This window comes from Pezoporus wallicus, unplaced genomic scaffold (genome assembly GCF_028554395.1).
Source record: "Pezoporus wallicus isolate ANWC-B61680 ecotype Strahan unplaced genomic scaffold, APGP_CSIRO_Pwel_v1 scaffold_8769, whole genome shotgun sequence".
Taxonomy (NCBI): domain Eukaryota; kingdom Metazoa; phylum Chordata; class Aves; order Psittaciformes; family Psittacidae; genus Pezoporus; species Pezoporus wallicus.
Window position 1 is genome coordinate 3,702 of NW_026642673.1, and position 239,268 is coordinate 242,969.

The 239,268-nt window shown below is 57.1% G+C and overlaps 15 protein-coding genes across 33 annotated transcripts in view; 7 read left to right on the forward strand and 8 right to left on the reverse strand.

Annotated features, from left to right (window-relative positions):
* Positions 1-1,811, forward strand: part of PAFAH1B2 (platelet activating factor acetylhydrolase 1b catalytic subunit 2) — a 5,506-nt gene extending 3,695 nt beyond the window's left edge. Inside the window, exon 6 of the mRNA XM_057432002.1 lies at positions 1-1,811. This exon is cut by the window's left edge and continues 659 nt beyond it. The gene's annotated coding sequence lies outside the window, so the exon portion shown is untranslated.
* A 1,240-nt stretch (positions 1,812-3,051) lies between these two features.
* SIDT2 (SID1 transmembrane family member 2) lies at positions 3,052-9,578 on the forward strand. 5 transcript variants are annotated; one of them, XM_057431994.1, is made up of 28 exons: positions 3,285-3,518; positions 3,670-3,791; positions 3,880-4,041; positions 4,132-4,177; positions 4,259-4,360; positions 4,438-4,521; positions 4,625-4,736; positions 4,821-4,886; positions 4,984-5,077; positions 5,194-5,249; positions 5,490-5,501; positions 5,594-5,665; positions 5,774-5,848; positions 6,088-6,150; positions 6,427-6,548; positions 6,625-6,698; positions 6,781-6,847; positions 6,979-7,052; positions 7,149-7,272; positions 7,361-7,478; positions 7,550-7,686; positions 7,767-7,875; positions 7,991-8,067; positions 8,159-8,205; positions 8,456-8,561; positions 8,651-8,761; positions 8,837-8,950; positions 9,028-9,578. In XM_057431994.1, the coding sequence occupies exons 1-28, from the start codon at positions 3,318-3,320 to the stop codon at positions 9,088-9,090; spliced, it is 2,610 nt and encodes an 869-aa protein (XP_057287977.1). In that variant the 5' UTR covers positions 3,285-3,317; the 3' UTR covers positions 9,091-9,578. The 5 variants fall into 5 exon arrangements, with proteins under 5 accessions (XP_057287980.1, XP_057287978.1, XP_057287981.1 ...); XM_057431997.1 differs by lacking the exon at positions 6,088-6,150 and having other exon boundaries at positions 3,052-3,518; XM_057431995.1 differs by lacking the exon at positions 5,490-5,501 and having other exon boundaries at positions 3,052-3,518.
* A 235-nt stretch (positions 9,579-9,813) lies between these two features.
* On the forward strand, positions 9,814-12,382 carry TAGLN (transgelin). Its single transcript, XM_057432000.1, has 5 exons — positions 9,814-9,953; positions 11,176-11,375; positions 11,466-11,643; positions 11,721-11,823; positions 11,994-12,382. The coding sequence occupies exons 2-5, from the start codon at positions 11,196-11,198 to the stop codon at positions 12,133-12,135; spliced, it is 603 nt and encodes a 200-aa protein (XP_057287983.1). The 5' UTR covers positions 9,814-9,953; positions 11,176-11,195; the 3' UTR covers positions 12,136-12,382.
* A 475-nt stretch (positions 12,383-12,857) lies between these two features.
* On the reverse strand, positions 12,858-26,140 carry PCSK7 (proprotein convertase subtilisin/kexin type 7). Of its 2 annotated transcripts, none has more exons than XM_057432011.1 (16): positions 26,046-26,140; positions 25,030-25,488; positions 24,787-24,921; positions 24,263-24,428; positions 22,985-23,075; positions 22,449-22,503; positions 21,343-21,481; positions 20,917-21,017; positions 18,010-18,177; positions 16,863-16,970; positions 15,655-15,757; positions 14,624-14,780; positions 14,442-14,494; positions 14,237-14,330; positions 13,803-13,920; positions 12,858-13,633 (listed from the first exon to the last, which is right to left on the reverse strand). In XM_057432011.1, exons 2-16 carry the CDS (start codon positions 25,474-25,476, stop codon positions 13,292-13,294), a joined length of 2,277 nt encoding a protein of 758 aa, XP_057287994.1. In that variant the 5' UTR covers positions 25,477-25,488; positions 26,046-26,140; the 3' UTR covers positions 12,858-13,291. The 2 variants fall into 2 exon arrangements, with proteins under 2 accessions (XP_057287994.1, XP_057287993.1); XM_057432010.1 differs by having other exon boundaries at positions 12,861-13,633; positions 14,442-14,536.
* A 321-nt stretch (positions 26,141-26,461) lies between these two features.
* On the forward strand, positions 26,462-32,388 carry RNF214 (ring finger protein 214). The gene is made up of 14 exons (XM_057431992.1): positions 26,462-26,585; positions 26,658-26,717; positions 27,043-27,183; positions 27,347-27,486; positions 28,312-28,380; positions 28,847-28,943; positions 29,208-29,296; positions 29,733-29,823; positions 30,204-30,302; positions 30,614-30,990; positions 31,116-31,251; positions 31,352-31,459; positions 31,647-31,742; positions 32,134-32,388. The coding sequence occupies exons 2-14, from the start codon at positions 26,679-26,681 to the stop codon at positions 32,197-32,199; spliced, it is 1,548 nt and encodes a 515-aa protein (XP_057287975.1). The 5' UTR covers positions 26,462-26,585; positions 26,658-26,678; the 3' UTR covers positions 32,200-32,388.
* Positions 32,389-32,630: 242 nt separating this feature from the next.
* BACE1 (beta-secretase 1) lies at positions 32,631-39,308 on the reverse strand. 2 transcript variants are annotated; one of them, XM_057431991.1, is made up of 10 exons: positions 39,054-39,308; positions 36,827-36,915; positions 36,504-36,720; positions 36,170-36,307; positions 35,935-36,069; positions 35,710-35,811; positions 35,434-35,583; positions 35,180-35,351; positions 34,830-35,103; positions 32,631-33,180 (listed from the first exon to the last, which is right to left on the reverse strand). In XM_057431991.1, exons 1-9 carry the CDS (start codon positions 39,291-39,293, stop codon positions 34,862-34,864), a joined length of 1,485 nt encoding a protein of 494 aa, XP_057287974.1. In that variant the 5' UTR covers positions 39,294-39,308; the 3' UTR covers positions 32,631-33,180; positions 34,830-34,861. The 2 variants fall into 2 exon arrangements, with proteins under 2 accessions (XP_057287974.1, XP_057287973.1); XM_057431990.1 differs by lacking the exon at positions 32,631-33,180 and adding an exon at positions 34,505-34,570.
* Positions 39,309-40,209: 901 nt separating this feature from the next.
* CEP164 (centrosomal protein 164) lies at positions 40,210-67,188 on the forward strand. Its single transcript, XM_057431993.1, has 31 exons — positions 40,210-40,343; positions 40,685-40,796; positions 41,036-41,246; positions 42,746-42,907; positions 43,683-43,811; positions 44,192-44,269; positions 46,650-46,769; positions 48,916-49,356; positions 50,743-50,817; positions 51,032-51,109; positions 53,962-54,047; positions 55,081-55,230; positions 57,021-57,236; positions 58,099-58,230; positions 58,760-58,976; positions 59,482-59,559; positions 59,814-59,945; positions 60,242-60,364; positions 60,861-61,004; positions 61,179-61,262; positions 62,037-62,105; positions 62,440-62,618; positions 62,958-63,084; positions 63,487-63,554; positions 63,658-63,865; positions 64,176-64,283; positions 64,551-64,665; positions 65,009-65,356; positions 65,791-65,857; positions 66,100-66,222; positions 66,830-67,188. The coding sequence occupies exons 1-31, from the start codon at positions 40,226-40,228 to the stop codon at positions 66,927-66,929; spliced, it is 4,398 nt and encodes a 1,465-aa protein (XP_057287976.1). The 5' UTR covers positions 40,210-40,225; the 3' UTR covers positions 66,930-67,188.
* A 9,077-nt stretch (positions 67,189-76,265) lies between these two features.
* Positions 76,266-170,123, reverse strand: DSCAML1 (DS cell adhesion molecule like 1). 3 transcript variants are annotated; one of them, XM_057432018.1, is made up of 33 exons: positions 169,918-170,123; positions 162,544-162,861; positions 159,320-159,466; positions 104,479-104,625; positions 102,941-103,219; positions 101,872-102,147; positions 101,122-101,418; positions 99,094-99,366; positions 96,306-96,584; positions 95,928-96,047; positions 95,670-95,846; positions 91,617-91,816; positions 91,309-91,405; positions 91,069-91,197; positions 90,529-90,696; positions 90,307-90,377; positions 89,203-89,443; positions 87,949-88,095; positions 87,722-87,877; positions 87,105-87,244; positions 85,722-85,875; positions 85,428-85,545; positions 85,181-85,344; positions 84,835-84,933; positions 82,845-83,033; positions 82,486-82,773; positions 82,248-82,403; positions 81,699-81,729; positions 81,331-81,449; positions 80,918-81,070; positions 80,619-80,813; positions 79,798-80,109; positions 76,266-77,118 (listed from the first exon to the last, which is right to left on the reverse strand). In XM_057432018.1, exons 1-33 carry the CDS (start codon positions 169,958-169,960, stop codon positions 76,688-76,690), a joined length of 6,114 nt encoding a protein of 2,037 aa, XP_057288001.1. In that variant the 5' UTR covers positions 169,961-170,123; the 3' UTR covers positions 76,266-76,687. The 3 variants fall into 3 exon arrangements, with proteins under 3 accessions (XP_057288001.1, XP_057288002.1, XP_057288003.1); XM_057432019.1 differs by lacking the exons at positions 102,941-103,219; positions 104,479-104,625; positions 159,320-159,466; positions 162,544-162,861; positions 169,918-170,123 and having other exon boundaries at positions 101,122-101,387; positions 101,872-102,000; XM_057432020.1 differs by lacking the exons at positions 101,872-102,147; positions 102,941-103,219; positions 104,479-104,625; ... (1 more) ...; positions 162,544-162,861; positions 169,918-170,123 and having other exon boundaries at positions 101,129-101,381.
* A 6,551-nt stretch (positions 170,124-176,674) lies between these two features.
* Positions 176,675-179,335, reverse strand: FXYD2 (FXYD domain containing ion transport regulator 2). Its single transcript, XM_057432005.1, is given in 7 exon segments — positions 176,675-176,874; positions 176,992-177,022; positions 177,172-177,208; positions 177,954-178,028; positions 178,115-178,153; positions 178,679-178,696; positions 178,699-179,335. Coding segments are annotated over 6 exon segments (264 nt in total). The 5' UTR covers positions 178,769-179,335; the 3' UTR covers positions 176,675-176,874; positions 176,992-176,997.
* A 419-nt stretch (positions 179,336-179,754) lies between these two features.
* On the reverse strand, positions 179,755-189,392 carry FXYD6 (FXYD domain containing ion transport regulator 6). 2 transcript variants are annotated; one of them, XM_057432004.1, is made up of 8 exons: positions 189,236-189,392; positions 182,824-182,883; positions 182,562-182,600; positions 182,377-182,451; positions 182,208-182,244; positions 181,877-181,926; positions 181,743-181,784; positions 179,755-181,363 (listed from the first exon to the last, which is right to left on the reverse strand). In XM_057432004.1, the coding sequence occupies exons 2-7, from the start codon at positions 182,879-182,881 to the stop codon at positions 181,756-181,758; spliced, it is 288 nt and encodes a 95-aa protein (XP_057287987.1). In that variant the 5' UTR covers positions 182,882-182,883; positions 189,236-189,392; the 3' UTR covers positions 179,755-181,363; positions 181,743-181,755. The 2 variants fall into 2 exon arrangements, with proteins under 2 accessions (XP_057287987.1, XP_057287986.1); XM_057432003.1 differs by having other exon boundaries at positions 182,824-182,886.
* A 4,023-nt stretch (positions 189,393-193,415) lies between these two features.
* On the reverse strand, positions 193,416-202,878 carry TMPRSS13 (transmembrane serine protease 13). Of its 4 annotated transcripts, none has more exons than XM_057431981.1 (13): positions 202,751-202,878; positions 197,889-198,060; positions 197,431-197,532; positions 196,664-196,786; positions 196,434-196,563; positions 196,104-196,196; positions 195,946-196,022; positions 195,555-195,714; positions 195,275-195,447; positions 194,787-194,885; positions 194,441-194,583; positions 194,195-194,347; positions 193,416-194,082 (listed from the first exon to the last, which is right to left on the reverse strand). In XM_057431981.1, exons 1-13 carry the CDS (start codon positions 202,769-202,771, stop codon positions 194,068-194,070), a joined length of 1,461 nt encoding a protein of 486 aa, XP_057287964.1. In that variant the 5' UTR covers positions 202,772-202,878; the 3' UTR covers positions 193,416-194,067. The 4 variants fall into 4 exon arrangements, with proteins under 4 accessions (XP_057287964.1, XP_057287963.1, XP_057287962.1 ...); XM_057431980.1 differs by lacking the exon at positions 202,751-202,878 and adding an exon at positions 202,477-202,570 and having other exon boundaries at positions 195,979-196,022; XM_057431979.1 differs by lacking the exon at positions 202,751-202,878 and adding an exon at positions 202,477-202,570.
* Positions 202,879-206,419: 3,541 nt separating this feature from the next.
* On the forward strand, positions 206,420-210,315 carry IL10RA (interleukin 10 receptor subunit alpha). 2 transcript variants are annotated; one of them, XM_057431978.1, is made up of 7 exons: positions 206,420-206,526; positions 207,372-207,492; positions 207,608-207,786; positions 208,058-208,224; positions 208,519-208,669; positions 208,785-208,909; positions 209,039-210,315. In XM_057431978.1, the coding sequence occupies exons 1-7, from the start codon at positions 206,463-206,465 to the stop codon at positions 210,005-210,007; spliced, it is 1,776 nt and encodes a 591-aa protein (XP_057287961.1). In that variant the 5' UTR covers positions 206,420-206,462; the 3' UTR covers positions 210,008-210,315. The 2 variants fall into 2 exon arrangements, with proteins under 2 accessions (XP_057287961.1, XP_057287960.1); XM_057431977.1 differs by having other exon boundaries at positions 206,426-206,526; positions 207,247-207,492.
* A 2,064-nt stretch (positions 210,316-212,379) lies between these two features.
* Positions 212,380-217,361, reverse strand: SMIM35 (small integral membrane protein 35). Of its 3 annotated transcripts, XM_057432008.1 has the most exons (6): positions 216,750-217,361; positions 215,351-215,539; positions 213,623-213,739; positions 213,346-213,379; positions 213,059-213,178; positions 212,380-212,516 (listed from the first exon to the last, which is right to left on the reverse strand). In XM_057432008.1, the coding sequence occupies exons 2-5, from the start codon at positions 215,364-215,366 to the stop codon at positions 213,079-213,081; spliced, it is 267 nt and encodes an 88-aa protein (XP_057287991.1). In that variant the 5' UTR covers positions 215,367-215,539; positions 216,750-217,361; the 3' UTR covers positions 212,380-212,516; positions 213,059-213,078. The 3 variants fall into 3 exon arrangements, with proteins under 3 accessions (XP_057287991.1, XP_057287990.1, XP_057287992.1); XM_057432007.1 differs by lacking the exon at positions 212,380-212,516 and having other exon boundaries at positions 212,531-213,178; XM_057432009.1 differs by lacking the exons at positions 212,380-212,516; positions 216,750-217,361 and having other exon boundaries at positions 212,531-213,178; positions 215,351-215,612.
* A 138-nt stretch (positions 217,362-217,499) lies between these two features.
* On the forward strand, positions 217,500-225,594 carry TMPRSS4 (transmembrane serine protease 4). Its single transcript, XM_057432049.1, has 13 exons — positions 217,500-217,892; positions 221,270-221,300; positions 221,381-221,494; positions 221,599-221,751; positions 221,846-221,975; positions 222,986-223,087; positions 223,192-223,232; positions 223,748-223,910; positions 224,082-224,248; positions 224,436-224,531; positions 224,624-224,763; positions 224,881-225,030; positions 225,205-225,594. Exons 1-13 carry the CDS (start codon positions 217,884-217,886, stop codon positions 225,214-225,216), a joined length of 1,308 nt encoding a protein of 435 aa, XP_057288032.1. The 5' UTR covers positions 217,500-217,883; the 3' UTR covers positions 225,217-225,594.
* Positions 225,595-228,054: 2,460 nt separating this feature from the next.
* On the reverse strand, positions 228,055-233,915 carry SCN4B (sodium voltage-gated channel beta subunit 4). Of its 4 annotated transcripts, none has more exons than XM_057431983.1 (5): positions 230,165-230,504; positions 229,885-230,048; positions 229,040-229,265; positions 228,671-228,800; positions 228,055-228,551 (listed from the first exon to the last, which is right to left on the reverse strand). In XM_057431983.1, the coding sequence occupies exons 1-5, from the start codon at positions 230,304-230,306 to the stop codon at positions 228,458-228,460; spliced, it is 756 nt and encodes a 251-aa protein (XP_057287966.1). In that variant the 5' UTR covers positions 230,307-230,504; the 3' UTR covers positions 228,055-228,457. The 4 variants fall into 4 exon arrangements, with proteins under 4 accessions (XP_057287966.1, XP_057287971.1, XP_057287968.1 ...); XM_057431988.1 differs by lacking the exon at positions 230,165-230,504 and adding an exon at positions 232,900-233,043 and having other exon boundaries at positions 228,061-228,551; XM_057431985.1 differs by lacking the exon at positions 230,165-230,504 and adding an exon at positions 231,656-231,866 and having other exon boundaries at positions 228,061-228,551.
* Between the last annotated feature and the right edge of the window lie 5,353 nt (positions 233,916-239,268).

Here is a 239,268-nt window from a genome sequence, read left to right on the forward strand (position 1 = left end):
TTGCAAAGCCAGAACAGATGCATTTTCCCAAACTCGGTCCCACCTTTGGAAGCTTTTTTTGGTTGGGGGTTAATGACACGTGTTGCTTTCTCACTCCTTCTCCCTGAAGCAGCATGAAGCTGGAACTGGGAAGTGCACAGGAGCAAGCGGCTCACTCCATCGCTTGCCCTTGTGCTGTTTCCACCAGGCCACTTTTCCTTCCCTCCCTGTGCCATGTGGCTGTGGTGCTGCTGCTGCTGCCCTGTGCTCTGCCCCATGTTGTTGCTGGCTTTTCACAGTAGCTCTTTAGGATTCTAATCCCCCAGTGACACTGCACTGGGCAGTTGCTTCCTCGCTGCTCTAGAGCCGCTGTTTCTTTCACTCCAAGCTGCCTGTGCCACGGGGCTCTCACAGTGCTGTGCGTTGCTCCTTTTTGTTCTTTTTTTAAGGTATGACTGTTACATCCTTTATTTCTAAAGGAAATCCATTGCCCTGTCCCTCTCCCAAGGCCTGCAGCACTCTGAAGCTTTACAGATTCCAAGGTGTACATTTCTTTGTCGCTTCTGGTTTACTTGTACAAACAACTACAGGCAACTACAGCCTCTTGCAGTAACAAGTGAAGTAGAGGTGCAGGTTTTCCTGCCCTGGACACTGCTCCTTGCTCCTGGCTGAGGCAGCCACAGGGGCAGGGGTCCAGGCCAGGCAGCATTTGGGTTTAGTTTTTGTTAGGAGGGCTGCAGTAGTCACTGACGGTTGTATGCAAACAGCTTTTACTTACAAGTGAAAGGTTCTCTTTTTTTCAGAAGGAAGCTGGTTTGGACCCATACAGCAGAGCCCTCAGTGAATAAATAACTCCACTTGCCAGGAAACTTGTTTTCAGCCCAGTCACTTCCTCCTTGGCTTACCTGCCGGAGCTGGTGCCATGCACCTTGCCATGGCTCACACTGCAGTGTCCGGCCATGAGCCACCACCATGGGTCCTGGCAGGTAAATCCAAGAGGAACGACTGGCTTTGTATCAGGCACTCCACGGCGTGTCGGGCACGAGGGGTGTTGAGGTGTCCGGGTTGCTTGCTGCGCTCTGCTGCAGTGAAGCACGTTGGTGCTGTACATAGTTTGTCTGCCCTTCTTCATAGCGGAGGGTGCTGGTGTTTGCTGCGTCTATAACCTCGCGTTAAGGAATACATGACTGTCCCCGCTACCTTCCCCTCTTCCTGTAGATTTGATCATAGCAGGATTCCTGCCTGGATTGCATGCATAGTGTGTGTTTTGTTTCCAGTATATGTGATCTACACACAGATGAAGGAAAGATGTTCCGCTTGCCAGGATCGGAAGTAGGGAGCTCGGCAGTGGAGCAGGGATTCCGGTCCTGCCCCACGAGGCAGGCTGGGGCTGTGCTGCTCCCGAAGCTCGCTCCAGAGCTCTGCTTGTCGCTGCCCAGTCCCAACCTGTCCCACTCCAGCTGCAGGCTTCTATGTGAGGGCAGCGAGGGGTTCTCGAGCTAAAACCCAGCACTTCCTCCTGAGCCGGGTAGAGAAGGTTCCTCCTTAGGGGCTGAGCATCGTCTGTGTCATGTTCATTGCAGCAGGGACATAAAACAAAGGAAGTGAAATGACAGAAAGAGCCTCTTGTAACTTACCAGGGGACGGGAGGATGACCACAGGATGGGACCTACGAGGAGGAAAGCCCATGCCCGGAGGTGCTGCCCTCTCCTCTCGCCACCCTGAGCCTTCCCCGGGACAAAACAGTTGTGATTCTGCTTTGGCAAAATGCATCGGCTGGTAGAGCTCACTGTTAGTGCATATCGCGATATAAATGTCAGTGTTTCACCCCACCGTGTCGCAGCGTGTGTGTGTGTGCCCAGGCGCCCGCGTCTCCCTCCCTCCCTCCCTCTCTGTGTGGGTGCCTCCCTGTGTTTCGTTTCTGAGGGCTGGGGAGGTGCTGCCCTGTGCTGAGCAGCCAAACCTGCCCCCAGGGCCCTGCGGGGTCCCACCCGCCCCCATCCTCACTCCTTGTTTCACATCTGTCCTTTCCCTGCTCCACTGGGGCCTTTGTTTGTTGGTTTTCCCTCTCCTTTCCCCTGCTTCCAGAGCTGTGAGCAGGGCTCTGCAGGTGAAGGCACCCCACACTTGGAGGACACAGCCCGTGTCTGGTTCCTCGGTGGTTTAATAGAGAGCACCCATCACCACACACCAACTCACAGCCAGCCCTGCAGAGCTGATCCTCCAGTTCGAGCAGCAGCTTTGGAGCCGGGGCGAGCTCTGCTTCCCACTCCCACACGGGTGTCCGTGTGTCCCTGAGCAAGTCCTTCCATCTGCTGTCACCACCTGGAGCACGGAGACAACGTGCAGACGGTCTGAAAAGTGCTTTGGGATCCTCGGTGAGAGGAGAACCTGTAGAAATAAAGTGCACAATAGCAGCAGTGCTCGTGTCTGCTTCTGTTTGTCCTGCACAGGAGAGGGCAACCAGCAGTGGAGCTCTTGGATGTCACCTCAAGCCTGGAAAACAGCTTCCTATGAGATGATGGGGTTGGGGGGGGGGGGGATTAAACCAGAAAACCCAGACACAGAAAACACAGGAGCACTCCAAACCCGAGGCCATGGCACAGCAGGGACGGGCTGGGGCTGGCTTTGGGGCGGGGTGGGGGTTGTTCCCTGCGGCCCCATTCCCGGCTGGGGGCTCGGTGACCACGATGTGGCGTCGGCCCCTTCTGGGGAGGGTCGGGGGTGTCCGTGCCCGTCGGGTGCTCACTGCAGCGGAGCGAGGGCTCCCCTATGGGTCCTGTATGGGGCAGGGGCTCCCCTGAGACAGGGATGCCCGCAGTGGGGTCCCGCACAGGACACGGGCTCCCGGCGGGCGGGCGCTGCCGCCGTTGCCGCTCCCCCGGTGGGAGCCGCCGCCGCCGCGTCACTTCCCCGACCGGGCCCTTTATAACCGGTGACGGCGCGTTACGTCACCGCCGGGCCGTGTTTACAGCCGCCTGCGGAACGGGGACAGCGAAAGTACCGGCAGTGAACACCGGGACCGGGACCGGCATCGGCACCGCGGGCACCGCGGGCACCGCGCATCGGCACCGGCATCGGCACCGGCATCGGCACCGGCATCCCCGGGCTCTGCCCGCGGCGCCGCTCGGATCCGCACCGGGCTCAGCGCGGGCCCGGGGACGCTGACACCGACACCGGCGGCGGCACCGGCAGCGCAGCGGCAGCGGCGGGGCTCGCCATGGGGCCGCGCTCCCCGGCGCGCCCCGGCTGACCCCCCCGGCCCGGCCCGTCTCACCCGGCCCGGCCCGCCCCGGCGGACCTTGGCCGGTGCGGGCGCGGCCGGGGATGCTGTCGGGATGGCGGGCACCGGGGCGGCCGCGCTGGCCCGGGCGCTGCTGGCCTGGGCGCTGCTGGCCCTGCCGCCCGCCATGCCCCAGCCCTGCGGCCGCCCCGAGGTGAGGGAGAAGGAGGCCCGCTTCAACACCACCTACAGCGACTGGGTGAACGCAGACCTGCTCAACATCTACGCCTTCAACCACAGCGTCCGGAGGAACAGGGTGAGCCGGCGGGGCGGCCCCTGCCCCGCTGCATCCCCCCCCCAAGGAGCTCCGGGGCGCCACGGCGGGGCCCCCCGACGGGACGCGGGACGCGGGCTGCGCCACGAGGGCCGAGCAAAGTCCAGGCCAGCGCCTGTGTTCCTCCCCGCAGACGGAGGGCGTGCGGGTGTCGGTGAACGTCCTCTCCGACCACAAGGACTTGCCCGTCCTCTTCGTGGTGAGGCAGAAGGAGGCCGTGGTGTCCTTCCAGGTGCCGCTCATCCTCCGAGGGATGTGAGTAGGGGCTGGACGGTCCGGGGGTGGGGGGGGACCGGCCTGCAGGCAGCGATCCCGCAGGCACAGCAGGGCTCTGCCCGCGCAGGTACCAGCGCAAGTACGCGTACCAGGAGGTGAGCCGCACGCTGTGCCAGCCGCAGACCAAGGCCGAGGTGGAGACCCAGCACTTCTACGTGGATGTGTCCACGCTGTCCCTCAACGCCTCCTACCAGCTGCGGGTCACCCACGTGGAGAACTTCGTGCTGAGGTGAGGGCAGCCCTGGTCCCCAGCCCCGCTCCTTGCCAGGGCCACTGGCCACAGGCTCACCACCCATCAGCCCCGCCGTGCTCTCCGCAGGACTAACGAGAGGTTCAGCTTCAACGCCACGGCTGCGCAGCCGCAGGTGAGGAGGAGCTGCTGGGGGGGCGTGTGGGGAGGAGAGCGCAGGCACCGTGGCACTGACGGGCTCTTCCCCCCCCACCAGTATTTCAAGTACGAGTTCCCCGACGGAGTGGACTCGGTGATCGTGAAGGTGACCTCGGCCATGGCCTTCCCCTGCTCCGTCATCTCCATCCAGGACGTCGTGGTGGGTTTGGGCGCTGGGTCTTCTCTCTGGGTGACCCGGGGTGCCCGATAGGGCTGACGATCCCTCTGTGCCCTCAGTGCCCCGTCTACGACCTGGACAACAACGTGGCCTTCATCGGCATGTACCAGACCATGACCAAGAAGGCGGCCATCACGGTGCAGGTGAGTGTGGGGCTGTGCTGGCCCCCGCCTGGTGCTGGGGGTACCAGCCCCGAGCCCCCCAAAGCCAGGCTCTGCTCACCCCTGTCTGGGACGGCTGTTGCAGAAGAAGGATTTCCCCAGCAACAGCTTCTACGTGGTGGTGGTGGTGAAGACGGAGGACGAGGCGTGCGGGGGGGCTCTGCCCTACTACCCCCTCTCCAGGGATGCCTTACCGGGTATGCTGGGGGAGGCACCCACTGCGAGCGCATCCCTGCCGCCATGAGTTGGGTGCTGAGCCCCCAGCCCGTGCCTTCTTCCAGATGACCCCGTGGACCAGCACAACCGGCAGAAGACGCTGGAGGTGATGGTGTCGCCCGCCATAACCTGTAAGCGTGGAGGGGCCATTCAGGGCTGGGGGTGCTGGGGTCCATGGGGTCCTGCAGCAGCAGGTCCCCGCTGAGGGCTTGTCCTGGCTCTGTGCAGCGGAAGCCTACGTGAGGAGCATGCTCTTCTGCCTGGGCATCTTCCTGTCCTTCTACGTGCTCACGCTGCTCATCGCCTGCTGGGAGAGCTGCCGGTGAGCTCCTGGTGTCCCAGGTGCTGCCTGGGAGCCATCCTGCCCCCGGTGCATGGCGGGGCCTCGGTCGGGCCGTGCCCCTCGGCCATGGCTCCTCACGGTGCTTCCCTCGGCAGGCAGCAGAAGAGGAAGGGGCTCCTGGCAGCCATGGACTCGCCCAGCCTGGACACGGGTGAGGGGCCGCTCGCAGCACCAGGGGTTACCGGGGTGGGTCACGGTTATTTTGCCGTCTCGAGCCCATGCAAAGCCCTTGCAGAGGTTTCCTGCTGCCCCCTGAGCCCTGCTGAGCTCCGGGGAACAAATCCCGGTGTGAGGGGGACAGGGACATCCTGGGGCTGGGTTCCACCGCTCTGGGGCTGGGGCACCTCACCAAGTCTGTCTCTTTCCTTCCACGCTTTCCGGGGACTCCCAGCATCTCTACTGGGTAGGTGCAGCCTCTGCTCCCCCCTTGGTTGCGGGTTGTGGGTTCTGCAGCACCACGGGAGCTGCTGGAGCCTCATGGGGACCCTCTTGCAGGGCATGGCCGCAGCATCCCTGACTCCTTCCTGGGCCATTCTCCCTACGACAGCTATGGCTATGGCTCCTTCGGTGAGTGCCGCCGCCACACACCGCCCCTCGCCTCCCCGCCTGCGTGGCCCTGACTGTCTGCCTGTCCCGTCCTTGTCCTTGTCCTTGTCCTTGTCCTTGTCCTTGCAGGGAACGGCTCCTCCAGCAGCACCGAGGGCGTCACGGACAGCCTGTGCTCTGCAGAGGTCCCCTATGGCTACGTGGGTGAGTGCCGGGGCGGCAGCGTGGCGCCTGCCATGGCCACCGCAGAGCTGCTGCTGCTGTGCTACCGCTGGCACCGCCTCTGCCCCTCTCCACGTCCCGGGAAGGGTCCCTGCGGTACCGGCCCCTCCGTGCCAGCCCGCAGCGGGCTCTGTGCCGGTGCCACCGGGGTGGACGCGCACCGGGACCCCCGCTGGGGCTCCCCCGGCTCCTGCTCCGGTAACTCTGGCTTTCCTTTGAAGGGCAGGAGCAGTTCAAGCGCCGCACGCCCTCCACCCCGCTGAGGCCACTGAGCATTGCCATGGGTAGATGCTGGTACTGGGCAGGGACGGGCCAATCAACCCCCAATCTGCCCCACGCACAAGCACCTCCCTCCCCAGGCAGAACCGGGGCAGGGGGGGAACACGGTCCTCCGGTCCCGAGCCATCCCCAGCCGTGGGGGACAAGGGGTGATGCTCCCCGGGTAGTGCTGGGGTCCTGCCGCGGGGCGAGCTGAAGGGCTCAGGTTAATTGGGTGCCTGATTGGGGTGCATGGGGTGTCACCGGGTGCATTGGGCACCGCTGATGCCCGCTCGGCGCAGGGGAGCGCTCGCTGGAGCACGTGGTGGGGCGGCCGCGCGTGGACTCGCTCAGCTCGGTGGAGGAGGATGATTACGACACCCTGGCTGACATCGACTATGACAAGAACGTGATCCGCACCAAGGTGGGTCCTGCCCCACAGCCCCGGCCCCCCGGCTGCCCCCCACTGCGCCCCTGAGCCCTCCTACCTCTCCTTCCAGCAATACCTCTGCGTGGCCGACCTGGCGCGCAAGGACAAGCGGGTGCTGCGCAAGAAGTACCAGATCTACTTCTGGTGAGTGGGGTCGGTGGGGTGGGGGGCACAGAGCGGGGTCCTGGCCTGGGGACCCCCTGGCACCTTGCCATGCCTCTTACAGGAACATCGCCACCATCGCGGTGTTCTATGCCCTCCCCGTCATCCAGCTCGTCATCACCTACCAGACAGTAAGTGGGGACGTGGGGGCAGCATATGGGGCTTTTGGGGGCTTCGGCCCCCAACTGTGCACCCCAGATGCAATGGGGATGTCCCCCATATCCCCGCGTCCCACTTCCACTTCGTCTCCCTGTGCGTGCAGGTGGTGAACGTCACCGGCAACCAGGACATCTGCTACTACAACTTCCTCTGTGCCCACCCGCTGGGGAACCTCAGGTGGGCTTGGGGGTGATGATGGGCACCTGGGGGGGTCCCTGTGCACAGGGAGGGGGTTCTGCAGCACCCACATCTGATTGCCCCCCCCCCCCCCAGCGCCTTCAACAACATCCTCAGCAACCTGGGCTACGTGCTGCTGGGTCTGCTCTTCCTGCTCATCATCCTGCAGCGCGAGATCAACTACAACCGCGCGCTCATGCGCAACGATGCCTATGCCCTGGTAAGGGACTGGTGGCCACGGGGCTGTGTGCTGGGGGGCCTCAGCCCCACAGGGCCCCCATTCCTTCCACTCTTCCCTCGTGCTGCAGGAGTGCGGCATCCCCAAGCACTTCGGGCTCTTCTATGCCATGGGCACGGCGCTCATGATGGAGGGGCTGCTCAGCGCCTGCTATCACGTCTGCCCCAACTACACCAACTTCCAGTTCGGTGGGTGCCCCCCATCACCCCCATTGCTGCGCTGGGCCCCCCCTGCCCTGCTCACCGCTGTACCCCCGCAGACACCTCCTTCATGTACATGATCGCGGGGCTCTGCATGCTGAAGCTGTACCAGAAGCGTCACCCGGACATCAACGCCAGCGCCTACAGCGCCTACGCCTGCCTGGCCCTCGTCATCTTCTTCTCTGTGGTCGGTGTGGTGAGTACAGGGGTGCCTATGGGGGGGTGGGGGGCAGCCGGTCAGGGCACCCCATTGCCCACCGTCTGCTCGCCCCACAGGTCTTTGGAAAGGGGAACACGGTGTTCTGGATCGTCTTCTCCGTCATCCACATCGTGGCCACGCTGCTGCTGAGCACACAGCTCTACTACATGGGGCGCTGGAAGCTGGGTGAGGCGGGGGCACTGCTGCAAGTGGGGCAGGGGGAGGCAGCTTATCCTTCTCCTTCTCCTTATCCTTGTCTTTATCCTTCTTCTTTCTCCTTCTCCCTCCCCTGTCCCCGCAGACTCGGGCATCCTGCGCAGGATCCTGCACGTGCTGTACACAGACTGCGTCCGGCAGTGCAGCGGGCCCATGTACGTGGTGAGTGCTGGCACCGGGGTCCCCAGCCCTGCAGACACCCCTCCTTGCACCCTTCCTGCCCGCCCTCACCTCCCCTCCGCACCCTTTGCAGGACCGGATGGTGCTCTTGGTCATGGGAAACATCATCAACTGGTCACTGTGAGTGCGGAGCCGGGCACACCCCAGACCCTGCACCGCTTCTCCCAGCCCAAACTGTACTCCCATCCCTGCTGCCATCCCCATCCCAATCCTGCAGCACGGAGCCCTGGCTGCGGTCCCCTCCCTGGGGAGCAGAGCATGACCGGCCCCCCATCGCTGCAGCAGCCCCCGGGGGACAGCGGGTGCATGGGCACGGCAGGCAGGGCCCCCGATGCTGCACTGACCCCGCTGCCTGTCCCTGCCTCCCCAGTGCTGCCTACGGCCTCATTGTCCGCCCCAATGATTTCGCTTCCTACCTGCTGGCCATCGGCATCTGCAACCTGCTCCTCTACTTCGCCTTCTACATCATCATGAAGGTGGGAGGCGAATGCGCTGTGTGGGGCGGGCAGTGCAGGGCCGGGCCCCCCGCAGCCCCTGCTGCACGCTGACCCCGCCTGCCCCACAGCTGCGCAGCGGGGAGCGCATCAAGCTCATCCCCTTGCTCTGCATCATCGGCACCTCCGTGGTCTGGGGCTTCGCCCTCTTCTTCTTCTTCCAGGGGCTCAGCACGTGGCAGGTGAGTGGTGGGTGCTGCAGGGGGCTGTGGGGGGCTGCGGACCGGCGCGGTGATGGGGGTCCCTGTCCCCAACAGAAAACCCCGGCCGAGTCCCGGGAGCACAACCGCGACTGCATCCTGCTCGACTTCTTTGATGACCACGACATCTGGCACTTCCTCTCCTCCATCGCCATGTTCGGCTCCTTCCTGGTAGGTGCCGGCTGCCGCCGCACGGCTCCCGCATCCCTGGTCCCCCCCCCGCCTCACCCGGTCCCCTCGCTCCACAGGTGCTGCTGACGCTGGACGATGACCTGGACTGTGTCCAGCGGGACAAGATCTACGTCTTCTAGGGGCCCGCAGCCGCCCGTGCCCCGGGACTGTGCCAAACGCAGCCCTAAGGGTCCAGCCGGGCCCCACCAGCCACTCCGTCCCCCTCCCCGGGGGTCCCGGTGTGCCTCGTCCCCACCGCCGGCTCCCTCCCGGCTCTCCGTGCCCGTCCCCAGGCTGTCAGAGCCAAAACCAGGGCTAGGGGCTGCTGGTGCCACTGGCAGAGGTGCTGCTGCCGCTCCGTGCCCGTGGTGTGGGGCGGGGGCCCTGGGTAAGGGCCGTGCCAGCAGCCCCGTGCCCCCAGCATGCGGGTGGGGGTCTCTCTTCAGTGCCTGAATCGTGGGGATGGGGGGGGTGTGGGCCCGGCAGTGGCAGCCGGGGGGGGGCCCCGCTGGTGTCTGCTGCAGCATCCCGGGGGGGTGCCAGCCGTTGTGTGCCCCCCGACGAGGCTGTGGCGTCTCCACGTGTGGGTCTGCTGGGAAGGGACTCGCATTAAAGTGTCTGCACTTTGCCTCTTGCCTCCTCCCTGGGTACCGGGGGGCAGTGGGGGGGCAGCGAAGGTGCCGGTGCCCGTCGGGGGTCGCTGGGAGCGCGCTGCGCCGGCAGCTCCGCGGCTATAGAAGGCCGGGCTGCGCCGCGCAGAGGCACGCGGGGAATGCGCGGGCGCGAAGCGCAGCCCCCGATTTTCGGAGTCTTTCCCCAAATATGGTGCCGGGGCCGGCGCCCCCCGGGACGGGAGGGGCCGGGGCGGGGGGAACCGGGGAGCCCCCCCCCCCCCCGCGCTGACATCACCGTCCCGGCGCCCAGCTTTTAGCGCGGGGCCGCCCTCCCGAGCGCGCAGTGCCCGCTCCGCGCCGCGCAGCACCCGCGTCCGACTGCACCGCCCGTGAGTGTGCGGGGGGGGCCCGGGGGGACCGCAGCGATGGGGACCGGTGACCGGGATGGAGCCGCTGCTGCCGGGATGGGGATCGCGGTCCCGCGGTGGGATGGAGCTCTGGGCATGCGGCTGCTGCTCCTCGGGTTGCAGCGCTGCTCCTGCCCCCCAGCACCGCGCTGCTATTGGGGCTGTGGGGCTGTGGATCGGGCAGGCTCAGCCCCACGGCGGCCGGAGGGGCTGTGGGGGGCTCAGAGCAGGATCAGAACAGTGTGGAGGGGGTGATGGCAAACCCCACTCACCGCTGTATGTCCCATATCTCTGCTTGGGGACCAGAGATAGGCATTGGGCTGGTGGGCTCTCAGGCGTCTAGTGCCCAGCAGGCACGGCCATGGGGTGGAGGGAGCTGTGACCAGCGAGGCTGGGGCCCAAATACCATCATCGTGTGCCGGGCTGGGACATGGCACAGGGCCCTGCTGGATGTGGCTGTTGGTGCTCAGGATGTGGGCACTGGCTTCCTGTGGGGCTCACGGAACACCCCTACATAAACCATGGGCTCATGGGGTATCAGCGCACGGCCGGCAGCAGGCGGGGTCAGCATCCTCTGCCGCACCGAGCTGTGCCAGGTCTCAGCCATCCCAGAGGATCCAGTGTCCCCAGCGGTCGTGGGGAGCCATCCCGGGGCAGGGTACGGATGTGGGACCAAGCCGGCGGCTCCCCAAGGGCACAGCCCCGCTTCTGAGGCTTAACCCCAGGCACGGAGCGGAGCTGGAGGAGCGGGGCAGCGCCACCGAGGGCTGGGCTCCCGGCTCCCGGCGCCATTCCCGCCTGGCATCCTCCTGGCACCCTGCAGCTACCTGCGCTCCCTGCCCACAGCATGTCCTTACAAGGGCACGGGCACGGCTCCCACCGCATCCTGCCTCGCCTGCGCTCCTCCTGGCGCCTGGAGTCACCGCGCTGGGGCCACCCCACTGTGCCACGGTCACCAGCCATGGTCACCCTGCATCCCCCATGGGGACAGCTCTGGCTGCAGGATGCAGCCACACCAGCAGCGCCCGTGCCAAGAGCTGGCAGGCGGCTGAGGCTGGGCTGAGGCTGCCCTGGGGGACATCCGAAGCCTTGGAGCAGGGAGAGGGCAACTGGGCCGGCAAGGGAAGAGCTATTGGAGGACGCCCCGAGGTGCTGGGGTCTCAGCAGCACCTCCACATCCCGACAGTCCCCAACCCTGCACCAGGTCTCCCACGTGCCGCAGCGATGGCGAACAAGGGCCCGGCGTACGGCATGAGCAGGGACGTGCAGTCCAAGATCGAGAAGAAGTACGACGACGAGCTGGAGGAGCGGCTGGTGGAGTGGATCGTGGCGCAGTGCGGGGCCGCCGTGGGGCGCCCCGAGCGGGGCCGCCTGGGCTTCCAGGTCTGGCTGAAGAACGGTATCGTAAGTGTGGGGCCGGAGCTGCAGGGCCGTGGGGCAGGTGGGGGGGGGTGCTGCGCAGTGCAGCGACCCCAGGCTCTCCTGTGCCCGCAGGTCCTCAGCAGGCTGGTGAACAGCCTCTACCCTGACGGCTCCAAGCCCGTGAAGATCCCCGACACCCCCCCTACCATGGTCTTCAAGCAGATGGAGCAGATCGCCCAGTTCCTCAAGGCAGCCGAGGAGTACGGCGTGGTCAAGACCGACGTGTTCCAGACCGTCGACCTCTTTGAAGGTGCGTGGGGAAACCGGGGTTGGGGAGGGATGGGGCTGCTGCGCTGTGCCCATCCTCACCCCCTCCATCCATTGCAGCCAAGGACATGGCAGCGGTGCAGAGGACGCTGATGGCGCTGGGGAGCCTGGCGATCACCAAGAACGACGGGCACTACCATGGGGACCCCAACTGGTTCATGAAGTAAGTGTGGGGGGAGCCCAGTGCCGGGCGTGGGGACTCCCCTGCCCCACGGCAGTCTGGAGCGGGCTCTTCCCACTGCCGGGATGCGGGAACGGCGGGTGGCCACGCATCCCCGGTGAACGCCACCCAGGGGGTGCGGGTGCCGCATGTCCTGTCCCTCCATCCCATAGGAAAGCGCAGGAGCACAAGCGGGAGTTCACCGAGAGCCAGCTGAAGGAGGGCAAGAACGTCATCGGCCTACAGATGGGGAGCAACAAGGGGGCATCACAGGCGGGGATGAGCTACGGCCGGCCCCGGCAGATCATCAGCTAAAATGTCCCGTCCCCCCCGCCCGCTGCCCCCGGCCCAGCGCCGGGGCCACCACCGCCCCTCACACTGGTATTTATTGGCACGAACGCGCCCGCCATCGCCAGCGCCGCTCCGCAGCCATGGGCTGAGCCCGGAGCCACCCGCAGCCCCGCCGCAGCCACCGCCGCAGAGACGCTCGCATCGGGGAGGGAGCAGAATTGGCCTCGGTTTTGTACTTGGGGTTCGGTCAACATTAAAAGGTTCTTCATTAGCGCGGCCCCGGGCTCGCTCCCTCCATCGCCGCAGGGTGCAGCCGCCCTCTGCGCAGCACCTGAGGATGCGGCGCGGCCCCGCTCCTTGCTCCGGCCCCGGGTGGAGCATCCCGGTTATCCCGGCTCGCAGGAGCAGGGGAGAGGGCGGGCCGGCGGGGGGGAGTCACGGCTCGGCGGCGGCAGGGGAGGGAGCCCGGGCAGGGGAGGGTTTTCCAGGCTTTATTTGGAAAGCTTCACAAAAGGGCTCTGCTCATTAAAAAACCGACCCCGGCGCTAGAAAAATAAACCCAGGGACACGGGAAGGAGCCAACCCCGCGCTGAGCCGCTGCCAGAGCAGCTCAACCGCCCCTCTCCAGCCCCACTGCGGGCATCACCCATTGCCTCGTCCATCCCGGGCACCAGGAGCAGGGATTGGTGCCCTGGCGCCTCCTGCCTGCCCAGGAGCACAGGGCGCACGTTGGAGATGGGCACAAGGCTCCTTTCTCCTAAGCTGGGCCTAAGCGGTGGGCACGAGCCAGCCCCTAGCCCAGTGGGGCAGGAAACGGCAGCGCTCTGGGGGCCCTGCCGCAGCGTCCAGGCTCACTCTGCAGGGTTCGGGGCCAAAGCAACGCTTCTCCCTGGCCATGGAAGCAGTGACGTGCATGGGGGCTCGCAGGAGGCATCGCTGTGGGGAAGCCCTGAGCATCACTGCAGGGCAGGCTCCTTAGGAACAGGTTTAAGGCTTGCTTTGTGTTCCAGAGCGAGGGAAGGGGAAGCTCCCCTTCCGCTGCCAGCACTCTTCCTCCTGGGTCCTGAGCCGCTCCCCGCCACCTCCCGCGGGACACAGGGCTCGGGGAGCCCGTGCTGCCCATGCAGGGAAGGACGTACCCGTACCAAGGGGGTGTCACAGCCCGCACCCCCAGCCCCAGCTAGCACGGCCGCTGCTCCCTGTCCTCCAGCAGCAGCTCTGCCGTCGCCTCCCGGCCGCAGGGCACTTTGGGGCTCCAGGACCGGTCCTCCCCATCCCGGCCTGGCTCCGGGTGCTCACACTCCAGCTCCACGTCCTCCGTGGCCTTCTCCCGGTACAGCGGCACGGACTCCATCTCCAGGCCGCTCTCCAGGGCTCTGTGCTTCCCTCCCTGCTGGTACCACCTGCAGGCGGTGGAGCCGGCGCAGGCCAGGTCCAGCCCCGCGTTGTTCCTGGTCAGACAAACCTCCAGCATGTAGTAGAACGTCCAGAACACGGCAAAGCATCCGAGCAGCAGGAGGGTCTGCAGGGGAGGAAGCCCCTTCAGAAACAAAGCCCTGCCCCAATGGCCAGCACTGAGCCTCAGCACCAGGAGGATGAGTGGGGCTGGTTCTCACTCTCCCTTCCGGCAGAGGATGGGGTCCCCCTGCTCGGTGCCAGCCCCAGTGTCCCCCTCCCATGGGCGGGCTCACCTTGAGGGTGTTGGCTGTGATGGTGAAGCGCTGCTCCTCTGGGATCTCCAGTCCTGGAGGGCAGGGCAGGGAGAAGTCGCTGCTCAGGTACTGCCCGCTCATGGCCTCCTCCAGCAGCCTGTGGGATCGAGGCACACATGAGGGTCCCATAGGGAGGGCTGCTCCAGGAGGGTCCCCAGGGTCTCTTCCACCACTGTGGGCTGCCCTCCTGGGTCAAACCCAGCCACTGAGCTGTTTTCTACTGCCCACAGCTCCCCTGTGCTGGGTACTGAGGGCAGCCCCGTGGCCCTGTGCTAGGGGCTGGCGACCAGGCTGCAGCTTCACCCTCCATGCACCACACAGCAGCCCTGCTCCAGGCAAGCAGTGCCTCAGGATGATGGCCCTCAGCCCTCCACTAATGACCTCCCCAGCAGGACAGGGCTGTGGTGTCCCACCTCTGCCGCTCCTTCATCTCCGCTGGGGACCAGGAGGAGCCGTACAGGGTCAGCTGCCACTGCTTCAAGGTCCCAGGCCTCAGGCTCTCATCTCCTGGGGAAGAAACAGGTTGGTCCAGTGGGAACTGTCCCACCCAGCCGGGCGGCACCAACCCACGGCCACACGGAGCTGCTGCCGCATGAAGGTCCCGAGGGCGGGACTCACCGATGTCCCTGATGACCAGTCTGTAGGTGCCCTGCGCCTCCTCGCCCCAGCACCTGACCGTGGAGAAGGTCCAGTCAGCAAAGCCATTGGGGTCCCTGCCAAAGGGGGAGGAGAAACAACCCCTGAGAGGGGCTGGACCGGGCCCCGGTGGGTGTCCTGCCCTGTCCCCCCCCCGTGCTTACGAGTCCATGCTCCTGGCGGTGCCTATCAGGGACATCATGCCGCTGGGGCAGAAGAGCCGGATCTCCAGGTTGCCGCGGCGGGGATGGGTTATGGTGACGGTGACAGCCACGTGCTCCAGGGTTCTCATCCCGGATTGCTCCAGGTCTGCGGTGCTGACTGGGAAAGGGCAGGTGGTTGGGATGGAGCCCCCTTCCCAGGAGACACGTGCTCACCTCTGTGTCCTTCCGTGCCCTGCCTGAGTTCAGCCAGGACGGATGGAGAGGAGGGGGAGAAAGGGCTGAGCAGGAGGTGTTGGGGAAGGAGGGGTGAGAGGCAACTGCACAGCAGCGGGGAAGCTGGCTCCTGGGCATCTCCCAGTACACCCAGAGCAGGAAGGTGACAGGAGCCCAGGCTTGGCCCTGCTCACACAGAGGGACCCAAGGCCCTAACCCTAACCCTAACCCTAACCCTGCCCTCTCAAGCACCAGCAGCCTCTCGCCTGCATCCAAACCTCATGTCACAAGTGGGGCCCTGCCGATCCCTACACGTCTTGTGCCATGGGCTCCGTGACACCCAACCTTCTCCCTCCCAGCCCTGACTCACAGGCTGTGGGCGCAGGAGCCCGCCCAGGGCGCTGTGGCAATGCTGGGGGCCGGGGAGGGCTTGGGGCCGAGCTCCGCTTCCCACTGGTAGCAGCCGGAGCAGCGCCTTGTTTATGTGGAGAGAGGGAGGCCAAGTCAGGAGCTGGAGCATTACCTAAAATGGTCAGAGCCAGAGGAGCAGGTCTGGCTGCTGCCCAGCCCGGCCACGCTCCCAATGCCTGTCTGGCTCCGCAAAGCCATGGCTCCGTGGGATGGAGCTATGGGGAGGGGACCACATGGACCCACACAGCTCCCTTGGGGAAGGCAGAGGAAGCAGAGAGGAAGAAGCCCAGGCAGCCGATGCTTAACCCCTTGGTGCCCTCGCACAGCCCCTGGCTGTCAGCAGTTCTGCCCCACGCCACGGGGCCCGGGCTGGATGTGGCCCTGGTGTGCCCAGCGCGTGCTCTCACCGTTCCAGGCAGCCTCCAGCTCCCGTGGAAGCAGCGGGATGCTCCGGCCCTCCCGCAGGGCCGGGCTCACGTAGGAGGCGAGGTACGGGACGGACTCCCACACCTGCAGGGGAAAGGGCAGGATCCAGCACGAGGATGCAGCCTCCCTGCACATCCCATCTCCGTCTCCCAGTGCTCCTGAAGCTGCTCCCTGTGGGTGTGCCAGGGGCTCTGTCCTGACACTGCTCTGGGGCACCCCGGCAGCACAGTGGGGCTGCAGGAGTGGCAGGAAGGTGATGGCCTGGGGCTGGAGGGGCCAACTGAGGCCTGGGGCTCCCCATCCTGGGTTTGCCTTTGCCATCACCCAAGTGGCTTTAAGCAGTTACTCGAAGCCGTTCTGTTTCAACCCCACGTACAGCAGGGCAGGAAACACAGACTCACAGTACCACAGAGTGGTTTGGGTTAGAAAGGACCTTAAAGCTCATCCAGTTCAGGGACCCCTTCCACTCGAGCAGCTTGCTCCAAGCCCCTGTGTCCAACCCGGCCTTGAACACTGCCAGGGATGGGGCAGCCACAGCTTCTTTGGGCACCCTGTGCCAGCGCCTCAGCACCCTCACAGGGAAGAGCTCCTGCCTAAGAGCTCAGCTCAGTCTCCCCTCGGGCAGGTTAAAGCAGAACCCAAAGGCCTGCAGGAAGAGAGCAGCCCGAAAGTCCCTGTGAAACAGGAGCATCGCTGGCCAGCAGCAGTGACCCGGCACAGCTACAGTGCTCTGAGTGTGAGCGAGGACCAAGTGCCAAAGGGATGTGCCCTGCTCACACCGGGAGGGAGGGATGGGGACGCCCTGTCCTGCTCTGAGCACACCACTGCCTCGGCAGCCCCAGGGCTGCCAGCTCAGAACCCCGTTTGCCTGGGGCACGGTGCCCGCCCTGCAGACCCTGTGCAGGGAGGAGGGTGCTGATGCTGCTGATGGAACTGCCCAAGCCATGAATCAGAGCTGTCGTCTCCCAGCAGCGGAGGCTCTCGCCATGGCTATATATAGTGCTGGGAGCGCTGCAGCTGGGGCAGGTCTCAGGCTCTGCCGAAAGCCTCATGACTTCATACCCAAAGCAGCCTCACAGCGAGGGCTGGCCAGACGATGGCCGAAGGCTGGCCCTCCACAGCACCCGTGTCTCCCCATGGCACTGCCAGCACAGGAGCCGTGTCCGTGATGGCACGGGGAGGGAATTACCTTGGCAGCGTTCACCAGCCTCCAGGCGTTCAGCAGCCCGAAGCCGTGCTGATGGCTGTGGCTGAAGCCCGCCCGGTTGGTGTCCCACTTGGCGTGACGGTCCTCGTACTGCGGCGAAACACAGGGCACTCCTTACCCGGGGGGCAAACCCATGGCAAAGGCAACCAGGCCCGAAGGGAAGGAGGCTCAGGAACGTCCCAGAGCAGAGGGAAGGAACCCACATGGCCTTATTAGACAGGAACAGGTTGACCTTTGTTTGAAGCGGGTCCTTGCACAAACAGGCTTCCCAGCTCCTCAGAAAGGAAATCAAGCAGCACAAAAGGGCACAAATGCCTCTGCTCTGAAACATCCCAGCTGCTCCCTGCTCCCTCGACCACAGCCCGTGGGATGGCAGGAGCTTGGTGAGAAGGAACCAACTCCTTTAAATCAACAAGAGCAGGGCCAGGACAGATCTGGGTCCCATCACTTATTGGGTTGTAGCGCTCCGGCAACACGGGCCTGCACTTGCGGAAAACACTGCCCCGTGCCAAAGGGAGCACAGCACGGGCTGGACACGGACTCCTGCTGCCAGAGGGTGTGGAAGAAGCCCTGTCCCAAAGCCGAACTGGGCAGTTCCAGTCAGCTCCCCTCCTACTCCTGATCCCTGCAGTGAAGCTGTGCTGGAGCAGAGGCCGAGTGAAAGGAAGGGCTGTTTGCTCCCCAGCTCTCCATTCCATGTGTTCCCAAGAGCCTGTCTCTCTGGGGAGCCCCAGGAGAGGCCGGAGCAGAGCAGAGATCCTTGCTTTCCCCCTGCATGGGCTGTGGGGTGGCACTGAGGAGCTGCATCCATCCCTTTGGGCCGGGATGCGCTGCACGCGCACACGGTGCGTGCGAGGCATGGGGAGCCCCTGGAAGACCTGTACCCTGGCAGCTGGAGGCATTCCTGAGGCAAATACCCCATTTATTATCCTGACAGAGGAAAGTGCTCCAGCCACATTCCTGGAAGGAACACGGGGTGAGGGGGAAACGTAATCCCTTTGGGAGCCAGACAAGCGAGAGATTTATAGAGGGGCAGGCGGACATACACAAGGATGCGCACAGCAGGACCAGGGCCGTGCCGCAGCACCCATGAGGGGCAGGGGTGGAGGGAGGCAGGGCCAGCACTCACCTTGGTGGCGGTGAAGACGATGATGTGCTGGACATCCCTCCAGGTGAGGCAGGGCCGTACCTGCAGCATCAGTGCGATCATCCCGGCTGCGAGAGGAGCAGCGGCTGAGGTCCCGGTGTGCCCCTCCGTGCAGCCCGTGCCCTTCTGCAGGTCCCAGTCTGTGGTCACCTGCAAGAGAACAGAGATGCCTCCGGTCAGGACACCGCTCCCATGCTGGGACAGGGATAGCCCCTTGCTGCGCCAGCTCCGCCATGCTCACGGAACACAGCGCGCAGTGTCCCAAGCCTGTCCCCCTCCTCACAAGGCTTTCAGACGGAACAAGGTCGTTCTCCGGGTGCTCAAGGATCCCCCCTCCAGAGCAAAGGCACGGGGCGGGGGTCCCTGCCCCCTGCCTGCATCACCCCCAGCTCAGCTGCCTGTCTCCCAGCATCTGCTCCGCACAGGCTGCTACCCCCGGACCGCAGGGAGGAATTTGCACACAGGAGCTCTCTGCCTGCCTGTGGTTGCTGAGATGAGGCTGGAGACAGCCGGGGCAGCCAGAGGTCCCATCACCCTCCCTCACACAGGAGCAGGGCAGCGGGACAGGGTCAGGGATTAGCTGCTGGAAATGCTTCCCAGGCAGCTGCCAGGCAGGACGTGGGTACCCAGCAAGGAGCAGCACAAGGAGGGCAGGACACCGGGACACCACTGCAGGAGGTAGGGCCTGGAGCTGGGATCCAAGCGGTGCACGTCCAGCTTGACCACGGAGGCTGGACCAGCCCTTGTGAGAAACTTCTGAGTTCACCCAACCTCCCTGGGGCTTCAGAGGGGACATCTCTGCCCCTGAGCATGCAAACCAGTTCAGGGAGAGGCCCAGCCCCAGACTGGAGCACCACGAGTGTTCTCCAGGGCACCTGCACACAGGCACAGTCACGCTGCCCTAGGACCAACCCAGCAACCCAATGAGCTGCTGGCACCTCTCATAGGGACCTTGCATCAGGGATGAGGCATCCCAGTTGAGAAGCAACGAATGAGGATCATCTCCTTTAGGGAAAGAGAGGAACCGGGCCTGAATTAAGCAACTCCAGGGGAAACTCATGGCAGTTACAGTCTGGGACCTTCCCCATTTTCATTGCTGACCACAGCATCACAACCAGCACATGCAGAGGGACCACATGGGACCGCCCAGAGCCTCGAAGAGGCAGTGGGACACTCCCAAATGATGGCAGCTCAGTGCAAGCCGAACGTGCCCATCTCCCTGTGCTCCCCATGGGGTACAGCCTGCACTGCCAGAAGCTGTGGGGTTGGTGCCTTCTCTGCCTGACTCCCTCACGCTGTGTGCTCAGATGCTGCACGTCCCACAGAGAACCCCCCGAGCAGCATCAGCTGCAGGAGGAAATGCAGCTGGTGCCAGGAGCTGGATTAAATTCTTCCCATTAAGGAAACCACAGGGGTTTATAGGCTGGTAAAAGAGAGAGCCCGCAGAAGGCTGCTGAGAGCTTAACTCTGACACCACCGCGGCACAAGGAAAGGGCATCCAGGGCACGTTACCCTGCAGGAGAGGGTGTGCAGTTTGGAACGTGCCATGGGCTCACCAGAGGAGCGGCTGTGGTGCTGCCAAGGGACCTTTGTCAGTGTCCCATGGGGCCAGCAATTGACATGAAGGGGCTTTTGAGACCTTGCAAGCCCTTGCCCCAGCAGCAGGCTCGGGGGAAGCGGAACCAACCCAGAAGCCTGTAACGGGTGGTGAAAGCACAGCAGAGCCCTTGCTTGGCCGCTCTTCCCTTTTTCCCTGGCGCCAGGAGTTTCCAAACCAGCCTGGGACAACCGAAGCGATTTCTGAAAGGGAAAACCAGCTCCGTTCTGGGTTTTACTTTCCCTGCCACATTCCCAGCCATTGCTCCAGGCGGATTGCACTGAGCCGTAGCCAGGCACGGATCCCCTGGGGCTGCGCTGCCTCATCCAGCCTTTGGGCATTCCCAGCGGGAGATCCCAGGCAGTGCCATCTATCCCAACTGCCCCGGCGTGGCTCGGGCTCCCAGACATGCACAGCAGGACAGGACTGGCTCACAGCCTCCCCAGGCGCAGGAACGCGCTGGGTCAGGCCTGGGTCTGGTGGAGCCAGGCCCAGCTCCTTGGCTCGGGCAAAAAGGACATTTTGTTGACAAGAAGTCATTTTTTGGCAAAAAAAAAGAGAAAAGCCGATAAAAATATTGTGCAGAATTCAGCCGGGAGAGAAGAGACGAGAGGATGGGGCCAAGCAGTTTAAAGAGCCCGACGCTGCTCCCAGCCCGCAGTGCTTGTCCACGCTCTGTGCCCTTGGGAGCAGAAGTGAGGGGTCTGGCCTGAGCCCCTTTTCCCCACAGTGGCACAGGGGTCCCGCTCCAGGCTTCCTCAATGTGCAAAGGAGCCACACACCCAGCTGGGATGAAGCTCGTCCCCTCTGGCTCTGCCTGGGATGGGGCTGGAGCAGCTCCCAGACGACATTCCCACGGACACAGCGCAGAGGAATTTCTTAGGGGTCACCCAAGCAGCCCCCTGATGATTGCAGGAGACGCCTGCCCCGCTCCCAGCAGTGCTGAGCAGGGAGGTGAGGGAACGTGGTCCCTGTCCCTGTCAGGGACTCAGGGAGGATCCGTGTTTGGGAGCTCGGTGCGCCCATGAACACCCTCGCAGAGGGAAGGTCACCACGCTCCAAGTTACAGGCTGACAGTGACAGCACAGGAACAACCACAAACAGGAAGCTGCCTCCCAGAGCACTGCTTATGCAGGACCTAGATAAACCCCATGTTTATCTCTGCCTCACAAGGGAACCCAACCACCAGCCTAAGGCAGACATGCGGCAGGCAAAGGGACTTTGACTTTGTCCCTTCTCCACTCCGGGCTGTTCCAGAGCCTTGGAAACCGTGCGCCCCATCTGGTACTCACAATGCTCCTCATCATCTTGTCCCCACCGCTGAAGGTCACCGCTAACATAGAGGCACATTCCTCGGCATAGAAGGGCATGGAGCCTGTCTCGTCCACTGCACCTGGAAGAGAGGCAGACATGGGCTGGAGGGAGCCTGATTTCCACCCCTCCTGCAGCTCCTGCCCTCGAGCCCATGATGGGGATGCTGGGTTTCAAGTCACTCCCTCCACGGCAGTGTCTGTCCCAGCTCCTGCACAAGGGAATGTCTCTGGCCTCCTCTAGCTCTGTAGGTCCAAAGGAAACTGCAGGCTTGAGGGCGGGTGAACACTGCCACGCTCATTCCCAGAGGACAGACACCTTCCCATAGATTCCCAGTATCCAGCCAGCTTCCAGCCAGGAAGCTGTAACACTTTTGGCATGGAATGAGACAGAAGACACCCCCTCACCTATGGTGACAGTGTAGATGGAGTTGGCGTAACCATCATAGTTGCAGTTGTCGTTGTGCTGCCCGCCGTTGCCACTGGCCACCACGAAAATGCTCCCAAAGCCCCTGCGACCTGCGATGACGCCATGCTGCAGGGCAGCCTGCGGAGAAGGGAATCATCTGGGAATGGCCACTCTATGGCTCCCTGGGAGGCTCAGCCTACGCTGCGCTAAAAGGAAGAGGAGGGAGAAGAAAAGCAACCCTGCAGGTAATGAGAGCACAAAGCCAGGCCAGAGCTTGACCTCCACAAGGACAGCAGCACCCCCCCAGCTTCACAGGCTCACTCTGCAGGTGGCTCTTCAAGGCTTTCCTGCCCACAGGCGCTACCCACACGTGGCCTCTCTGCAAGGCTTCAGCTCCCACGGCTTTGCCTTCACTGAGAAACAAAGGTGAAGGCAGGCACTGGAGCAGGCAGAGAGGCCTCCACACGCAGTGCTGTGGCAGAGCAAGCTTTGCTTTGCTGGCACCCTGCATCCCACTGCTTGCTGCAGCTGGCTCTGCGTGCAGGAGGAGAGCAGATTAACTTGCAGAACTGGAAACCATTTGTCACCCTGGCCCGACAGCTCGGCTGCCAGCATTGCTCCCAACGCTGACTGCTAGCTTGTGGTTACAGAAGTACAGCAAGGGGCTGCCAAGCAAAAGGGAAATGAAGCAGAACCGCATCCCAGGAGCAACGTGCTGCCCGGTTTGGGGCTGCCTCTGCGACCCCTCACCACGGCACCTGGACGTGTTTACTCCCTTACTCACTCCTAGCATCTGAAGGCATCTGGGAGCAGCACCCTGAGCACCAGGAACGCTGTGTCTCCAGAGCAGAGAGCGTCCCTTGGGCTGCCAAGGCTGTTAGGACACCAGCACAGGTTGCGAAAGAGCCTCTTCCTGCTGGAACCAGCCTCTCCCTGGGAAGCTGAGCTAATGCTGCCTGAACACTGCCCTCCCACAGCAACGCCACCTCTCCCCAGCACTGTAACGTGCAACACCTCTGCCGGCAGCCACGGGAGCAAGGAGATGTGCACTGCAGCCCAGCAACGTCACCCGAGGCGTGACCCGAGCTGCCGGGGCTGGTTTTACCTTTCCCAGTTGATGGGGGCCATCCACGGTTTTCCCATCATCATCTGGACCCCAGCTGCAAAGAGAGACACCAAGAAGTGACAGCCCAGGTGCTGCAGGCTCCAACTCCTCCGCCCATCGCGGTTTGCTGCTCCCAGTACAGGACTGGGATTGGAGGTGCTGCACCTCCCCATCCACTGGGCTGGCCCTCGCTGCTGGGATATCGCTGCCATGTTTGAGCTGTGCCCCTGGGTCAGATTCCAGTGCACAAACCGCTTGATTTTTACTTAACAGCCAGCTTCAAACACATTCCAGTGCCCAGACAGGGCTCCCCCACCACGGGGGGCAGGCACAGTGCCCCCTCCAGCTCAGCCAGCCCATGGGACCTGCCCCAGCAGAGCACAGAGCGCAAGCCAGATCCCGGTAACAGGAATGCTGATGTTCCTCCTAATAGACCCCCTCGAGGCACGCTCATGGACACACCAGCAGTGCTGGTTTTGGTGCCTCCAGGCTTGCTGGAGCCACAGGAGGAGCCGTGACCCCGTCCCCAGGCTCACCTGCAGCTGTAGATGTCGTTGATCTGATAGTGCTTGTTGAAGGCAATGGCCTCCATGCTGTCAGTGAGGGGCCCGTCCAGAACTCGGATGCCTGCAGGACACAGGAGAACAAACATGAGGGCAGCGGATCAAAGCGAGCTGTACCAACAAACAGGCTCACACCAGGACACTGACCCTCCCAGCCTGATGGAGCTGTGACCCTGCAGCTCAGTGCATGGGGGCTACGTGTGAGTGAGGGACTGGAGGTGCACCCTGCACAGCTCCACGTTTGCTGGATGCAGCTTTCTGCCAAGCCAGGCCTCTGGTCCCGCTGCCAGAACCAAGCTGGTGACGGTGACAGCACAGCCAAACACCGGCTGGGCTCACTCCTGCGTGCCCCTGAGCCCCCCTACCCAGAGCACTTCTCCCCAGGGGCTTCCTCACGCCCCAGCCTCCTTATCCCACTGCTTTCAAGGCTAATCTCTGCATGGAGCAATCGCTTCCCTTCCCAGGTCACCAAGCAGCAGCTTTGGGATGGATGGCATGCTTCCCTGCTGAGGGAAGGGCTCAGGAAACGCAGGACACCCTGACTACTGGGCATGGAGCAGGAGGGCAAGGTCACCCCCCAGCAAAGCCAACAAAGGCTCCGTGCTGAGTCTGCAGCGCCCCGAAGCACTGGTAATTACTGCTCTGCATCAGAGTTTAGGCTGGCAAAGGACGTTACAGATGAAACCAGGCACACGCATCTCAATTAAGACCATTTAGCAGCAGCACACCCACCCACCCATCCCCGCTCTCGCCTGACGCAGCACACGCGGCTTTTTACTGCCACATCCGAGCGCCTCACGGAGCGCTGAGCGCAGGGCAGGGGTGCAGAGCTGCGCCCTTGGGCGAGCTCCCGATCCTCTGTATCCCATCGGCACCCCGGGATACCCGCTCCCATCCCGCTGCCACAGCCAGGGACCGTGGCACCATCTGCCGAGCGCAGAGCGAATCGCGTCCGGGCTGCGGTGCGCTGGAGCAGGCACGTTGTCGCTGCCGGGATCAGGCTGCGCACGAGGGATGCACGGATGTGCTTCTGCCCAAAGCCTGTGGCTGGGCTCTGGAATTGCCACCCCAGCACACAGCCATCCCACCGCGCCAGGAAGTGCCTCCCATGGAGAGTTCCTCCTTCAACATCCCAAAGAAGGATCCGGCTGACTTGGAGCCAGCCCTTCTATAGCCCCAAGGCGCCGGAGCTGACCCAAGCCAGGCACGACCGCAGCACTTGGGGGTGTCAGGGTCATGCCATGCACCCACCTGCGATTCGGCTCCCGTAGGCGACTCCCACCGTGCAGAAGCTGTTGTTGGGCACGGCAGCGATCTCCCCGGCGCAGCGCGTCCCGTGGTGGTTGCCGTTCTCCTCGTCAGGGTGAGGCATGGGGTCGGGATCGTTGGAGTTCAAGTCGTAGCTGCCTTCTGGGCTCTGCAAACAGACCCACAGTCACCCCTCAGGGCGCTGCGCTCCTGTCCTTGGGAAAAGCAGGGCTTCAGAGCGGGCTGCAACACAGCCTGGAAGCGACGGGAACTTAGAGGATGCATCCATGCAGGACTGCAGCTCGACACTGCTGCCTGCTGCTGTGGGAATGGGATGGGCAAAGACAGCTTCAGCAGCTGCTGCGGGTCAAAGGGGGCCAGCTCTCACCTCCAAGCGGCCATGGGTAGCACAAAGGCTGGGAGCCCAGCAGCGTGGGGGCACAGCATCCCAGGAAAGGCTTTCCCATTGGCACTTCCCACCCTGGCCGAGGCTGTGGGGCAGGCAGCTCAGTGCCCCCCGCACTCACGTAGTTCGGCTGTATGTCCTTGATGGTGTGCTCCACGCCATCATCCACCACCACCACCGTCACGCCGCGCCCCGTCACATTCCGCTCCCACACCCCCGTGACGTTGATGTCCTTCCCGGGGCTCTTGCGGTTGTTCTAAGCACCGGAGAGCGGGGGGAAAGGGAAAGCGGAGCAGCGCATCAGGCACGGGGGCTACCCAGCGGGGTGACACGAACCCCCCCGGGCAGCAGGACCCGCACTCACCAGGTGCCACTGCAGCGGGTATTTGGGGTCGTTAAAGTGCAGGCTGCGCTTGGAGCGCTTGAGCAGCCTCTGCTCCGCGTGCCACCGCACGCTGTCGTGCTGGGCAAGCACCGCGTCCACCGCCCGCCTCACGGCCTCGGCACCGGCGCGCCCGCCGCGCTGGGCCCTGAACAGGTAATGGCCCCGGAGCTCCCCGACGCGGCCCATGTTCACCAGCCCCGCGGCGCGGGCCAGCTCCTCGGCGCGCTGCTCCAGCTCGTCCTCGGGCGCCTCCAGGCTGACGGCCCAGCTGAGCTCTTCGGGCCGGGGCTCAGCGCCCGTGGGCTCCCCGGGGCAGGACGAGGCGAGCGGGACCCAGGCGGCGCTGAGCCAAAGGCATGTGTGGATGCAGAGCGTGGCCTCCATCCCTGCGCTCCATAGCGGCGCCCTCCGCTTCCAATGCCGCATCAGCGAGGCGGGCTGCGAGCAGGGGAGAGGAAAGCTGCTGAGAACCTCTTCCCGTCGGGAACAGGGCGGCCACAGCCTCACCTGAAGGTCCCGCGGAGCTCTGCGGCTCCGGGCTCGCCATTCCAGGAAAACCCCTGGCAAGGTGGCTCCTTCCCAGTGGCGCAGCACCGGGACGCCACACGTGCGCTGGGACCGATCCCAACGGATCCCAAGCGCTGCAGAAGAGGAGCCACTTCCTTGTCTCAGCACGGAACCAAACGGCCCCTATGCGGCCCCACAGACACAGGTCGGGGTCGCCCCACGCTCCGCGCACAGCCCCACCGCGCCCCTTCCCACCCGCTCCGAGCCGGAGGGACCGCGGCACCGAGCCCCGGCACTGCCGGGGGATGGAGGGAGGGGGGAAGCGCTTCCCGCTGTCCCGCTCCGCGCGGAGCTCCGCACCCCAGCACGTCCCCGCGGAGCCACCGCGGCCGCTCTCCCGCTGGAGGCTCTCTGCCTCCCGTACCGGTGCCCGGCCGGGCAGCCCCTCCGGAGCGGAGCCGCCGCTCCCGTCCCCGCCGGGCGCTCACCGGGCACGGGCCGGCGCTGCCGGAACCCCGCGGCCGCTGACAGCGCCGTCACTTCCTGCGCGGCCTCCGCTCCGCCAGGGCGGCGCTCGCGGGCCGGCCGCGCCGCTCCGTAGCGGAAGGGGCGGCGCGGGCCGTGGTGTCCGCTCCGCTCCGCGCCGCTCCGGGCCGGGCCCGGCCCTGCCGCACGCCCCATGGCGCTGGAGCAGGCGCCCACCGACGGCCCCGCCGCCGCGCCCGCCCCGCCGCGCCTCTGCGAGCCCGGCCCCGCCGCGCCGCCCGACAGGTAGGTGCTGGGCCCGGCGCGCCGGGGCGGGGGCAGCGGCCGCGCACCGACCCGTTTGTTCGCACAGCGGCAGCGCGCTCGCCGCCCCGGACAGCCCCGGCGGGGCGGCGCCGGCCGGGCCCGGCGCGGAGGCGGAGCTGGTGGCGGCCGGCGGTGAGGGCGAGCCCGGGCCCGGCGGCGCGGAGGCCGGCGGCGCGGCGGAGGAGCCCGGCCCCGAGGCGGCCCCGGCCAGGCCCTCGCAGAACATCGCGGTGCAGGTGGGTGCCCGCGGGGGACGGGGCTGGCCGCGCCGTGCGGGTGATGCTGATGGCAGCGATCTCCCGTCACAGACGGACTTCAAGGCGGCCGACATGGATGTGAACACGGATCAGGACATAGAGAAGAACCTGGTGGGTATCGCCGCTGTGCCCGGTGCGGGAGCTGGAGCTCTGCCCGCAGGGTGTCTGTAGCCATCGCTGCGCCGGCCCTGGCGTTCTTGGGCTGTGCCCATTCAAGGAGGATGCACGGTCCCGCCTGCAGCTTTGGGCTGTGCATCCCTTGGTCTGCGCCCATCTAGAGGCTGAGCTTTGGAAGCAGAAGGCATTTAACTGTGCCTTCTGCTTGACCATGGCACAGCCTGGGCTCCTGCCCGTTGCTGAGCGTGCCTGCTGTGCCTGCTCTTGGTAGCGCGAGGGGAGGGGAAAGTTCTCCCTCTATTGCCACCCTGTGCTGCAGGACAAGATGATGTCTGAGAGGGCGCTGCTGAAGGAGCGCTACCAGGAGGTGCTGGACAAACAGAGGCAGGTGGAGAACCAGCTGCAGGTCCAGCTAAAGCAGCTCCAGCAGCGGAGGGAGGAGGAGATGAAGAACCACCAGGTATTTGGCCCAGTCCTCTCTTTGTCTCACCTCCCGTAGCACTGCTCTTTCCCAGCTGAGGCGGCTGCTCTGGCCTCATTGATTAAAATCGGGGTGGGTTTAGAACCAAAACCCTTGCTTGGGAATTTTGCTCTTCATTTGCGTGGTGCTCGTTTGACTCTAGGAGATCCTGAGGGCGATTCAAGACGTTACAATCAAGAGAGAAGAGACAAAGAAGAAGATGGAGAAAGAGAAGAAGGAATTCCTGCAGAAAGAGCAGGATCTGAAGGCAGAAATTGAGAAACTCTGTGAGAAAGGCAGAAGGTATTTGGATAGACGAGAAAGTGTTTGTTTGTGGGGGAGGCAGTGCTTAACCCTGATGTGCACCTGATGAAGTAAAACAGGATCACTGGAAGCAGTGTTTTGGTGAGTGGTTTTGGACAGACCTGTCTGGTTCTGGAGGGCTCTGCCACAGACACAGCACCAGTGGTTTACAGGCATCTCCGAGTGGGTTTGGGGCAGTGGGGCATTGCCATGCTGGTTCAGTGTACGGGTGGACAGTGCTTGGCAAGGGTAATGTGCAGCTCAGCTCCGTTGCTGCTGTCTCAGTGCTGGAGCAGGGTCTCATGGGCCTTTCCAAGGCTCTGCTGTAACACAGCCTGAGTGCTTGGGGCAAAGAACCTCAGCGTTCAGGGGGGGTCTAATGCAAGCAAGACACAAGTTATTTGTACAGATGTGAAGGTTCCTTTGGGGGTTGGACCTGCGCTTTACGGAGCCATCCTGTCGCATCACCAAGGGCTGATGTTTCTTACTCCAAGGGCTCGGTGATGGTTTGGGATAACGCTGCTTTAGTAACAGCCCCAAGAGCACAGCTCCTGTTCCCCCCAGTTGCAGAGCTGTGTTGGCAGCGTGGCACAGCTCCCCACAGCGAGTGCTGGTTCTATGCCACACTCTTTGTGCAGTGTCATGATACAGCAGAATCTTTGCTCTGGAGGATGTCAGTGGTTGCTTTCAAATGGTATTGAATGGGGCAGCCTCCAAGTGGGGGTAAAAAGCCTCCTGTGCCAGCGAGGTGTTCACACTGGCGTTCAGGGCTGGTGATAGCCCCTCCACAGCTGTGACCCCACTTCTCCTTTCTCCCCTGTGCAGGTTGCTGAAGGAGCAGGAGGAGAAGGAGAACAAGATTGCGTCGCTGATCGCAGAGCAGTCTGATGAGAAGTGAGGCTCTTCCCCCGTTAACGCTGCTGGGTTCTCTTTTCCCTCCAGTCACTTGGCCTCAGAATGAATCCGATGCTGCTGGCAGGGTGGGCTGCAGAGAGCGCTCGGATGGCGCTGCCTGGGTTTTATCTGCTCCTCCAGCAGCCCTGTCTCTGCAGTAAATCCTCCTTGATCCTGGTCACAAACAGGCTCCTGGATACTTGTGACATAAAGATCCCCTAGGATTAGAGTTTGTGCTCAGGGGATTGACTTGGCTGTAACTGCTACCTCTGAGTGAATTGCAGCTTCCCAGAGTCAGGGTACTCCTGTTCTCTGCGTGCTTCCCACAGCTCCACAGCTGCTCTGAGCTCTGGCGTGCTTGGGTGTGTTAAAGCTGGGCAGAGAAGCTCCAGAGCAGGGGGAGTTGGTCAGCTCTCCTGCTCCACGCCGTGCCAGTGCCTGAGCTGGCTTCTGTTCCTGTCTGCAGGCAGCTGTGGGAGATGGAACTGGATAAGCTGAAGAACCAGCACAATGAGATCAACAGGAACATTCTTGAGGAGACAGAACGGGCCTGGAAGGCAGAGGTGATGTCTTACCTGCAGACAGGTGTTGAGGAGCGTCTGTCTGAGATCCCAGACTGTTCATGAATGATTGTGGGAAGTGAGGGGTGCAGTGCGAGCCTGTCCCCTCGCTGTGGGACAAGAGAGGGGTAAACAAGTATCAGTGCAGTAAACCTGAGTCTGGAGTGGTGCCTGGTGGCCTCAGCATGGCTCAGTGAGGAGGTGATGGTGCATGGAGAAACAAGGGAGCACAAGAACTGCTCCTCATGTGGGGCCTCTCTCTGCTAGATCCTGTCTCTGGAGAGCCGGAAGGAGCTGCTGGTGTTGAAACTAGAAGAGGCAGAAAAAGAAGCAGAGCTGCACCTCACCTACCTCAAGTAAGTCTGTGCAGCGCCAGAAAGGGCAGGTAACGCTTGTCCCTGTGTGCCCATCTACCTGCGCGTCTTCTCTGCCTACCCGGGCGGTTTGAGTGAAATCAAGGTTTCCTGTGGTTTGCTTGCTAAATTCATGTGATTCAGTCGTGATGCAAAGCAAGGATATGTGGGGCTGTGCTTACTGCCCATTGCTATTTGCCTGCTGAGCACGTGCTGTGCCCTAGATGAGTGCTGTAGGCACAGTGTTGAGCCCATGCCCTTGCGTCTGTCCGCCAGATCAATGCACTCTGGTGGCACCATGTGCTCTCCTCTTGTGGGGTGTGAGCCCCTCTTCCCACCAGCCGAGGAGGGGGGTGCAGGAGCCTCTGGGGCTGACCTCTTCCCGCTGTGCTGCCCGGGAGAGCGCGGTGGCAGTGGCAGAGCGCAGCTGTGCTTGCAGGTCTGCGCCACCCACGCTGGAGACCATGAGGCCGAAGCAGGAGTGGGAGATGAGGCTCAACAGGATACGAATGACCAAGGAAAGCGTCCGAGTAAGTCCCCAGGCTCCCAGCCTGACACTGGGCAGCTCCTTGCACTGGTGCTCCTTCGTGTGGAGTTACAGCCCTTTCTGGGAGAGGACCAAGATGTGTGTCCAAAAGCCTGGCACTGCCTTTGTAAGCAGCAGCAGTTATTGCCTGCCTGCAGCTTCAGGCTTGTGTGTGCACAAGCCCAATGGGATGGAAGTTATTAATGGAAAGGCAGTTACTCTGTTTCTCCTGTCAGGTCTTTTTCATTCCCTGACTCATGTGGAACCAGAGGGTGTCCAGGGTAGGGCCTGCAGCCGTCCTGGGGCTGGTGATGCTCTGCCCAGGCAGGAATCTGCCTCAGCAGACTCTTTCTGAAGCACATCTGTTCCTGTGCTCTGGGCTAGGATCAGTTCAACGACCACATTCAGATGGTGAGGAACGGAACCAAGCTGAGCAGTCTCCCACAGATCCCCACGCCAACGCTGCCCCCTCCACCCTCAGAGGTGAGTGTCTCTCCAGCCCCGCACAGGTGTGTCCCTGTGGCACTCAGGCCTGTACCTGGCTGTGCCTGCGCTGCTTGCACTGATGGAGGCTGGGGGGGACTGCGTCTCCTGGAGGCCTGTGCTTGTCCTCTGTCTGTTTGTGCCTCCCTGCAAAGGAGGGGAAGGGTCCCTTCCCCTTGCCTTCAGTAGAGCCACCAGTGCCTGTGGTTCAGTGCTGCTCGTGCCTGGCTGGGGAGGAGGGCGCTCAGCTCTGCTTTCCCATGGGTTTATTCTAACCAGCCTTTTCCTCTCCCCCTGTTTTTCTTTCTCAGACAGATTTCATGCTGACGGCATTCCAGCCCAACCCCTCCCTTACTCCCAGGCTCCCGTTCCCCATCGGACCGGTCCCCGTGCCCATGGTCATGCCGAGCGCTGACCCCCGGGCGCTCTCCTTTCCCCTGCTGAACCCTGCCATCTCCAGGCCCAATCAGCCCTCCCCTCCGCTGCCCGCTTCCCAGGGAAGGAACAGCCCCGTGGTGGCCTCGCTGATGGGCACGCACAGCCCTCACGTGGCCCCCGCGGCCTCCATCCCACCGCCGCCGGGGCTGGCAGGCGTCAGCGTCGCTCCCGAGTTCCACAGGCTGCAGCCGGCCGACAAGCTGGAAAAGCTCCTGGACAAGCTGCTCGCCCGGTTCCCGCAGTGCAACAAGTGCGTGCCTGGCGGTGCCCTTCCTCAGGGGGTCTGTGCTGAGGGCACACGCTGCTCTGCTGGCGTGTGGGGTGCCCCACGTGCTGGCGGCGCTGGGAGCTCTTAGCAGGCTGCTGTCCCCGCAGGGCCCAGCTCACCAACATCCTGCAGCAGATCAAGACTGCCCGGAGGACCATGGCCGGCCTGACCATGGAGGAGCTGAACCAGCTCGTGGCGGCCAAGCTGGCGGAGCAGCAGGAGCGGGCAGCGGCCGGGGCTCAGGTGGGACTGGGATGCTTGCGTGACTCCAGCTTTCCCTTGGGAAACTCATCCGCCCTTTCCTTCCGGGCTTCTCTGAGGCGCCTTGTTTCCCTTGCTGCAGCCTCTCAGCCGGATCAGGGCACCCATGTTCTCTGCCCCCCTGCCCCAGATCAGCACACCCATGTTCCTGCCCCCGGCCCAGGTGGCTTACCCCGGAACAGCGGCACACGTAAGGCTTTTGGGCTTTCCTGGAGCACTTTGCCATCCTCATGGAAGTCAGAGGGAGGAAGCGGTCGCACTGCGGCGCTGGCTGCAGCTGCTGGGATGAGCAGCTGGAGTGTGGAATACGTGATCCGAGCTGGGGTGCCTGACTTCTGTTCCCTGTCTGCTTTCTGTCCCTTCACTGCTCGTCCCAGACCCCGGCTGCCTGCAAGCTGTGTCTCATGTGCCAGAAGCTGGTGCAGCCCGGTGACCTTCACCCCATGGCCTGCTCGCACGTGCTGCACAAGGAGGTGAGTGCTGCCACGCTGTGCTACGTGTTCCTCCTCACGCTTCCTAGTGCAGATTCCCTTCCAGGGCCCTGGGTGTGTGTAGTGAGCCCCTGTTGTACTGAGAGCTTGCCTGGAGCAGGATGTGACCAATAAACAGCTCTGCATCCTCTCATCCCTCCTTCCTGTGCTCTGAGCTGGGCAAATCTGGGAAAATGGTGTATTGAGGAGGGTCTGATGGTCCTGCTGGCATGGAGGGGCTCCCTCCATGGGGTGGCCTCAGGATGGAGGCTGTCACCATGGCATGAAGGAAACCATCCCTTAAAGTGAGTGCCCTGGGCAGCGCTGCTCAGGAAGGAGTGGTCACAGCACGTGGACGTTGTGCTGGTGGCTCTTGACTCGTGCTCTCTTCCAGTGCATCAAGTTCTGGGCCCAAACCAACACAAACGACACTTGCCCCTTCTGCCCAAGCCTCAAATGACGCTACTGGAAGAGAGCGGTCCCACGGGAGGAGTTGCTGTGAATAGACAGGATCAGTTCTAAGATTTCTACAGTTCTATATTTATACGGCCATGTATACACATGTACATTTTTATTATATAGGTAATGTGTGTATAGAAAGTCTGTATACATACAAATTCATAAATAAAGTGTGTATATTATGCAGTGACCTCGTGCTGCTCCTCACTTCTTAGCTCGCAGCCTCGCTGCCTTTCTCTTGAGTGGGACCAGGCAGCCTGGGCTGCGGATGCTCCCCATAACCACCTCTTCTTGCCAAGCTCCTGCTCCGGGCTGGCATTCCTGGAGCTCCGTGCTTGCCACAAGCCATTCCCCCCACAGGGCACCTCAGTGCCCCATGCCCCAGCCATCACCCAGCACTGGGCAGTGAACAGCTTCCAGGCGAGCAGCAGCTTTGGTGGTCTCTTTTTTAATGTAATAATAATTTACCGTGGTAACATTCATTGTTCTTACACAGACAATAGGTTACAGAGTACTGGGGCCTGCAGCGACAGCGGCGGTACCCATCCGGTCCCCATCGCCCTCCTGTGGGGCAGAGGCTGTGCCTGGTGCTGCAGCTCGGAGGCACCATCCTGCTGCTCTTCTCTATCTCTCCTGTACTTCCTCCTGAAGCCTGGGCTGACGCGCTGACCCATCTCCATGGATTTTGGTGGGGTTTCGAGGTGCTCAGCACCACTCCGGTCTCGCACTGGCTCCGTAGCATTTACCCCCTTTATCTGCAGTCTGTGGCACAGACTGAGCCCCTGGGGCAGAGCACGCCGGGGTTTGGCCGCAGCCTGTGTTCCTAGGCAGCCGCTTGCCAGCGCGGGTTAAGGCAGTGTTCCAGCACGGAGTCCCGGCTCCTGGGCAGGCAGGTCCATGCGCTGTCCCGCGCTGCAGCAGCAGCAGGGCTGGATGGTTGCAGGGTTGGAGGCAGGCATGGCGCAGGCACTGCTTGCAAGCGCTGCTGGTGAAGCGGGTGCATGGAACGGGCTGCAGCGGTGCCTGCTCCTACCCTGCGCGCGTCTCCTCCTCCCACCTTGCACTGCCTCGCTTGCAGCTTTCCCAAAGCACTGCGTGACTGCAGGAGCGGCTTCCCAAGCTTTCCACGTGGTGGTTCCAGCAGCCCTGCCCTGCCCGAGCTGCCACCTCGGCCCCGGCACCGCAGGGAGCCCATGTCTTTTGCTCACTGAGGAATGCTGCCCTTGAACGGGTGAAGTTTGGTGTTTACAACAAAGCACTTGCCTGTCCGAGGCACAGCAGCCGCGAACTACGGCATTCCCAACTGCCCGCAGCCCCAGGGGAAGGGCCCTGCAGCGGCAGGTTTGTCCTCATGGACCAGGAGCTCCTCCCCGCGCTGGCGGAGCACAGCGAGGACAAGAGTGCCTCCTGTGCTCAGTGTCCATTCTGCTCTCTGTGTTCTCCATCTCTGCCATCCTCTTCCAACCCCCTGGCTCCATCACCACCTCCTCCAACACCAGCTCTGCCCACCTCCCACCCATAAAGGGCTCCCGCAGGACGCTGCTGAGCGCGCCCTGGCCATGGGTTGAGGCCAAGGCCCCAGGACTGAGCAGAGACTAAAGAGATTTAGAAAAACCAAGCCAAACCCCTTGCTGTCGGGGCTGGAGCAGTCGAATTTCAGCGCTGGAATTAAAAATAGAGCTATATGTGTGTATGGTACAGGTGAGAAGCTGGGGTGCGGCATGGGACCTGCTATGTACAGGCTGATGGGCAGAGCTGCACTACTAGGGACTCGCATCAGATATATAAAAAAGAAATAAATACAAGTGGGTTTACAAAAGAAGGAATGCTGCAGTCCCAGAGCTGCGGGTGCCTGCGCCTCGGGAGCAGGAGCCAGGGCTGGGGTACACGGACGAGGACGCAGAGGGAGCAGAGAGGAGCTGCTGTGCCTGGCCGCGGGCTTGCTGGCGGTGAGGCAGGGCAGGGGCTGCGGCACGGGCTCCCCTATGGCTTTGAACGGGCGGGTGGGCTGGGGAGCACCGTGTCCTTCCGTCCCTCCCCGTGGGGCCAAGGCTGCTCCCATCCCCTTGGGAACGTGGCGAGCGAAAGCGGAGCGGGGTGAGATGCTTGCGTGCTCCTGCCTGTCCCGAGGCAGCCGGGAGGGCAGGGAGCCCTGTGCTGGTGGCACTTGCACAGAGCAGGGGAAATGGCTCGAGCAGATGGTGTCCAGGGGAGCAGGAGGATGGGAGGGAAAGCTGTGCCTCTGGCAGCTCCTGTCTGGGCAGCCCCAGGCTGGTCCTGCGTGGCTGTCTCCAAAAAGCCTGGGGCTGGGGCTGGGAGGCTCCAGAGATGTGAGCTCTGGAGCGTGGCTCAGCAGGTATCCACGCAGGGAGCTGCACGGGGAGGCACGGCTGCAGCACAGTGCACACACACACACAGCTCCCTGCATGGAGAGCTGCAGGGTGGGCTCAGAAGGGACGCTGCACAGGGATGGAGGGCGAAAGCGGGCAGGCAGGGGATGGCTCATCAGCGTGACTCCCCAGCAGGCACAGCCCCCAGGGCTAGGAGGGTCTGTGCTCCCCACGCCGCTGCCCTGCTCCACGCTGCAGACCCCAGAGCAAGGCCCTCCCTGTCCCTGCCCCACTGCCTCACCTGCACCCTGGGGCCGCCCCTGCGTTCCACCATCACTTCAGCAAGGATATGTCATCGGCGAAGTCGTCGTGGTCCCGCCGCAGGCAGTGGAAGCAGCGCCACTGGAACACCATGAGGCAGAGGGGCAGCATGAAGAGGGCACAGATGGCTGCCATCACGTAGGCGATGGTCATCAGGGTGGACTCGTCCGTCTGCGGGATGTTGTAGCCGCAGTCCTCCATGTTGGAGTGCAGGTAGGGCCCCTCCACTGCGGCCGTCCGGAACTCGTCGTGCACTGAGGGGGCGAAAGGCAGGGTCACTGCATGCCCACATCCCCTCTGCTTCTCCCTCCCTGCAGGCCTGGCCCTCACCGTGGCAGGCGCTGACAGCAAAGCCGATGCGCTTGCGGGCACGGTCGAAGACCACATAGAAGCCCTCCATGATCACAGCGCCCATGACGGTGCCCGTGGAGGACTGGGAGATGGCGAACTTGTAGCAGTCGTCCTGAGAGGTGGCCACGTCCTCCACGGGGCGCAGGTATTGCTGCAGGAAGAGAGATGCCAGCAGGAATGGGGCAGGCAGCTGTGCCCACCCAGCAGCGGTACTAGGCAGGGTCAGCGCTCACCTGGGGCAGGATGGTGATCCGGAAGGACTGGTTGGTGGCCTCCCCCATCAGGTAGAGGGACAGGACCGGGAAGATGTGCCAGGGGGTGGTGCCAACCTGCCAGCAAACCAGCTGCTCCCCCAGCCAGAAGCCATCCGGGAACTTCTCCGTCTGCAGAGGGAAGGGAGGTGAGCAGAGCACTGATGCTCAGGCTGGTGACAGGCAGCCACGCTGCCTGCAGCCCTGTGCTGGCGCAGGGATGTGCCCACAGGGGAGGGAGGGATGGGTTCCACTGACCGAAGAAGCCGTTTTGATGGACTTCACCGCAGCCTCAAACACCTTCTTTGGCAGCCTGAGGTTGGTGGTCCCACTGTCCACAATACTCTTGTCATAGTTGTACTGGGGGCAGAGGAGGAGGGCCCGAGATGCAGACCCCAGCCTTGCTCCCCTCCCAAAGCCCCTCAGCAGGAAGGTGGATGCTCCAGCAGCAGTGACAGAGCAGGCGCCCTGCTGTCCCCTCACCTCTTTGCAGTCCATGTTCAGGTCCTGCCCGTTGACCTCCAGCTTGACAATGATGACCTCGTAGTACCACTCCTTCCGGATGGGTGTGTACCAGATGTCACCCACGTACAGCGAGCGGTCGATGCCACCAATGATCTGCAGCAGGTATAGAAAGGGGATGCCATGGTGCTCTGTCAGCTCTGGTGGGGCACACCCCATGTGGGCCTCCCTGGTGCTCCTGCAGCAGAGCACTCACCATGCTGCCTCCCACCGATGCCAGCGCCTCCGTCTCATTGGGGGAGAAGCCTGCGCCGCAAAGCTGGAGGGAGAAGATGTTGGGCACCCGGGTCTGCTTCACCAGGGAGTCAAAGAAGGGCTCGAGGCTGTCATCGGGCTGGTGCGAGGAGAAAGCAGAGGCAGGACAGGGATGTCAGTGCTATCCCTCCTCCAGGGGCTCTCCATGCCCAGGGCAACTCCCACTTCAGAGAACACCGTGCCCTCAGGGACCCCGGCTCTGTGTGCTGCTGGAGCTCAAGGTCACCAGCACAGCTGGAAGCTGGGCCCCTGGGACCGAGCAGAGCAGGGCTCACCCGGGCGATCTCGGCGTACGCCAGCCCCAGGATCCCTTCCCAGTTGGAGCCGTTGATGAAGAATTTGTCTGACTCGGTGATGGCAGCGATGTTGGCTCTGACGGTGACGTTGGGGCCGTGGGGAATGGTGACAAGGTCGGTGCCCAGCTCCCCTTCCCACTTGCCCTGGGTGTAGGGCACATACACACCCTTCCGCAGGTCGCGGTAGGTGCTGGACCTGCAATGGCATCAAAGAGCTGTGTGGGCCCATGCTTCCAAGAAGGGACAGCGTGGGGCCAGGGCTGCATCCCTGTGCTCTCTGTGTTCCCCCCCAGCATACTCACAGCTGCCGCTGGTAGTATCTCCGGAGGAAGGGGTGAGGTGCAGCTCCGACAGCAAAGTTACTGCTCCCTGTGTCCACCAGGATGTTCAGCTGGAGAAGGAAGAGACACGGATCGTCAGAGTGCAGTGGGACCCTGCTGCACCATCCACCTGGCTCTGTCTGGCTCTGCAGGTGCGTGCTGCTTTCCCTAGTCCCATGGCAGGCACACGGTGGCTGTTGTACCATGTGCACGTGTGGGGCTGGAGGAAGCAGCCGCAAGATGGGGTCCCTGCATCCCCTTGCTGGGAAACCTGATTTGCTCCCAAAGCTGCTGGGAGGATTGATGGCCCAGCACTGCGCATCGCTGGCTCCGCTAATCAGCCACCCATATGCTGAGCTCTGCTCCTGGTTCCCTTCTGCCTGTGCCTGGGATTACCAGCTCAGGCAGGGGCTGGCACACATCCTGCCCCCAGCTGAACCCTGCCTGCAGCAACAGCACCACGGAGCTTCAGCCCTTAATCTGTGGAGCAGAGGGGAGAGGAGGAGGGTGATGAGCTCCTGCTCATCGCAGGAGCACTGGGCTATGGCTACTGGAGCCTCTTGCCCGGCGCACTGCAGCCCAGGTGGCTGCAGGCAGCATGTGCTGGGGGGGACAGGGACAGGTCCCCCAACCCCAGGCTGCTGTCTGGCCCAGGGGGACATTGCAGGCCACGGGTAAAGATCAGAGCTGCACGTTTGTCCCCTTGGGTGAGCACCAGGAGCTGCTGGGAGCCCACTGCGCATCCCCACCTTCCCATGGCAACGCAGCAACTCCAAGCCCGGCTGCTGCACTGGGACCATTCCCAGGGTGGCTCTGTTTGATCAGTGGGTAGGGGCCATCTGCTCCACACAGCTCATCCCTGCTGGTCCCTGGAGATGGGTTTCCCCTGCGGAGCTGATGCTGCGGGGAGAGGAGGATGCAGGTGGCAGGGAGGGACTTTGCTCTCATCGCAGAGAAGGTGAAAGGTGGGAGGGAGATGGAGCAGGGGGCACAGTGGGATGCCCAGACCGCATGTGTGCCTTTGAAAAGGATGCACACACCCCTATGGACAGACACGCTCCCTGTTCTCCTGCATATGCACAGCCATTGCTCTCTTCTTTCGTGTGAATCTCTTGATTCCATGGCAGCGCCTGGAGGAATCCAGCTCAGCGCACACACACGCGCCTGCACACGCACCACGTTCCCGTCTGGATGGAGGCCAAGGCTGGAAGATGCTGCCCAAAAGGGTGAGCGGATTGGGAGCGCCCTGGAAACAGGTGGTTCGCAGGGCAATTGTGTGGCAGCTGCGACACGTGGCAGGAGATGATGAAATCCCATTGGAAACGAGGTGTTAGGATTAATCTCCTCCCTTTCCCCCTCAACATCTCCAGGCACGCAGGGACACCATGAGACCCGATTCCTGCCTCCCTCCCCTGTCCATGGTTCACATCCCCCTCGTGTTGCTCTCTCCCACCATGTGCCGTGCTGGATGGAGCCGGCTCGAGGGGAGAAGCCAGCCTTTATCTCGGAGGCTGCGTGGGCTCTGCGTGCTCTGGCAGCGCCAGCCTTTGTGGCGGGTGGGAGGTGTGCGGGAACCAGCTCTATGCTGGAACGTGGACCCTGGAGCACAGGCCCGATGTGCTGCAGGCAGCGGTAGGTGATGGTGTGTGCACAAAGGATTCGGCAGCAGGAATCGGGGTGAGCTCTCCCATAAAAGAGGGGAGGAGCTGGTCCAGGCAGCGCCTCGGCACCCATCCTGTCCCCAGCACAGGGGCAGATGTTGCCACACACGAGAGCTCCTGGACACAAGGGATGCTGCTGAACGGATGGAGCAGAGCCTGGTGATGCACCGGCTCTGCCCTGCGGGCATCCCTGCCTCCCCACGCTGCCCATGGCCCTGCTGCAGCCACCACCTGCAGCAAGCCCCACAAACAGCAACCTCTGGCGCACCCCCGGCTCCGGAGGAGCCAGGCTTGGTGCTGGCACATGCCCGCAGCCGGGCGATGCTGGCAGGCGCAGGCAGCCCCGCCAGCCCCTCGCCGCCCACAGCCGTGCGGCAGCATCTTTCGGCTGGCGGCAGGGACGGATGCACGGATGCAGCCCGGCACGCACAGCACCGAGAGGCCCCGCAGCACACCCGGTTCCGAGGGTGACCTTCGGCTCCTCCCGTTGGCCCCGCTGCCGGTCACCCCCCCCCCCCCCCCCCCCGCCCCGCGGCGGTCGTCCCTACCTTCTGCGGGGGGCTGCCCACCGTCATCTCCACGTAGTAGCCCTGCCCGGACTTGCCCCGCAGGTTGTCGATCATGTCCACGAAGCCGCCGCCGCTGCGCTCGGCCTCCTCCGGCGCCCGGCGCGCCCGGGGACCCGGCGGCGGGGCCGCGCCGCCCCGCAGCGGCAGCCGGATGCGCGGCGGGGCCGGGAGGGCGCCCGCCCCCAGCCACAGCAGCAGCCAGGGCCAGGCGGCAGCCATGGCCGCGGCCCGGACAGCCCTGCTCCCCGGGGGAACGGTGCCTATGGGGCCCGCAGCGCCCCGCGCCTCGGCCGGGCGGCCGCGCCGGGGCCGAGCGGGGCGGCGGGCATGGCGGCGCGGCGCTCCCCGCCCCGGAAAGCGCGGTCGCGCCCGTCCGCCCCCCTCCCGCCGGCGGAAGCGGTGGCTGCAGCGGCCCCGCGCGGCTCCCGCAGCCTCCCCGCAGCCCCCGGGCCCGGCTGCGGCCCGGTCCGGCCCGGGGGTACCGGCGGGGCCGGGGCGGGCCGCGGGTCGGGGCGATGCGTCGCCATGGCAACGGGCGGGGGGGGCCCGCCCCGGCCGCACTACAGCCCCCGGCAGGCGCCGCCGCATAATGACTTCACGCGTCCCTCCAGCCAGTCCGACGCCGGGCGGGCTGTGCGGACCAATGGCAGTTGGCCGGGGGCGGGCGTTAGCGGTTCCCGGGACCCGGATGTGACGGCGGCTCCAGGCAACCCGTGAGCGTCCGTGGAGGCGGTGGCGGCGTGGCCGGGCCGGGGCCCGGGGCTGAGCCGTGCGGGGTGAGCTGCGGGGCCGGGGGGAGCGGGTGACCGGGAACGGGGCCCGGGAACGGGGCCCGACCCCGCCTTGAGGGACGGCAACGGATCTGGAGCGAACCCCCGCATCCGGGAGCGTTGCTCGGGTCCGCTGGGGACGGGAGCGGCGCGGCGCTGCCTGGGCTCAGCGCGGCCCCGGGAGTTAAGCCCGGGATTAACCGTTCCTCCTGAGCCTCCCTTTACGTAAGGCTTTAAACCCGGCGCGGGCGGAGGTGGCTGCTCGGTGCCGGGCACGTGGGGCCCGTCCTGCAGCCGGAGCGCATCGCTATGCGGTAAAGATGCTCGGGCATCCCGGCCCCTGCTAGGACACCGCCGCAGCTGATGATCACTGTGATTCCTATGTCGCTTCCTTCATGCCGCCAGATGCAGAAAGCCATGGAAGAACCCATGGTGCGCATCGGTGACCAGATCATCCTGGAAGAAGATTACGATGACACCTATGTTCCCAGTGAGCAAGGTAACGGATCCTGCCCTCCCGGGAGCTGGGAGATGGGATTCGTGCGTGCAAGTCACTGCCAGTGTATTAAGAAAATAGGAACTGGGGAGAGCGTGAGGGTAGAATAGATGGGATTTTGTAGAAGACAGGGTGAACAATTAACTTTCTGGTTGTAAAGATAAATGCCATTTTGCAGTCTGCCTCCAGCCTGGCAGGGAACCATGGCACAGTGCGTCCACTGACACATGGGCCACTCTGGCAGCTCTGTTTCCCCTGGGTGCTGTGCTTTAGTTGGGGAAGTTGGCTTTCTTGCTTAGTGCCTGGTGCGGATCACCTCCACTGGTTCCTCTTCTGCTTTCCAGAAGTCCAGGATTATGCCCGGACGATCGGGATTGACCCCAAGAAGGAGCCGGAGCTGCTGTGGTTGGCCAGGGAAGGCATCGTGGCCCTGCTTCCTCCTGGGTGGAAGCCTTGGTGAGAGCTCTGTCAGTGGTGGGGGTCCTGCCCTTCCCTGCTCTGTGCTGCCCACATCAGTGGCAGTCTGATGGGAAGTTGGATGTGGATGTGGATGTGGATGTGAGCAATCTCTAAGAGAGCTCCTTCCTCACACCAATGTGTCTTTGGGCTCTTGGTGATTCAGTAAGGATGTGCTGGAACGTGCAGCTCTATCTGTATGTGCTCTTTCACCTTTTCATGGTGGTTTTGCCATGCAGCCAAGACATCACTGGTGAGATCTATTACTTCAACTTTGCTAATGGCCAATCCATGTGGGACCACCCGTGTGATGATCACTACAGAAAGCTTGTCATTCAGGAGCGAGAGAAGCTGCTGGCGTCTGGCAGCTTGAAAAAGAAAGAGAAGAAGAAGAAAGATAAGAAAGAGAAGAAGAGCAAGAAGGAGAAGCAGTCATTGAAGAAGCTTGCTGTGAGTAGACTCCACTTGCAGTGCTTCTGGGGAGGCTGGGCAGAGAGTTCTCATGATAAATGGATGCTTTTGGGAGAAGCAGAGGTGAGACTGCAGTCGGATTACCTGTTGTTGCTGTCATAGATGCTGTCTAGAAATGTCATTGTCTTCCTCTGGGAATAGCTGGATCATTTTGCTCTGTTCTGCCCAAACCGTTTGTCCATAAGTAATTGCCTCAGTTTAATAAGAAGTCACTGACTCTCGTGTTCTGAAGTAAGAAATGATCTGAAAGGTCAGTGTGTTTAATGTTAATGGATTGCTGTGCTGCTGGGGGTGCCCAGCTGCGGCTCCACCACGTCACAAACTCAGGTTTCCAGTTACCCGCATGTGGTGGTGCTCACTGATAAGAACTATGACTATAAATATCAGGTAAAGTGGAGATTACTCTGCAAGTTTTAATTAGCCCAATGGAAGCGGGTTTATCTTTGCTGAAGGACAGCTAACATCCTCTGCTCTGCATTAACTTGTGGTTAATGGCCATCTGCAGAAAATAATCAGTGTGATTTATTCTGCTACAGTGGAATGTGTGATTTATTCTGTTGCCATTGCTGTGGCAGGGACTTTGTGGAAGAAGGATTGGTGCACATTCATCTCCCTGCTCCTCAGCCTAAGAGTGATTTAGCTCTGCTTTCAGTCTGCAGCCTGGTGCAGACACAGCGCAGAGGAGCTGTGATGTCTGAATGTGCACGTGCTCTGCTGGAGCATGGGCTGGCGTACGTGCTACAGAGAAAACCCTGGCATATGTGTGCTGCGAGCTGAACCTGTGCAGGGTCATGGGGTGGGAACTCCATGGTCATGGTCACGTTTCGGGGGGGGATAACTTGATGTCAAACATGAGCTGCTGAGAGGGGAGGATGTTGGATGGCTCCTTGGGCTCTTGCTGCCTTTTGAAGGGGAGAGATGTATTTAGCAGCTTCTTGTGGATGTGCTGCAGCAGAGTGCTTTGTGCTGTCTGTAACTTTTCCACTGGTGTAAGGTGAGGAAGCAGCCTGGATCTCTGTCTAAAACGAGGTGGTAATTGCAGCTTGGGGAGAGTAGGAGGCTTCTTGCCATCAGAATGGTTTCTCCTGCACTCATTTCGTGCTGTGCAGAGCAGCAGAGCAGAAGGGGAGCTGCCCAGTTTGCCTTGGGTGCATGGCACTGGCTAAGAGCCCTCCCAGAGGGTGCTGTGTGTGGGTACGTGTGAACTGGTGTGGTGGCTGTTGTTCTCGCTTTGGTTTGGAGCGATGGCCATTGATTTTCTGGATTGCCTTGCTGCTGTAAGGTAAATCACTGTATTCAGATGGGCCTTTGGAAGACAAAATGTGTGAGTAAATCAGAGTGTGTATCGTGCTGGGCATTGCTGGGCGTTGGGTCTCACAGGCAGCTCTCAGTGGTGGTGGGTCTCGTTTGGGCTTGGACCTGTCTGTTGTGAGGAGCCATGTCCCGTGCTGTGTCAGTGAGCCCTGTGCACATTCCAGCCCACAGGCATGCTGCTGGCACCCGTGCAGGTGCCCCCGGGGGGCCTGGCCCCGCTGCGTGGGGTCCCAGCACCCCTGCTCCCCAGCCTGCGCCCCAGCCCGCTCCCCCTGCAGCTTGGCAGCCCCGCGCCCGCCGGCCTCGTCACCAGAGCAGGGACACAGGTAAGGTCCTGGCTCTGGGAATGCGCTGCAGAGCATCTCGGGATGGGGACACTGAGAAGCATTTGTGATGTCTGTTAAACCCCACTTCCCTGCTGTCCCTCACCAGTGGTAACTGTTCTCTTGCTGTTTCTAGGGAGCCCAGTACTAAATCTGTGCTGAGCTTGCTTCTGCTGTGATTGGCAGATTTAAAGAAAGAACTGTTTCAGTTACTGTTGGCGGGAGAAGTCTGTTAAGTTCATCTGAGTAGAACACTGATTTGTGTGATATGCATTACGGATAACGTAATGTGGTAAATCATATTGTCCCTCAACTATTCGCTAAGAATAAAAAGTGAAAAGCAGAGTTTTCTGGAGGAATGCAAGGTTTCCAAGCGGGTCAGTCTTTTGAAAGGAAACAAAACCAGTGTAGTGCCAAACATACAGATCAGCACCTTCACTGAAGGTTTTAGTCTGGCTAAGCCTTATCACTGGTGATTTCAAGGATTTTGCTTTTATTATGGGCTGAGCAGGACTGAACCAGTGTTTTGAGGCACAGGCAGGTTTTGCAGCTGTCATCCTAGAGGACAGGACCCTCTGATCTAAGGGACAGCATGGCCTCATAAGGAATATATGCTCTCCCAACTGGCCATGGCTCTAGCAGAACAAGGGTAGCAGCACAATCTTGAGCACCTTCTTGGAATTCAGCAGCTCCCCTGCTGCTGGCCAGTGTCTCAGTGGGTTTGTGTCCGCCCTTTCCCTTGGCTGTCCTCTCACCTCCCTTCTCTTTGGCCCCACAGCCTGCAGAGACCTGTAAGGCTGCCAACCAGATGAAGAAGTTGCTGGACTTGGTCTGCGAAGAGGAGAGTTCCTTCAACCCAGGGGCTGTAGATAAAAGGAGAAGTGAAGAGGAAGGAAGTGAAAATGAGGTGGGTTGTGCCTTGGTTCTTAATGTGAGTCAGTAACTGTAGTGCAGGAGACCTCAGAGAATGAAAAACTGATGCTCTGGTGGTTGACCGTAGCTGTTCCATTTGACTCAGGGCCTTAGTTTGTGCTGTGCTTCCTCTGCGTTGTTGGGTCACCAAAAAGCATCTAATCCTTTTCTGTCATGGTACTCCCTGTAAGTCACCGTCTGCCATGAGGTAATTCCAAAAGGAAGGGGCTGTAGGTGTGTTGCCTGGGAGCAGTGCTATAGCTTTACTGTCTTATTTTGAGGCTTAGGAACCCGCAGTGCCTCCTGTGTGCTGGTGGGGTTGCAGGGGTCAGAACTCAGTTTTGACCATCCCTCTTTTGCTTTTCCATACTTTAGAGCTCCTATGAGACACGAGGACTGTTCAAAAACCTGCATGTGGATGTCAGTGCCCTGGGAGGCAGCTTTGACTCTGAGGTAAGCCATTTGTGAGCAGGACCAACCCGGAGCAGGCTGATGGAGGCACAGCAGCAGGGTTGGGGAGTGTATGAGAAACCAGATGTGGTCTGCAGGGGACAGGGGGTTGTGTGTTGGGTGCAAATTTGTGCTTGAAGGAGAATGCTTGTGGTTGGTGGGTGGGATTTGAGGAGATGGCATCTTTGCCCATGTTGGAGCTTCGTTTAGTTCTAAAGCAGAGAAATCTGAAGTGATGTAGGTGTGACAAGCAAGCTGGAGAAGGGCTCTTCAGCAGCAGAAAAGTGAGAGCCTCGGAGCAGAGGTGCCACTGTGCTTGCTGTAGGAGGAAGGCTTGTTGAGGAAGGTTTGCTTCTGCGCTGCTTGTTTCAGTGAGTGTAGAAAGAAGTCTTGTTCTCCGCTGAAGTGGCAGTGGTGGCACTGGGGAGAGCAGAGGGGAATGTGCTCTGGAAATGCCTTTCTCACACTTAGTTCCACAGGAATCTTAAACCTTCCATGTGGACTGCGTGTGGTCACCCGAAAGCTGTTTTCTTCCTTCTTGCACTGCTGACATTCTGTGGCTGGGGCAGTGTCAGCAGCGACTTGAGGACACTTGTGGGCTCGTGCAGACATTGCCTTTCCATGCCTCTCAGCAGTGATGAGGCTTAAGGTGACAAGGGCACAATGGGAAGTGCGTGGCAAGCAGCTCCGGTGATGCAGCCTGACGGTGCTGACATTAATCCTGTCTCACTGCTTTGAAATCTCTTCCACTGTCTGAAAGGCAAATTAATTTCTCTTAAGGTGTTTTACAGCATTTGGCTTATCCTGTTCACTGCACACAGGAACTAAGCTGTCAGGGGCTTTGGTAGTGAGTCCATTCACAGTGCTGGGTGGAACTGCAATGGCTTACGCTAAAGTAGGGAGAAAGAAAGGGCTGACTCCCTGGTCTCCAAACAAGCAGCAGCCTTTTAGGGTCCAGTTCATCACTGGAATGTTAACGTGTCCAGAACAGAGCTGTCGGCATTTCAGTGCGGAGCTTCAGGAATCTATTGTGAAATGGCAGCTGCTGCCCAACAGCCAGGCTCGGTTAACCCAGACGGGGGTATCTTAGTCCTGATATTAGAATTGCCCTGGAAAAGGTAATTCTGGTGTGCTTCCATGAGATGGCAGTAGAAAAGCATTCCTATGAGTGAGCCTAAGCCTGGTTCTCCAGCTCCTTTGCAAAACGGGAGGAAAGGATTTGTAGTACGAACCTTAAGGGGGGAAATCTAAGGTGTAATGGGGTGAAGAGAGAAAAGCCTCGTGGCTTCGTGTAGCCTGTGCATCAAGGTCGAATACCTGTATCCAGAGAAAAGCAGCATGAGGGTTTAGTGACTTGCTGAAACACAAGGATGCTGAGGGAGAGAGGAGGCTGCATTGAAGGTGGAATGAGCGTCTGGAGAGAGGGAAGAGAGGTGGAAAGGAATGCTGCCTCCCTCTGTGGGCTTTTCTGGAGCAAGGAGGGAGTTAGCTGGGAAAGAGGCAGTGAAAATGAAATCCAAGTCAGGTGCTGGGGACCTCGAGGTGTGAGGTTTATGTGTCCTTAGAATGTACTCTTGGTGAGAGGGCCTCATGTAGGAAGCTTGGTTGGCTTGGCTTAGCTCTTGCCCAAACCCAGCTTCTTGTCTCCTGAATTCCTGAGCTGGAATAGTCACTGCAGACACATGAGACTCTGAGCCCTAACATACAGAAGGGCTTTGGGATACTGCTGGATGGGGCAAGAGGAGGGGAAGGTCTGGAAGCATCTCTGGTGCCTGGGGACGTGGTCGCGCAGCAGCAGAAGTGATCCCCTGCTGGCACGCTTGCAGCCTGGGAGGTTTAGTGCTCTGCCTCCTGTCCAGGTCAGTCTCTGGGTAAACGCTGGGGGTCAGGGGTCCTTTGTGTGGTGGGGAGTTGCCACACGAGGCTGCTCTGTCAGATGGAGATGTGTGAACAGGAGCTGTCTGTAAATGAACACCGTGCAATAGAGCTTGTGTGGTACTGCCGGGACGCAGGGAGCAGAGCTGCTGCTTCCTGGGAAACAAAGACATCCATGAAACACCAGTGCAGGGATGGCAGTGGAAGGGGAGGATGGCTCCTGTGTCCACACCACAGCCTTGCTCTCCCTGTGCTGGGGGAGCGTGCCTGAGAGCTGCTGTAGTGAGCCACAGCAAAGCACACAGACAGAAAGGGTTTTGTTGGGGAATGTGGGCCTGGGAGCTGCTGAGCTCCTGTGAACTCCTTTCCCAAGCTGGAAAGCTGTTGAGCTGGAGGGCAGATGCAGTGTGACACCCAGGGCTGTGACCTGGCACATCTGGATGACCGGAGCAGCTTGGAAAGGAGCTGTGAAGACTTTTGCTAGTGGATGCGTTACCTCACCCACTAGGAGAAGAGCAAAGCAGAGGAGGAATACTGTGGCAGCTGGGTAGCTGATGCTGCTGATGCTGCTGATGCTGACCTCCAGCACCGAAGGAGCCCTGCAGAAGAATCTGGCAGCCTGAGGGAGGTGATGAGTGGCTCTGATATCATGGCTCTGTTCTCATGATGTCACTGAAGCTGTGCATGCAGTAGGCAGCTTTGAGTGTTGTGGTGTGTGCCTGATAGCTGCTTGCCTTGTTTCTTTTGCTGGGTATTGCATTACATGCATGAAGAGAGGTGTAAACTTAAAACCGCAGGGCAAATGCTACCCAGATGAGGTCTGTCGAACCTAACCCCCTGTGGACTTCATCTCTTTGAGATGAGCAGGGCTCAGTTTTGGGGGCCGCTGTTCATCCTGATGATTCATTTCTGGATCAGATGCCTTTCCCAAAGCTGGTCCCGCTGGTATTGATGTGCTTTTCTCCAGGCTTGTGCTGATCACTGGAAGTCTGGACATAAGGATTTGACGGGCAGAAATTTCACATCAGTTAGCGTCACTCAGCTGCGGGGAAAATGTGTTACAGCTTGTGAAAAGATCAGCGAAAGCCAATTATATCCTGACTGACTTGTCCCAGCTCTGAAATCCATGGAAAATCCATAGCCTGTTTGTGCGCAGGGAAAACCTCCCTCCTCCTCCACCTGCGTGTCGGATTGGCAGAGCTCTTCCAGAGAGTTGCATTTGTGATCATTGAGGTGTAATGCTGACAAAAGCTTTGTCTGTATCTGTGCTTAAAGCAGGATTCTGCCAGCTAAAGAGATTATGCTGGGATGTTTTAGTAACTGAGGTAAACTTGCCTGGAGAGAAGCCTTTGTGTGCACGGTGTTACTGGAGTCATTGGTGTATTCTGTTGTGGCGTTGTGCTCCTCAAAGGGAAGTGTCTCTGTACTGTTTTACATGTACATCTGTGTACATAAACCTCGCTGCTCTCATCGGGCGTACCTTTCCTTGGGTGCTGTCAGATGTCCTGGAGACAGGGCTCAAGGAGAACTCTAAAGCAAGCCTGTCCCAAAGGGAGCACGACTTTCCAGGTGCCCTCCACCCCAGCTAAAAGTGAGGACTGCTTCAGTGTTACTGCCGTGGGGCAGTGCCTTTTGCACAAGCCTGTCTGGGTTCAGGACTTCAGGTGCTATGAAGCCTTTGTGGCTGGCTGGCGGTTCAGTGGTGCGTGTTCAAACCTCTGCTGAGCAGGCACCACACTGGAAAGGGGCCATAGACTTTGGTTTGAATCACAGGTGGGGCTCTGGGCTGCACCTCTTTGGGTAGCTGGTGATGAGGTTTCTCTGTTGTCCTGATGGATGCTGATGGATGCTGCTCTCAGCCCTGGGAAGGTCCCACAGACCAGCACTGGGCTGGGAGAGGCGCTGTCAGTGCGCTGCAGCGCCGGCTTTCAAGCTGACAGCATTCCAGTTGCACTCTGATAAAAATACATCGTTAAAATATGCGGTCTGTGTGTGGTACATGCTGTACACAGGATGCAGCTAATGTTTGACAAGACACCACAGCATTAATAAAACAGTGAGAAAGTGGGACGTGCTAGCAGTTTTGTTCGCATGCTGATGAGGGAACCTTTTCCTGCTTCCTCCTGGCTGTCGTGCTTGTTCTCGTGAGCTGTGTGGCCTCCCCACTGCTGGAGAGGCACCTGGAGCTCAGGGTGACTAAGCTTTAGTGCGGGATTGTGTTCTCCTTGAGTGTGCTGTGTCAGTCACAGCCCTCTTCTGAGCTCAGAGCGTGAACTGGTGCCTGCCCTCCGGTTTGTCCCACTGGGAGGTGGGATGCTTCCAGCTTGTCTGCTCCTCTCTGCTTGATTTCAGGCAGAAGTTACGTGTCCAGTACCAGCCTCTTGTAAATTTCCATCTCTCACGGAACAGATGAAAGGTGGAAGCAGAAATGGGTCTCCTGCAGAGCATGCAGGGTGCTCCCAGGGGCTGACGGGCCTAGGGCAACCACAGCTACCTTTTATGCCCTGAGCCCCTGTGGATAGATATCCGCGACAGATTAACAAACCAGAACCAAAACCCAAACAGCTCTGAGCCCAGCAAATGAGTGTGTTTATCCCAATGGAGTTCCTTGTCTTTGAAAGGGACTTTGTAAAAAGAAATCAAACTGGTCTGGAAGTCACCCAAAGCTCTGTGACTTTGCTGTAGCAGAACCCATGCTCTTTCTGACTGCTGCATCCTCCCAGAGAGCGGGTAAAGGATGTTGTAGCTGTAATTGTGTTTGACTTGCTGCCTAGAAGGAGTCTGTAAAATCCAGACATGCTGAAGAAGGGCAAGAGTTTTCCTTGGATTCCGATGCTGCGTGCCCTCCGACTCCCATTGAAGTCGTTCTTGGCGATGCTGACAGCAGCCTGTCTGACCACGACAAGGACGAGTCTGGTGGGAAACACACTGGGAATGACCTACTGGGCAAGCCTGATCCTGAGGTGGAATGTGACATCTCTGCTGCTGCTGAGCTGCTGCAGTCCCTGCAGAAAAGGAGAGCAGCAGGGGTAGATACTCCCAGTGGTCCTGGGCCACCTCGAGCTGCATGTCCAGCTGCTGAACCTGCTGAGGAAGATCAGGTAAACCTGGCTTCTCCCATTGGTCCCCTGTCTGTTGGTGAAGAGATGGTGAATGAAATGAGGGAAGAAGCAGCAACTGATCTGGAAACAGATGGCAAGCTGGATCCTGGCGAAGTAAGAGACCTCCCTGCGTGGTTGGGTTTGGTGTGGAAGCTGCCGTGCCTGTTCCTGTTGCCTTGTAAGGCCCTGCTTCAGCGAAGCTCTTGGAGCACTTAGGTGTCTTCTGTGAAGGCAGCGTAAGCGCTTTGCTAGTCAGCAGGGTGTTCCTGGGGGGGGCACAAGTGCTCTGAATTCCCAGATCAGCATCTTTAGCACTGAGCTGGGAAATGGTTCTGTTCTGCGTGCACAAAGTGCTGTCCAAAGCAACCGACAGGCAGAAACCCTGGACTGAGACACAGGTTTCGAGTCTTGGAGGAGAAATAAGTCTCAGCTTTCAGTGCTGCCATCTGTACTAAGCAAGCAGGTTTATAATGAAGTTCACACCAAGCCCAGCTGTCCGTGCTGCTTTGTTTCTCTCCTTCTGTTGTTTCTCTCAGCTTATGCAGAGATGGGACAAAAGTGTAAAGTGAGCTGCCAGCCGTGATACTCGCAGCTTCGGAGGGATGCGATGGGAGGTGTGGGTCAGAGTGGGAAGGACGGTACCTGGGGGCTGGCTTGGAGCTGCAGCTCTCCTCTGTGAGCACGGTGCCTCCCTGCCTGCAGCTCTCCTAGGAGGAGGAGAAGCAGCTAGAACCGGGGTAGCTGATTGTGCCATCTCTGGCACCATCGAGCGTCACAAGGTGCAGATGGGTTCCTGGCCTGGCCCCTGCAACTGGGGTGCCAGACACACACATGCTCTGGTTCAGTGTCTTCCAGAAATGCTAGAATATGAGAGCTGATAAACTCCTTCCTTCCAGTCTAGCTTTGTTCCTGCTGATTTTGAGGATTTTTCTAGTTCCATTGCTGTGTAGCATCCTTAAGAGATGCTAAGGGGTAAAACAGCCTGGAAAACACGTTCTGTCCCAAAGAGCTGGAATTTGAAAGCTTTGCTTTTACACTCACCTGCCCACTTGCTTTACACATCTGGGTAGATCTGCTGAAGTCAGCAGGGTTCTGCGTGTGTTCACGCTGAACAGAGGAGCCCTTGCTGCAGTTAGGCATGCCAAGGTGTACCTTTAAAGACCTTTTAAGACCATGGTACTGTTCTGTGTGGCTTTACCCGTTTATGTGGTGGGCTGGGGAGCTCTCGGAGCTAGAGAGATCTGTGCAGAAGGAGCAAAGCACAGGAAGCAAGTGCCTTTTGTCAGGGGTATTTGAGGAGCACTTCTTTGCCCTCCCCAGTCCCCTCTCCTGCCCCTGTCTCCCTGTGATGCTTTGTGTTTGTCTCGTGGGTCACTGTGCTATGGAGGGGCCAGATTTGTCTTCCCACATCGGTTGTCACCTTGTTGGGAATGCCGGCGTGAGGCTGCAGGGGTAGGATGTGCACAGGCTCTAACACAGGTTTCCTCTTGGCTTTCAAAGGCATCAGAGGCCAGCAACTGTGTGGAGGACTTGCAAGTCTCTAACTGCTTGGACCGTGAGGTGATTTGGCCTGTGGTGAGTCACTAAAAGCTCCTTGTCCCTGGGGTGGGACACAGTGCCACGGGTGCCTGCAGGACTGGGGTGGCCATCTCCTGTGTCCTGTAACCTGTGCTATTGGTTTCAATAGCTGTGTTTCAAGCTGTGTGAGGATTTGGGTCCAGTCTCGGGGTCTCTGGCCAAACCTGTGTGTGCTCATCGGCCACTGACCCTTTCCTCCTTTCTGCTTTAGGGCATCAAGAACTGGCTTTCTGAGCAGGTAGCAGATGTGGAGGATCTGTCTGCTGCTGTGGACAACCCCATGTGCAAGGTCAGTTCTCTATGTGTGATCAGGGACCAGTCTGGATCAAACACTGTATTGTGGTGCAGCAGTAACAGGATGATGCTGTTGGTATAGGGGCTTCGCAGAGGCGAACACAAGTGATGTGCTTTAGCGTCAGGGGTTACAGCAGCACTACCTGAGCATTGGTTTGTCTGCAGAGATGAGATGTAGGTATCTACACAAGGAACAAACTTTGAGTGCAGGTGGCTTGTGAGGGCTGCAGCATGTAATCTCAAACGTGAGCTTCCCTGCCCCAGGAGGTCAATGGCTTTCCAAGGGAATGGTGGGAAGCTGAGTCTCTTTCCTTTTGTGGGTATATTTGTCCCTTTCTTTCCCTTAAGCAGATGGGAAGGATTTGTGTACCAGAACACGAGTGCGAAGATGGGAGGAAAAGGAGGCTGGCTCCCTCTGACAGATTTTGGTCCAGGGAAGCTTATTTTTAAGCATTTGGTTGTCTTGCCTGCTTTCATGTAAGGGGAGAAAGAGGCTCCTTTCAGTGAGTCTGTGGCACAGGAAGGAGTGTACATGTGCTTGCACATCTGTGTTTCCTATACTGTGTTAGCCCAGGCTGCAGCTCGGACCAGGCAGCTCTGCCTGAACAAGTGCTGTGCATCTGGAGGTTTTCTCCTTGTCTTCTCAGCACGCGATGGAGCTGATTGCTCAGCCCCACGCTGCAGCTACCCTGTCCTGCACCACCTCGGTGGGCACATCCGTGTGTGCTGGCTCCAGCTGCGGCTCCTCAGCCTTGCTCTGACTGTGAGCTGATGGGCTACGCTGGAGGAGCCCTGTGTGGCAACCTCTCACCTGCCCGGCAGAGAGGAGCAGTGCGGGTTGTGAGGATGTCTGGAGATCACACCTGTCCTCTTGTGCCTAATAATGAGCATAATCAGATGTGAAGGGAAAACAAACCATGCGCCTGCTGTGTTCCCCCTTCCCTCCTGCTGCAGCACGGGCACAGTGCATACAAATGTCAGGTTGGAGCAGCCACGTCTGGAGCTCATTACAGCCCTGTCTGGAGCAGAGAGGTGGGCTTAAAACACCGCTGCACAGCAGCTGCGCAAGCAGTGTTGGAGGGTTTTGGTTGGGCTCCTTTGGCAGGAGCTGTGGTAGCTTGCAGGGCCTGTGTGCTGCTTCCTGCTAGACCTGGCCCTGCTGCTGGCAGTGGGGAATCTGCTCCTTTCACCCCCCACTTAACAGGCATTTAAAGTGCTGGCATCCTGTTTGCTGGCCCTGCTGCTGCACAGGGGGTGATGGTGGTGAGGAGATGGAGGCAGGCATGCAATGTAAACTGGTGTGTACTGGAGACAGTGAGATCCTCTTGCTGAGGTCCTGTGGGATCTGTGCTGTGTGGAGGGAGGAGACAGGGAGGTGGGATGACAGATAACAGACTGTGTCCAGGAGACTGGCTTTGTGTCAGGAGTGTGGGACAGGGCAGAAAACAGAGCTGCGTCCAGCGCTGGGACTGCTGGGGTCCTGAGGGTTAAAATCAGCCCTTGTTCCCTGCAGGCAGGCGTTGTTCTCACCTTCTCCACGTGTCCATAGATTCCTGCAGCCCGTGATTTCCATGGCAGGACTGCCCTCCTTGGCAAGGCCGGTGGGGCAGGGGTGCAGCTGTGGCTGCGGGCGTGGGCTCAGCAGCGTTACCCTGGTTATCCCTGTTCCCAGTGAGGTCTCATTCCCCATCCATCTCTCCTTTCCCCTCCGCAGGCAGCGGTGACAGAGCCCATTTTGAGGCAGGAAACATTTGCTGAGCCGCTCGGTTCGCGGGAATTGCAGTCATTACTTACAGCGGGGCAGGAGGGAGGCGGGGGGGCTGCCTCGGGAGCGGCGGCCGGGCTGATGGGATGGAAGGTGACAGCACTCGCAGGGAATCCTTCTGCTGTTTGCTCTGCCGAGCACGTGCATAGGTTACCGCCGCTTTGATTCCGTGTTGGGTTAGCCCTGCCCCGCAGCACGCTCCCTCCTGTGCCTCCGCTCCCCAGGAGCTTGGCGATGGGACCAGGAACCTCAGCAGAGGATGGGGCCTCGCTGCTTCCTCTTGTGGGGCTGACAGCTTCAAGAGGGGAGCTCTTCCCTCCCCAGGTAGACAGCGCGGTGCCCTCTGTGTGTGCCTGCTGTGGGGACAGGCAGGTGGGAGAGGGAGCAGCTGACTACTCCATATTCAAATATTTGCTGTTCGTGTGTCAGGTATTTACTGTGTCATAAATCAGCCGCTTCAGCACCAAAACCACTCTGCTCTGGAGCAAGGAGTCTGGAATCCCTGGGTAGGTGAGACCCTGGGGATACTGCCCATCCCCATCTGCCCGAGAGCTGGGTTGTGAGGCAGGGCTGAGTGCTGGTGTGGTTTTGGGCACAGCCCATACATCAGTTTGCTTTATGGCCACAGCACGTTATTTTACTTCTCTGTGTGTGACATTCCTCATTTAGGAGATTTTTGTCCAACACTTTCTGGGGAGTTAGTTTTTGGTGAGAGGACCTTCAGGAAAACCAAACCTGCATCCAAACTGCTTGGTGCTGGCAGGGAGTTCATCTTCTGTGCTGGAAAAACAGCCCCCAGACCCTAACTTGAGACACCCTGGGGAGCTGAGCTCCCAGGCCTGTTGGTTGTGCTGCTGGAAGCATTCCTGCAAGGCATTCCTGTGATGCTTTGAGACCCTTGGTTACCTACAGGAGAGGAGGCTGGCATGTTCAGCTGGGATTCTGGATGCTCTTTGGTCCCCGGGCTCACTGCTGATGCACCAGACCAGAGGGTGCTGCCCTTCAGCAGGACCACTGTGAGGTCCTGCGAGGCTTGGATGGGGAAGGAGCCAGCAAACTCCACACTTTGCTTTTACCTGCAGGCCCAGGAGCTGGGAGAAGAGGAAAAAGACCAAAGCAAAGCAAGTATAGAGGAAGAGCAAAGCAAAAGAACAAAAGCTGCCGAGAGGTATGGTACAAACAGAGCCACAAAGGAGGTGTGGACAGCCCCGGCTCTGGATGACTTTCCTGTCATGTCCCCCCTGCTCTGCTCTGGTCACAGACGTCCCCTGTAGAACACCCCGAGACGCTGCTTTCTCACTAAGCCTCTCTCTTCTCCTTCCACCTTCTTAGTACTGTCTCAGCAGACTTCAGCTTTGTTTCAGCTTCCTGGTAGCTTCTGGCTCTCATTTCCTTGTGGCTGCCCCAGATGCGGAGGTGCCCTCTGCTTCCCTCAGAGCTCTGACTTCTCTCTAAGGCTGTGAACATCACGCTTGTGCCAGGATGGTCTGAACCTGGGCTCTCTCGAGCCCTCTCCCTCCCTCTGAGAGCTGCAGCCTGTGGCATTTATAGATGAATCGTGTCAAACCTCTTAGCCTCTGCACAGTTACGTGTACTCTGGGGCACTGGGAACAAGAAGCTGTTGCTGTGCCAGGAGCACTTGTGAACAGAAGAAGCTGCAGTCCATCTTAATGACTGCCTGCGTGCAGTTGGGATTTGCAGCCTTGTTCTTAGAGGAGCTGTTCATGTGAAGGTCCCCCAGAATGTGCCTGCAGGAATTGCCTCCTTATCGCTTGGTACCTGCTTCCCAGCTGTGCATCCTCTCCTCCTCTCTGCCTGTAAAGCTGGCTCCTGCTTGCTTTGTCTCTCTTCTCTGTACCTCCAAGGTGAAGTAGGGTTGTAGATGTAAACGTGCCTGCCAGTATTCCCATCTGTAATTTGGACAACAGTGTGAGCGTTGCTAATAGGGCTGACTTAGCCTGGGGAGATTCTGTGAGGACCTGGAAAGAGAGGGGGGTAATCCAGGGATTAATTCCGCATTTTGAGCCTGGCACCCATGCAATCCTCAGCTGCCTGTTAGCCTGAATGGCTGGGAGCTTTGCTGTGCCTCTGGCCGACCCGTGTTGCAGCAATGGGTCCCGCTGGCAGGCACTGCTACCTGCAGCAGCCCCAGACTGATCTGTGCTAACCCAGTCTTGTGTTCCCTCTTTTGTGCTGCAAAGCGAGAGGGATCAGAGTCCTTGTGAGGCACCGCAGGAGAAGAGGTTTGCTTTAGAGACCCCTGATGTGGAGGAGGCCGTGGCAGCGGAGTCAGAGGAGGGCTCGCTGGATATCCCAGGCAGTCTGGAGGAGCTTGCTGCCCCACAAGAAGCGTAAGGGCTTTGTTTAAGTCCCTGGTGTTGTAAACACAACAGCGTTTGTCTCTTTGTTCCCCTTTGTGGTGGTAGAAGCTGGGGTGTGCAGTCGCTGCGCCAGGAGATGCAGTTTGGTGCGCACAGCAGTGCTCCAGCATCTCCATATGCAAATCCAAGCAGCTGTTTCACCGAGTGCCAAGTGAACAGCCTGTCCTGGGGAGGGGAGGGCAGCAGCTCGGCCCTTGGGCTCTGTGGCACAGGAGCCGTGGGCTGGAGGGAAGTTGCTTTGTGCTTGGAGGAGCCTCCTCCTCTTTGCCAGCATCGCTAATGAAGCTGGGAGCGTTCACCCTGCTTTGGGAGACGCTTTCACACAGACGGGGGGAACAACAGAACCCAATCACCCCAGTTTTCCAGTCGCTGGAGCACTGGTTGCTTTGGGATATAATAAGCTCAGAGCACAGGATGCAGAGCTCAGGTTCCTTGCTAAAGCCAGTGCTCTGTTGCTGCACTAAATAGCTGCTCTTTGCAGATCTGTCCCCCCGGTTCCTCTGCCATAGCAGAGCTCGGTAGAAGTGGTGGTGCTGACTTTGCTTTCTGTGCCAAGTGACAGACCAGCAGGTGCAATGGGGGAAAGCAGGCAGTGCCTCCCAGGGCTGAGTGCTGGAGAAGGGATCTGTGCTGTGGGCACCAGCACAGGATCTCCCTTTCCCCCCGGGAATCGTGTTGAGCTGTGTAAATGTGTGCGTTGGACGGATCTCCCTTTAAGCGAGAACTGGGGCAGAAGGAAGAACGTGCTAAAAGGTGGAAGTGGCAGCACAGGAGATGAACACCACCTCCTGCAGGCTCCTCTGCAGCAGGCCCAGAGCAGGCAGCATTCCATGGAAGCAATAATGAAGTGGGTTTTTTCCAGAACACAACTGCTCCTTCCTGTCCTGTTCTTTTTGCTAATGGCTGCATAAGTGACCTTTTCTCTTCTGACTCAAGCCTGTATTGCTGGGGCTGCTATTTCCTTGATTGCTGGCAAAACAGAAGTCCCTCTGCCTTATGCTAGGACAGAGCACGATGAGACCTTTCTGCTCCAGCTTTCACTAGCAAAGAATGAGTTTTTTCTTAGCTCAACCTTCATTTGCCCCTCTTTCCCCTTCAGCCTCTCTCAGACCTTATGATTTTACTGCTCTCTGTCTGAAAAAAGCTTAATTAGAAGCAGATTGGGTTTGAATTTGTTGAGTGCTTCGGGCTTTCTGTTGCCTGGAGCTGCCAGGCTCCCAGCACACTTCAGACTGCGATGGCAGGGAAGTATGTGGTCCAGCAGCACCACGCTGCTAGTCCCTGGGCTGCACACAGGTACTGCCTGCATCTGCTGTAGTGCCTGGCTTTCAGGGCTACTAGAGCCTTCCTGTTCCCCTTGCAAGGTAATCTCTAGTGGGACAAAACAGGAGTTATCAGGACCTGAGTGCTGCTGAGGTTGTCAGTCAGAGTTCCTCTGGGAGTCAGCCCATGGGGGCATCCCCACACTGGTACTGGAGGTAATGCACTGCTCAGCCTGGAGCATGTGCTCCAGGAGGAGAGCTTGTGTGTACCCACCTTGTGTCCTGCCTCTCTGCCTGCCTGTGCTGCTGGTCCTCAGCTCCCGTGAGCTAACCAGCAAGGGATGTGGTCCATTGGGATTCTCTCCTCCTTTCCCTTGGACAGTGATGTTTCTAGAGGAGGTGGCTCTGGGATTCTTGGTTTGGGGGAATGTTGCTGTTCCGTGATGTGACTCAGTTTTCCATCACACTTTTGCCAAAGGAACCTTCTCTTTTTGGTAGGCAACCTGAGGAGCAACCTGAACACGAGCAGTCCTTGAACCAGCCTAGTGAAGAGTCCCTGGAGGGAGCAGCCGATGAGCTGGAGCACAGGCAAGAGATAACACACTTATTGCAAGCACAAGAGGAGAAAAGTCAGCAGTTCCAGGAGGAGATGAGGCAGCCGGAGGAGGAGGAGGAAGCTGAGAAGCTTCGTCAGCAAAAAGAAAAATCCCTCAGGTACTTCCTTCTGTTACTCCATCTCCCTCCTGTTCCTGCTCTGAGCTGTGATTTCATTGCTGAGGGCCACAGGCTTGGGCTGCTATAGGCCATCACCTTGGAGGTGGTGCTGTTTTGCAGAGCTATTGACAAAGGAGGCAAGAAAAAGGCTTTTGGGGAAGAGGAGTACAGGGCTTTTCCTGGCAGAGGCAGTGCTGTGTGTGAGGATCTGCATATCTCAATGGGCAGTGGTCTGCTGGCAGTGCTGTGTGTGGAGAGCACGGCCTGCCTCAGGAAGAGGGGGGAGCATTCCCACATCTCCTGCGGGATGAGCTCTGGTTCCATACACATGCAGCTTGCAGAGCTCGGAACCTGTCTCTTATGGTTAACCTGGGAGAAGTTTCTAGCTCGGTGCTTGGAGCTTTACCACCTGGCCAGCGTTCAAACCCTGCCTGGATGGTAGTAACAGGACTGCAAATTGGAGCATTAGAGGAGATGAGGTTACCCCAGAGGACCCATCTGAACCTCTGGTACCGTATGTTCTACAGAGGGACTTCCAAACAAGGCTTTAAGGAATAGGGCATCCAGGTTCCTTGGCTGGGAGCCTGCTTTCATTTAATAGGAGTTGATTGAATTTACCAGGAAAACACCCAGCCCCAAGTGCCATCCATGAGGATGCAGCACGCTGTAACAGAGGTTCGATGCTCCTGTGCCAACAGCCAGATTCTGATGCGTGGAGGGGAATTGTTGGTCTGGAGCCCTGAGAATGCCTCACTTGGGCAGGCAGAGCTGGTGGGAGCAGCAGCTGATCCCCTGGGGGGGTGGTTTGAAGATATTAAAGCCTCCTGAACCTTGTTTCTGTTTTTGGCTGCTCACCTCTCAGGGCTCTACGGGAAGATTTGGCAAAGGTCTCTGAGGAGGAAGAGCTGCGTATTAGAAAGGAAGAAACTGAGAGACTCTCAAAGCTGCGAGCTGAAATTGCCTCCGAGACCAAAGCAGAGGAGGAGAAGATAAGGTGGGAAGTTTTCCTGCCATCCCTGGGGATGTAAACTGCTGCTCTGGGAGGGAAGCGTCTCACACGTCACCAGCAACGGCTCCAAGCGGAGGTGTTAGCCCTCCCGAGCCTCCTGTGGCTGGTACCCTGCTGAGGTAGCAAGTACAAGGCCCGAAACGTGATGCTGTGTTGCTGTGATGTTGGGCCACAGCTCTGGGCCACGTAAGTGAAAGAAATGGCACCTGTAAGGAGAGGAGCAGTTTGCAGCGTGGCTTGGTTTGGGCGGATGTCTCTGTTTAACAGCTCTTAAGGCCTGTGGAATCAATTGGAGGAGGCAGACACTGGAAAACCTACAATTGGTTATTTCCTATTTCACTGGCTGCTTTGCTGTTTCTTTCCAAAGCCTTAATTGGTATACTTGTGAATGGTGTGCTGTGATTCTCAGTTTGTTCTGCCTTGCATGTGCTGTCGTCTCTTGGCTCTGGTTCCTAAATGGAGTCCAGTGGTAAAGTACCAACTTCTATCTGTACTCTTGTTGCAAACCTACCAGGGCAGAGCAAGAGGCCACACTGCAGAAACTAAGAGAAGAGTGGGAATTCCAGCAGGTGATGGAGAAGGAGAGCCTGGAGAGGAAGCAGCAGCTTGTTTTGCAGCAAGTGAAGCTGGAAATGGAGGAAGTTCAGCAGAAAGAGATGACCAAGCTGGAGCATGAGAAGGACCAATCCCTGAGAGAGCTCAGGTTGAGATTAGATGGGGAAAAGAAGAAGGTGAGATCTTTATGCCCAGCTAGGGCTTGTGTTGCAAAGCTAAAGCATTGAGATGAAATAACACCAGTATGTGTTTTAACAATGGCTCACTTAAACCAGAGGAAAGATGCTAAGGTATGATGTTAGAGGCTGATTGAGGTGGGGAGGAGTACTCCCCCAGGTTTTATTGCAGGGGTGATTAAATAACAATTACTTACATGGCCGTGTTGCATGTGAAGAAGAGAGAAAGATCACCGTGTCTCTGCCGAGCTAAACCAAGCCACTTTATCTGATCACCTCTTTGGCTGCTGCTTTAGTCCTCCTGAGAGCCTGGGCAGTTCAGAGTCCTTCCAGCACAGCATGATTGAGATCCACTGAGATCTCCTTGCGTGTGCTCTGGTTTGGAAGGGGTTTACCATTGTGCTTTTGGTGCTTGTGGAGAGATGATAATGGCAAATTCATCTTGTGTGGTGTGTCCCCACACATGGAGGTTTTCCAGCAGCCTGTCTTGCTCCTGTGCCTGCAGGCAATGGAAGAGCTGGAGGAGGAGTTTGCAAGTGAACTTCGGCAGCTGAAATCGGCAGCAGAAGAGAAGCACCGTAAGGTAAGAGCTGGTGTCCTTACAGTGTAAATAGTTTTCTCCCACACTGCCACCAAAGGTGCCCAAGGAGGGTGGTGTTAATGTTTTCCACTTGCTAAATGTGGTTCCGGTCTGGCTCAGCATTTGGACAAGCTCCAAGCAGGGGGAGGTGAGACTGCACACACTGGTCTTTGCCATGCTGCTTGCTCTCCGTAGGAGGACGCTGAATGGATCTTGTCAGAAGGGTGACAAATCTCTGGGGGTGGCTTTCATGGCAGGTCATTTCCAGCCTGCAGACCCAGATAGCAGAGGCACAGAGGAGAGAGGAGGCTCAGCTGCGGGAAGACTTGCAGAGAGCAGAGCAGAAAGTGCAGCTGAAAGCCTATCGACTGACAGAATACGAGCACGAGGCAAGTATTCACCTTGGCTTGCTGATGGTCCCTCAGCATCTCTCACTGGATGTGTCCTGGGGTCTGAGAAGCCACATCCCCTGCCCGAGGGTGACGGTGGTGCGAGGGGGAAGAGCACCCCTGCAGCATCTTAACCTCACCAGGGTGCTTTGTGCTACCCGGGCCACAGCCTGATCCCACTTGCAAAGTACTCTTGAGCTTCAGTCCCTCTGCTCATGTGTGAGTTGTTCCCTGGGGGGGCTGCTCGGGTCTGATGCTGTAGTTCAGAGAAACATCTTCTTGTGTCACCCCTGCAGCTCAGCGAGCTGATGAGAGAGAAACGCCAGGAAGTGGAGAAGGACCATGAGAGGAGAATGGAGAGGATGAAACGGGAGCATCAGGAGGCTCTGGCACGGGTTCAGGATCAGTATGAGGAGGAGGTACTGCTGGGTGAGAGCAGTGGGGTTGGGAGGTGACTGGTGGCTTGCTCAGTTGGGCTCACACAGCTACTTGCCAGTCCTGTCTATCTCAGCCACTCCTAGAACTGGAAACTCTCTTTCTGGCCGTTGTTGCCGTGACGTAAAGTGAATTTAGGCTGGGGTTATAAGGATAAGCTGTCAAAATGTTCTCTGTGAGGGCAGCTTCCACGTGCTTTTGTGGATTTCTGCATGATATTTGTGGGTACCCATTTTGGAAAGCCGCCTGCCTCCCATTTTTGACTGTTTAGTCAGCAGTACATAACACAACCTCAGTTTCATGGGCTGTTTCTTCTTTCTTGAGCCATTTCCTTAACAGTGTTGTCCCTGTAAGCAAAAGGTTCTAACCTGCTGTAGCTGGTGTTAGCTCCGGCCTGGCTGTCTGTGCTGTCGCGATGCTTTGCTGGAGAACCCTGGGCTTCACTCAGCGCTGTTCCTGGTTGTGTTTGGCACCAAACAGGAGAGGAAGCAAAGAGCAGAGCTGCAGGAGGGCCTGCAGGGCGAGCTGGGGCGCCTGCGGCAGCGGCATGAGCTGGAGGTGAAGGCGCTGCAGGCAGAGCTGGGCGAGCGGCTCGCGGCGCTGCAGCACAAGCACCGGGAGAAGGTGAGCGTGTGCTGCGCTGCTTGGCATGGCCTGGGAGCCCTGGCACCTCGTGTGCCTCCCGCCCTCTGCACCACAACGGGCAGGATGTGCTTTCCCAGGTCCCGGTGTGGTGGCAGAGCTGTGCCTGGTGCGGGAGGAACTCGCGCTGCTCTTTAACTTAGCGTCTCTGTGCAGGAGAGGGAAGTGCAGGAGTTGGAAAGCGAGCTGGAGATGCGCATGAGGAACGCGCAGACCAGGTCAGCACAGCTCCTGAGCCAGGTGAGTCCCCACGGCTCTCCCAGCCTCTCCTGGGAGGCTTTGCAGAAGTGCTCAGCCAGGGGTTTTCCTGCCATGAAGGTTACAGGTAAAACCTCCATCTCCAGGCAGAGCAGGGCTAAGTGCTCCTGGCAGTACAGCCTCGTGGCTGGTCTTTGCAGTGAAAGACAGTAAGTGGCTGTAAAAGTGACAGGGGGATCATTAAAGCCTTTCAAGGTGGCATGTTCTGCTCGGCATCGTGTCAGATTTCAGTCAGCCCCTTCCTGATTTACCTCCTCTTCTCCCTGCTGCTGTGAAAAGAGTGAGGGTTTCTGGATCTTGGGTAGCAGTGGGAGAGGGAAGCACTCCAAATGCTCCAGTGGAGCTGGCAGAAATCCCTGGCTGATGCTCTCGCCTGCCAGATCTCTTAAGTCCTGGCCCGTGCCAAGGGCTGTAGATAACATTGCTTCTGTCAGCCCTTCCTTTCCCAGCAGCACTGGGCGAGGAAGTGAAAAGGTAAAGAAATGGTGGAGGTGAGCAGAGGCTTCACAGAAGCAGGATCCTGTGGAAATGACCATGAGCCCCGAACACTGCAGGGCAACGCAGATATGCCTAACTTCTCCCTTGAAGGCAAATAGAGGAAGGGGATCTTGAACGTGTGGGGGGAATAAAGCAAAACTGACAACAATCCTCAGGTTTTGAGATGGTCTTGGGACTTAGGCCTGGCCTGCTGCAAGTGCTGCTGGGCATTAGCATCTCCTCCCTCTGACACTCACCTGCTGTCTTACCTGTGTATAGGAGGAGTCTCTGAGGAAGAAGAGGCAGCAGCTGCTGGAGGAAGACAGGCAGGCGAAGCTGGAGCGAGACGTACGTATGCCTTGGCTCTGGAGAGGTGCTGTGCTGCTCTTCCTTTGGGGATGAGGGCAGCACACTACAACTGTGGCTTTGAAGAAGCAAACTGCTTCCCCTAAGTTGTGAGCGTGAAGGTCTGGAGTGCCATCCTGCTGGCAGTTTGATCAGCTCCAAGCTGTTTCCTAAGAGAAGGAGCCAGTTCTGTGCCTGCAGGGTTGGCGCATGGTGTGTGCCTGGGTAGCTCTGGGACCTCCTGTGCGCTGTGCAGGTAGCCAGCTCCTGCACGTTGTGTGCCTTTTGCTTTGGTGCTGGGGAGATAACTGTGAGGGATTCTTTGGCTTTCTTCTAGGAAGCTGCTTTAGCCTCTCAGCTCCGGCTAGAGGAGAGCAGGAAGGAGCATTCCAGCCTCCTGGAGTCTATCCGGCAGCTGCAGAAGTCTGTGGAAGAGCTCCAGGACAAGAAGGCTGAGCTGGAGGCTCAGGTGGATTTGCTGCAGACCCGAAAGCAGAGGCTGCAGAAGCACAAGAGGTGAGAGCATGAGGGATTTCCTCTGGTACAAGCACATCTACCCTCTGCCCTGACAGAAACCTCGCCCGGGCCTCTCCCTTACCTCTGAGCTGCTCCTGTGCTGGACCATATTCCTTCAGAATCCTAATGTCTTACTGTGTGCTGAGGGCACGGGGGTCCTGGGCTCCGTTTCCCGATCTATTTTTCACTTGCTGTGTAATTTTGCCCCTTCACCTCTGCTCGTCACATTCATTTGGCTTCTCTCCACCTGTCTGATGAGGTTAATAAGATGCTTTGAGACACGGGTTCCTGGGCTAGATGGACCTGCGGTGTAATCAAGTGTTGTCTTTTGTGTGGCAGTGAGCTGGACGCAGCCATCAGAAGCAAACAGGACACTTTGAAACAACTGGAGGCAGAAGAAAGTGTGGAATCTCCAAAGGAGGAAGCTGAGCTCCGTGCTGAAGACCTGAGGGAAGCTAGTCAAGCTGTGAGTAAAGCAGACTGTAAAGGTGCTTGCAGTGTGAGATCTGAGGCTGTAACTCCCTTGAAAATCCCAGCTTTTGTTCCTTCTGGTTGGAGTCGGTTGAGATGCAGTGATGCGTTTTTCTTTGCCAGGGGACATCAATATGTTTAGGGCTGATTTCTGTCTCTTATTACTGGGAGGAAAGGAGTGTGGGATACTTGAGTGCCCTTGGAGTCAAAACAGGGATGGAAATGTCTTTGTTACTTTTGAAAAGTCCCATGAAGAACATCCCTGGCACTGATTTTGAATCTGGGCCCTACCCTGATGATGGCATTGTGAATGTTGGCTCCTAATTGGATTCTCATGGGGTTCTAGGGTTCTGTTTCCCGTACAAATGTCAGTTGTTTCCGTGTTTCAACTCCTCAGCACTCATCTGGAGAGCCTGTTTCCCCGCCTGCCCAAAGCCATGAGGACAGTGACCTGCAGGTTGATCAGTGAGTATCTTACACCAGCTGCTTCTGGAGAAGGGTCTGCTTTGGCTTTACGAGCAGGAGGGTGCAGCACAGGAAGGCAGGAGCATGTGTCTCTCTCATGTAGTGTCAGGAGCTACATCTCTGCGGAAGGGATCTCCATCAGGAATGCCAAGGAGTTCCTGGTGACCCAGACCCGCTCCATGAAGAAGAGGCACATGGCACTGAAAGCTGCAAAGCAGCAGTGGCACCAGGACATGCAGAAGGCCCAGGAGGTGGTGCAGGATCCCAAGAGCTCCCAGCACCTGGAGGGCATGCGCAAGAACCTGGAAGAGGTGAGCAGTGCAGCCCAGTCGCTTGCTGCAGTGCAGCAGCTTGGCTTTAGTTGAAGCTCTTGGGACCTTCAAGTGGAGGAAGTGTCACCTCCTTTTCCCTGGGGTGAACTGGCTTTGAGGCTTATGCTCTGCCCTCTGTACATTCCGTTTCCCATGCTCTCCAAGACTTGGGAGCAACTTTACTCCAGCAGCATCATTTCCAGTGCTGAGTAGAAGTGAGATAATGAAAGTCACCCCAACCACTAATGCAGTTCTTTCCTGTCGTTCTGGTTCACGTCTCCTCCTTGGCTTGGCTGTTGACCCCCTGCAGGAAGCCAAGCAGTTGGACAAGATGAAGTCTGCTATGCGGAAAGGACAGGTACTGCTCAAGAAGAAAGAAGAGAAGCTGAGCCAGCTGGAGTCCTCGCTGCTGGAGGAGGTAACCACCAGCATCACTGCTGCTCGGGTCTGCCTGGCTGCGCTCCAACCTGCCCAGAGCCCCCTTCCCTGTGCTGAAGTCTCTGCAGGGCTGTTGGTCCCTGTTGGTGAGGCTGTTTATGGTGGCCAGAAAGTGGTGCTTGCCAGTAGAGCTGGGTTTCTGAAACACATTCTCTGAGAGCAGAATAGGGACCCAAATAAGACGTGCCTTAAACCACAGCAGCCATACAGCATGTCTTATTTGGGTCATTTTCCTTCTTTTGCCCAGCTTTCAGATGAAGACACTCTGAAGAGTGCTGCATGCAAGAAGATGGTGACTTTTGATCTCAGCGACTCTGAGGATACAAACAGCCCATCCAGTGTAAATGTAAATCAGCCTGAATGTAAGTGCCTGACTGTCATGTGCAAGGGAATTGCTGTTATGTTTATGGCTGTGTGAAGGGGTACAGTAGAACTGGGAGGGATGGGGCAGGGAGACCAGCTGCGCACACTCGTGCATATCCAGACTTGTGTGGCAGGCCCTGTCCTTGCAACATGGGAGGGTCATGTCCTTGCTATCATGGTTCTGCTCCACTCTGTGCCAAAGCAGCCTCCAAGGCACAAATCCTGGCTGCAAAGCCTCTGTATCCCACTTAGCACAGATTGATTGGCGTCAGCTTGGACAGGGAAGGTCTCCTGTCTCCCTTGCCTTCCCAGTGACCCCTCTTTTCCCCTCTTTTCCCCCAGTTGATTTGAGAGCTGACTTGCAGGCTGTCCCCGAGCCAGACAAGGTCAGGTTCCTGACAGAGTCTGTGACGCGTATCTCTAGTGAACTCAACAGGGTCCTTGGTGTCTTGGGCTCTCTGAGCAGCCAGCAGTCTCCACTCTTCACCTCGACGCCTTGTGACAGCACCCCTGTTTCCACATGTACCTCCTTGCCAGGACTTCATGCGGGAGGCTCCCGGCTGCCCCCGCCAAGGACGTCTTTGGCTGACCAGTTGTCCTGGAGCTCTGGGCTGAGCTCTAGTGACTCTTTGGCAGCTGGACGCTCAGTGGACAGCATCCTGGCAGACAAATGGCACAGGTACTTCCCAGGTAAGTCAGTCCCTGTCTTTACTCCATCTGCTTGCTTGCTTTTGGTTTCACAGCCCTACAAGTTCTCACCGTGTTCTCTCCAGCGCTGGTAAGGCCAGATCCTCTGGTGCTGCTGATAGGAAGGGTGCTAATGAGATAAGGAATAAGAGCTTCATTCCAGGAAGTGCAGCATATGGCTGATCTGGTTTCTGGAGCAGTTCAGCCTTTAATATACACCCAAGAAAGCAGTTCTTGCTCAAGAAGGGGCTCTGCTTCACTGGAAGCCTCCTGTGACCTACAGATAGATTCACCATCTCTGTTTCCTTAACACCACTCTGTCCTTGGCAGGTGGCTCAGCTTGTGGGGACGATGTGTCCATAGTACAGGAAAGCAAATGCACCCAGATATGAATGCCGTTGATTCTGGGGGGGCTGTATTTAATCTCTGTTTTCCAGGTGGGTTCCCATCGCACTCTGGAAGTTCCAGGCTTCTGGACAACAAGCTGGGATATGTACCTGCAGAGTAAGGGTCTTGTTCCTTGTTCTTGTTTCATTGTGGTGCTTTCCTTTCTGTGGAATGATTTATAGGTCACACCATATACCATGTAGATAAAATCATAAGGTACGTGTTAAGTAGACAAGTTAGATGTCATCAGTTACTCATTGCCACATGCTCAGTTTTGGGTCAGCGTGGGTGTGGGATCATTTCTGCCTAGACGCCGTTTTTCCCACTTGCACCGTCTCTTTCTGTCCCCTGTACAACAGGGAGCAAATCCGGCTGTTGCAGCGCTCCCAGTTCCAGAGCTGTGAGTCAGACAGGACAAGTATTGAAGGAATGATTGGGATGAACAAGAAATGGCTGAAAGACTTCACGAGGGAATCAAAACTGTATCCTTTGCCTGGGTCCCTAATTGCACTCCAGCTTCCTGCAGCAGGTCCGAGCACACAGCAGGAGGTGCGCGAATCAGGAGCTGTAAAGCACTGAAAGCATCAGGGGCTTTGCTGCGGGCATTCCCTGCTGAGCAGCCTGCAGTGAGGGACAGTGTCTTGAGGCCGGGGTGCCTGGAGACGCGTGGCCCTGGCAGGGGGGCGGTGGGGCAGGGTGGGCTGGGCTCCCTGTCTGAGCTCCCCCTTGCTCCAGCTCAGTTTTAGGGCACGTTGTAGCATGTGGTTGGGCCAAATGGGTGAGAGCTCCCTGTTCTGTCAGTGGGGATGGTTCCAGGCTCCTGTTGTATCTGCCTTACGCCGGAGCTCTCGGTATTTCCTCGGCAGCGTGACCGGCATTAGCAGCAAATCCCTCGGGCTGTCCTGCGCACGGTGCTCCTTGAATTCCCTAATCCCCCTTTAATTCCATTTGACTTGGGTGCAGCAGGCTAAATGCAGCACATGTGTGCAAGCCTGGCTCCTGCCCCTCCGTACCTATCCTGTCTGCTGGCTCTGCTCGTGCCTGCTAATGCCTCACCTAAGCCAGGCTTTTCCTTCACCCAGCTGCCAGGCCTCCCTTCTCAGGGGCACAGAACCCCCCTGCCAGCAGCTCCAGCGTACTTCAGCTAAGACTGGATGAAAACAGGCAAATCAAACTCTACCATTACTAAAGGGTGGGCCTTGGCTCTGCAGGGATGGTGGCGGGGGCCACACATTGGTTCCTGTGATCCCCAACCATCTCTGCTGCACCTCTGTGCTGTGCCCTTGAAATAAAGTCTTTTTCCAAGAGAGCGGAGGAAGGAGGAAGTGAACTTCCCAGGTGGATTCTTCTAATCCTGTAATGTGTCCAAATATGCTTTATAGACTGTTTAATCCAGTGCTGAAACACCAGGGCTTCGATAAATCAACACTTCTCTCATTAGTATTCCAGCGACCGTGAGCCATGGCTGTGAATCACAGAGGACTTGGAACTGGTCAAGGGGGGGGATGTGAATCCAGCTGAGGCTCTGCTAGAGGAAACGTGTCAGGAAAGGAGTCCACCCTGAGGCCCAGCAGATGCTTAATAGCAGGTGGGCCAAGTCATCTGCCTCTGGCACGTGTGTGAGCAGGCAGTGCGAACGATGACGTGGCTCTGGAGCCCAGGGACAGCATTGGAATGGCAGATTCTGGCTCTCAGGACATGCTCCTGTCTTTTGGAGTGGAAGCAATAGGAACTAAGCTGGGAATGGCTTTTCATGGCTCCCTGCTTCCTCTTTGTGCCACGCCAGCCAGAGCTGTGCTGCAGGAGCTCTTCTGTGTTAGGGATGTGCAGCATGGAGCAGGGATGGTGAGAGATGATGGGGAGGTACCTACCCAGCCTAGCGTGGATGAGACAAATCCCTGCCTGCATCCTTCTGTGCCCTGAGAGGGACCTGAGCTCAGCTGCCAGGCAGTGGCTGCAGGGGTGCTCCTGTGGGAGGCAGGGAGCTGGGAGGGGGCAGATGGTGCTGCTGTAACGGGAGGCAGGAGCCAGGCTCTGCTGGTGCAGAGCAGGAGTGTGCTCTGTGCTTGTCTTTGTCACTATTTCCTCCAAGCTGACGTTAAATATTTTAGGCTTTAAGGAGCTGCTGCACCACTTTGCCATTTTGCCTGGTGAAGGAGGCTGCGTTTCAGGGAATCCCATCTGTGAGGAATCATCTTCAAAGGCACTCTCCTTGGATGCTGAGGCTGCCGCTCTGCACCCGTCAGTGCTGGTTGTGCTCCTCGTGATGTGCAGCAGAGTAAGGCAGAGCCCGCCCTGCTTTGCTTCCCCGTGCCCTGGCACGGGGGATCGTTTACATGCAAAGAGAAATCTATTTTTGATGAATGGAATTGTGAAACTCCCAAGAATGTCTGAATTTAGTCTTTTGTTCCTGATTTTCTTGGAATTTTTTAGTTACTTTGTCCTAGGCCAGCTCGATCTGTGCTCAGGTCCATGTTCTCCCACTTTGTGGGTGCTAACCAAGTACAGGGTAGTCCTTCCTGAGGAAATCCCAGCCAGCCTTTCCTGGCTGTGACTGAAAGGGGCGATCCAAGCGCAGGTTTCCCATCTCCTGTGGGATTGCACCAATCCCTGTCTGTAGGGGTTTTGCTTTTGGATTCCTGGCTGTTGATGGGACACGTGGCAATCTTTCCAGCTGGGTGCTGCAGAGGGGAGCCTGAGGTTCTGGCAACCCAGGCAGGCTGTGCTCAGAGCCACGCATTGCAGTGCAGAGCGATGCCTCTTTCCTTAGCAGTAACTCGTTGTGAGCATGTTCCTGTTAAATCCTGTGACCGCGGCTGTATGTGGTTTTGTACTCAAATTAAACCAGCACGAGCCTGTTTTGTACCAGGGGTGTTTGAGGCTCTGTTTTTCTCTCGATGGGATGTTCCATTGTAGCCCTCGCTATCAGCTTGGCTTCCCTTGCGCATCTTCCCCTCGCTCAGCTCTGGGCTCTTTCATGTCAAGGTCACTCCTGGCAGTCCTCAGGACCACTCCAGCTCACGGTGCCTTTGTCACCGGTATTCTGTTAAGTACCTGGCCAGGGTAGGGAATGCAGGGGCCAAGCAAAAGCTACAAAGCAAAGCTACAAAAGCAGTTGTTGGGGCTCTCAGCAGCAGGACAGCTTTACACAGGCTCGTACCCTGCCCGTGTCATGGAGCTGTCACCCTGCTTCTTTACAGTGGCTCTGGAGCTGTGTGTCAAGGCCAGAGTATGGGCTGTGTGTGGTGCAGTAGGGAGCTGGGGAATTGAGCCCTGACTGCAGATGTGTAGCATGGCCAAGGGAGATGGGGAGAGGGGAGGCTCAACCCCCCTTGTTTCTTCAGCTCTGATTCTTGTGCACAGTGCATTGCTCCTGGAAGTCTGAGGTTCAGATGGATGGGGATGTGGGGCTCTGAGTGAACCTAACGTGATTCGGGCTACCGGTACAACCAAACATGGCCAGAGGATGCTTGAGGCACGTGGATGCTGTGCGTGGTTGTGCTCTGCCTGTGGTGGGAGGGTTGGAAAGGAAGGAGTGCAACTGCTGCTGTGCCCCCCGGGGAGAGGAAGGCTGTTGGACTGATGAGGCTCAGGAATAACAGTGTGTGGATCAGGTGGTCCTGCAGAAACAGAGGCCGATAGAGGCACATCCTTCAAACCAAACACAAACCACCACAAACCTTGCACACCCCCCCAGCTCTTGCTGTGCATGGGCTGCACTTTGTGTCTTTGTGGGAAGAGCTACTGGAGGAGGATGGCAGCGCACGCTGTCCAGGTAGGCGCTTGTGGGGATGAATCCCTGTTCCCCCTCCCGAGGCAGCTGCTGTGCAAAGAGCGCAGGGGTCCAAAGTCCCCTCTGAACTGCAGGTGCCTGCTGGGTGCAGGAGGCTTTGCTGTGGTGCAGTGCAGAGCCAGCCCTGTGGGGGTGTGGGGTGTGCATGTACCTAGGGAAGAGGATTTGCCTTTCCTGGCCCTACTGGTGCTGGGTGTGTGAGAACCGCAGTGATTACAGGAGCAAAAGGACAGCGCCTGATTACTCTGCCAAGATGAACACAAGCCCTAAGCTCATTAAGGGGCTTGGCCTCTGCCTGCTGGGGAAGGATCACGTCAGTCCCTGGCCATTCGGAGACCGCTGTGCATTGCTCCAAGGCTTTGCCTCCCTCGGACAGCCCAGCCATGCTGGGGACCCTGATGACAGCGCTCTTCTTCGTGGTGAGGGCGTTTGGGCAGGTGAGTGCGGGCAGCCTGGGGCATTCATTGCTTCCCGTCTCCTTCTGTGGGTTACCTGGTGGAGGGAGGGCAGCAACGGGCCCTGGCCCTGCTGGGTGGTGGGGGGTGCAGTGGGAAATGTCTGTGCCACTGTGAGCTGCAGCACAGCTCTGAGCCCTGGCTCTCCGTGCAGGGAGAGGAGGCAGAGCCCCTGCTTGCCATGGTGGGCATGGCCTGCTCTGCCTCCCTAACCCATGGGGCTGCCCATGCGCTGTGCAGAGCTGTGTGGCCTCAGCTCTGCAGCCCCACTGCCTCAGGATGAGCCTTTCTCATCGGTGCGGTGCCATAGCACACACTGAGCATCACCGCGGCTGCTCGCTGGTGACGTCTATGGAGACGCAGCTCTTTCGGTTGTTGTTCTGCTTCTGTCCTCTTACCTGTGCCCACCCTCTGTGTGCCCAGCTGGGGAGCAGCCTGTTCCGTGAGGAGCCCCTGCCATACCTCGTGTACCAGCCCCTGCCCTGGCAGATCCAGTGTGTGACCCAGAGCCGCCGCTCCAGCCGGGACAGCGAGGTGAGGGCTGGCATCGCGATGCTCCTGGCGCCCAGGGATGTGACCGTAGGGGCTGCTTGGGGCAGTGGGCAGAGATCTTCTTTTCCCTTTAAAGACAGAAATCATGGTGATGCCTGAGGTGGGATAAGCTGGAAAACGTAGGAAAGACGTTTGCAGACAAATTCAAGCCTTATTTTTAGAGATGAGAATCTCCCCTGGCAGAGCTGACATCCCAGTGCCACAGTGTCATGGTAGGGGACACAAACCCCGCAAGTCTGGTTCCAAGCTGATGGCAAATACAGGTCTGGTGAGGCCTGTGCCAATGTGCATCCTCAGGTGCTGCCAGCGCATCCCAGATGTGGTTTTTGATACAAAGCTCTCCTGCTTCTCTTTGGAGGGCTTTTAACAAACAGAAAGTAACCAGGGAACAGCAGTGAGTGTGTTTGAGGTTCCTAAAGGGATGGATAGTGGTGAGCTTGGCAAGGGGGCTGTCCCTTTTAGAGCTTCCCAGCTGGCCTGCGGGGACTGTTCTTGCTGCCTCTGCCCGGGGTGTAACTGACTGCGCTGTATTTGTGCTCTCTACCTTTCTAGAGAGGCAGGAGCTCTCGGCACAACAGCATCTACTCCATTTCCGGAGAGAAAGGTGAGTACGGAGCAGGCGGGGAGCCAGCCCTGCACAAGTAACATGGGAAGCGCATGGCTGTGACTGCAGGATGCAGCAGAAGAGCAGGAATTGCCATTCCTGGGCCATTTGTGGCCTCTTCCTTCCAAAAAATCTCTCTGACATTGTTAAGGGGTATTTTGGAAGATGATTATTGAATCTGCAGTATCAGCAGGTGGAGGCCCCAGTGAATAGACATCATCACACACATACATGGGTGCATGTGCTCCCTGCCTCTTCCCATGAAACCTGCCCATGGGATCGCGTGTGTCGCTGTCCCCCAGACCAGCCCCTCTTCCTCTCCTCCCCCTCTCTCCTCCTCACTCCTATCTCCGAGGCTCTGCCAAAGTCAAGCACCCAGCAAAGAGGATTTGGTGTTTCTATTCCCAGTGCAGCTCGGGCAGCAGCCGGATGAAGGAGGTGACGTGCAGGGGGGGCTGAGCTGTGATGTTCCTCCTTGGTGCACGGACCAGTACCTCTGCTGTGGGGGTCTCACTGCCCTGGGAGCGGTGACAGCCCCTGCGCTGACAGCAGCACTTATCCTGGTGCAGCAAACACGTGTAGAGCATCACAGCCCCGGTGGCAGTGCAGGACGTACATCCCGTGTATCTTGTTGAACAGGGCAGGAGGGAGCTCATTCCCAATGCACCCCCCTTTTATTCATCCTCCTTTACTTTGCAGTTTCTTTTAGGCTGTGAATAAAAGCGGGTTCAGGTGAGTTTATGGAGCAGCATCTGGCACACGGGTTTCTGATGGCTGCTCGGGGGGTGCTTAGCAGTGACAGGCTGGCTGAAAGGAGCGCTGCTGAGTGCCTTTGATTCAGCTCCTGTTGAATTTCACAATACTTCCCTAATGCCACATTAAGTGCGAGGTGGGGAGGGCTCCCATTTGTCAGCGTGAGAGCTTTATTGCTGTACGGTGCTGGGCTGTTTCCTAATCTTATTTGTGTGTGTGAAAGTAAGTGAGCATCATACTCGGTGATTAAATGTGGGGAAGCTGAGGTCTTCGGGGACTAAAGCTGCGTAAATAGAGGGCTTAGCGCTGCCAGGGAGGATGGGCTCTTTCCTCTGCCTCCTGGTGCCTGCAGATGTGCTCTGGGAGACAGTGAGATTGTGCTTTCCTGGTGGGGACCCTCCACCCTCCTGCCTGTGGGTGCCCTGCAGGGGCCTGTCTGACCCCGTGGTACCTTGTTTGTCACCCCAGGCTGCGTGACCCCCGATGCCAGCAGCCAGTTCTTCAGTGACCCTTCTGAGAAGGCGGCCGTCACCATCCAGACCCACTTCAGGAGGTACCAGCAGCAGAAGCAGGAGAAGAAGTAGCTGCGTTGGTGGCCCGTGCCCTGCACTGTCCCTCCTTTCTGTCTGTTCTGTACCCCAGAGATGCGTGGCTGCGGTGACTGAACCTGCTCCCCATTGCGTAGCGTTGTGTAGGTGTGTGCTCTGCTGCTCAGAGCGAGATCTCTTTCCTGACCAGTCCTTCCCCAGCACTGCCTCCTTGGCCACGGCGCAGGCTGAACCTCAGCACCCAGGGAGTGATGTGCATTGACAAGCCTGTCCTCGGTGGCTGCAATGGGCCCTGCACAGCTGATGGTGATCATGGCTGGCTCACTGCTGCCCAGCTGGGGCTTGTTTTGCCCTAAAACAGCCCTGCCCTGGGCCTCCATGTTCACTCTGCCTCTGGAGCTGCATGGGATGATTGCGTTTGTCCCTGCTGCAGGAGCCAAGGGATGTGCTGTGGGAGCTGAGCCCTGGGTGACCATGAGCTGATGTTGCTTTTCCTGGGGAGAGCTGCTTGGGGTGCTGGGGTTTGGAGGAGGAATGGGGTTTGGGGCTCTTTCTCCTGGGGCTGCACCCGTTGAACCTGCCCTTATCCAAGTGAGGCTCCTTCCTGGGACATTCCGGTGTTTGGGTTGGTGCCTGCTGTTGTCCAGTAAAGCTGAGCAGAGATTTGCTCCCGGTCTGGTGCTCCCGGGGCAGGACCACAGGATTGGCTTGGTCTTAACATCCATTTAAAGTGCTGGCTTTTGGAGGGGGCTGAGAAAGAGGGAATATGGCAGCTGTGGGCCAGCAGGGAGATGGGAGGTTTGCTGTGAGAGGCTGGGGAGGAAGAGGTGGGTGCTCTGTGGGAGTGGAGGGGAAGGATGGAAGAGCTGCTGGCTGTGAATGGCGCTGCTCCAATGGCTTGAGTGTGGCCCCACTGCCGCTTTGCCAGGGCTGATCTGTACCCTTAGAGCCCTTTCTGTCCTTTCCAGCCACTGAGGTCCTCAGTGCAAGGGCTCCATCCCCAGCTGCACCCACTTAACTTCACAGTGGAAGTGCTGGTGTTTGGTTGGGCTCAGCTGGTGCTGGTTGTGGTTGGCACTGAGTGCTGCCCGCAGGGCTGGTGATGGGTCTGACACCATGGTGATGGGACCTGTGCTGTGAGCAGCCTGGTGCCAGGAGGTGGGTGCTGTGTGGGGTTTGCTGGAGCTGGTAAATGAGACCCTATCCCAAATCCAGCACATTCCAGGGCTGAGCTTGGTGGGGTTTGTGCAGTGTGGTTTGAATGGACGTTCCCCTTCACCTCCTCATTTATACCTGGGCAGCAGCGTGGGGAGAGCCTGCTGCCATGAAGGGCAGGGGTCAGGTTTGATGGGGGTCTCAAGCCTGAGAGCTGGAAACATGGACTCTGCTAAACCATGCAAAGCCAGGGCTTGGAATGGCTGGGGAAGGGGAGGGAAGGGAATTCTTGCTAGGGTGCAGAAGGAAATCTCTACTAGCCAATTACAATAAAGATGTACTAATCTGTGTTAATCTATTCTTCTGCTTATCTCACTAATCCCCTTGCTCTCGCAGCTGAGAGCAGGCTTGCCTTTTCTTGCCTCTTCTATTTAAACCTGGGGTTGGCATGGCAGAGCTGCTGCTGTGACACCCCTTCGGGGGGGGGGGGGGTGGCACTTGGTGCTTGTTAAAACCTGCGCCACGTCGAGGTGCTGAAGCCAAATGTGCACTGGGCTGGGTTGGAAAGGCTTGGGAGAGGCTGCTTTGCACTGGTCCTGCGGGAGGCACAAGGGGCAGGGTTGGTGTTAGCCCTGCATGGCTGCTTTAAGGTAAGGCAAGGAAGTTCTTCCGGCTGCAAAGCCTCAGCACTCAGCTGTGCGTGTTCCACACACAAAATCCAAGTGTTCCTTGTGTGCTGAGTCGGAAACTCGCCGTGCTTGTGTCTCCAAGAGGCTGTTAAAGTGAATGAAGAACAAAAGCCATGTGTAGAAATAAAAGTGATTCGGAACAGATCCAGGGCTTCGTTTGAATAAAGAAAGAAAAGCCAAGCCCAAGGTGTGCACTACAGGAGCAGCCTACCTCAGGTAATGTCACCAGCAGCACCGGGCACTGTTTGCATGTTAATATTTGGGTTGCTCATTAAAATTGTGCTGAGTTTGGTTGTCACCGGGTTAAAACAGCAGCTCTATCATAGGGAAAAATAATGAGGGACATGAGGTGAAATTCCCTGCATGGGTGGTACAGCTGGTAGTGTCAGTGACAAGAGGAAGCCTACCTTGGCTGTGGGAGAAGATGAGATGGAGCCAGTGGGTAGCAAGCGTGGATGGATAAGGGATGAAAACAGGAGTTTAAAATGACAGGGAATAAGGAGATGAGCGCAGGTAAGGAATCAGAGCTCAGAGAGCACCAGAGCCTCCTCTGGAAGGCCCAGTTCTACCTTGGGCAGCCAAACCAAGTGGAGCCCCCCTGGACCGCAGCAGCAGTGGCTGGTGCCTGCGTGTCAGAGCCCCCAAGCTCCCCCGTTTGTGCCATAGGGGATTGTCTGCCTGGGCTGGTGCTTCTGCTCACTGACACGGAGCACTGAGGAGTGCTGGGGAAGCTCATGTGAGTTGTGTTGTACTTCTGCTTCTCACTGCGCCAGAGGGCATGTATGCATGTATATATAGGTCATAAGTATATGTGTGAGTATAGGTATCTGTATAAGATATCACTCTCTTGGTATGTTTGTTGTAAATGCATGTATAGTAGCTTCAGTAATTGAGCATTGTTGGAAGTCCTGTGATTCGCTTTGCAACTGCAACCTGCTGCTACGTGATGTTTGTAACCCTTTAGATGAGTACCACTGGCCAGGTCTGAGGCTAAGCCTAGATCCAGGCACACGGATACTCCTCTGAGAGGGAGGTTTAGAGAGCAAGGGGGTCTAGGCTGAATCTTGTGACCCTATGTTTCTTTCCTTAGGCTCAGCATTTCCTTTTCATCCTTCAATCTTTCCCCCTTAAATTCCATTAGACATAAACCATTGCCCAAGTCTGGGACTAGGACTAGATCCAGCCCCACCTCTGCTCCATCAGGAGCTTAGAGAGCAAGGGGGTCTGGTCTGAACCTCGTGACTCAGCGGGAGAGTCTCCCTCATCCCTTTGTCCCTTCTGTTTCTACACACACCAATCACTTCAGCCCAATCCTGTATAAATCACTGCCAGTTCTGTCACAATCTCTTGGTCTGTATTAGAGGGAACCTTGCCGTGGCATTGTGTTGAATCACAGTGGTATAGATGTCTGTGGAAAGGAGTTTTGCTGATGTCTAAGGGTGAGTTACGCTGTGTTAACGGCTTGTGCCACGATGACCTTGATGGGAAGCAGACACTGCAGCTCACTGCACCGCACTGGATTCGACAGCTGTGTGCTGTGCGTCACCCCTGCACTGTGCATCACTGCCCTGCTGCAGTTCAGCTACGGCTGAGGACAAGGGCGCTGTGCTTCACCTTCTGTGGCTGTGCAGCATCAGGAACAAGAGCCCTTCTCCATGCATGGCACCGGAGCTGCACTGCTGTACCAGGGCCGTGGTGGAGCTGGGTTGGGGTTTGCTGTCCTGCACTGCGGTTCCTCTTGGGCTGGAGCTAGACTGCACTTACCGGTGATGAAGTGGCACTGGGGTAGCTGCTGAGGCGTCCTGCTTGGTGCTGCCCTGTGTAGAATCCTGCTCCCATCCCATCTTTTCCCTCCTCCGCAGGTTGGCTCAGCACAGCGGGGAAGCAGGCAGCGGATTTACCTGGATGTATCTGCGCTGCCCTGCTGCCCAGCCCTCGCACCACCTAAATCCCTGCTCGCGTTCACAAACACCCGCGTATAAACATAACCTTTATTGCACACAGCGCTGGGCTTTTTTTCATAGAAAAAGGTATTAACACATAAGCATTTGCAAATTGAAGCAACTCCTGCTGTTTTCAGAACAGTAAAATAGCATGCAATGTCTTGGAGACGTTCCTCTTCAAAACCACCAACGAGATCGGGGGGGGGGGAAAGTCGCTGAGTCTTTCCTTGTGCCCTTTCAAAATGATGTGAAATATATATATATGTTTACATATATATTATATTTTTAAATCTGTAACAGCAAATTCTTTGTGCCCTGGTTTCTTTTTCTGTTCGGAGAAGAAGAAAATAGCTTCATTTATACAAAAGAGTCCTTTTATGTACAAGTTTGTTAATTAAATATAAATGGCGCAGGGAAACGAGCAGCATCCGTGGCGGGCGGTCTCTGCGTGGTGCCTACACCAGCGTGTAGGACTTGGAGTAGGCTCCAGCCCCCTGTTTTTGAGACCTTCCTACCCCCGATGTGCTCATTTCTAGGAGCGAGTCCCTGGAGCCCCCCACTTTGGAGTGCGTGGGGCCCCGCTCGGCAGCGGGGGGCTCGGTGGTGGCGGGCGCTGGCGCGGCGCTGGTGCTGGGCGCGGTGGCGCCGGTGGTGCTGGGCATGGGCAGAGTCCTCTGAGGTAAGGTGGTTGCGGCGGGGGCCGGCGGGGGCAGCCCCAGGGGCTTGGCGCCGGGCTCCAGCGTGAGGTGCCGAGCGGGAGCGGGGTAGGCCCGCGCCAGCCCGCGGATGGAGGCTTCCCGCGGCGGCACCACCGGGCACGGCTCGCTGCCCGGCTTGCGGAAGAAGGCCTCCGACTTGGCGTAGAGAGGGAGGTTGCAGTAGTCACCTGCGAGGGGAAGAGGAGAGCGGTGAGGAGCTGCGGGACCCGCTCGGAGACAGGGATGCATCCGCTGTGCAAGTGATGCTAGAGGACCCTATGGTCCGCATAAAGTGTCCTAATCTCAATTTCTAACTAATCGATTATTTATCACGTAGTGAAAACCACCCCACTACATTAAAAACCTGTTCCTTTATACACAAGTTATTTGTTACCCTGTAGTGAACTAGAGCTGAAACCATGTCTATTGCATTCTGTCACATGAATGTTACAAGGCGGTGGTGTTGAGGGTGGTGTACGACATTGTGCTCTGTAACACAGCTATGGTAATGAGACATCTGTAATGTATTTGGTGTAAATATTTGTACTGCATGGTAACCTGTGTTAGAGTGCACGGTGCTCGTCACTGTCGTGGGGTATGTCATGTCCAGCGCTACACTGTGCTTCTGGAAGTTATATTTATGCTGTATCAAAATATGTATTTCACAGTGTTGTGTGATACAGCACTAGATACAGCACAGACCTGTCACTGATGTTGTCATTAATCCCTAAACGTAAAGGTGGATGGGGACGTGTACCTGTGTAAAATCCTGCAGGATTAGATCGCCTTAAGTGCGCTATAGCACAAAGCAAAGAGCAGGGCTGTTTGTTGTACTATATGAGGGCCATGGTTTACTGGTGAACTTGGCAGAGGTGGGCTCATCTCAGAGGTGTTCTGCAAACTAAACAGGTCTATGATTCTATGTGCTGTAACTAACCTGTTTGTAATGCTGTACCAACACATGCCAGTCTGTCTCATGCTCTTCTGACGCTTGCTGTAGGCTAGTGTGCGGTATATTGTCTAGTGGGTACTGTATTGTCTAAGCTGAGGTAAGGATCACATTATACCCTATATTACAGATTGTGCTTGCTGTAGAAATTATCATCACAAACAGAAACCATTTGTATTGCATCTCTAGTGTGATGGATGAAAAAAAGGGGGGGGAGAAGAGCTATCGGGGGGTTAAAGGAAGTTAGTTTCAGCAAGGAGGAGATGTGTCTTCTAGGCAATAACAAGCAATAAGGGGGGGGGATGGGAAATAAGGGAGAGGAATACAAGTGAAAAACAAACATGAAAAAACAGGGAGGGATAGGAGGGAACTGGAATGGAGTATTTACTAAAGAATAAAAACTAAAACGGGAGCGAATGCACAACCAATTACTAAGTGTCAGGGCAGATATGAGGTAATACTGAACACTGGGGAAAAGTACTGTATTAGGGGCTGGGAATAAACACCAAGACATTGGGTGCAATGCTTATCAGACTGAGGAATGGGAATAAATACAGAGAAAATGGAAGGAGAAAAAGGAATGAAATGGGATGAGAGCAAAGGAGAGGAGCAATTGGAGAAAAGCAAAGGAGGGAGGAGGAAAACTGAAGAAAAACAAAGAGAACTGAGGGGAACTGAGGAGAAAAGTGAATTTAAGAGATTTTAAAAGAAAAGAGGAGGTTGAAGAGAATTTAAGAGAAGAGAAGAAAATGAGGAGAAGCGAAGAGAACTGAAGAGAGGTAAATTGGGAAGAATTGAAGATAACTGAAGCGAATTTAAGAGAAGACACTGAGGACAATTGAGGAAAACAGATTCTCTTCAATTTTCCTCAGTTCTCTTAGATTCTCCTCTCCTCTCTTAGGTTTGCTTCAGTTTTCCTCAATGTCTTAGGAGAATTTAGGAAAACTGAAGAAAACCTGAGAAGAGAGGAGAATCTAAGAGAATTGAGGAAAGCTGAAGAGATTCTAGGAGAAAACTGAAGAAAACCTAGGAGAACAGAGGAGATTCTAAGAGAGAAGAATATTCAAGAGAATTGAAGAGCATTGAGGAGAATTGAAGAGAACTGAAAAGAATTTAACAGGAGATTTGTAGAGAATTTAAGAGAACTTAAGAGCGTTGTAGAAAATTGTAGAGAAGAGAAGCAGAATTGAAGAGAAGAGACTTTAAGAGGAGAATCAAAGAGAAGTGAAGAGAATTTAAGAGCAGAATTGTAAGGAATTTAAGAAGAGAATTGAAGAGAACTGCAGAGCATTGAAGAGAACTGAAAAGAATTTAAGGGAAGAATTGTAGAGAAGAGAGGAGAATTGAAGAGGAAGAGAAATCAAGAGGAAGACAAGGAACAAAGGGAAGAGGAGCAAAGAGTGAAGAAACGTGAGGTGGAGAAGAATGCAAAAAGTAGAAGCTGAGGAGAGGAGAAAGAATTGGAATAAATTAATGAGATTTTGAGGGGGTTCTATGGGGATCTTTTCTATAGTGTGTTGGGATCTGGAAAAGATTCCGGTAGAACTCGCAGCAATCTATCAGCAATTCCAACAGAAAACTTTACAAAACCTATATACAGAATCATAGAACAGTTAGGGTTGGAAAGGATCTTAAGGCCATCCAGTTCCAACCCCCGTGCCATGGGCAGGGACACCTCACACTAAACCATGGCACCCAAGGCTCTGTCCAACCTGGCCTTGAACACCACCAGGGATGGAGCATTCACAACTTCCCTAGGCAACCCATTCCAGTGCCTCATCACCCTTATAGTAAAGAACTTCCTCCTTATATTTAACCTGAACTTCCTCTCCTGCTCTCCGCAGTGTGTTTAACTGGTGTATTTGTCTCTGCATTCCACAGCACGTAACCAGGATGCTCACGCATCCGCACGACTTACTCTTGCTGGCGCGGTGCGGGATGGGGACGGCCACGCTCTTGCCCCGTTCGCTGTCCTGGGGCTTGGGTGGGGAAGCGGTGAAGCGGCAGATGCCGGGCTCGGACGGGGTGCTCATGGAGGTCATGCTGTCGGCGTTGTCCGTCGTGCCCGTGGTCATCTGGTCTGAGGAGCTGTCCGAGATGAAGCACTCGGTGATCTCAAACTTGGCGTGCTGCAGCTGCTCCTCCAGCTTTGCGTGCTCGTAGGCACGTGCCAGCTCCTCGTAGGTAGAGGAGGCACTCTCCGTCGACACCATGCTGTTGCGCCCCTTGTCTGGGGAGGAGAGGATGCATCACATACCTGGGAAGGTCTCCCTGGCCCGGGAATGCTATTTTGTGAGAGTTGCCGTATTGTGAGAGTGGCTGTCTGTCCCCAGAGCAGGGCATGACCGTGCTGCTTGGGAGCCACCACAGAGCTTCTGGAGGGGACCAGGAGACCTGCACATACCTATGCTCTCCTCCCATCAGATTACTTGGAGCTCAAAGGCTCAGAGCAGAGCCAGGGACACCACTGCCAGCTGCTCTCAGAGAGCACAAGAGCCACAGGCCCATTACCTGCACTTGTACGATTTATCGCAGTGCTCAGTCCTCACTGGAAACACCAGTACATGTGTCAGTGCTGCTGCTTTCAGTCAGTAACATGCAGCTTTTGCACTGGAGTGATGGTTCAATGATCCCATTGACTAACAGCAAACTGTTTCTGCTGTCACCCCAAACTCACAGGCTGGGCACCACCAATGAGCCCATGGACCCCAACGATGGGAGCTCCTGGCGCTGCCGTACCAGTGTCCTGAGAGAGGCTGGCGCTGTAGCTGTCGCTCTCGGTGACGGTGATGCCGTGCTGGGAGCCCACTGTCCTCCAGTCCGAGGTGAGGGTCCGTGCTGGCGTGGACGCCTGGCACTTGGTGAGGGTCCACTGGCTGGAGTACCGGTTGCGGGTGCTGTGCGCAGACTTGACGCTCTTCCTTGACACAGGGTCTAAGGCACGGAGGTCCCAGTGTCACAGGGGGGCTGTGGCTCACCCACAATTGCCTTGTGCCCGTATCCACGCTACTCCCAGCAGCCCAACCCCAGCCACTTACTGGTGCCGGGGCGGATGTCAGACATGTCGATGAGGGGCCCCGTATTCTGGATCAGAGCAGGATGATGCAGCGAGACACCCGTGCAGAAGCTCTGGGGATTCACTGCCTGGCTGAACTCTGTGTCAGTCACTGGGATCGTGGCTTTGTCATCCCCTGGGGGGAAGAACTGGAACTCAGATCTCTTGTATTCCCCAGGACACCCAGGGATGGGGGATTTGCCTCCAGCCACAAGATGCAGCCAAGGAGATGGCAGTAACACAAGCGGAGCAGGACCCACAGGCTGCATCCTGCCTGCCCCAGGGGAGGAAGAGGACAGCCTGGGGACACCGCAGGCTCCTCAGGGCCATGGGATGGCAGCCTGCATCCCCTCTGAGGACAGGGGCTCCACGGCACAGGGAACACAGGGTCCTTACCGAGCTGTTTGATGCCCTCCTTGTCCTCAATGAGGAGCTGCACCCGCGGGATGTCGATGTGCAGGCGGGGGCCCTGCGGGGGCCCCTTCACTGGCGTGTCGAAGCTGCGGTTGTTCTTGCTGTGAGGTAAGAGGGGACGCACACCCGGCCGTTACTGGGGAGAGCAGGGCTGGGGCTGGCACCAGCAGCCCACCCGGGGCTCAGCTCCGGGCAGCCGGGAGCTGCTGTGCTATCGAGACACCAGCACAACCTTCCCGGTCTGAGCCCAAGGAGGGCTGGAAGCGAGGCAGGGCTGAACCTGGGCTTAAAAGCATTAAGGATGGCCCCCACCAGCCAGCCTTCCCCCCCCACCTGCAGCTCAGACCTACCTGATCAGCATTTCAGCCAAACTCTTGGCATCTGTGCAGGAGACACAAACAAGAGGGAAAGGGGTTGGGTTTGGTTGGGTTTTAAGGTGTTTTAAGCTGTTTAAGGATTTTTTAAATGTTTTTTTTTTTTTTTAGGCTGTTTTAGGGGTAATAAGGATGCTTTTAGGGGCCTACAAGGATGCTGGGGAGGGACTCTTCATTAGGGAATTAGTGATAAGATAAGGGGTAATGGGTTCAAACTTAAACGGGGGAAGTTTAGATTGGATATAAGGAGGAAGTTCTTCACTGTGAGGGTGGTGAGGCACTGGAATGGGTTGCCCAGGGAGGTTGTGAATGCTCCATCCCTGGCAGTGTTCAAGGCCAGGTTGGACAGAGCCTTGGGTGCCATGGTTTAGTGTGAGGTGTCCCTGCCCACGGCAGGGGGGGTGGAACTGGATGATCTTAAGGTCCTTTCCAACCCTAACTTTTCTATGACTCCATGCACCAAGCCAGTCCAGGAGAGCACAGCTCTGCACCCTGCTCCCATGCACCGTATGTGCCCCATCTCACCTCGAAGCCTCTTCAGCCGCTTCTCCTTCCTCTTCTTGCGGATGATGAAGAGCAGCGCTACCCCCAGCGTGGCCAGGATCACGGGGCAGGCGATGGTGAAGAGCTTCTTGACGTCGTCGCCCTCCCCTTGCGCAGACTTGATGGGTGGGATGGTGCCTGTGGCAGGGCGCGGGTGGGCGCAGGGTCAGTGCCACGGGAGCCCCCTCCTCGCCATGGTGCCCACCCCGTCCCCACTCACTGCCGTCGTAGTCCAGCGTGGCGAACTGCGCGCTCTCGTTGCCGCAGCCGGCGCTGTTGCAGGCCTTCATGCGGAGCTCGTACCAGGTAGCCTCGCGCAGCTCCGTCAGGAACACCTCGCTGGAGCTGTTGGTGCGCAGGCTCTGCCAGCCCCAGTTGCCCTTGGGCCGGTATTCCAGCACGATGGCGGTGATGGGGCAGCCCCCGCTGCTCCAGCCCTGCAGGTTCAGCCTGGCGTGCGTGGAGTTGATGTGGGTGAAGAGGTGCTGGTCCTTGCTGAAGGAGGGCTCTGCGGGAGAGGAGCCGTCAGGAGGGATGCGGGAGGGAGGGCACCACAGGGACCCCATGGGACAGGCTCACCTCTGCCGTGGGTCTTGGCCTCGATGATCTCGCTGATGCGGCCGGCCCCGACGCTGTTCTTGGCCGCCAGCTTCACCTTGTACCAAGTGCCGCACTTGAGGCTCTCCAGCTTGAAGGAGCGCTCCGAGGAGCTGATGAACACGTCCTTCCACTCCTCGCTGTTGTCCACAGAGTACTGGAGCACGAAGCCTGTGGGAGCAAGGATGGGGTGGTCACCTCCGGGCACACAAGGTTGATTTAATGGTTGGACTTGATGATCTTAAAGGTCTTTTCCATCCTAGCTGAGTCTATGATTCCAGGCAGGGCAAAAGAAGGGGTTACCACAGGGGTACCCTGCACCCACCTTGGGGACATCCCATGGCAAAGTCCAATGCACCCCTGCAGTGCCAAGGTGCCTGTTACACACCAATTCCTGCCCAACTGTGTGCACGTGAATGGTGATGGAAACACAGCCCTGCACTCCTACGCTACTGACACAGGTCACAGTTAGCCCAAAACCGTTACCAGGGAGAGCTGCTGCCCTGCAGGACTCTGCCTGCATCCTGAGTAGAGGTCAATTCATGTCCCTGCTCTGCCCACCACGCAGGCCAAGGCAGGAGCCATGACCCAGCACGGCCCCTTTGCTCTGTTATAAACAAGAGTGTGAAACGTGATTGAGCGGTGCGAGGCTATAAAGGGAAAGGCAGAATGAACTGGCTCCCTTGGGAAGCTGCTGGGAAGTTGCCTCTGTCACTGCGCACCGCCTCCTCTCCCGTGATTAAGGGGAAGCACAGTGTGTCCCAGGTGAGCAAGCCTGCTACACTGCTGACAACAAGACGCCTGCAGACGGCTTGCAGGGTATCCCGGGAAGAGGCTCACGCTCCAGGCTTTGGGCAAGGGATACGCACCGGGAACATCGGCGCTCCCCACGGCAGCACATCTCTGCTGCCCAACTGCTCTGGCCTCTTTGGCTGCACAAAACCCCAACCTCTGATGGTGCATTGACAGATTGGGCTATGCTTGCAGGTTATTTTGCCAAACCTCAAACAAAAATAGCAGGGAGCAGAAGGCTTCATTCGTCCTTTGTGGTGCATCACAAGCTGCACAGTGCAGAGCTTGCAGGACCGCTCTGTGTGCTAGCACCACCCGGGTACCACTGCAGCAATGCCAAAGGACCCATGTGAAGGCAGGCATGTGCCTTTCACCAGCTCTGCCATCATCCAGCTCTGGCAGAGTGCTGTTAAAGGAAGTTATGCTCTTCACACCCACCCAGCACCAAGGCTTCCCTATGGCTGGACCGTCCCAGGGTGGCACAGGTCTCCCCACCCACATGCTTTTCCACCCATGTCCAAACCAGCTCTGCTGCCCCACACCACCCACAGCGCTGGCACCCGTTATTTATTTACCTTGGACATGCAGCGTGGTTTTAATGTTTCTAATCCAATTATAACCAAATTTATCAACAGAGTCCGCTGGAGTGAAAGGCTGCTGGCTGGGGAGATTCGCTTGTAATTACTTTCATGCTTTTAATTAATTGTAAGCGAGGTCTCCTTCCTCGCTCCCTGCTCCCCCCTCCGTGTGCAGCTGCTTCAACGTATAATTCATGAGATGAGTTAGAGCAGAAAGGAGGCTCTGGAAAGCAGGGATGCTCCTGGAGCCCGCCAGCCTGACAGCAACTGCAGGGGGGACAAATCCTGCCCTGATGGGATCAGACTTGCACAGTGCTGGGGAGGCAAAGCAGCCACTGGGGCTGGGGCTGGCCACCAGCACCTGAGCAATTATAAAGACCTTGCAGCCCCCTTACTAGGACCAGCAGCCTTCTACAAGCTAAGGAGCATCAGCCTTATTCTGGAGTGTTTCCAAGAGGGGGAAACTGAGGCACAAACACACAAGTGCATGCGCAGCCTGAAAACATGCACCATGGGCCTTGCCCCAAGTGCCAGGGCCAGAGGCACCCTCTGCTCTGGGACGGGTGCTGTGGTGCTGGTGCTGTCGCTCACAGCAGTCATACCTCGGATGGAGCTGCCCCCGTTGTCCCCAGGAATCCAGGCCAGTGTGATGGATGACGCTGAGGTCTTGGACACGGTCAGGCGGGGCTGGTCCGGGGGCACTAGGGAGGAGGAAAAAGCCCATTAGCATCATGCATGCTGAAAGTGCCCTGTATTGTGCCCCCTAAAAGAGGAAACACCAACAGGAGCCTGGGACCGTGAGTGCCAACCCTGCAGTGTTTTACCCCACCAAGGGCAGTGGATGAGCCAGAGCACAGCTCATTGTGCTGTCTGGGAGATGGAGCGTGTCCCCTTGCTCCCAGATGCACCCATGGGACCATAGGCTCCCCCTCAGCCAGCGCCCCTCACCTTGGACCAGCAGGTTGATGATGATGGTGTCGAAGCCCCACGTGTTGGTGGCGGTGCAGGTGTAGTACCCCGAGTCCTCCGCTTTCACCGAGCGCAGCACCAGCGTGCCGTTGGTCTGGATGAGGCGATGGCCATCCACCGTCACCGGGATGGCAGAGTCCTCGCTGCCGGCAGAGGAGAGGGCACATCAGCCACGCACAGCACAGCAAGGCTGACAGCCCCCGGGCCGTGACAGCACCCTCGGTACCTGTCCTTGGTCCACTTGATGGCAGGGACCGGCTCCCCAACAGAGTTGCATGGCAGCCTCACATCCTTCATCCATGGGGTGGTGACGGTGCCTCCAAAGGAGATGATCTTGGCAGGGGCTTGGGGGCAAGGAGGAGGTCAGCATGGTGGGCAGGCCCCATGCATGGACCCCCCTCACTGTTAACCAGACCTGAGACTGCCCAGGCACGAATGATCCCAGGCTGTCCCCTGCTGCAGCCAAAGCAACCCTATGGACAGGGCTCAGTGGAGCCAGGGTGCGTGTCCCCCCAGGTACCTTTCCCAGCAGGCTCGATGGTGACCTTCTCGCTGATGTTGCCGCGGCCGGCGGAGGTGACGGCAGCCACCCAGAGCATGTACTGCTGCCCGCGGTTCAGGTGCGCAATGCGGTAGAAGAGCTGGTCAGGGCTGGTCTCGTACTCGCTGGGGGCCTGTGGAGAGGGATACAGGAGAAAGTACAGCCTCTGGGGGACCCTCACCTCATCACCCTCAACTCGGGCACCCCAGGAGCATCAGCAGGAGTCAATGCAGGCCAGTGCAGTGCTTGAGGTATCAGCAAGGAAAAGCTGCCTGGGGGCCAGCTGCCTGCACCGGGGCAGCCCCAGGATCCCCAACCAGGGTGTCCTCATCCCATCAAGGTGCTGCGGGTTTGCTCCCAGGCAGCGGTCTGGCTCTGCCTGGGTTCCTCAGTGTACACCGGCCAGTGTTGTGATGTCTCCAGGGAGCCCGAGGATCAGATGGCTTGGTTTGGCTGGCACAGCTTGTTCCTGGGTAAGGACGCACCCCTGGCTACCCACCGAGCTGCAGCGGGAGCCGGGCACCAAGGCAAACCCTGGCCAGGCTGCCAAAACCCCTCTGTGGTCGCAGTGAGCAGCCAAAACCCTGCATGGGCTCACCTCTTGCATGGCCCTCAGTGGCTGTCCCCAACCCCATGGTGGTACTACATGGATACAGAGGCTGTGCACAAGCACCATGACCAATCTCCATCCCATCAGGGTCAAAACCGTTCTGCCCCAAGCCCAGCCCTGCTCCACCACACTGGCACCAAGCAAGGGCTGTGTTGCTCCCCTTTGCATGGGATGGATGCCACATGGGTATTTGTGCATTCACCATCCTCAAACGCGTGCCCTTGCGGGGCCCACAGATGTAAAAGCACCCCACAAGCAGACACCCGTGTGAAAACTAGATATGATACATCAGTTTTTTTACCCAAATGACAGTTTTGACAAGATGCCAAGAAAACAATATCGGATCCCAGCGGTTTTACCAGTTGCTTTGATGAAAAGATTATGTTGCCCTGGAAACCAGAGGCTCACATAGTGAAATGAGTTTGAGAAAGAGCTTTTGATAAGCACTAGTCTGCAGACCTCCCATCAACCTCTCCCTCTTCATGGAGTGATGGGGCCAGGTTTCACTTGTTTCATTTTCAGTCAGCTGCTGGCACATTTCCCTTTCTGAGGAGGGTAGATGCCAGAGAAAGGGAGCAGACAATGGGACCATGCCTTGATGCAGTGTCCACTGGTGCAGCTCTGCACTGCATGTGCCCAAGGTGCCTTTGCTGCTGCTGCTGCCTAGCATCAGCCCCCCCTCCCATTCCTGCTTGGCCAGCTCTGGCACACCCTGGTGATTCCCCATCCCCATCCCCATCCCCATCCCGTACCGGCTGCCCGGAGCCGGGGCTGGAACAGAAGATGGTGTACTTCCGAATGATGCCATTGGGCTTGGCTGGTGGCAGCCAGGACACCACCACACTGCTGGCAGAGGATGGGACAGCCTTGATGCCGGCCGGGGGACCTGGAACTGGAGAAGGGAGGAATGAGGCAGAGCCGGTGCTGGGAGGTCTCTGAGGTCTCTGCAGCCCAGGCTCTGGTTTATAAACGTGATTGGCTTTTAATGGCATCTCCTGAATCTGCCTGAGTGGCTCAGCCGTACCCTGCTTGCTGTGTTCCTGCAGCATCTGGCTCCTTCCAGGACACCACAGCAGCCCGTGGGCCCAGGAAATGCTCTGCTACCGAGCTAATGGCATTAAAGTAGGGCAGGCAGGGGTGTAAATATTTAACTACCCACGCTTAGGGGAAAGGAAACAAAAGGGAAAGGGAAATGCCCTGCCCATGGCTGTGCACAGGGGTTTCCTCTGGGATCCCTCAGCATCCCAGCCCTTCCTTTGTGGGTACAGCACTGTGGCACAAGCAAGTGCTCCCATCCCCTGGCATCGGCATGCTGCAGCCCCAAGTGATGCCAGCAGGAGCCAAGCGGGCTGGGGGCAGCACCACTTACTGTCTTCCTTGGTCTGGATGTAGAGCACGCTGCTGCGGACGCCGTCGCCAGCCTGGGTGTACGCCAGCACCTGCACGCTGTAGTTGGTGAACTTCTCCATGCCCCGCAGCTCCACGCGCTCCCGCGTGGTCGTGATGTTTTGCATCTCACCCCACTCTGCGGGGACACAGGTCCCGTCAGCCCCGTGCCACCACCCGCCCGCGTCCCCCCCACCGCCCAGCGCTCACCTCCATCCATGTAGAGGGACCAGAAGATGACCCGGTATCCCTTGAGCACCCCGTTGAGGGTGCTGCGTGGTGGCTCCGACCAGGAGATCACGGCCACATCCGATGTGATGGAGATGGCCCGCACGTTCTCGGGAGGCTGGCTGGGAACTGAGGAGGGGATGAACGGGGAGGACATGGTCTGATGTAAAGCATCCTTGCCCATAGCAAGGAGGCTGGAACTGGATGATCTTAAGGTCCTTTCCAACCCAAACCATCCTATAGTTCTATGGCAATCAGAAGGGAGGCATGTGCCTGGCAGATGCTGTGCTGAAGGAGCTGTGTCCCACGGGTCAGCCACCCCAACTGCACCCCATCATGCTGCTGCTCCCCCCCTTCCCCAGCTGCTCGAGCCCCTGCCCAGTACACTGTGCACTATGTGTTTGTTTGCCTCCAATGCACTGTTTCACTCCTCCTGGACCACCGAGGTGGGTGCAAGCCTTGTGCTCATAGGGCCAGGGAAGCTGCCGGGACACACTGTGCTTCCCAGCGAGGAGAGAGTGGGATTGCTGGCTGGATGCGAGGTAATTAGCTCCCATTGCCCCCTAAGAGGTAACTTTAATTTTTATGAGCATTTAAATGATAATATATCACCGTAACGATCCGCTTTGAAAATGGTTATTGTTTCATATTACTTAGGTGCAAAAATATAAGCACCATGTAATTAGGGACAGAGTATAATAAACTAATACAGATCGTCCTTTTGAACAAAATGAAGGTAATATAATTACGGAAAAGACACTATTGCTAAAACAGGGGCCCTTGAATACCCCAGGAGGAGTGCTAATGCAGCCAGGAAATGATCATGGTTTGACAGGCTAACGAGAGCCTTAATTAAGTATGAAAAACTGTGGAGCAAATGCACCACAAAACTTTTTCCTCCTTGTTTTTAAAAGGGCTGAGGCCTTCAGCGATCCTCCCCCGACAGAAACCTCCCTGGCACTGTGGCAGCGTCCAAATCCACCTTGAAATCCTGATGGCACCAGAAACCTGGTGCTGAGGGTGTCCCGGCACCCCCAGGGAGCATGCACACACATGCAGTCAGCCCAGAGCTGAACGCTGCTGGTGGGCAACAACCTGCTTAGGACAGGGCAGGGAGGCCCCAAGGTGGGATTTGGTACGGGGAGCAGGGAAACCACCTGGAGCAGGGATGGATGGATGGATGGATGGATGGATGGATGGATGGATGGATGGATGGATGGATGGAGGGAGCCTTACCGTCCTCCAGCGTGGTGGCATTGATCTCGCTGGACGACGGCCCCGTCCCAGCGCGGTTGAACGCCTGCACCACCACCCCGTACTGCGCGAACTTCTTCAGGTTGTCCAGCGTGTAGACCTCGCTGTCGCCCGTGGCCTTCATCTCCACGATGCTGTACTGCCCGTTGCTGCCCGGGCTGTTCTCCCGGTAGCCGATCTGGTAGCCGCGGATCACCCCGTTCTGCAGCTCCTTCTTCGGCGCCTAAAGGGTGCAAGGGGCAGCGGTGTCAGGCAGGGTTCCCCTGCCCCGGCCACCTCTGCCCAGCAGCTTTACCCAATGCTCTCAGGTTTTCTCTCCCCACACAGCTCTCGGCTGCACATGCTTAGTGACAGAGCAGTGATAACAAAGGTCCAGCTTCCTTGGAAGAGAGGAAAGTGATGTGCACCTCCAGCACCATTCCCTGACTGCAGTAGCTCAATGGGAAGAGGAAAAAGCCCTCACGTCTAACAGCCTTAAAAATGTGCAAGGCCAGGTTGAGATCGATCTTAACAATATTTCTCCAAAGCATTAAGAAATCAATAGGGGTGATTGCAATTTGATGTCACAAAGCCAGGAAGATCCATCTTGCTGAAATACTCTTCAACCGAAGTGACTTATCTTTCAAGTGAACTTTATCTTTCCATTAATCTGTTTTTCAGTGCTGAAGGGGAGGGGGGGAGAAGCTGGAACCCCAAATTTATTGACTTCCCGGTTCGTTACGAAGTCCTAACTTTATAATCAATTTTATTTTTCATTAGGCAGCTTTGGAAAAATAAATCCAATTCTAAGTTTTATTGATCTCTGCTCCAACACTTCTCAACCCCATGTCTGGCCTTTGACATATTTACCCTTGCTCCCCGATGGACAGCCTATGAGATAACGAGCTTGTTATATATTGTGATGAATAAAGGCCCTGTGCAACGAGCCGAGCTCACACCCAGCCTCCAGGTCTTCATTTCATTGTACCACTGACACAAGGCCAGCTCCCAGCACAAGCCACCACTGCAGAGGCTCAGGATGGCATCTGCTGCTGCCCAAGGGCCCACGCCCAGGGATAGCCCATGCACCACCCCAGCCCTGCTCACCTTCCAGGTAACTTGGATGCTCTGGGATGTCATCGGCTGCAAGGTGACATCCATTGGAGGCCCATCAGGAGCTGTGGAGAGACAGACCAAGGGAGCACGTTGAGCAGCATCAGGGAAAGGACCTTCTCATCAGGAAAGACTGGCTCCTGGAGAGCTGTGCCACAGCCAGATTCACCATACAACCCTGCCCGCCAGCCGCTGTGCCCCTGCTGGGAGCGGTACCTGCTTCCTCCGTGCTGATGGTGAGCTCCTTGCTCGGCTCGCTGCGCCCGATCTTGTTGAAGGAGTACATGCGGATGCTGTACACGGAGGCCGGGTGCAGGTCCACGATGTTCGCCTGGTTGATGGTCGGGGAGATGTTGCGCGTAGACTGCTTGAATTCCCAGGAATCTGGCAAAGCGAGGCGGGAGGATCAGCATCGGCATCCCACCCTGGGGTCCGCAGCACCGAGAGAGCCATGCTCAGGTAGGTGAAGGCCCCAAGCACCTCCAGCTTTCATCTCCAGCCTCCACGGAGAGGTGCTGCTTCCCCCTCCTCGCTGTTGTGCAGGCTGGGGCTGGCTCTTGCAAATATTGTCTCTTTTAATATTCCCTTTCAAATGCTCCCATCCAACAGAAATTAACATATTTCATTAATGCCGCTCTCTCCTTTCTTCATCAAAGGCACTGGGATGCAGACTATTCCCCCGGAGGTCCCAGGACACAGCGGCCGCAGCGCAGCCCCACGGGGAAGGGAGGAGAGGGGAGGGTGGCCGTCACCTACCTGACTTGTTCTTGTACTCGATATCGAAGCCGGTGATGATGCTGTTGCCATCAAACCGCTGCGTCCATCGCAGGTTCATGCTGCGGGCCTTCACCTCGCGGATCTCCAGCTCTGGTGGGTCAGGGGGCTCTTGGGGACACAGGGGCAGGTGAGGGGTGGCAGGGAGAAAAGCCTCCAGGATCAGGGGATGCCCACAGAGAGGCTTTGCACCCAGGGGCTAGCACATAGAGGAATGAGTACCTTGGACGGTGAGCTGGATCAAGCCTCTGTCCTCGCCATAGGAGTTGATGGCATGACAGGAGAAGAAGACCGAGTCCCCACGGTCAGCTGGCTTCAGCTGTGAAGGTTTCAGGGAGAGGAGAGGAGCCAGTTCAGGCTGAGCTGCCCTGAACACCATGCCCCTGCCTTCCCCCAGTGCCGCAGCCTGCTCCCAGCCCTGCAGGACCTGTGCCCATGGAAGCAGGTCACCCTCCAAACCTCCCATCCCCTGGCTCAGACCCATGCAAGGCACCAGGCAGCCCAGGCGGGTGCGGGACCCAAGCCCTCACCTTGAGGGTGGAGATGACCTCGTCGCCGTTGTCCTTGGTGGTGATGGCGTAGCGCATGTTGCGGTCGGGGTCGATGACGGTGTCGCCCTTCTCCCAGCGGATGATGATGGGCCGCTCGCCCCGCGCCGTGCAGTTGAGCTCCTTGGTCTGCCCCTTGATGGCGATGGTGGTGTTGGGGTGGGAGGTGATCATGGCCGGGACTGCGGGGAGGTAGGGTGTCACCGGGGGGACACTGTGGCTGCCCAGTCCCAGCACAGAGCCCAGTGGGGTGGATGCGGGTCTCAGCAGGAGGCCACGCAGCCCGGAGCGGAACCGTCTCGCTGCATTATACAGCTCAGCATCATAAAATAATGAAGCAGATAAATTTTATAATGCATAGCATTACACCGGGGTAGACAATAAAACGTGAAAGACAAATAACCAAGCGCGCACCATAATGAAGAGAAAGCCTCCAGTCTGAGACGTGCGGGTATGAATTATTGACTAAGGTTTTACACTCCCGAGGATGAGAGGAAGAATGTTTTCCATCACGGATTTGCATAATTCACTCATATAAACCTGGGCAGAATATAGAGTGCCATTTCACATCAGCAAGGCCGCCTTTGCACTGCAGATACCACTGATATTTTTTTACCCATAGCCACCCCAATACACAAACGAGGATGACGGGGACCCCCACACCACGCTCACCGCCCGATGGGCTGCAGCACCCCGCGTGGCTGCATCCCATGGCTGCCCAAGCAGCATGGTCAGGAATGCCCCTTGGTGCTGCCAAGCACCCACAGCCCTGGCATGAAGCTGCCTCCTCCTGTCCCCGTGTGCTGCAGCAGCACTTCTTGCTGTGAGGGGTGGCTGTAACTTCCCCACAGGCTCACTGCTCCTAAGCCAAGCCCTGGTGCTGCCCCTGTGCCATGCAGTGGGACACCGCTGGTGTGCACCATGCAGGGGCCATGGGCTGGGGGGCCAGGGCAGCCTGGGTAAGCAGGGAAAAATGTAATGCATAAACAAACAGCGCTGCTGAGTCCCACAGTAATATATGGTAATGACGATCCGCAGAGGCAACACACACTGGTATAATGGGACACAAGAGGCTCTAATGAGCTACGACTTCTCGGCTTTCTGTGGCAATGTAATTCAATTAACAGCTAAGGAAACCTTTCCTCCCCAGCTGCTGGTGTTTGTGGGGTGCAGGGCAGGCACCCACATGGCTGGGACAGGGTGATGCCCGGTGTGGTGCCCGTTGGCAGTGCCCCATAGCAACCCTGCCCCAAGGGCCTGCGAGCAAAGAGTAGGGATGCTGGGGCAGTGCTCGGACACACAGTGCAGGGCATGGCAAACCAAGGGCTACAAGGAACAGAGCAAGGCTTCTCCTGGCTCTGCTCCATCCTGTCCTAAGCTGCACACCCTCTTCCCTCAGCCCCAAGCGGCTCTGCCTGCCTGCAGCCCGATGCCAGGGCTGTGCCAGGGAGAGGGGCACTGTTCCCCTGCATGCAGCCTTCCTCTAGCCCAAGCTGAGGCCAGTGCAGTGCAGAGGGCGTGCATGGCCACAGGGGCCAAAGGGGCAGGACAGAGCTGCAGCAGCCGTGGAGGCACCAGCCCCTTCCCAGTGAGCAGCAGCCTCAGGAGAGGAGCTCTGTTTCAGGCTGTGCTTCGCTGAAATGCATTTATTGATGTTTGATTACAAGCAGCTCCTTGGATGCAAACATATCAACCTCCCTCAATTGCCGTGGTCCCAGGAGAGTGGCACGCAGTCCAGAGCAGGGGAAGGAGAAGAACAAGCCATAAGAAAACTCCAATCAGCCACACAGACAGCGCAGAGGCAGCACCTCTTGCACTCCGGTACTGGACACGTGCCCTAGAGCAGCAATGCTGCTCACAGAGGGACGGCATCACTCGGGACTGACCACAGGACCCTCCGAGGGCTGCACCTCTGGGTGCAGCGACATCAGTAATGCTGGTCCCTGGCTGTCAGAGCCAGGTCAGTGCTGCCATACAGACAGGCTTCCCTCGAGCAGAGCCTCCGATGCTTTCTGTCCTCCCCATGCCCCATGCCCAGCCCTTGCCACTGCCCTGCCGAGCATCGCTTCCTTGTTAACAAGGCCCTGACAAGAGGCTGGTCCTGCTTGCTGGGCAGAGATAAGCCTGGCTACAGAGAGAGTCACCAGCTCGCTCTGACACCCTGCATGGGGCTGGGGCTGCTCTGCAGCCCTGTGGTGACAACTGAATGAGAACAGTGACAAGGGTGACAAGGGCTGTGCCTCCCTCGCCCCCCTCTCTCTTGTTTGGAGCCGGCTCTGTGATGTTAACTTGATTGCGCCCATTTCAGCTTCCTTTCTACACTGATTAGCTGAGCTCCACCTGAAGCATGAGATTAATTCAAATTGCATGGAAGCAATCAGTTATGCTCTTGCTGTACGGCAGCACACCTCCAAATACGGCTGTGCCCATGACACGCAGGCAGCTGCCCTTCTTCCAGCACCCCAGCCAGACCCACTCACCCAGCACCACGGCACCAGGGAGGATGGATTAGAGGATCCCCCTCTCCAAGCATTGCCACCACCCCGGCAGCGCTGCACAACCGGGATGTGACCCTGTCCAGCCCACATGCTCTGCTCTCAACACCCGGGGAGGCACGCAGCCATGTGCTAAATGGCATTTATCACGCACCAGTGCTCTCCTCACCTGCGCCCCGTGTTCGCCCAGGTTCACGTTCCCATCCTCCAGCATTCACCACCTTACAGACTCTGATGATCCCAGACATGAGCCTGAGTGTGTTACCCAGGGAACCCCCATGGGCTGGACCAAAGCAAGTGCTTCGGGCTGGGGCACCAACAGTTACGCTCCTGGAGTGGTACGAAGCTGGGCACCTTTCCTTGCCCATCACCTGATGGTGCAGCTGCCAGTGCTCTGCAAGGACTGCACTCACTTGTCTGAAGCATGACCCGGGTGCCTCGGCTTGCCCCTCGCAGCCCATCGCTGTGGTATCAGGGCAGGGGATGTGCAGATGGGGGCTGGCTGCCCTCCTCTCTCCTGCTGACCACCAGCACCCGTCGTTGGGTTCTGATTCACTCCCATTTAACTCTGTCCGCAGTGGCCTGGCTTCCCAGGAAAGGCAGTGCTGAGATCGCTTTAATTGGCCTGACATTTCACTAAACAAACAAAAATCCCACACCGAAACAAACCAAAGAGCCCCATATAATGCTTAATTGGCTGTGGCGCTTTGTCTACCTATTCATCCAACCCTGTTCAAAGGCGGCGAGGGCTCCAGGAAATGGAAAAGCACATGCATAATAAGGTTACGTGCTATTCAAGTCAGCAAGCAACCTGTCCTGGGATGCAATTACAGCGGATAGCAGGGACAAGGCAACAGTTCAGGCTCGAGACTTCTGCGCGCTCGCTCGGGATTCATCGCCTCGACTTTGTACCTGCGCCTCATTGAAGTGCCTTGTTTGAAGTGCCTCGGTTTGATTCATCAGTCAGCGGATAAATTACACAGCGGATGGGGAGGGGAGCAGACACCGGGGGAAGCAAGAGGGGACAGGCACAGAACACAGCACTTGGCTCCACTCTGGAGACGCACAGGAGCTGCCCAAGAGCAAGCGTGATAGGCTGGTCCTCCCTCCATCACCTCCTCTCTGAGGTCTGAATGCTCACAGCACCAACAACCCAAATAAACAGAGAGAAGCTGGAGATTATGCATTCCTCTGGTAGCAGCAGGAGAGGAATCCAATAATAAGCGCAGCTTAAACATGGTGTCTAGCAACACTTGCCAGCCCATCCCTGTCAGAGTAGCTCAGCTATTTCCTTTCCTTCTGGATGATGTAGATTGATTGCTCGGTTTTATTAAAGACAAAGTGTGTTTAATGCTGAAAGGGAAGCAGGTCCCTGGAGGAGCAGAATCAATGCCCTCCCCTGGCCGCACATCGATCGCGGGGATGCGCGGACTGAGGCCAGAGCCAGGCTGGTGCAGCAGGAACCTTTGGCAGGGCTCTGCTCACAAACACCCACCCCACAGCCACAGCCACCTTCACCGGCACAGCCCTGGCTACTTACTCTTCACAGTGAGAAACATGGACTTGCTGATGTCCGTGCCCACGCCGTTGCTGGCCTGGCAGAGGTAGTAGCCGATGTCCTCCTCCAGCACGTGGCGGATGAGCAGGGAGCTGTTGGGCAGGATCTGGATGCGGCCCGTGAGGGGTATGGGGTGGTACTGCTGGGGGTTGCCGCTTCCTAGGAGGGGACACAGAGCACCAGTGAGGCACCGTGCCGAGCGGTGCCGTCCCCACCCTCGCTACCGTGTCTCCCCCTTACCTTTCGCGTGTTTCCACATGACTTTCGGAGGGGGGTAACCATCAACGGAGCAATTCAGCACCCCAGCTTTTCCGTAAATGCCATCTTGGTTGTTGGGTTGCACCACAAACCGAGGAGGCACTAATTGGAGAGAAAAGACGGTCACTGTAGTGAGAAACCCATCAGTGCCATGCAATTCCTCCTTGCTTGCGGGCACACGGGTGCCCTGGCTCAGCCCTGCTCCTCGCCCTCCTCGCCTGCTGCTGTGCCTTTTCTACAACCAGAGAACAGCGTTCTCTCCTTCTACCCTTATTACTTATCTCTGCTCCCTACCCCTTGCTGTCCACCCTCCACGGCAGCAGTATCAGGACCAGGCTGGATGTGCCCCATGGCACTCACCCCGCACGATGAGCTGCCGCTCCCGGCTGACCGTGGCAGCGTCATTGCTGGCGATGCAGGTGTAGTTGCCATTGTGCTTGAGGGACACGCTGGAGATCTGCAGGGAGCTCATGAACTCCTTGCTCTCGATGGTGACGCCGGAGCCGGAGAGGATGACGTGCCCGTCCTTCCTCCAGGTGATGTGGATGGGCATGTCCCCGGAGGACACCACGCAGGGGATGTAGAGGAGCTGCCCGATGGAGGCTGGAGGGAACTCGAAGGGCTGGATCAGAGGCGGGACTGTTGAAGGGAGAGGCAGGGCACACTGCAGAGCCCATGCAGGGATGGGCTGCAGTGAGGCTTGGGGGAGATGCTGCCCAGAAATGAAGGCAGAGAACAGCAGAAGGCCTCTCCCACCGTGCTAAGAGCAGGATGGAGAAACAGCGACCTGCAGAGCAGAGCAGGCCCTGCTCCAGGGAAGCCCCGGCCACCCCCCTGCGCGTGCCGGCTGAAATTCCGCCTCAGCATTTATCTGCTTGCAGAAAAAGCACTCATTAGATGGATGCTCTTCTTAAAGGCACCGGATTCAGAACCAGCCATTATCTTTCTGATAACTTAATTAGGCAACCGCAGCATCTCTGGCAATGTGGGAGGGGGAAGAAAGCGGAGAGAGGGAGACAATTAGCTCAGCACCTGGAAGATGAGATCCTCTTTCCGCAGTCTCCCTAATTAAATTAGCAGGCTGCCAATTGTCCCTTCAGCAGACACGAGCTGCCCTCTTGTACAGGCTGAGCAGCAGCTCCCTGCCCAGCCCTGGGCTCCCATCTCCACCCCATGCCCAGCCCAGCACATCGCAAAGGTCTCCGCTCCAGGGCTCTGCCTGGCCCCACACTGACCAGGTAGCTCCTGTGCCTTCTCCAGCTACAGCAGCGTGGCTCAAGCTGCTGGAGACATGGAGCCAGAGCCGCCTGTTTTCCATAATTAATGAATAATTAATTGGGAATGCACTGCAGTCTATTGCAGAGTGGGGATGGGCTTGAGGATCCACGCCCCTTCAAACACGCCCCACCAGCTGCGTTCCAGCCACCAGGAAAAGGACAGGCTCCCTCAACAGAAGAGCTGTCCCTGCTCAAGCTCCCCACAACCGGAGCTTGCAACTCCCCTTCCCAGTTCGTTTCCATTGCGACTCTTTCTCCAGTGCTTCCAGGCTCTCGTGTGCCTGCAGCAGGAGCTGGCTGCACGTCCATACCCCAGGACAACGCACGAGGGTCTTCCAGCCCAGCCAGCCACAGCGGCTCTGGAGGGGAACCCCAGCAAACAGCATCACCCCAACGGTGCCCCAGCACTGCTGGCTGCAGAGCACGGCTGCTGTCAGCACTGTGGTCCCCAGATTGCCAGTCACCCAAGCAGGGCAGCATCTAAACCAGGGCATGAGTGTCCCTCGGTGCAAGGCCGGGGGCTGCTGTATACCCCCAGTCCCTGGGGAGCAGCACTGGAGGGGAGCTGTAGAGCTTTTACTACCACATGCTCGGAAAGACCTGCATAACTCACTCGTGGCAGTTAATGTGGTCGCAGGCACTTGTGGCAATAAAAGCTTTACAGCGCTCCACGCCACCCTGTGCTCCTCGTGCTGTGCAGTTACATTTATTCACTCGGCTCTGACTCTCTTCTAGGGCTTTGCAATTCTTTTCCACAGGCCTTTTACCTGCTGACTGGAGCAGTCAAGGAATGGAGCAAGCGGGGCCATGGAATATCTTGGGCAGCCATGGAATGAAGACCTATAGAGCCTCTCTCCACACCAGCCCTGCCTGTCCCATACTCCCCAGAAGATCAGTATTCACACAGCTCTGGCCTCTTTTCAAGCCCTGAGGCTCCCACGTAGGAAGGGACTTTATATTAAGTGAGGAAAGCAGGGCTGGCTGTCCTCTGCACTGCAGACCCAAGGGGAGAGAAGTCCTCCCCACACTGCCTTAGGTTACCAGCAGCCTACTCTTCCCTTTGCAAAGCCTCGGAGAAGAGCATTAGCTAATCAAGGGGTAGCATCTATAATCAGCTTGATGCACTCTCTTGCTAACCTGATTCTTAATAAGAAAATGGTGGATGGGAGGGGAAGGAGGGGGATCAGAGCAAAATCCAGTCCATGAATGCCCTGCTGGGTGAGACAGAGAAAGACAATTGGCCAGCTCCGGCCCCAGCGCGGCTCTGTTTGTCTGAATGATTTACTGCGAACACCGTGCTGGTGATGGGCAGGGCCGACCCGACAACTCTGAGCACGGGAGATACGGAGCTCAGCACAATCTCAGCGAGTCACTGGCAGGGAACGCATCCGGCTCAATTCATTAGGACTGATAGCTCCCTCAATGGGACTGAATAATTGATGGCCTGGAGAAGCTTTTAAGATGTTCTGTGCGCTCGGAAGACCAAGAGTATTATATTTTAAAAAGCTAACACACACAGAAAAACATGGGTGAAGGTGATCCAAGCAAAGGTTAGATGTTTTAATACTCTGTGTTTACACCGTAAATCCTTGCTCCATTGCTTGTAGTGGGAAATGGATACAGCATGGCTCAGGGAAGCTGCCAGCACGAGCAGCTCCAGGTACCCGCTCTGCAGGAGCTGAGCCAGCTCCCCAGGGATGCTGCAGTGGAGCTGAGCTCCCATCGGTGCAGTGCCTGCAGGGCACAGCCACTGCATAACCATGGAGTCCCCTGTGCGATGTTCTCTGCCTCCATCTCATTGCAGAGATGTCCCCAGCACAACTTGGTTGGCCTCTCCATCTCACCCAGGGAAAGCCTCTCCAGCAGCTTACCTTTCACTGTGACGTGGACGCTCTGGCTGATGGAGAGCTGGGGCTGGATCAGCACGCTGCACAGATACTCTCCTTCATCCATGCCTTTCTGGACGTCCATCAGCTTTAGAGTCCCGTTTTCAAAGACCACTTGGCGGTGGTTATCGGGCAGCAGCAGAGAGTCCTTGTACCACTTGATGGAGTAATACGGGTACCCGATCACCCTGCAGTTGATGAAAGTGTCCCTACCCGCTACCGCTGTTATGTTCTTCATCGCTCGGATGCTCGGGGGACCTACATATTGGGGAGGAAGGAAGAGGCAGGCTAGGTTAATTCCGAAGGGCGGTTTGGTTGCATGTAGAGCTGCTGCTATTTCAGATGAGCCTCACAGGCGAAGGAGGTAACCAGAACGGTTGGGACCCATCCTGGTTTTGGGTGAGGAGCAGGCATAGGCTCCTCTCTGAGCACGCTCATCGGCTAAATGTGATAGCTATCACACATGCCTACAGCAGCGCTGCTCTGGATGGTGGCTGTGGTCCTCTACCAGTTCCTTTAAGCAGTGCCTTCAGCCACAGGGACTGCAGAGGGCTGGGGAGCACTCCCCCCCATCTGCAGCCACACTCTGCCTCGCTTGGAAGGAAGCTGCCCGCTTGTGCCAAACATCCTTGACAAGAGCTGCTCCGGGAGCCTGGCTTCCATTGGGAATGTATTTTACCTCCCCTAAAACACACCCCTCTCAGCCTCCCACTGGCGAACTGAGTGTGGCTGAAAAGCCAGACAGTCACCACGTTCTGGCTGGCTCCCATGCTGGCAGGATGCTGCAGGTGAGTAATTTCAACAAGAGGTTTCATGCATCAATAATTACATTGTTCTCCCAGCCACTGCATAAAACAGCAGACTAATCTAAAGCTTAACCCTATCTTGACTCCTCGTCCTAAGGGCAGAGCAGGATAACGGCTTAACAGACACTCAGGATAAGCCAATGGATGGTGGTTCTCATGCTGGGACGTGTTAAGAAAATGAGCAGGAAAAAAGAAATTAGCATCTGGTTCTGTAACTGTCTCCGGGGCCTGTCTGAGGGACTTGCTCCATTCCGGGGCAAAAAAAGCCTGAATCTTATCTAGTGACAGCCCATCAAGAGCTGGGAGAGGAGCAAGGGAGACAAGGCAACGTCCTCATTGAAAAGGCTGCTCTGGCTTCTCACTGCTGAGGGATGAACTCGCTCCAAATTTAGCAGTAAACAGCAGCAAAATCCCGACTCTCCTGGGATCCCAGCCAGAAAATCACCAGATCCATGGCAAACGTGAGACCCAGCAAACCCAGCCCTTCACCCCTCCGGAGACAAATAAACACTGCCTTGCCTCTGTCTCACTCCCACCTGTAAGCTTGGAAGCTTTAATTGGTGTTTATGAATGGGCAGGGGCTTATACCAAACCCCGTGCCTAAACACACGTCCCTGTAACACACCGAGCAACACGCTCCAGCCGTAATAACACGGTGATTAACGTGGCCATGGCTTTTAGCAGACAAAGAAAACACAGACATGACAAATCAAAGCTCATTTTCCACGATTTCATGTGCTGCCTCATCATCGTTTGTCATGTAGATCCCTGCGCCGGCAGGCACGCTCCCTGCCAGGGAGCCAGCCATGGGAGAGCATGGGATGCTTCTGTGCTCACCGTGGCCTTCTCCATGCACAGGGCTCCTTGGGGAGGTGTTGAACAACCCCTTGGCAGGACCTCCATGGGGACAGAGTGGACCCCAATGGGGAGAACGCTGCCTTTTTCCCCCTGCAAAGCCAAGCTCTGGTTTTCCAAAGTCACCAAGTGCTGTGCACTTAAATTCCTGGTTTTAAACGTCAGGGAAGCTCAACGCTGTGGGCAGGCGTGTGAGCAAGTGGGGAATCAGGGAATGGGATCAGGGCAGCCAGGGAGACCCCTGCAGCTGGGAAGAGGATGGAGAGGTGAGGAAGAGCCATCGGCTAGGAAACAGAACACAACCAAAAGCCCAGTACAAGTCCTATTCTGATATTTAAAAGTAGACAGGCACCTCTTACGTTTATTCGCGCTTGGTATTCGGCGCTGCCCACCGAGTTCCGCGCGGTGCACCGGTACACGCCGCCGTCCTTGATCTGCGGGCTCGTCACGTTCATGTGGCTGACCGTGGTGCCGTCCGACATGGTGTACTGGTTGGTGCGGTGCCCGCTGTCCCGCGGGATGGGCTCGTCGTCCAGTGCCCAGGTCACGGTCGGCGGCGGGGCCCCCTTGGCGGCGCACATCAGGGAGAACTGCTCCCCCGGGTTGACCACCTTCTCGCTGAAGGAGGAGACGATGCGGGGGGTCCCATCTGGGGGGCACCCAGCGGGACGGGGGTCAGGGAGCGGCAGGCACCGGCAGCAGAGTCACCCGGCTTTGAGCTCCCGCCTGGAGAGGAGCCCTGCATCCCTGCCAAGCATCCCTGCGGCAGGGAGATGCTGAGGGGCGCATCCCTGGTCCAGACACCCAGTGATGTGCATCGGAGAGGGGACACCTGCCTGGCCCAGGGGATGGGGATGGGCAAGTCAGCTCTTATTCTGGTCCTTCCCCATCCCCGCTGTGCTGCATCCCTAAGTTGCTTGCAGATGGCATGCACAGCCCAAGAAGTGTGGCAGTCTGGCCCCAGGATCCCCCACCCTTGTAGGTCTCACTGCACTCCAGCCATGCACAAAGCACCCTGCTGCACCTCGGGAATGTGGCAGCTTGGAGAGGGGCCAAGGAAAGCCCTCCCTAACCGCCCCCCACCCCGAGGAAGCCAGCTCACCCTCCAGCATGATGATGGAGAAGTCCTGTGCTGTCTGGGACTTGCGGGTGGCAAAGCACTGGTAGGCTCCAGAGTGGCTCTTCTGCGCAGCCGTGATGAGGAGGGTCTCATTGCTGATGCCCCGGATGGAGATGTAGTCATCCACCACCACGAGGTCCGTGTTGCGGTACCAGCGGATAACGTACTCGGGGGACCCGCTGAGGGCACAAGAGAGGATGACGGTGCTGCCGATGCCTGTTTTGAGCTTCTTTGGTGTGAGGGTCACACGCAGAGGGTCTGTGCGAGAAAGGGTGAGAGTGGTGATGGTGTCTCACCGTTCCTGTGCCTCTCTGCCTTTCCTGAACTGGAAGCACCAGCCTGACTACACGTAAAATGTCACACAGGCAGCACACAGGCAGGCGGCCCCCCCACTGCCCCTGCTGCCGACAGCCCAGCTTTTAGTGTGAGCCCCAGGCCCCTGGCAGAGCAGGCCCTGGTGGGGAGGTGGCAGGGTGGCTGGAAGAGGACACGGTTTGTGTGGTGGGGACAACGTTGAGCTGGGGATGTGCCAGGGTGGCTCTCAGCGTGCTGTGCTCGTCACAGCGCCGCTCCAGGTAAGGCCCACACTTTGCATGCTGGTTCTGGCAGCTCTGGTACCACCAGGATCCCAGTGACAGGAGACAAGGAACAAAGCACGTGATGAATGCTTGGCCTGCCCAGATGGTGTTTACTGTTTGGCTGCAGCTTCTTTTATGTAAATCAACCAAACAAAGCGCAGAGGCACCTAATGTAAAACCAACATCACCAGCCAGCAATTTACATCCCCCAGCACTGCTCTGAATGTTCCCGAGGCCCCTCGCCCTGCCCTGACTGAAGCACTAAATCAGGAGACGTCTGCAGTCCCGCTGCTGCAGCGTGATAAACCTCCTGCAAGTGCTCTCAGCACCACATCGCACACGTTGCATCGCTTCCAGCGTGCAATGCTGAAATACAAGGCTCGTAATTTCTGTGCCTGCGTAAAACCTTTAAGGCTTTATAAAGGTTTATGTTTAAGAAGGCCGAGGACGGGAGCCTCCCCGCCAGCTCTCACCTATGACCGTGAGGGTCCCCGTGACCTCTGCGGACCCGAAGGTGTTGGTCACCTCGCAGATGTAGGTCCCGCTGTCCTCCACGCGCAGGTCACTGATGCTCAGCCCTGTGATGCGCTTGGTCCAGCGGCTGTCGGTGGGCAGCGGGCGCCCGTCCTTGATCCACCGCACGGCCGGGTTGGGGTATCCTGAGGCGATGCAGGGCAGCTCCACCGGGCGGCCCGCCCTCACCTCCCGGGACTGGAAGCTGTCTAGCATCGTGGGGATGGACTCTGCCGGGTCTGGGTTGGAGAGGAAACAGGCTCACGTGGAGAAGAGGGACACAGCGACAGCAGGAAAGGCCCTGGCATGGTGACACCATCACCACCATGCCCCAGCTGTGAGAGCAGCTATCCCCATCCCCATCAGCCAATGGCTGTGCTGGGCAGGAGCGCAGGATGCCAGCCACATCCTCACTGGGCAGAGTGGCCTGGGCAACCTGGGACATCCGGTGCATCCCTTGGGAGCCAGGGCTGGTGGGTGGGAAAAAGCGTCTGACTAGCTGATGGGGTGAATAAACTCAGCACCGGAGGAATTACTCAAGGTGACACCTAATTGGTGCAAAATACACAAATTCTGTGGCACATTTCAAAATGTACAAGCAAAGGGGCCCATCGGGCAGCTGGGAAAGGAGAAAATTAATCACCAAGTCTCAGGCGTGAAATTAAATTCCAGGGGAAAGAAAGCTCTTTCATTACTCCCAAACAGAAGTGAAACGCTGTGACGTGTCAGTAATGACAGCGACCAGGAGGGGAATGGGACAGATCGAACATGCATGGGGAGGGGATGGTACATTCAGCGGCTGCATGGGCTCCTTGGAGCAGGCCACATGGGAGGGACACAGGACCTTCGGGTCTCTAAGAAGCATAGGGAAGGTCAGGGAAGCCCCAGCCGAGCCTGGACCCTTTCCCTACCCTCTATGGGGTTAATTCGAGGAGCTGATGTGGAAGCCACAGCCTGTGCACCCGAGGACAGTTAAAGCATATGGCAGGAAGCGGGCGCGCCGCAGCCGAGTGGCTGCGAGTCAGGCAAACTCCCTCCCGAGCGGAGTAATTTGGGCAGTGAGCGGAGCCGGGAGCGCCCCGGGATACCCGGCACTGGGGACTGCACTGCCTGCGCTGCAGTATCGCTTGCATGTTCGTCACATCGCGTCAGGCTGCTCACATCGCGGGCTGTCACATCGCATCGCATCGCACCCCGTCGCCTCTCGCTCCGGGTACTGCGCAGCGCGGCTGCGGCCAGCGCTGGGGGGTGCGTGCTCGGGGGTACATGTGAAACAGCACAAACCCCTTGTATAGCCTCAATGGGACCTCCTACCCCCGCACTGGGACGTCCTCTTGCTGCAGGGATGGGAGGTATCGATGCCATCGCTCCCTCCTGCATCCAAGGAAGCCACGCACTCAGCGTGCGGGCAGGGAGCTGGCACACGGGCAAGGATGGACACCTTGAGCTGCATCAGGCCTGCAGGCAGGGCTCCCATCACCCGCAGCCACGTGCTCACCTGAGACCGAGAGCCTGGCTCCGTTGCTCTGCCGCGTCTCCCCACTGTATTTGTGCTTGGTGATACACCTGTAGGTGGACAAGGCATCTTCCTTCTGCACGTCCGATATGTACAAACCTCCATAAGAAGTAATAAAAAACCTATTTTCTGGAGACACAAAGGGAGGAGGAGGTGAGTGAGTGAGCCAGCTCTGACCCAGCACTTGCCATTGCAGCCTCATGTGCGCATCAGCCCCTGCTCATGGGCACAGTATTGTGCCCTCCAGCACTCATCCTGCAGCAAGTGCACCCAACCCAAGCACGCACCTCCTAGGGCTTGGATTCAGCAATGAGCTCTGGCCATGGAGCTGCAGCGGCACTGTGGCTGCAGAGGATGAGGAGGAGAGCGCGCAGCACGATGCTCCGGCAGCACGATGCTCCGCCACCACGCTGCATAGCAACGCCACAATTAAAAGTGAGTCTGTCCCGCTGAGTTAATAATTAGCTCAACTTACTTAGAAGCATGTGAAAACAAATAAGGGCTTCAGCTGGTATTTGAGCCCTGGGAGAAGGATGCAGGAGAGCAGGCAGGGCAGCACAGCCCCCTCCAGGCAGCAAGTTTTGGAGCCTGGTGCACGCCAAAGCACATGGGGAAAGAACCCTTGGATCTGCTCATGGAGCCAGCCTGACCCCTATAATCCATCATGAATAAGAGCAGTAATTAACACAAATGGAAAGAGCTGCACTGTGGCACAACAGAGCAGCTACACAGAGAGCAGGCTAGGCAGAGGGAGCGGAGAGAAGGTCCCCTGCCCCACTGCCAGTGCCAACAGTGACAGCAAGACTTCAAACCTGGCTTCTCCGGGGTTTCTTCCAGCACCAGCCTCCACTGAGCCTCAGCTGGGAGCGGAAGGTCCACTGACGGTTGCCAGCCAAACCATCCCATACCCAGCGCAGCAAATGCAGAGAGGCAGAAGTAGAGCAGAGATAAAACCTTTAAACCCAGCCTTTAAAGCAGTAATGGCTGCAAACAGCTCCTGCACCATGCCTGGCAAACCAGGATCTCCTTGATGAGGCCAGTCAATGCGCTTATCTTCTGGAAGGATGTTCATGGTTTAGGTGGAGTCAAACCCATCAGTGCAGGAGAAGCACGGGCACAATACAGGACTAGAGACACACGCTCCCAGAGGAGCCTAGCTGCAGGGAGAGGACCACAGCAGTCTCTCCCTGCGAGCACTTGAGGTGACAGACTGGCAGAAAACAGGGCTCTTCACCCAGGGAGCACATCCCCAGCACGAGCCAAGGCAGCGGCAGCCCTGAGCTCTGTTGGCACTACCCCGCTCCAGCTGCAGCTTAGCTTGATGTGTGTGCTTGACACTAATTGCTTGATACAAGAGTATTAGGGACTTGAAACAGCAAAGAAATGGCAACGTAGCCAGCTGCCGTTAGCAGGAGGCACAGGTTCTCCTTGGGAGCAGCAGGAATGCCGTGCTGTGGTGACCATCCCCACACCTCTCATAAGCTGCAATCTGCACACATCACGGTGCCTGCATTCCCAGCCCTGCTTGGAGGGGTCAGCCCCCCCCAAAACCTCAGGCACCGCTTTGCCTCCATGCTGCAGCACAAGGACAGCAGCACGCACACTGTGCCAGTATACAACTGGGAGCAGATGCTCCATGGTGCATCTTGTGCTCTGTGCCACCAGCCGGAGGCATCAAGGGACTGGTGAAAACCTCTGCAAGAGGAAAGGGGGCAGTGCCCTTGCAAGTGAACCGAGATAACATGCAAATCAAACATTAATGTTTCATCTCCCATCAAACCAGCAAGAGAACAGCATTGGCATTTGGGGGAGCAGCTTGCCATGGCAGCAGGAGCCACATTTTGCAAAGTCCTCAGCAACCACAACTGGTCCCCATATAACCACACACAAGTCAGTGCATGGTTAACCACAGCCCTGCTCACAGACATGCTGTGCTCCCCCTCTGGAAACAAAGCCTTGCACAAGCTGGAATGATGTACAGGGAGCCAGAAACCATCGTGCTGCATCCCTGCCCCGGGACATGGGGCAGCAGCAGTCCATGAGAGCCGAACTCGCACACACACAGAGGCAAAGACAAGCAGAGCCTCAAGCTCCTGCCGGGATAGTAGGAGATGATGAGAAGGGCTGCACATGGAGGCAGTGCCGGATGGGAGTGCAAACTGAGCCCTTCCTGCACCTACTGACCCCAGAATCTGCAGGGTTTGCTACCCACTTCTCTACCATGGAGCAATAGGAGGCATTTAACCCCTTGCTAACTGTGGCTTTGAAGATGCAGGGCAATAACTGATGTAAAAGGCCCTGACAGAGACCTCACCACAGTGAGTGCTGAGTTTGCCAGCAAGATTAACGCCAAAGGTCGCTGAATAAAATCAGATCTTTCTGCCTGCCAGGAGGAGGAAAAGCTTTACGGGAAGCAGAGGATTAAGTACACCCGTGGTCAGACGGGAGCGATGTGCCTCTAATAACTCTTCCAGCCAGACCTGAGCTGCTGCCTCTGGAAGCGCCTCACCAAAGCCCCTCTCATCCACCTTTGTACAGGAGGAGCCCCACCGGCCTCAGGAGCTTGCTCCTCAATCAGGGAGAAACACAAGGATATTGGGGGCTCTCCCACGTGGCAAACACCAGGAGGGTCACACAAACACACGCAGACACGTATTTGCTGTTACCAGAATCCTCTCCCATATCCCGTGGTGACTCCTGTCTTAGTCCCAGGGCCCCTCCAATTGCAGGAGGAAAGCTGCAGTCAATACAGGTTACAGCTGCTGCTCCATGCAGTATAGATTCACAAAGCCAACGGGGTCAGAGCTTCAGCAGAGAGCACATTTATAGTTCATAAGACTAACGAGAGAACTTTCTCTTGGTACTGAAGAATCAATAGGTGCCAGCATTTATGAATTAGCCATACTTGGAGTATATGCATCCCAAGGCATCCCAGACAAGTCCAATAACTGCTTGGTGCTATGCCTGTCCATGTTTGCAGTGACAAACGTCTCCTGGGGACTTGGCATGGAGGGGGAAGCCCTGACAAAGCCTGTGCTTTGCTGCTGCTGTAACAGCACTTTTCTGCTATGGCTGCTGTTCCGGGATGACATCTGCCTGGCATGGGGCTTCCCTGGGGACAAGGAACCCAAGATTAAAGATCCATCCATCCCAGAGATATTAAAGAGGATGCACAACTGCAGATTCAATCAGAGCTGCATGATACCCAGCAGATTGATGTCCATGTTTGCCTGCAGCGGGGATCCCAAGGGAGTGCACAGCGGTGGCTGCTCCCCAGCCCTGGCAGAGGCAGCACATCTCTCCTGCCTGGCAGAGCTGCTGCGCACCCAGCCGAGCATTCCCACCTCGAATTGCATGGGCACCCATAACACAATCAATGCCAGCCGAGCAAGTGGGTCAGGCTCTGTGCCAAAGGGCTCCTCTGTCCTCCTCCTCCTCCTCAACCCTTTACCTGAAGAAAGCACTGTGCCCCAGAAAACTCATCCCCACGACTGCAGTAGCTGCATCCAGAGAGGGCACAACACGGGCTGCTGCCTGTTCTCAGAGCCTGCCCATTGCCCTGTGGAGCTGCTGCCTGCTCCTGCGGGCACCAGAGGCTTGGCTGGGAGCATCCCCCTGCAGACCTGGAGATCCGGACATTAACACAAGCCCTTTCCCCAGTGCTGCGGCAGGAGCACGGGCAGGCACCCCGGCCACAGTCCTGCTGCTGCTGCGGAGCCAGAGCGGGGGGAGCAGCAGAGGAGGGGTGGAAATCAAGGAGCCGTGACCGGCTTTCCACCTCCCCTCCTTAATCTCCTTTATAAACACGGCTCCGTCTCCTCCCGTTACAGGATTAACACCCATCTCTCATTCTGCTCTCGCAACAAGATTCTGCTCCTAATTACGCTGTAATAAAACCGGGCGCGCTCCCAGGGCTTCTTCCAAATGACTTGTCGACACTCGGCGAGATTGGATCCTACCCGGGCCCGTTTCCGGCCCCTCTGCCTGACGTTCATTAGGCACGCATGAGGGAGAGGGTTTAAGAATGGAATTACATTTAAATGGCTTTTCTGAGAGGGAGAGAGGGACCAAACAGGAGAGAGAGAGACACGCAGGAAAGGTTTAAAGGGAGGATGTCGCTGTCACCTCCCTGGCACTCTGCTGCCCGGCAGCCACGGTGACAGGCCCCCACTCCTGGGCACCCCAGGGACAAGCCCCCTGCCCCTGCGGATCAGTGGGGCTCTGCAGCCAGCGCGCACCAGGGTGCACAACTCCCGGGCACTCTCCTCTCCCCACAGCACAGAGAGCCTGCAAGAGGACCAGGGGCATGCAGTGCGGAGCAGGAGCGGGCAGAAACAACCTCCGGAGGCAGGGATTTTAGGAAAACAGGCACCAGCACAAGGATGGGATGGGGGAAATCGGGTGCTGGCGTTGGCAGCCCCAGTGCAGTGCCTGCAGCTCACACCAGTGTCTCACACCACGGCTCTCACCGGCTGCTCAGGTGCGATCCCCACCGCAAGGGATTCATCACCGGCAGCGTGACAAAGGGCTCCCGAGGAGCCGGGGGGGCCCGCGCGCTCCCGGTGGATGAATTGCTGCCTTCACAAGGAACGCGCCGGGTGGGAATCACGGCGCCGCAGCCCCCCCTCCACGCAGGGCCCCGGCTCTCCCCGTCCTAAAGCACGCATCGGCTCCGCAGCTCTGACAGCCCATGTAACAATTAGCATCTCTGTCCCTTTACTCTCCGTGCGATGGCTTTACCATCTGCGTATCGCTGTCTGGGCAGCAAAAGGCGTAAGAGAAGCTCTGGTTTTGTGCACGGGAAGCCTTTGGGGAGGGGAAGTGTAAGGCTGCGTTTTAACGCGACGGGGGAAGGTGCTGGAGGAAACCACAAGTGTTAATTTCATTTCACCCCAGATAATGACAAACGTTGCTATTAACGGACCGGTTTATACAGGTGAGAGGCGGCTCCAGACGCTGCCTTCCCCATCGGACTCACTCACAGCATGCATTTGCTGCTACCTGGACGTTCCTTCCCAGATACGGGCTCACAAGCCGGCAAACTTGGGAAAACAGATGTTAAGGAAGATCTCTTTCTATGAGCTCCCTCGGAAGCAAGGCATCCTGCAGGGCTGGTTGGAGTTATTAAATCAAGTGTAATTATTTACCAAAGGGGCAGCCTTGCACATCCCTTTCCTAGAGGTAAATCCGGAACTCTGCTTCCCACAGACCTGGATTCACAAGGCATCAGCGGGAGCAGAGTCTGCCTCTCCGGGCTTTAATCTGCCTCCGAGACAGCAGAACTTTTCACGGGCACACGCCGTGGAAACAAGGAATGTCTGGGGACACTTCCATTCCTTTGCATAAACGACTTAGGAATGACACACTTCCCTGGAACCCACCACGGAGAAGGAACTCCCCGGGCAGTGGTCAGAGCATCCCTGGCACCCGCCACAGCGGCTGGAGCCAAAAGGGAGGAGGAATGAATCTCTCCAGGTGGTCCGGAGCCGGGTAATACCAGTGGAAAACGAGAGAACAGGATGAAGAGCATTACAAAATGAATAGGAGGGGACTAGAGATTTCCACGGCTAATCCTGTTAACAAGACAATTTCTTATCAACCTCATTATGTGACAGCAAGCAGGGGGAGGGAAGGGGAGAGGAAAGGCGACGCCGGGCATGCCCGGGAGCAGCGGGGCTGGCAGAGGGATGCGCAGCTCCCGTCTCGTGCTTTAGCGAGGGTTGTGTTTCTATTTCCAAGGCGAGCTCAGCACTACTGGAGTGACATTTCGCACAGAGCAGTGCTGCCTGTGTTTGCAGCTCTCCTAGCGCTGAGCTGGAGCAGGCATAAAATAAACTCTATAAACCCCACTGAGATAACACTCCTTTCAAAAAGTGATTTTTCTGGCATCATTCTTTCTTAACCTCCTATTAGGACAAGCCTCGTTTCCCAGGAGGAAGCACAATGGAAGGCGTCAGTCTGCAGGTTCAGTGTGTGCCCACCTCAGCTTCAGCGTGGGCTGAGGGCTCAGCGGCTCTGTGCCCACCAGCACCCCCGAGCCGCAGCTCTGCCCGCCTGCCGTTCCCGAGCTGACTCCCGTCTCCTGCTCAGCCATGAGGAGCAAAGCCTGGCGCAGCAAACTGCTGCCGAGGCTTAGTGATTCCCCAAACTGAGCGCTGCTCCGCACCAGCCCCTCCTGCCCCCCGCGAGTCGCAGGGGCTTCACGCGCCTTTGTGCGCCAAGGCTCAGTTTGGGTTTAATTTGCTATTTAAAGGGCGGCGGAACGAGCCCGATTTCATGCTAATGAGGAGAGAATCTGGATCGAGCACTGTGCAGAAATTTGCATCTCAAAGCAGAAAACAGGAAGTCGCTAAGAAAGGAAAATCCAGCACCGAGGTAGCGTGTATGGCCATAATTAGGCTAATGCTGCCTCTGTTCTGTCAGCTCATTTCCATCAGCCCCAGGGTAACAGGGGACAACAGACTCCTCCACCACCCTCACCGCTGCATCGCTGAGATGTGATTCCCTGCCGTGGTACCCAGCTCCAGCACCCAGCCTGGGGGAGGGCCGGAGCGAGGGACGCTGAGGGGATGGCCGGTGGTTTGGGATGAAGCACAGCACGGGGAATACAGCCTCAGGAAGAAGGGCTTGCAAACAAGGGCATGCATCTGGAGATCCCTTCTCCAACGGTACAGCCAATGCCATGGGCACATGTGCCCACCCAAAGGAACAGAACATTGCGGTGCCCTTGTATTATCTCGTGTTATCCCAGTCACAGCCTCCTCAGAACCATGCTCACTCCCAGAACAGCCCTTGGAAGTGCCCAGCCCAAGGGCATGGTGATCACACAGCTCTGCCCAGCCACAAACCCAGCACCAGCTTTTGCCATCCACCCGCCTCAAACAGATACCGGTGGCACAGAGCAAGCGACTGTCCCCCATTTCCATCAATTTTGCCCAGATCTATAAATTGGGTTTTGTTGCCGCTGTAGACATTACCCTACAAACAACTCCAAATAGCTCTAACCAAGATATTTGCTCATAAAAATCAATCACGATCGCCGAGGATGACAGAAATGGAAAACGCCTAATGAAAACAAAGGGGGATACAACAGGTACTTCGGTCCTTTGCCATTCATCAGCAACCTCGGGTTATTAAAAATACGGAGGGGAACAAATCCTCCCATCTGCAAGCAAATCCTGGGAAATCTTGACAAGACAAGCACCCGTTCAGGGGGAAATCCTTTGCCCCCACTTCAGTCTGCAGGAGTTTCGCCGTCACTGCAATAGGAGTAAGGCTGCTGGATAACACGCGGATGATTTTCCCCACTTACATTGTCAAATGATCATCTTGCCCTGCAGTGAAATCTCAATAATTATCATGCCGAAGCATGCAAGAACAAAGAGAGGATAAAAAGCGGTGTTTTCTTCCAGGGAGCAGGGGGAGGGGGCACAGCTCCCAGTGTGTCCTTTCTCTAATGAGCTTTCCCGGGGCCGTGTGTCCCTGGTCCGAGCTGTGAGAAACCCTCGGCTGCCTTTCCGTGTGGCACGAGCCCCCCCCTAGCCCTGGATGGAGGGGAGCAGGCACCTCCGTGCCCACCGTGGTGGAGCTTCCCGATGAAGAAGCGCTGTTTGGGAGAAGCAGGAGGCACAGCTCCACGGCATCATCACCTGATTCCCAGTCTGAGCCCCCCAACTGTGCTGGGACCTCGAGGGGCTCATCCTGGGATGCAGGGAATGCTGCCACCAAGCCAAGCCGTGCCTTCACACCCCTTCCAGCACTGCCTGCCCGTTGGAGGGGTAACGCAAGGGGAGATAAGAGAGAAAGGGGACAGGAAGCGGGGTGGGGGGGAAGGAGGAGAACAAGAAAAACAAGACGACAGAACGCTTGCTCCACAGCCCTCGGCTAAATTACAAACCAGTTTACTGAGGTGGAAAGCTGCAGCGAGCTGAGGAGGAATATGTGGAAACCATCTGCAGATTTAAAAATAATCTATTTTACGATCCCCCTCGAACATATTCTTTTGCAGAAACCAAATAGGATTTGTTGTTGTTGTTTTGTGCAAACTGTTAGGGAAAAATTACTAGAAACATGCAGGGGGTTTTGCCTTCTTGAGTACTGAGAGGCTAAATATGCCCTTCCTTATGTTTAGAATAGTAACAGTCATCTTAAAATTAACTTGGTCTGCATCAGAGCTTAAGAACAGTTGCAATTCAGAGCCTGCAGAAAGCAGGACAAACCTGCACCGGGGTATGTAGCGCTTCTAGCTGACAGATGTCTTCCTACATACAGTAAATATAGGTCGTCTTTTCCTACCCAGAGAACTGTAGATCTTAATTAACCAGGCCACTAGCAGCATATGTAATGATTTTTTGCAGCTTCCTAAGTAAACCTTCCCTTGATGAGCCAGAGGGAGGATGAGCTGTGTGTGCACGGGAGCCATCTCCTCCTGACCCGAGCCCCGAGCCCCAAGCCCCAGCCTGGGCAACCTTTATGCTGCAGCTCCAGACGTTGGTGCACGCTATGAAATCTGCCTGACGAGATGAGAAGGGTGCAGAGCTGCACAGCGCCCTTACTGCTGATGGCCCGGGCCAGCCCCGAGCTCGGCTGTACCCGCGGCAGCCAGAAGGGGTTCTTCAGCTTCGCAGACTAAACCTCCTTGTAAACCACTCCTGGATTAAATCATCTCCAGGCTCCGAGAGCCAGAGCCAAACGAGCTAATGAAATCCATGCTGCATTAGCATAACGTCGTGCTGAGACCTAGGCAGAGGGGCAGTTGGTGCTGGGGTGGGTGAGGGCATCCAGCAAGCACCCTGCCTCGCGCTGGGTTTTGTGGATGGGATGCTCCAAATCTGGGAGCTGCTCTTTAAAACCCACTCGAATTAGAGGGAAGGGAGAGCAGAGCCCAAGCACATGGCCTGGATGCTCTCACAGCCTGCATTTCCACAGCCTAAAACACACCTGGTGGAGCAAGAGACAGACCCATCTGCAAAGGCCAAACTGGTGATGCTTGGGGTGCTCTGGCTTTCCAGAATGGAGCAAGAAGCTTCCTAGAGATCTGTGGGGGAAGCCTCAAGGTCAGAAAGCTCCCCCTGCAACACAGAAAACTGATGAGAACAGCGCATCATTGCCCTGCACTAGGCTTAAATGAAGCCTAAAGCCAAGACCTTGTTTTGATCTGAGGAGTCAAACCAAAAGCCTCATAAAAGGAACGCCTGTTTCCTAAAACTCAGGAGCAAAGGGGATGATCCCGTGTTCACTGGCACATCCCACATCCCCTCCCCACGGCTCGCTGGGGACAGGAATCAGCGAACGAGGCTCGAACAAAGAGCACAACTTCCTCCCCGCTCATTAGTGCTGGAAAAGCAACAGAAAAAGATCCCCAGGACACAACCTCCTCTTCAGCTCTGAAGTCTGAATGGCTCCGAGAGGGTGCCCGGGTTTATTCTCTGCCTTTCACCTTGCTCAGTCACTTGCTCCGCACATTTCCATTGAGAAAGCACAGACAGGGACGTGCACCAGTGAGGGCACCGCCAGAACCGTTCAGCCCGTGTGTGCTGGGGCTGCAAAGCCTGCCCTGGGACAGACAGATTCCTGCACAGAGTTCCTCCTGGAAGCACAGCCCCATTGCTGCCTGGATTTGGGGGCTGTCGGGAGCTAAGGCAGCATGCAGCCACGCTCCTGCGCCCATGGCACGCTCCTGCTCCTGCCTCCCCCTTGCCCACACCTCCAGAATGGGTTATCTCGGAGGAAAATCACCTCTCCTTTCCTTCCCTGCAACCACGAGTGCTTCCCTACGGGGGCTGGTGGTGAGAGAGGAGCGGATCGTTACCTGCCCTCACCTCCCTTTTGCTGCTAACAGCAAGCCCATGTGCTGAACCGTGGTGAGCTACCCCTTCCTTTTGGAAGGGGGAGAGAAGGCAGAAACAGCCCCACAGCCACAGAAGCCACCAGTGGGTTGCCATGAGCACTTCTCCATCACCCACATTCCTGTGCCGGAAAGGCTCGGAGAGAGACTGGGGAGCTGCACACAGGGGAAACAAGCCTGGCATTGCATTAGTGCAGCACTGCAGAGGAACAGCACAGATTCACTGAGGAGCATCCCTGCCACGAGGGGCTGCAGTGTGGCTGGAGGGGGAGCTGCCCTTCCTCCATGGCACACGATCCAACGCAGCTTATCAATAATTATTAAGACAAGACAAATGTGTGGTGACCTAGTTAGCTGTCCAACAACAAAACCAGCCATGGTGGCTGTGTTTAACAGCAGTTCTAACACAGGCCTGTCCGGTGGCTCTGGAAGCCTCAGCATCACACCTGCACCCTGCAAGCACCACCAACACCCAAAACACCGTGGGTCAGAGACAGCAGTGCACAGAACGTGCGGTGGCACACAGCCCTACCATGGACCCTGGAGAGGAGCCTGCCCATCAGCAACGAGCACGTTGCCAGGGGAGCCTGGTACCTGCTCATGCAGCAGAATTTCTGCACAGATTTGGACCTGGACCATGAATTGCTCATATTTAGCTCTTCTGACAAGGGAGCAGCTTCCAGAAAGGAACACACATGAGCACTGCCACTGGTCCTCCAGGATCCGGCACCCAGACCAGGAAACCGGTGATGGAGACAGGGACACAAAGGGGGTATCCCTGCTCAGTCTCTTCAGTAACTGCCTATGAATCCGCTGTCCATGCAAGTACCTAACCAACTCCTCCCAACCCTGGTGCCAGGGTCTGGTCTGCAGCCTTCTGTGGCCACAAAGCTGCCAGCATGGGCACTTTCCATCAAATCAATCCCCTCACCATGTCCGGAGCTGGGTGAGCATGGTGGGATTCAGTGAGTTACAGTATCACAGTATGCTAGAGATTGGAAGTGACCTCGAAAGATCATCTAGTCCAATCCCCCTGCCAGAGCAGGAGTTACAGCTTATGCTTCAAAGACAGCAGGGAAATACTCCAGATAGGTTAAAACAGGATCACGAAAATTACTCGGGGCCATAAGAATCAGATGCTGAGGGATGCAGCACATCCCCAGCACCCACCCGAGATCCCACCTTCTCCCAACAGTGGCACAACAGCATCCCCAGCCTGGGAGCTCAACTTGGGCAAATCCAATCTTGAAATAAGATGCGATTTCCTAGCAACAAGTAATGAGATGCTGGGGCAGCTTACCGGGAGAGCAAGGACTGCACGTGACTCTGAGCCTTTAAATGCAATGAGGTTTTGTTACAACAAGCTCCCAGTGTCCAGGTGCTGGAGTATGTCCCAGCCCCTGATGCAGCTCTTAACTGTTTGGCTTTAGCTTGGGTGAAGCAGGGAACAGCACATGAGGACCTAGCACCACAGAGCACCACTGCTGGGGTGCCTGTTGTCATCAGAAAGCACACTCTCTCCAGGAGACGAACAATCATAAGTCACCACAGCAGCACAGAGACACACCACAATCCCCACAGCCACGCTTTGCTCCATTCAGTTCAGGGTGGTTGGTTCCTGGGAGCTGGGACCCTGTGTTGTGTTTCACCGGTCGCTCAGGTGTGACCTAATGCATCTCACCCACACAGTTTAATCCGAGACCCGAGCTCGTTCTGTCCCATCCCTTTCTCCAGTTTGTTTCCCTGCAGTGGCATTCTGGATGAATTCCTCCATCCCAGGCACATCCGAAAGGCTTTAGAGGTGCCCACCCCCAGCCCTGCCAGCTCTCAGCATGGCTCAGGGCAAGGGATGCGAGGACTATGTGACACTGTCGTCACCAGCCCGGGGGGACACCTCCTCGCCCACTGGCCTTCTGCCCAAGGCTCCCTCCTGCTCTGCATGGTTCAGTGGTGCCTCGACAGCCCTCGCTGTGCCAGGACAGCCCGAGGCCTCCATGGTCACGGCTGGCTCTGTCCGAGCCGGCTGCCGCCGAGAGGCAGCAGCTCACGGCGGCTGGGTCACCCCAGGAGGACAGGCGCAGAGGGGAGCCATGGCCGCAGGAGTGCAAAGGGACAGCCGGTGGCACAGGAGAGCAGCCGGGATAGCGCACAGCATCCAGCCTCACCACGCAGCATCCAGCCTCACGTCAGCTCCAAAGGTAACAGACCATGGGGTGCTAAAGGGCTTGACAATGGGCTCTGGCTACAGAACAACCCCCAGACACAACCCTTCTGTCAAGGGCAGGCACCCAGCTCTCCACCCTCCCAGCCTCAGGGAGCTCACACGTCACCCCCAGCCCCAGGTCCCCCTGCACAGTCACTGCAGCCAGATCTCACCTCCAAAAAGCCTTCCAAAACTGAGGGGCTACAAATTATTCATCCCTCTCAGCTGCTATGCAGCCTCGCTGGCCACCATCCTCAGCAGCTGCTGCCTTGCACACACACCTCTGATGCTGTGCTGGAAGGACGGTGGGGCAGTTTTGGGAGGAAGGAAGGGTAAGCGCAGCAGCATCCACACGCAGCCACACAAAGAGGCTCCTCACCACAAGTGACAAGGCAGGCAGCGTGCACAGCAAGCGGAGCAGGGAGCTGTGCCATGGTCAGGCAGGGTGAGCGTGTTCCTGCTGCCAAAAGCTGATCTCTCCCTGCGGGGAGGGCAGCAAGGGCCGGGCAATGCTGCTCGTGGCTGACCTGTATTAGCGGGTGCACAGGAGGGAGCAGCAGGGCCGGTACCCAGCCACTTCACAAATGTTTTATTCATAAACCACCCAAAGTTCACACGCATTCACTAATTACTCAACCTGCTCCAATGGCAGGTGAATAACGAGGAGAAAACACCCAGCACTTTGTACCAAGCCACAGGGAGGAATTCAGGGAAGGCGGTACCGCAGCGCTCTGCTCCACACACCGAGGCTTCGAGCTGACACGTCCCGTGCAGCCGTGCTGCTGCGTGGGTAAAAACACATGGCACACACAAAAGAGCAGCTCGTATGGAACTAGGAACTAGTGCCCAGCACCCAGCAGTGCTGTCAGTGCATGCATGGCCATCACCCCTGCCAGCCTGAGGGGGAAGCAGCAGCCTCAGCCCTTCCTCCCAGAGATGCTTCTTGCAGCCAGGTCAGGGTTTTTGGTTGAAGAGGCACTGAAGAGCAGCAGCTTCAGCCAGGGATTACTAAAATAACCAGCGTGCAAAGGCAAAAGGAAAGCATCCTCTAAACCAGTGTGAAAAAGCCCCTAAGCACCCCGATGGGCTGTACCACCCTGTTGGGCTCTGGGGCACAAGCTGGGTGTAAGGACACTGAAATAGCTCCACAGCCACCAAAAGCCCTGGGGGTTGAGCGCGGGACTCCAGCCAACACGGACGTTCGGACTCGGGCTCTGCCATTCCAGCCGAGTCACAGACAAGCATTTGCATCTCCATAGCACAAACAGGAGCACACGCATAATCACAGAGAGGTGAGGGGAGGATGGAAACAAAAGGCAGCAATAAATCACTTCCCTGCTGCTACCCAAGGAGATATAATTAAGTTTATGCCTAGAGTGGCATTGCTGACAGTAGTCCTGAAATGAGATAAACATAACGCGTGAGGTTGGGCTGTAATAATCCAAGAGCAGAGTGGCAGGTGATACATGTGCTCAGTAATAGTCCTCAATTAGAGAGCTGCAATCTCCAAACACAAGCTCCAGGGAGACTTCTCTTAGATTTCCTCAAAGCCACACATCGGGCAGCACATCCTGCACCCAGAACGGGCTCTGCTGCCTCTGGTGAGGTGCTTGGTGCTCTACCAGCCTCACCCCAAGTGCCCAGGGGCTCCCCCCATCACCATCACCCTCACACAGTGCAGAGCTCACACTTAAGCAAAGGCTTAACTTTAAGCACATTAAAAAACAGTATGGTCAGTGCAAACCACATTGTACTTGAACACACCTGCATGGTTCAAATGCTTCCCCTGATCCTCTTAACAAAAAATATCAACATCTCAACAACCCTATATTAACTCTCACGTATTTATACAGAAGGGGACAGGCTGGGCTGGTACCATGCAACAATATGAGGCAACAGCAAAACAGGGACAGGTTTTCGGAGCGGTCTGGTCCTGCAATGCTTTTCAAACCTCTTATTGTGAAGTGCCTGCAGAAGCCTCCCTCTGCCTCTGCCCACAGCATTTTAAAGTTTGCAGGCAGCGTTTTGATTAACACCTTCCTGTAGAAGCAACGTAGGTCCTGGGTGATATTACCCAAGACCCTGGTCACCGGCACAGCTCAGGCCAGAGGGGACACCCCAACGCCAGCACTGGCCAAGGGGTATCTGAGCAAGAGCCTCTTCCTGCCCTCCAACACCATGCCACAAGGTGCTGACACTGCCCGACACTACCATGGCCATTAGCATCCCACCTCCAGCCCCTGTTCCCTCCCTGGGCAGGAGGAGCCTCTGAAAGGCTGGGAGTAGGACCCGGCTCAGCTGAGCGCACCCAGCTGCCATCTGGACAGCTAATGGGGTTTTTTCCATGCCTGGATGCAAGAGGGGGTGGGGGAAGGCTGAGGAGCAGCGAGGCTGCAAAATGAATTCAGCATCAATTATTCTAAAATATGCATGTTAATAGGGGAAGGGCTCTGCGGCTGCATCCATCTCCACTTCTGTTCGTTCCCAGCATCAAAATGTGACCCGGGAAGATGACAGCATCGCACGTCTCACTTACACAAACACGAGCCGGGAAAGGGGGGATATTAAAAAGGGAGACAATGCTGCATATTAAAATGCCACAGATGGAGCTTTCTGCAGCCTTTGCAGTCTGCCTCGGCGATTATTGCTGGGCCATATTGTATTAAAAACGGGGGTGGCTGTGTTATTTATTTAATTTTCCCACCAATTCCATCTCCCGCTCGTGCCGGATGGATCAAGCGAGGTTTCTTTGAGTTCCAGCCAGCTTTTCCAGCAAACCCACATGAAAAATGCATTTTCATTAATACAAACTGTTTGCTGTAGGTAAATTAATTCTGGAACCGGTTTCCATACATGGCAAATTATACGTTCAGCGAAAACACCAGACGACACTCCACAGTCATAATGAAAGCCCTGTGTTCCCTGTAATGAAGCGGGATTGCCAGGTAAAGGCAGTGCGCCGGACCAATTAAACAAACAAGTAAGTAAAGAGGCGAGTAAGAGCCAAGGGGGTTTGCTGGTGCTGGGGGGCTGTCAGGCTCCTGCAGCGATCCTAGGACTGCAGAGCAGGGTCCAGCCCTGCAGGCTGGAGTTCCCCAGTGAGGAGCAGGAGGGGAAGGAGGAGCCCAGGCCCTTCCCCATCACCTCAGTGTGAGGGTCCCATCATGTAAAGGTACAAGAGGACACAAAGTCTGAGAGCACAGCAAGGGAGAGCACAGTGTGGCTGCCCAAGGAGCAGTGGAAGGGACTGCCGACCTCCCTGCCCTTGTCCGTACAAGAAACAAGCCCCAGTATTAAGCTCTTTGCTCATAAGTTTCTATTTGCTCCCAAACCTTTCCTCGTCTCCTTTAACAGTCCCACTCCTGAGCGCCTGCTTATGGCAAGGGAAACGATATATAATTGATGAAGTGACGATGTGCTCCAGCCCCAGCCAGGAGACATCTGTTCTGCACGTAGGCTCGCTCAGGTGCTGTCACGCTGATTTACCGCAGCGGATCAGAGCCTGACTGCGGATGCTAATGTGGGGCCAGCCCAGCTCCCTAACGCCGTACAGCTCAGGGTGTCACAAGCCAGCAAGACATTGTTTTAGGTGTTTGCGCCTCGCTGCTGCGACTGTCGTGCCTTCTCTGCCCTGCGTTTCAGGCTTATTTCCACTCACTCCTCAGTGCCACCATCAACCTTGCACCCAGTGGGTGAACCGAGCTGCCAAGCATTTGGGGTGACAGCATCACTGTGCCTACCGTGGCCACAGCCCCTCTCATGCAAGTTATCTGCTAACCAACCGCCTTCTCTGTGGTGGTTCACACTCGGACAAGTGAAGGCAAAGCAGAAGGCAGGTACAACACCTTGGAAGCGAAGGAACCACCTCGGAGCGATCTGAAGAGCAGAGCAAGTATCAATCTCCGCATTTGTCATGGGGAACTGAGAGCCACGGAAGGAGGGGGCAGCGTTTTGTATCCGCCTGCCACATTAGAAAACAAAGAATGATAAAGAATCTTTTAGTCACCTCTTAATTACATATTCCGGGTACATTAAGGAGGGAAAAATGCATCTCAGGTCACCGCCTGTCACCGTGACAAAGGCCCACGATGAGCTCTGTATTCAAAATATTTGCACTAATTATCAGCAGAGCTCCCCTTTGAAAGCGCTCCGAGGGAAGGATGGAGTTTCACCCGAGGGAATCAGCTCGCAGCCTGCGCTGCTTGCTCTGCACTACAGATAAATATACTCGTGCGCGGGTATATTTTTACCAACGTGCCCGTGTATGTATCCATGGAGAAAAGCCTATAAATGCCTAACACTCATCTCATGGGGCTGGAGACGGGGAGCAGCAGCAGAGGGGTTCTCTCCCTCTCTCCTGCACATGCCAGCAATGATATGGGCTGAGACTCAATGGCCTCCGTTGGATTTCCAAAGGTAGGAGTGGGTACACTCAGCCCGGGGCGACCGCCGCAGCCATGGCTTGGTCAAACGGAAAACAACCTCTGCTGATGCAACCACCCAGGGAGGGAGAGAAATGAGTGGAATGCAAACAGAGACTGACCTTTAATTAGGGCATAAGTAGGCACAAGGGGGGGAAACCCACCAGAACTTCCCTAGGCACCTTCCCTTTCCAAGAGCAGCAGGAATCAGAGTCCCCATGTTACTGACTGACCAATTTTCCAGGCAGCAGCTCCCACAAAACACCTCTGAGCCACATTCGAGGAGAGCAAGGGACGGGCAAACACAATTCCCAGGCTCCCACCATGGGTGCTTGCAGGATCTTGCTGCAAGTGAGGCAAGAGAAGGGCCTAAGGCATTCAGGAGGTGCTGCTTGCCCCCCAGATCACTTTTGCCACACAGCAGCATACAGAGCAGCGTGTGGATAGCATCCTCATCAACACAAACTAGCCCATGCCAAAAACCAAGCCAAGCAATCCCCCAGAGCCCTGGTGCTGCCTGGGGACATGAGGACAGCATGCTGGCCTCTGCCCCTTGTTGCTCCTTGGAATCACTCTCCATACACTCTTGCATTCTTTCTCCTGTTTGCTGCTAGCCAATAAACCCCACAGCCTTCCTGGCACACTGAATCTAACCCATCCACACACCACAGAGCAAGCCCTTTTCCTCAGCAAGCATTTAATCTGACTGGACAGGAGCAAAACCATGTAGCTATAAATGGGGCAAGGAGAAAATACTATGCTCCAGGTTCCTCAGGAGAGCATATGGGAACAGGAGACTTATTAATAAATTCTTCTTTGTTCTGTATTGTCTGTGATAAATAGCTGCACTCAGCATCAATAACTGCAAACATCCTTGGGAAAGGGAGACATGCAGAAACCCATCACACCGCTGAAAGCAGAGAATGGATCCAATTTCAGGTTTGAAGGCAAATTTCACAGTCCCAAACAAAATTATCCGAGGGGGCTGCTGGGGCCACACGTGCAATAAATGTAAGGTTATGGCTGCTAAACCAGGAGAATGTCTCCCAGGAGTTACAATATCTTAAGCTAAAGGACAAGAAAGAATAGCCCCATTCAGGACGATACCTTTGGAAAGATAACATTTATGTTTCCAAATAAAAGATGTTTTTATTAAGGGAACATAGCGCTTCTGGAATGTTATTGCCCTAGAGATTACTCAAACTCCCACCCCTTTGCTGGCATCCAAAAGCAAATTTCCACGAGACTTTAAACACTGCTGAGACCTCAATAATTTGGGAGTAGGAGGGAAAAGAGAGCAGTAGCAAGAGACATTCCTAATGGTGGAGACATGAAAAACGCAGCTTTATTTTTTGATGATTGCATTAGATTTTTTATCTCGGAGATGAAAAATGAGCAGCTACCACCTCCTAATTCACTGCCTGGGGACTGGATTCCTCTCTGCTGCTGCATGAGCAGAGGCACTGAAAGCAGCACTGTGCAGGAAATGAGTTATATTTAAGAAGAGTCACTGTGGAAAAATAATAAGCAAGTGCAAAGCCAGGGCACAAGGAAGCCCAGTGCCATGCTCAGGACATGTAGCGAACTCCAGGCTTCCAGGTGAATGGCTTTAAAGGATGGGAAAATAAAGATGAGAAAGGGCAAAGACTGGAAGCCATGTTGCTGGGCACTGCTTGCGCTCACTGAGGGGAAGGCAGGAGGCACAGGGTCGTGGTGCATGGTGTTGAGCTGCCTAGGGAGAGCTGAAGATGTAGTGCAATTACACCCTGCGGATGCAAACAAGGACATAAGCCGGCCAGCTCAGCCTGGCTACCTAAAGGGGCTGGCAAGAAACCTGGAAAGTGGCTTTGGACAAGGGCCTGCAGGGACAGGATAAGGGGGATTGGCTTTAAACTGACAGAGGGGAGCCTGAGATGAGCTCTTAGGCAGAAGTTCTTCCCTGGCAGTGTTCAAGGCCAGGTTGGACGTGGCTTGGAGCAACCTGCTCCAGTGGAGGGTGTCCCTGCCCATGGACCTGGATGATCTTTAAGGTCCCTTCCAACCCAAGCTGTCTTACAACGTGTGATGCGATTCCATCGCAACACCCGAGAGCCGCTGGCCGCTCAGCACCGCGGACAGCACCCGGAGCAGCAAGCAGCACCCACCAGCCCCCCCCGAGCCCAGCCCTGCAGGACGTGGTTTGGGTCATTCACCGGTGCCCGTGGGGAAAGGAACGGGCAATTCATGCCCAAGATGCTGGAGAGGTTTTCTGTACTCTGGGGGCCCTGAGCGTGCCAACATGGAACAGGAAGGATTCAGCTTCTCATCTCCTCCTCCCTGCAAAACCCTTTCAGCTGCCAGCTTGTATTCCCACCTACAGACGCAGAGGCTTCCCTGGGAAGCTCCAAGGAGTACAAACTGCCATCCAAGCTGGTCTGAAGAAGCGGCACAACCACCCAGCACACACAGCACAGATATGAGGGGTGCGATAAAGAGTTCTCATTTTCCTCAACAGTTTCTCCTCTGACATATCACCTGGATGTACACAGAAGTCCACCAATGGCCACAAGCCCCAGGCAAGCAGGATGAGTCTGGGAACACACCTGGGATTACTGGCCAAATCTGACCACAGCAGCTCTTTCCCAACAGCATTAAACCCTCAGCACTGCTGCTAACGCTCCCTCTGGTTTACGCCTGCAAGTTTCAGGCTGTTGTCACAAATGAACATGTCTGGCTGGAGATCAGCCTGACTGAAAGGCACAAGTGCAAAAGGAAGCTATTTACACACCAGCTTCACAACAGGGCATCCCCTTTCTTTTCTCGTTAACCGTCTGCTCTGTAACCACTTTTTCCCTCACGCTTTAACTTGGAGCACCATGAGTTTGAAAAGATAAAGTGCATTAAGGGCTTTAATGCTGAGGAAGATATCAGCCTGACATTTTAATAACACTAATGCTGTGGAATTTGCAGAATTACCACTGTAATGCACATCTCTACACCAGTCCCTCCACTGTGGTTAGCACAAGCTCTATACCACATTAAACACCACAGGCCTTCCTGCTGCTCAGAGTGAAGAAATCAGACCCTTCTACAGTGCCCAGACAGACACCGATTTCCCAGCGCCATGTGCAGACACATCCCAGGGATCACCATCTTTCCCATCATATCCTACAGGACTGTTCCTCACCCTTCCCTCCTGAAGAGCTCAGCTGCAAGGACAACTAAAGCAATGGTCTAAAGATTGGAAGACTGCTTCTAAGGGGCCTTTTTGTCTCAGCACAAACCCAAGTACTCCTGAATGCCAGCTGCCCAGTCTGCATCCTGCAGAATCATTTCCAAGTCCTTGCTTACACATCTTACAGTTTAATGTTACTCTACTTGGTCCTTTGCCTGCGTGGTGCCTGAAATTCCTCCTAAGCCAGCTCATGTAAATGAGCAAGGATAGGATGCAGTTTAGATGATGCAGCAAGGGACAGACATATAGGAGGGTCTCTCTTATAAACAAAGAGGACCAATCTGCCCTTTCTTTTATGTTGGAGTGAAAAAAACCAAAGCCTAAATGGGCTGAGAGCATCAACTTCAACATAAAAATGGGGATGCATTAAAAAGTTATAAGACCACAAATCTGTGAAAAAACACAGCTAAAGTGCAGTGAAAGCCAAGGCATTTTGGGAAGCTAAGACCTAGCAATGGGAGAAAAGAAACTGTTTCCTTTCCCCTTTGAAACACAGACATGCTGCTCTGCAAAGCCTAATGGCAACGGGCACCAGGGTACTTTTTTGGCTGCCAAACCCCTCTCCTGTGCATGTAGCCCACACACTGTGACTGGGCTTAATGAGCAGGAATCTGAAAGCCGAGTTCAACAGAGGCTAAAAATGAGCTTGAGTTTCACATGCGAAGTCAGATGCAAAAGTAGCAAAGTGGCAGGAAGCCCGAGGAGTAAATGAGACTGTTACATCTTGTGTCTAATGAGTGACACCAGGTAACGCTGGCAAATTGCTCACCTAGAGACAGCATCACTGAATTTCTGATGGATGAACAAGCCTTTTTTTCCCCCTCATCAGCACACATCACAGTGAATGATAGAGCATGTTTTTCTGATGGTGCTGGAGATTGTCACAATCATTTGCTAGATCCAGTTCTGCTAGTAATATTTTGGTAGAGCAGCGAGGAGCACTAAGTCAAATCCTCAGCTGCCATAAGCTGGAAGAACTCCCCATGGGTCAGCTAAAAGCAGCAGCCTGCCTCCCACCCTGGCTTCTCACTGCCATGATCCTGACTGGAAGTAATCAATGCATGCGAGAAGGGAGACGGAGCATTCAGTACAAACCTAATGGGCAATATTAAAAGCACCGAAGTAGCTTAGAGAGAGAGATGGTTTAGTACATGAGAACAAGCAGATCTGCAGCCAGAGTTAGGTAGGAAACCGCAGTGTTTTGTGGGTGCTTCACCCCAAAGCAGAGCACGCATGGGGTTGGCCCCAAAGCGCATCCCATGCGCTGCTGTCCTGGCACGGGCGAGCGCTGCCCATCACATGGGGAAGCCTCACGGCTGAGCTGCGATGCGTAAAAGGATTTACAGATGTAAAGCCACATCTCGATAACGCTTGGAACAAATCCCTGACATTCTTCACACAGCTCTGCACTAACAGGTTAGGCTCTAGCAGAGTGGAAACGGCAGCTCCCCGCTATCTCCACAGCTCCATTCCTGTTAACCGTTTAAAGCCTTCTCCCCTCGAAGCAAGGTGGAGCTGGCTCGGTGGAGGCAGGACTCCGTGCTGACAATTATTCTCCATTCAGGACTAGCCATTTGCATGCAGTTCATTTGTGATGCAGAAAAGCTTGAACCTGTCATTACTGCTTGGCATCCGTACAGCACTGTGAAAAGACACCGCTCGGAACATGCGCACAGCGCTGCACCCTATTTTCTTTAATCTAGGCTAAAATGACAATGAGAGGAAGCAGGAGAGAGGGAGGAAGAGGGAAATGGGGAAAGCATCTTTTCCATAAACAAGAGTTTGATTCCCCTACAAGCCAGACACAAGCATTCTGCACAGGGCTCCAAAGGTTTGTGCAGGGATGGTCAGGGTAGGCTGGACATGAGGGGCTTTCACAGCACATAGCAGCAGTGCATGCAGATGACATTGGTCTGGTCCCCTCTGCACAGCGGGAATCTGCTCAACAGAATTATCCCCTGGAAAGGCTCCAGGAGCCAATGTTTTGTTGTACACAAGCAGGAGATGCCCAGAGGTCCTCCCAACACATGCACAGACCCAGCACATCCTGCCTCCCCAAGCACACGGGACAGTGGGGGACACTGCCAGGCAGCTCCAGCTCCCAGCCCCTCCATCAGCAAGCACTCCCAGCACCCAGGCATCCCACACATGCCGATGACATGGGTAGATATCTGCATTTTGGATGGTGCCAGCACCCAGCCTCTTCAACACCTCCTGCCTCTTCCTGCATCCAGCACCTGACAATAGGCATGAAAACAGAAGAAATCCCAGCATGGGCAACTGTGGACTAAACCAAACGGGCAAAGCTCAGCTCAAGCCCTGTTTGTAGCAAGGGCTTAACAGTCCTGTCAGAACACATGTCAGTAACATCTCACTCTGTATCATCTCCCTTTCATGTCAACATCCAATTGCTTAGGGCTAATAACTCGACCTCTGTGACTGCTCGTGGTGAGATACTCCAGATCCCGACCATGAGTGGTACAGAAACGCACCTCCAATTGCCAGCACTCACCCACAAACCCCTCAGTCCACGCCAAGAGCCATGCTGGCTCACCAGAGGAGACCTCACCATCACGGTGCCTCTGGGGCAGCTGCCTCCAGCCCACCCTGCTTTGGGAAGAGGCAACACCATGACACACAGGTGATTTAGGAGCCTAGATCCCATTCCAATTCGTTGCCAGCAGGGTATCTGATTCCCTTGTTACCTTTCAAATGAGCAGAGCTACACATGAATATTAAACACCACCTCGTCGTAGGCCCAGGGAAAAGAAGCTGCTCTTTGAGAATCCCTCATTAAGATTCACTGGACGCCCTGCACAGGGCGCCCAAGAGCCAATTAAGCAGGACTGTAACACCCTAAACCCAAGCTGCATGTTCCAAGCCACTGGTGGAGCTAGCACAGTCCCCATGGTGCCTGAGCCTCTTCCAGTCCATCCCATTCCTTTGTCACTACATGACGTACCATTGCCCTACCAGAGCAAGGAGCATCACACAGGAGCTGCTTGACACCTCCCTACCATGGATGAGTCTCTTCCCAAAGCCGTCCTCTCCCCATCCCACTTCCAGCAGGAAAAGGAAGGGACCTTCAGCAAAGTTTATTTGCTGACTTTCAAACACCATTATTTCCATTCTGGATCGCAGGTAATAAGATCAGACAAGCCGGACGTATCTCCTGACTTTGAAGGGAGACTCTTCTCATTCAGCACCTCAGCCTTATCCTCCCCATCTATCAGCACCCTCCCCACCAGCACCAGCTTCAAAATCAATGTCTGTATTTCAGATACAAAGATTGTTTTGCTTGAAAAATGAAGTTGCCCTTCACAAAGGTAATAGAGAGATCAATAGTAGTTACATCAAGTTCCCTAGTGAGAGTGGGGAACTGTTTGCAGCTTCATCCTCCTGATAGGGCCGTGCCTGCACCCTGGACCTAAGCAGGTATCCAGCAGGAGAGCCCCCAATCCCCATGGGAGGAGCTCCACACGGTCCCTCTCCGTGCCAGCGACAGGAGGGGGCGGTGGGAAATGGAAGAGAAAATTGTGGGTATAATTTATAATGCCTCATTAATTTGACAAATGCTGCTTCATGCGTGCTCTCCATCAGCCCGTCACTGTCCCACCAGCTACTTCAGATGGAAAAGCTACCTGCAAAATCCCACTGTTTAAAGGATGGATTAATTGCCACCAATGCTCACATCAGCTGTTCAAACCACCCCGGCTGGTGGCCGCTGTTCCCGCATGAGGAAGAGCCATTCCAGTGAGGGATGTAAATAGAGACAGAGAAGGCAAATATCACAAATAGCTTTCAGAGAAAGCATTTGACCAGCTGTAATAGCTTCTTACCACGGCTTTTGTAAAGAAGCAATCCCAGAGGAAATATATCTTCACCAAAATGAAGCTTTTGTGGAAATTTCTCATTTTGGGCACGAACTGAATTCAATTTTGTATGCATTTGAGAGAAAGTTTCCCTTCTCCCCGTCTCTTCTCCTTCCTACAGACCATTTGTCTCTCTGCTGGAAGAGCAGTAAGATGGAAAGAGAAACAGACACCTTCTAATCCTGGCTGGAAGGAACTGGGAGCAGGCAGATCCTGCCCAGCACAGGAGGATTCAGTGGGCTCTCTGAGCAATATTCCAGGCAGGGCCAATGGGAGAGGCAGGGAAACAGCCAGTCTCCAAAACCAGGTACCTCCAACTGAAATCCTCCTGTGCCCAAGTGAGTTTGTATCCACGCTGAGTGACACCCAGGATTTTAATCCCATGAGGAAAACACGAGGAGGAGGAGGCTGGAGAAGATGTATGTGCATTACCACAACTCCGCTCGCTGTGCATTAAATAACTCTGCCAGGGCACGAGTTAAATGGCAGCACAGAGCAACCTGGGGACCATAAATCCCTGGTTGTAAATTCCGGCACTAGGCTGTGAGATTATCACCATCCTCCCTGGCCGGCTGCAACTGGCCCCAGCTCAACGAGCGGGAGGATGGGGACAAGCCTGGGCCCTCTTCCTCCACCAACAACCTCCCAGCCCCACTCATCTTCCCCAGAGACTTCTGCTCATATCATGCCCCCCTTCAAGAGCTCCCCAACATCCCCAGGTGCTCCCCAGGGTGGTTTCAGCCCGTAGCAAAGCAAAAGAGGCCACTTCCAAACCACAGAGTGCCTCTCGCATCCCGCTGGATACAGCCTTCCACTCACACCCCCATACAAAACACAAGCCAAGGGCACATGTGGCCTCCTGGGCTAAGGAGACAACGCAGTTCCAAAGCACTCTAAGGAGAAGGGAGAAGAGAGGAAGGAGTAGAAGGTGTCACGGATTTACCTCGCTGCATTCCAGCTCTGCCTGCTCGAGCTGTTATTTCCTGCAAATATATTGCACTGTGGGATGCCAGCGATATTTTATAAAGTTAATAACTTTTTTTTAATTGGATGAGTTTATAGAATCGTGTGAGCAATTAACAATAATTACGTTTAAGACACTTAAATTCCAGGATGCACCACAAACACTGGAATATTAAGCTATAAAAACCCTCGATTGTACATTCAAATTACATTAAGGGTCTGTTGGAAGGAATACACTCTTGGTTTCAAGAGCCTCACTACGTTCTGTTTCTACAATGAGGTTACATCAGACATTCAGATGCAGCAGCCCCATCCCCATCCCTCTTCAGCTCTCAAGCACTGCACAGTTGTCTGGCCAGGCCAGGCTCGGCTAAACCCTGCCCACAGTCCCCAGGGAGGCAGCCTGGCCTCTATGGCACATGTACCAGCTGTGAGGACCAGCGATTGGAAAGGCATCACATTGGGTTTCACCATGGCTGCAGCAGCTCCTGTGCCATTCCCGAGAGGAGAGCTGGGCCAGTGCTTATTTCATTTTAATCACCAGGTGCCAAATTAAATTATTGATGAGGGTTCTCAGCGACAGGTAAGGCATTTTATCACTGCATCTTTAATAATGCAAGAGTCATGATCCTTCATGCTAAAATGTCAAGTAATTCTCAGGTTACCCTCACTACACGGATAACTTTTCCCCCTTCCAACCCTTCCTTGTTGGAGCTGAGGGCTCCCCACCAGTGCCCATCTGCTCCATGGCAGACGGTGGGGCAGCACCTCAGAGCATGGTCCCGCTGCCTTCCCTGTGGGACCCATCTGACCCCCACGCAGGAGCCTGGCCAGCAAGTGTTAGAGCAGCAACACGACCAGAGGGTAAAGAAGGGATAACCAGAGCCTGGTGGTACCTCTGACACTTAACCCCCAACGACTCCCTGTGCACATCCACGCTGGAGTGCTGCTGCCTGCCTGGTACAGCTGGGCCAAAACATCCTCAGTCAGACCAGAGCTACCAAGTATTTCCTTTGGGTGGTGAGCTGCTGTTCCCTGCTTCCGCATGGTGAAACACAAGTCATGTTCCCATCACCACGGAAAGTCTGTGTTGTTCCCCCCATTTTCACCATGGAGCCCTGTTTTGGAAGCACTTGCAGAAGGCATACAGCTGATGGGGCAAATCCCTACTAAGCAGAAGAGCCAATGCCCAAGCCTGTGTGACACAAAGCAACAGGGAATGCAAAGCATCCTTCCCCAGCGCCAAGGATGAGGGAGCTCTGCCAGCAGGATCCGGGTGTATTGGCACCCTCCGCCCTGCCTCCGGACCCTCCCTGCACCCTGCGCAGGCTCTGCTCCATCCAGCCTTTGTGTTCCACTGGCGCAGCCTGACATTTATAGGGAGAAGTTTTATTCCTGCTGTAAATAACCTCTAATAGTGTAGGTCATTACACTAATTACAGAAGATAATTAATTTTCTGATTCTTGTTCGGCTGCTGCAGATTCCAAGAAGAGCGCAGTTCATTATTTCCCCCTGCAATTATGACCTCCCTTCTCCTTCCCCTGCCAGCCCCGCCTTCAGGATTTCAACACTTTGTCAAGTTGTTTATCATGCAGCCTTCGAGCTGTTGCGAAGACAAGGAGACGCAGGGGCTCCTCTCTTCCTCCCACCCCGTTTGCAGAGACCATGAGCGCGCTGCACTGCATCTCTGCCTCGCACAGGCTCACAGGGACACTCGCTGGCCACCACTGGGCACAGGCACCACAACGCGTCTCCCAGAGCCAAGGGGGATCTTCCAAGATGGGCACAGCCCAAGAGCTCGCTGTCCAGTCACTTGGAAAACGTCCCCTGCATGAGTCCGACCTGCTGGTGACTATTAACATGCAGCAGATTCCTGATGGTCCCGATGCAGCGCTCGTTACCAAAGCCAGCCTGTGAGCGGGAACATCTGCAGGATCTCATCCCGCCACGGGGTTGAGCGTGCAGGCATCTCCCACCTCTCACGCACAGATGGTGAATAAAAGCAACCTGGCACCCGGCAGCTCTCACAACTTCGCTGTTCTCACCCCATCCAGGACCATGAAGCACTGCAGTAAAACACTAGGCAGAGCTCACTCCAGGAGCAGTGTCCCTGTGTCTCAGCAGGACGCACGGAAGCACATGGGTGAGAAACGGGGAACTGCAGCTTGGGAATGCTGAGCGGCAGCACCGGCACAGCCAAGGCTCAGCTGGGAAGCAGCTCCCAGGCCATCTCTTGCCTTTACAGGAGTGCAAAGCATAAGAATTTACCTTTATTCCTTAGCCAAACCCCTATGGAGACATGGCTCTAGCTGGAAACGTGGCCAGATCTTGGCTGTTGGGGGCTGGCCACTGCCTGGCTCTCCAGCCATGCTGTAAATCTGGGTATCAGACAGGTTTTAGTGATAATCAATTGTAATAATGAACATGTATCCCCTGACCAGATAAGTGGAATATTATGTTTTAAGTCCAGCTGCACTGAGGGGGGACAGACGGATGGGGGTTAAAGCAGCAACAAGGGCGTCTTCCCATCCCACAAGCCAGAACCTTAAGTGCCTTTCCAATGCCCCCAATAAAACTCCACCAAACCCCATGGTTGGCGCTACCCAGCTCACCCCAGCACCCTGCCAGGGAAACACATTTAGAACCAGCAGAAGAGGGAGGCTGCTCTCATCCAGCATGCAGGTGAGCTGTGCAACTCACTGCAACAGGATGCTCACCGGGTCCAAGAGTGCAGCCCTGCATCAGAGGGGCCTGGGCAAGGCAGCCGGTAACACACACACCTACTGTTACAGCAGAGATGAATTTTTAAAAGGCATATAAACCCCTGATGCTTCAAGGCATCAGCTGAGTGCTAAGGAGGATTAGGAGGAAATATCTCCTGTGGAAAGCTTATTCCACATGAATTCCACTGAAGGGATCCTTTCATCTCCCCCTGGAGCATCTCTTCCCCCGGCCTGATGTGCCTTGGCACTTGCTGAGCTCCCGTAATAGATTTACGGGCAGCGATCCTCCCGCAAAGGTTGACAGCTGTCTCCATGAGGATGTTGCCTCCTGACTGATGGCAATGTGATAGGCAGCATGGGCAGGACCGCTATCCATCCCTTCATCCCCAACAGTGGCACAGGCAGGACCGCTATCCATCCCTCTGTCCCTGACAGCAGCACAGGCAGGACACTTATCCATCCCTCCATCCCTCCAGGACACCCATTCCAGGAACACAGATACCTGCATCAATGCTCCGGCAGGAAAGCATCAGCCCACACCTTTGGAGTCAGAGAAGGGAAAGGGTTAAAACAAATGTCATCTCCCCTCTCTTTTGCCTTGGAAAGGAGAGGCATGGAGTGCATTAAAAACTGGGTTAAAAATGGCTCTGCTCTACCTATCTTATCTTCTTTGTACTAAAAGCCCTCAAAGAGCGGCAGGTTTTCATGCCGAATTTCCCCGTCTAATCCCCTTTTGTTAGCTCTGATACTGGCATTGCAATACAAACCTCGTCCAGGCGATTTAGGAGGGATTACACGCCCTCAATCCTACAGCATGCAGGAGAAAAATGTTTCCTCAAATCAAATTTTACACAACCCGGTATTTGAGAATAATCAAAGCACAAATCCCTGCTGCGGGGATTGCGGGAAGCGTGGGGGGCGGGAAGTGGCGCACCCAGCCCAGCACCCTGCCTCGCACCTTGGCACCCTCAAGCCCAGACTGATACGGAACTCGGAACACACCAAACAATAACGATGCTGCGACCACAGACTGGGGTCCTGTGGCAGAGACACCAGCAAAGGGGACGGGAAGACCCACTCCTCACCCCTTCCAATGCCCCGGTGGCTGTGGGCTGCAACGGGGCTCATCGCACCACTAGAGCCAGGAGTAACTCTGTCTCTTACACAGCCAAACGCGCTCTACGGGTCTGCGCGTGTGTATTTGGCTCGGCTTTCCCAATGAAATATTGCTGGTGCCGCTCTTGTAATATATATGTCACAGATGCAACCTCATCTTATTGATCTCTCCTTGCTGCCGGGATATCCGTGGTGGAAGGAATATGTCTGTATGGCCGCAAAAGAAAAGGTAAAGCCCATCTGACAGTTTCAATTAAGGAAGCGCAAGAAGCGATTTGCGGCAGAGGCTGGGGAGCGGAGGGCAGCCCGCCGGCAGCGCGCCTGTACGCTCGCATCTGGGTAACTGAAGTGATTTCCTACACGAGGTGATGGAGGCCAGACCGAAGCCGGGGCCGCGGCGAGCATCCGACCCGGCAGCGACAGCGGCAGAGCCGCGCGCCAGGGAGAGCCTGCACGAGTGGCATGTGCTGCAGCCACGGATCCCTCACTGGCTGTGGCAACCACGGAGGAAGATGCACCCGAACTAAGCATCAGCACACAGGGAATATGCACTTCCAGAGGGAATTTGCAAGGGTCTGTCCTGCACAGCCAAACTCCTTCCCTTTGCTGCTTGGGAGCCCTCAGACGCCTGGAGCATCACCTGGGACAAAGGAGGGAAAACACTGGGGAAAGCCTAACACAGTGCCAGGGGATTCCCAGGCAGACACAGGTCACTCCTCCCTAGGAGCCTGTGCTCCAGGAAGGGGCAGAAAGACGTCCTGGGAGCATGGCACTTGTCAAGCAAGATTATAACCACATGCAGCCGCTCCCACCAGGCCCATGGAGAGCTGTGAAACAGTCACTCTTTCTGCCACCCATAGTATATGGACTCCTTGGTGCTTCCCCTCTTCTCCCCATCACCTTGGAGCCAAATTAGGGAAGGAAGGAGGGCAGGAGTGCTGCCATCTCTGCGCCCTTCCCATCCCACTGAGGAGGCAGAGGCACATAGTGCATCTTGGTCCACAGACTCCCAAGCACCCAGTGGATGTGCCACAGAGGCTCACCAGCTACCCCGGGTTCATTTGGTTGGATGGCTCCATGCTTGTTGCTGCCCAGTTATGGGGGATGCCCTGAAGGGCATTCCTGCCATACACAGTCTGAGATCTCCTCTGTTTATGGATGCAGAGACACCACATCCTCTTATTTCTCTCCCCTTGCCCCTCATTTAGGTCAATGCCCTTAATTCCACTATAAAATTAAAAGTTCTGTGTCCACATAAATCAATTAAGATCTTGTTTGCAACACCTACAGCTAAAGCCCACCCAATCTGTGCTCTGGCCAGCTGTCTGAACATTTGGCTTATTCTCAGCAGGACGCACAGCACACGAGTGCTTAAAAGCACTCATCTATGAGAGAAGTAAAGCCCCTTCTTAATCCAGTCCCCCACTGAACATGGGGCTGATGGGTCTGCAAAGCTGGTTTCTCCCCACCACCCTGAGCATCCTTCACACCTCCAGCCTCCTCCTGCCCAGCAGCACCTCTGTCATCGCTGCTCAGTACATCACCAAGAGCCCCAGGTATCATAGGGCAGAACTAGACCCACTAAGCCCTTGGAGCCAAGCCAGCACGAGCTGCCCTGTGGTACCCGGGACTGTTCATCAGCACTGGTGGACAATGACAAACAAACATGCAGCTGAATGAGGGATAAGGCCCCAGGTGGAGTGCACCAGCTCTCCTCAGGCACAGCAAATACAGCTAAACCCAGTTCCACCGGGCCTTTGCAAGGTGTCGGTGAGCTGCCCTGCTTACCAGCAGCCTCGAGCACCCGCTCCTAGTCATGTGCACTGACAGCACACAGGAGCCAGTGCTCACCCACACTGCGCTCCTGGCTCCAGCACCAGATATCACCACTCACAATTACACGATCCCTTTTTCTTGGGGGTAATCACTTTTAAGTGTGTGTACTCCAGCCGCACTCAGAGGCCCTGCCCAGGACCAGGAGCCAACCAAGCCAGGCAGGATGCGCACACACCCCCTGCAGGGGCCTTTGGGAGCTGTGCACCCTGCTCTGTGCCCGCAGCCTCACGGGGCTGCCTCTCCTTCATGCAGGCGATGGCAAAAGCCACTTGTTAAAAGCCAAACCAAAGCCAAACCGTGCCTATGGAAGGTCGCTCCTGTCCATGGAAATCCTCACTGCTCTTTGTACACCACTGACAAGAACTGATTTACTTAGCTCCAACAGTTTAATCTTCCCCCTCCCTTGCAGAAGGGCTGCATCTCTCGAGTCCCCCATGCGAAACTTTCTGTGTTGGACTCGAGGAAATAAACTGGGGTGGGAAAGGTAAAACACAGGCACAAAACACCCCACAACAACACAAAACAAAGATCCCCCACAACAAACTGCATCCCTTCTGGCAAAACCCAGAGCGCCGCTTACACAACATCTTTCCTCGCTCCATTATTTATAGTGCAACTGAAACATTTATTCCTACACGGAGCTACCCAGAGCACCGGAGTCTCGGTGAGCAGGAGCGAGCGCTCCCAGGAATCCCCAGCAGTGACCTGTGCCTGGCCATCAGCACCATGATCCAGGGTGGATGTGGCTCTCTATGGGCAGCCCCAAGTGGGAGCTGAGGCAAAGTCCAGCTCAGGGCGCTGCCAAGCCAAGGCCATCCCACACCACCCTGCCCTGGGGCATCAGCTCAGACCCACGCAAGGCTCTGATGGGAATATTCCTGCAGCCAAACAGCACAGAGATGACAAACACGCAAATGTAGCAGTGGAAATCCTCCTGGAAGAGGTAATCCCATGGTGAATCAATAAGCAGAGCACTGAAATTGCTATTAATTATGCTTGCCAGGAACTCTTTTCCGCCCTGGCACTGCCTCTTTCTTCAATCAAGGAGAAGAAACATCAGCTGCATAAAACAAGTCTCATCCCTGGTACCAGGATGAAATTACAGTGTCAAAGCAGATGGGACCAGGCTCCAGAAGTTCACATCCAAATGCAGACCAGGAGCCTTCACGCACAAACACCATGCTATGCTCAAACCCACACTGTGGGCACAAAGCCTCAGAGCAAGGGCTGCAGCCAAATGGACACCACTCATCTCCAGCCCTTCTCCCCACTGCTTTTCTGGGTGTCTGAGCAATCTGAGTGACGGGGAAGAGCTCTCGGAGAAGTCCAGTGGCACTGTCATGGCCCTGGCACTAGAAACTCCTGGTGCTACCCCCAGCCCCACAAACATCTCATGGATCTCATAGCAGGATGCAGTAATTACTGATGGATGATGGATGGGCAGGCTGAAGCTAAACAGTCTCAAAGCCACATAAGGCTAATCAATAGCAGTTTATCAATAGACCAATCAATCATCTCTGCCAGTAAATACATTTCAAGGCGGCCCAAATCCCATTACGTGTATCCCTAGTCAAAACCCAGCCCTGGGTCCCCGGACGCACAGCCGGATTAAGGGCAGCGTAATCTGCTATTCAGAGCACACAACACACAAGCCTCATGCCAAAGCTCGCAGCTGGGTCTGCCCTGCCTGCGAGGAGGGAGAGTTAAAAATGAAGTGAGATTAATAGAGACCAGCAGCCAGCTCGGTGAGGGCTCAGGGAGGATGCTTTATGGGAGGGATGTGTGGAATGATGCACCTGCAAGAGATGTCCATGAAGGACATCTTGCGGTGCCAAGGAGGGTCAGAACCATGTGCCCTCAGGGGGGAATCCCTGCTCCACTCCCAGGACAAGAGCAAAGGCATCCTCACACACCAGCACCCTCCTACCTTCCAGGAGCTGCCGATGGCTGGCATCCCAGGGCCAGCAGGACACACCATGCTGGAGGTCTCCCCTCCTTTAATAGGATCTGTCGTCTGGCAATCTAATTTGATTGGGGAAAACTAATAGAAACAGGTCCTGGTCTGCAGCAGGGATTAGCCCAATCAGCCCAGAGTGGCTACTTTATTGTTCAGCTCCCTGGCACCAGCTGTGCGTGTGTGCAATCAGCCCCTAATAGCCATTAGGCTGCATCCGCCCCAGCTGCCCGGGCAGCAGCAAAGCTCTTCCACCACCCCTGCACTTTGAGGGCATCTCCGGGCCCACGTGTAAACCAGACACACGGGCAGGCACAAAGATCACACAAATCAGGAAGCAGTCTGCACTAATACACGTTTTCATTAGCTTTAAGAGATGTCTCTGGGTTAAAACCAAATCCCATTACTTAGGAGAAGAGTGTGCATAGCACTGTCTGCCTGCATGTTAAGGCCAATCGGTATTAACAGGGCAGGTTTTCCGATGACAGTACTCATTTGTCCCCTTCAGACCCCAGCCTTTGGATGCATCCTCAAGGATGAAGCAGTGCATCACAGGGACTCCCAGCTTCAGCAGACCCCTGCCCCAGGCAGGCTCAGCAAAGCTTCACAACTGCAATATGGACAATGGGCTTTAGCCTGTTCCTAATCCCCACAAACCCTTCTGCTCTCGCTAAAACAAACAGAGCATCACTTCTCCTGCTGCACTCAGAACACCCCAGAGCCATCCATGGGTGCTGGTGCTGGCCTGGCTCCAACCGAGGATCTGGAACACCTCATTGGGCTTTTCTTACAAGGGTGACGGTGACCCCGTTGCCTTTCAACCAGCCAGGGAGGAGCTCATGGGACCACAGCACACAGCAGCATCGCAGGGCACCACGGGGAGGGCTGAGGAAGGGAAAGGATGGGAGTGGGAGAAAAGTGTTGGAAAACACCACACTGAAAAGCTTTACCAAGATTCCTGGTCCAGGGCTGAGCTGGCTATCCCCATGGAGGGGACCTTCCCCAGTGAACAGGCAATATGCGGGCCCTGGCTCGGGCTGGCGGGCTGGCAGGCTGGGAGGCAGCACGAAGCTGAACAGGATGGGTAAATACCTGTATCAGCAGGGATTATCTCCTCCTGCCTGCAAATATTTGCTCACCAGAGCAGATAGAGCAGATGCGAGTCAGACATTCAGCCTTACACATGGCTGGCAGCTCCATAAATCGTGCAGTGACCAAAGGTTGCAGGATCTGGTTATGGTTTCATCACACGAGCTCTGCAATCAAACAAGTGCCGCACGCACCACGAGTCCAAGCCCCATTTTACACACACAGGTAGAGCAGGAGGGAGTGATGCTGGAGACAGCACTGGCACAATGGGCAGGGCAGGGCACAGACGTGTTTCACCGCCTGTAACACACAGGGCAGCCCTGTCCCCATACATGAGGTAAAACCCAGGTAGTGAAGAAGCAGGAGGGTTTAACAGACACGGAGGAACCTGCACGCAAAAAGTGCTGGCAAAGAACTGTGCAGCTTTAGGAATTACAGCGCTGAGCCACCTGGGACTCGTGCATATTGACTTAGACCCAAGCCTTTAATAAGGCAGCTAACAGCGTTGCTTTTACATTCATCCCTGTTACAAGGCAAACATGCCCAGGACAAGTTCATGTTCCAGCTACAGCACTCGCTGGGCTCAACCGAGGGATTACCCAGCCTTGTAACTACAGCTCGCTTCTTCTCCCCTTTCTTCCCTTTCTCTGTTCTTCCCTGGTGTCAGGTCAAAGCAGCTCTTCCCTCTCCATGTTTTGGTTTGTGCTTGGCTTGCAGATCACACACACTCCTCCTCGGGGTCCTTCCTCTGCTCCAGATACCTCCTGCCCTCTCCTTTTGTAGCTGCTGAGGAGCAGCCCGACTTTTTTCAAGTCATTTTAAAGGATTCACCTGCACAGCTCTGCCCCTTGGAGATCTCTCCTATAGTCAGACACTGCACTGGGCTCTCACACCGACCACTGCCAACACAGCTCAGCAGCCTCCTGTCACAGTCACACTGCACAGACATCCAAAAGGGATGGCAAAGGGCACAAGGAGCCCTTTAGGAGCACAGTATCTAACAGAGCCTGGAGTATATGAATACATTGACAGGCTGTCAGCTGGGCTAAAGAGGCTCCAGCACCCTCCATGGGCTGGGGGAAGCCAGGTGAGGCGATGCTGGGGTGAGGTGATGCTGGGGTAACGCGATGCTGGGATAACGCGGTGGCCATCAAGCAGAGCGCAGCAGGATGGGTGCTGCACACACACAGGGCATGCACAGGAAGGCCCCTCGGCTGCCCACATGCTCCCTGTCAGCTCCACACAGGACGGTGCCCTGATGCCTTCGCCTCCCCCTGTGCTGTGCCCGCGGGTGACAGCCGGGATGGGGAAGGTGATGCTCAGCGTGCTGGCAGGCGCAGGACAGCACCGTGCTGTCCGTGTCCCCATGCAAACACTCAATGGGACATGGCACCCCGCTGCAGGGCAGCGCACAGGGACCCACAGCAGCACAGGCGCCAGCCACAGCCAGGCCAGCTTCAGGCAATGGCTCCAGCGGCAGAGACAGCCTCGCAATCCTATGGCTGTGCTGAAATACAGCGGTGGGAAGTCCCCTACTGTTCCCTGCGCAGCATTTTATCTTAATAACATTTTATCTTGGATGACAAGCCTGTGTAATGCGGTTTAAAAGCCACGGCTACGCTGACACCGTAATGGGGGGAAGGAGAAAAAGCTCTTTTCTCCCGTCTAATACATTTGCTAAGGTCACAACTTTCAAACCTCTCGCTGTATCTCGCTCGCCAAGCTTGGAGGCTGCTTTGTAGAGCAGCTCAGAGAGAGCGGCAGGGAGCTCAAACCCTGCTCCTCCCTCCCATTCAGGGCTCCCGCAAGAACAGCTCCAGCTCTCACCTTTCCTTTGCAGTTTTTGCCGGGGGAGGTGTTCTGCTTCTCCCCCTGCTTGGAGCAGTAACTGCCAGCGCCTTTGAAGGGGTAACTGTAAAGCTTTGCTGCATCCCAAGGCTGGCAGGAGGCTAAGCCCCCCCAGTGGGGTGACAGCAGCCCTTCCTCAGACTGAATAGGCTCCAGCAAAGCCAGTGGTAGGAAACCAGGTCCATCCAGCTGCAAGACACTCTCTGTCCCATCCAGCTGCAGGACACTGGGTCATCCAGCTGCCACCATGTCCATCGACAGTGGTACCACACGTCCCGGTGTGATGCTCACCCTGTGCGAGTGGCAGAGACCCCAGTGACTCCTGCAAGGAGCAGCTGTGGGTACTGCTGAGCATCTTAAGCCAGAAACAGGGCTTGAACTGAACCATGTTCTAGGTCCAACCAACCAGAGCAAGCCAGAACTGACCCATGGCCACACAGCTCTGCAAAGGGAGCCCCACGCCATCAGGACAAGCATGGATGAATGACCCTGCAGAAGTCCAGCCCAAATCCACAGCACCCAGATGTGTCAGGGATCACATCCCTGCTGCTGTGAGGACTGCAGCGATTTGGCACACTACGTTATCGTTAGGGAAACAGCTATCCGGGCCTAATTGCCAGCGGCTCACAGAAAACATGGCAGCCCCCGATGCTCGAAACAGAGCTGTGTAATCACCACAGAGACAAAGGACAGCTGAAAGAAGGAGTAAAAATAGATATTAATAAAAGAGAGCAGAACATGAGCACGCAGCTGGGTTGACTTACGGAGGGAGGAGGCAGTGACCCAGGAAGGGAGCAATGAGGGTTAAGCTCTTCTCATGAGAGCTAATTTCAGGTCAGACAAATCCTGCTGACAGATGATTTTTCACCTAAAACGTCCAGAGCAGGGGCTGTGCCGCCGCAGCCCAGCAGGGCCCGGGAAGCAGCCAGAGGAGCTGCTGCCAGCCCCATGATCCATGCTGGAGAATGGGGCAGCCCTGCCCAGGACGGGGACCATGGAGCCCTGCCTGACCCTGGGCTCTGCCCAGCAGCCTTTGGCAAGAGCCCACCCTGTGCACGCCACTGCGGTGGTACCCAGGAGGGGCAGGAGTGTCCCTGCAGCCCAGCCTGTCACTGTCACCTCTGCTTTGCTGTGACACACGGCCAGGCCCCAGCTCCCACCACCATCCATTATTCACATGCACCGTTCCTGAATATTGATGCTAAAAGCAAACTCCCGGCTTGCCCCTCCCCTGCATTAAAATGCCACGGGACCCCAGTCCTGATGGAGGCATCAGTGCTGCTGCCAGGCTCAACACCACATCACGGGAAGGCTTTCCCGCTCCCGAGGGATTCACCCAGCACGTTCCAATGTGAAGGAGGGAAGGCTCAAGGAATGAAAGGAGGTGCCTAAAGCGGACGCGAGGAGCTTGCTCCCCCCACCTCTCTTTGTTGCAGTAAAATAGATATAAATAAATGTTTCCTGCTTCTGTTTACCCAACTTTGAGACTTCCAGTGGAAGCCTGATTCCCACAGTGTATCATTACCCTTCATTAGTGCAATTTCCCAGACTTTAGGTGGCTGGAGAAGGAAAACAGAGGATAATCCAGCACTCTGCAAGCTGCAGACAGAAAAGCAGGGAGAGAAGCAGGCCCAGCTTCCAGCCTTCCGCCCAAAGCACTTCAGCATCCCAGCATCCGATTTCCTCCTCTCAGCACACGGGCAGGCACTCACAGCCGTTTCCCAGTGGCAAAGGAAGCCCCATAAAGCAGAGCAGCAATCCCTGCCTGCCCCATTGAGCCAGCACCTACATCCCCACTCCTGCAAGTGCACCCGTACAGCACAGGACCGCCCGCAGCAGCAGGTCAGAAGGCCCTTGCTCACTCTGCAGAGCACTGAGGCAGAGGTCAGCAAACAAGGGTAAGCCACATAACGAGGAGTTTGGCAGCACGGGCTTGTTCAGCAACCACAAACCCTCTGGAGGGACTAAACCAGGCCTGTCACACAGCAAAGACAAGTTATTGTGTGGGAGTCAGAGAAACAGTGCAGTGCTGACCCCATGCACTGAGACAGAACAGCAAAGCACCATGTACACCTCAACAGAGAGAGGATGACTGGCCCACAACACAAGGAATCCTCCTGCCCATGCTGTGCATCACCGGGCTGGACACACTCATGCCCTCCAGCCCTGCTCGCTGTGCCCACAGTCAGCAACGGAGGCAGGGGAAGGAGCTGTGCAGAGCCCACCCAGAGCACCACAACCAAACCCTGCTCTTTCCTCAGGTCCTTACTCAACAGATCTCTCCATCCTTTGGCTTTGCAGTCCTCGGGTGATGGACTGAGGATCCATCACACAAGGACAGCTAAGGTTTCCTTAGCTTGTCACCACTGCTAGATGCTGGAACAAAGAACAGTGTTGCTGTGACCACTGCAAACCCAATACATCACTAAAAAGACAGCTATTGTGTTAGCCTGGACATCACGCCGATGGGCAGCTGACATGCCCACGAGTAGGGACAGCTCTTGTTGCAACAGAGAAGGGCTCCAAGAAGAAACCTCATTTGTAGATCACTGCTTTGATACCATGGCCATTTTTGTATTCTGCATTTCTGTTTTATAGGGCCTTGTTTACTGCGCTGATATTTCATCCTGCAGATTCATCTTGGATCATTGCTGAGATTCCTCCCCAGCTCGCAGAGATGCCTCTGCTCACCATAAAAATCTATGTGGAGATTTCAGATTAATTAAAAGCTGTAAATTGCAGAGCCAGATGCGATAACTCACATCTTACCCTTCCAAGAAAAGGGAGATGAGGGGAACATGAAGGCCTCTCTGTTTAACAGCATGGCGCATCCCTTCAAGATGTCTCATTCTGCCTGCAGCCACATCACTCTGTCCACATTGTGACCCAGCTCAGCTTCATCCTGAGCCTTCCAGAGCCCCGAGAAACAACTCACACATGCCAGGGAGCTACACTCAACCCCCCCCTAGAAGCATTACTCTCCTTCCCCAGTAACGATGACTTGCTACCCAGGGAGGCCAGTGATGATGCTCCAAATCAACACACAAAGAGAGATGATGCTGCGGAGGGCTCCTGCCAAAGGTGGCTGTGTCCGTAGGGAGCAGAGGAGCCTCCCAGCACCCAAATCCATCTGATGTGGGAGCAGATCCCACCCTGCTGCCCACGCAGCTGCAGCAGTCCAGGCACTGAATGGGGACAGACGTGGTATCCCCCCCACCCCGCCCCGGGCCGGGGACGCTGCGTTTTGTGCCCAAGGACGTTCACGCAGCCGTGACCACCATCTGCTCACTGGCAGAGCACAGGCTCCAGTGCCGCTGCATTGCCTTAACGCAAGCACAAGGGTCACCCACTGTGCACCCTGCCCATCCACAGGCCCCCGCTCCAAAGGGCATCTTCCTGGCACCCTAAAGATCCCCCTGTTTAGCAGAAACAGAGGTTATTTGGCTCCTCCAACTCCTCCCTGCTTCCAGCTCTGCTGTCTGCAGCTCTTTTCCTGGCACAATACCTGATCTGACTTGCTCCCTCCCGCCGCCCTCTTCCCATCACTTCATGGGCAGACTAACAGAAGAGGGGCAGGCAGTAGCGTCCCTCAGTTCTTGAGCTCCTACTTGCCACAGATCTCTTAATGCATTTCTTGGCCAAGGGTTAGGAGATTAAACACTCCATAGAAGGCGAGCTGACACAAGCTGACAGACCTGAAGCTTCTGCACATGCATAAGTGCCAGTCCTCATCACAAGGATGCTTATTTGCCAGCCTCATACCTATCACTTTGGCTGGGAGTCAATCTAAATAAAGCAAATTCACTTGTTCTGATGGGGAGAGTGAGTCGCTGGGCTGTCATAAGGTTGAACTCAGCTGGCATCATTTTAAAGTAAAAAGTGCTGCAGAAACACAAAGCACGGCATCACCAGCCCCCTGGAGCTAGAAGGAGGGATCCGTGCTTCGCTCCAAAGCAATGGGGCCAGGGGCCAGCGGTCAGCCCGGACCATGCCCACACCTCGCTGTGCTCAGCCATGTAGCCCATCCCCTCTCCTTCCCTCTGGCTGCAAGGATTAAGACTCATTTCAGATGAAGTTTTCATTATTTTCTGCTCTCCTTCTTTATTCCCAAACTCATTTGCATGACAAAAAAAAAATTAAACAAAAGCTGCTTTTTGAATCTCCACTCATTACTCCCATTACGTTTGTTAACATCATTATCTTCAGCTGAAGATGGCAACTATTATCAAATGTTGCAGAGCTTTTGTAGACCTCTTGCTGTATTACTCTGGAAAATTGCTTTAATGCTTATGCTTTTAGTGGTTTTAAAAAACCAGCTATAGCATTAGAAGCCATAAAGAAGATAAAAACAGTGCATCATTTGATGATATGTGCATTTTTCCTCCATACATTGAAATATAAATACATGGTGGGAGTGCAGGATGCACAAGCTTTTCTTCCACTACAGGATCCACCAGGGATCCTCAGATCTGACCCTTAGATTCACCAGTCTCTCTCTCCAACACTTTCCTTCAGGAAAGAGTATAGTGATAAAAGCTGGGATTGAAAGGAGCACCTTGAAACACAACACAGGTTGGTTCCTCCAGACTTCAGCAACGCAGGTTGAGACGTGGCTAACGGCTCCCGCTGTGGGTGCAGCATCCCTATTTTGGGCAGGAGAAAGCAGGGAGCTGCTCAGGGAATAGCCCAGGCTGAAATGGCTCTTGCAGGGTGAGAATGGTGGAAAGGGATTCGGCTATTGGCTTCTGAAACCACGTGCTGCAATGGAGCTGCTCAGAGTCCCACAGGTGCTCTGTGAGGGAAGAAGCTCCAAGTGTCAGCAGTCTTTAGGCAGGAGGGAGCAATGCTGGAGCAAGAGCGTTTCTGCCTGGTTTCAAACACAGGCTTTGGAACTGGAGTTGTCACCATAATTAAATGCAAGCCCCTGTTACTCGGAGCTGTAGCTACAACCTCAGGGACACATCCAGCTCTCCAAAGTAGAATGCTGGGATTCTGTGCGCCCTGGTTAAAGCCAAAGAAAGCAGATCGCAGAAGGCTGAGCCCAACACAGTGCAGTCTCCAGGAGGAGGTGACAGCATTGCATCCCAGTCCCCAGCAGCACTGCAATCCAGGAGAATCCCATTATCTTTATGGGTGCACCTCTCCTCCCTGCTAACGATTCAGTGGGTCTAATTAGAGCGGACACATCCCAATGCCTCCACTTTCAACTGGAAACCAACACGGATAACCGTCAGAGCGCTGATAACATCTTGGCTCAGCAAACTGGAGGATACTTTAAATGAGAGAAGGGGAGAAAGAAAAGTGAGCCAGATACCAGCACATGGAAGAAGAGGCACAAGATTTGGCAGGGCAAAAGGGAAACGGGCTGGGAGCTTCCAAATCTGCCTTCCAATGAAATTATGCAGGGTATCCACAGGGTACCCAGGGTATGCACAAAACCAAAGGCTTCCAGACGCAATTGCTCAGGAGTAGGAGGGGTTGAGATCATCGTGGCAGAGGTGAAGAACAAGGAGAAGTGGTGGGGACATAGCGAGAAGGTGGGAGCCAAGGGCTCACGGAAGCTTCTCATACAGCACAGCACAAAGAGACTTAAAACCCTTGTCCCGCAGGCACAGGCAGCGATGAAGAGACCAAGTACAAGAAACAGAGGAGAACACGAGCTGGGGCAGGTCGGTGTTGCCACTTGCAGGGGCTCTGCCTCTCGCCATGGGCACTTTCAGCCCTGGTGGGTACAAGCACACAGCTCGGCAGCGAGGAGCATCCCCGAGCCCCCTCACCAGCGGCGGGGCTGATTTACAGAGCAGCAGGAGAGGTCAGAGCTCGATCGGCTTTCATCGATCAGCAAATTAAACTGAAGCAAAGCAAGCATAATGAGCGTAAAAATTTACAGCCTCTGCCCCGGGTTCAGGTGCACCCGGAGCTGAGGCAGCTCCAGCCCAAGCACTCATCTCTCTCCTAAGGAGGCAGGACGGGCAGCACAGAGAGAAGTTCAAAGTGCAGCTCTCGCCACGCACGTGCCCAGGCTGGCTCTGAGGGTGGCACGTGAAGCGTGACACCAAATCGACCGGCTTCAACCACGTACGAACGGCAGAACCACACAAGCCTATGACACAAGTTCACGCTTGGTCACACAGCCCACGAGACCCACGCAGGGGTTTAAATTATCGCTTTGTTTTCCATCAGGCTTTCTGGTGTTCATTTAAGCTGCCCAAACAAATAATTACGGTCTTATCTCCATCACGCAGCAGCATTAGCTGCAATTCATCATTTTTAGCTTCTTTGTTTCATGCATTGTGTACATATGTATAAATAAAGAACAAATCCAGCCCTTCGCATTTCATAGGATGCTGGCATCGCAAGATGCTCTTGCCAACACAGTGGAGATGGGCATTTGGTTAAATCTGGTCTCAACTAGAACAAAAATATAATCTCCACAGAACAATTCCCTGTAGGGAAGAGAAACATGTGTGCTGTTAACAGCTTCTGGAAATGAGACTATCGGGTCCGCAGGGCTCGAGGTACACAAGCGATGCTCAACGGGAGAGACATGGACATGGAACGGGCCACCCCGTGTAAAAATACACAAAAAACAGAGTGGAGAAGCCAGCCCAGAGGGAGCTGAGCCCCTGGAACCCCTACATCCCTGCTCCTGCACAGCACCATGCCAAGCACCGAGACCAGCATCCCGTTAACTACAAGCTGCTTAAGCACCCACCGACCAGCAAAGGGAGAGAAGCTGGATGTCAGCACCAGAACTGCAAATTATAACATTCTGGCCTTTTCCATGAGCTCCATCCCTGCATGCCCTTCCTACAGCCTGTAAAATGCTCCCTCGGTCAAGGAAAGAAGAAACAACCACAGAACCATACAGAAACCACCAGGGCCCACCTTGGAGAAGGCAAGCTGAGCAGCTCCTCTAAACAATCCCTTTGCTTCTCCCACCAGGTGCAGGATGTTCAGAGGAGCTGCTGCAGGCTCCCAGCAGCAACCTGATTTTGTCCTGCCCTTGGGTGGCTGCAGACAGAATACAAGGAGGTGAACACACCCCTGGCTCCTTCCCTTCCCCAGCAGGTTCCAAGCGGATGTTCCAAGCTGCAAATTGGAGCTGGTGCCCTCAGCATCCAGAGCACCATAAAATCACAGAATCAACTAGGTTAGAAAAGAGCAAGTCCAACCATTACCCCAGCACTGCCAAGCCCACCACTAAACCATATCACAAAGGGCCTCATCTACATGGTTTCTGAACACTTCCAGTGACAGTGATTCCATGAGTTCTCTGGGCAGCCTGTTCCACAGCCTGACCACCCTCTCAGTGAAGAATTCTTCCCTAATATCCAATGTAAACCTCCCCTGGCACAGCCAAGCAGCTGCTCCAGGCTTTGCTGGGTAGCCGGGAGGAATCCTGCATTATAAAGCCCTCACCCGCCATCGATCTCATCCGAGAGCCAGGTCGGAGGTAACTATAACTCACACGCAATCACTAGATAAGACACGACAGGTTATGCCAGAGCTCTGCCAAGAAAGATCACGGAGATGATTATGAAGTTAACTCCCGACACCGCCGCGCGCGCGTTGTACATATATTGTATGCAATAGCCATAGCTCTTGTTTAAACAGTGGGACGTGCCAGGACGTCTGATCGATTATATAGCAGCTGAGCTCAGGGAGCGGTGCTAAGGAGGTGGAAGCAGGCCAAAGGCAATGGGACTTCACCTGGAGAAGCCAGCAATAATCCTGTGTGTCTCATATCCCAACCAGGATGGGCACCCATCACCCAGGAGATCACCAGGGATGCTCAGTGCACCACATCAGGGGCCGTGCCTGGCTGTCCACCTTCTTATGCACGCTCACATCTCTGCACTGGGATACATACAAGCATGGAAAACAAGGTGTAGAAATGTTAACACTTCTACATGCTCAGGAAGCACTTAAGAAACCACAGCGTTCAACAACACGCTGCAATTACAGGCACCCATCGAGTGTTTGACACCATTAAGTCCATAGCATCACACTGCAAAGAAAACACAAGAGATGCGAGTCAAATGGACATTAAATGAGACACAACACGCAGTCTCCAGTGGTGTCACCAGCTCCCTTGCCTGCAGCACACTGTTCTCCAAGATGCAAATGAGAGCTGGTTTGCAGGGAGAAGCAGCTACGAGTAATCAGTCAGGGACTGAAGCAGGAGCACAGTGATAACTAGCATGAAGCTTCTCATTTCAGCTACGATCACAATTCCCCAGTGATGAGGAAACAAAGACCTGGGCTTCCCTCTGACCGACGCACGATGGTCTTGGTGCCATCAGCCCCATTCTATTTGCCAACTTCCCCAGGTCCCAATGGCTCTGCTGCAAGAGGGGTCAATGCCAGACCCTGCCTTGAAGCAGAGTGAGAGGATTCGACCACTCTTAAAGGCAGCCACAAGCCTATTGGACCATGTCTGTGTGCCTGGGGAGCCCATGGCCATGTGGGGCAAGAGAAGCATGTCCTCTGCAAGCCCAAGCCACATACCCAAGCCAGGTACTGCCTGTAACGGGTACCCTGCACTACCCTGCACCAGGGATGACCAGCAGGGAAGGGAAAGGGGGCACAGGGAGAGCCTGGGGAGCAGTGACAGCACCCGAGCAGGCAGGGAACTGACACAGAGACCACAGGTACAGCTCAGCCACCACAATCCATGGTTTCAAAGCTGCTTTCAGTGGAAAGACCCAGAAGAGGGAAGGGAGGCTCTGGAAAGGAATATTAAACACTGCAGAAATAAAAGGTGTTGCTCAAGAGAAAACATAACAAGGCTGAAACCCAGCATGGTGCAGCCTTCAGACGAAATGGAGATGAGCTGCGAACTGATCGCTCCCTCTTAAGGGATGCTCTGGCTGTTTAAGGAGGGGGGGCACACTCATCCTTCCTCACCACAGAGTCAGACAGACATGGCTCACATAGTGCCCCAGCCACACGTGGGGTCCTGCCCTTTTGCACGTCCCATTTCTTGGTGCCACGTGGTTATATGGGAATCTCAGTTTCCAGTCAAAAATAACACCAGTTTCCAGCCCTGAAGGTGCAGAAAACAGTGACCTCTAAAAATCCTGAAACTGAAAGGCAAAGCAAACGAGTCCCAAATTTGTCTACGCTATAAACGTCAATTTCTTTTTGAAAGAAATGAATGTTTTTGATGAATGTTTTCTTGAATGCCTGCTTTTGGCAGTGCTGCCATCTGTGACAAATCTCTGCCACGCTCGCTATTAGGCTTTTCATTCCCAAGCAGAGTTCATAGCAGCTTTAATAAATGGTTAAAAGATTGTCGGGAGTCCAAAGGGCCAGCAGCTTGTTTACCACAAGTGGCTTCTGTCACCAAGTAAAGCACCTTTGACTGATAAGCTTACAGCCCGCCAGGCCTCATGCAGCTTCCTCTGCAACCCTCTAACAAGCAGCAGTTTCAGAAGCACTTTAGCGATGTTGGGCACTTAGGAACCTAATCCTTATCGACTCTGAATGAGATTTATATTCCAGAATGGCTAGCTCGCTTGTGAAAGAGGTCCCTGGGTCACTCAGAGCCTTCACCCAACATCTCTGAGTCATTTATGAGCCTTTTAATACCATTCATCAACAAAGAGCACAAGCTCTCACCCTAGCAAGCACCAAGTGCAGCCTCTTGGGTCCGCAGCAGCCATCCCTGGCTACCAAAAGCCTTCAGAAGGGGCTACGGACACATCCATCAACCCCAAACTGTGCCCATCAGCCTTGATCGGTCCTGGGTTGGGGGAAAGCGGGCTTTGTTGGGTGCAGAGCCCATGCACGGCACAGGCAAGGGACCTGAGGAGCCCTCCTTTGGCATGTCAGCACCAAGGCTTCGTGGCTTGTGAAATGGAGTCCTGAAATGGCTGGTAGTGTATTTGTAGATCCCGTGCGTGACTGAATCAAGAGGAACAATCAGATCTTTTTCCAGATTCGGCAAACATCAGTATAATAAGAAACAAAATTAATTATACGCTTGAAGACGTGCGCCGGAGCAATGCCCTGTATTTTCTCCTCATTGTTCTCCAAGCCTTCCAGAGCCACATTTAAATAAAAATGAAGCCGTTATTTAAACCGCAATTAAAGATGGAGCAATTTATTTTTAAACGAGAGCTATCGTCAGCAGAGGAGGAGGAGGAGGAGAAGGAGGAGGAGGAGGAGGAGGAAGGGGAGCTGAACCCAGCGCCGCCGCAGCCCACTGGTGCCACACGGCCAGGCACTGCCGAAGGCAGCATTCCCAACAGCAGCGCTGAGCACACGCTTCCCGCAGCATCCCAAAGGGGCACAGCCTGCACCGTGCCCAATCCTCACGCTGCTCCTCGCGGCCCCACAGCCCTCTCTCAGCACCTTGGTGCAGCGAGAAGGACGAGGGGCTTGGTTGTAAAGGCTGAGCCCTTGCTCCACCAGCTCACATCAGCTCCTCCTCAGCCGCATCACAGCGCGCCAGTGCCGGGCACTGCGGATGCGTTCCAGGAAGGCATCTGCACCAATGTGCTCATTTGCTCCCAAGCAGGGGGCCAGCACCACAACACCAAAATCCAGCCCTGCTGCCCCTTGGGATGCTCACCCAGAGAGCTCAGCCCTCCCTGCCCCAGTGAGGTGTCCATCGGACATCCCATGCCAAGGAGCAGGGAGCATCCTGCACAGAAAGAGGCTGCGGCTGTGCTGCCAGGAGGGGGCTGGGGAGGGAGGAAGAGAAGCAACCACAACAAAAACCCACCCTCTCTTTTCAGAAGACAGCAGAATTTATCAGCCTGCAGCCCTTCACATCTGTCTCCTCATGCAAAATGAAAGAGGCTTTGAAAAACAGAGGAGATGAAATAAAGCCGTCTGTGTTAGGAAGCTGGCATCTCTGCCACTGTCACTGTCACCATGGTAGGAATAATGACCGGGATTGTTCCTGCATCTGTGTATGTGTGCGGATGCACGGGGAGGAGGGGGGCAGGAAGATGCACACCCGCACCACCACCATCACCACCTCCTCAGGGCGAGCACCCCAACCCTGCTCCCATGCTGAGGTGGCCACGCACGTGAGCCATCCCAATGGACACATCAGCCGTGATGGCTCAAGCGGCAGTGACTTCAGCTCCACTACACACAGCGCTGGTTCCTGTCCCTCGGCAGCCCATCACAAGCCCCCAGGGGCAGATGGCTCAAGCTCATAAAGACATGTGGCTGGAAAAGAAGTTCCGACCTGTACGGCTTCCACATCACTTGGCTTTGCTGTGACCATTGTGCCTGGGGAGGCAGAGCTCCCTAGGGAGAGCTTGGGCTGGCAGGACTGGAGCCAGCACTGCACTGCCATAGATGACAATTCAAACGCAGGTATAAAAGGAAGAAGACTCAGGCAGGGTGGAGAAGCTGAATGTGCCAGCAAACAGCTGGTGAAGCGAACCCTCTCCCTCCAAACCCTTTTCTCAGAAACGGGTTGGGCGTTTTCAAAGGGATTTTGGTGCTGTCCAAGCCCACCAAGCCAGTAGCAGCCCTGGAGAGTGCTCCAGGCAGAGGAGTGTCTCCCAAGGGTCCCTTAGGCATCCTTCAGGGATCCCAAGGATCTCTCAGTGGCCCATGGCTGTTCAACCCTATGGTGTGCACACTGGGCATCCTGTCTGGCACGCAAAGCGGTGATCCCACATTTAGCTTGAGCCACACCAGTGCCCTACAGAAACTCACATCCCAAGGGATTTCAGATCTCCTTCAGCAGGAATGTCCTTAAAGCACACAAAAACATCACAATTTAGCTACTGCCTTCTGACCAGGGAGACAAGACCACAGCCCCTGTAACTCAGCAAGGACCTGGATGCTCTCCGCTCAGGCAGGGGGCACGGAGCAGCAGCAGGTTCAGCAAGGCACAGAAGGCATGCGGAGCACCAGATTTCATTCCATAGCTCAGCTCCTCTGTGAGCTGGGCCCTAAAACCTTCCCCAAGGGCTGGTTCTCAGCAGAGAAGCCTCTTGCAATGATACACAGCATGCGGTCTAAGGGTCTCAAGCTCCTCCAAGCACCATGGGAGGTTAATCAGCCCCCGCTGCACCTCCATCCCCTCCTGCTCACGTTGCTCCCCTTCTTTGCATGCCACTGGAGGGGTGCTCCAGAGGACTTTCCTCTTGTTCCTGACTTCCTTGTAATTTCCTGCAACATCGCTATTTGCAATTCAGAGCATAACTGGAACAATCTACCCTGGGACCCAGGAGAGTCTGTACAACACATCCTGCTGCCTGCTGCTAGCAGACCGCTCCTCCATGCCTCTCCTCCTGCTGATCTCTGCCTGCTCTCTGCAATGCACTCTTTCCACTTAAATCATCTCAATCCTCATGCCACAGTCACTGCTGAAGGTTTTGCTCAGCGGGTACCATGGCTGTTGTCTCCAAAGAGTCTCCTGGGGTAGCTCCCCTGCAGAGGAGCAAGCAGAGCACACAGTGGACGCGAACCACCCTTTGCTCTTGTGCTTCGCGGGGATCTGTGCACATACCCCTTGGCTGGGATGCTCTGTGCATTGAGCTCAAGCAGCGCCAAGTACCACAGGGATGCAGGAAGGCCTCCCTGCTGCTCACCATCGCCCTCACCTCTGCCACAAGGGAGCCTGATGTGGATCCTGAGTCCACGGCAGCCCAGTGGTGCTGTGGAGGACAGGAACCTCTCGCTGGGTCCGGGTTAGGCACTGGGCAGAGATTTACGGCTCACCCGTCTCCTGCGGCTGCTCCAACCCCTCAGCCATGCATCCCACCCACCCTCTATATTCCCTATGGCGCAGCTGCTCCTCGGGGCAGCCCAAGATTTACGCTTACAGGTACACAAAGAGATGGCAGCTCCAAGAGCAGCTACTCCTCTGTATTTCATGCCTTGGAGCTTGTCATGCTGTATTTGGCTTGTGCTCTATAGTGCCGCAGGGCTTGAGCAAGGGCAAGGACATCACGTGGGACCGGGATGCCAAGTTCTAGATCAACAGCACCTTTCCTTCTCCAAAACCCTCCACATCCTTCCTTCTCGACCCTGCAGAGAAAGAAGCCAAAGTCCTCCTTGCTCCGACTGCAGATGGAACATCCCCTCCTGCCGAAGCTGCAGCAGCACAGCGAGCAGCTCTGTCTCAGGATGGGCCAAAAGCTCCATTTCAGGCACATCTCGGAGAGCTGCTGCGTGGGCAACAAGGTCAGGAGCTGCCAAACCAGCCTCTCACACCAGGGGAAAGTGGAGACACCCAGCACGGCCGGGCACCAGGAGCACGGGGAGCAGAGCAGCCAGCCCTCGGGTAACCCCTGCCCTGCGCCACGCTCGCTCCTCTCTGCTCCAGGCATTGTATTTACTTGTTGTAGTCCTTTTGCTCGGCGTGTGTGCATGCGTGTGCGAGATTGTCTCCAACGTGACTCTGCATTATCAGGGCTATAATGAGTCCTTGTTAAAGTGGATTTGATGGAATAATTATATTCCAAAAAAACCTGCGGGAAAGCGCTCTCCCCTCTTAAAGGGCAGGATCATCAAACGTTCTCGCCACATTATTTGCAGTCACACCTTCTGCTGCATCTGCTCCTTTTAAAATCTCTAACTCCAATCTGATCTGAATATATAAATCTGAATTATCACAGCAAAAGGAGATGTGCTCACACCTTTTTTTATCTGTTGCCATGGCGATTAGATAAAATTCACGCCAAGTCTCTGGGGAAGGATGAAATGATTTCAGACAGAATCTCACCCCACTTGGTGAGAATAACGCCTGGAGCTACTTCCCTCTGTAACAGGTCTGGGCACATGTCGCAGCCAGAGAGGGTGGCGGGGGTAGGGAGAGGCCAGGACACCTTTAGAGACCTTGGGATCATCAGGGAAAAGGTTCTGCAGCCCCCTCAGATAGGGTAAGACAACGCTCGTTTAAATCACATCAGGCTGCTCCACGCTGCGAGTCAACCTGTCCCAGGCAGCAGCTACAAGACCCAGCTGAAAAGGCCAATTCTTCACCAGCCTTTTGCCCAGTGGTCACAGCTTTCATCTCGGAGCTGCCCCCACAGATTGCTCCCTGCACATGCCAGGAGGGAGCGGGGCAGGATGCACAGGAGCCCGGGCTCAATCCTCTCTCAAGGGGTCACAGCCACCAGCCCTGTGCTCCACCACAGTGACAACAGGGAGAGGACAGTGGGGTGGCCCAACACACTCAGACCATGGGCTGCTTGCTCCCAGAGCATGCACCTAGCTTTAAACCAGAGGGAGTTATTCCACACCGAGGCAAAACCAAACAGACCCAGTGGTAATGACCCTCAGCAGCTTATCTCCTGTCCTCAAACCGTCTCAATGGAGACAAACACAGAAACAAGCAGCGCTTCTCGCCGCGCCGTGTTTATTCTGTCCCAGCATCCCGCTTTTCTCCAGTAACAGGAGATTGATGTCGCCCAGAACACGCCTATTGATACAAGGACAATGCTGAATTATCCAGGTCCTGGCTCTTCTGCCCCTTGGATCACGCCTCTGTGCACCCCGTCCATGCGGGAATGCTGCACCCAGAAATCCTCAGCCATGTTTAATAGCAGGTAGCTTCACGCTGCATCCCCACACTCACCACATCTCGAGACGGGTTGCAGAGGAATTTGTGTACATTTACACCTCGAGTGCTGTAGAGTAAAACAGAACGGGTGGCAGATGCTGCAAGGTGCAGCAGAGGGCACGCATCCCCAGGGTGAACGGCCACACGTAACCATGAGAAAGCTGCTGCAGTTTTAGCTCCCACAGCACTAAACCTGTGCTGAGATTAGTTTAAGACTCCTGGAAACAGCCTTGGGCACCGCAGGGGGTGGGACAGAAGGGCTGCTCAGGTCAAATTAAGCTCATATCTGAACCACTGCAACCAGATTACTCCAGGTATCTTCAAAACTCCTGAAAGTGTGCTGCTCAGTCAAGAACCTGCACAAAACCAGACCTAAAACTTCACAGAACTTATTGTGCTCCCAATTCCCTTCTGGCAAGCTTTACAGTTTGCTTTCCAGAGACAGGATTTTGTGGCTATCCAATTACTAAGTAAGTGCATCCAAGTACCTGCAGCCCTCAGAGGATACGTATTAGGGTTGCTGAGAAAAGCAGGGCCCTCAGGAATGCCTGTACCTTGAGAAGTGTTGCACTTAGATTTTTTCCAACACAATCTATCAAGTACACAACACCGAAGCATCAAACAGCAGCTCAGCTCTGGGGTTGCCAGTCCAGTAATACTGTTCTGTGCTGCCCTGGCAAGCCACAGGCTACCAACAGGCTAGGCAAGACAAGATGACAAACGCCATCAGCCTTCCCTTGCAGCTGAAGCAATGCCATTGCACCATGAGGACACTGCTTTTGGTCTCCGGGACACCACGGAAAGCCACTCCAGCAGTGTTAGGCCCGTGCACCCAAGTGACACCCATGTCCCAGCACCCAGCCTCCCAGGCAAATCCTGCCATGCTCTCAAGACACATCAGTGCAGATGTGCAGTGATGGCCACAGGACCAGAGCCCGATAACACAACCATCCTTGGAGCTCCTGGTGGCACAGCGGGCACAGCCTGAGCAGGTGACGTGTTTGTGGCAAGAAAACAAACCTGGATGCACATTCACATCCCTGAGCTGGCTGCGGAATGGCTTGGCTGTGAATGTACAGGTGCCCATGTGCTCACAGGGTTCCCAAATCCAAGCAGCGCATGCAGGAGCGCACCACAACAACAGCAGCTTGGATGCATGCTCCAAGAGCATCCACATACATGAGCCCCATGCTAGAACAGGGCCTGTGACTGCTGACATCAGGCTACACCATGCGATGCCTGAGGAGAGGACAAGTCAGCACCATTCATTTCCATTCCGGTGCCACCACAGCGAATAAAGCAGCTGCAGTTGCATATGCAACATAGCTCCTCCATGGCAAATCAAAGCCATGCATGTGCCTAAGAGGCTCCTCACGTTACCCAGCCTGGTGATAGTGCTTTAAAAATAAAAATTAAAAATAAAAGCTCTTTACCACGCTGAGCTCTTAAACTGGCTTCTAGCAAGAGTTTCTCCCTCATTCCCTATGGAAAAGGGTCTGCAAGACATCCTCCTCCCATTACTCCCCCCGCCAACACACATCGAGCTTCATCAATAGCAAGAGTCTGAAATCACAGCCTGGGTGTGAAGCGCAATCTTGCGCCCAGCCCCTGACCCTGCAAGTGCCGCTGCCGTGCCCCCGGTGAGCCTGTGCTCCATGCCAGAGCCCTGCGAGCGGTGCTGTGCATGCGACAAGGCTGAGAACGAGCGGCGAGATTGATTCTGATGTGAGCACCAGCAAAGCAAATGGGTTTTTGAAAACCCTATAATTTCTGCGCAACCCCTGACTTCACTAAACACACAGTTTTAGACTACAGCACAGTTAGGTAGGCATTAAACAAAAACGAGCTGCACTAATGATGATTTATGTGCGGGATAGCCTTCCATAAAGAATTTGTCTTTGATTTCAGGGTAAGTTACAGCGACGCCAAGTTAACCAAATAATGCAGCTCAGCGCCTCGGCCCCCCCACTGCAGCAGGGCCACACAGGCACTGAGCGCTCCCAACGATCGCTCCAGGTCTCTTCCAGTGCAGGTGCTCCTGAAGGGATGCAATCACCAGGGAATCCGACAGGCAAAAGCCAGGCACAGGCACCTTCTGCAAGGGGTGGAAGCAGCAGGCATCCAGAAAAGGGCCCCCTGCTCCCCATGCACCCTGTGCCTGCGCAGGGATGCTGGCACCTGCATCCCACCAGCAAACCACCAGCAAAAGAGCAGCCAGGCCTGCCTGAAGACATGCCTCAAAGGCCCAGCCACAGAGGTTGGGAACGCCATAATCCCAATACAGTGTAAAAAGAACCCAAGAAAGCTCACAAGAGGGCCATGTACTGTGCTGGAGACCAGAGCTTGCTGGAACAGCAGCCCCAGGGGAAAAGCTTGGTCCCTGATTCCTGAGCTGCACAGTATTTTAGTTGGGGGGGAGACAGGACGACCAGGGATGCAAAGGAAACCAGAGATTTACTGCAGATACAGTCACTTAGAGAGGTCTGGATGGAGGGTTTCCCTGCTCCTGCGTGTCAGGACTGCTCATCCCCTGCTGCACCAAGGCTCGCAGGGAAGATGCAGTCTTCCACAGGCAGCACTAGAGGAAAGTTTCAGGAACAGCAGCAAGTTTGGCAGAGTGAAGCTAGGAAAGAACACCACATTACACACAGGCAGCTGTAAACACTGCTTGGATGTATTTACATCCGAGGAAGAGCTGCAGCACTTCCACACACCTCTGTTTGCCAGCGAGCCATGAGGCGCTGGGTCTGTACCACCAACGGTCTCACCATGCAGAAAGCACGTTGAAGGGAGATATTAGGCCTCAGCACCACACTTCAGCTCTCCTCAGCCTTCGCTCTGTTCGCTCTGAGCAGCAGGGACACCCTCCTCCTCCCCTTGCTCGGAATTAGGACAGAAGCAGAGGTTCACCAGCGGTCAAGACAAGACCGTGTTTTTGGTAACAGCAAAGCCAGTTTTAGCTCTAACACAAGCAACAACAAAAAAAATCAGCTTCAGGCAGATACTATATTTGTAACCCAACAGCAAAACATGTTTGCTTGTGTTGACTCTGCACTGTAACACAATTTATATGTTCTGTCTTTAGGGTAATTATTGCTTTAGAATGTTAAAATCGCTCCACTCTAATTAAATCATCATATTAAAAAATCCACCGCCACAGCAAAGTTGGGAACAAGGCTGGATAAGATCGCATGAGTGCAGGGGTGCTCGGTTCACAACTTGCCACTGAGCAAACCAGGACCTCGGGAGCAACAGACACCTTCCCTGGAAGCGCTGCCAGGAGCACAGGCACCTTCAGGCACCGAGGAACGAACACCACAGGTGCTGGTGGTGATGGACCTTGGCATGCCCTGCTCAAACACCCTATGGTGAGCGGAGCATCACCACGCAAGCATCGCACTGCCCAGCAAAGGGTACCATACCCTGTCCAACACCAGCTGGCCTCCAAGGGAGCCTCCACAAATGCTTTCCACAGCTTCATTGGACCACCCAGCAGTTTCTCACTGCTAAAATGAAATGGTCATTTCCACAGTGTTCCAAAACACCCTCACATTGCAGGAGCTCCGTGCAGAGCCTTGCACTCAAGGAGGCAAAAGGCTGCTTGGACACGAGCTGGCTGCTGATCAACACAAGCTCATCGCTCTGAATGCCCACCCAGGGAAGACCATGCTCCGGAGGCAAGGAGCTTCATGTGGTCAGAACAGGGTCAGTGCTGGGGAGCACAGGTTCTGCAGACCCGGGTCAGGGCAGTTGGCTCCCGGCCCCAGAGCTACAAACTGTGATGGGCCCCCTGCCAGCAAGGACACAGCCGCAGTCAGTGCAGCCCAGTGCCCTGCACACAGACCCTGCCAATGCATCACAGCCTGGGGGCCATCAGTCACTATCAGCACTCCCTGAGCACCACTTCCCTTTGCCTGCCTCCCGGCACATGGGCTGTGCTGAGTCAGCACATCAGCAGCACTCAGGAGGCACAGGCCACCAGCAAGAGCCACTAGTGCCCTCAGGAGAACCTGTCACCCGCTCCAGGTGAAGCACTTTGCTCCTTAAGCTCCTTAAGAAACAGCCCTGCAAGCAGGATTACAGCAAATCACCTCTCGTGCTTGGTCAGCGGCCACCAGGCTCATGCCCTGCTCCCTGTGGCATCTGCCCCTCTCAGCACTACCACTGCAGCAACAGAGCCCTGGAGGAGCATCCGGACTTGCTGACCTGTGGGCAAATATCAAGCTCAGAGCACTGACTTTGGGCAAAATCCTTTAATTCTCTGCATGCCCCTGGGGGAAGCAGTATTGATTGCTTTACTACCAGCTTACACATGCTGTGCGGGCAGCCAGCGCTGCCATCAATACCGGCTCTGAGGAGGGAGCCAAAAGGTCACCCCGGTACACGGGGCTGGCCCCATGCTGTGCCAGCACCTGCCCACAGCCCTTGTGCTGCTCCAAAGCCTGTGAGCAGCCAGGCAGGAGCATGGGATCAGCGCTTGCAGCACCAGCAGCTTACCCTGCTCTGTGCCCTCTGAGCTGCACGGAGGCCATGTCCCATCAGTGCTCCAGCCCATTCCCAGCTGCGGGAAGAGCCCGGTTCAAAAGCTCTCTGCTCCAATGGGACCCCTGTCCCTCCCGCAGGCCCCTTCCCCACAGACCAAAATCAGCGCAGAGCAGGACACATCCCAGTCCACAAGGCAGGCACCAGGGAAAGGGATGCCAGGGGAAGCGGTGGACGATGCCATTTGTACCGAGTTCCTTCCCCTGTGGCTCAATCAGCTGTGAAAACTCACAACTGAAGCTGGGAATTTACTTCCTGACAGCAAGAAAACCAGCTCAGATGCTGGAGTCAGGACACAGACAGCACGGGACGGCTCCTCTCCTGTTGCCCACACCCCTCATGCCAGGTACCCAAAGCGACCAGGCTTGCAGGGACACGGGAGAGGCCAGAACAGGGCACACTTGCATCAAACATCCATGAGCCCTGAGAGATACAACAAATACCGACCACAGCACCAAGGAGACCCCGAACACAGCACATCTGCCTGCACCATCAGCCATTTTCCAGTATGAAGGTGGGAGATGGTCATCAACAGAAGCCTTTGCTTCGGCAGCATAGGCACAGCCAATAAGCCAAGAAAAACACCTCCATGACAATGAGTTTCGCACGTTGCAAAGCAGATTTCCAAAGAAAATAGAAGCTCCATTCTTACCTGGGATGATAGAAACGGTGTCTTTCTCCCAGGACACAACACTAACGTATTCCTGCACTGAAGAGGGGATGAGGCACTTGAAAACAGCCACGTTTCCACGCATCGACCTTTGGTCCTCCACCCGAACGGTGTACGGTTCCCTGAAAACTGCACAGAAAAGCAGGAGGTGTGACAGTGCTGGGGGAACACACACTTCCTTTTGCTTTAATCCCATGATTCCCAAACAAACCAACCCACCCAGCAGCAAACTGCTTCCATCCCAAGCACAGAGCCCACCTTCCTGGGGAAGGAAGAGGCTCTCCTCTGGAGAGCACAGACCTGTGCTTGGCACACAGAGGGATGCTCCTGCTGCTGGGACCCTGAAACGGTCCCCAGTGTCACCTGGCCTTGGTGCTAAGGTAAGCTGCTGGTTTTATAGTCACCAAAGTGGCTAAGCAGAGGTTTGAAGCACCCGGATTTCAGCACAGGGATCAAGGGTATTCCGTAGCTGTAATGTTCAACCTGCACCTTGAGGTAATCACTTCACTGCTGGGTGCATGCTGAGAACGCAGCCATGAGGCACCGGGAGATACAGCCCGTGACACAGAGCCTGGCATGCTCCTAAACACACCAGAGGCATACTTATGGAAGCAGATGACGCTTTCCCAGGCCACGTCACAGTGGGAGCCATGAGCTGTCCCCACCATGAGCCCTACTCCTCAGGGAGATGCACATCCCTCTGACAGCCCCTGGACCAGTGACAAGGAGCTTCCCAGTGCCACAACCCTCCAGCAGCACTCACTGGGGTGAGGTGGATTGACCCCAGCCTCTTCAGCACAACAAAAAGGTGTCACCATGCCCAGTAACACATGCAGACACCATAAACTCTTCAAGTTGAAGTATGAAACACAGTGAGTGCAGGCACCTCTTTACCACGATAGTAATTGTGCCCTGTAGGACACAAGCACCTGGGCATCACTATCACCAGAGACACGCATTCACTCCGGCATTCAACAACACCCCTCGGCCAGAACAAAAGCAGCTCAGTGAATCTCCCAAGATAGAACTCCTTCGCAGCCCAGAAGGAAGGTGTTTTCCCAAGTGGAAAGCACCCGCTGGCGACGCATCACATACCTCGCACACACAAGCGAGCAGCGAGGGGCTGGCTGTTCCCACCTCCATTCCCCTGGCTTCCACAGCACCCTGCGCTGCAGCAAGAGCTTGGGATAAAAGCAGGGGCACATCCCAGGCTCCAGCCTGGGGTGCATGGGGACAGTTGCCACTCTCCCTCTGACAAAGGAGACCAGCAGCAGCACTGAGACATGAAGTGCAAGCTGCAGAGACCTTTGCCTCTCCTGCACCGCCTGCCTGCCACTCACAGAGCCCCAAAGGAAAGCCAGGAAGAGGGTCTGGAGTGGCCTCCAGCTTGCTCCAGTTATTTACCAATGCCCCAGCCAGGAGGACAAAGGCTGCACCATGGAAAGGGACTCCAGAGCCAAAGCAGATTAGCTGGAAAAACCTTCCTTAATCACATGGAGCAGGAGGTTTATTCATGGGCTTTAAAGGCCAGCGGGGACCAGGAGGAGCATCGTACATGCTCCCCACAGCTGCCCCAGCCTGGAGCACACCTCATGCAGGGGTCCCCCAGCTCTGACCCGCACCAACCTTTGCAGCCACAGCTCTGGCCTTTTTCAGCCCCTGGGAATAATTCCTACAAGGCCACAGCTCCCCATTGGATAGGGACTTGTTCCGTGTGCTCACCAGCAGCTTTCCCAAAGCTTCCAGAGGTTTTTCCAGCTCCCCATATTTGCAGCTGCAGTTTGTTTCTTTGCTTTCTTTACGCAGCTTTAATTGGCTTTAGTCGGTGCGTGGCCATTACAAAGCACTGGAGAGTGACTGGGACACGACACGGCCGGGAGGGAACAGGAGCAGGGGAATGTTTCACAACTGCTTCCAGAAGCCATAAAGCCAAAGCACTTGGAGCTGCCACAGCTGGAGCCGTGGTGGCCCCCTGAGCCCTGCATGGCATCCCCGCTGTGTGCTCACACCCCCTGCTAACTGCACCTGCTAAAGGGACATGGAAGGCTGGGCTCCCAGCCGAAATCCCACTGTGCATTGAGAGAGGGGAAAGAAAGCCAGGGCTCTGCTCTGCTCCCGGCTTGCTATGATCCCAAGGAAGTCCGCACCAGCTCCTCCTCCTGCCCCGCAGGAAGGCAAGGGGCAGAAGACAAGCATTCTGTCCCGCAGCACATCCAGAGCACTGACTCTGAGACACCCATCCCTGCTGCTCCAGCCCTGGCCATCCACAGCCCCAGCACCCTGGCTCCCCATGAGAACCCCATGGTCTCAGGCCCAGAGTCACCAACACCAGAGGAGCCACAACCATGCACTGAGCAGCACAAGCATGGCACAGGGGACGCAGCCATGTCACCAAGGAGCCACTCTGCAGCCTGCAGTGCCCGCTTACAGTGCTCTGTGCCTCCTGCCCCGAGCCGTGGTTTATAGGTAACCTCCAAGGGTGGGTAAATAATTCACTCTGCAGAAGGGGGTTAATGCCCATTTACTCTGCAGTACAAGGTATTAAAATAAAAAACCCTGTAGTCACTTCTGTCATGCTCCCTCTGCTAGCCCCACTTTTAATAGGTTACATAATGAAGCCATTCCTGGGCTATTAGCCCTCCTCAGCCTGGTCAATAATTTACTATAATGGCTTTTGGAATCAGCTCTTTGCCATATTCCTCCTCTTTTTTCTCTGTTTAATAAGCCTTGGCAAGCTGGGGCTGGATGTGACAGTGGGAACAGCCCTGAGGAGGGCTGTGGGACACAGTGGGGTCTCCCCACCGTGGACAGATGCGGTCCAGCTCCTCCTGTGAGAAGCTCCCATGCATGGATGGGTATAACAATATGAGTTCAAAGGGAGAGGACCTCTGCAGCCACACTACAGCCTCAAGACACATGCTGGAGACCCCCAAGCCCATGCTCCTTCTCTGGTGGCCATCCCTGCCCTGGTACAGAGCTGGCTCTTAGCTGGGGCAGGATGAACACCTTATCAAGCACCCTGCCCTTCTCCCTGCTCCCTGCCTATGCAGCATCCATTGATCCCTTTGCAGAACCCTGTTACCGGCCCATGCCAGGGAGACAGAGGCGAGTGGGTGCCTCTCAATGGGCCAACCGACAGGCCATGGAGAAGACCAGAGAAAAGGCAGCACCTCATCCAAACCCCAGCGCCCGCAGCGAGCTCCTACCTGCTTTAACACGGATGTTTGGGCTCCTGATTTTGCCAGCCGAGTTCTCCGCGGTGCAGAAGTAGTCGTTGTCGTGGATAAAGCTATTGAAGGCTGATGGCGAGAAGGGGTAGAGCTGCAAAGTCCCATTGGCATGGACATGCCGGATGTGGGGCACATCGTAGATGTCGTCGCCTGTGGCCAGGTACCACCGAAGGACGGCGCTGGGTGACCCTGCTGCCGGGCAGGGGATCACCACCCCCACTGTGCTGGAGAAGGTGACCTGCTGGATAGAGTCGTTCACAAAGTAGAGGCTGGTTCCAACATCTTCAGCGTGTGCTGTGGAGGAAGCAGAGGCCACAAAGGCACGGGGTTAGTGCAGAAATGGCCAATCCCACCGGCACAGAGATTACCCCCAGCACACCTGCCCCGAGCCCACCCCCTGGCCCCCACGTACAGCAGAGCAGAGAAGCATCAGTGCATGGGCTGGAAGCATAAAGGCCACCTTCACGGGCCAGCGCTCCTGCTGGCAGCACGGGTCAGGGATCTGTGCAAGCAAGGAAGGGTACCCAAGGTATCCCCCCAAGGCTTCTTCAGGTGGCTCTTAGCATGTGGTCCAACCGTGCCTCAGCACCCAGAGGCCTCAGGACACCCATGTGCAACAACAACAACAACCCAAGCACAACAAACCACTGATGTTCCTCCTGCAAACCCCAACGTCCCCCAACCCGGGGCAGCAGAACATCAATACCCCTGTGCCCCAGCAGCTCCCCAGCACAGCCCCAGGTGCCCGTCAGCAATGCAAACACATCCAGTGCAAGCCTTCCCTGAGCAGGGCACAGATCTTTCCTGCTACCCCATCATTGCTTCCAAAAGCTGCATCAGCTCTCAGGAGAGGGGCAGGAAAACTGGGATCAGTGCTGCTTCCCTTTGCCCAGAGGAGGGATGCTAAGTCCCAGTTCCCCTAAGCCCAAGCTTAGGCTCAAGGGCACACTCCAGGGCTGAGCCTGCAGCCACCCAGATGCCCGGGAGCATCTGTGACCACTGCAGGCAAGCACTTCCCTTGCTCAGTGTGAGGGAAGGGACCTCTTCACCCAACTCCTCCTGTTTCTCTTTCCCACTCTGCAGGACCACGAGCTCCCCCTTCACCACCAAAGCAAGACTGGCTCTAAATAAGGCTGAGGAGGCCCCCAGTCACTCGGATCCGGTTTCTTTTTATAGCCGCACTCTTTCCAAGTGGGCGGAAGGACAGGGATAGCAAAGCGGCCCTCGGCATGGGTATTAATAGCTCTGGCTGAGAACGCTGCTCGTGGTGCCGCAGAGCCAATAAGCTGATCACTACGGTGCCGCCGGTTCAAACCGAGTCACGGGGGACCCTCCGTGACCTCGATTCCTTAACTTGGGGAGGAGGGGATGGGAGCAGGAGGGAGAAGGAAAGCCTCATCCATACAGATAGCCTTGCTGCAGCTCCTCGCCCGAGGAGCAGCTGCTTGAGTGTCGCTACCCATGGCCACTCGCATCGCCACACCAGCCAGCTCCGCACCATCCTCAACCAGGTCAAGATGGGAAACCACCAAACACCTCACCCCTTCCCAGAGCAAAGTCTTCCCCATCCTTCTCCCAGCAGGACAACCAACCTTGTGCCTCTTCCAGCACCCACGAAACCAGAGGTGAGAGCATTTGGTTCTTGCACTCTGTGTACTCTGCACTGAATCATCACCTAAAATGACAGAGTTTGCTCCTTTGCCCAGGTCAGGGGCACTGCACAGCCAGAGACATCTGTGTGACGGATTAGTCGACTAGCGAGGTCCGGCGCTGCCACCACAACAGACAACAGATTTATAGGTCAAGAAAGCCTCTCCATATCTCCACACACACCAGTTCCCTGCACCCGGGCACCAGTACAAGCAGACAAAGCCATTCGTTTTTAACTCCCTCCCCGACAGCACCAGGGGAAGGATGGACCAGAGGAGCGAAGGGCTCCCGCTGAGCCAGGCTTTACAGAGCTCCGGGGCCATGGCACGGCCCCGCAGATGTCATTTGGTGACATCTCCAGGCTGGTTTGTCGCCATGAATCAGCATTTCCCTTCACCAGAGCAGCGCCGTGCTTCTCCCAAATACATGAAAAAGGAAGGCGCACGTTTGCAGTCAGAGGAAGGGAAACAAAGCAGCAGGGTGCAATGTGTGGTAGAGCCTGTCACCCCAGCAAAGCAGAAGGTCCTGGAGCCAGGGCAGACGGTGCCCATCCACTCGTTTCAGACTGGGAACATCCCACTGTGCTCAGCATCCATCCAGCTCTGCCCCAGCCTCCATCCAGCACCACCATCCCTGATCCCAGCCCATGGCTCCTGCTGTAATAGGGATCAGAGAGCATCCCCAGCCTGACAGGGAAACATCTCCTTCCCAAGCAGTGCCCAGGAAGGTCGAGAGATGGATGGGTGAGGGGCTGGAGAGTGGAAAAATACCTCATAAACAGGGGAATTCAGATTACCCATAAGGCTTTTTCAGGTCAAAGGGAGAACCAGATTTTTCATAGAAAATGGAAGTTATGGGATTGCCAATAGTTATGTGACAGACGCATGGAGTTAAATCCATATAATCTCCTTTACCATTTAGCATTGAGCACCATCCTAATTCCATGTTTCATAAAACTGTCTCCAAATCACTGGGAGAGATTAACATTTTAGAAATAGCACTGCAATATTTTTAACCCAGAAATCACTGCTCACATCTGGTCAGCTCTGCTGACCCTAACCTAGATATCGAGGGCATTAATGCCCATGAACCTGAAAAGGGGAGGCTGGAGGAGCCACAGCTTCTGCTGGGGAAACACAGCGCCGCAGGCGCACGGCACTGACCCTGCAGCCAGCACTGGGAGCCACCCCAAGCCCAGCACCCAGCCACACACTGCCTAGCTTGCTCTGAAAGGCAGGTATTTGAAGTTATCAGAGTGCAATCTTCTTAAATTGTAGTAAATTACAACCTAGAAGTATTGAAATATTAATATCTCTATCTGAGCTGGGAGAAGCAAGTCATTTTGCTATCACACCGTTAGAATATTTACTAGGACTTTCCAAACTCCATCACCTTCAGCAGCACTGCAAAGTGCTGTGCAGAAAGCACTTGTTTGCTCTAGGAGGGGGCTGTGGTAGAACAGCCATAAACTGACCCCAGGATCTGTCACCAAACCACCTATTTCTGAAGAGGCAGCTGAGGTGTAGCTGTGATTCCCACACAAGGAGCAGCACAGGCTGAAACCTCAGCCTGCCATCACCTCGCAGGTGAGTGCCCAGCATTGCAAACCCTCCTTTCTGCACAACCATAGCAGCAAAAAGCCCAGCGAAGGGGCTGAAGGAGTCACCAGGACTTGTCCAGCTGCAGGGATGCTGGGAAGAGCAGGCTAATTGCCACCTCACCAATCACTTATTATCCTCATTAAGGGTGGTTGACACCTGCCCTCTTCAAGGAGAAAGCCAGCCAAAGCTTGGCACACATTGCAGGGTGGGGGTTACAGGTAGCTGGCAAGTACCAATCCTTCCTCTCTGCTGCCTTAAGATACAACAGTAATTCCATCACATCCTGCCCCCACATTTGTAATGCTGGAGCAGTCTTTGGCCTTTCCTGGAACAAGCTTCCTTCAAGCTCTCATCTTCAGGACACTTAACAGCCTTTCTCCTAATGAAGGGAGTGACCTTAGAGCTGATGGAGCCAGAAGTGGCATCTCCATCACAAAGGGAAGAGGGAGAGAAGCAGCTAGCAAGGTGAGAAGCACACTGCTATCGCCCTTTCAAGCAGAGCTCAAGAGGAGCACACACCCTGCCAGGAGCATGCCACGGCCCCACGGATGCCACCCCACCACGGTGGCTTTCCAGCCCAAAGGGTTAAAGCCATGGCTACATCCCACCACCACAGGAGTCACAACCTTTGGGCAAAGCCCCTCTGGCCTGAGCACCATTGTCCTCACAGCCACCAACCAAAGAGGGAGCAAAGGAGAACGCTGCCTCTGGTCCCTCTGTGGGTAAGGGCACTGCTCACACAGGCTTGGAGTGCAAGCTGCCCGCTCCTTAATGCATCTGCATGGAAATTAAGGCCTGAACCACCTCCAGCTATTACGACAGCACCCAGCCTGAGCCTGTAACCCTTGCCTGGAACAAAAAAGCTCTCCCCACTGATTTGCTATGTACCAGGGGCAGGCAAAGGGATGCACCAGAAGCCGTGCACACCAGGCTTCCTACAGAGCCAATGGTCCATTGCACCTGGCACACCACAGCCCTCCCATTCGCTTTACAACACAGACGTGAGGATTTCCACCATGTGGCCAATGGGTATGAGACATGGGGGGCACGGATCAATAGAGCAGCCTCTGAAACCTCACCCACCTTCTCCTTTCCCCCTCCAAGTTGCGCTCGCTCCCTTGTCTCACGGAGACGCGCAGCCACAGCCCTTTCCAAGAGGCAGCAGCTGGGGCAGGCAGCAAGCGTTAGCAAGAGTCGGGAAATGGATTTCCTAAATATTTGGTACAGCTCTGCTGGCAAATGATGGCGGCGAGAGGCAGATTGCATGTGGCGGGGTTTGCTTCTTACAGATCCACAAGCAGGGAGAGGGGAACTCACAAAACCATGATTATGTAAAAAAGCTGTAGCTGGCTATAATCTAGATTGCAAAGACAAGAAACACTCTGCACGCAAACCTGCCACCATGTAAGTAAAGCACACATCACGACTGCAACGCCGCACACCTTCCTCCTTCGTGCCCTCCTCGGAAGTCACCCCTATTAGCAGTCCGCTGATCTGGGTGAGATGACTTCACGTTATCCAAGGCACAGCTCGGAACTCGGTGCTGCCATGTCAGAATTCCTGCCACAAAGAGAGGCTTCCAGTTTCGTTCTCGCACTCGGCTCATCAGCTGCTTCAGAGGACAGAGCACTCCTGGTCCCTGCACCCCATGACTACGCGGGCAGAGACCCAAGCACCATAGGAGAAAGGCGCCCGGTGCCATGGCTGCCCAACGCTAAGCCTGCAGCTCCCAGCTCCGGGAAGGGCTGCTCCATAGCACAGCCCTGGCACTCGCCACCCGCACCAGGCACAGCCTATCCCTCCAGAGAGCAAACACACCGAGAAATATTAGGGCTGCCTTATGGATTTTCTCATCCAAAAGCCGGAGCAGCCCTAGGTCCATGCAAGGTGCAGGTGAGGGCACTGGGCAAAGTGCCACCGTGGCTGCTTGTGCTGGGAAATGCTGGCTATCCGCAGGATAAACACACACCGGGCACGGCGAGGAGTTGAGCACTGCAGGCTTCTCCTCAGTGCATTTAATGAGGGTTCCATGTTTCATTTCAGAGACAAACGAGCACTGTGCCACACCGGGGGGCCGAGATTAAAACACGCAAGCTGCATCATTCACTGCACCCAGTACAGGAACATGATGTAAACGTAATGCCAATAGAAAGCAGGCAGCGGAGATCCAACACGAACACGCAGGGAGATGCTGTTCCGGCTCCAAGCCTCTCAATTTTGACCAGTATGCTCTTCATCGCACCGCTCGCCCCTTGCCTTCCCTCCTCCTCTGCCTGGCTACTCTTGTTCATTTCACCACACCATCTTCCTGCTCAACTCCTGCTTGCGTGCTTGCCAGCCACCTATTTCTGTTTGGTTTACAAGTGGGGGAAGAAATGAGCAGCTACAACCCATCAAGGGAATTCTCAACTTCAGTGGTCCCCTGGATCGAGCATTTATTTGCTTTCAGCTTCTACTTGTGCTCTTATTCTACAGCAGGAACGTGTTAAAAGGATGTGCTTCAGTGCCCAAAAATATTAAGTATCTGAAAGGTTTATCATGCATTAAGCAATTCATTTTTTTGTATCCTATTATTATAATGAAACTTCCATTGTATTGCTGTCCTCTCTTTGGACCCGTTTCACTTTAACACTTTGCATCACCAGGACCATTCAACACTGAAGACACATTCTATTTCTTTTAAAAAAAGAGAAAATGAGGCCAGGAGGAGTTGTGCTAATGGAGGCATTTAATTTGCTCTTCTCAGAAGAGATTGCTCTGTGGGAAGAGATCCCTTTTCCAAGAAGCTGGGGCTGAAAACATGCAAGAGCAATAAACCCAATGCAGCTCTTTATTATTTGGACTATAGGGGGGAAGAAATGGGAGCATCCTCGACGGTTATCTGCTTTCGGTGATGTTTCCTCCTTGTAGCACAGTCAAAAAATGCAAATGTAAGCAAAGCAGATGCTGGCACATTCAGCGCAGCAGATCCTAAACACAATAGCGATTTTGGGTAAAGCTCCCAAACGCAGCCGTGCTCCAGCTCAGCTAAAGCAGCTATTCCATAATTGGTAATTGATGGAAGAATTGATCACCACAACACACCGGACAGGACGCCCTAATAAGCCTCGACATATATTTGTCATTGGATTCACATGCAGATACATGGGTAACGCAATAGGCAGCACGAGAGAGCTCATCTCAGGAGGCAGCTCCGTCCCTTCCTTGCACTTTCCTCATTTCCCAAAATTTCCCCCTTGCTGCTCTCCAATGTCAGAAGGGATAATTAGGGCAAATGCCATTTCCCACCCGCCGAGCAGATCATTTCCCCAAAGGTGGGCACTTCCATGGCTGCATCTGCAGGTCGGGCCGGGCGCAAGGAGGCCATTTATTACAGGAACACAATTAAAAATTCCCGCAGATTCGGAAATGGGCAATTCCTTTATGTAACCTCCATCGATCGTGGCAACAATCGCACTGTGCTTTAACAACCCACGTTCCGTGCAGCTTGCGTTTTTAATTGCATCTACAGCAGAGGCTCGGTTTAGAGTATTACCTCTACGCGTTTGGAGAGCATTCGCTTAATCCCCAACTTTAATTTAATCTCTCATCTTTAAACGTGTGCCTGTCTCCTTGACACACTTGTTTCACGATCCCCCCCGTTCCTGATATAAATCTGATTTATGCCGAGGCGCTGGGTTACCCTTAACACGGCGTTCCTAGAGGGAAGGATGCAGGCTTTGAAGCACCGCTGGGTCTCGCCTGCCTTGCGGGATCGGGCTATTGCTCCAGGTCGCGCCGGGAGCGGGCACACAGGGCACGGCTCTTCCGTTCCGCCGGGGCCGGAACCTGTGCGGCATCCCGAGTCCGTGCCATCACCGGCTCCCCGGGGATGCGCCGAGCCGCGGCTCCGGGACCGCCCCGCTCCGCGCTGCCCGCTCCGAGCCCCGCCGCTCCGTCCGGGGCCAGCGCTCCGACAGCCGCGGAGCCCCTCTGCCGGCCGCCCCGGCGGGGCGCACCGAGCCCGGCGTCCCGAGCCCCGCTCCCGGAGCGCCCGCCGCGACCCGGCCGGTGCCCGGCGCCCCCCCTTCCGCAGCCCCGTCCGCGGGGGTGCACGTACCTTTCCGCAAAGAGTACAGCAGGAAAAAAGTTACCAGCCACATGCCATAAAGAGCACCTATGGCCCCGGGCTGCGGCGCAAGTGCGGGCGGTGCGGTGCCCCGGCGTACCGCGCTCGGTGCCGCCGCGCTGCCGGGCAGGGTGAGGTGCCCAGAGCCGAGCTCGCAGCCGCTCCTCCTCCCCTCTCCCGGCGAGTGGCGGCGGGCGGGTGGGCCGGGCTCCCGCGCACTCCCCGCCCCGCTCCCCGCAGGGCTGACGGGCGGCAGCGCCCACTGAGCGGGACCCCGCGGACGGGGCGCGACCGCACCGGACCCCCCTTCCTGCTGCTGCCGCTCCCCGGCAGCCAGCCCCGCCGTGGGCACCGCCGCTCCCGGCAGGGCTCGTCGTGTCCCCCCCCCCACCCCGGGGCTTAACGGGAGCCGGTCACGCTCGGCCAAGCCGAGCCCCCGGGGCTGGAGCACACGCAGCGGAGGCAGCAGCCGTCCCCTGCAGACCGCCTACGGGAGGGCGGCTCATCCCCGCGGGGAGCGTGTGCTGCCGGCGCAGCAGCCTGGATGCGCGTCGGGGCTCAGCCAGGACACAGGGCAGCTCTCCTCCTCCCCGAGTCTCCCGGGCGCTTTCCAGAGGACAGGAACGGGGCTTTCCCACCACGATCCCAAGCTGCTTCCACGGCACGGACACAAGCAGGATAGGGCCTAGGGACTTGATTACACATTCGTCCCTCGAGTCAGCAAACAACAAATAAACACTAGTTAATGCTTTACTTCGGGGGCGATTTATGTGAGGCTTAGCTCAAGCCTAGGATCTTACTCCCCAAGACAGTCACACCAGAGCCAGTTTGTCTGGACCATTAGAGCAGCTCAATGTGCTCTCTTGAAGTGATTATAAAGAGATTCTCTCTGCTTTCCAAAACAGCCTTTCCAATCCCAATTTGTTGGAAAATAAGCAAAGATTGAAGCAGTCTGATTTCAAGCAAAACAATAAGTAGAGAAACATTATGTACCGATTTTTCTTTTTTTTTTTTTTTAACAAAACAGCACTGTTTTGCTTCATTGGAAAACCATCACCACCCAGTTAAAGAATTAGGAACACGGCTCCTTGGCCATTTTCAACCCACATTGGTTCATTGCAATTCCTCACTCTTGGGAGTTCCCCGGAAGAACCAGAGAGCTCACCCCCACCACCGAGGTGGTACTTTCACAGTGTGGGGGAGCAGCTCCTGTTTTGCAGAGGAGGGACACAATCAAAGGACACAGAATCTGGCAGGACTACGCAAAGATCCTGCACACCCACCCCATGTCCCCATCCCCTCCCTATTCCAGGCCACCCACACCAGATACCCTCATTTTCATAAGCAGCAATCACCTAACCCATATACATGCACCTGCCCAGACATCAGTACCCAAAAGCCAACAGCAAAGGTGGGAGCAAACACTGCCCATGCTATGAGGGCCTGATGTACCGCATCTCTTCCTCCTCCTCTTCTCCAAAGAGATGCTTCCCCTTCCTCCATGCTGCCAGGCTCCATCGCTCCATCACCACCTCCTGTTCAGCCCATTCCCAGGCCACCCCAGCACTGTCACCACTCAGCATGTGGGTGTCCTGGCACACAGCCCTGCCACACGTGCTCCTCCCCAGCCCCACACTGTCACTGCTGCTCACTCGTACCCCCGGCCGGGCCATCAGCATCCCAAGAGGTGATGAAGCAGCAGCTGATGCACACCCGGTGCCCACACATAACATCCCTCTAGGAACTGAAGTGCATTTCAATCGCCACCTACATCCATATACAGATGTTAGCCGAAACATAGCAAGGAAATAGGTATTCAGGCGCATACCCAAGGCAACAAGCAGATCCTGGGCTCTGGGGAGCCCCAGGCACATGCCAGGCATCTGCCCCCTTTCCTCCCCAGCAGCTGCTGCAGGATGGCAGCACAGGCCAGGCTGCTAGCAGGGATCTTCCTGCCACCAAAACTGCTACAGCATTTCACTCCCCAGCACGCTGTGTGTTGGGCTCAGGTGCAGTTCTACCCTCCTACACTCGGGAGTGAATGAAAGCGGGGTGCGGGGGCTGGCGGGGCACTCACTGGCACAGCGCCCGCAGAGCCTCACAGATCTGTTGGAGGCACATGTGCAGGGGAGTAAACGCTACTCACCAGCTCATTTTTAGCTCCCTTGGCTGCTCAGCATCTCCTGTGAGCTTCCTCATCAGCCCTAGCTCAGAGCATCAGCCTCTACCGAGAGCACTAACCTCCCCCTGCCAAAAGCGCCTTCATCAGGACAGGGCAGCATCAGCTGGCGAGATGAGAAGCAGCACCAAGAGAGGCAACCAAACGCCGTCAGGCTGAACCACCAGCCCCAGGTCACGCTCAGAGAGCCACGGCACGCCCGAGCTGCTTGTGCCCTCCATCACAGCCCCGTTTGCCCCTCCATTGACTGTTCAGCCCGGAAGCACAAGCGGGTCCGGCAGCAGAGGGCAGGCAGCCAGGCGCTTCCTGGGGACCATTTAGGGCCATCAGCCTCCCGGCATTTGAATAGGCACAGGAAGCGTTTGTCCATCGCCTTTGCGTGAGCGACCCCGTGCACAGGCTGGGGGGCGCCCCGGCTTCGTGCGGCTCTGATTGGGAAGGGCTGAAAGCCATCACGTTAATTGTTTGGGCAGCAATGACTTGCACTTGTGGCTCCCAGAAAGCAAGGGCAGCCCTAACGCTGGGAGATGCGCGTCTCACTGACCCGCTAACAGCGAGCGAGCAACCGGCCGGAGCAGCAGCAAGCCCAGCTGCAGAGGGGAAGCTCCTACTAAGGAATTCCTGCCCTGGCCCAAACACTACAACATACACCGGGGAAACTCCAGCTACACAAACCTGTGTGCAGCCCTAAGCCCCAACAGACTTCCCCCCTGGGGAGAAGGGCCTCCCTGCCCTTCAGCATGCACAGCAGGGTCCTTCCCGCAAAAGCCGTGCCCAAGGACAAAGGGGGAGAGGTCGAGCGCTGCCACAACCCCCCTGACCCAGCCAGCCTCCTTTCACCTCCCCCTCCCTGCATTCGGTTTGGCTCCAGGCACCATTTACCCTCGGACCCAGGACTCCCCAGAGTTCTGGGGTTGCAGGGGTGCCCCATGCTCACAATACCCTGTTTACCAGCCAGATGCTTTCCCTAAGGATAGCTCTTTCACCAATGTGCAAAAACCACTTTCCATACAAGCACACAGCAGGTCCCTGGGGAGAGCAGCCAAAGGAGGGGCCTGAGAGGCACCCCTCAGCTACTATGATCACTTGCAGGCCAAGGCTTTGCTATGTGCCAGCACAGAGGCACTGCAGAGGGGCACACAGCACTGTGGGGAACAGCTCTCACCCCAGCATCCCTCCAGCCAGTGCATGCCTGGCCTCCCACCGGTCCTAACCCCATGTCCTCAGCCACCCTCCCAGACAAATCCCCCGGAGGAAGCAGTCATTAAAACAAGAGGGCTACTTACCCTGCGGAGCCGATTGCCTCGAAGCGCTTCCCACACATCCAAAGCTTCACCCCACAGGACCTTGCAGGAAGCAGATCCATCCTCCCATGACCCCTGATCAAGCCCCCTGCTCCACAGAGGGCACAGCACCAGAGTTATCGTCCATAACAATCCCCAACTCCACAGAGCCACTTCTGCAGCCCAGCACTAGAAGGTGAGGGAAGAAGAAGGTGGTAATTGCAGGCTGGGCTGCAGCTGGGCTCAGCAATTATCACACCACCAGGCACACCTGGCTGTGAAAGGGCTGTTCCCTTCGGCGCCCGTCTCCCTGGACACAGTCACCCCCAGCAACATCAACACAGACCAGTTCCATCCCATTCCTGCACCCTTCTCAGCCCAGCCAAGGGGCAGCACCCCAAATCTGGCCCTGTACGGGTGCTGCCCGAGCGGTGACAGGAGTAAGGTGCCCTAGCTCGCCTGTGGACATGTCGCAGCCTTCCCGCATCTGTGCCTCAGTTTCCCCAGTAGCAGAAGGAACCGGTTGCCACATGGGGCAGCGGGAGGATAAATGTCCTGGAGGTGGCAGGAGGCTGGTACCCAGGTGAAGGGGGCGGGCAGCCCCCGGCCAGGCAGATGCCAACAGGTTGATGTGCCCCAAAACACGATCCCACTTAAATCCCCTGGGTTCGAGCAGCTTCAAGGGTTCCCATAAGGGACCCCCCAGGGCCGGGGCCTCCCGAGGCGGCAGCAGCAGGACCGGGGCCTCCCGAGGCGGCAGCAGCAGGACCGGGGCCTCCCGAGCCGGCAGCAGCAGGACCGGCAGCCGGGATGCTGCGGGACCCGCCGCGCTCCGCTTCCCGGGAAAAGCTGCTCCCAGGCGAGAAGCTGGATCTGTGCTTCCCTCCAGTGGTGCAGCGCGGTAGTGCGGAGCGGGCCGCGACTCGGCTGCTCCCGGAGCCTTCATCCCGCGGCCACCGAGGGATGCGCTCACTCGGCATCACTGCGGCCGTCCATCTACCTCAGTGTGAACGCTCAGTGCCTGACAGCCGCCGCTCTGGGGCGTGTGCGACATGGAAATGAGGGCTCAAGCGTTATTTACTCGGGCTGCGAGGGTAATTGAGGAGCGCGGAGCGCTGCTGTTTTGGCAGACGTGGCTGCTGATGGATGCGCTGCCTTTTCGGGAGCAGAACAAAGGGAGAAGGAGGCGTGTGGCTGGCTCCCCGCCAGCCCGGCCCCATCTCTCCACGTCGTCAAGTGTTCCTCTTTGGCTCCATTAGTCACCATTTGCTGCTCTCCTGTTTTAACTAATGAGGAGACATTTTGCATTCACGTTTCCTCTGGGGCCAAACGCATCCCTGGCATCGTGGAGATGGCGGAGCAGCGCTGGCGGGCTCCAGCGGCCTCCCTGCTCCTCCTGTTCCTCATCTCCTCCTGTTCAGTCATGGATTAAGCACAAGAAAGGCCAAGGCACAGCCAGCCAGAGCCCCTCTCCCTTGCACCTGTCTGTCCAGAGACTGGCAAAGCAAACGGGGAATAGCCAGTGCCAAAGGGAAGCTGTTCAGAACTGGAATTCTTCCCAGAGGAAAAGGACACTCCAGTTCTGCACCATATTATTGACCTAATCCCCTTTGTGTCACAGAAAAGATTTACTTTGAGAAGATTAAAGGCTCAAGGGTCTGTGAGAGAAATCCTCCAAGATTGCCTGGTTTGGGGGAGAAGATGAACACCTCCATGAAGCCATGGCTCCCAGCTGACCCATGGGGCTGCGGGCACAGGGGCTTGTCCCATGGGGCACCCTCAGATGGGGCCCATGACCCTCCTTGCCCAGGTCCTTGCAGCCAAGCAGACACAGGGTGGCCATTCCCTGGGTCTTCCCTGCTTCCCACTCCTGGGCTCAATGTCCAAAGCACAGGAAACAGGGAGAGGGGCAGGGAGCCCTGCGCTGGCTCACACCCCTGTGCTGCTGGCAGCACCCCTGCCCCTGGCACAGGGAGGCCACATTTCCCATGCACCATAGAATTTGCTTATGCCTTTCCCCTGCTGCGGTTCCCTGGCTCCATCCTGGAGGGGCACACAGCAAAGGCTACTCTAAAATTAGCTCAAGTGACAGCCTGGCCTCCAAATGCAACCCCCAGAGCAAGCGTTGAGGTGCTGGCGCTGTCCTGCTGTGCCACTGCACACGCTGCCCATGTCCCCAGCCCATGGCACAGTGCCCCAGCCCCAGCCAGGGGTGCGAGGGGCTGTGCGTGTGTGCACATGTGGGTGTCCACAAGCCTTGCAGAATAATGCTATTAATGCCATCTGGTGCCGAGACAGAGATCTCTTGTGCAGGGAGCCAGACACGGCTCGTCCACCCCTTAATCTCCTCCCTTGGACACGGGGCTCTGCCTGCGGCGTTCTTGGGGGGCTGGTGCCAGGGTGCACAGCCTGAAGGGCATCCCTGTGCCCTGGGGAAGACGGGGAGCCCTGGGCTGCAGAATGGTGAGACCCTGCTGAGGATGGGCTCATTCCCCATGGCGCCTGCTTCCCTGGCTCCTTCTTTAGAGGACACAGCCACAGACAGCACACCTCACTGGTGTGTGCTGTTAGACAGGCACTTTTCTCCCCCCACCAAAGGTCTGTGCAAAGCTGCAACAAGTCTTCATGAGTGGGTCAGTGTCAAGTCAAAATCATATTTCAAGATAATCTCCTTAGGGTGTTAAATAAGCACCTCAGATTAGACAAATTGCACGGATTTGGTCTAATAACCTCTCCCCAGTTAATCCTGTTTTACTGTCAATGTCTGACCTCAATCAAAGCCCAAATAGACCAGGCGAGCTGGCTTCAAGTCCACCAGCAGCACCAGGGTGACTGGGCTTGCAGAAGGCTGTGACACCACCTCCTCCTGCATCAGGAACCCGGGCTGGATGCACCATCTCAGCCCTATTCTTGCCCACAAAGGATGCCAGGATCGAGCACTCCAAGAAAATAAGCATACAAGCAGCCCCACACGTGCCTGCTTCTACATCCAACGTGGTCCACAGCCTGCACATCCCAAGGGAAGCACGTGCCGCATAATTTGGGTACCCACAGCCAGCGCTCATGCTAGCAAGAGGGGAGATCCTTCCAAGCAGCAGGGACGGCTGGAAGCAGGAATGTCCCCCACTCTGCAAACCCAGAATGGAGTCACCCAGTCTGCTGCTCCATGTGTGCGCAGAAGCCGGCAGGAACGGCTCCTGGGACTGTGTTGGAAGATGTCTGCAGGGCAGAAAAGTCACTGGTGCGGGGCCAGGAGAGAGCCCATTGAAATGCCTCGGGCACAAAGTTTAACCTCGCTCAGCTTGCACTTTATTAGCCAAGAAACGCGCTGCATCTAACAGAGGGGAAAGCACGAGGGCAATTTGCGTTCCAGCCCCGTCCGGGGTGAGCAGGGTAATGGCTCCACTGGAGCGGGGTAAGGAGTGGCCCTTGGCAAGGACTTTCCTGCTTTGGATGAAGCTCTGCGTCCACGGTGGCACTGCAGCTCTGAAACCAGACAGAGCAGGCAGGTTACGCAGCACAGAGGCCTCCAACCATCACTGCCCAGCACAAGCAGACCCAGGGAGCTCAGCTGTCAGCGGGGTGCATCCTCCTGCAACCTACCTGCAGCTACAGCTCTTCCTCGTTCCTTTGCCTGTGGAGCAAATAGCAAGGGGAGATGTGTTACACTGGGCAACACGGCCGAGGTGGGAGGGGGGAGCAGCAGAGACCCCAGCCCTTTCAGCTGGTAAGACTAGGACAGGGAGGAGAGATGATGCTGCCTTGAAGCCATGCAATACCCACCTCCTCTTCTTCTTCCCTCCGCAGTGAAGCCGCTGGCCTGGGGGCAAGAGACACAACTGAGACCTCTTGTGCCTGGAGCCTTCCCCCCCATCCCATCTCACCCATTGTGCTGCGCTCCAGTGAAGCAAGTCCTGCTCAGGGCTTGTCCCCTTGCTGGGGACCACTGGGTTTGGCTCCGCAGGATGCCCTGAGCCCACCCAACTCCCTTCGGGGCTGGCAGGGAGACGTGGACCCCCTGTGCTGCCCTGCAATGCAAAGCCCCAGCCACAAAGCTCTCTCGGATCTCTTTCTCCCCACGCTGCCAGCCACGATAGCAAACGCTGGTGGTTTCCTAATCTTTCTCCCCCAAACCACTGAGCCACGTCAGTGCTGCGGCTGCGATGGTGCTGCTGCCCCTGCCCCGCGGGGTGAGGCAGGCACTGCCTGTGCGTGGGGCTGCGCTCGGCATCAGGTCTCTCTGGGAGCTGCCAAGGTCTGAGGGCTCTGGGAACGCTGGCGTCTCGCTGTGGAAATGTCAGAACTTGCCCTGCTATTTTTAATGGGTGACCTTCCCTGCGAAGCCCCGGCGCTGGCAGGGAAACGCTCAATCTTTATGGGCTCTCCTTCCCAACTCGTGTTCTGCTGGGAGTTTGCCTGGCTGGAATTCCCCAGGCTGCAGGCAATGCCCTCCCCTCCATGGTGGGGCAGGACCCATGGCCCCCTGCCCGTCCTGCACCTGGCACAGGGTGAGGAGGGAGATGGGGTCAGAGCCAAGGGGAGCCCAGCCCACCCGAGGCACTTACTGAGGATGATGAGGAGCCCCACGACAAAAGCCACGATGGCAAAGATGAGCCCCCCGTTGCGGATGCTCTCATAGTCTGGGGAGGAGGGGAGCAGGCGTCAGCTGGGGTTGAGCCCATGGGCAGGGTGGGAATGGGCTGCCCTGCACGGGCCGTGCACTCACCGTAGCTGAACCTGTCCAGGCCCTGCTCGGGGGCTTGCTCTGGAAAAGAGGAGAAAGCCCAGTGAGAGCCAGGGCTGGGCGCTGGGCTCGTGATGGGGAGGTGACATGGGAAAGGTGAGGAGTGCAAGCAAGAGCTCTCCAACTTCCTCAAGGTCCAGCTGGGCCAGGGAAGGAGTCCCAGATTCCTGGGTTTCACCCCAGGGAGTTTAAAGCCCATCCACAGGATGCATTCACAAGAAGCCCTCACACTGTGCCAGCCATCCGATGGCTGCGTGCCACCGCAGGAGCCACCTTACCTGAGTGCGCATCCCTCTGCCAGGAGCCAGTGGAAGGAGAAATCCCCCTGAGAATCCGAACACCAGCCAGCACTGATGTGCCAGTGGGCTTCCGAGCTCCAGGGATTCATCCCTGTGTCTCCCCTGAATCCCCCACAACGGCTTCCCCTGCGCAGGCTTCTGCATGGCAGGAGGCACCAGCCCTGCTCCCTGTGCAGAGATGCCCCAGCGAAGGCATCTCCCCTCCCATGGCAGCCCTTTGGGTGGGTGCTCCCTGCAGCTCTCTTACCGTCACCCATCGTGTCGTGCGTCCAGCGGGTGCCTCGCTCTGCGAGTGGGCGCCCACGGGAAAGCACATTAATTGGGAGGCAAACCTCATTAAACATTAATGGCCTCGGTGTAATGTTTATCACAGTCACGAGGGGAGGCACAGGGCTCCTGCCCGCCTTTGGGAAGGAGGCCCGGGAGGGGAGGGCCAGCAGTGGGAGGACCGGGCACCCCGGAGCCATGGGTGTCCCCATCGAAACACACCTTCCATTGCCTTCGGAACATCAGGAGCCCGCTTCACCTCCGGCTGCGGAGAGCAGAGGGATGGGCACAGGTACGGGCTGTGCCTGCCTTTTGCTAGGGAGAAGTGGGCAGCACACCCTGTCCCTGCAGCCTGGCACCGAAGGTCCCTGTGACAGCCAGGTCAGTGCCTCCCAGCACAGCACCGAGCCACCCCGGGTGCCCTTAGCGCCCCAGCACAGTGTGCTGCATCCCTGCGCAGCAGTGGGTACCAGGATGCTGCGCCCCTCGGGGCTGTGCCAGCCCTGGCAGCGAGGCCAACTGCCAGGCGGGCTGTTCAATCCGGTTCGCTCTAATCTCACCATCAGTGAGCAGGAATCACGCGCCCAGAAAACACCTCAGCTCCGGCACCATGGGGTGAAGCCAACCCCTAGGAGGGTGATGTGTGGGGCCGTGCGAGCAGCCCTCGTGTTCCAGAGCCCAAGCAGTGCTCAGCATCCCCCTGGATCTGCACTCCGGCAGCCAGAAGCTCCCAAAGGCCGAGGGATGAGGCAGCTCTGTGGGGCTCATGCGCTCCCATCACACGGTCCCTGGCTGCAGGAAGGAGCAGCCAGCCTGCCGCTGCTAGCACAAAGCCCTCTCCGCTCCCACTGCTCCCTCTGCCCAGCACAAAGGGAAGCTGCCCACCCGCTCTCCACAGGGCCGGACCCTCAGCCCCTGCCCTGCTCCCCTGGAGAACAGCAGAGCCCTTGAGACGCCGCAGCCAGGCACCGATAGAAAGGGTATTTATTCCCTTCCCCACCCCTGGGTCACAGCACTGAGCACCCCAGCCCTTCACCCCAGCAGCACACTCGCCTATTTAAAAGGAAACACAATAGCTCGATTTATTGTACACAGTCAGGATTTTGCCATTTCTACACACCACAGGGATTGCTTTGTTCCGTGTTAACACCGACGGCACACCACAGACAGCACGGGCACTGCTGACAGGGCTGGGCTGCGCGGGCTCTGCTCTCCCCTGCCCGAGGCTGCACAGAGGCAGGACTCTGCAATGGCCAGGAGCAAGGGAAGGGATAGCCCACCCTGCAGGCAGGGCCACCGCAGTGGGGTGGGCACAGCAGAAACCCCTCTCAAAACCATCCTGGCAGCCAAGAACCCCTTCCTGGCGCATGGAAAGCACTGATACCCAGGCCGCCCCTGCTTGGCAAGCACCCACAGCCAAGCCAGCAGTGCCCAGCCACAGCTGAGGCTGTGATTTCCATGCCCGTGGGCTTGGGGAAGGGGCCTGACACAGATTTGCCTGCTGGGACCCTCAAGCAGACACAAGGTGACAACGGCTCAGCCCCTCCATCCCCACTGTGCAACCTCAGGCATGCAAAGCCCCTGAGCATCGCCCACTGATGCTTGCTCCGTGGGGAGAAGGGGCTGTCGGCATCAGAGTGCTGACAACACATAACTGCCACAGGACGACACGCAGCACTGACACGGGTGGCTATGTCCTGGGCCATGGCACACACAGAGTGACAAGGCATCAGGAAGGGCAGGGAGCACCTGGAGGAAGCACCGCTGCCCCTTCCCTGCCGGAGACAGACAAGAGCAGGCTCCTGATTTCAGTCTGTGTTTCTCTTTAGCCCTCAGAGACTGTTTAACCTGCCCAGCTCCGTCGGGTGGACAGGCAGAGCGCTGGCAAGGAGCTGGGTTGTGCTGGTAGCAGGGTCACCGCTGAGCAGCCGCCCTCTTTCACAGTGTCACCGTGCTGGCGGGGGGACGCCATGGGCTTCTCTGCCACCACAGCGCTTCCTCACACTTAGAGCAGTGTCCCACACTGACGGCTTGGCTTCAGCCGGGGACAGAAACGAGGAGTGCCAAGCAGAGACAGGGGAGCTCCCTTCAGGGAGAGCCCAGGGGAGCTGTGGGATGTCCCTGCCTGACTCCACTGCGGCTGCCTTGGGGCCGGAGGGTTATTGCTGAAACAGCAGCGCGTGGTCCAGAGCCTCGCTGGGCAGGACCCTGACCCACTGCGGGACTGGTCCCCAAGCCCTGCCCAAAGCCAGCGGGGTGAACCCCGAGTGCTGCCTGGCACAGACAGCACCGTGCGGGCTGCACCGAGCACCCCCAGCTATGGGCAGGGGGACACAGGGCTCCCCTTGGGCAGCGCCTGCCAGTCCTACACGGCCCGAGCCACACGCACAGCACGAGAAAGGTGAAGAGAAAGTCACTATTACAACATCAGCAACGACTAGCCCTAGAGGTCATGATCATCTCACATCAACATTACACACCACTGGAGGCAGAGAGGACGGTGAGTTTAGTAGGGTTAGTAAACAGAGAACCGGTGCTGAAGTACAGAGGGTAACACAGACACAGCAGCTTCGCATCTCCTTAAAGGGACCTGCTGCTGTGGTTTCAGTTTCCTCGCAGGCCACTGGCATCTGCAGTCCAAGCATCTGTCCTCGGGTCTCTGGGTCTGCGTGGGAAGGAGAGCAGTGAGTCAGGCTGGGAGCAGCACCAGCAGCACAAACCATGCTTCCACCAGTGCCGGCTCCAGGCTGCCCTGCTGCAGGCTTGGGGGAACCTTGATGCAGGCGAGGAGCGAGATGCCCCAGGGACTCGCACTCAGCTCTCTCCAGAGGCCCTAAAAATAAACCCGCTTTGGGTGGAGGAGCACAGGGGAAGGAAGTGCAATGCAAAGGAAAACCTGGGCAGATGCTTCCCTTTCCTGCTGGGCTGCCTGGGGCTTTGCCTGGGGTGTGCTGAGCCCCGGCTGCTCCTCCCTTCCTTCCCCGCACCGAGGCAGTGACAGCCCCAGTGCCACCGCACACAGGCTGCCCAGGGCCGGGACTCACCGCATGGCTCTGCTCAGTTGTCCGCCTTCGGTGCTCCCGTTGCTGCAAAGGGAAGAGCAGAGTGGTTTGGGGTGCTCTGAGGGCATGGGTGCAGTGCAGCTGCAGCAGAGCATGCACAGGATGGGCGGCCTTACCGTTTGAGGTGATCAGGTTCTCAGCCTGAGCCTCTTCGTCCCCTGGAGCTCTGCAAGAAGAGGAGCGCAGTGAGAGGCTGGGACCTGCCCCCCTTTCCTAGGGGGGGGATGCCCAACAGTGTAGGGCATGACGAGGAAGGAGCCCTGGAATGTGCAGAATTGATCTGCCACCCAGCAGCATTGCAGCAGAGGTTTGGGTACCAGGCACCCGAAAGGGATGCTCAGAGGACAGAGCCACCCTGCCAGCTCTGGGAGGGAGCCAGGAGGAGCTGAGCACTGGGCAGAGAGGTTCACCAAGGAATATGTGCCCTTCCAGGCTGCCCTCACTCACCTGGGCTTCTGGTTGAAACTGCACCTGCATCTCCTGCCTGCAAGGAGAGAGAAACACCATGAGCACGGCCAAAATGGGAACAGAACAAAGCCTTTCCCCATGGCCACTCCCTATAAGGGCTCCCACTGCCCCAGCCTGCAAGCCCAGCATCCCCTGGTCCCCAACTTACTGAGTATAAGGAGAATGCCCACAGTGAACAGGACCACGGCAAACACCAGCCCCCCGATCCTCAGGCTCTGGTAATCTGGGGGAGAAGACACAGGGGCTTGCTCCTGCTGGGTTCAGGGATAGGACAGTCTTTTGCTCCCCATCACACTGGCCAGCACACCCATCCTCATGCACAGTGATGCTCACCATAGTTAAACGGGTCCTCCTCCTTCTCTTGGGTGGCCACTGAAAGAAGCAGACAAGGGGTGGGAGGTGAATGCTTGTCCTGGCTGAACCCCTGCAGCCCCAAAAGCCCCCCAGCCAGTGCAGGCACCCTGCTCCCCACAGGGCTGCTGCCCAGTGCCCAGCTCCAACCCCTTGGGTCAGAGGGGCGGCTGTCCTCCAGATGCCTGCAGCTTTTTCCCATGCCCCTGCCACCTCCAGCATGCGGGAAGCGCTTGGCACCTACCATCTGCCATGGCCGCCGGCACCAGCAGGGAGCACAGGAAGATGAGCACTGCCTCCATGGCTGCTGTGAGAGAGGGAAGCAGGATTCAGCACAGGGACGGCTGTTGGAGGGTACCACGATGGGGCTGGGTGCATGGCGGGGGACTGCAGGCAAACCCTTGCAGCCCACGCCATGGGATAAGGAGCCAGGATGGCCCTGGAAACACCAGGAGCCCGGCCAGGATAGTTGATGCCATCCCTGTGCCCAGCCTTGGTGGCTCACAGGCACAAAGGAGGGGAAGGGTAGGAGCAGGCAGACATGTCCTGTGGGGTTCTGTGGCGTGTTTTCAAGCACCTCTGCACCGCTGGCTCTGCTCCTTGGTGCAGTCTCAAGGTTGCAGTGCAGGCAATGGGGCCAACACCAGGGCTGTGATCTCTCAATCAAGGTCAATACTGTGCCCAGAGCACACTTTAATTTGTCCCAATTAGCATAGCAATTACAGCACATTCCTACAATGAGGCCAGTGGCCCTGATGGGACATGAGCTCACAGCCACACTTGCCCCCTCGGCTCCTCACACTCACCTGGAGCAGAGCTGAGCTTGTCCCTTCACCAGCACCAACACACTGCTCTTGCACAGGGGCACCAGAGGGCATGGACCTTTGCCCAGGGGATGCCAGCCTGGTTCAACAGCACTGTGACCAGGCTGTGATTCACGTCTCCACACCCCAAACCGCTGACCCATTTGGGATGGGCACCCTCTCTACTGGGACTGGTCACCACTGGGCACCGCTGCTCTGCAATGGAAGGGCCCTGCCAGCACACACCGTACCTGTTAACTGGCCCTCTCTCCTCCTGCTGAGGGGACAGGCAGGGCTGGCTGCTCTGGTGCTGGTGCTGGCTGCGTGCAGCACACACCTTGCTTGGAGGACAGGGTTTGGCAGGAGCATCTCCTTTAAGGGAGCAAGCAGGGGGCTCTGAAGCATGGATCTGGTTGAGCTCTGCCTCCTGCAGCGTGTCCCTGCGCTGCTCCCAGGCAGCCACCCAGCACCCGACAGCATGGCTCGCGGCCATACATGGTGCGGGAGCACCAAGAGGTCTCGCTGCTGGCACAGGAGATGGAGGGGGGTTATCGGGCGCCCTGCACAGCCCTGATAGCACCGAGTGCTAGGGAGCGGCTGCAGCTGCCGCGCTGGATCCGTGCCGATAAGGAGGGGGCCCTCAGCAGAGCAGGAATTCAGCTCGCTGACGGATGCAGATCCCTGGCGTGCTGCTACTCAGCCCCTCCGGAGCCTGACCTGATTTGGATGCAGCCTCCATCCCAGCTCACCCCAGCAGCCGGCTCCTCAGGGCACCGGGTCCATCCTGACACGGCTCCTTGCCCCAGTTCATGCTGTGAAGGTGCCCAGGAACCACACGCACGGAGGAGCACCCACCACCCTGCCCCAGCGGCCCCGGCAGCGCTTTGCTCCATGGCTGTTCTCCAGTGCTACCTTCAGGAGCCAGCTCCCATTGTGCCTGCGGAGGAAGCAGCCTCCAGCCCCACGCTTCCAGAACCTGATTTATTCATCATAACAAGTTGCGTCCCACGATAATCCCCGTCCCTCCCTCCCCTCCCATGTCCTGTCATTTGGAAGTCAGGGTGTTTTATCTGCACGCTGGAGGGTTTAATTTCCCTTGCCTGCAGCTGCCGCTGCCATTGTGCGGCGCGGGGCCGCGCTGGAGCGTGCCGCTGGCTCCCGCGCCCAGACAAGCCCCCTCGTTAGCCGAGGCACCTAATTCTGGGTAATTACCAGGCCTTAGAAACACGTACAAAGCACCCAGCAGCTGCTGGTACTGTAACTTCTAGCTGCACATTTCCCTGCGTCCTTTATCTCACGTCCTTTATCTATTTACTGCCGAGGCTGCCAGTGCAAAATCAGTGTCATTACCCGATAGCGGGGTGTTGTACGCGCACAACGAGATGCAATGCAGCACGTGCCGCTGCCAGATGAACGGTATTAATTGGCTCTTGTAGCATATTAACGATGCCTTTATGTTTTGAACAAGCCATTCATCAGAGCTTTACAGTTTATTTGGCTGTTATTTGACTGCTATTGTAGCGGCAGCTCGGTGACACCCCCTGGAGAACACACTCGGGGGGGGGGGTTTGCATTATGCACAACGCCCTGCCCTGAACCCCACCACATTCCCTCTCCCATGGGATGAGCCCTCCTGCCTGCAAGGTGCAAGTGCAGGGCAGCCCTGGCTCTCCTGGAGGCAGCAGTTCTCACCCATCACCCTGCATCCCAAGCCACTCATCACACAGAGCCATCCACCCAAACAAACACCTCTTGTTTCGGGATGCTCCCGCTGACACCTGAAAGATGCTTCCCAGCACAGGAGCCGTGCTGCCAACTGCCTGGGTGTGTTTTGCCAGCTCTAACATCTCCCAGCTCCACAACCAGCCCATGGCTTCACCACTGCTCTCCGCAGCGCCCAAGGAAGGGGCCAGTGCTGGGGCCCTGCTCAGCCACAGATGCTGCTTCCAGGCCTCTGGAAGCTTTTGGCTTCTTGCACTTGGTGCAGCAGAGCTCACTTTTATGCCAAGCCCAACGCAGTGCGCACAGCACATAGCACAGAGCTCACAGCACACAGCACATAGCACACACATGTTCTTTGTTTTTCTAACTCAGTTCCTAAAATCCACACACTTCCGCTCGCTGAAACTCCTCTCTGCACGAGTTAACCATCAGGGCTGGCAGCGTCCTTGCTCGCAAAACAAACACAGCATTCTGGAGCGCAAACCAGCCCGCCTCTCCTCTCAGCAGCACATGTCTTGTGAAGCACCACAGGCTTTTGGGTTGTTTCAAGCTGGCCCACCCACTTTTCATGAAGCTGAAATCGGGTGAGAGGAGCAAACACTGCGAAGGGGTTGTGGTGCTCCGCGCTTGTGCCTGCAGACCGCAGCGCTCAGGGCTCCTCTCACCCCGAATCCAGCTGTGCCCCTGCACAAAGGCAGTGCAAAACCAGCCCCATGAGCCCACTCCTCCCCACACCGCTCTGCTCAGCACAAAACCGTTTTCTCCCCGTGAGCCACCCAAAGTTTGCAGTCCGTTACCCAGCTGAGGAGCCACACGCCCATACAGACCGCAGGGAGCAGGCAGCGCACTGCACATCGCATGTGACTTGAATCAAAACATGTTTTTTTCCTGTTGAAACTGCAAGACCTGCCTAAACACAGAGAGAGGCAGAGCTGCACAGGAAGCGGGGCTCTCCCAGAGCTCTGCTTCCCTCTCGCCTCGACCCAACCTCAAGTTTTACAAGGGAAAACCAAGTATTTACCCCCCATCCCTATCTGCATGGCTGAGTGAGAGCGAGTGCCAGGTAGAAGGTATCAGGCACTTGGGAGAGGGCCCCAGGGAAGGAAGCAATAACACAGACCAAGGGAGTACATGGAGTTTGCTGTCTGGGGGCTGGCCTGTGCTGTCACATCCTGCCTCTCTCGTAGGATGTGGATGAGACCAGGGCTGAAGGGCAGCACCAGGGCCATCCTCACCACTCCCTGCCTGCATGGAGCTTGGGCTCCAGGCAGCCGGAGCTGGGAGCCACGGATCCTCATGCACTGGAGCCAGATGATTCACTGCTCTGCTGCCCCGTGCCAGGCTGATGGACAACATGCTTCGCTCCATGCAAGGCACAGTCACAGCTCTCCCTCAGCCTCTTCCTTCTGGCTAATCCATCCCTGCCATTCCGCATGCCACTGGGTTAGCGTGTGTGCGTGCATGGAGACTGTGCGTGCGAGACAGAGGAGCAGGGGAAATCCAAGCAGACAGACCCAGTCTCTCCTGCCCACCAATCAGCTCTCCATAGCATGGCAAATCATACCAGAGCAAGGCAGGTAAATCTGTAACAGCGCTGAGTCTCGACATCCCCTTTTCCTTTCATTGCACTGCATAGATCTGCCCTGTCAAGTCTCAACCATCACAGCAGAAAGCCAGGCAGCCTCTTCCCTCCGTCAGGAGTCCTCAGGGCATCTCCCAAAGATCAGACCTAGTTACAATCTCTGGTTTCAGTGCAAAGCCCCCAAGACCGTGACAGCAGTGCTCGGTTGCCTGGAGCATTTGAGGGTGTGCATGTGTGAATGGACATTTCCAGCTATGCAGAGATGTGCTCTTCTGCCATTTCACGTCAGCATCAATCTGACTATTAATGTGCCTGTTGTTGAGCTCCGTGGTCCTACATGAGAGAGAAAAGAGATTTCCAGCCCTCGCCATTCCGATATGGATGGCACTCCCCAGATTTGGTGCTGATTTGAAGGCTGACCAGATGGAAGACACAAAACTGCCTTTATTGTCTCTTGCAGGTTGAGGTAACCTCCCAAAGCAGAGGCTACTCAACAGAAACCCTGTCCAGGAGCCCTAAGAACTCAGACTTTAGCCCTGCTTCTGCTGAATGAGACTCACTGAATGTGGATCCCCGTGGACCAGCCCTGACAGGGTCAATGCTTACAAGAACACGAGATCACAGGGAATCACTGAACACGGCTACAGGAGGCTCTAAGCGCTGCATCCCTCACCTGTGCCCCAGCATTACACTTGCCTCTTGCAGGGCTTCTTCCAGCACCGGGCAACTGGCCCTAGAACATGAAGAAGCCATAGCCAAAGCTGCCCGTCTGCATCTGGCTCACACACGGTCCCCAGTTCACCCCAAGTGAGACACAACAGGCACAGAACTTCATTAGAGACAAACCATGATAGCGGAGCTGATGGCTGCATCAGGAGAGCAGGCTGGGAACCCAGCCCTTGGCTCCAGGGAAGCAGAAAACACCATCTCCTGTCAGGGCTCTGCTTCTCCTGCTCTCTCCTTGTTTGCTGAATGATAACTGGATGCTGTAAACCTGCCCAGTATCAGCACAACAGGAATCAAATAGGTCAGGCACACGCAGAGGTTACCTGGCAGTGAGAGAAATCCAGATCACCAGAGAACACTGAACTAGCAGTGGAAGAGAAGCTGCTTCAAGCTCCTGTGTGTCCTGGGGTACCACAGAACCGCCACGCTCAGCAGAGCCTCAAGGAGCAGACATGTTCTCCATTCTCTGCTGTTGCCATCAGTCATGACCACTGCTGAGCAGGAGGAAACTCAGCTCCCTGCCAGGCACGGCCGCTGTCTGTGCCAGCACCACTGCGGTGGCAGAGCCCATCAGCAGGATGGCTCCGTGCTGCCCAGTGGGAGTGGTGCCTTCCCTGTGCTCGGGTGACACAACAGCTGTGGAGCTCAGCAGCTTCTTTGCGCTTTGGAAACACACAACCAGTGTGAAAAGCAAACACAGGGGAGCAGCCTGACCCGGAGATGCCAGCTCGCTGTGCTGGAGAGCTCTGCTCAGCACCAAGGTTTAAACTCCTGGCAAACCCGTGACTCTCCATGCCAGTTTACCTGAATGGGTAAGTTTCAAGGAGGTAGCTAAAACTCCAAGGTGAGTGTGGCACACAGAGGGTAGTGAAGCCAGCCCCACATGCAGGGGCATTTTCCATGCTCTAACAAGTGGTTGCTGGGCTCTGCAGCGCCTGCACTTCACTGGCAGCAATTCCATCTCTCTGCCTCGGAACCATGCTCGGGCTGCATGCAAACAGGGACTCTCTGGACTTGTCTTCATTTGAAATGGGAAGTGAAAATACCCAAAGGGACTGAAAATCCCAACAGCAGCTCCCTGAAATGGGTGCAGCGGACTGCTTCAAGTCCTAATCCATACATGGCTTTTCCAGGGACGCTGCTCTTTCGTGCTGCAAAGCTTGTTCACATCCACACAAACCACCTGTCACTTTCCCTCCCACAGAAATATTCCTGTAAGATCAGAGATTCCACCACATGGACTCTGCTATCTGTTTCTTCAGGCAGCATTAATTACACACCCTGAGAGACACGCTCTTCCTTCCCTCTCGTAAGCCTTCCTGGGATAAAGCACTCGACTGTTTATGTATTGCTACGGTGCTACTAAAATATTTAACAACACAAGCCAGAACGCTGCCAAAAGCCTGGGGAGGAGGGTTACCTCCCTGCTCCGTGACATCCCTGCGCGCCACAGAGCCCGGCCAGCCCGGGAGCACCAGGGCAGAGCACACCCGGGCTCTCCCACCCACCGTGGTCTCCGGTGGGGACCGCTGGTCGGCCGGGGCATCCACCCAGCACGGGGGGGCCGGTAACCAGGCAACGGCGGGATGAGGAAAACCATGGTACCCGGTGTTGCCATGGCAGCCGCCTGGGCGGGGGCTGCGGGCGGCCCCGGGCGCAGGGCGATGCCCCGGGGGCACCGGGCCGTGCCCCCAACAGCCGCGGCCCCCCGAGCCGCCCGCCCCCGGGCCGGGTTCACCGCTGCAGGGCTCCCGACCCACCCCGTGCCGCCCGCTACCGAGGAGCCGTCCTCTCCCGGGAGCAACGGCAGCGGCCGGACCCACCTGAGCTCTCCGGGCTGGACCGGGCGGCAGCGTCGGGCCGGGCAGGACCGGGCTGGGCTATCACGGCCCGGTGCTCCGGGCGGTGCCGGGTGGGAACGAAGCGGAGCGGGCAGCGTGTGCGCAGAGCGGGGCTGCTGCACAAAGGGGAGCGGGGCGGGACGAGGCGGTGCCTGCCGCCGGCGGGGGGGCGCGGTCAGCCCGGCACGGCCCCCCCGGGAGAGCGGGGATGGGGCCGCGGTGCCCCCATAGCAGAACGGGGGCAGCCCCGGAGCGCCCCTGCACGGGCCGGACGCCGCCAGAGACGGGGGTCGGGGCGGGCGGGACGTGCCTCGCTGCAGTCGGGGTGCGTGGGGCCGTGGGGCCCGCAGGAAGGGCGTGCGGGGCGCAGGCGGGAGGGGAAACGCTCATCAGGGTGGGGAACATCCGTGTCCGCACCCGAGAGCTGGACTCAGCCCGCGTTGAGCATCTGGTATGGAGGCAGCTGAGCAACAGGCTGCCAGAGCTTCAGTGAGGTTGATAGAAAGCTTGTGTAGATCAACTGGTAAACATGGTGCAGGAACTTCTCTTTCTTGCTTCAGGAGCAGAAGGGTGTTGCTGGGAAAGGGCTCCACGCTTCCAAACCATGTGGCCGGTTCACAGGGCTTAAGTCATGTTGCTCAGTCACATTTTAGGGTCACCCTTGCCAGACCTGCTGGGCAGCGGGCAGCTGGGCCTGGCTCGGTGGTGCTAGAACCTGGTTTGGCTTCAGGTGAGCTTAGGACCTGCATTGGCTCCACCAGATCCAGCTGCAGAAAACCAGACCCTTTGGGGCTCAGCCAGAGCAGGTCAGGAAGCAGCAGATACTTCAGTGAAGACAAAACACCAAGAGAGAGCAAGGGCTGGACCCGGTGCAGCTGTCACGGAGCTCAGTGGAAACCCGCCAGTTTATTCCCATGGGACAGCTGGGTACGTTGGGAGGAGCAAGATCCGGGAGGGAGATGTGTTTAATATAGCCATGCACAGTCCCCAGAGGGAATGCATGTGCCTGGCCAGCCACAGCAGGGAGGGGAGCCCTGGTCCTGGCCCTGCTTGGAGCCACCGAGGCACTCACAGGCTTTGGCCAGGGCCAGATGTGGCTATGGGCATCTGCAGCAGGAGCACAGTTTGTTGAGCCCTGCCCTGCTGCTGACCACAGCACCAAAACAAGGGCTTGGGCACCGTGTCAGAGGGGCAACTGAGGGCGCTGATGGGCATGGCAGAGTGCTATGGGGGACAGTGCTCCTGTTGAGCCAGGCTGGCACACCCTGTCTGCTTGGCTCCTGCTGCTGCCCTGGAGAGCCATTTCTTCTTGTAAAAACACCTTAGCGATGCTCTCATCACTGAGCTGGTTCATTCCTTAATAACTCAAATGCATCTTAGATAGGAATCAGGCAATAATGACACGGAGTCCATTGTACATTTATTTCCCTGTTTCCAGTAAAATATAAAAGGAAAATAAACCAGCACTGGCATTTCAAGGCAATTATTCAGAAGGGTGAAGAGATACAGAGCAACAGAGAGGAGCTGGACAACGTCAAGTCTCCTTTAATACGTAAGGATAACATAAGGCTGTTCATTATCCTGCAGGGAGCGAGGCAGGGATCAGGCAGTTATAATCAAGTTTCGGGCTTCTCTGACCTTACCTGCTCCTCAGCTGTTGTTGAAATAGAGACCCCAGGGTGAAGGTAGGAAGTGATGGGTCCTCTGTGCTGCTCCCATGGAGGGACAGCAGCTCCAGCAGTTGCTAATGGCAAACATCTCATCTGCAGAGAGAGAACTGTACCAAGCCATCGTTCATTTACCGGCAAAATCGGGCCATATCTTTTCTGGTGTAATGTGGGCTAAGAGCCCCGAGGCCAGGCAGATGATGCTGGGCTGAGCTCCTCATACTATTTGTGTCAATAGGAGCCATGGAGCAGGCATCTCCCCCCTGCAGTGCAGTGATGCCTGGCAGGGAATAGGGAAAAGAGCCTCTTGCTCTCCAGAGCTTTCCCCTCCAGTATTAAGGTTTTTCCCTTCTAACACCAAGCTTGCAAAACTGTGGCAATGCAGCCCTGAGCCTGGTCAGGAGAACTGAGCACTGCCAAAAGTTGTGTGTAGCCATATGGCTGCGTTTAACCCAATAACATCGTTTTGCATCAGCCTAAGTCATTCCCTGTACTCGGAACAACCACCAGCAAAGCACCAGACCGTGCTGGAGCTGCTGAGGGCTGTGTTCCCTAGGCCAGCACAGCCAGGGTGGGTGTTGCACAAGCTGGAAGTCCAGCGACTCCGTGCCAAGTGATGATGTTACTGCCTGTGGAAGGGAACCAAGCCGAAACTATGGAAAAAAACATTTTTGTAGAGAAACATCATCTCTGAAACCCTATAAACAGAGCAGTTTGACACAACAGAACAAAGCGCTATAAAAGGAGAGATTGGGAAGAAGGGCTGCTAATGGGCGGTAATTCACATGGTGCCCGCCAGACTGCGTTTTTGGCATTCACAGTCCTTGGGAACACTGGCCTGTGATTTCCAAAGCACACAGGGCTGGAAACAGGCAGATGTGGGGCCACGCTCAGGGCCCCTCATCTCAGAAGATGCCCCAGAGCAGCTTTATGAGAAACTGATCACTGTCTAGAAACCTTCATCCCTCGGGAAAACACAGCAGGAAACACCATTGGTGTTTAGAAGAATTAAATTATAAGGGCTGAAATAATTTTTCTGCTTTGAGAGACTATTTCAGAGAGCAGAAGAGCAATAACCTGTGAGATTCACAGCAGAGGAGCAGGTCCCTCCATGTGCTGAAACAGACCAACAGCACCAGTATGGGCAGCTTGTTGCCAGTAGCAGGTTCTTCCCCCCCAGCTGACTGAGCAGCAGGGGCATTATAAAGTGAGAACAGCCCCTTGTCCTGTGCTGGAGGCTCACACATGCCGTGGGAGGTTTCTGTGCTGCTGCTCTGACAAGCAGCTTTGAGGTCAGGCTGACTCAGTGCTTCCCAAAAGGCAGCAGCTCTCATTGTTTGGGGCCAGGTCTAGGGCAGCCACCAAGCACCTCCCTGCACACTGGGGCCTGCTCCAAGTCCCAGGGAGGGCTGGGTGCTTTCTGCACACACAGATCCGGGCTGGACCTGCTATCCCAATGCTGAAATGCAAACCACAGCACCCTGCCTGCAGCTAACCTTTTCCACGGCAGGCAGCCGGTTCTAGGAACCCAGGGGATGCTCCCAGGAGGTGAGATGGGAATGCGCCTACAGCAGTCCATGCACCCCAAGATTTCCCATCTTTACATCTCCAGCATGCTTATGAGAAATGAGCCCTCCCAGGCCACAAAGAGCCCAGTGAATCACGGAATGATTCAGGTTGGAAAGGACCTTAACATCATATAGTTCCAATGGCCAGACTAAGGAATGCAGGTCAGAAGCCGGGAAACAGAGGTGGACGTCACACTCCCACCCAGGGGAGGGAAGGGACTGCTGCAGCTGGAGCTGGTGCAGACAGGCTTGTGAAGCAGCTTTCAACTACTTCAAAGTGAGCTCCCCAGAGCACCAGTCCCTCCTTTAAAGTTTCCATCTGCAAGAAGATGGGTTACAAAGAACCAGCACAAGCAACCTTTCCTCCTCCCAAGGAGGATTCAATGCTAAATGCTCATTACTGCCAGTCCTCTGACACAGGCCAATTGCAGAGGTTGTGCAGCCTCCTCAGGGAAGTGTTTCATCCTGCTCCACAGCATCCACAGAGCCCTTCCTGCAGCTCCCACAGCATCTGGGCGCTCCAAAAGAGCCATCTCCACACGCGGCACTACCAAAACGTTTATTGAGTGCAGTGGCCAAGCACCCCAGGACCCCTCTGCTGCTGACCACACATCTGGGACAGGAGCCTCAGCAAGGGCAGTAGCCTCTTCTCACCCAACAGGCACTCGCACAGCCAACCTGGAGGTCTCCCATAGCTTCCACAGGGAGATGCTGGCACTTGTTTCCTTGGGGTTAATGTGTCCCCGCTCTGGCGTGGCCAGGGAGGTAACGAAAGACATCCAGAGTGGTCAATGCGCTAAGAGCGAGGTCCAGGGTTGGCTCTGCCCCGGAGGTTGCTGGTCTGCATCACACTCCACCTCAGCCTCTGGCTGCTGCTGGCCTCTGTGACAGCCCAGAGAGCAGACCTGCCCCGTGCTGCTGCTGGCATCCTCCTCGAGCAGGCAGAAACAGAGCCCAGCCGCACGCAGTCCTGGAGCGAGAGCTCAGACCCTATCCACAGCACGGGAAATGCACAGACAGGGTTTTCTCTTACAGGCACTTCCTAAACCTACCTGCCAACGTGAGCAGCTACTGCTCCTTGGGGCTCCCTTTTGCTTGCCTCCCATGGAGAAAACAGGGAGCATGACCTGTGGTGTGGGCAGCACCATGCTGCACCCCAGAGCAGCACAACTGTGACCAGCCACAGGCATCCCATGGCATTCCTGCTCCTCACTTCCATCCACCACCTCCATGGGATCGGCAGGCAATGCCAGCAGCCCCTCACCCGCTGATCCTGCCAGGAAGCACTCAGGACACCCCAGTCCGGACACATCTATTTACATGAGAAGCACCAGAAAGCCGTTGCAGGACCAGGGTTGGGTGCGTGCTTTGCCACCAGCCCCCTTGCACGGCTCGAGGGCAGAGTCGCTTTGCAGGTGCTGTATGTGCAGAGACTGGGCACAGCAGCAGGGCCCTGGCTGCAGGCACAGTCCAGAGAGAGGTGGGGGGATCTGCTGGTAGCATCGTGCCCTAGGAGCAGCCAAGGGCAGGGGCTTGTGCTGGCCCGAGAGCACAGCCCAGGCAAGCGTTCATCCCGGCGTTAGTCATTCTCGCTCTGCAATGGAGAGGGAATAGCAAGGGTGAGGGGCTGGGCTGGGGGGAAACAGCCCCTCTCAATGCACCCCGATGCACCTGACGAGCGCCCCAGCCCTGACACATCACCTCACCTCCATTTTGCTGTGTATCCAGTTGAGGAGCTTTGTCACACGTGTGTAGACGCCGGGCTTGTTCTTCTGGCCACATCCTGTTCCCCAGCTCGTCACCCCAGCCACATACCAGCGGCCGTTGTCCTCGCAGACCAGGGGTCCTCCACTGTCACCCTGTCACAGCAGATACGGGAGATGCTCCTCTGCTGGTACTCAGCCAAAGGACACCATCGTCCCACCTCGCTCTGTGGGACCCCCACAGCTCACCTGGCACGCATCCTTCCCTCCCTGCAGGTACCCGGCACACATCATCCGTGGGGTCAGGTACCCCTCGTACACCTTGTCGCTGTTGCAGATCTTGTAGTCGATCAGCTTCACCTCGGCCTCCCGCAGCTTCGGGGATGTGTTATCTGCAAGGCAGGAGGAGCTGTGGGGCAGGGTGGGCCTTGTGCCCGCAACACACCCGAGACCCTCCCAGCACCAGCGTTTCTGCAGCAGCGAGGGAAGAAGCTGGTTTCTTGCACTGTGGGAACAGCCCTTGAATACCACAGCAGAGCCAGGCTGGCTCCTCCTGCACGCTGCAGCATGCAGGAGAGCCTGCATCCTCCCTCACCTTCGTTCTCCCTGGTCTTCCCGAAGCCGGTGATGAAGCAGGACCTGCCGGTCTGGAATCGCTGGCCGTACATGGGGAGGCAGGCTGGGCGAACCTGAGCTGGAGCGAGACAGGATGAAAACCGGGTGAGAAGGAAGGAATGAGTCACCAAGGGAGCAGAGCTCCTGCTGTGGTCACCAGCCCTGTGGCCAGGGAGGAGTGTGGTGTGCAGGGAGCATTCCCCCCCAGTGCCCACCCGGGCAGGGTCTCTGCTGGACCCCCAGCCCATGGCAGTGTGAGCGCCAGGACCTGCCAGGGCAGGATGGGATGGTGCCCAGCCATGGGAAAGTAGCATGGGCACAGCAGAGCAGGATGCTCCAGCTGGCAGCAGCCCAGGGAATGGTTCCTCGTGAGGGGACAGAGCTGCCTCTTGCTCCTGCCCACTGCCAGAATCTCTCCATTCCCCCCTGAGCACCAGCCCCACAGCAAAACAAGCTGAGGGGCCTCACCTGAGAGTGTCAGCGGCCTGGAGAGCTTCATGAGAGCGATGTCGTAGTCATCGTGATCATCACTGTAGTTGGAGTTGATGATGACTTGGGAGACGGGGATGGCCTCTGCTTGCTGCTTGAGGTCTGAGACCCCACCGTACACCTTCCAGTCATCGAGGATCTTCATGCTGTTCCTGCAGGGAGAGGTGGAGGCAGCAAGGAGTGAGACATGGGGCCGGGCTGAGTGCCTGAGCGAGGGCACTCAGCAGTGGTTAAACAGCAGCACTGCAGCAGCACTCACATGAAGAAGCAGTGGGCTGCAGTGAGGACCCACTGTGCGTCGATGATGGTGCCACCGCAGATGTGGACGGGCCCGTACTGCACGCTGACTTGCCAGGGCCATTTGCTCACAGAGGTCTCCTTTCCTCCAATGATGCGGCCAGAAATCCTCTGTCCACAGGCTGGAGGGAAGAGCAAGGCTGAGAGAAGGGCCCAGAGAGAAGGCAAAGCCTGGAGGGGGGCGTGCACAGCATCCCCGCCACCCGCAGGCACCGGCAGTGCTCGGTACGGCCATAGGGGCCGGTGGACACCCCGGGAATGCAATCATAGCTTTCTATTACCCAGAAGATTTGCTGGGAAACATTGCCTATTTGCCCAGCCCTGTGCAAAGAAGGGAGGAAAGCAGCTCCTACCCTTGGCCATTGCCCTGCCAGCCAGCCCCTTACTTGTGCATCGCAGGGAGACGAACTTTCCCGTGAGACACTGCGAGCTGCAGGAGAGAAGGGGGAACACAGCCTCAGACACAGCCCCACGACAGCAGGGCAGGGGCAGGAGCAGCGCTGCCGGGTACCTGTTGAGGCTCTGCTGGATGGTCTCATGCTCGTTGGTCACCGTGAGGCTCTTGCCAGAGATGTGCAGGGGAATGTATTCAGTCTGCGAGGCACTGGGAGGTGAGAGGAGAGAGCAGTGAGCCTGCCCTGGCCAGGCATTGACCACCCAGTCCCTACACACTCAAAGGGGGACAGAGTGAAACACCCAGAGCAGCACCAGACACAACCTTCCAGCAGAAAAGTGCAGTGCTGGGGAGAGAGCACAGCGGACCATGCCCCTGCCCAGCCAATGCCCATGGGGTTGGCAGGGCTCCACTGCCCAGGATAACAACCCATCCTCAGGGAATTACTTCTGAAATCCCAGCTGCTGGCAGGTCTTTCTGGAGAAGGAATCGTCCCAGGCACTGCTGCACACCGGCAGCCACTGGCTCTCCGAGCTGGAGTACACTTGGAGCAAGGACTCTTCGGATGCAAAGCGCACTGTGGGATGGAGCAGGCGGGTCAGTGGTACCCCGAGCACAAGGGCTCCCCGAGCACAGGGGCTCCCCTCGTTCCCACCACCCAGCTCCCGGTGCCTCACCACAGCCCAGCTCATCGCTCCTTTGGGAGCAGTCGACGACGCCGTCGCAGCGCACGGGGTTGTCCTTGCAGCTCTCGGCAGGTTCCTTGTACATGATGCCCGTCTGTGACCGCCAGAACATAACTGAAAGCAATGAACGCTGGGGTGAGCAGGGGCTTGCTGCGGGCAAGGGTGCTGTGAGCCACCTGGATGGGAGTCTGGAGGAGGTCTCGGTGCACGGGGCACCCCCATACATAAGGTGTGAGCTGGGTGCAGCACTGGCTTTGAGGCCAGGCTGAAATGCTGCAGGAGGAGTGGACCACTCTGAGCATCCCTATGCCAGCCCAGCATCATTAACCCCACATAACCTCTCACTTAACCCCTCCCTTAACCCAGTCCTAGCTTGATCCTGCAGAAAGATGCATCAAGCCCAGCAGCAGCAAGATGTTACAAGGATTGAATTCCCCAGTGCGTGTTCCCGTTCTAGCTATGGACTGCACTTTGTCTGACAGGTCCTGCCTGCTAACCCTCTGTCTCAGGGAGGGCGAATGGGGATGCTGCTGGGGGTGCCAACTGGAGCAAGCCCAAGAGGCGGATCCTCTTTCCCTGGCAATCCTGCTCCTGCGTGTCCACCAGATGTCAGGAACGCTCAGGGAATGGGAAGGGCGCTTCTCTGCCTGCTGCCTCCTGGCCCCGGGGTTTCCCTATGGCACTTCCCAGCGTAGATGTCCCACCTTCTGCTGACCCCCAGGGAGCCCTGCACCACCCCAGGCTGGGACCCCACTCACACAGGAGGATGAGGGCGATGAGCAGCACGATGAGGATGGAGACGCAGAAGATGAGTGCAAGCCGTCGCTGGCTCATGCAGGGAGCTCTGAACATGGAGGATCCTGGCAGGAGGGCAGAGGCAGGGTCAGGGGGAGCCTCTGTGTCCCCAGGGTGCCCAGACCCTGCTGCCCACCCATCCATGCCAGGAGCTCCCCGGTTCCCCATGCACACTGCTCAGAGGACCCATAAGACATGGGAGAGCAGGGCCACGCACACCCCACACTGCCCCGTAGCATTCCCCCATCCTGCCATGGTCCCTGTCCTCTTTCCCCCAGCACGTTTCACACCCCTCGAAACACCGTCCTGTGGCTGAGGCTTGTGCCAGCAGTGGGCACAGACACCCACTCCCGCCTCCCTCCATCCCTGCCCACCCTAGGGCCAGGGAGGCCAGAGCCCCCCCTCGGCACCATGCTCTTACGTGTGCTCTCACAGGCCGTGCAGGGGGCCAGGGCTGGGCTGGACTCTGGGCTGTAGGGCTTGAAGCTGGTGCAGAGCACGTTTTCTTTAGGCCTCAGGGGTCGGGAACCGAAGATGTTGCGGGGTGCAGAGGCATGGAGGCTGGGAGGCACACTGCCGGGCGATGCAGTGGTCTGCAGGCACAGGACACACTTGCTAGCAATGACTGATGCGCACCAGAGCTGCCACCCTGCTGCCCAGGACATGGACCAAGCTCCCCAGCATGGCCATCCAATGTGGTGCCTATTCCTCCACAGCACCACGAGCCACATGGATGGTTACTGCTGTTACTGCCTCTTTCTGTACAGGAAGCCGGAGCTGTACCCCATGTGGGACAGCTGAAAACCTCTTTGTCACAAAGCTGCTGCCCAAATCTCCCAAACTGATCACTTTGATGAGAGTGATCAGCTGAGCACTTGGCATCAGGTCAGTCACACTGTGGCCCAGTTCCATGAGGCTAGTGCCCCAATTTATGTATCTGTCCTTAATTAGCCATCTGAAAAATACGTGGCAATTTCCAGTTGTTATTTAGTAAGACTTAATAATCAGTGTTTTCCAAGCCCTGAAACATCCTGCATCCTGGAATGCTGCTCTGCAGTTGTGTCACTCCTGATCCACGAATTTCTAAAAGAACACATATTTGTTTCCTTTCCTTAAGATACACTCTTCCAAGTGCTCCATCAGCTGCTGAAGCAAGAGCCTCTCATTTTCCTTCAGAAACGAACTGCGTACAAAGCCCAAGCCAAATGCTGTTTCCTCTGCCCCTTGTAACATCTCAGATACATCTCTAGCAATAAGAAATGGCTGCGTGCCTTAGAAGGATGGCAAGGGCATCACCAGCCAGCACACAGCACTGACAGCCCCTCCTGGGCTTCATCCTCAGCAGGTCACCCAACTGCCTCGCTCCTCAGCCTGTCTCCCAGCACCACACAGCCACAACAAACCACCTTTACACCAGCCTGCTCGAGGGAAGCCAGTCTGATTTGGGCTACATCCAACCCTAAAGAAGTCCCTGCATCCTTTGGCAGCAGAGTGCAGCTTGGTACCCACTCCCAGCCCCACCTCCCAGGGAGCTCTTACCAGCCAGCGGTTGGCTCAGACACATCCCTCTGGAAGCCTGTGCCTGGGTTTTGGCCCTGCAGTTGCTAGAGGTGACATTTCCAGGTGACCAGAGGCATCCCTTTCCCTGCCAAGCCGGCGAGCAGCACGCGGGATGGTGCCTGCCCCTGGGATGGGCAGAGAGGATGGGGATGCTGGGCAGAGCGGGAGGACTGCCGCCAAGTCACCCCGTACCAGCTGGGTTTCCTCTACTCCTGTGCTTCCTGCTGGGAGTAGGGAGCCTGCTCAGGCTCGTGCCTTGTGAATCGGGCTGTGCCCTCTCTCGCAATGCAGTGGTGTAACTTCCTGGGCATTATCCCCTGAGTCACGCACCCGGCGTGGCCACGAGCTCCCTGCACAGAGCCCGCCTCGGCCAGCGCTGAGCATCACAGGACACAGGACACATCCAGCGCCTCTGCTGTGCCTCAGGAGCTGCTCGCAGCCGGGAGCATCAGCCGTGGAGTTGCAGGCACAGCACCACGGGCTTCAGCTTCTTCTGCTGCCTGCGGGCCCTGGGCATGGCCACCACTAATGTCTCCCAGGCGCCAAGAGCCACCTCCCCATCCCATCAGGGGATCCCAGCATCTCTCTGGTCTCCTGCATGCAATGAGAGCATGTTTGTTTCACAGCATCGCCCACTCTTTCTCATCCCTTACCATCAGCAGCAGTAACAAGCCTGAATTTGCTCAGCCTGGAGCCAAAGATCAGTTTCTCTACACCTGAGTTCCACGTGGGCCAGCTCAGGACATCCCTGCTGCAGGCTTGGCTTCTCATGGCTCTCCCAAAGGTGCTGGGGAGCTCCTTGGTGCTCTGAGGTTGGGCTGGCACGGCAGGGCTGCAGAATGCCTGCAGTGTCCTCCCCTAATAAGCCTAAACAGTCGTACCAGTGGGATTCGAGTTCTTCATGCCATGAAACCTCCCTGGGTAACCTTAGTGCCTTGTTAGAAAGGGGATGCAATCAGCAAAAGGGATGCAATCAGCAAAAGAGCCAGAGCTGCAGCAGGTGCTGCTCCTCTGTAGAAACAAAGCAATGTATGGATGCCCGGAAGCCTTCCTAGGAAAAGAACATCTCCCTTCTAAGAATCAGTGAGGTTTTTGTCAATACCCACACAGTACCATTCACACTGCCATTTGTACCCTATGTCCACATCTGGTGTTTCCCATGCCACATCCTGCAGCAAGTGTAACCCTTCAGCTAACAGATGAGCAGAATTAGTGCTATAGAGGGCAAATCTTTCCAGCTCCATCAGTAAGCCAGTGGCAGTGGATGCTAGAGCACTGCCATCTCCAGTGTGCATAGGTTTGAAATCAACACCTAACTATGGTATAGGTTACATTGCTCTCAACACTCCTTAGCAGGAAACACAGGTGACCTATTAGCTACTTATTTCCTCCAAAGGCTAAAGTCCAAGTGGTTTTTATTTCAGATCTATCACAGAAGCTCACAAAACTTTTACCACAGGCCACTGGTAACCAGTAGAACTGGTTGCTGTTGCATAGCTACTGGAGCACAGAACAAACTGCAGTGGCTTCACACAGATACTTCTGTTAAGGAACGTGCATTGCCCTGGTGAGTGAGCAGCGACTTCTGCCCACAAACCCTTTACTCATCCTTTGCTGGCTTTTGAGTAAAAGTCAGACCCGGAGCCATGCCTTATCTTGCACGCGTGGCTGTGGTTTGAGCCTTGTTCTGAGCATCCTCCCTGCAAACGCTCCACCAGCCACCAGAGCGTTATGTGCTGCTGTGGCTGGTGTCTGAAAGCCAGGCACTGGGGAGGGAGGCACCACCAGCTCCTTCCCATGGCAGGGCTGACCTTCCAACAGCCGGGAACAGGGATGCTGGGGATGCAGGGGGACTCTGTCTCGCTCCTGGGCCTGGGGGATGAGCAGACAGTGCCTGTCTTTTGGCTGAGCCCCTTGCTGTACCTGTCATGAGCCAAAAACCATCACACTTGCTCTGCTATAAGGCTTTGAGCAGAGCTGGGCAGAGCACCTATGCCACAGACAGCAGCACCACAGTAAGCCCACCCCCTTTGCACCTTGAACTACCACTTGCACTGCCCACCCTCCATGCATCTGGACTCACTGGCCACCAAATCCACAGCAGAAGGCAATCACCAGGGGCAGGACGGTGCTGGCTGGAGGCTCAGCATCTATGCCTGATGGGAGGAAAGGCAGGGAAACCAGCCAGCAGCCAGTTTCAGAGTGGGAGGGAGCATGGAAGCCAGGCAAGACCTGGGGTGTTGCAACCAGAGCCGGCACCCAGCTCTGGGCTCAGCAGTCACCCAAGACTTGGAGCATCAAGAGGAGAAAGAGGCAGGTGAGTTTAAATAGCTGGCCCCTTTCCTATCGGCAGGGATCCATCGCGGCAGCTGCAGCCACTCTGTAGCACCCGGTATTATTAGGGCTGTGCAGGGCACCTGATAACTTCCCTCCATCTCCTGTGCCAGCAGCTGCTATTGTTCAGGTAGAGAATCATCTGTTAACATGGTTGTAGAGAGCAGACCGTGCTCAGCAAGCACACAGTAGTGACATTGTCCTCGCACTCACCTGACACAAAACCCTCCCTAGCCTGGGAAAGCTCCTGTTCCCTCTTGGTGATACCCATCCTATGGAGCCTCCCTTCAAGGGGCAGATCCCCATCCTCAGGGACAAATCAGGCAGGAGCTGCAGGAGGATGCTCCTGTTAGATGCCGTATAGGGGCGACACACAGGGAAGTGAAATCCCAAAGCACATAAGGGATATTTGCAAGCGCAGGTGACAAGTGCCATTGGCTGAGTCATCCCCAACAGCCAGGGACAGCTTGGTCTATGCCTGTGCGAGCAGCTCTTCAGGCAGAGAGATCAGAAAATGTTCTAGGGGGTGAGTAATGCACAGACAGGCCAACCAAGGCACAGAAAGATGAGGAGATGAGGGTGGCACCTGAGACTCCTAATGGACCATTTAAACCAGGTGACAAACCCAGGGTGGCCCAGTGTGGGTATCCAGTATCAGGTAATTGCCTCCGTACGTGGGCATGCCAGTTCCTGCCCCCATCTCACCAAGCCACAATGCTGCTGCCTGCTTTTGGTGGTACCCAGGGCTGGGATCGCACTGCTCAGCAGTGCTGGGGGCAGGCCAGCCCATTGAGCCCCATCCACCCCGTCACTGCCGGCTCTGCACGTTCCGGATGGTGCAGTAATTACCCACCGCCTCGCCCGGGCGGGCTGAGCCCAGTGCCCGGCTGGGGATGGATGTTTTCCCCATGACAGGATGCTCAGCTGAGACCGAGCAGGCCCCGGGCAACCCAGCCCCAAAAGAGCACAGGGAAAACTGCCAGGAGAGTGGGAAAGGAGAGCACCAGTGTGCTGCCACTGCTACTGACCTGCTGTGGGAATGCCAGCGGTGCAGCTCCCATGGGTGCCAAGCGGCACTGGCTCCCACCAGCCCGTCCCCCTGGTTCAAAACTCACTCCAGTGTGGAAGAGCAGCTGTGCCAGGGGCCCTAAGGCCTCCTCTGCTGACACTGGGAATGCTGGCGGCATTCATCCTCCCTCCATGTGCCGAGGGGTGCAGGAGGCAGCAGCCCCATAGGCAGCTCAATCCAGGTCCTTCTCCCCTCCGGCAGCAATAGGCTACGAAGGGAACGCCCCAGAGAGCAGGAGGAGACACTGGGCCCTTCACCAACCCCTAAGGAAAGCGGGTCCATACGGATACAGAGCCGGGTCGGAGCTGCCCATGCCTTACCAGAGAGGGTTTCAGGTCCATGGGCCGGTGCAGGGCTGCGCTGTGCTCACAGCTCCGGCACAGCCATCCTTCGCCGTGCGGAGCGAAGTCAGGTCCGTGGGGACGGGGCAGAATGTGTTTGGCGAGCGGGCGCGTACGTCAGTGCCAGCGCCGGGTGCGGAGGGAAACCAGTTCGACCAGCCCGTTTCCCAACTGCTCCAGGCACAGCCTGCAAAACACCTGCCTCTGCTGCCGGCTCCCCCAGCCAGGCCATGGAGCAGGAGCCTCGGCTATGGGAGCAGAGGAGGGCTGGCCCTGGGGATGAGCAGCATCCTGGGCACTGGGGTCCCTTCACTGCTCTCAAGGCTCTCCTTCTTCTCTGTGTGCCCACTCAGCACATCTCCTGCTCCATCCGAGGGAGAGGAAGGGATGCGTAGCCGTGTCCAACCCGGCTAAACCATCCTGTGAACCCCAGGGGGCTGAGAAGTCCAGAACGTCCTCGTGTGGCTCGGCAGGGAGGAAGGAAACCTCTCCAATGGCCTGGTTCCAGGAGGCTCTGTTTGGTAGCATGATGCCTCCTGTGAGCCCCATCCTGACACTGTTTTCCAGGCACATTTCTGTTGGCATTAATCATAGCATAAGTCCCTTATTCATCTGCTCCCCACCCACACCTGCTCATCCGAAGGGCAGGAGGCAGCAGGGCCATTCGAACTTGAAGGAAACTTGCTTCAAAGCCCCCTTGATTTCAAGGCTAAAAAGCCCAGGATGGGTCCCACTGCCCCAGGATTCTCCGTCCCATCCCTTCCCAGAGGGGTCAGTTCATGCCCTTCACCTCTAGTTTTCACACACAGGCCTAACAGCATATAGAGGACTCTGTCCCACTGGGATGCAGGGGCTCACAAGAGGGTTTTGGCTGGGGTTGCCCTGAGCTGGCCTTGCCTGCGTGCCTGTGCTAGCTGGCACATCCTCTTCTGAAACGGGGTTCTCAGAGAGCAGGTCCAAGAGGCAGCTCCAGGAATGATTTGCTTGTTGGTGTTTCTGCAAAGCCACCTACGGAGAGTGAGTTACAGAGAGCCCTGCGTCTGGGCTTGACCCCAGCAACCTGATGTTAAATGTCACAGTGCGCACAACACCTCCCGCATGAAATCCTGCTTGCTGGTAACTGCTCCAGGAGCCCTGCTGCACACTCCTGCCCTCCCAGCTAGCCAAACGAGGTGCTAATAGCACACAGAGCCTGGGAAAGCCCAGCAGCTCTTCCACACTCTGCTCTGACCTCCAGGCATGAGGGAATGGTGAAAGGATAACTCTGCTCTCCCAGGCAAAGCGCTTTGTCCTGCGGCAGGGCTGTGCCCATGCAGAAGCATCCCTCCGGCTCCATACACTGCCCCATGGACCTGGGCAGCCCCTTGGCTAAGCGGGTGCCCAGGCCTAGTGGGACTGCTGCAGCCCCCAGCCCTTGCTGTGCCAGAGAGGAGCTGCAGAGGCCCTGGTGAAAGACCTGCTGTGCTGTTGGACTGAGGTGATTTCCAGGTTACTAAACCCATGGGTATTCCTATGCACAGATGAGTCAGTTATTTTTAAGATGAAAAGGAAACTTGGCGGCTTTCTCTCGGGCTGTTGATCCATGAGCAAAAAACCTCTCCTGCCGACATGCAGGGCTGCTCTTCTTTGTGATGCTTTGAGGTGTTTTAGGTGGTTAGCAACGCCTGATGTCTGTGTGTATCACCAGGTCCTTGTGCTGAGGCTGCAGGGACTGCACAGGACACAGCTGCATGCCGGGCAGGGGATGCGGTGCTTACCTGCCTCTGGTTGGGAAGATGGGTCTGCCCTGTTTTCCCTGTAGTCCCTCTTAGAGGAGCTGGTGGCAGCAAAGGTTGCACCATCCTGCAGCCTCAAGTGTATTTCATGGAGAATGAGGGCAAAGCAGTGACAAGATAGGGATGCTGGGAAGCAGCTACTTCTCGAGCTATGGAGCAGGCAGGCACTGCTGTGTCCAGCACCAGCTCCTCCCGTGGCACCCTGCAGTACAAGCATCACGGGTGGCTCTGCTGCTCACGATCCAAGTGTTCAGCGGAACTGTCATTTCTCCTCTGCTTGTTTCATTTTCCTCGAAATTGCCAACCGTTCCTCCTCAGCCTCTGCACCGCTCACCCGCAGCATCAGCCCCACGGTGTCTTTCCACAAGGCTCCCTCCTTCCTCATTTTTGGTCCCGTTGCTTTTGATTTTGGTGTCCTCACACAAAAGATGAGCTGTGGTTTTGTGTGGGATGGGCTGTGCTTCACCTCAGAACTCCGAAGTCAGCGGTTGCCAGCGCTGACTCACGAGCTGATAGAAGAGTGACAGCACATCAGATCGCTCGCAAAGAGGGAGGAAGAAAGCCAAGCTAGGGTGAAACCAGGGAGGGATCTGCTGCTGGAGCAGTCCTCCCTGCCCATCCCCATGGCTGGTGCTCAGCAGAGGAATTGCCAAGGGAGAGCCTCTTCTTGTGCCAAGCATCCAGCACCACAACCACCACATGCCCTCATTCCCCATAGCCCCAGCAGAGCGGAGCTGAAGCCTGCTTGTCCCTGGGTGCCGCAAGAGCCAGCTGTGCCACCGTGCCGTGCCTGACACCCTGCTGCCCAGTGGCACCGCTGGACCCATCCTGACCCGTTTGCTAGGGCTCTGACAAGGCTGCGAGTTCATGGAAGCCCCTGGGCTTCCGCGGGGAGGATGAGTCAGGGGCCAGGAGAAAACCAAACCAGAAATCTCCCCCTTGAGGCATTTCAGAGGGCTCCTTGAATCCCCTCTGCTGCACAAAAGGACCCAAGGTCCCGTGCCTCTATGCCTGCCAAGACAGGCACTGCTCTTCAGCTTTTTGAGGCTGTCAGGTGCACTCTCAGTTTCTCTTGCTCTTCTTATCTGTGTCCTTCCCCCTAATTCCCCAGTGGGAAATTCCTTTTTTTGAGACAAATTGCTCTTTACCACGTGAGGGCCCCTGCGTTTGCACAGCCCCTAGGAAAGCCCTCAAGCCCTGTGTTGTAATTCAGACTGCCAGAAGACAAATCAGAGGACTCCCAGTCTGGTCGACGGCAATTCAGGTCCTAGAACCTGAGGGGGGCATCAGAGGGCAGGACATCATCGTGGGGCTGGATCCCTGCAGTCATGTGCACCACTGCTGTCCCAGGACCCAGGTCGGTCTGGCTGACCTGAGGACAGTTTACAGCCCCCCTTTGAGGACTGAAGCAGGAGAATATGGCCTGAGCCCAAAGGAAGGGAAAGCAGGAAAGGGGATTCCAGGGTCCTGGGGCTCCAGGGCTGGCTATGACCTGGCTGGCTTTAGGCACAGGACATTGGCACAAGGTGACACTGCTGTGCTCAGCGCCCTGTCGTCGATCACCCTAAGTGCTAAGCTCACCTCTGTGCTGTGCTTTTACCTCCTCACTAGACAATGAAGCCGGCAGAGGCAGACACAGCAGTGTCTCTCAGCAGTGAGAGAAAAGCCCCCCCCCAACTTCTCCTTTCAGGCTGCTTGTAGGAAATGCCCAGCCTGGGCCCAGATTAGCTGCGGTGAGTGGGAGGACAGCGAAGAGAAGTGGAAGCCGCTGCGCAGCTCCTTTCCTCCCGCTGCGCTAACGCCTCCGAGACGTCACCGGGCCAGCCTCCAGGGGAAAAACAAGCGCACGCAGCCCGCGGGGCAGCGCTCAGCACCCGCTCCCCCGGCGCAGGGCGCACAGAGGATGCTGAGCCGGCATGGACCCCCTCGGCACAGCCCTGGCGCTGTGCGCAGCGCTGCTCCTCGCCCAGCCGACACTCGGTGAGTCTCTTGCCCACAGCTCCCGGCGCGCTGTGTTTGAGCCCCGCGGTCCCGGCAGGCTGCCCCGCTCCCGACATCCCAGCACGGGATGGGGACTGGCACGGGGGAAGGCTCGCAGGCAGGCGGTGAGCGGGGCTGCTCGGACACCGTTGCTGGCTGGGCAGCACAGGCTGGTGGTGCCCAGCGGCAGGGCTCCCCGCTCACCACTTGCCGTCGCTGTTTGGGCAGTTAGAACGACTGCGGGTGAAGTTCTGGGGCATCAGCCGTGCTTATCCCCACCGGTGTGACCACAGCACTTTGTATTGCAGTGAACGCAGGTGGCTGGCACGGTGCTCTGCTGACAGCCATCCTCCCCAGGCAGGCCTGGGGCTCAGGAGCAGACAGCGGCTGCTGAGGAAACAAGCATAGAGAGAGGGGCAGATGTTATCGAGCAATGCTCTGCTGCAAGGTGACAATACCAAAACTGAGCCAGGAGGTGTGAAAAAGTCTATTTCTGTCAGACAGCAGAGAAGCAAAACAAGAAAGCTGAATCCAGAGCAAGCTGCTAGCAGATGGCAGGGGTGGTCAGGGATGCAAATAGAGCAGGCTCTGCTCTTAGACCAGAAAAGCACCCAGATCCTCTTGGCTGGGCTCTCCCCAGAAGCGAGGAAGGGAAAGAGGGGGCTGAGCACACACTGAAACTTGGAAGTGGGACAGGAAACCCTTGTGCTTCTGGTGTAGGTGGCTGGTCACTGCTGAACACAGGGGTCAAGCTCCAGGCAACCCCAAGGAGCTCTGCCCAGCTCCTGAGGGCACCAGTGGGATAGGAACCGTGCAGCATGACTTAATGCCCTCCTGTCCTGCAGGTGAGAGGCTGGCGAGGCCAACACGGGTGCGCTTTGCTGCGGAGATAGCCCATCATCTGCTGCGGTGGGAGCCGGGCCACAACCCCCCCAGCAGCGTCCTCTATGAAGTGGAGCACAAAGTGTGAGTACAGGGATGGGGTGCAAGGGGACTCAGCCCCTGCCTGGGGTCTGATACTGGCAGCGGTGACAGCAGAGTCCTGCCCGCACTGCTCTCACCCAGGCGCTTCTCCCTGCAGCTATGGCACGAATCAATCCTGGACGGCCATCCCGAACTGCATGAGGATCCCAGAGCACTCCTGTGACCTCACGTACTACACCCTGGACTCTGCTCACCGCTACTACGCACGGGTCAGGGCTGTGTCTGGAAACCACACATCCCCATGGCAAAGGACCAACTCTTTCTCCCCGCAAGAAGGTAGGTTGAGTGTCTGCCTCCACTGTATGGCCAGGGGCTGCAAGGATGGCAGAGGTCTTCCCAGGCTTGGCAAGAACTTCGGGAGCAGGGATTTCTCTCTTTTCAAACCTACCTGGAGGGTAGCCGGGCTGTGGGATGGGACGAGACAAAGCACGGACATCCAGCACTGGCTGTAGGAAACAGTCACGGCTCAATCCACCACTGCAAAGAGCTTTTAGAGCTGCCAACAGCACAAAGCCCTGATGTGCTTTTCCAACTGACCCATTTCCAGCCAGTCTGCGCCTGTCAGGCCAGAGCCTCTCTGTGATGGGCAACACCATCCACGTGCAGCTGCAGCTCCTGCTCCGGACGGGGAACCTCACTGTGAAGTACGATGACATCCAGAAGCACGCGAGGCGATACCGGGTGTACATCAGGAGGGCACGGGACAATCGGACGGTGAGACGAACTGCTGGTCCTGTGCTGTCCCCATCTGCCACATGCAGTGCTGCTCAAGTTGAAATCACGTTTTGAAGTATAGGCTTCTGTAAAACTTAATATAGAGCTTTGCCACAGCATTGCAAAGATTTCTCTGCACGACTTATTGCAGTGGGCTCCCCACTTCTCACTGGGAGTTTGGGTCTAGCTGGTAGCACCCCAAGGGAAGAGGGGAGGAGGGAGGAACACACAAAGCCAGCACTCCTGCAGGATCTGGGGGCTCTCAGGTACCAGCCCACACTCTGGTCGTTGCAGTATGAAGTGATGGAGACCTCCCCGGAGTTCAACATCAGCAACCTCTTCTGGGACACAGAGTACTGCATCAGCGTGGAGCCCAGCGTGGCCAGCCGGCACAGCGGCACCGCGCGCACCGACGAGCAGTGCGTCACCATCGGCCACAGGGACAGTGAGTGCTGGGGAGCCAGGGAAGGGAGGTCCTCGTGCACGGGATACAGATCCTCCTCAGCCTCCTGGCCCTCGTGCTATGTGCACTGAAGACTCTGCCGTGTCCTCTCTTGCAGGGAGCGAAGAGCTTGTCCTGAGTGCCGTCAGCTCCTCCTTCGTCACCTTTTTGCTCTTGGGGCTCCTGGGGGCTCTGCTGGTGTGCACCTACATAAAGAGACCCATGAGGCCGCCGTCCGTCCTGGTAAGGGAGTCTGAGGCATGGCACCTTTTGCCACTGGTGCGAGTGTGCAGGCTTAGGGAGCTCTTGGGAGAGGCAGATGAGAGGCAGGGGTGAAGCACGGCTCACACCCCTCTTTCCTTTCCCTCCCAGAAGTCTTTCATAAAGCAGAGCTCACTCTGGGCAGAGCAGGAGTCCTCGTCCTCGAGCAGCCCCGATGCAGACCCCATCCAGCAGCTATTCCTGTGCCAGAAGGAACCCCATGAGGACAGTGTCCCCATCAGCAGCACCAGCACAGCCCAGCTGCCCATGGGGAAGGGCTGGAGGCTCCCAGCATGGCCTGAGGACAAGGTGTGCCTGCTGGGGCCGGGGACCATGAGGAGCAGAGACAGCAGCGGCACCAGCACCGACAGCGGCATTTGCCTGCGCACCTCCTCCTTGGAACTGAGCTGCTCCTCGGGCACCGAGCCCCAGGGATACAAGAGGCAGCTTCCCAGTGGTGATGACAGCGGCATGGGCTTGGAGAGCTCCTGCCCTCGCCCCACATGCTCCTCTGGGAACACCATCCCGATGGAGGACAGGCAGCCCTGCAGCGGAGAGCTCAGCATCCCCCCTGACACCAGCCAGCAAGGTGTGGAGTTCCGTGGGTACCTGCAGCAGTCCAAGGGCACAGTGGAGCCAAGGCAGGACCCAGCCAAGGGGATGCCCTTCTCAGTCTGTGCAGCATCCCTGCAGGGCCCGGGCAGCACTGACATTGCGCTGGATACAGAGTGCTCCGAGCTGGCTGTGGTCAAAGGTTATTTGAAGCAGCCCGCTCCTGAGCGTCCCCACAGCCACACACAGGACCTTGCCCCATGGAGAGGGACTCAGGAGCCCGCTGTCTGGGATATTTCCAGCCAGGCAGGACCTCAAGGTCTGCTGAGCCATGGGGCTCCAGGTGCTCCCCTGGCCTCCAGAGCCCACCCTGAGCAGCTGAAAGCTCCCGTTGACCTGAGCGTTTTCAACACTGACCTCATGGGGACGCTGCCCCTTGTCTCCAGCCTCAGCACCAACAAGTGGCTCATGCTGCAAATCAACCCCTTGAGCCTGCTCAATGGGGACAGCAAGGACAGCTGCCTGTGAGCATCCCCACATGCTGACCCAACTACCTCTTCTAGCCACTGCCCACAGGAGAAGATACTCTGATAAGCTACCGCCAACCCCTGGATGCCAGCACATCAAACTGAGCAGTGACCTGGTGAAGAGTCACTGGAGAAGCATCAGTCTAACGATTTCTGGGGCTGCTTTGGCCCTGGCACTGCTGTGGCCAGCCCCCAGCCATCGTGCACCTTCCCTCTGGTACAAAGCTACGGAAACACAGGGACAGGCTATGCTGGAAGGGCTCATCCCTGTCTCCTCCAGCCCGCAAGCCCAAGGATACACACCAGGATGTTCCCAAGGCGCAATCCTGCCTCCTCTGCCCAGCGCAGGGCATCCTCGAGAGCCTGTGATTTCCCTCTCCCCTTCCCCCTTTCATAGGCAAGTGCTGGGCTCCTCCATCTGACATCCGCAGTGCTGATGCTGTCCAAACCTTTCACAACAGACCCCAGCAGCAGCCTGATGTCAGGCATCCTGCTGCAGGCAGCACAGAGCTCCCACCCTGGCTGGCTTCACTTGGAGGGAGACTGGGATTTTCCTGACCCTACAGAGATCTTTCAGCATCCAGCCCCTATGACAGAGACCTGAGCGCTGGCTCCCTCCAACAGGATGCAGGATGTGTGCAGCAGCCACCCTATGAGCCCAGCATGAGCCAGGGCAGCCCTGCCCACACTATGGTCCATGTTCTGCCACTGTTGCATACGGACATTATTTATTCTATTTAATTTGTAAATACAGAAAGGATGTGGTCCATCCAAAGCTATTTTGTCTATTCATCTGCACATCCTCCCCCAAGGTCAAGCTGTGTTTGCTGTTTCCAGATATGGGCTTTCCCCCACAGCAAAGGTCAGGGTCTCACATGGGGAAGAGCGTATGCACATCACAACTTCACTCTCATCTAAGGACCAGGGTAGATGTCAGAGGTGAGAGTCGTGTGGTGGGAACACACACCAAAGGAGCAGCAGGGAAGGGACCGGGGCACCTTGTGGTGATGCAACACGTCCCATGGGGCAGCAGCCTGGGGACTGCGCACCAGGGAAGAAGAGGAGCAGAGCAGAACCAGTCAAAACAAGGGGATGGGGAGAATAGTTTCTGTCAGAATGGAAACAAGCGTGAGATGGGAAGGACTTACCATGGGCTATGTTTGACTGTAGTCACTGGAGAGCTTTTCCTAAAGTCACTTGGTTTCCAAGAACCTCCATGGTGGGATAGTCCCATTAAAGGGCTGCTGGAAACCCAGCTGGGGAGTACTTTTGTATCACTGCTGTCGGGAGGGTGGTTGATGCGTTGCTGCTTCCTGCTCTTACATCTGACGTAGCACTGCTCGCAGTTGAGACACACTGCCTGCGTCAGGCAAAAGGCAGTGGGCGCCTACAGCAGCAGCACCACCAGTGCCAGGCAGGGCATCCTCTGCCCTCCTGTTGCCCCCGTCTCTTCTGCCTCTGCATATTTCACTTTCTCTGTTTTCGACTTCCTCTGGAAATGGGGGTCACCAAAAGGCAGCACAGCTTCTGTTTTCATTGCAAACGCTCCCGACATCAGCCTGCATCCGCATCCTGTGCAGTGCTGGGTGCTGCCGGTCCCTGCTCACCATGCAAGACTCCGTGCAAGGGGCAGCGAGAGGCAATGCTTCAGTGGAACCCGGATGAGTTTGCCAGAAAACCGCAGAGCGGCGCTTTGGCTCCGACAGGCGGGAGCACAGAAGGTGCCTCCAGTTCCTTGGAAGTTCCACAGGCTCACATTTTCCAGCCTGACGCAGGAGGATGCTCGGCTCTGACTCCTCCTGCAAGCAGCTCTCTGCGCAATGGGGAGCACCCCACTGTGGCTGTCCCAGCACTGTACCAGCACCTTTCCCCCCCAGCACTGCACAGACCCCGCGGGGAGCAGCACAGTGGGCATGGTAAGGAGAAGGGAATGGGATGCAGGACGCAGGATGGGGCGCTCTGCTCCATCCTCACCCGTTTCTCTACACGCAGCAACGCTGTCTCCCAGGTTTCTCGTCATTTTCCTTCTGAGAAAGCAGTTTATGAAGAAACAGCCCTAAAGCCCCTGTTCCTTGCCAGCACTTGTGGGCCCACAGGGGCTTTCTGAGGTGTTTGCACTGTCAGCACAGGAGACAAATTTCCACATTGGTACCAATGTTTCACCGAGGAGGGAAGCCTGAAGCAGTCTCATTTCCTTATGAGATTTTCCTCTATTGCACAAAAGCAGCCATCCAGTTCTGTGGCTCATTACCACCCTTTTTAGCTGGTTCCCCAAATCTCACACAGCCCTGTTCACCAACAGCCTTGGCCCAAGGTCTCCTGGACATGGGGCTGGCTGGTCCTGAGGGATGGGGTGTCTCTGGGTCATGGGATGCACAGTGAGGAAGCCTGGGATAAGGCAGCTCCCTCTTCCTCCAGCCCAAGCAAGGGGAGGCTGTGGCAGTGCATGGGGATGGCAGCCGGCCCCGGGCACCTTCCCATGCTCAAGGAGGGCCAAAAGGGGAATGCAGCTGTGGGAAGCAGATGGAGAAGCTCTTGTAAAACACAGAAACTGCACCGGTGGTTTCAGTGGAAACCCAGCACATTGAGGGGCTGTGTTTTAAAGAAGAAAGAACACAGGAATTCCCCTAAGCTGATTTTGGTTGCTCTTTCTGTGGGTGCTGGGAGGTGGCTGTGAGGCAGCATGGGGAAGCTGCACAGTGAGCGCACAGCCTCTACGCAGCCATCGCTCCCAGCCTCGTGTCCCATCCCAGGCTGAGGACAGAGGGCATGGGGAAGGAAATGCAAACCAAAGCCTGCACTGGGACACCCACACAGAACCAGAGCTCAGGGAAAGCCCCTGATGCCCCACAGGCGTGAAGAGGACTTTCACAGGAAAAGCCTTGGGATTATCCCAGGGAAAGCTGCGATGACCAAGAGCTCCGAGGAGGCGCGGATGCTCTGGGGCACAGACCCACTGCTCCAGCCACCCCAAATACCAGCTTCTCCCGGGCACATAACTCCAGGGACCCCCTCACCACCACCAGTCGGGGAGGAGCAGGGAACATCCTACCTGCACATCCCGGCCCCTGCTCATGGTCCCTGGTTGTGGAAAGGCATGTAGCTGCTCCCTGCCTCGCTCAGCGAGCCGCTGATGCTGAATGGTGGCACCAGCTCCACCGCCACCGACCCACTGCAGGGAAGGCAGAGATGCCAGCCTGCCCTGCAGCCAGGGCTGCCCAGGGCATCTGCCCCAGGGCAAAGCTCAGTGGGGTTGGGACTAGCGAGGGCTTGAGACATCTCAGCACCATGCAAAGGGAGCACCCAGCCTGCCCCAAGGCCCCGCATGGCTTCACTCACCAGGTGTGGTAGAGGTTGAAAATGAAGTCAGGCCCTGGGGAGGTGAGGAAGAGAAGTGTCAGAGCCTTTGCTTTGCCACGGATCTGTGTAGCGGGATGGGAAAGGGCAGGACAGCCCCTGGGGTAGCTGGCAGCACCAGCACACCACTGTGCACCCCCTCCTCAGCCTCTGTGTGCCCCCAGCTTGCCCCAGAGCCATCCTGCATGTGGGCTTCCCCAGGGACCAGCCAATGTCAGGGATGCTTCCCACATCCCAGCCCCACACTGCCCATACTCACGGCACCAGCACTGGCCCCTCTGGTACCACCGGATGAAGTTGTAGCCAAAGCCCACCAGGATCAGCAAGGCCAGCCCGACACCCAAGATCACTCCGAGCACCTTCATGGGCTCTTGCCCTGTAAGGGAGAAGGGGCTCTGCAGACAAATGCCTCTGGGAGACCGGGGGTTCTGAACATCCAAACTGGAGGGACTGCGCTCCACTGCCAGGAGCCGTGCCCAAACCCATGCCATTGTGCTGGGAGCAGGAGCTGCCCACCCCGACGACGCCTGCATCCCCACTCCTGGTCCCACACACGCTCTCCTGGGGGGGAAGCACCTCCTTGGAGCTGCTGGCGCAGCGGTGGCACTGGTGCTGTCCCAGTGCTCCCGCAGCCATGCAGTGCCATACCCTGGTCGGTGCCGGCAGTGTCCCTGTGCAGCTGCACAGACCCATTTCTGGACAGGCAGTTCCCTCTAGAGGATGTGTTTATCAGGGCGAGCAGCCTCTGCTGCCAGCACGGGGCTGGGACAGGAGGATGATGGGGCTGTGCAGGACCTCCACCACCCCTCCCATCCGCGCTGCATCCGCAACCAACTCTCCACCACTGTCAAAGGGACAGCGAGGTACCCAGGCACAGCACCGCTGGTGGACGTCCATTTCTCTGCTGACAATAGGTTGCATGCTGCACGGAGCAAATCTTGTCTAACCTACAGCACCAGGGTGCTAATCACACCTCTCTCTAGCTGCTGTCAGCTCCTGCTGACTCAAACCCCTGTGCATCCCAAACACCACCCTAGACCCTTCCCCACTGTCACAGCAGGCTCCAGCATGAGCACGTCTCACAGGAGTACAGCCCCTGTCACCCCAGCATCCCTGACCAAGAAGCTGCCCTGTCAGTCCCAGTGGGGCCCATCAGCAGAACACAGGCAGGGGTGGTGATGGGCACTGCTCGGGGGCTGCAGGGTTTGGCCACTGCCCCAGAGCCTGCACAGGGGCAAGCGCACCGGGTGCTGTGCCCCCAGCACCAGGGGTGAGGATGACCTCACAGCAGCTAAATTTAGCCAGATGCCGGTGCAGTGAGAACACTTCCCCTGTGGTCACAGTGTTTACACAGTGAGCCAGGGCATCCCGTAACCCACAGCACTTGCTCTACCTGACGGGATCTGGCAAGGACCCAGGAGCCGCTGAGCGCCGCAACACCAGCTCCCAAGCACCGCAGACAAGCAGGACCGGCCTGCCCTTCCCTTCTGCTGGGCTCTAGGGGCTGGGCTCAGGGGGCCAGGAGAGGTGGGCAACCAATGCACCCTGCTGCTGCTGAGCCGGGGGTGAGCTGGGACCCCAGGGACCTCACATCCCAGCATGGGATGGCAGGGGTGAGGTCAGGAGTCTGCTGCAGGAGTGACTCACACAGAGGAGCTGGGGCAGGAGGAGCATGATGCAAGAGCCTCCCTGAATCACCCCGCTGCCGAAACTGCCCTGTCCCCACACCTACCACTGGTGGGAGCATGACGGCTTCATGCCCAGCCCCTGCCCCATGCCATGTGTGGGAAGCAGCCCCTGCCCCGAAACCCTCGGGAGCAGACCTCCTCACGTCCCAAGATGCCTCCAAGCAGCACTGCTGGATTCAGAGCCACACCAGCAGTCAAGCCCCGGCTCACAGCAGAGAGGAGCAGGTTACCGAGCCGCTGCTGTGCCACAAACCATCCCCACCTCTGCTCCTTAAGGGGAGAGAAGGCCACGTACTCACCCACCTGCTGGTCCATGTCCTGGCACCCGGTGCTGTGCCACAGGAGCTGCTCACGGCTTGTCCAGGCTGGGAGCTGCTGGAGCCTGGCACGTCCTGCTTGTCCCCTCTTCTCCCAGTGACACAGCCACCTCAACCCCTGCACTGCAGCGAGGTTGGGCACCGCTCCTCGCCCGCTGGTTCAACTGGTTCCTAGGAGAGAAAGCGGAGGAGCTCGAGCAGACAGACATCGCTCCTCACGCGATGGATGCACGCTGCCTGTGCCCCAGCCCCGCATGGCTGCTCCCAGCACAGCTCCCCACATGCTTGGGGTAGGCACGATGCCCTCCTGCTGCTGGCAGGGAGAGGCACCCTGACAGAGGGCAGTGCTGGGGCCCAAGGGATGGACACAGGGGTGTCTAAGTGGCTGCATCCTCCAACTGCCACCTCCTGGTGAAGAACAGCAGCCAGGAGGGGAGCAGGTTCCACACAAAGCCCTGGCCTTGGGCGTTCAGGAACGCCTGCAAAGGTTATGGCCCTGTACAGGGTGAGGGCAGGACTCAGGGTGACAGGGCATACCCCACCAGCTGCCCTCAGTCACAGTGTGATGCACTTATGGGTCTGTTCGATCATGTTCTTTCCAAGCCACAGGGTTAGGTGGCAATCACTGCCTGCTTGCAGGTAGAGAGGGAAACCATCTCTGGCAGCTGCAGGTAGAAGGTAACAAACAGGGACAAGCATTAACAGCTTGGAAACGGGGCAGCCAGGGCAAATTCCCTCCCACCTTAGTGCACAGGCTCCAACTACACCATAGCAAAGCCAAGCCCCTGTACAGCCCCCCCACAGGGCAACCATCTCAGCATTGAGATCCAGGGGTGATGCCTGGGACCTGTGGGGATGCTGGCCGGGATGCAGAGGGGTGATGCACTCTGCTTACCCCTGGGCCAGCCCTGCCTGGCCTCTGCCTGACCCCAGTCAAAGCCAAGGTGCTCGGAAGCCTGCGTCATGCTGGGGTTCTGGGTGCAAGAGGCCAGGGGAGGGCAACGGGCTGGAAATGCAGCCGCACTCCAGGAAGCAAAGCCCCGAAGGCGCACGGAGCCGTGACATAACACCTGAAACGAGCTGCTTCCTCAAAACCCTCACTTAACCTCCAAGGAGGAAGAGCTGCTCCCCACTGCGTCAGCTCCCACCCCAGGGATGTTCCCGGGCTGCTCTTCCTTCCACAGCATTGAGGCCAAGCTATGGGGTGTGTGGGGCTGGCACTGCGATGCTCCAGGAGCGCTGCCCATGCCCTGTGACCCGGCAGAGGCCACACAGGACGCGCTGGATGCACGGGACTGAGCTCACTCCAGAGCCTCTGCCTGATCCCTGCAGCACCCATGTGTCGAGCTGCTCTTGCAGTGAGTGGGGAGGGCATCCTTACCTGCAGAGCCACACGTAGATGCCAGGATCCCTGGTCAGGCTCGTGGGATGCGCTGCCTGCTCTCCCCAGGGCCCCTGCTGCGGCAGGCTGAGCTGGCACAGCGATGGCACAGCTCCCTGGCTGAGGAGCGGCAGGTCAGGATGCTCCACGGTCTCTCCACCGGCTCAGTGCACACACACGGCAGCAGCAGCTCTGCTTGACCACTGGTAGAGCTTCATTACAAAAGGAGAGGATAATGAGCTGCTTGGTTCATCCTGCACCACCTCCCGCATGACCCGCACGAGCCTTTCCAGCCAGCTGACCGCAGCTCCTGATACCTAATCCTGACAGCCCATCCTGCTCAGCAGCAGGGTAAGCAAACTGCTCCCCATCCCAAGCCATCATTCCTGGACACATAACCCAGCTTTGCACCAGTGCTGCGCAGCTCCATGAGCAGCCTCAGCACCAGCCTACGGGCACGGCACCGAAACTTGGGGGCTGTAAGAGCCCCTCTCCGCACCCAGCCCTGCCAGCCACACCTTGTGCAACACCAGTGAGCTCATCCAACGCATGGGCACCCACTCGCTTTCCTTCCGAGCTGCCTGCCTGTGTCAGCCACAAGCTGGGGCTGCACAGGGACAGACAGACTGAGTGACCCGAGAGGGTACAATGGCCCCGTAACCTCACGCGTAAACTCCTTTCCTCCTCCACCTACTAACACCTCTGTTTGAAAACAACCCAGTGTGATGCGGATGGAGAGCGGGACAGCCGTGGTTCCTCTTATCATCAGCTGGAGAGCAGGAAAAATCCAGTCAGTTCACTCCTGATAAGCTATTTTGTGACAGATCTGCAGGTGAGTCACCTCCAGAGGCAGATGCTCAGGAGATTACTGCAGGCGCCGGAGCCGCTGATAGACTGGTGTTGTATTACCATACAGATCACAATTCCTGTTTCACAACTCCTGCCGTGGGTTTTAAGGAGTGCTGGGGCGGTCCTGCCCCAGTGTTAAAGTGTGGGCAGAGCAGCACAGGCACAGGGGTGGTGGGAGCATCGCTGGTCCAGCTCCCTGGGCATCGGGGCACCGGCAGCCTCCCCGTGTCCCAGCTGGAGGATATTGGCTGGGTTTCTGCAGGCTGAAGACAGCGTCGGAGCTGGATGAACATGGTGAGTTACCAACAGCTTCGCCCACCGCTCTGCCCCTCTCTGCATGGCAGCCCCCAAGCCCCGCACTCCCCATGGCTCCTGCACTCGCAGACCGGGTCTGCCCGCAGCAGTTCACTGGTGATGGGGCAGCCCAGGCTCCAAAGACCTGCTGCTCCCTGGTCCCAGCCCCCGCAGCATCCCCACAGAGAATGATTCTACCTGTGTCTCAACACTGCACCATGGCTGCTGGACACAGTGCTTCGCTCTCACTCCCACATTTCTCTGTGCCTTGCTTGGCCCTCTCCTGCACTCGGAAGCATCTTGTTATCCCCCTCCTTGCCCTGAGAAGGGGCTGGTACTTAGGCAATGCCAGGGAAGGAGCCCAGTCCCCTGTCCCCCAGTGCTTCCACCGCAGGACGGCCAGTCCCTCTGCTCAGCACAAGGGACGTGCTCGGCTTGGCTTCTTGCAGTACCTTTAGCTGGCAAAGCCAGTACCACCAAACCCCAGCCTGGCATGCAGTCCCTCCCTAGGAGGAAAAGCCTTCCTTAACAGAGGGCAGGCACGTACAGCCCAGCTCGCAGGGCAGCATAAACCCCTCCACCAGCAACATATCAGGACATCAATCCCTCCAGGGTAGGCAACTCGCTCACCTGCATGGCATCAGTAGCTACATGACCCCATGGATTAAATCTCCTGCAGCCAAGGAGCTAGCCCTGGATCCGAGCACCCTGCAGCCTTTGGAGTTGGGGTTTGCACTGAACATTCCACCACATTCGGGAGCAGCTATTCAGTGCATCGCAGCACCTTGCAGCCACACAGTGTGGAGGAAAAGCAGCAAGAGCCTGGCTGCACCCCTGGATATCCAAGCCTCCTCAGAAGAGAGTGCAGAAGTTCACCATGGCTCATGGGATGGTGCTTGCAGAGCTGGAGTGTAGACTGGCCATAGAAGCATTAACGTGAATACAGCAAGGGAGCTCAATTAGTTACGGCAACCTTGACTTCTCCAGGAAATCATGTGCTTCCACTCCACAAGGAGCTGGCACAGCTCTTGCCTTCCTTGGAATCTAACCAGTGCAGCTCTTGCCGTAGCGTGGTTTTGGGAGCAAGTGGGCAGTGATGGAGAGGCAGCCCCTGGGGCAGCTCCCGAGCTGCAAATCTGTTTGAAACTGAGGAAGTTCATGGATGGAAGAAAACGCATTAGAAAATGAAATCAACACCAGGCAATGACTTCTGCAGGTGGGAAGTGGCCAGCACCACAGCATCATCCCTCCCACCTGTGTCCAGACCTGCACAGGGAAAGGAGCTTGATACCAGGTGATGTGATGGGCACAAGCACAGGCAGCTTGTGGTCAGGCAGGGGCAGCGGAGCTGCTGCAGTGACTCTCAGCCCCAGCCATGCTGTGGAGCCTGGAGGAGCCATGGTGGCCATGGTCCTGGGACCGGTCCCACAGGAACCGTTAGGATCCCATGGTCCAGGCTCACGGTGACACGAGAGGTCAGCACGAGGAAGGAGCAGCCCCACGTGCCCTGGCTGGATGCACGGGAGGACGTAGGTGGTGTTTGGGAGCAAGCTGAGCCACATCACAAAACTCCCGCAGGCACCAGGTGCTGCAGGTGAGCAGCTTGGGAAGGGCAGATGAGATGGGAGGCCCAGGAGACACCCTCACCTTCCCACCCTGCTCTCTTGCTCCCTACACAGAGCTGGACTCCACATCCCAGCAGCTACGACCGCTGATAGCACAGAAGCATCCTCACAGGGACCAAGAGGAGCCAAGGGGCTCTGTGCATCCAGAGCTGGGTGCTTGGCATGACTTGCCCACACTCAGCATCAGTGCCAGATGAGCCAGGCTCTTTGGAGCAAGGCCCCTGGCACCTCCTGAAGAGCCAGATGGCTCCATGCTGAGGCACAGCCACATGCCCACAGCCCTGTCAGCACAGGCTGGATCCAGTCCTCCCCTGCACTTCTTGTTCCCAGGCTGGGGAGCAGCCAAAAGTGGGAGCCCAAGCCATGCAGCAGGGCTGCGATGGAGAGGCAGCGATGGCTGGGCTAGCAGCACATCAAATCCAAGCTATCTCTGTACGTTAACCCACAAATAATCGCTTGTCACTCGCCTGTAAAATCCTGCTAACAAAGTCTTTGTGCATGACTAAACATGCCCAAACACAGTGACCAGAGGGAGGGCTCCATCACTCCCTCCCACCTGCCTTGGGCTGGAGCCTGCCTGCATCCCTGGTCTGATGGCACCACTGTTCTTCAAAGCCCCAACCTTGAAACCCTGCAGTGGCACAGGGGCCACTGCTCTCATTTGAGACAACAAACACACTTGGCTCCAGCCCAGAGACAAGTGTGTGCTCCCGAAGCGCAGCAGCTCCTCTTACCTGTGTGGTAGAGTCCAGAGCAGAGAAGAAGAGCTCTCTCAGGGCCGGAAGGGCATTCAGGGGGAAAGCACAGGCCGTCAGGGAGCAGCTCAACAGCATGTCACAAGCATAGCTGCAAAACAAGGCAATAGAAACATACAGAAACAACAGCCCAAAGGGGCTCTCATCTTTGCCTAGCACCAACCCCCCAAGGATGAGAGGCAGCGGCTGGCTGGTGCAGCTCACAGGACCTCTCCTACCGCAGCTGGGCATCTCCCACATGAGAAGCTCTTACAAGAAAACGATTTTGAAGAGATCAAGTGGGATCAATGCCTCTTTCACCACTTCCTCCTGCGCCGACTGCTCCCAGGCTGTGTTTGCCGCGTGTCCTAGCAGCAGCACAGCTTCCCTCCCATGGGCCAGGCTGGTTTCTCCAGCAGCGTGCCAGGGAGGACGCTGGCTGTGCCACTCGGTTTCTGACCCCACATTGCCCTGGTCAGAGAATATAACCCCCCATGGTGACATGTCTGGGTGCCACCACTTCTGTTTTGACTCAGAGCCTCTTGGCACATCAGAAAGTGCTTTCATAACAACTATGACTTTTTAAGCCCCTGGTGCATTAATGACAGTAATTCTATAACTTTAATAACCAGTTACTGGAATTGCACAGATAGTGTTCAAAGGAGCAACACAGCTGGTGATGCTGGGTGGCAACAGAGCCAAGTGTTGCACCAGGACATGCCACCCCCCTGCTGCCACCTCCATCTTCAGCAGCTCTAAAACAACCTCCGATGTAGGCTGAAACATTTCCCCTGCTAATCCTCCCCAGGGACCTTGAGCAAGCCAGAGACACAGCAGCCTCTGTGCCTGCTTAGCTGATCCTCTGCTTTCTCTGGGGTGGCTGATCCTGTTATCTCTGCACTCGGCATGGGAACTGCCATGGGACCAGCTAGCCACGCTCCTACAGACCCTGCCCATCCACCAACCGCTTCTTGCTGAAGTTCCAGCTCGATAACTGCTTTCCCCCTCTGGTTTGCAGGATGTAGCCTCCGAGCGGCTCAATGGCAGAGGTAATACCTGTGGGAGCTGGGGGCACGAGTGCTGACGGGCTGGGGCGGACGACGCAGGGCCACGTTCCTTTGTGTTGCAGGTCCCAGCCCGAGACGCAAAGGCTCCACATCCCTGCAGTCCTTCAAACGGATCGGCATCCTGGTCCTGGCAGTGGTGCTCACCCTCGCCTGCCTGGTTGCAGTCGGGTTCCTGGGTATGGCTCCAGCTCTCCTCTCCCTGCTCCTTTTGCACAGCAAACACAGCTCTGGACCCAGGGCTTGGCTGGGACCTTCCTGCTGACACCCCCCTTTCTCGCAGTCAAGGTTTACCTGGACCAGCACTACTTCTTCTGCAAACAGCCCTTAAAGCTGGTGCCACTGCAGCAAGTCTGTGATGGGCAGGTAGACTGTCTGCAGGGCGAGGATGAGGCCAACTGTCCCCAGTGGGTCCCTGAGGAGCCACTAGCTGGGGGTGAGTCCAGGGCACCCTGCTTGGGCTCCAAAGGGGCATGGCTGCTGCCTGCCAGAGTCACCCGTGACAAAGCTGCCTTTGTGTCTGTCTCCAGCCCGTGTTTCCAAAGACAGATCCATCCTGCAGGTGCTTAACAGGGACACTGGAGACTGGTTCTGCATCTGCCATGACCACTTCAACCTGATGCTGGCAAAAGCAGCCTGCGAGCAAATGGGCTACAGGAGGTACATGGCTGCTTTCTTCACACCTCTCTCACTGCTCTATCCATCCCTCTCCCATAAAAGCTCTTTTTGAGTGGGGCTCTATTTACACATAGAGCACTCAGAGCCCTGCACTAATGGTTTCAGCCCATCCCCAGGACACAGGGTGCTCAGAGCTGGCTGGTCTCTGTGATAGAAGCCCTGGCAGCTTCCCACACAAACATAGCACCATTCCCAGTACTGCTGCTCCATCCCCTGCCCTCTTCCTACTCCTCACCCCACCTCCTTGCGGGTACCCATGGCAAGCACTCACCTCACCAAAGCAGCCCCTCCTGCAGTACATACAGAACCCATCCCGGGGGAAAACACACTGCCCTACTCTCCCTTTTAAAAGCCCCATGAGAGCAGCACTTGGCTGGGGTGTGGGAGGGCAGGGCTGGGTCCTTGTATTGCAATTAAGCTCCATAAACACACCTGTATCTGCCTCTGCGCTGCCCTGAGCTAGCAGCAAGCTTGGAGTGCTGCATTCACCTAAAGCAGGTTACAGCTGAGATCTGGGTACTCCTGGTCTGGTGGAAGGTGTCCCTATCCATGGCAGGGGGCTGGAACTGGATGATCCCTTCCCACCCAAACCATTCTGTGACTCCTCCACTGCGCTCTTGTCCCTGGTCCTGATATCAGTGCCAGGTCTCCACACCCTGCCCTGGCCCTTCAGGGATGCCTCTTTTGGCATCCCCGTGTCCCTGTCCCCAGAACCTCCATTTTCTATGAGTCTCTTTTGCTCACTGGCACAGGGTCTGCATTCCCTTCCTACACTCCTGCTTCCTCTCTTGCTCAGCAGCTCTTTGTTGGAGCCATAGGCAAACATTTAGGACCTATTTGTGAAGGTTGGGTTAGGCCACCTGTGGCTCAGTGCGAGCCCAACCCGCTGGGTGTCCATGCTCCCGGAGGTGCCTGTGCAGTGCACACTGGTGCTGTGCTGGGACCGTGCACCCGCTGTGCTGGCTCACCTGGCCCACCCCCGTGTCTTTCAGCAACCCCACGTTCACAGCGGTGGAAGCAGGCACCGGGCAGCCCCTGCCTCCCCGCGAGGTCGTGCTGAGGAACGGCAGCCTCCAGATGCCCGAGCCAGGCCGGTGAGTGACGGGGCTGTGCAGGAGGTGGTCACCGTGCCCCTCATCCTGCTGCTGAGCCGGAGCCTCTCCGCCACTGACGCCAGCCCTTTCCCTCCCTCTCCTAGGAAATGCCTCTCTGGAGCGGTTGTTTCGCTCTTCTGTTCCAGTAAGTATCATGGCACTGTTTGCACCTCGTGCCACTCCACCTCCCCACTCCTGGCACGTCCCCGTGTGCTGCGCTGCGGCTGCAAGAGCTCAGCTATGGCCCAAGCCCTGGCCCTCCCTGATTCCCACAGTGAGGATTTGCATGAGAAAAGTTGGATTTCATTACTGCTAACCTCCTTGCTAAGCCAATGTAAACCTCCCAGACATGGAACACCTAAGAGAGGCTTAACCAGCTGCTGGGATGGGTCTGCTTTTGCTGCTGAATTATCCTGATCAAACTAATCTGCTCGGTGGGCTGGAGAAGGCAAGGAACAGGTGAACCAAGCCCAGGGATGATGTGCAGGCAGAGAACAAAAGGGGGTGTGCTGAGTGGCCCACAAAGGGGTGGCAGGCAGTGTCAGGAGGCTCTAAGGAGCCTCTGTCCCCACTTACCTGAGGACAGAGGAGGGCAGAGCAATGCTCTCCCTCCCCACCGCTGCAGCTGACCTGTTGCTTTGTGGCTCTGCCACCCTGCAGAAGGCTGTGGGGAGAGCATAAGGACTCCGCGTGTGCTGGGGGGGAGCGCAGCCACCATCGAGGCTTGGCCGTGGCAGGTCAGCCTGCAGTACAAGAAGGAGCACATCTGTGGGGGCAGCATCATCGACCGCAGCTGGATCCTGACGGCAGCACACTGCTTCAAGTGAGTCGGCTCCTCAAGGCCTGGGTTTAAGCCGGGTGGTCCTGTAGTTAACATGGCTTTGTGCCCCTTGGTACAATGATGCTGAGCAGGGCGCAGTGTAGGCAAGGCTCTGCTGCCTGTCCCTGCAGCGGGAGGGAAGAGGGGAGCAATAACAGACATGTCTGTGCACAGGAACAACCCCATTGTTCAGAGCTGGCGTGTGAAGGCCGGCTCCAACCTCCTCTCAGGCACCAGCACCCTTGCTGTGGAGAAGGTCTTCCTGGCTGGGGAGATGCCCACGTCTCCCAAGGACAACGACATTGCTCTGGTGAAGCTGCAGTCTCCCCTGCACGTCTCAGGTGAGTTATGGCACGTACCTCCTCGGAGCAAGAGCCCCACGAGCAGGCGAGGAGCTCAGTGGGCATCAAGCAGCAGTGCAGAGGGGCACACATGAGGGGGCAGCTGGGTGCCCAGTGGTGCATGGCCACAACCCACTTCCCCACAACCACCCTCAGTCACCTCCTGCCTTTCCTGTCTCCATTCCAGACAGCAGCAAGGCCATCTGCCTGCCCTACTTCGACGAGGAGCTGGTGCCAGGCACACCCCTGTGGGTGATAGGCTGGGGCTACACACAGAAGCGCGGTGAGTGGGACAGTCCCCCCCAGCACCACTCGCAGGAAGGGGGCCGGTGGGCTCCCTACAGGGTCCCCTCTGAGGCACCACATTGTGTGCAGGCAAACTGTCTGAGGTCCTGCAGCAGGCGGAGGTGAAACTCATTGATGAGGAGAGCTGCAACGTCGGTGCCTACCATGGCGAGGTCACCGAGAAGATGCTGTGTGCTGGCCTGCCCCAAGGCGGGGTTGACACGTGCCAGGTTGGTTCCGATTGAGGAAATAGCTCCTTCCAGGGCTGCGAAAGCTGCAGCCACGAGCACTGGTACCCAGTGTGCTGGGAATGGGGGCTCTTCCCTTTGATGGTTTATCCTTTGCAGGGAGACAGCGGAGGGCCCCTGCTCTACTCAGGCAAGCACTGGCAAGTGGTGGGCATTGTGAGCTGGGGCGAGGGCTGTGGCACCCCCAGCATGCCCGGCGTCTACACCAGCGTCCGTGCCTACCTCAACTGGATCTACGCCGTGCGGAGGGTCAGTGCTGCACCGCTGCCTGCGGCTGCTCTAGCACAGGGGGTTTGGGGGTGCTGGGGAAGGGCACCCTTGGGCTCAGCATGGAGCAGAGCCGGCTCCTTAAGGATGTGATTCTGTGTTCCTGGTTTCAGATGTCCTTTCAAATCTCACCATTTCTTCTCTCTCTCATTCCAGTCGGAGCTCTGAGACCTGCTGGGACAGGTCCTTCCCCTCCCCTCACGCCTCCCTCCCCATCCCTACGCACTTGGCTGCAGCAGCTCCGGCATCAAAAGGTGAGCGGTGCCTCCCGAGCCCTCACTGCCGGGCTGTGATTTAGCACACCAGAGGCCAGCCAAGGAGGCAAAGGGCGGCTCGGAGCCACGTCCACTGATACCATGGAGGAATCTGAGCAGCTCAAGCTCCTTCTGCAGAAAGATTAATTTATTACCCGGTGCTGACCCTGCTGTGGCAGGAAGGCTCCTGCGGGGCGAGGCTGCTCTTTGCTTACTACTGTTCTACGGAGAGAAATGATGTTTGTGCTATGGAATAACCCCATTAAAGGAGAGTGTTTGTTTTTTTCACGCAGCCTCTGAAGGCTCTGGCCCTCTTGCTTGCGAGGGTGTTTCTGACAGCACCCAGCGCTCCGCAGGAGCTGCTTTCCCAGCGCAGGGCAGGGTTTTATTTGCTGACTCTGGTGAAGAACCTGTTCCTGCACACAGACCCCGGCCGCTCAGGCTGGTCAGAATGGGGCCAGTTGAAATTACTGGAAACAAACATGGACATCGGGCATTCCTTTAAATCAACTCTTTCTAGCACAGAAATAGGGACCATTCCCATGCAACATGGTAGGGAGGGATCCTGCTTTCCAGGCAGCTGCGCTCAGAGCCTTTTCCACTGGGAAATACCCCCAAGCACCCTCTAAACACGGCCAGTGCTCAGCAGGCAAGGGAATCGCTGCTGCTCTGCCTCGGTGCAGGGCCGGCAATGCAGTGTGCCCCGAGGGAGCCTAAACACATCCAGCAACCCAGCCTCTAGTTTCTCTATTAAACATAAAGTTTATTTCATTCAAGGCAAAGCTAGCTAAACCTCTACAGTGCAAAAATGTGCTGTCACCACCCAGCATGTCATACACACCCTGTGTTTACTCACAGGCATCTCCTACATGGATTTAGATATGCTGATACACGTTCGTGTCTGTTGCAGCACACACCTCCAGCAGGGCCCTCTCCCCCATCCACCCCAGAAAGCCCCTGCAGACCCCCCCCCCCAAAAGCCCTTGTGACAGCAGGAGCCCCACAGGAGCTGGCACCCAAAGCAGCCCGGAGCCCCCCACGCTGTGGACAGCACCCGCACACATATGCAGATAGAGTTACGTGTCAAGAAGTGCTTATGTTGACTGTTTCCATCAAGCCAGAGGAGTAATCCATGCATAGAACAGCATTGCATATCCTGTGGTAAGTGGAACTGTGTCCAGATACCAGCTAAAAAAGGCCAACAGGTTGGGACAGCTAAAAATAGGTCTTTAAAAAAGTCCTTTCCTCCCCTCAGTGTCCTCCCCCACAGAAGGTCTCCTCCAAGGATGGGCTGGGGCTCTCTTGGAGCAGCCGGGAGGTCTCAGCCTTGCTGCCCAGACTCTCATGCATGACCATGGTGCAGTAACAATACTTTGCATTTACAGAGTGCCTTTCGCCCTAGGATCCTGGAGCACTTTGCAAAGCCATGCAGGGAGCCTCACACCTCCTGTGAGGTAGGTCAGATTTACCGTCCCCGCTTTACAGGTGGGGTGCCCCATGGTGAAGGCTGCAGGGTGCTCCCTGTGCCCCCACCCCATGAGCAGGCCTCACCTCCCCACAACAGTCACCAGAGAAGGTAGCACCTTGTTTGCCTTGCCCACCGAATCCTCACCCACCTTCCTCTCCGGCACCTCTGTCAGGGCACCTGCAGCCGGGGGCATGGCTTGGCTGTGATTCCCAATATCAAGTGGGGATGGGGGAGCTGCCTGCCCTGCAGCTTCACCAACAGCCACCCACAAATAAAAGAGGAAGAGGGAACAAATCGCATTGCAAAGGACATTGCCACCCTCGACTGTAGGAGCAGCTCATTCTTCATGTGTCATGTCCCAGTACAGCCCTTAGGAAGGGGGCTGCGTTGCCTGAGTCCCCACTGCAGGTACCCTTTTGGCTTTCTGTGGCCCCCCTCACCCGAGGCTCTCAAAGCACTTTACAAATGATAGCCAAGGAAGCCTCACAACCACCCCTGTGAGGTAGAGCAGTGTTATTATCCCCATTTTACAGATGGGGAAACTGAGGCATGGAGAGGCAGAGTGACTTGCCCAAGGTCACCCCGTGGGCCAGTGGCAGGCCCAGGAGTGGACTGGCACAGCCCTAGCATTGCTCCCCTCGCCAGGGCTCCACTGTGCTCCCTCCTCCCTGCGTCGCAGATGGAGCGCCACAGGTTTCATTGGGTGATGGGGGAACGCCATCAGCTGCGTTCCCACTGGAGTCTGATATAAAAAACCTCTGCGCAACAAGTTGAGCCTTGGCGAGGCAGCGTCAGCGGCATCACTGCTCTGAGCGTGCCGAGTGATGGGCTTTAAAGAGGGGAGGAGGAGCAGGAGCAGCAGCACAAACCCAGGGAGCACCCCCAGGAATGCCCCCGCTGCCCCTGGGGTATGGCCCTACACAGGGTGTGAAACATGGACCTTCACCCCACTGCAGCCAGCAGTGACCCCACGACGTGGCCAGCCCCAGCCGCTGGTCCCCACAACCCTGCATAGGAGGAACCAGCCCGGCCCATGGCAGGAGCACGGCACCCAGCCCCTGCAGGGATGAGATGACAGCCCTGACAGTCACTGATTTGGTTCTCAAGTGTGCTTACAAGAGCTGAAGCCAAGCCCTGCCGCATCAGCCCTGCTTCCCCCCTTCCTCCTGTGCCGGACCCATAGGAAATGCAGCAAAGGCAGGAGCCTCTGCCTCTGTGGTGAGCGTTGTGCACCTTTGCTCTGCTCCAGACACCCTCTGTGCAAGGCAGGCAGCTCCTGCCCGCCCCAGCTCAGCGTTGCCACTCACACAAAGACACCCCGAGCTCCTCGCAGCCTCTACCCCCAGGCACGCCGGGACCCCTGCTCACCATCCACCACCCCACAAGCAGCACAGCACCCACAGTACTCCCCAGCCCCTTCCCTGCCTGCCCAGCACCCTCTTGCCTTCACTCATTGCAGAGCAGGCAGCTCCCTCCGTCCTGGCAGCATCCCAGTCCGAGTCCACAAGAAGCTCCCAGTCCCCACGGCAGCCCAAGTCTTTTCCGAGAAGCAGTGCAGGTTGCAGGCACGTGTGTAATAGAAACATGTCTCAAGCATTGGCAGTTTGGGAAGAAAACAAAAGGGAAAGGCTTGGCCCCCTGCCCCTGTCCCCGCTGCGGGGCGGGCCGGGGTTAGGGTGCCGCTGCTTCATGCCTTTGGTGGTGCTTTTTGTTCCGCCTTGGAGCCAGCCAAGCCGTTCTCCGTGTTGTCGTTGCCCGAGGAGCTCACGAGGCATTCCTTCCTGGGGAAGGGCACACAGGCAGCTCACAACTCCTGCCCCCCCCAGCCCCTCTCACCACGACCCACGGCAGCCCTGCCCCACGGCAGCACCCAACAAAGGGTGCCAGGACCCGCACTCACTTCCCATCCTGAGTCTTCTTGATGATGAACAGGACAACCCTCTTGATGAGCATGAAGAGGATGAGGAGGCCGATGAGCCCCCCCACAACGCCCACGATGATGAGCGTCACAGTGTTGTCTGCCTCCACCACTGCAGGAGAGAACGTGCTGAGGGGCCTCAGGATGGGAGCAGGGAGCTCCCAACTGCACAATCCCCCCCACCTGCACAAAGCAACTACGGACCCACACAGAGGGGCACGAGGCCAACCTTTACCCTGCAGGGATGCCAGCTACCTCCAAGAAGCCAGGACACCCCATGCACCTCCACAACCAGGATGGGGTCAGTGCGGGTCTGCATCCCCACAGTCCGGAGCCCTGGCCAGCACTTACTCTTCTGGACCACCGTGAGGAAGATGGTGGCGTTGTGCTGCGCGTTCTTCTCCTTGGGGTTCTTGACGTGGCACGTGTATTTCCCAGCATCGCTGAAGTCCACGTTCTTCAGGAGAATGGAGATGTTGTTGTCCTTCTTGGTCGTCGAGCCGACAAACTCGACTCGTGGGTTGCGTGCCACCAGCAAGGGCTCCGAGGCTTTGCTCTTTATCTTGCCGTGGTAAATCTGCAGGGGCAGGGATGCAGGATGTGGGATCAGATGGGATGCCAACAATCCCAAGTGAGGGAAAGGCCCAAGGTCTCCTGCCAGCGCTCTGCGCACACAGACACACATGGCAGTGTTCCTGCACGCCCCAGTAAAGCAGGAATGGCTGTGGAGAGGAGCCTGACACGCAGCCCACAGTGCCGTGGAAGCAGTGGTGTTACAGACCATGCAAAGAACGGGAGAACCCCAAGGCAGAGAACCCCCTTGCTGTAGGGATAGACAGGGCTGCAGGACCTGCTCTAAGCGAGCCCTCCTGATAAGGAGTTGAAGAGCAAATCCAGACCCTTTAGTACCGCAGAGCAAGTGCAGGAAGAGAAAACCAGCCCTATTTTGCCCAAAGGGCAGACTTGCACGTGACCAGTCAATGTACATTAAGAGATGAGCCTGCGGGCAGCAGAACAGCTTTGTGCCAAAAGCACAGATGTGCTGAGGTGTTTGAGTCACCCTGTTGGCACAGCCCTGTCCCCCCAGAGCTGGAGGAATGGGCATCCTGGGAGAGGAGAAAGGGAACTCTGCAAGAACCGGGAATTACAAAAGAACCTGCCTATAAAGCAGAGGCAAAGCCCAGCGAGCCACCCACCATCTCTGTTGAGTTGAAATACCACGTGAAGACCAGGTCCTGGAAGCCTATGCAGGTGGTGAAGGTGCAGGGCAGCAGGACATTGGAGTTATTCAGAGCCATCACAGTGTTGGTCTTCCCCACTGACACCTCCAAGGCGAAGGCGAGGGCGAGGACATGCAAACCTGGCAGGGAGAGGGGAGGAGACAGTGAGGGCACGGCACCAGCATGGAGTCCAGCCTGCTGCATCGGGAACCGCGGTGCAGCCCAGCCTCTGCTGGGCTTTGCTGTGGACGTGTACCTGGGGAAAGATGGGGCAGGGAGGAGAAAGGCACATGGGAGGGACAACTGCTCCCCCCCTGCAGCCTGGCCTCTGCTGGAGCAACAGTCACAGTGGGGATCCCTTCCCAGGGAGCACATGGCGGGCAGTGGGATGCAGCCATCACCCCTTAGGTCCTGCTCCCAGCTCCACCAGGGACCTACGGCATCCTCCTCCTGCTCCCCACAGCCTCAGCATGAGGGGCATGAGCTCAGCTCCCCTCCCAGAGCCCAGGGATGGGTTCGTCACCCCTCATTTGCTTTGGCATGGCAGGACCAAACGTGCCTGTCCCAGCTTTAGGCAGAGACAGGGGACATGTTCCTGAAGACCCCACAGAGGCACTACGGATTCAAAGGGAACCATAATATCACCACGAATGAAGTATGCAAATGAAAGCCCTGATTTGCATGTTATCCATAGGCCTCCAGCTAAACCTTCAAGGGGGAGAGAAGTGCCCAAAGCAAGCAGAGCTCTGTGTTCTTCAAGCTGGGAGCTGGAGCACTGATTAGCATTGCTGTGCAGCACAGCTCCTCGCAGCCTGTGCGGCCCTCGGACCCCTCAGCCCGCCGTGCAGAGCCTATCTCCCGTGGTAAAGAGGGATGACCTTCAAGCTACAGAATGCAGCTCTGCCTCTCCTCTCCTCCCATCAGCAGGAGAAAGGCATCCAGGAGCAGGTACCAGCCCAACTGTGCCTCAAAGCTCCAGGTCCCATGCAAGGCACCATGCACTGCTCCCATGCACACCAGGCTGGGCAGCAGTGTCCACACAAACCCTTTCCAGGGGGCACGGGATGCTCTGCTCCAGGCCAGGAGGGCAGCCTCATTCCCCATCACACCAGAGCCCCGTTCAGCTTGTATGATGTGGTACGGCCAAGCTGTGGTACAACCCAGCAAGCATTGTCCTGCCCTTTCCCAGACCTCAGCCACCTTTACAAAGCTTTCCCTGGGCACTTGGATAACCAAAACACACTGGGGACAGCTCTCCCTGCAGCTGCAAGCTGGTCCGCAGCTCCACTAACACCCTAACTTGGATACGCTGCCCTCAGCTTCAGATTCCCATCTCTCTGAAGCTGCTTCAGCTGCTGATTTACTCTCCCACACACGCCTGTGCTAACAACTCCCCAGGCACATCACAGCCCAAGCCGAGCCCGAGCCCTGCATCCTGGGCTTCTGGTCCTGCTGCAGTGCTGCATTGCAAGCACTGCAGGCAAGGAGTTACTTAACTTTACAAAGAAGCACTTCTCATTCCCCTCCAGAGGCTTTAGCTACCATCAGGGGGTGGTTCCCACCAGAAGGAGGTCGCCTGCAGTTGTCAGGCTCAGAGACCAGCCCTGTAGATGCTACAGAGGGACTTCACAGCCAGGAGCATCCCTGGGGAACCATGCTGCTACCTGGAGTGAGACTTAGCAGAGGGATGCCTGGCTCTGCAGGTACGCCTGAGCAGGCAGGGTGCTGCAAGCTGACAGTTACTTACAGGAAAGACGATTCCTTGCAGCTTGTGACACTTTTAATCCTGTCTGCCACCGTTACAACGTCACGAATGCAATCTGAATTGAATGCGTGGGGTAAGCGGAGGCTGATCTTCTTCCTGTCATGCTGTGGTCTCAGGAAGACAGAATTGATATGTTACCTCTAAATAAAGCGCAGAGGAAAAGACGTCGGGAGGCCAGGAGGTTGCTGACTGGACCTGTCACACCAGCTGCCCAATGTCCATGTGCCCAAAGCTGCTGCACTTCCCACCACGCGAGCCCCAGCCTTCAGCACACAGGGCAAGCCCCTCCATGGGCTCCAGGCCACTTTCCATGCCTGTAGGGACCAGCTTTCACCAAGCGATAGCGAAGGGGCACCGGGGAGCAGCCACTTGCTGCTGCCAGAGCCTCTTGCTAAGGGTAAGCCTCTGGGGCAAGCCCCACAGAGGGTCCCAGAGGCACTGAGCTACGTGCTTAGGGCTGCATCGTGGGACCCAGCCCCAGCAGCAGCAGCGATAGCGCTCCAGCCTGGGCAGGGACCCGGAGCAAGACTTTCCCCCATAGCTGCCTGCTTTTCCTGCAGCCCACCATGAACCTGGTCTGGGAATCACTGCCCGAATGGAAAAGGCACATGGGGTTGGAACCAGATGTGATCTTTAGTTCCTTTCGAACCCTAACTATTCTATGATTCACCGGAAAAGCCATGGGACACCTCCACTATCTGCAAGAAAACACCTCTATAAAAACTTTCCTTGCCCATGAAAATCCATGTGAGCTCCCAGCACACACAGCAAACCATGCCTGGTGGGATGGCCAGGCTCCTCTCCACCCAGGTTAGAAGCAAGGAACTCTCAGGCCAGCCTGAGCCCTGTGTGCTCTGGGACAGGACACACGGGCTGCCCCTTCCCATGAGCGCTGAGGACAGAAGATGTGCTCCAGCTCCCTGGTGCAGCCAGGAGCCCACGACTGCTCCCTGGAAAGCACAGCATCCCAAAACACACAGACACGGATTCCTGCCCAGACACTCTCCTCTTCCCACCTCTCCAGGTTCCCAGCCCACCTGGGTGACCTGTAGGGCCAGGTTCCCATAACACCCTGGACCTCAAACCCCGAGTGCCCTGTCAGCAGCATCTCCGGGTCTCTCCTACCACCCCCCTGCCACCCCTGTGCCAAAAGCAGCTTGCACTGCTTCTATCCGCGGAGGCACTTTCAACCAGCACCCAAATCTTGCAGGGAGCCAGGTACTTACATGTCCTTTCGTGTCTCCAGCTCACTTAAAGCAAACTTAAGAACTATGCCCTCTAAAACGCCTCTCAAAGGAGCTTCCCAACAGCAAGTGCTGCAAAGGCAGCCCTTGGTTTCAGGCTCTCTGTGGCCGTGGACACAAGGGTGACCTACACGAGCGGGAGGGCTGATGCAGGTGGCTTGGAACCAGCCCCAGGAGCTGCAGCGGGGAGGGGACAGCTGCAAACTCCCTCCTGCATCCTGCACCCGGGGAGCTCGGGCATCCCTGGACACAGGCCTGGGCATCATGCTCCGAGCCCTGCAGTGTGGGCTCGTCCCCGCGCCGCGGAGAAGCGCATGCAAATGGGGTCTTAAAACGAACTGTAAAGACAATGACCTGTCGGCGGGCGTGCTGGCGGCTACGCTGAAGCAGTGCACCGCTTCCCTACGGCTATTCCCCCGGTTCACGTTAGCAGGCAGGTAGCCGCGGTCCCTGCTCACAGAGCAGCAGAGCGGAGCAGGGCAAAGCGGGATGCAGCCGCAGTGCTCGCAGGAGGAAGCTCTGGCGATGGTGCAGGCAGGGCAGGGGGCTGGAGGCAGGACTTCAGAGTCCGCTCTCGGACTCGGCTGCGAAGTCACCTTGGACAAGTCACTTATCCTCAGTGCTTCGGATTCGCCGTCTGCAGAGCAGAGATCATTGCATTAGCGCCCGTGCAGGGGAAATCCATCCGAGCAGCAGCGTCCGATCCCTGGCGGTGCGGGCAATCCGGATGCAAAGCAGCTGAGCGCGAAGCGAGGGTCCCCCCGCCTCGGGAAGGCGCAGGGGAGCGGCTGGAAGCGGGATGCAGCCGCGGCGCTCCCGGGGGATGCGGGCGCTGCGCGGGGCGGAGCGGGTCCCGCAGCCCCCCGCAGCCCCTTACCCAGGAGCGCTGCCAGCAGGCGCGGCGCGGGGCGGCGGCGGGCGGCGGGAGAGCCCCGGGCCATGGCTGCGGCGCGGTCCGTGCTGGCCCGGCTCTGGCACCCCCGCTGCGGGCAGGCGGGGCCGTGCCGGGCGGGGCCGCGCTGCGCTGCGCCCTCCTCCGCGCCGCGCATCCTCCCGCCGCACCGCCCGCACCGGGGGTCAGGGGAAGGCTCCCGCGGGGATGCCCTGGGGCCACCCTGGAAGGGGACAAGGTGCCGCTGAGGCTGCGGCTTCCCCTGCCCCTGCTGGGGTCAGCGCTCGCTCGGTGCACCTCAGGAGCGTGGCACCACCGGTCTCCCTGCCCGCTGTCCCCATGGAGCTACCAGCATCCCCGATGGCAGAGGGGGACGCAAAGTCGGGTGCAAGGGAATCCGCCCAGCGCCAAAGGGAGCGCTTGGCAAACTTAGTTTTCTCACCGTGGGTTTGTTCCGGGATAATTGGCTGCGCAAGTTTACGTCTCAAGCACCTTCCCCGCACTGCCACATCCATTAGAGCTAACCTCCAGCAGACCACATCCAAAAAGGCCCTCCTAATGGAGGCCTCCATCAACACAGTGTGCAAAGATAGAGCTTTACCTTTGAGCCCACATCCATTAGACGGCCAGAGCCCTGTGCAGAGCAGTGATTAGGAGGTGATGCATCCTGATAACAGGCATGGCAAGAAGCAGGAGGAGGTGATGCTGTGCTCACGGTGCAGGAACAGGACTGACTGTTTCTTCAGGCTGGAGTCCTTGCTGCCATGAGGCATGTGTCCAGGGACCGGGTAAGGCCGTACATTGTTTGCTGGGCACAGCTCTACAGCACGGCTTCCCAGAACATTACTTCTTTTCAGGTGTGAGAGCAGCCCTTCCACAGGGCCCTGCCTTCATGTCTGTGATGCTGTGGCCCATCAGCTCCAGGGTGTTTTGAGAGACTCCTCAGCCCCACTCCAGCCCTCTTTGCAGCTCATTCTCTTTCCCACCTGAAGCAGGAGGGAAGAGGGGAAGCAGGAGGCTTTGCAGGGCACAGGGGCATCCCAGGGGACCATCAGAGGATGCCAGCAGTGCCTGTGGGTTGAGGAGTTAGAGCTGCAGTGCTGGCAACAGAGACAGGAAAAGTACAGGCAGAGCAGGCTGGGGAGCGCTGGCAGTCAGTGCTGCAGGAGCAGTGTGGAGACAACTGCTGATGCAGCAGAAGGTGTGTTGGCGGGTGGCTGTGATGGATACGGCTACGTGGTGTGTACAGCTAGGTGATGGATATGGCTAGGTGATGGATACAGCTAAGGTGATGTGTACAGCTAGGTGATGGATATAGCTAAGGTGATGTGTACAGCTAGGTGATGGATACGGCTAGGTGATGGATACAGCTAGCTGTTGTCCTGCAAGGGTGCATGATGCTGCTAGGACCACGGGCACCGATGCTGAAGCAGGGGGCAGATGAGGCTGAGGCTGGACCCTCCAGCATCCAGCAAGCAGGACCAGAGAGACCTGCAGCACTGGGGACATGAAAGAGTAACACCCGTACCCTTGGGTAAGGGAAAGGACATTACGCATGAACTTCTTCCTGTTTGCTGCCCATTATGTCCCCGCTGACATCTCTGGAGAAGGAGGGCTCTGAGCCTGGTGCCGTGCTCTCCTGGCCATGCAGCCTGGGGCTTGGAGAGGGATGCTGCCTGTCACAGGAGCCTGATGGAGCTGTCACACTTGGCAGCTCTGGCCAGTCTCCTCGGCTGACTGCTCTCCTGAGACATCTGCTGCTGCCACAGGCCTGGGAAAGGCTCTGCTATCCCGCAGCCTGACCTCAGTGAATGGTGCCTGCTGTGGCCAGGATGGAAGCACAGAGCAGCTGGCCCTGGGGTTTTAGCATGATACTGAGATGTCCGGCATGGGAGCAGGGATACTGTGGCTCAGCGGAACTTGTTTTGCTGAGTCCAGCACAAAGCTGCTGTGTCCGGTTTCAAGGAGGGCGAGCACCATGCTCGGACACTGTCACCTCTCGGGGGGGACAGGAAGAAAGGTGCAGGGGTCCTGCCAGCTGGCTCACAGCCTGCAGAGGGATCAGAGTGACTGTGAGGCCCCTGGGTACCCCTCTCTCCCTCTCACCTCGCACTAATGGAGCGGGGAGGGTTAAAGTGCCAGGCTGCTCTCCGAGGACGGCTCCTGTTTCCCTCCACGTGGGTACCTGGGTAGGGCTGAGCAGAGCAGTTGGGCTGCAGCCTTCCAGCTCTATGCAGCAGGCGCAGCACCGGCCCCGGCTGCCCTGGAGCATCCTGTCCCATCCGCACTCCCAGCAGCAGCCGGAGGACAGCCCCATCCCTCCCACAGCCAGGGGATGCTGGGCTCCCGGGCCAGGAGCAGGGAGGAGGAGGAGGTGGCAACGCTGGAACAGAGCTTCCCATCAGCACCTTATGTTTGCTGCAAGGTCCTCTGGCTGTGACCTTTAAAAGACAAGCTGGCCTGGCAGCCCGGGACGTGCTGGGCAGGAGGCGCCCGCAGTGATCAGACACCGCAGGACCAGCCTGGGCTGGAGCTGAGCGGGAGGTCCCAGGAGCGCGGAGTGCGGGTGAGTGCTCGGCTGCCTTTGTCATTCTCGGAGCTCCTTCGCTTGCGGCTCTCCCTCGGAGCGATGCTTTCCCCTCTCCCTGCCTCCTTCTTCCAGTGCAGAGCCGTCCCGCCTGCTGCTTCCTCCGCGTTCACCAGCAGAGCAGCCTGCCCTCGGGGTCGGCAGGTTCCTCGCCCCCTTTTACGGGCCCTTTAATACAAGCAGGGGAAGAGGAGCAGTGTCGCCAGGCAGCCTCTGCAGAGGAATCTGCAAGAGACACTGCCCTGTGTCCCAGGAAAAAGTTCCTTCCTGACCCAGCACTTCCCCTGGACCCTCCCCAGCTCCAGCGCTGCCCCCCACACCCCTCAGCTCCTGGGATTCCCTGCCCCAGGATGTCCCCTTTTCCAGGCTCTTCCTCAGTAGTTCCCAGCCCCGCTGACAGGCTGCAGGCAGCATCGCAGGGACAGCGGCTCTGCACTCCTACCAAGCACCCAGCAGAGCCCCAAGGCTTTGCAGAGCACTGAACCGAGGTCCCTGCTATCTCCCAACTTGCTCTTCAACCCCTCTAATCCCACCTGGTCCAAGGAAACGGATGCAGTCTGTAAAACGGAATGTCCCCAGCTCTGGAGAACCTGCGAAGCCACAGCACCGCAGGAGGGTGCAGTCAGTGCCCTTGGTTCCTCACAGCGATGAGAACTCACCCTTGGCATGTCCCACGGGGCTCTCCTCCCTGATCCCACAGCGCCTGCCTTCCTCATGAGGCTCTGGCAGAGGTGCCCCTGCCCCCTTTGCTGTAGTTGCCCCTCTGAAGGTGCAGGCCAGGGACTCATTGCTGCTGGCAGGGCTGTACCTCCAGCACCAGCCCAGTGCTATAGGACCAAGTCAGCTGAGGTGCATTAGAGGTGATTTTGGTGCCCTTCCTGCTGGGATGGAGCTGGGAGCTCTCTGCGGAGTTAACCCCGCGGGCACACAGCAAGGTGAGCAGGCAGCAGTGGGAAGAGCAGACTGCTGATGCCACTCACTGTCACCACTGAGGTAGGCATAGGTGTGTAGGGGCTGTCCCGGTGTGTGACTTGGGATGTGCAGGCATTCGGCAGCCCCAGCTGACGGGCAGGTGGGAGAGGCAGGACTGAGGAGAGCTGTCGGAGCTCCCGCACGCTCACCCTTGTGTCTGCACAGAGGTAGGTTGATGGATGTGCCTGTTACTGCACCCTGCTGCACCTCTCAGTGGCATTGCTGGGTTGCTAAATTGGAAAGCAGCCTGGCTATGGGTGCCTGTCACCCCATGTGTGCCCTGGGCTCCATTGGAGCCTGCTGAGCCTTACCTGCCGTGCCCTGAACAGTGCTCCCTGTGGAGCCATGCCCTGGCACCAACGCAGGAGCCTTCCCGTCCCTCTGGACAGAAGCAGAGATGAGGGACCCTGTCCTGCCCCTCCAGCACAAAAGCATCGAGTGCAAACTTTGTGTTTTGTTGTTCTTTTGTTTAAGTGTACAAAGAGCAAGAAAAACATCCTACACTCAGCAGAGTGCAAAACGAACCCATCAGAAGGCGCAAGCCCAAAACTACAGTCACAACCGATACCAGCGCCTCCTCTGTGTATGTATATATATATTTGTAGAGATTCTCTCTGGTGTGTACAGCTATGTACATACAAATGCATTGGCAAGTTGCAATCCAAGGATAGTGCATGAAAGAAATGGAAAGGCAGATGCAAGACTGCTCATGTGCAACAGTCAGAGGCCTTTGGCCGCAGAGTTGCCAGCTCAATCCTGTCTGGAGCCGCTCACACCCTGGCTCCGAGCAGGATACAGTCCCACTGGCACTGTGCAGGGAAAGCCACCCGGCGTGGGGGTGCGAGGGGCGGGCAGCCTCATCCCGACTCTCCCCGGGGCAGGAAATCCCACGGGAGACAAGGAAGCCACATGGAGACACGGCACATTCCTGCTGCAGATGGGAAGGGGAGCGGTGCAGAGCCCAGCGAGGTTGAGCGGGGTGGGGAGGGCAGACGGGGCCGGGGCAGGAAGCGATGGGGGTAGAGCAGGGAGCCCATGGACATCCCTTCCTCCCCAGGGAGGCACTGCCCACAGCACTGCTGGGACGGCACCACACTGGGGTGCAGCAGCACTGGGTGCTGTGGGGAAAGTCTCACTTCTCCCCTGGCAGTGTTGCTAATAGGTGACAGGACCTCTGTCACTTGGCCTGTGGTGTCCATGCACTGCCCCTCTCCTGCCCCATGTCTTGTCTGCCGTAGGAGAAGGAAAGCCCAGGCACGGTGTGGCAGGGGACGCTTGCCTGTCTGACACAAGAAGCCCCAGGACGAGCTCCCCATGTGCTCCATCCAGCACAGCTCACCCACCAGGTCCTGCACAGGAGCCCAGGGGCTTGCTCAAGGCAGGCAGCATCTCCAGTCCCAAGCCTGGGCTCACTGCATCCCCCTGCACCACTGCAGGATGGGACCAGTCAGGATCACTGCTCACTCATGCCCTGTCCCCCATAAGCTGCCCAGGCCACCGCTAATAACAAACTGCAGAGCACACGGGGCAGCTCCTGGTGCGCATGAGGGAGCTGCCAAAGCAGGGCAAGAGCTGGACCATGGATGGGGCTGAGGCAGGAGCAGCCGGCACTGCCGGGCCCGGGGCTGGCCGGGCTGGCAGTGCTTTGCCATGGCAGTTACAGGTTGTGCAGTGCTGTGCAGGGAGGCCGCAGGAGGCAATCTCAGCATCACAGGGTCCCTCGAGGGTCCTGCATCTGCACCCAATCCTTCCCATCAAGCATCCCAAACCTCCTCCGCTTCCCAGCAGCGATTTGTCCCTAGCAGTCACACCCCGCCACTCCCCACCACCTCAGTTTGGCACATCAGTAGAGCATTTTCCATTAGAATTACCCTCCCTAAGAAGGAAACTAGCACAAAAA

Bases quoted from the DNA above. Each gene is read 5' to 3' on its own strand.
- FXYD6 (XM_057432004.1), bottom strand. From the start codon at position 182,881: ATGGAGGCAGTGCTCATCTTCCTGTGCTCCCTGCTGGTGCCGGCGGCC. The intron at 182,452-182,561 runs GTGAGCATCACT...CTTCTCCCCCAG, and splicing joins GGAGGACCCGTTTAACTATG to ATTACCAGAGCCTGAGGATC. The intron at 181,785-181,876 runs GTAAGGCCGCCC...TTCCCTTTGCAG, and splicing joins GAACCTGATCACCTCAAACG to CAACGGGAGCACCGAAGGCG.
- TMPRSS4 (XM_057432049.1), top strand. The intron at 221,301-221,380 runs GTAATACCTGTG...TTTGTGTTGCAG, and splicing joins CGAGCGGCTCAATGGCAGAG to GTCCCAGCCCGAGACGCAAA. The intron at 223,233-223,747 runs GTAAGTATCATG...GCCACCCTGCAG, and splicing joins TGTTTCGCTCTTCTGTTCCA to AAGGCTGTGGGGAGAGCATA.
- IL10RA (XM_057431977.1), top strand. From the start codon at position 206,450: ATGCTGAGCCGGCATGGACCCCCTCGGCACAGCCCTGGCGCTGTGCGC. The intron at 207,493-207,607 runs GTGAGTACAGGG...TTCTCCCTGCAG, and splicing joins TATGAAGTGGAGCACAAAGT to CTATGGCACGAATCAATCCT. The intron at 207,787-208,057 runs GTAGGTTGAGTG...ACCCATTTCCAG, and splicing joins CTCTTTCTCCCCGCAAGAAG to CCAGTCTGCGCCTGTCAGGC.
- RNF214 (XM_057431992.1), top strand. From the start codon at position 26,679: ATGGATGTGAACACGGATCAGGACATAGAGAAGAACCTG. The intron at 29,824-30,203 runs GTAAGTCCCCAG...GCTCTGGGCTAG, and splicing joins TGACCAAGGAAAGCGTCCGA to GATCAGTTCAACGACCACAT. The intron at 31,252-31,351 runs GTGGGACTGGGA...CCCTTGCTGCAG, and splicing joins GGGCAGCGGCCGGGGCTCAG to CCTCTCAGCCGGATCAGGGC.
- SMIM35 (XM_057432008.1), bottom strand. The intron at 213,380-213,622 runs GTGAGTATGGGC...TCACCTCCCCAG, and splicing joins GAGGGGCCAGTGCTGGTGCC to GGCCTGACTTCATTTTCAAC. The intron at 213,179-213,345 runs GTGAGTGAAGCC...CCTTCCCTGCAG, and splicing joins TTCAACCTCTACCACACCTG to TGGGTCGGTGGCGGTGGAGC.
- TAGLN (XM_057432000.1), top strand. From the start codon at position 11,196: ATGGCGAACAAGGGCCCGGCGTACGGCATGAGCAGGGACGTGCAGTCC. The intron at 11,376-11,465 runs GTAAGTGTGGGG...CTGTGCCCGCAG, and splicing joins TCTGGCTGAAGAACGGTATC to GTCCTCAGCAGGCTGGTGAA. The intron at 11,644-11,720 runs GTGCGTGGGGAA...CATCCATTGCAG, and splicing joins GACCGTCGACCTCTTTGAAG to CCAAGGACATGGCAGCGGTG.
- CEP164 (XM_057431993.1), top strand. From the start codon at position 40,226: ATGTCGCTTCCTTCATGCCGCCAGATGCAGAAAGCCATGGAAGAACCC. The intron at 40,797-41,035 runs GTGAGAGCTCTG...TTTGCCATGCAG, and splicing joins CCTCCTGGGTGGAAGCCTTG to CCAAGACATCACTGGTGAGA. The intron at 66,223-66,829 runs GTATCCTTTGCC...CCCAGCTGCCAG, and splicing joins TTCACGAGGGAATCAAAACT to GCCTCCCTTCTCAGGGGCAC.
- SIDT2 (XM_057431994.1), top strand. From the start codon at position 3,318: ATGGCGGGCACCGGGGCGGCCGCGCTGGCCCGGGCGCTGCTGGCCTGG. The intron at 4,361-4,437 runs GTGGGTTTGGGC...CTGTGCCCTCAG, and splicing joins TCTCCATCCAGGACGTCGTG to TGCCCCGTCTACGACCTGGA. The intron at 8,206-8,455 runs GTGAGTGCGGAG...CTGCCTCCCCAG, and splicing joins AACATCATCAACTGGTCACT to TGCTGCCTACGGCCTCATTG.
- BACE1 (XM_057431991.1), bottom strand. From the start codon at position 39,293: ATGGCTGCCGCCTGGCCCTGGCTGCTGCTGTGGCTGGGGGCGGGCGCC. The intron at 35,812-35,934 runs GTGAGGGGACAG...CTCTGCCCCCAG, and splicing joins TGAACATGGACTGCAAAGAG to TACAACTATGACAAGAGTAT. The intron at 35,104-35,179 runs GTGAGGGCCAGG...TCGCCCCCTCAG, and splicing joins TGCTGTCAGCGCCTGCCACG to TGCACGACGAGTTCCGGACG.
- PCSK7 (XM_057432010.1), bottom strand. From the start codon at position 25,476: ATGCGGCATTGGAAGCGGAGGGCGCCGCTATGGAGCGCAGGGATGGAG. The intron at 22,504-22,984 runs GTGAGCCTGGGG...CTCTCTTTGCAG, and splicing joins AACGACATCTACAGCTGCAG to CTGGGGTCCAGATGATGATG. The intron at 13,921-14,236 runs GTGGGACACCAC...TCGATCCCACAG, and splicing joins GAGATGAAGGAGCGGCAGAG to GCTGCTGGAGGAGGCCATGA.
- SCN4B (XM_057431983.1), bottom strand. From the start codon at position 230,306: ATGGCTGCATCCCACTGCCCGCCATGTGCTCCCTGGGAAGGGATCCCC. The intron at 230,049-230,164 runs GTACACGTCCAC...TCTCCCTGCCAG, and splicing joins CCTGCCCCATCTTTCCCCAG to GTTTGCATGTCCTCGCCCTC. The intron at 228,552-228,670 runs GTGAGTGCGGGT...GCCCTTCCCCAG, and splicing joins AAGAAGACTCAGGATGGGAA to GAAGGAATGCCTCGTGAGCT.
- TMPRSS13 (XM_057431979.1), bottom strand. From the start codon at position 202,548: ATGCCGCCAGCATTCCCAGTGTCAGCAGAGGAGGCCTTAGGGCCCCTG. The intron at 195,715-195,945 runs GTAGGAGCTGCT...TCTTCCCTCCAG, and splicing joins TGGCAGGGCAATGGCCAAGG to CCTGTGGACAGAGGATTTCT. The intron at 194,886-195,274 runs GTGAGGCCCCTC...GTCTCGCTCCAG, and splicing joins CAGGCCGCTGACACTCTCAG to CTCAGGTTCGCCCAGCCTGC.
- DSCAML1 (XM_057432018.1), bottom strand. From the start codon at position 169,960: ATGTGGCTGGTAACTTTTTTCCTGCTGTACTCTTTGCGGAAAG. The intron at 101,419-101,871 runs GTGAGCTGGCTT...GGTGCCCCCCAG, and splicing joins CTCCATCATCATGCTGGAGG to ATGGGACCCCCCGCATCGTC. The intron at 80,110-80,618 runs GTACGGCAGCGC...TCTCCTCCCCAG, and splicing joins CAGCCTCTCTCAGGACACTG to ACAAGGGGCGCAACAGCATG.